Consider the following 288,358-nt stretch of genomic DNA (forward strand, 5'->3'; position numbering starts at 1 on the left):
AGCAAGAGGAGCCACCGCAATGGGAAACCCACACACCGCAGTGAAGAATAGCCAGCCCCCCGGTTGCCTCAACCAGAGAGAAGCCCACGCAGCCCACGCACAGCAACAAAGACCTAACACAGACATAAATAAATAAATAAATAAATTTATTTTAAAAAAAACAAACATTATTAAAAAAAAAAACACAATGGAGGGCCTCTGGAGTATGGAGTTCTAGAGTTTGGAGGTAAGGCCCTGGGTGAGGGTGTGTGGGTGCGGTTTAGGCCCAGTGCCTTGGAGGGGGTCTCAGAGGGGGTCTCCGAGTGTAGAGGTAGGGCCCTGGGGGTGGGGTGTAGGGGTGGGGCTTGGGCTCTGCGCGGCAGGAGGGAGGCTCCGAGGGCAGGGGATTAGACCCGGGAGCCCAACAGGCTCCCTGGTACCTAAGTGGACAGGGAAAGCACTGGCCCCCTTCCCTTCCATTCCTTCACATCCGTCCCCCACTGTCTCCCCCAGGGTCTCCCCCATCGCCGCTGGACCCCTAACGGTGGGTGGGTCCCACTGGCTATAGGAACTCCTCCCCTCCCCCCAGCCGTCCCTCAGGGGTGCCAGTCCCGTCCCGCCTCCACTTCTCCTCCCCCTTCACTCCCTTCGATGCCGCACATCCTACCCAGTCACTGGAGGTTCTTCCTGTCCCCTTAGGTGTCCGTGGTCCCCCACCGGTGCCTGGTAGGTGCCCCAGTGCAGACACGTGAATTCTGCATCCTCCTAGTCTGCCATCTTGACTCCACCCCCTCAAAATAAAGCAAGTCACACGAATTTAAGAACAAAAAAAGAATCCGCCTGCCAGTGCAGGGGACATGTTCTGGCCTGCAGAGTTTCTGCTGAAAAATCAGCTGATAGCCTTATGGGGAATTCCCTTCTTTGTTATTTGTGGCTTTTCCCTTGCTGCTTTTAATATTTTTTCTTTGTATTTAATTTTTGTTACTTTGATTATTATGTGTTTTGGTGTGTTTCTCCTTGGGTTTATCCTGTATGGGAATCTGTGCTTCCTGGACTTGGGTGGCTATTTCCTTTCCCATGTTAGGGAAGTTTTTGATTATAATCTCTTCAAATGTTTTCTCAGACCCTTTCTCTTTCTCTTCTTCTTCTGGAACCCCTATAATTCAAATGTTGGTGCATTTAATGTTGTCCCTGAGGTCTCTGAAACTGTCCTCAGTTCTTTTCATTCTTTTTTCTTTATTCTGCTCCCTGGCAGTTATTTCCACCATTCTATCTTCCAGCTCACTTATTCATTCATCTGCTTCAGTTATTCTGCTATTGATTCCTTCTAGTGTATTTTTCATTTCAGTTATTGTGTTGTTCATCACGGTTTGTTTGTTCTTTAGTTATTCTAGGTCCTTGTTAAACATTTCTTGTATTTTCTCAATCCATGTCTCCATTCTATTTCTGAGATTTTGGATCATCTTTACTATCATTACTCTGAATTCTTTTTCAGGGAGGTTGCCTATTTCCTCTTCATTTATTTGGTCTTGTAGGTTTTTACCTCGCTCCTTTGTAACTTATTTTTTGTTGCCTCATTTTTGTGTGTGTGGGGTGGGGCTGTGTTCCTGTCTTACTGGTTGTTTGGCCTGAGGCTTCCAGCACTGGAGTTTGCATGCAGTTGGGTAGAGCTGGGTCTTGGAGCCGAGATAAGGACCTCTGGGGGACCTTACTCGGATTAATATTCTCTGGGGTCTGAGGTTCTCTGTTAGTCCAGCGGTTTGGACTCAGTGCTCCCACCATAAGAGCTCAGGACTGACCCCCAGCCTGGGCACCAAGATTCTGCAAGCTGCACGGCACAGCAAAAAATAAAGAGCAGAACAGTAACAAAGAATAAAATTAGAAAAGTAAAAAATACACTTAAAAAATTAAAATGTAAATGAAACAACAAGGCAAAACAGAACCACTACAGCAAAAAAAAAGGGGGGGGGGCCTGAAAAGGTCTTGGCTTAGGCAGGAGCAGGGCTTAGGTGGAGCGGGACCTGAAGGGGCCTCAGAGGGTAGAGGTTCAGGCCTGTGGGACCCCAGCAGGCTCCCTGGGGCCTGAATGTGTGGGGGAAATGCTGGCTGCATTCCCTTCTGATGCTCTGATCCCCCAGAGGTCTCTCCCTGTCCCCTCTGTTTCCCTCGCCATGAATGGGCCCCTCCGAGTGTGGGAACCCTTCCTCTCCCCCAGCCACCCCTCAGGGGCACCAGTCCCCTCCCGCCTCCACTTGTCCTCCCCTCTCCCTCTCCCACCATGTCCTACCCGGTTGCACAGGGGTTCCTCCCATTCCCTTAGGTGCCCAAGGTCCCCCACCAGTGCCTGGTAGGTGCCTTTTCTGTGAGGAGACGTGAACTCTGCATCCTCCTATTCCTCTATCTTGACTCTGCGTCCCTGTATTTTCTTTTCTATTTTTTTTCTTTGCCTGTGGCAGGCAGGATCTTAGTTCACCAGCCAGGGATCAAGCCCATGCCCCCTGTAGTGGAAGCCTGGAATCTTAACCACTGGACCACCAGGGAAGTCCCAATAATACTGTATTTTAAACTTCAGAGTTGCTAAGAGACTCAATCTTAATTGTTCTTACCACAAAAAAGAAATGATAATTATGGGATATGATAGGAGTGTTAGCTAACACTACTGATGGTAATCATATGGCACTATGTAAATATATCAAATCAACTATTTGTATACCTTAAACTTATACAATGTTATATGTCAATTATATCTTAAAACATAATAATAAAATGCTTCATTGGAGGAAATAGTGATATTATGTTGCACATGCAGAAGTAACTGTGGGGGCCAGAATAGGACACAGTTCATCCTATTTTTAAAGTTCCACATTCTGGTATTTTGTCCAAAATGGACACTCATTTGATAATGTCATTTTGAAGAGCTATCACAGAGCATTCCATAGACTCCTCATAGAGATGTGTTTTTGGCTAAAGCTACTAAATTTGGTCAGCCCTGGGAGCAGGCATTCTTGAAGGCCAATATTTGTTTTTATTTTCATTGTGACCTTTCTATACCTAAAAGGCATAGAGGTCATCTTCCCCTCCTCCAATAAAATAAGAATAAATTTTAGAAAGAATAGTAAATTAAATAAAATAAGATCTGTGGAGTCCAAGCTTCCGTGGATGTCACTTACCCACATATTTTTTTTTTTGAGGGGTGCATCTTAGTTCCCTGACCAGGGATCGAACCCACGCCCTCAGCAGTGAAAGCACAGAGTCCTAACCACTGGACCACCAGGGAATTCCCTACCCATAGCCTTTTATAACTGAGGTAACTGTTAGTGTCTTTTTGATGAACACATATTAATAATATCTCTAAAACAAGAATTCCTCTAAATTCTTCTAAGTATGTATATTCCTCAAATCTTATAGTAGATACAACGTTTAAAAAATCAACATAGGTTGTATCCATTTTGCCTTGAATGTAAGTCTGACAAAATTATGTTAAATTCTTTGGAATAGCTGGAGACATGTTTTATGAGCAGTACCTTGAAATTTTTTTCAGAATAGATAAGATTTTGGACACCAGAATCCCCAATTTTTATTTATAGTAATATGAAGGATAAGGAATATGCTGTATTCAGTTTTAACTAAGTTCCAGCAAATCCAGAGAACCTCGATGAATCTTTGTCTTGTTCAGCTTATCCTAGGATTATTCATATCTATAATTTTTGAAACACCAATGAGACTACAATTTGATTTTTAAATAATACCAGAAATACCATGTGCCATATTCTTTTTTTGCTTTAATATTTTTTAAATTTTGAGATAATTGTACATTCATATGCTCTTCACCTAGTGTCCCCCAGTGGTAACATCTTGTTTAGTTCTAGTCACAACCAAGAAATTAACATTGATACAAACCAGTTACATTCATATATTACCACTGTAAGCAGAAGGGCAGGGGATCCCTGGAGAAAGAGAACCAGGCATGGCTTTTTTCACAGAAGAGAGGTTATTTTTGGCTTAAACCATCTTGTGACCTAAGCCTGGCCACAATGTTTGCCGTTGAACAGGTCTCAGTAATTAACGATCTTAAGGGGACAAAAGGATACAGAAACAAATGACTGTTATTAGGCAAGAGAAGTAACAATAGCAAAGATAATATATCTGTTGTGAAGACTCCCAGTTCTGTTTCAATGGTAAAGATTAGCCTGGGGGGCTACCCTGGTGGCACAGTGGTTAAGGATCCACCTGCCAATGCAGGGGACACAGGTTCAAGTCCTGGTCCGGGAAGATCCCATATGCCCCGGAGCAACTAAGCCTGTGCGCCACAACTACTGAGGTGCACTCTAGAGCCCACAAGCCACGACTACTGAAGCCTGTGCACCTAGAGCCCATGCTCCGCAACAAGAGAAGCCACCACAATGAGAAGCCTGCACACAGCAATGGAGAGTAGCCCCTGCTCGCTGCAACTAGAGAAAGCCCCCACGCAGCAACGAAGATCCAACTCAGCCAAAAATAAATAAGTTAATTTAAAAAAAAAAAAAAAGATTACCTTGAAGCACTCAACCACCAGATCAACTGGAATCTAAGGGATGATGATGTTGACCTTTTCTGAACTTCAACTAAACTTCAATCAAGTAAACCTGTTGACTGCCCAAGTACCTTTATGAATATGCATATACCCCTAGCTTAAAAATTCCCCAATTTTGGGACTTCCCTGGTGGCACCATGGTTAAGAATCCACCTGCCAATCAATGCAGGGGACATGGGTTCAAGCCCTGGTCCAGGAAGATCCCATGTGCCACGGAGCAGCTAAGCCCATGGGCCACAACTACTGAGCCTGTGCTGTAGAGCCCACAAGCCACAACTACTGAGCCCACACACCACAACTACTGAAGCCTCCGCACCTAGAGCTTGTGCTCCACAGCAAGAGAAGCCACCACAATGAGAAGCCTGCACACTGCAACAAAGAGTAGTCCCCGCTTGCTGCAACTGAAGAAGGCCTGCGTGCAGCAACAGACCCAACACAGCAAAAATAAATAAATAAATAATTCCCCAATTTTGCTGTTCAGGGAGAAGGATCCCTGGGAATTCTCCTGCTTTGGGAAGGATCCCTGGAATTCTTTGGAAGGATCCCCGGGATTCTCCTGACTTGCTGCAAGTAATAATAAATCCTTCCTTCTGATGCCAAAAACTCAGCCTCTGTTCCCGGGTGCCAAATTGAATCTCAGAGACAGAGTTTTGGGTGAAGTAGAAAAGAAGAGCTTTATTGATTTGCCAAGCAAAGGGGGACACAGCAGACTTGTGCCCTCAAAACTGTGTGTCCCAACCCATGGGGGTTTAGTGAGTTTTATAGCAATGATTCAAGGTTGGGGGTGTGGGTGCCTGATAAGGATCAGAGTGTGTGCAGGGCCTGCATTCCTTTAATCTGGCCTCAGGCGGTCTCCTGATGAGTTTCTGTGGTTCTCAAGGTTAACAAGCTGTGATCTTCTCTCTGGAATGAAGACTGCTTCATCAAGTATAATAGTTAATGTCTTCCATTCACTCAGGGTTTTAGTTCTGCAGAAGAGGTCAAAGATATTGTTATATGTATCCCTTGGGGCAGAACCAGGACCCTGTCCCAAGGCTGCACTATTATTTCTTGAATGCTCCTCCCTTTTCTCTGCATCCCCTCTCTTCCCTGATTAGCAACTATTTGAATCTGCCCTTTGGAGATCAGGGAAGGTCATGGAAGCTGAAGCCTATTCCCTACAAACAAGAAATGGGGACACAGAAAGGCTTCCGGACCCAGGAGCCCCACAAGATCCTGCTTGGTTTCATTTCTCCTCATCTTTGGCTTGGTTGTGTCTTTTGGCTTGACAAACACTGAGAGGTGAACCCAGTTTTCAGGTAGCACCACTTTTATATGCATAATTTGTGTCTGTGCATTTAATTCCATGAAATTAGAGCAGCAGTACAATTAAAGTATAAAACAGTTTTATCACAAATATCCCTTGTGCTGTGCTTTTATAACCACAGCCTTTTCCCTCCTCACTTCCCTAACCTTTTCCACCCAGAGTCTGTAATCCATCTCTGTAATTTTTTTTAACTTAAAGAATGTTAGATAAATGGTATCTTAGATACCATTAGATAAATGGTATCTGCTTCTCTATAAAAGCAATGAGAACACTAGCAAAAACTCTCAAAATAAACTTATTAGAACTCTGGAAATCAAAGGCTTGAAACATTCCTTGAGATGCTATAAGGATATTGAGAGTCATGCAGTTTTGTAATACCACTCTTCTCATCATAGTAGACTCAGAATTCAGTAGGCTAAGAGCCTGATTACTGTCATTTAAGGGCTTTTGGGTGAATTCTGTTAAGGCTTCAATGTGGACCATTACATCTCCCAATCCTACTGAAGGGACAAAAATAGCTGCTAAATGGTCATATCAGTGGAGTACAGGTCTCTTGGTCCATCGGGCTCATATTAATGGTAAATTTGCTGGAGTCATATCTAAATTGGCACACAAGTGACCTTGAGCCCAAGGGAATCCTGGGGGTACCTTTTCCTTTCTAGCCTGGTGGAAGTCAGAGCCCAAGATTGGTCCTGCAAAACCATTGAGTTCCATTAGGTGCTACCCAGTATATTCCTAGTCACCTGACCCAATTTGTTCCATACCAATTACTTTCTTTAAGGAAAATGATATATTTGCATTTTATTTTTTTTTTCTGATAAGAGATTTATACCTAGAATTTTTTATTTCTTTAATTAAAAATTTTTTTTGAATTTTAGAATTTTATTTATTTTTTTATGCAGCGGGTTCTTATTAGTTATCCATTTAATACATATTAGTGTACATATGTCAATCCCAATCTCCCAATTCATCACACCACCACCACCCGCTCCCCACCACTTTCCCCCCTTGGTGTCCGTACGTTTGTTCTCTACATCTGTGTCTCAACTTCTGCCCTGCAAAGTGGTTCATCTGTACAATTTTTCTAGTTTCCATATATATGCGTTAATATAGGATATTTGTTTTTCTCTTTCTGACTTCACTCTGTATGACAGTCTCTAGATCCATCCATGTCTCTACAAATGACCCAGTTTCGTTCCTTTTTATGGCTGAGTAATATTCCATTGTATATATGTACCACATCTTTTTTATCCATTCGTCTGTTGATGGGCATTTAGGTGGCTTCCATGACCTGGCTATTGTAAATGGTGCTGCAATGAACATTGGGGTGCATGTGTCTTTTTGAATTATGGTTTTCTCTGGGTATATGCCCAGTAGTGGGATTGCTGGGGCATATGGTAATTCTATTTTTAGTTTTTTAATGAACCTCCATACTGTTCTCCATAGTGGCTGTATCAATTGACATTCCCACTAACAGTGCAAGAGGGTTCCCTTTTCTGCATACCCTCTCCAGCATTTGTTGTTTGTAGATTTTCAGATGAAGCCCATTCTAACTGGTGTGAGGTGATACCTCACTGTAGTTTTGATTTGCATTTCTCTAATAATTAGTGATGTTGATCAGCTTTTCATGTGCTTCTTGGCCATCTGTATGTCTTCTTTGGAGAAATGTCTATTTAGGTCTTCTGCCCATTTTTTGATTGAGTTGTTTGTTTTTTAAAATTGAGCTGCATGAGCTGTTTATATATTTTGGAGATTAATCCTCTGTCTGTTGGTTTGTTTGCAAATATTTTCTCCCATTCTGAGGGTTGTCTTTTTGTCTTGTTTGTAGTTTCCTTTGCTTTGCAAAAGCTTTTAAGTTTCATTAGGTCTCACTTGTTTATTTTTGTTTTTATTTCCATTACTCTAGGATGTGGATCAAAAAAAGATCTTGATGTGATTTATGTCAAAGCGTGTTCTGCCTATATTGTCCTCTAAGTTTTATAGTGTTCAGTCTTACATTTACGTCTCTAATCCATTTTGAGTTTATTTTTGTGTATGGTGTTAGGGAGTCTTCTAATTTCATTCTTTTACATGGAGCTGTCCAGTTTTCCCAGCACCATTTATTGAAGGGAGTGTCTTTTCTCCATTGTATATCCTTGCCTCCTTTGTCATAGATTAGTTGACCATAGGTGCATGGGTTTATCTCTGGGCTTTCTATCCTGTTCCATTGATCTATATTTCTGTTTTTGTGCCAGTACCATATGTCTTGATTACTGTAGCTTTGTAGTACAGTCTGAAGTCAGGGAGTCTCATTGCTCCAGCTATGTTTTTTTCCATCAGGACTGCTTTGGCTATTCAGGGTCTTTTGTGTCTCCATACAAATTTTAAGATTTTTTTGTTCTATTTCTATAAAAAATTCCATTGGTAATTTGATAGGGATTGCACTGAATCCATAGATTGCTTTGGGTAGTGTAGTCATTTTCACAATATTGATTCTTCCAATCCAACAGCATGGTATATCTCTCCATCTGTTGGTATCATCTTTAATTTCTTTCATCAGTGTCATAGTTTTCTGCATTCAGGTCTTTTACCTCCTTAGGTAGGTTTATTCCTAGGTATTTTATTCTTTTTGTTGCAGTGGTAAATGGGAGTATTTCCTTAATTTCTCTTTCAGATTTTTCATCATTAGTGTATAGGAATGCAATAGTTTTCTGTGCATTAATTTTGTATCCTGCAACTTTACCAAATTCATTGATTAGCTCTAGCAGTTTTCTGGTGGCATCTTTAGGATTCTCTATGTATAGTATCATGTCATCTGCAAACAGTGACAATTTTACTTCTTCTTTTCCAATTTGTATTCCTTTTATTTCTTTTTCTTCTCTCATTGTCGTGGATAGGGCTTCCAAAACTATGTTGAGTAATAATGGAGAGAGTGGACATGCTTGTCTTTTTCCTGATCTTTGAGGAAATGATTTCAGTTTTTCACCATTGAGAATGATATTTACTGTTGGTTTGTCGTATATGGCCTTTATTATGTTGAGGTACGTTCCCTCTATGCCCACTTTCTGGAGAGTTTTTTTTTTATCATAAATGGGTGTTGAATTTTGTCAAAAGCTTTTTCTGCATCTATTGAGATGATCATATGGTTTTTATGCAATTTGTTAATATGGTGTATCACATTGATTGATTTGAGTATACTGAACAATCCTTGCATCCCTGGGATAAATCCCACTTGATCATGGTGTATGATCCTTTTAATGTGTTGTTGGATTCTGTTTGCCAGTATTTTGTTGAGGAGTTTTGCATCTATATTCATCAGTGATATTGACCTGTAATTTTCTTTTTTTGTAGCATGTTTGACTGCTTTTGGTATCAGGGTGATGGTGGCCTCATAGAATGAGTTTGGGGGTGTTCCTTCCTCTGCAACTTTTTGGAAGAGTTTGAGAAGGATGGGTGTTAGCTCTTCTCTAAATGTTTGATAGAATTCACCTGTGAAACCATCTGGTCCTGGACGTTTGTTTGTTGGAAGATTTTTATTCACAGTTTCAATTTCATCACTTGTGATTGGTCTGTTTATATTTTCTGTTTCTTCCTGGTTCAGGCTGGGAAGGTTATACCTTTCTAAGAATTTGTCCATTTCTTCCAGGTTGTCCATTTTATTGGCATAGAGTTGCTTGTAGTAGTCTCTTAGCATGCTTTGTATTTCTGCGGAGTCTGCTGTAACTTCTCCTTTTTCATTTCTAATTTCATTGATTTGGGTCCTCTCCCTCTTTTTCTTGTTGAGTCTGGCTAATGGTTTATCAATTTCGTTTATCTTCTCAAACAACCAAATTTTAGTTTTATTTATCTTCGCTATTGCTTTCTTTGTTTCTATTTCAGTTATTGTTGCTCTGATCATTATTTCTTTCCTTCTACTAACTTTGGGTTTTTTTGTTCTTCTTTCTCTAGTTCCCTTAGGTGTAAGGTTAAATTGTTTATTTGAGATTTTTCTTGTTTCCTGAGGTAGGATTGTATTGCTATAAACTTTCCTCTTAGAACTGCTTTTGCTGCATCCCATAGGTTTTGGATCATCGTGTTTTCACGATACCTAGAGACACGATCATCGTGTCTCTAGGTATTTTTTGATTTCCTCTTTGATTTCTTCAGTGATCTCTTGGTTATTTAATAACGTATTGTTTAGCCTCCATGTGTTTGTGTTTTTTATGTTTTTTTCCCTGTAATTGATTTCTAATCTCATAGCATTGTGGTCAGAAAAAATGCTTGATATGATTTCAATTTTCTTAAATTTACTGAGGCTTGATTTGTGACCCAAGATGTGATCTATCCTGGAGGATGTTCTGTGTGCACTTGAGAAGAAAGTGTAATCTGCTGTTTGGGGATGTAATGTCCTATAAATATCAATTAAATCTATCTGGTCTATTGTGTCATTTAGAGCTTGTGTTTCCTTATTTATTTTCTGTCTGGATGATTTGTCCATTGTTGTAAGTGAGGTGTTAAAGTCCCCCACTATTATTGTGTTACTGTCAATTTCCTCTTTCATAGCTGTTAGCAGTTGCCTTATGTATTGAGGTGTTCCTATGTTAGGTGCATATATATTTGTAATCATTATATCTTCTTCTTGGATTGATCCTTTCATCATTATGTAGTCTCCTTCCTTGTCTCTTGTAACATTCTTTATTTTAAAGTCTGTTTTATCTGATATGAGGATTGCTACTCCAGCTTTCTTTTGGTTTCCATTTGCATGGAATATCTTTTTCCATCCCCTCACTTTCAGTTTTTATGTGTCCCTAGGTCTGAAGTGGGTCTATTATAGACAGCATATATGTGGGTCTTATTTTTGTATCCATTTAGAGAACCTGTGTCTTTTGGTTGGAGCATTTAATCCATTCATGTGTAAGGTAATTATTGATATCTATATTTCTATTACCATTTTCTTAGTTTTTATGGGTTTGTATTTGTAGGTCCTTTTCTTCTCTTGTGTTTCCCACTTAAAGAAGTTCCTTTAGCATTTGTTGTAGAGCTGGTTTGGTGGTGCAGAATTGTCTCAGTTTTTGCTTGTCTGTAAAGCTTTTGATTTCTCCATTGAATCTGAATGAGATCCTTGCTGGGTAGCATAATCTTGGTTGTAGGTTCTTCCCTTTTATCACTTTAAATATATCATGCCACTGCCTTCTGGCTTGTAGAGTTTCTACTGAGAAATCAGCTGTTAACCTTATGGGAGTTTCCTTGTATGTTATTTGTCATTTTTCCCTTGTTGCTTTCAATAATTTTTCTTTGTCTTTAATTTTTGTCAATTTGATTACTATGTGTCTCGGTGTGTTTCTCCTTGGGTTTATCCTTCCTGGGCTCTCTGAACTTCCTGGACTTGGGTGGCTATTTCCTTTCCCATGTTATGGAATTTTTTGACTATAATCTCTTCAAATATTTTCTCAGGTCCTTTCTCTCTCTCTCCTCCTTCTGAGACCCCTATAATGTGAATGTTGTTGCATTTAATGTTGTCCCAGAGGTCTCTTAGTCCGTCTTCATTTCTTTTCATTCTTTTTTCTTTATTCTGTTCCATGGCAGTGAATTCCACCATTCTGTCTTCCAGGTCACTTATCTGTTCTTCTGCCTCAATTATTCTGCTATTGATTCCTTCTAGTGTATTTTTCATTTCAGTTATTGTATTGTTCATCTGTTTGTTTTTTAATTCTTCTAGGTGTTTGTTCTTTACTTCTTCTAGGTCTTTGTTAAACATTTCTTGCATCTTCTCGATCTTTGCCTCCATTCTTTTTCTGAGGTCCTGGATCATCTTCACTATCATTATTCTGAATTCTTTTTCTGGAAGGTTTCCTATCTCCACTTCATTTAGTTGTTTTTCTGGGGTTTTATCTTGTTCCTTCATCTGGTACATAGCCCTCTGCCTTTTCATCTTGTCCATCTTTCTGTGAATGTGGTTTTTGTTCCACAAGCTGTAGGATTGTAGTTCTTCTTGTTTCTGCTGTATGCTCTCTGGTGGATGAGGCAAGTTTCCTGATGGGAGGGACTGGTGGTGAGTAGCGCTGAGAAGAGCTCAGTCAAACTTTAATCTGCTTGTCTGCTGATTGGTGGAGTTGGGTTCCCTCTCTGTGGGTTATTTGGCCTGAGGTGACCCGACACGGGAGCCTACACAGCTCTTTGGTGGGGCTAATGGCAGATTCTGGGAAGGCTCACACCAAGGAGTACTTCCCAGAACTTCTGCTGCCAGTGTCCTTGTCCCTTGGTGAGCCATAGCCACCTCCTGCCTCTTCAGGAGACCCGCCAACACTAGCAGGCAGGTCTGGTTCAGTCTCTTATGGTGTCTCTGCTCCTTCCTCTGGGTCCTGTTGCACACACTACTTTGTGTGTGCCCTCCAAGTGTGGAGTCTCTGTTTCCCCCAGTCCTGTCAAAATCCTGCAATCAAAGTCTGATTCTCTAAGAATTCCTCCTCCCGTTGCCAGACCCCCAGGTTGGGAAGCCTGACATGGGGCTCAGAAACTTTACTCCAGTGGGTGGACTTCTGTGGTGTAAGTGTTCTCCAGTTTGTGAGTCACCCACCCAGTGATTATGGGATTTGATTTTATTGTGATTGCACCCCTCCTACCATCTCATTGTGGCTTCTCCTTTGTCTTTGGATGTGGGGTATCTTTTTTGGTGAGTTCCAGTGTCTTCCTGTTGATGATCGTTCAGCAGTTAGTTGTGACTCTGGTGCTCTCGCAAGAGGGAGTGAACGTACATCATTCTACTCTGCCATCTTGAACCAATCTGATATATTGGCATTTTCATAAGGCACCCAGCCTAATTTTCTAGTCTTTATTAGGCTGATTATCTTTAGTATGATTAACTTGTTCCCAACACAGGAGGCCCTTAAACTTAAATGACCACAATCTGGTGTTAGCCATATAAATCCATTCTATAACTGAGGGATGGTCCCTCCTAATAATTGATAAGTTGTATTTTTTAACTGAAATTTAGCTCATTGTTCTGATTGAGCTTGAGCAACTTTAAAGGAAAATTATTTATGGCCAGGGTCATAGCAAGTATGATTGATTGGCCAAGTGAGGGGTCCCATCTAGTAATAGCAACAGTGGCCCAGACATAACTATAACTTCTTTCTTCTAAAATAAATTTTCTAAGGGCCATCCAATCAGAGCCTTGGAGAGGAGAAACCCACCAAAGTAAACCAGAAGTATTGGACATAGTTAATTGACAAGAAACCCATCAATTGTATTGATTTCTAAAATTTGCATAGGACTGTGCCCATGAAAGAACAACTTTTGATTTATGCTCAGAAGTCCAAGAAATTAGGAAAACATTATAAATAATCAAACAGGTCAGGTCTGGCATCTTGGGATAGCTGTCTGCTTCTTATGCCCTCATCTTGTCCTGGCATGGGCGTCTTTCTTTTCTTTTAGAACATCATTTTAAGAGGAGTTTTAGGTCAGCAGTTCTCACTATAGACCAGTTTGGTGCAGGGGCCCTTTTTAAGTGGGAAATATGAATCCAAGTGTCACTTCCCTTCAGTTTTGCTGTGCAGGAGCTAGTTAAAAGAACCTGATAAGGCCTTCCATCTAGATTAGAGAGAGTCTATCAATGATGCCTTTTCTAGCATACATAGTCTCCTGGTTGTAGGTCATGGGGCATCTGATCTTCATTTAAAGATAGATTACTGTGATAAGCTTCAGAAACCAGCTTAGAATGTCCTGTTAATAATTCAATTAGATCCTTGAAATAATATAACATATCCCCTTTCAATAATATAGGTTCATATAATCCTTCATCCAATCTCATTGCTCTCCACGTGATAATCTCAAAAGGAGACAAATGGTGTGTGCCAAAAGAAGTGGATCTGAAGTTGAGGAGGACCAATGGAAGGACCCTAGGCCAGGGTAAGGAATAAGCATCCATAATCTTAGCCAACTGGGTTTCAACTGTGCCATTTGTTCTTTCTACTAACACAGAAGATTGGCTCTGATAAGCATAAGGGAAATGCTGCATAATCAACCAAATCTTACAAATTTCTTTAACCATTTGTCCAGTAAAGTGAGTTCTTCTACAGCGATGTAGTTCTGAGGGGATTCCCCAAGTAGGAACCACTCTTTCTAAATTCAATTTCTCTACTGATTATGCTGTTGCCCTTCTGCATGGGAATGCCTCAACCCAGTGTGAAAATATACAAATCATAACAAGAACATACTGTTAACCTTGAGAGGGAGGCATTTGTATAAAATCAATATGCCAAATTTCAAAGGGACTTGCAGGTCATGGAAAATTTCCTTGAGAACTGTGTAATGACTTCCTCGTGTTACATTTTGGACAAATGGTACATCTCCTTTTTTTGAATTTTATTTTATTCATTTTTTATACAGCAGGTTCTTAGTAGTTATCTATTTTATACATATTAGTGTATATATGTCAATTGCAATCTCCCAATTCATCCCACCACCACCACCACCCCACCCCACCCCCGCTTTCCCCGCTTGGTGTCTGTATGTTTGTTCTCTACATCTGTGTCTCTATTTCTGCCGTGCAAACCGGTTCATCTGTACCATTTTTCTAGGTTCCACATATATGCATTAATATATGATAACAAATGGTATATCTTTTAAAAAATAAATTTATTTTATTTTCGGCTGCGTTGGGTCTTCGTGGCTGGGCGCAGGCTTTCTCTAGTTGCAGTGAGCAGGAGCTACTCTGTTGCAGTGTGCGGGCTTCTCATTGCGGTGGCTTCTCTTGTTGTGGAGTACAGGCTCTAGGTGCACAAGCTTCAGTAGTTGTGGCTCATGGGCTCTAGAGCGCAGGCTCAGTAGTTGTAGTGCACGGGCTTAGTTGCTCCACAGCATGTGGGATCTTCCCGTACCAGGGCTCAAACCCGTGTCCCCTGCGTTGGCAGGTGGATTCTTAACCACTGCACCACCAGGGAAGCCCACAAATGGTACATCTTGAATAGACCTTTCGAACTGTTGTAAAAGAAGGCTTCCAAAAATATTGTTTACCCCATAATACTATCTTCTCTGGGTTCCAATGAGTTACCTTCAGCGAGTTGAGCTCCAAACAGAAGGATAGGCCTCCCATTTGGGCCTATCCAACACTCTTTGCTGGGGTTGAATCTTCCTCCTTTTTGTGTCCAGGTGTCTTTCTGGCACCATTCTCTGAAATTTTAACAATATGTCAGTAAGTTTACCAGGAGGCTGAAAATGAAAAACAGTCATTAGTTGGTTGTTTTTGTTTTGTACAGCCACTGTCTTGGTAACATGATCAGCTAGAGTTTCCTTTTGCATCTGCAGTATCAGCCTCTGAATGATCCCATACCTTAATAACAGCAAGTGTGCTCAGAAGCAGATTTGCATCTAATAATTCTGCTACTTGTTTCCCAATTTTAATAGGCTGCCCTGAGGATGTTAAAAATCCCCTTTGTTTCAAAAGCATGGCAAAATCATGTGCCACCCCAAAAGCATAGCAGCTATCTGTGTAAATATTACCAGGTTTTCCTTTTGCCAACTGGCAGGCTCTTGTTAGTGCTATTAATTCAGACTGTCGAATAGCAAAGACATTAGGCAAGTGTTTTCAAGGATATACACTGGAGAAACAGTGGCAAGGTCAGCCTGGTACTTTCCATGAGGTCCTCACAGATATGACCCATCAGTAAATAATATAAAATCAGGATTATCCATAGGGCTTTCTTGAAGCTTAATCCTAGGAGATAAAAGATTGTCAGTTAAAACAAAACAATCATGTTTTTCATTATTGACGTCTGATTCTTCTGGGAGCAAAGTGGCTGGATTACGTTTGTTATACCTGTGAAAAAGTTACATTCAGTGAGAGCAAAACAATTTCATGAGAAGTTAATCAGCTTGCTGAATAATGTTGTGTGTGCTGAGTGTTTAATAAAGTTTCCATGGAGTGGGGAACAAAGATGGTGAGAAGGGTGACTCATGACTATCTCTTCTGCGGTCTGACACAGCACAGATGTTGCTGTGATAGCCTGGAGACAAAGGAGGAAAGGCCCTTAGCTACCTAATCTAGCTGTTGGCTGTAATATCCTATTACAGGATACTGGGTTAATACTCCTGATGCTGGGTTAATACTCCTGGTGCGACCCCTTTGTTTTCATGTATAAAAAGAAAAAAAGGTAGGGAATTCCCAGGTGGTTCAGTGGTTAGGACTCGACACTTCAGTGCCAGGTCCCAGGTTCAATCCCTGGTCAGGAAACTAAGATTCCACAAGCCATGTGGCCAAAAAAAAAAAAAAAAAAAAGAAAAGAGGTAAATCATAATTTGGATGCCCCAGGGCTGGGGCCTTTGCCAGGAGGTTTTAAAGCCATGTTGCCATGGCTTCAGAATGTTCTGTTTCCCAGCAGAGAGGTTCAGGTTGTTTTTTTGTTTTTGTTTTTGTTTTTTTGCGGTACGCAGGCCTCTCACTGTTGTGGCCTCTCCCGTTGCGGAGCACAGGCTCCGGACGCGCAGGCTCAGCGGCCATGGCTCACGGGCCCAGCCGCTCCGCGGCATGTGGGATCCTCCTGGACCGGGGCACGAACCCGTGTCCCCTGCATCGGCAGGCAGACTCCCAACCACAGTGCCACCAGGGAAGCCCATGGTCTTTTTAAAAATATATAAATTTATTAATTTAATTAATTTATTTATTTTTGTCTATGTTGGGTCTTCATTGCTGTGTGGGCTTTCTCTAGTTGTGGCGAGCGGGGGCTACTCTTCATTAAGGTGTGCAGGCTTCTCACTGCAGTGGCTTTTTTTTTTTTTATTTTTTGATTTTTGGCTGTGTTGGGTCTTCATTGCTGTGCGCGGGCCTTCTCCAGCTGCGCAGAGTGGGGGCTACTCCTCACCGCAGTGCGCGGGCCTCTCACTGCGGTGGCCTTCCCCACTGCAGAGCACGGGCTCTAGGCGCGCAGGTTTCGGTAGCTGTGGCACGCAGCCTTAGTTGCTCCGCGGCATGTGGGATCCTCCCGGACCAGGTCTCGAACCCATGTCCCCTGCGTTGGCAGGCGGACTCCCAACCACTGCACCACCAGGGAAGCCGTGGTGGCTTTTTTTTATTGCAGAGCACGGGCTCTAGGTGCTGGGGCTTCAGTAGCTGTGGCTCATGGGCTCTTAGGAGTGCAGGCTCAGCAGTTGTGGCGCATGGGCCTAGTTGCTCCGTGGCATGTGGGATCTTCCTGGACCACGGCTCGAACCCGTGTCCCCTGCATTGGCAGGCGGATTCTTAACCACTGCGCCACCAGGAAAGTCCCCAGGTTGGTTTTGTTTAAGCAAACTATATGATGGTTGAACCACTAAGGAAAAATTTGGACTCCAGTTTCTGTAGTAGCCTGCAAGGCCTAGAAAGCCCATTAATTGCCTTTTTGTCTTAGGGGTGGGAAACACCAAAATGCCTTTCATTCTATCCAAATCAATTAAAAATCCTTCTTTAGATATCATGTGTCCTGAATATTTCACATTAACTTTGCAAAATTGTAACTTTTTTCTTGGACACTTTATGTCCCTTTGTAGCTATTCTGAAGCAAGCACAGGGCGTCTTGCTGACAATTTATCAAAGACTTTTTGAACACAACAACAAATCATCTACATATTGTATCAACAATCACTTATGTGTAAAAACTAGATATTCTAAGTCTGCTTTTAATTTCTGGGAAAAGTAAGTGTGGCTTTCAGTATAGCCCTATGGCATCACAGTCCATGTATATCGCTGTTCATTCCAAGTGAAGGCAAAAAGATATGAGTCATTAGGATGTGCAGGGATACTAGAATGCACTGCAGAGATCTATCCCAGAAAAGAAGTCATTATTTTCAGGAATATAGGACAGTAAGGTATGGAGATTTAGCACTACAGAATGGTGAGGGTTAATAATAGCATTGATAGAGCTCAAATCCTGTACAGATCTTCAACCTTTGCTATTCAGTGTTTTAACAGTCAAAATGGGAGTGTTACAAGGGCTGCTGCAAGGCACAATAAGCCTTTTATTAATGTAAGCTGATATCAAAGATTTTATTCCTTCTCTGGCTTCCTGCCTCAATGGATATTGACAAACATTGGGCAGGGGGTTATTCTGGTCTCTGGTCATTTTAATGCGTTATGTGGAATGTATTTTTCTAATGTCAGTAGGATTAATTGCCCGTAATCCTTGAGGTACTAAGCCCAGCAATTTTTCTTGGTCTGCGTCACCCTCATCATGGGTCACAAATATTGTATGATGAAGGAAATCTGATTAATCCTTCAGTTCTAAAAACATTCCCCCTTTAGGAGTAAAATAAATACGGGCTTCATGAGTTTCTGATAAACTCTCTACCTATCAGGTGAATAGGGGCACTTTCTACTAGGAAAAAGGAGTGTCTTCCTTTTGATTTCTCCTAAGTGTCAATAAAATTCTAAAGGTAATGATTTAAGAGCCTTCATAGGTACATTAGAGACCCCTACTGTGTGCACTGAAGTATTACTCCGCGGGAGGGAGGCTTTGATTTTGGTAGGGTTTAAAACGGAAAAGGTGGCCCCTGTATCCATGAGGGCTTTGTTTCTCCTTGTATTTTCACTTTTACTCATCCCAGCGTGTTAGAGAAAAGAAAAGGAAAGATTCCCAGTGTCCCCCAGGAGCAGCCCTATTCTTGCTTAGCTTGGTATTCTGGTTTGAAATCCTGTTTCCCCCTGAAATCTTTCTGCATTTTTCTGCAGCTCCTTCTCTCATGACCAGATTTTCTACAGTAAAAGCAAATTCTATATTTCTTTGTCAGTCATGGATTGAACAGGGGTTTGTTAAACAGCGACTGACCTTGATTACTTAAATGGGACAAGTGAAAGTTTATAATCTTTATAGATGTAGTTCTCTTCTTCTTTTTAATGGTTTTGGAACATTGTTTGGCCACTGTGATAAGGGTGTTTGTATGTAATGCAGACCAACCTAAACCATGCCTTTTAATTAGGCACGATTAGCAAATTTCTCACCTATGCCTTCTGAAACAGCAGAGTTAAGCAAAGGATCATTTTTCGTGGTGAGAGAATGATTCAGGTGTCATGCCAGAATATTGTTTAAACGTTTTCTTGAGCCCCTCATAATAATCCAGAATTTATTCATCTGGTCTTTGTTTATGCTGCTGAATCTTTGTCCAACCTACAGTTTTGGGGAAGAGCTCTGGGATAAATCCGAGCCATTTATGACCTGATTTCTTGCATTCAACTCAAGCCTATGGACTATGCAAATCAGAATCTGTTAAATGGTGTTTCCTTTCCGCTCTCTCCATCCACTCCTTTGCCTTACTTTCAGAAACTAAGAGCTGTATTAATTGATACAGTCTGAAAACCTGGACTCATAGGTCCAGATGCTTAACTCAGATTCCTTAGCAAATCCCAATGGGTCTTGACTAGGACCAGGAAATTCCTTAACTAAAGCTGTAACTTCTGCTCATGTCAAGGCTGTGTACCTAGGCACCAAGGATGGTTCACCTCTTCCTGTAATAGGTATCTCCTTAAAGGGGGCTATAATTACTTCTTTTTAAAAATTTTTATTTTATTGAAATATAGTTGATTTACTGTAATTGCTTCTGATTTTATGTCCCCCTTTACGGGGGGAGAGGAAGCAGCAGGTAGCAGAGGTAACAGAAGAGAGAAAGAGATAGCATCTGGGTCAGGCAGTTCAGATAAAAGAGGATATGAGGGAGTAGCGAAGGGAGAGGCAGGGTTAACACTAGTGATTTTATGAAATTCCAATGTCATTTCAAGCCATTTTGTTGTTGGTGGTGGTTTTCTGCAAAGAAGTTACTTTATCATTTCCTCTTTTAGAAGCCTCTAAATACCAGTCAAAATAAGCATTCCATTCAGCCTATTTAATCTTATGGCCAACTTTCTCTAGCTTCGCACACGCACAAAAATTAATTTTAGAATGTCAAAGGAACCTCAATTTGGCCATTTTAGGTTGAGATCTCCTTTAGTATAGTTTCCCCAATTAACTAAGTATTTGCAAGTATAAATTCTATACATATTGTACATGAGCCTGGATGGGGTGTTAGTTGGAGGTTGGCAATCTGTGTCTCCTTTTTCTTTGGTTCTGAAAGCTTTTTTTTCCCATTCCAGGGCTGGTGTGCCAAGATAAAAAAAAGTGCTAGTGATTGTGTGATGGGCCAACATGCTGTTTGTGAGCTTAACTCCTCTAGGTGTCGCCCTAGAGTCATTTCAGCTCTTTTACGAGTCTCAGTCTCTCCCTCCAGCAGTCTAAAACTAACTTGGGCGTTCAGAACAGAGTGGCCAGCCCTCATATGTATGTAGTCCTGGGACAAGAAGTTTTTAAATTACATGAGTGAGTTTGTCTATGGGACTGCTACATGGTATGAGGACTTGCTTCCACCACTACTGAAAGTTTCTCAGTTGCCTAAGAAAGCCACTGCTGCCCAGGAGGAGATGTTCCTTTTCTTCTTCAGAGCTGAAAGCTCTTATGTGATATTTTGACTTTTATTCCAACAAACTCAAAGTAGCCAATTCAAGGAAAAGCAATAGGCCAGTCTCCTAGCTAATCACCCAGTCCAAACCCACTCAGTGTCTTTCAACTGAGTAAAATCATCCTAGTGGTTTTGTTTGTTTGTTTGTTTGTTTGTTTGTTTTCCAATGCTGTGTGGCCTTCAGGATCTTAGCTCCCTCCAACAGGGATCGAACCTGTGACCCCTGCAGTGGAAGCTTGGAGTCCTAACCACTGGATCGCTAGGGAATTCCCTTTTTCTTTCTTTCTTTTTTTTTTGCTGGTTTTGTTTTGTTTTTCTTTTCTTTTTCCAGTGTCTTTCAACTGGCGTAACCCCCGTGTCTTTAAGCTGAGCAAAATCTTCTGTTTTTCAAATGGGGTAACCCAGGTACCTCTTACTGAAGCTAAGTTCAAAGAAAACCTATTCCTCACAGCAAGGAGTCTATCTACCACAGAATAAAACTTAGGATCAGCAGCTAATAACGGAAGATCCAACACCCAGGAGAGACTCACCTAAATTCTCCTGGAGTCACCTAGGAGACAGGTGGGCACAAGGGGCCTCTGCTGGTACCAAAGTTCCAGCTCCTCCTAGAGTTCAGGCAAAGGAGAGAAGTCTACTCTGGGTCCCTTCGTCATTGCCAAAACTATCTACTGAATAAAAACACACAACTTAAAAGTTGTAAGTTAAGTTTTATTCGGGGACCTTATTGAGGACTATAGCCCAGGAGGCAGTCTCTTCCGATTGCTCTGAGGAACTGCTCCAAAGAGGGTCCAGGATATATATAGGGGTATTTGGCTGGGCAAATAAAAAAGCAAAAAGTTGAAATTAGTAGTTGAAATTCAAAAGACGACTGCGAATTAGGAAGAACAGATATCTCAAGTTAATGCTTTTAGTGATTTTCTATGTATGGGAAGGTGCAAGAATCTGGGTTCACTGAAATTATTCCATATATATATGCATGTTAACTATCTAGGGCCAGTTTCCAAAGCACAGAATGCTTCCTATTTTTCTGCCTCCTGAATTCCTCTCATGGCACAATGAGGGGTAGGTGACTTGGTGCGTGACTGCAGTGGCTAATGGCTTGATCCTTGTAGAACAGGAATGGCAGGCAACATTCTTTGTTTACACCTCTCTCCCCAGCACCATGGGAGCCTGAAATTCAACAGCTTCACAACTACAGTAGCTGTGAAAAACAGTAGTTTAGCAGCCACTGTAGGGGACAGAATGGATTTGGAGCTCTCTAAAAGCCCTATCCCTAGAGGCTTGTCACTAGTTGACTTGTCTGATAGCTCACGGAAAAGCTCTATTATCAGGACTTGTCTCCATTTGACCTATTTCGGAGTACACTCTGTGAAAACAGCTTGACATACACAGCATTTGTCAAAAAGACAAAACAAATCAGTGGGACAACAAAAGGAAAAACAGATAAATTGGATTTAAACAAAATCAAACCTTTATACTTCTTATGATAGCACCAATAAAATGAAAAGACAACACATGCAAAGGGAGAAAATATTGGCGAATTGTATTTCTGATAAGGGGTTTGTGTCTGGAATATGTACAGAACTCATACAATTCAATAATGAAAATAAAAATAACCCAGTCGAAGATGGAGAAAGGATCTGTACTGACATGTCTCCAAAGAAGATATACAAGTGGCCAACAAACACATGAAAAGATGCTCAACATCAATAGCCATTAGGGAAAAACTAATCAAAATCACAACGCGCTACTACTTCACACCTGCTGGATTGCTATAATCAAAAACAAAGCAAAACACAACAAAGTGGGCCGCTTATGCCCCACAGGTCTGGTGCCTCAGCGCCTTCTTGCTGGGACTTCTGCTCTGCAGGGGAGGGGCAGTGGTAGCCCGGCACCTGCAGGCCTGAGGGCTCCTGCTCCAGCCAGCCTGGGAGGAACGGGCCCCACTAAAATGACAGTGGATGGAAAGAAGCAAAGACTCCTCCCTCCCTCCCTCCCTGTTTATAAATCTGTGATTTTCCCCACGAGGACCTTAAATAGCATCTCCAGGAGAGGAGATCTAACCATGTACCTCCTCAGCAAAGTCGCACCCCGGTCAGGAAATGCCTGGATGCAGCACAGCGATTGCAGTTTCTAGTTTCCGCGGTGAAAGACCAAGGGGTCCCCAATCCCGAGCGTGGACCTACAGCGCTCTGCGGCCTGTTAGGAACCAGGCAACACAGCGGCAGGCGATCGGCAGGCGAGCGAAGGAGCGAACGTTCCTCTGCTGCCCTTCCTCGCTCGCCATTGCTCGCGTTACTGACTAAACCATCCCCAACCCGCCCCCGTCCGTGGAAAAACTGTCTTCCACAAAACCGGTCCCTGGTGCCAGAAGGGTTGGGGACCACTGGTGTGGATGTCCGGAGTGCGCCCCTGAAGGGCAGAAAGAGAAGAGAGTGAAGGCCTAGAAAGATGAAAATACTGGAGCTCAGATGAGTTCAGTAACTTAACCAGTTCCCGAAAGGAGAAGGTGGCAGTGGAGAGAAGAGTTGAACTCAGGCGGAGTCCAGAACTATAATTATCATCACAGTGACAAATAATGATGGCGGAGCCAACGACCAGAAGACACAATAGCAATCTTTGATGGATGCCTTGCCTTCAGCTGTAGTACTGGCTGTGTTTAGATGAAGGTGACTGGCAGGTGAATTTGCAGTTATAGCTCAAAAAAGTGTGTAGGCCTGGGGTAAGTCCTAGGCAAACTGGAAGTTTCTTATACGCCTGAGTATTAGTCTTGGAATGCAGAACAGATTCTTACATAAAAGTGAAGGAGAACTTGAAGGAAAGATGTTCTGGAAATCTAACAAATATGAATATAAAAAGACTGGAGGGCTTCCCTGGTGGCGCAGTGGTTGAGAGTCCACCTACCGATGCAGGGGACGCGGGTTCGTGCCCCGGTCCGGGAAGATCCCACTTGCCGCGGAGCAACTGGGCCCGTGAGCCATGGCCGCTGACCCTGCGCGTCCGGAGCCTGTGCTCCGCAACGGGAGAGGCCACAACAGTGAGAGGCCCGCGTACCGAAAAAAAAAAAAAAAAAAAAGACTGGAAATTTGTTAAATACATACATACATACATACACAAACTACAGCAACAACAAATGGAAAATAGCAAGTGTTGGCAAGGATATGGAACAACGAAAACCCTCATTTCCTGCTGGTGGGAATGTAAAATGGTGCAGTTTCTTTGGAAAACAGTTTTGATTCTCAAAAATTTAAACATAGTTACCATATATGACTCAACAATTCCACTTCTAGGTATACCCAAGAGAATTGAAAACATACTTCCAGAAAAAAAAAATGAAACTGGTACACAAAAGGTCATAGCAGCATTATTCATAACTGACAAAAAGTAGAAAAAAATGCCCATTTACTGATAAATGAATGAAAAATGTTAATATCAATGCAGTGGAGTATTATTTGGCCATAAATAGGAACAGAGTTCTGATACATGCTACAACCTTGATGAACCTTGAAAACATTAAGTGAAAGAAGGGTAGATATAAAAGGGCACATATTTTATTATTCCATTTGCATGAAATATCCAGAATAGGCAAATCCACAGAGACAGAAAGTAGATTAGTGGTTACCTGGGACTGGGGGACTGGGTATATGGAGAGTTAGGAGGAAATGGATAGTCACTCATAATAGGTATGGAATTTCTTTGGGGGGTGAGGAAAATGTTTTGGAATTAGTCTTGATTGTTGTACAACTATCTAAATCATTAGGAATCTAGTTTTTATATCATGACTGTAATAAAAAAACAAGTGAGTTGTAAACTTTAAAAAGATGAACTTCATTATATGTGAATTTATATCTCAATAAAGTTATTTTAAAAAATACTTTATTTCCTTTTTATTGCTGAATAGTATTTCAGAGGATATATGTACCATAGTTTGTTTAAACATTCACACATTGAAGGACATTCAGATTTATTTCCAGCTTTTGGCTATCATGAATAAAGCAATGATTGCGTGATATGAAACAATACTCATTTTTTAAATACACAACTCATTTTCATGTTGAATCCACCCAATTTCAGGGAAATTCAAGCCAAAACAATAGCAATAATAATAACAATCAGCACATGTATTATTTTTATTAATAAAGACTGAAAGACTCCATTTTTTATTCCTTCACTTTACTAAAGCTCACATAGCTTAAAAGTCAAGATTTATGATATATGCATGCTCTATATTAGAACAGCCATTCTCTGCTTTGTCCAGTATCAAGGCCCATTGTTTTATTTCCTATATGGCCTTTTCACATGCTGGAATTTTTAGTGGACTGACTTATTTACTCTTTATTTTCTGTCTCCCCCACTAGAATGTGCACTCCATTATAAGGGAGACCATGTCTCTCTTTTTCAGCAGTTCCTAGAATATTGCCAGACATGGAGTCAGGACTCATGAAAGAAGAAATAAATGAATATGTTTGGTGCTTATTTGCATTTATATGACAAACACCTGCATTTATAGATCGCATCATTTAGTGAGTTATCTATCTGTGAGGGAGAGCTATTATTGCACCATTTTTTTCTGGTTGCCATAGCAACCCACTGGCCTCCAGAGCTACAAGTTAATTCTGACGCACTTATTTTCCCAGAAGTCCCACAGCATTTTCAATTATGAGATAATGATGCTATTATAAATCACATTTCTCATACTATAAAGGGACATTGTGGGGTTTTCACTTTATCTTTTATGAAAATGGCAGAGAAGTACAAAGGAAACAAATCTGTTCAAACCGATAAATGCTAGGAAAAACAGAACAAAACAGTATGACACACATCTCCACTCCTATTCCTTTCTTCCAAGTTCTCCACCTTTCCATAAGCATCTGTGAATTTGGTTCAGTTTTCTGTCCAAGTTGTTACAGAAGTTTTGAAAGGTAAATACTACAAAATAAGCTCTAAAGAGTTCTGTTACAGCTTAAATATTTTCTCATTTTCTCCCTGTTGCTTTTTGCTTAAAATGTCGTGTGAAGGTAGTAAATGATAATAGTCTTACAAAAATTGAGTTTTGCTCTGAAAAGATCCACTGTAAGGTAATTCTCTATCCCCCTCTCCTCACATTTTAGGGACCGGAACTGAGAAAATTTTTATTAAACTGAGTTAGTCGTCACAAAATGCTCGTTATTTTCAGTTCAATAAGATAGGATTTACCTGGCCCATTCAACCAGCCACAATTGTAGTTTTTAAAAGGCAGAGTCTATTTTCTAATGGTGGATACCCTAAGGGGATTTTACATGTATTTTATGCTATATTTTCTCTTCTGTAGGTTTTGCTCACATATATTGTACTAGGGAGAGTCAGGTACCACCCAGTTCCAAGTAGATTCTATAATAAATACTTCACTACACCCTTCCTCTGTGCAGTTCTAATATATAGGGTTGCAGAGCAAACCCCAAATGATAAAAACCTAAAGAAATCCCTTCTAAGATACACCATAATTTAGCTTCTTGAAACCAAAGACAAAGAAAAAACCTTGAAAGAAGCCAGAGGAAAGTGACAAATTACCTGTAGGACAACATCAATTTGAATAACAGAGGATATCTCGTCTAAAACCAGGGGGAGCAGAAAGAATTGGCACAAAATTTGTGTGTGTGTGTGTCTGTGTGTGTGTCTGTGTGTGTGTCTGTGTCTGTGTGTTTTGTTTTGGGGGGGGTTGGCGGGGGATGTAAATAACAGAAATTTATTTTCTCAAGGTGCCAGCAAAATTGGTTTCTGGTGATGCCCCTCTCCTTGGCTTGGAGATGGTGACCGTCTGTGTCCTCACATGGTCTTTTTTCTCTTCTTCTGTCTCTTCCTCTTCTTTTTGTTTTTAAATTGAAGTATAACTGACCTACAATACAACACTGTTAGTTCCAGATGCACAGCATAGTGATTCAATACTTGTATAAATCACAAAATGATCACCATGATAAGTCTAGTTATTATCTGTCATCATACAAAGTTATTACAATATTATTGATCATATCCCCTATCCTTTACATTTCATCCCCATTACTCACTTATTTCATGACTTCTCTATCTCTTCCCTTTGAGCCTATGTGTGTCCTTACATCAGAAGAGTCTCTTATAGGCAGTATATAATTGGTTCTTGTTTAGTTTTGTTTTGATCCTTTTGACTGGTGACTTCAATCCATTTACATTTAGAGTAATTGTTGATACCTAGGGATTTATTGATGCCATCTCATTAATTGCTTTTGGGGCCTTTTGTATTTCCATTGTTTCCTCCTCCCCTTGTTTTTGCCTATCTTTGTAAATTGGTGATTTTCCATGGTGGCATGCTCTGTTTCCTCTTTATCTTTTGTGAATCCACTCTAGGTCTTTGCTTTGCGGTTATCATAAGACTTCCATAAAACTTCTGATAGATAAAACAGTCTATTTTAAGCTGATGGAAAGTTAAATTCAATCACATATAAAAGCTCCACACTTTTGCTCTGGCCTTCTAAATTTTTGATGTTATACTTTACCACTTTTTTCAATTGTATATCCATTAATAAATATAGTAGCTATAGTTATTTTATTTTATTACTCTGTTCCTTTAACCTTTATACTATAGTTAAGGGCTCAATACACCATCCTACTACAGAATTAGAGTTTTCTGAATATGATTGTATATATACCCTTACCAGTGTGTTAGATACTTTTGTATGTTTTCATTTCACTAATCAGCATCTTTTCCTTTCTGCTTGAAGTACTCCATGTAGCATCTATTGCAAGGCAGGTCTGGTGGTGGTGAAGTCCTTCAGCTTTCGTATGTCCAGGAAAGTCTTTACTTCTCCTTCATAACTTTGATGGATAGAGTATTCTTGGCTGGCATTTTTTTTTCCCATCAATACTTTGAATATGTCATTCCACTCTCTCTTGGCCTATACAGTTTTTCCTGAGAAATCTTCTGGCTGACTAATGGAGTTCATTTTTAGGTTATGATCTTTTTTATCCTGGTTTCTTTTTAGAATTCTGTCACTATCTTTGATTTTTGACAGTTTCATTATAATGTGTCTTGGAGAAGGCTGTTTTGCATTGAGATGATAGGATGATCTCATGAACTTGGATGTCCAATTCTCTACCCAGGATTGAGACATTCTCAGCTATTATTGCTTTAAATAAACTTTCTCACCACTTCTGCCACTCTTCTCCTTCCAGAACCCTAATTAGTCTAATATTTGTACATTTGATGGCGTACCATATATCACACAGGCTTTCTTTGCTCTCTTTCATTCTTTTTTGTGGTTCACGGGCCTCTCACTGTTGTGGCCTCTCCCGTTGTGGAGCGCAGGCTCCGGACGCGCAGGCTCAGTGGCCACGGCTCACGGGCCCAGCCGCTCCGCGGCATGTGGGATCCTCCCGGACCGGGGCACGAACCCGCGTCCCCTGCATCGGCAGGCGGACTCTCAACCACTGCGCCACCAGGGAAGCCCTGCTCTCTTTCATTCTTTATTCTTTGTTTTCCACTGATTGTTTTGTTCCAAAGTTCCTGTCCTCTAGATCATTTATTCTGTTTTCCATTTGGTCTACTCTGCTGTGGATACTCTCTATTGCATTTTTTGCTTTATTCATCTGTTGGTTTTTTTTTTCAGCTCCAGGATTTTTGTTTGGTTCTTTTTTATTATTTATATTTCTGTTAAATATCTCATTTTGTTCATGTACTATTTTACCCATTTCATTGAATTGTCTACTTGTGTTTTCTTTTAGCCCCTTGCGTTTCCTCAAAACAGCTGCTTTGAATTCTTTGTCAGCTAGATCACAAAATTCTGTGCCGTTGAGTTTGGTTATTGGAGGATTGTTATCCTTTTTCTCATGACATGTTTCCTTGATTCTTCATGTTCCTTGTAGTTTTGCATTGCTGCTTTCTCATTTGAAGTAGCAGAAAGCTCTTCAAATCTTTACTAGTTGCCTTCAGGTGGGATATACTGTTTGTTGGCCCTGTTGTATCAGAGATTTTCTCTGACCTGGTACGGATACACCTGCTTTGCACTTCTTGCTCTCTCTCATGGTAGGACTCTTAGGCCTTTTTTGTTTTCTCCCGTTTTTTGTTTTTTGCCTCACCACACAGCTTGAAGGATCTTAGTTCCCCGACCAGGGATTGAACCCCAGCCCACGGCAGTGAAAGCCTGGAGTCCTAACCACTGGACCGCCATTCTCCCGGTATTTATAACTCACCAGGCTGGCTGCTGAAAACTTCTCTTTTATTTTCTAGAAGCTGGAGCTACAGCTCACGTTTGTGGTTTCTCCCTTGCCCACAGACCCTGGTCTATTTTTTGGACAATGACTCTGCCAGACAGAGCTCACTGTCACTGCTGCATTCAGCAGTGCACACAAGGAGCCAGCCACAGACTTGGGAGAGGTGTGGGTTTAGCACACAGGGCATTGGTGGTGCCCTTGGGCCTAGTGGGGGAATCCTAGGGTGAGGTACTCCCAGAGGGTCTTGGGTGGAATTCCTACAGAAATCCTGGGTGCAGTCATCAGGAACTGTGTTCCTTGAATGCCTTTTGATATTCTTTATCTTTCCTGATCTCCCTCCCCCCAGTTATGGACACCCCACCTCAGTACTCTGCCTGCTACTGGAGAGAAACGGGTTTCTGCGGAAGCATCCCATACAGCGGGAGAAGCTGAGCACTCAAACACCACTTTTTTGTCTCCGCTATGGGAGGGGTTGCTGCTGGCTAGTTCTGCAGTGTTACCTGGGGGGAGTGGTGGCACTGGCAAAGTTACTCTTACCATCTCCTATGTGTCCAAGCTCGTATGTGTTTATATTTTTTTTGCTGCAACTATGTGCTGGAATCTCCCTTTGGGAAGGTTCACTTCTACAAAGTCTCTGCTGTCTCTGGGTTTCTGCCCAAGTTAGCACTCTCTAGGTTTTCCCAACTGCAGCCTGTTAAGCAGGTTCACTGACTCTTGCTGTTTCTGCAGCCCGTACTGAGGACTGTCTGCCTATCACCAGAGGCACAGGTGAGCAAGACTCCTACCATGTCCCTTGGCAGATGGTGCTGGATCCCTCAATTTGCAGAGGAACTTTTGTTAATGGATGGATGTTTAACTAGCTGTTAAAAAGGACAAACGAGAGACGTCTTACACCACCGTGATGCTGATGTCACTCCCCATATAAACTTTAGAATCAGTTTGTTGTTATCCATAAAATAACTTTCCAGGATATTGGTTGGAATTGCTTGAATCTATAGATCAAATTGGGAAGAAGCATTGTTATTTTTATTTTAAGAGTATTTACAAATTGTGAAGAATGTGAGTCACTCAATAACAATGAGCAGCTCCAGGTTACAGATTATAAGGTTCTTTAGGAGTTGAATGAATTCTATACAGTGTAAACTATAAACCAATATTTAAAGTATTGTCTCAGCTCTACTTCTTTTTTTAAAACTTTTTATTGGAGTATAGTTGATTTACAATGTTGAGTTACTTTCTGCAGTACAGCAAAGTGAATCAGTTATCCATATACATATATCGACTCTTTTTTAGATTCTTTTCCCTTATAGGTCCTTGCAGAGTATTAAGTAGACTTCCCTGTGCTATACAGTAGGTCCTTATTAGTTATCTATTTTATGTATAGTAGTGTGTATATGTCAATCCCAATCTCCCAATTTCTCTCCTCCCCCACATCCCTCCCCACCCGGTAACCATAAGATTGTTTCCTACATCTATAACTCTATTTCTGTTTTGTAAATAAGTTCATTTGTACTATTTTTTTTTAGATTCCACATACAAGTGATATCATATGATATTTGTCCTTCTCTGTCTGACTTACTTCACTCAGCATCACAATCTCTAGGTCCATCCATGTTGCTACAAATGGCCCAGCTCTACTTCTCTGCTTCATTTCTTATTCTTGTTTTTCTTTGGCTTAATTGAATAAGCGTCAACGGGTGATCTAATAAGAGTAGTCTACTGTGTAGTTTTATGGAAATGACAGTGATAAATAAAACACAGTCCTTACCTTCAGGAGCTTCCAGTTGAGTTCCTATGAAAATAATTAACTGTACAACGATGTGGTATGATGAATGTAGCAACTGTTCTGGGGAATGTTTTGGAGTGAGTCAGACAAAGTTTATTATTTGAGGCATTTCTCAGAGAGGAAATATGTGCCAGAGAAGACGAGCTGAAACTATTTTAAGCCTAGTGGAATTATGTGGATGAGAGATATTTTCATTAACTTTATAGTTTGATAAATTTCATGCATACAGAAAAGCTTAAGGAGTATTTCAATGAACATTATGTATGCCACACATAGGTTTAATGATTATTTAAATTTTTCTACATCTGCCTTCTTTCTTTCCCCTTTCTCTCTCACATATGTATCTGTGTATATACATGCCTATATGTGTGTTTGTCCAATTTGGGATCCAACTAGGATTCAAACATTCCATTTGTTTGCATGCTTTTATTTTCTAGATTAATCCCTCTTTTTTCCATATGACATTGATTTATTTTTATTTTTTAATTGAAATATAGTTCATTTACAGTGTTGTGTTAATTACTGCTGTACAGCAAAGTGATTCCGTTTTATTATATATATATATATATATACATTCTTTTTTAATATATATTCTTTTCCATTATGGTTTATCATAGGACATGTTGTTTATCCACTGTATATATAATAGCTGACATCTGCTAACCCCAGCCTCCCACTCCATCCCTCCCCCAACACCCTCTCCCTTGGCAACCACAAGTCTGTTCTCTATGTCCGTGATTCTGTTTTTGTTTCAATGATAGGTTCATTTGTGTCATATTTTAGATTCCCCATATAAGTGATATCATATGGTATTTCTCTTTCTGCCATACTTCACTTAGTATGATAATCTCTAATTGCATCCATGTTGCTGCAAAGGGCATTTGTTCATTGTTTTTTCGTGGCTGAGTAGTATTCCATCATGTATAGGTACCACATCTTCTTTATCCATTCATCTGTCAATGGACATTTAGGTTGTTTCCATACCTTGGCTATTGTGAATAGTGCTGCTATGAACATAGGGGTGCATGTATCTTTTTGAATTATAGTTTTGTCCAGATATTGCCCAGGAGTGGGATTGCTGAATCATATGGTAATTCTATTTTTAGTTTTCTGAGGAACCTTTATACTCTTTTCCAAGTGGCTACACCAACTTACATTCCCACTAACAGTGTAGGAGGGTTCCCTTTTCTCCACATCCTCTCCAGCATTTCTTTGTAGACTTTTTAATAATGGCCATTCTGAGTGATGTGAGGTGGTACCTCATTGTAGTTTTGATTCGTACTTCTCTATGACATTGATTTTTTGAACAATCCAGCAAAGTTGTTTTGTAGAACAATTTACATTCTGGATTTGTCTGGCTGCTTCCTTATAAGTGTTGGTCACTGTATATTTAATTTTGTGTGTCAGCTTGAGTGGATCACAAGGTGCCTGGATATTTGGCCTGGATATTTTTTCTGGGTGTGTCTGTGAGGATGTTTCTAGAGGAGATTAGCATTTGAATTGATAGACAGTAAAGCACATTGCCCACCCCACTATAGGTGGGAATCATCCAATCCATTGAAGGCCAGAATAGAACAAAAGGGCAGAGGAAGAGAGAATTCACTCTTCTCTGCCTGAATGAATGGAGACATCAGTCCTCTCCCGCCCGCTGGCTGTGATTTGTACCATCAGTGCTTCTTTCTCAAGCATTCAGACTCAGACTTGAACTACACCACTAGCTTTCCTGGCTATTTAGCTTACAGACAGCAGATCACAGAACTTCTCAGTCTCTATATTCATATAAGCCAACTCCTTGTAATAAATCTATCTATCTATCTATCATCTATCTATCTATCTATCATCTATCTATCTATCTATCTATCTATCTATCTATTCTTCTAACAAAGGGTATGACAGTGGCAGTGGGACATCTCTTCCAAGATCAGGTTCTGGAAAAAACTGTGATGTGGACTCCATCTCTCTCTCTCTCTCTCTCTCTCCTCTCTGTCTGTCTCTCCTTTCATGCTGGGATAGTGTGGTATGGAGAGAATCTGAGGCCCTCATTCCATCAGTATTTAAGAAACTGAAGCCTGGTAACAATTTTGTGAAAGAGCTTGTGAACAGGTTCTGCAGTGCAAGTAGAGTTTCGAGATGACTGCACCCCTAGCCTACAGCTGTTGCAACCTCATGAGAAACAGCAAGCCAGGAAAACCCACCTAAATCCTGGATTTCTGGTTGGCAGAAACTGCAGGGTAATAAATGTGGCTTATTTGAAAGATGCTGAACTTGAGTGTTACTTGTTTTCCAACGATAAGTATCTACCCAAAATTGTTCATCTCATGGTTTTAGCATCCACTAATAATCACTACCTGACTCTATGTTAACTAGTTGCTATTCTTCTGTAAAGAAAGCTTTCTTTTATTTTTATTCTTTTGTGAGTTGAAAGATAATTACATCTTATTTGAATCAATAGTGTTATTTCCACTTCGAAGGCAAGATGGCGGATTAGGAGGTTCCGGGTTTTGGTCCCCCTCGCAGAAAGACCAATAAGCAACTATTCACAGACACAACTACTCTTGGGTGGGGAATTCCCTGGCGGTCCAGTGGTTAGGACTCCATGCTTTCACTGCGAGGGCCGGGGGTCGGCCAAAAAAAAAAAAAAAAAAGTACTCCTGTGTGAAAATCCTAGAACCCAGGGTTGAGGAGGAAGCACCCCTTGAACAACAAAAGTGAGAAAAGCCACATTAAGTGGGTAAGAGGAGTGGTTTCACTTTGACCGTGTGTCTGCTCCTCCCCCAGGCTGGCACAGTGCCACGCAGACAGCGTTCCCCCTGTACCTACAGTTTCTCCAGCGGGGAAAAGAGAGCCCGAGGTTGACATCCTGCTTGGCCAGTATTCCGGAGTGCTTCCCCGGGGGCAGGCTTCTGCGTCATCTCGTAGGAGACACTGGGTGAATCAGCAGGGCTACACCAAATGGGGTCAGCTAGAAACAAAGTAGGAGGACAGGGCTCACAGCAACCAGTGCAGGGATCATGCTGAGGCACGGTGTTCCTGCTGGTGAGGGTGGCCAATCAGGGCGCCCAGCCAGTGACTCCATCCACCCAAGCATCTGAGCTAGCTGCTCCCCAGCTGGCCAGGGAGCACAGTCAGCATCTCTTTCCAGTTCTGCTACACAACCAGCAGTCCAGCCAGGCCCTGGAGCTCATTCTACTGCCCCAAGGCCACAGGGAGCCAAGCGAGCAGCCTTGCGCAAACGCAGAGCCAGAGCGCGCTGTCTCTCCCCGCCCATCCGGAGGAGCCCGTGTAAGGCGCCTGCACAGTAACCCTGGCAATCTGTAGAGCCTAGCCTTGGGCCCCGCGTGAACTGCAGCCTATGGCCCCGCCTGCTTGTTGAGCAGAGCCCGCAGCCGAACCTGGACAGAAAGCCCCGTTAGTTACCCTGCCCAACCGTGGAGCAGAGCCTACAGACTCCCCACCAGGGAGCCCAGATAGTAACCTTGTCTGACTGCAGAACAGAGCCCGCCCCCCAACATTAGAGCACAGGCAACAAGCCCTGCCCAGTAGAGACCCCATAGCAAGCCCTACTTGCCTGTGGGTGCTACCTGCTGACACATGCAGAACCCCAGACTGGGCTGTCTGGCGAAGGGTTTCTCTGCCAAAGTAAATCCATAGGCTCTGGAAAAGGAGAACTCTTCCTCAAATATGCAGACAGCAATGCAAGGATTCAAGAATCACAAGTAATCAGGTAAACATGACACCATCAAAGGAAACTAATAAAGCTCCACTCACCCTAAAATATTTAGAGTTATGAACTGAATAACAAAGAATTCAGAATAAACTCTTAAAGAAATTCAGTAAATTAGGAAAAACACCCCCACAGAGATAACTAAACAAAAATAGGAAAACAGTGCATGAACAAAATGAGAAGTTCAGCAAAGAAATAGAAATCATTTAAAAAAATCAGAAATCCTGGAACTCAAGAATGCAATGACTGCACTGAAATATTCAATAGAGAGTTTCAACAGTCAGATGAAAGAATCAGTGAACTTGAAGATAAGTCTTCTGAAATCTTCCAGTCAGAGGATCAAGAAGAAAAAAAGAAAAAGAGTGAAGAAAGCATACAGGACTTATGCAATACCATCAAAGGAAGCATAGTTGACATTATGGGAATTCCAGAAAGAGAAGAGAGAGAGAAAAAGGGAAAATAAAATTAGTATAAGTATCTCTTCTGACCACAACAATATGAAACTAGAAATCAATAACAGGAGGTAAATTGGAAAATTCACAAATATATGGAAATGAAACAATACACTCCTGAACAAATATGGGTCAAAGAAGAAATCAAAAGGAAAATTCAAAAAGTTTTAAAGACAAACAAAAATAGATACGCAACGTACCAAAACATATGGGATGAAGTGAAGTAGTTCTTTTTTTTTTTTTTTTTTTGGCTGTGGCACATGGCTTGCAGAATCTCAGTTCACCGACCAGGGATTGAACCCGAGCCATGGCAAAGTGCTGAATCCTAATCACTAAATCACCAGGGAACTTCTGAAAGTAATTCTAACAGGGAGGTTTATAGTGATAAATGTCTAAATTAAGAAAAAAGAACTATCTCTCATAAACAACCTAAAGTTGAACTGTACCCCAAGGAACTAAAAAAAGAACAAACTAAACTGAAAGGTATGAGAAAAAAGGAAATAAGCAAGATTAGAATAGAAATAAATGATAGAAACTAGAAAAACAGACACCATAATCAAGTGGCAGTTATCCCTGGGATGCAAGGTTGACTTAACATACACAAATCAATAAATGTGACACAGCACATTAACAAAATGAAGGATTAGAATCATATGATCACCTCAATCAATACAGAAAAATATTTGATACAATTCAAATGACCCGGTTAAACAATAGGCAAGAACCTGAATAGACATTTTTCCAAAGAAGACATACAAATGGGCAAAAGGTGTACAAAAAGGTGTTCAACATCACTAATCATCAGGGAAATGCAAATCAAAATCACAATTAGCTATCACCTCACACTTGTTGGAATGTCATTAAGAAAATGAGACATAACAAGCGTTGAGGAGGATGTGGAGAAAAAGAGAACCCTTGAGCACTGTTGTTTGGAATTTAAATTGGTAGGGCTAATATGGAAAATTGTATGGAGCGTCCCCTAAAAGTTAAAAATAGAGCTACCATGTGATCCAGAAATCCCACTTCTGGGTACAGATCCAAAGGAAATCAAGTCAGTATTTTGAAGAGATAGCTGCACTCCTATGTTCACTACAGCATTATTCACAATAGCTAAGAAACAGAAATAACCTAAATGTCCATCGATGGATGAATAAAGTAAATGTGGCATATAGAGAGAGAATGGAATATTAGCCACGAACAAGAAGGAAATCCTGCCATCTGCAACAACATGGATGAACCTGCAGGACATTCTGCTGAGTGAAATAAGCCAGACACAGAAAGACAAATACTGTATGATCTCACTTATATATGGAATGTAAAAATCTCAAACTCATAAAACCAGAGAGTAGTATAATGGTGGTTTCCAGTAGCTGAGGGTGGAGAAAATAGGGAGGAATTGGTGAGATGGTACAAAATTTCAGTCATAAGATGAATAAGTTCTGAGGATCTACTGCACAGCATGATAACTATAGTTAATAATAATGTACTGTATACTTGAAATCTGCTAAGAAATGATCTTAAGTGTCCTCACCATAAAAAATGTAAAAAGGTAATTATGTGAAGTGTTGGATGTATTAACTCACTTGATTGTGGTAATCATTACACAAATTATATTAAATCATCATGTTATACACCTTAAAAATCATGTTGTATGACCTTAGCATATATACAATTTTTATTTGTCAGTCATACCTCAATAAAGCTGGGGGTGGGGGAGAAGTGTGTTGTTTAATCTTCATGCATTTTGAGAGTTTCCAGTTATTCTTCTGTTATTGATTTCTAGAAATTCCACTATGGTGTGAGAGCGTATTTTATATGATTTCTTTTTTTTTTTTTTTCCAGTCACACTTCACGGCTTGCAAGATCTTAGTTCCCCGACCACGGATGGAACCCGGACCCCCACCAGTGGTGTCTGACATTAAGTTGGAGAAATTCTAGGTCATTATTGTTTCACTTTTTAAAAAATTTCTTTCTCTCTCCTTTCCTTCTAGTATTCCCCCTGTGTGTATGTGACACCTTTTGTAGTTGTCCCACAGTCCTTGGAGATTCTGTTCCAGTTTTTTTTTTTTCTAGTCTTTGTTCTCTTTACTTTTTATTTATTTATTTATTAATAGATTTATTTATTTTTATTTACTTATCTTTGGCTGCGCTGGGTCTTTGTTGCTGCTCGCGGGCTTTCTCTGGTTGCGGTGCGTGGGCTTCTCATTGTCGTGGCTTCTCTTGTTGTGGAGCATGGGCTCTAGGCACGTGGGCTCCAGTAGTTGTGGCATGCAGGCTCAGCAGTTGTGGCTTGAGGGCTCTAGAGCGCAGGCTCAGTGGTTGTGGCGCACGGGCTCTGCAGCATGTGGGATCTTCCCGGACCAGGGCTTGAACCTCTGTCTTCTGCATTGGCAGGCAGATTCTTAACCACTGCACAACCAGGGAAGTCCCTCTTTGCTTTTTAGTTTTTGGTTTTGCTTGATATATCCTCAAGCTCAGTGATTCTTTCCTCAGCTGTGTCCAGTCTACTAACAAGCCCATAAAGGCCTTCTGCATTTCTCTTACGGTGTTTTTGACCTCTATCATTTCTTTACTTTTCTATGCTTCATTAAGGTGGATTTTTTTTTTTTTTTTTTTTTTTGCGGTATGTGGGCCTCTCACTGCTGCATCCTCTCCCGTTGCGGAGCACAGGCTCCGGACACGCAGGCTCAGCGGCCATGGCTCACTGGCCCAGCCGCTCCGTGGCATGTGGGATCCTCCCAGACTGGGGCACGAACCCGTGTTCCCTGCATCAGCAGGTGGACTCTCAACCACTGCGCCACCAGGGAAGCCCCATTAAGGTTTTTTCTTGAGGTTTTATCTTGTTCTTTTGTTTGGAACACATTCCTCTGTTTCTTCATTTTGCTTGACGCTCTGTGTTGGTTTCTATGCACTGGATGAAACAGTTACCTCTCCCAGGCTTGCAGCGTTGGCCTTGTGTAGGAGATGAGCTTTATTGTTCTGGCTGTCCTAGCTCTTCATTCTCTCAAACCTCTGTGAGCCGAGCAGTTTATTTTACCTTTCACAGCTCCCCGTCATTGAGGCTGTACCAAGACCAGTCAGTGCCAAAGGAGAGGAGTCAGGCTGATTGGAAGCCAGACCCTCAGGCAGCAGCTTTTACAGAATGCAAACATACACAGTCCCGTGTCAGCAAGCATAAGCCAAGGAACCTGGAGGCGTCCTCCGGGCAGCAGTCACAAAAATCAAGGCTCCAGACAGTGTATTAGTTCCTTTCTAGGAGATACCCATGAGCTGTGGTGAGGCAGAGGGACAGTATAAGATGGTGTGCCCTGGCCTTCATTCCTTGAACCCCTCCGTAGCCTCTAGATGCGTACCTGATGTAAAGCCTGCTCCTAAGCCAAAGCTTCAGGACAAACACGTAGGCCTCTTTCACAGAAGGCCCGGGGGTGTGTTTCAGTCAGCTATTTGGGCAGTGCCCTGGCGTGGTAGCCCGCCAAGAACTGCCTGTGGGACTGTTGCAGCTCTGCGCACATGCAAGAGCGCAAGCCGCCTGGCCACCAGAGCCAAGGAATCAAGCTGCCAAAACCAGGCCACCAGATGTAAACACTGGGGCACCAGATACGTATAAGAGCTCCTCTCCAAGAGGTGCTGGCACAGTGGAGCAGGGCAGAGGTAAAGCGTGAAGATAGCATCGTCCTCCGAGGTCTCAGGAAAGGTCTAAGGTCAGCCTTAGATGTGTCATTCATCAGAAGCCTGCCCCTCAGGCTGTGGCTATAATGACAGGCCTCTCCGACTCTCTGTGGGAAAGACAGGCCTCCTGGGTCTGTTGTCTCCTGTTGTGCCCCAGGGGTGGCAGGAGTTTATAAACTCTTTCTCCTTGGTTCCAGTTGTAGGACGCCTGGAGCAGAAACCTCACTGGCCAGCAGAACCAGGTGATATAGAGGTGTCTCCTGGCAGCAGCCACAAAAGTCAGGGCATCTGACAAGGGTATAAGCTCTTTATGGGAAGATACCAGTGAGCTGGAGGAAGACAGAGGGAGAAGGCAACGACTGCATCCATGGGTCTCCATTCCCTGAGAGTACCTCCATGGGCCCACATAAGTGAACCAAAGCAGAAGCCTGTCCCTTAAGGCAAAGATCCTGAAGAAGGAAACAGGGGGACTTCCCTGCTGGAGCAATGGTTCAGAATCTGCCTGCCAAGGCAGGGGACACAGGTTTGATCCCCGATCTGGGAAGATCCCACATGCCGCAGAGCAACTAAGCCCGTGCGCCACAGCTACTGAGCCTGTGCTCTAGAGGCTGCAAGCCACAACTACTGAGCCCGCATGCCACAACTACTGAAGCCTGTGCGCCTAAAGTCCGTGCTCTGTGACGAGAAGCCACCGCAGTGAAGAAGCCCGCGCACCACAACAAAGAGTAGCCCCCACTCGCTGCAACTAGAGAAATCCCACGCGAAGCAACGAAGACCCAACGCAGCCAAAAATAAATAAATAATTTTTTACAAAAAAAAAAAAAAAAAAAAAAAAAGAAGAAGGAAACAGGCCTCTTTCTCAGAAAGCCTGGGGAACCATTTCAGCCCACTATCTGTGCAGCGCCCTGGGGTGATACCCCGCCAAGAACTGTCTCTCTGTGGGACCCAGGAGCACAAGCCCATCTGGCTTCCAGAGCCAGGTTATCAAGGGGCATCCCCTGGGTGGCAGCTGTAGAAACCAGGTCACCAGACATACAAACTGGGGCACTGGACATGTGTAGAAGTTCTTCCCCTTTGGGAGATATTGGTGCTCTGGAGAGCAGCAGAGAGGGTGGTGATACACCCACTGGCTGGAGCAAGGTGGGGCTGGGGGGGTGGGTAGTGCAAAGATGGTACCCACCAAAAAGAGAAAAAAGAGGAAAAAAGCAAAAAAAAAAAAAAGAAGGAAGGAGGGGAGAAAGAAATAAAGAAAAGAAAGAAAAATAAAAGAAATGAAAGTTTTAAAAAAAGAGGGAGAGCAGGAAGATTGCACCCGCCAGCCTCCATCCCCAGAGAGTTTCCCAGCAGGCCTCTGCCCCTCAGACCAACACTGTCAAAAGTAGCAAGTGAGTCCTTTTTCACAGAAAGCCTGGGCACTTTTCAAAGGGCTGCTTCTTTGCTGGGCCCTGGCACCCCCATGGGTCTGTGCACCAGCCCTCAGTTTGCTACAGCCCATAAGTCTCCCAGGTGCAGGCTCCACTGGTCTTCTAAGCCAGATACTTGGGGGTTTGTCTCTTGGGTGTAGGTCTTAAAGGTTGGGGTGCCCAATATGGGGTATAGACCCTTCACTCCTCAGTGAGACGATCGGGTTTTGAGTTCCCTCCGGTTGCAGATCCCTGCACTGGGGGTGGGGGATTTATGGTGAGATTCTGCCTCAGCCTTTCCCACCTGCTTCCATGTGGCTTGCCTCTCGTTTACCAGGTGTGAAGGGCTGCTCTGCCAGTTTTTAGCTTTCTTTCAGAGGAAACTGTTCCACATAAATTCGGTGTGTCCACGGGAGGAGGTGAGTTCAGGATTTCCCTATGTCACCGTCTTGAACCAGAACCTCTAGCATTTCTTTCTGTTTTTTTTCTTAGGATTTCCATCTCTCTGCTTACATTACCCATCAGGATGCCCTGTATCCTATTTCATCCTTAGCACCCTTAGCATCTTATTTATAGTTGTTTTCAATTCCCGGTCTGATAATTCCAACATTCCTGCCATGTCTGGTTCTGATGCTTGCTCTGTCTCATCAAATTGTGGTTTTGTGGGCGGTGGAGCTGAGGTCAGCATCAAATTTGAAATATTTAAAGTGGATACAGAACTGTTTCAGCAACGCAGACAATTGAGTGTGTTGTTGACAGCGATGGTGCTGTTGGTAAAACGTGTCTCCTGATATCCTACACAACAAACAAATTTCCATCTGAGTATGTACCGACTGTTGTTGTTTTTAAAAAAAATTTTTTTTGCCACACCACACATTGTATGCAGGGATCTTAGTTCCCCAGCCAGGGATGGAACCCATGGCCCCTGAAGTGGAAGCATGGAGTCTTAACTACTGGACCACCAGGGAAGTCGCTGTATGGACTGTTTTTGACAATTGTGCAGTCTCAGTTATGATTGGTGGAGAGCCACATACTCTTGGACTTTTTGATACTGCAGGGCAAGAGGATTATGACAGATTATGACCTCTGAGTTATCCACAAACAGATGTATTTCTAGTCTGTTTTTCAGTGGTCTCTCCATCCTCATTCAAAATGTGAAAGAAAAGTGGGTGCCTGAGATAACTTACCACTGTCCAAAGACTCCTTTCATGCTTATTGGGACCCAAACTGATCTCAGAGATGACCCCTCCACTATTGAGAAACTTGCCAAGAATAAACAGAATCCTGTCACTCCAGAGGCTGCTGAAAAACTGGCCGGTGACCTGAAGGCTGTCAGATATGTGGAGTGTCCTGCACTCACACAGGAAGGCCTAAAGAATGTATTTAACAAAGCAATATTGGCTGCCCTGGAGCCTCCAGAACTGAAGAGCTGCAGGTGTGTGCTGCTATGAACGTCTCTCCAGAGGCCTTTCTGCACAGCTGGTGTCAGCATCCTACTAAAAGCAATGTTTAAATCAAACAATCTTAAAAATTAGGATTCGGTTTTGCAATAATGACAAATGCCCTGCACCTACCCACATTCACTCCTGTGAGACAAGGCCCATAGGTATGGCCCCCTTCCCCCTCTCAACAGTAGTTAATTTTGAGTAATTGTGCATTGTCAGAAAAATGATCAGTACTAGTTTTTGTCATTTCAAAAAAAATTTGTTGTTGTTGTTGTTTTGTTTAAAAGCAAGGCATGCTTGTGATGACTCTGTGACAGACTAATTTGGGTTGTTGAAACAGTTCCCGGTTTCCACTCTGGAGAGCAATCTGGGATATCTAGCTTTTTTAATTTTCCTTTTTTGGGGGGTAGGGCAGGGAGGTGTGTGTAGGATTTGTTTTTATTTAGTCATTTTTGTAAATTCATTAACCATTGGACAGCCCTTAAGGGGAGGAGGATGGATTGATTCCACATTCTACTTCCTAGATCTAGTTTAGAAAACATGTTCCCTACCTGGTGCTCTCAGGAAGGAGTATAGTAAATGCCTCATTTAACAATATACTCCTTTTTGGGAATTCCCTGGCGGCCCAGTGTTTAGGACTCGGCGCTTTCACTGCCGTAGGCCTGGGTTCGATCCCTAGTCGGTGGAAATAAGATCCCGGAAGCCGCGCAGTGGGGCTAAAAAAGAAAAAATTTACATATATATACATATATATATATATATATGTATATATATATATATATATATATATATATACACACACTCTTTTTGAAAGTTGCCTTTTCTCTTGACCCTTGAATAGGTCCAGTATTTGACGAAACTCATGAAAAGTGGTTGGAATCTGTCTTGCCCCTACTCTGTTCTAGGATGCACTATATATGTGACCCTGACCCTCAAGGAAATTGGTTTGCCATTTGCCATTGGTTTTTTTTAAGTTAATTTCTAACTTTTTTCACTGACAAATGAAGAAAAATATTGCACCTTTTGAAATACACAAAATGGATTGAGTATGCAATTAAAAAACATTTTTTCCCCATCAAAAAAACCTGTGGTTTTGCCTTTTAATTTTTTGTTGGTATTGGGACCTGATGTGCTGGGTAAAGGGAACTGCAGCAAATAGGCTGGTAGTAATGTGGCGGCGAGGTGTGGGGAGGGGAAGCCCTATTGTTCATGATTAGGTTTCAGCCTTTTAGGGAGCCTGAGCCTCTGAGCTGTGAGATTTAAGTGTGTTTTTTCACTGTTTTCCTTCCCCTTAGGTGGGATAGAGTGGGCTGGAGCTGGGTATTTCCCTTCTCCCCCCTGGAAGGCTATAGTTAAGCGGAGTTGGGTATTTCCCTTAGTCGGGCTCTTATAAGACCCCAGCAGATTAGGCTCTGATTAACTAGTTTCTCCTGAGGGCAGACCTGGTAAGAGAGTGCCCTGGGGTATTTAAAAACAGGCTCCATTTCCCCTCTCCCTTTCGGAAGCACGAGGGGATTTTTCTCCCATGTTTACCGGGAAAGCTCTCAAGCTCCCAGAGTCGGAGGCCCCCCTTTGATTGGGTCCTCTGGAGCTTTTAACTTCAGAGTTGTCCGCCCTGAGCCTCTAGCAATTTGTCAGTTGTGTTTGGAGTCTTCCTGCCTCAGCCTCGGTTCCTGCCACGGTTCCGCGCCTGCGTCTACCCTCCCGGTAAGCCAGTAAGTACTCCGTTGTTGCGTCTCCAGTCTTGGGAACAGCCGTGTGCCCTGTGTCCTCCCCTCTCTTATGGATCCAAGAAGAGTTGTTGATTTTTCCGTCCATTCAGCTTTTTAGTTGTTGTTAGGACAGAGTGGTGACTTCCACGCTCCTTACATGAGAAACCGAAATTGTTTTGCTTTTTTTTTTTTTTTGCGGATGACATCTTTTTCTTTTTTGAAGTGGTCACCAGTTCTGAGCGCTCTACCAGGGACCAGAAGGGAGGGTTTGGGGGAACATCCTTCTCTCTTTTTTTTAGTTGGAGGAAGTCAGCTGCCCTCCTCCCAGCCGCGCACGCGAACTGCAGCCGGGGCCCATGGAGGAATAACGCTGCTGCCTGCTCCGGGGGTTCCCGTTTTGCATTTTTTAATCGTGACACATAAAGTACATGTTGTACCCCTGGTAGTTTTGTAGCGGTATTGGTGGTTAGGACACAGTGTAAGATCCCTTCCACTGGGATTCAAAATTGGTCTTTTGGTGGTCTCTTTTCCAGAAGAGGGAATTTCCAATTTGAAGGTCATGTAGGGGGTGTGGTGGGAAAGGAAACCTGACCTGTTGGTGATAAATATGAGTGTATTTAATAAAACTTTAACAATATTTAAGGATAGATATAAATTTTAAAAAAATTTTATTGGAGTATAGTTGATTTATAATGTTGTGTTAGTTTCAGGTGTATAGCAAAGTGATTCAGTTATACGTGTGCATATACTCATTCTTTTTCAGATACGTTTCCCACATAGGTTATTACAGAATATTGAGTAGAGTTCCCTGTGCTATACAGTAGGTCCTTGTTAGTTATCTGTTTTATATATAGTAGTGTGTATGTTAGTCCCAAGCTCCTAATTTATCCCTACCCCCATCTTTCCCCTTTGGTAACCATAAGTTTGTTTTTGAAATCTGAGCCTGTTTCTGTTTTGTAATTAAGTTCATTTATATCATTTAAAAAAATTAGATTCCACATATGAGTGATATCATATGATATTTGTCCTTCTCTGTCTGACTTACTTCACTGCGTATGATAATCTCCAGGTCCATGCATGTTGCTGAAAATGGCATTATTTCATCTTTTTTATGGCTAATATTCCATTGTATAGATGTACCACATCTTCTTTAACCATTCCTCTGTTGATGGACATTTAGGTTGCTTCCATGTCTTGGCTATTGAAAATAGTGCTGCAATGAACACTGGGGTGCATGTATCTTTTCGAATTATGGTTTTCTCTGGATATATGCCCAGGAATGGGATTGCTGGATCATATGGTAATTCTATTTTTAGTTTTTTGAAGGAACCTCCATACTGTTCTCTACAGCGGTTGTACCAATTTACATTCCCACCAACAGTGCAAGAGGATTCCCTTTTCTCCACACCCTCTCCAGCATTTATTGTTTGTAGACTTTTTGATGATGGCCATTCTGACCAGTGTGAGGTGATACAAAGATAGATATTAGATCAAATTAGGGTCACTTAAGGTCCAGAAGAGGTAAGAAATCTTCATTGGCCTGCCAGTATTATTTCATAATACATAAGTATTCATAAAGGAATAATCAGTGTTGACTGGAGGGGGAGGATCTAAGCATCACCAGGACCAAGTACAAGATTTGGGGCAGGTTGGGTGCCTCAGAGAGTATGGCTAATTTGAATTTAAGAGCACTGTTGGCCTGCTTTATTTTTCCAGAGGATTGAGGGTGGCTAAGACAGTGAAATTTTTGTAGCAGTGGAAGTACTTGTTGAATATCCTCAATAAACTTACTGTTGAAGTGGGTTCCTCTGTCACTAGAAAGGAACAAAGGGACCCCCACGTAGGGAAAATTCTTTCTGGTACCAGCTTAGCTATGGTTGTGGCAGTAGCCTGTTTGCAGGAAAAAAAGCTTCTAACCATCCCGCAAACAAGGATATACATGTCCTTCTTTTTTTGTGTATAAAAAGGGAAAAGGGTAACGAGTAATTGAGTGGTCCAAGGGTGGAAGAAGAGGATAGAGTTTTTCAGGTTTCGAAACACAGACGTGGAAGGAGTCCCAGTTCGGGGGATCAGCGTTGTTTCCTTGGTTGTGGCACAGAGAGGCGAGGTGATCGTGTAAAAGCTAGGGATCCGGCTCAGCAATAGCCACCTAATCCGAGAAACCCTCAGGGTTGTCTTGGTCTCAGGGAAGGGATCTTTTTGTTTTTTTAAATTTTTTTTGGAGTATAGTTGTTTTACAATGTTGTGTTCGTTTCTGCTGTGCAGCAAAGTGAATCAATTATACGTATACATATATCCACTCTTTTTTAGAATTCCTTCCCATTTAGGTCACTACAGAGCTACTAAACAATAGCTAGCAACAAAACCAAACCAAGAGATGGCCCGGCAAACCAAAATCAAATCCTTCCCGTGCTACCACAGACAATTGCCTGGAGCACATGGCTCAGGAGCTGGACTCCAACATGAGATCCCTAAATTGCCCTTCAGGGAAGTGGCACAGGGGCTCAAAAAGCCTCAGGACGTGGGTGGGGAAGATGGGTGCCCAGAGGTGGGCTTCTAGTTCCATTCCAGTAATGCCACCGAACTGTCAAAGACAAAAACCAAACAAGTAAGGAAACTGAGTTTATGCAGAATATTGCGATCGTGGAGAACAGTTCAGAATCAAAGGCAGGGTGAGTTTGCCTTAGACTGTTATAGGGAGGGTTTGGACAAGTTATAGGTAGAGTGGTTTACAGTTAGAATTGCTTTTGTAACTAGGGGAAGTCTTGGTCGGCTGACTAGGAAACTAGGAAATGTGTATTTTGGTGTCTAGCTAGTTTGGGCGCACATCTTTTTTTTTTTTTTTTTGACCTCACAGCACATCTTGTGGGATCTTAGCTCCCCGGCCAGGGATCAAACCTGGGCCTAGCAGTGAGAGCACTGGGTCCTAACCACTGGACCGCCAGGGAATTTCCATGGGCGCACTTCTAATCTCAGTTAATCATTCATGAGACAAAGGACTGGAAGTTAGAGACCCCGTGTCTGGCCTTGTTGGCAGGTTCTGGCACAAATGGAAAGGTCTGAGTTTAACCTTCTCACATGTAAATAAAGGGATCCTCTGTGAGCTTTATGGTAGTCATGAGAAAGAGTGGACAATGACTCTTATCTAAGCCACGTGGGAGAAGGTGGTTTGCCAGTGGTTACCTATTTACAATCACAAAAGGATAGGATCATCTCCAGGGAGGAAAAAAAAAAAGGTTGAAGGGATTTCTTAATTATCGCTGTTTGCCCTGTGGCACAGGGATTAGGTAAAGTTCAACTGTTGTCAGTTTCATGGTTAATTTTTTTCCATTATGATCCAGTTGTTTCGGTAGCATTCGTTGAAAAGATTTGTTGCTGCCAATGCTGTGTTTCTAAAATTAAAACTTCAGTCCTCAGTTGTATTAGCTACATTTCAAGTATTTAAGAGCCACATGTGGCTAATGGCTACCATAATGGATAACACGGATATAGAACATTTTCATCATTACAGAAAATGTTATTGAACAATACTGCTGTAGGCCTTACAGCACAGTGTCTAATAAATATTTTGAATTCTGTGAAAAGCAGTCGAAAGCAAATTACACTGTTAGAGGCATATATGAATAAGTTAAAACTCAATGACTGAGCACAATTTACTTTGAGGATTTTATAGTGAAACAATGTTGATAAATACAAATATAAAAACACTTTTGTAAAGCATACATTAGACCAGACTAATTCAAGGGATGTTTGGGCATGTATGATGCTGAACTCTTAGGATCCCACACAGTACAAGGTCTCTTTGTTAAATATTTTTATTTAAAATTCTCCTTAATAACTAGAATTCCAGAATCTTCAGTTAATTTGGGGATGGTAGTGATAGGAGCTATATTGGATTAGCTATGGACATTCATATCAAGAGAATTAACGAAAATACTTCAGCACTACTTCTGGAACATGAAATATAGACTTTATGAGACCACCAAAGCATCTATTAATATTCTTGATTTGCGTATTTGAGAAAATTCATACATACTGCTGAGACCACAGTTGAACAGCCCTGCAGATATTGCTAGATGTTTAAAATATGATCAGATCCTTCAGAATTTTTTTCCCAGAGAGGCAAGTTTAAAGGCTGTACGGTGTAAAATCCAAAACACTGACAATACCAAATGCTAGGGAGGATGTGCAACAATAGGAACGCTCATTAATTGCTGGTGGGAATGCAAAACAGTACAGGCCACCACTGTGGAAAACATTTTGGCACTTCCTTACAAAGTTAAACATAGTATTACCATGTGATCCAGCAATCACAGTCCTTGGCGTATACCAAAATGAGTTGAAAACTTATGTCCATGCAGTAACCAACACGAGTGTTTATAGCAGCTTTATTCATAATTGAAAAAATTCAAAGCAAACAAAATGTCATTTAGCAGGGAAATGGGTAAGTAAACTGGTATACGTACACAATGGAATATTACTCAATGATAAAAAGAAATGACTATCAAGCTGTGAAAAGACATGGGAATCTTAAATGAATATTGTCAAGTGAAAGAAGATGTATTCCAAGTGCAAGACAGTCTGGAAAAGGTAAAACTAGACAATAAAAAGATCAGTGTTTCCCAGGGGCTGGGGGGCAAGGAAGAGGAGGCATAAGTAGATTGAACAGAGGATTTTTAGGACCATGAAACGATTCTCTGTGTTATTGTAATGATGATAGGTACATGACATACATTTTTCAAAACCCATAGATCTGTACAACACAAAGAGTAAACCCTAAAATAAACTACACGCTTTAATTAATGATATATCAGTGTTAAGTTCATCACTTGTAACAACGGCATACACTAATGCAATATGTTGTAAACAGCGGAAACTGAGAAGGGGTGGAATATATGGGAGCTTCCTGTTGAATTTTCCAGTAAACCTAAAACTGATCTTAAAATCTATTTATTAAAAATACAAACCCCCAAAACTTAAAGGTATCTCTGCAGAAACCTGCAGGTTTTTCCCGTTTTCCTACAGGCTCATGATTTCAAATGAGAGGTTACATCTTTCATAAACGTTAGAAGAAAAGCTAAAACGTATTGAACCTTTATATTATGGGTACTACGTATAAGTATGTTATTCTACTAATCAACAAATATTTATTCAGAGCAAGTATATCCAGCCTACGCAGCTTATGCGTATATCGCCTAGGCAATTTAGAGGTATATCACCTACGCAATTTAGTTCAATCGTCACATGCTATGAAATACTATTGCTATTAACGTTTTCAAAAACAAGAGCTCTGAGAGAGAAGTCAAACAATTGATAAACACTAGTACGGGTATCTAATCTGAATTCCACACCCAAAGTTCGAAACCATAACACCGAATACAAGAGATTTAGTGATTTCTAACTCCGTCATCCGAAACAATGAACAGCCGACAATCTCGCGATGTTATTGCGGCTACTACTACTCCCAACATGCAAAGCGGCTACCGTGCCGCAGCCCGTGCCGCAGCTGGTGCCGCAGCCTATGCCGCAGAGTTCGGAGGGCCCCGGCGTGCCTCGAGGCGCGAAAGGTAACCTGGGAGCCGTAGTTCCCCTGGACGCCTACTGGTGTTGCCAGCGCGGCGGTGGCGGATCGCTCGGTTCCAGCCAGTAGGTCCTGTGAGGGCGAGCTGAGGCGGAGAAAGGGCGTGGAACTGGAAACGGGTGAGTCGGACGCGGTCTACGCGGTCGAGGGAGGCGGCACCGCGGCGTAGGGTTGACTTAAATAAATGGACCCGTGCTGCAGTCTCTCCAGAGACACCGCGGTCTTAGCGTCAGCGAGCAGAGGGTGAGGAGGCGCCAGAGCCCGGTCCTTGCACCCGTACTCGTCCTCAGCTCCCCGCCAGCATCTCCACTATGCAGTCCCGGGAAGAAGCTTCGCGCTCTCGCCGCCTCGCTAGTCCCCGCGGCGGGAAGCGGCCCAAAAGGGTTCACAAACCCACAGTTTCGGCTTTTTTCACGGGCCCGGAGGAGCTGAAGGACACGGCCCATTCCGCAGCCTTGCTGGCCCAGCTCAAGTCCTTCTACGACGCGCGGCTGCTCTGTGATGTGACCATCGAGGTGGTCACGCCTGGCAGTGGGCCTGGCACGGGCCGCCTCTTCCCCTGCAACCGTAACGTGCTGGCAGCCGCGTGTCCCTACTTCAAGAGCATGTTCACCGGCGGCATGTACGAGAGTCACCAGACGAACGTGACCATGCACGATGTGGATGCCGAGTCCTTCGAGGTGCTGGTCGACTACTGCTACACGGGTCGTGTGTCTCTGAGTGAATCCAACGTGGAGCGCCTGTACGCCGCCTCCGACATGCTGCAGCTCGAGTATGTGCGTGAAGCCTGTGCCTCCTTCCTAGCCCGCCGCCTTGACCTGGCCAACTGCACGGCCATCTTCAAGTTCGCCGATGCCTTTGGCCATCGCAAGCTGCGATCACAGGCCCAGTCGTTTATAGCCCACAACTTCAAGCAGCTCAGCCAGATGAGTTCGATTCGGGAGGAGTCTCTGGCAGATCTGACCCTGGCCCAGCTTCTGACTGTCCTGCGCCTGGACAGCCTAAACATCGAGCATGAGCAGACCGTGTGCCATGTGGCGGTGCAGTGGTTGGAGGCGGCTCCCAAGGAGCGGGGTCCCAGCGCTGCAGAAGTCTTCAAGTGTGTCCGCTGGACACACTTCACCGATGAAGATCGAAATTACCTGGAGGGGCTGCTGACCAACACCATGGTGAAGAAGTACTGTCTGGACCTTGTCGAAGGGGCCCGGCAGATGCGATATGGTGACACGTTGTGCAAGTCTCTGGTGCCAAAGCCAGAGAGCAGCAGCGGCTGCAGCAGCGGCGGCAGTGGCGGCGGCGGCGGCGTTAGCAGTGTCGTTAGCGGCGCTGGTGGCGGTGGCGGCTGCAGCAGCAGCTCTGTTGTGTCCGTGGCAGAAAATCCACCCCAGAGGCTGGGTGTGTATGCCAAGAAGATGGTGATCTTCTTTGGACATCCCAGAGATCCCTTTCTGTGCTGTGACCCATACTCGGGGGACATTTACAAAGTGCCATCACCTTTGACCTGCCTTGCTCACACTAGGACTGTGACCACCTTAGCTGTGTGTGTCTCTCCGGACCATGACATCTATCTGGCCGCCCAGCCCAGGAAAGACCTCTGGGTGTATAAACCAGCCCAGAATAGTTGGCAGCAACTTGCTGACCGCCTGCTCTGCCGCGAGGGCATGGATGTGGCATACCTCAATGGCTACATTTACATTTTGGGTGGGCGCGACCCTATTACTGGCATTAAACTGAAGGAGGTGGAGTGCTACAGTGTCCAGAGGAACCAGTGGGCACTGGTGGCTCCACTGCCCCATTCTTTTATTTCCTTCGATCTGATGGTAATTCAGAACTATCTTTATGCTCTCAATAGTAAGCGCATGTTCTGCTTTGATCCCAGCCATAATATGTGGCTGAAGTGTGTTTCTCTGAAGCGCAATGATTTTCAGGAAGCCTGTGTCTTCAATGATGAGATCTATTGCATCTGCGACATCCCTGTCATGAAGGTCTACAATCCAGTCAGAGGAGAGTGGAGGCAGATTAATAACATTCCCTTGGTGTCAGAGACTAACAACTACCGGATTATCAATCATGGCCAAAAACTGTTGCTGATCACCTCACGCACCCCGCAGTGGAAGAAGAACCGGGTGACCGTGTATGAATATGATATTAGGGGTGACCAGTGGATTAATATAGGTACCACATTAGGCCTGTTCCAGTTTGATTCTAACTTTTTTTGCCTCTCAGCTCGCGTTTATCCTTCCTGCCTTGAACCTGGTCAGAGTTTTCTCACTGAGGAGGAAGAAGTACCCAGTGAATCTAGCACTGAGTGGGATTTAGGTGGATTCAGTGAGCTGGACTCTGAGTCAGGAAGTTCAAGTTCTTTATCTGATGATGATTTGTGGGTTCAGGTAGCCCCTCAGTGAAATGCGTAGGGTCAGCAGAGTGTGTTATAGATAAGCCGAAACACTAAGGTGTTTTTACTGCTTTGGAAAGTATCTTAAAGGGACCCAGGGACCCTTTCGTTTTGCTGGAAAAAAAAAAAAGAAAAAAAGTTGATTAATTTCAGGTTTGGTTTAGAAAGGGTATTGTTTGAAATACTAACGTAATTTAATGTTACAGAATTTAAACATTAAAAGAAATCAACCTATTTAATAATTTACTGTTCTAAAAGTCCAGTGTTGATTGTTTAGTATGTTTATGTTTGATGACAATATAAGTTAGTTGTAATCAATAGTCTTCTATTATTAAATCTTACATTCTGTCTTGTGCCACGAGTACTTCAACTTGAATTTTAATTTCTACAATAGAAAACTGATTGGATAGGAATTACTAGAGAGGGTTGGAAAGCATATATTTTCCTTCAGAACAGTGTGGTAGATTTCCAAAACTTTAAACTAGTGGGTTTTTACAAAATGTGTTCTAACAGATATAGTCTGCTAAGTTTTAGTTGTTTTCTCCTCTTTTGTGAAAAAAAAAAATACATATGTTTAATGTGACTGAATGGTGATTTCATTTGTGATAATATATAGAATGGTCATAAGCTCACTGAAAGTAAAAACAAAAAAACGATTCTACTGTTTGAAAAGAAATTTCAGTTTTAAATCTGTAATATAACGTATATTTGCAAATAGTGACCAATTTTCCATCTAAAAAAATTCCATTCTAGTAGTGTCACCAGTCATCTAAAAACCGTTAAAAAAAAAAACAACCCAGTAACTTGCTTTGTAGGTTCATATTTTAAATCTATACTTGATACATGCTTCACTGAATCAGAGGAATAATCCTTTTTTCACTGGACATGATTGTGAAAATTTTTATCCACTGTCCTAAAAAGTTTATGTGATTCTTAAAATATTTTGGCTGTACAGTTTTGGTGTTTATCTTAGAAGATTTGTCAACAAGATGTGATTATTCTTTACTGTTTTGTGAGTAATATTGGTTTTGAAAGTATGTATTAGTTAAGAACAGTATTTTATTGAAATCAGTAGTTATTGTGTCTATCAACTATGAAATCAAGTGCCAGCAAAGAATTTTCAAACTTTAAGTTGTGTATAGAACTGTTTTGTGTAGCATTGAAAAATTCTGTCAGTTTTGTAAGTCGCTAAATGTTATTATCAGCTTAAAGGTATTTTTCTATTAAAAGTTTACAGTTAAATAACGTAAGTGGATGATAGCATTTGGGGCCAGGTAGTGAAAGTATATTTCGTCTAAAATATTTCTCTATGCAGTGGTGTACAAGGCTATTTTATTATGGTATTTGTATCTGTTCTGTTTTTCTCTATGAACCATGCTCCAGTCTTTGTTTCTGTCAGCATATGTAAGGGAAAGAAAGTCCAGAAATAGAGAATAAATCACACAAAACTTACATTGTTAAATACATGAAAACATAAGTGCTTACCTCTTGAGGGTTTATTAGATATAGTTGTTATTGACACATATACATGTTAAGTGACCAGATGTTTATGGTGTATAACTTTTTCTACACACAATCAGAATTATCTCCCTGAATCTTCATTCAGTGACATGATAATTCCTCTTCTGTGTTTATTCTCTAGCGACAGCCGTGCTAACATTTCTTACACCCGGGCAGAGTACAGAGGAATGTGCTCTTTCTGGTAGGGAACTGGATTTTTTTATTGAAATACCATAGGATGAAAACAGAGAGGAAGACATAAAAGTTTTTTTTTTTAAAGATATTTCTTAGCCATTTTGATGGGCTGTTTGAAGATTCTACAAGACATTCCTGTTCAACATTTTTAGTGAAGTAAGATGCTTGCTTATCCTATCAGTATGTGTTCCTTCAGAAGGACAGACATGCTTCTAGTTGCCTGAGGCTCAATTTTGTTCCATTTGACATCAAGGTTGCTTTCGGCACTGTCCTTATACACAAAGCTGTTTCTCAATAGGGTTATTTTTTGGCCAACTTTTTCTTCACCAGTAACTTCTTGTTGATAGCTTTTTCCTTTGTCGGGTTGAAATAGAACAGTGATGATCTCAACCAGACTATCCTTCTGCAGAATTAAGGTGTGCAACTGATTGATAAAAGACAGATTCTCCAATTGTCATTTTCAACCTTTAAGTTAAAGCCTAAGCGAAATAGTAGTAATATCTTGGTTTACAAAGAGGTTTTCTTGGGAAGAACTTTGGTTTCGTGCTATATTTGTGAATTAGAGAATAGTTGTTAATCATTATTTTACGGATAAGTGATTTGTATGTGATTAGTTACAAATAAAACATACTAGAATCTAGACTTTCTGATTTTTTAATTAATTGTTTCTGTTAAATGTATAAAACCCTTGCTTGTACAGTGAATGACAACTAGCAGTGTTGAAATCCCTTCTTGACTGGAAAGTACCCTTGTCTCTGTTTTCCAATTAATTAGTACATCTTTTAATAAATATGTTTGTAGGACTGCTATTTGTAAGATTTAGCATGACGTTAATTATCTTTCGTATCTGTCCCTGTAGTCTGAAAAGCTCAAAGGACCCCAATTTTAAAAAATTCTTTTAAGTTCAAACCATAAGTGGTGTTAGGATTTCCAAAAGGGTAAAGTAGAAATATTTGTACCTCATCTTGTTGAGAATCTGGGGAACACTCTGTGTGTGTGTGTGTGTGTGTGTGTGTGTGTGTGTGTGTGTGTGTGTGTGTTATGCGGGCCTCTCACTGCTGTGGCCTCTCCCGTTGCGGAGCACAGGCTCCGGACGCGCAGGCTCGGCGGCCATGGCTCACGGGCCCAGCTGCTCCGCGGCACGTGGGATCTTCCCGGACCGGGGAACGAACCCGTATCCCCTGCATCGGCAGGCGGACTCTCAACCACTGCGCCACCAGGGAAGCCCCTGGGGAACACTTTTGATCTACTCCCAAGAAAAAGGCTGGTGTCATAACATCCCTGAAATTATAAAAGTATGACTACTTCTGCAGCTCATCAGTCTCAAGAGCGCTGTGACCGTCTCTCCTCCCCATCCCCGCGTAAAACCTTTAACCCTTTCATCATTCTAACTAACTTTAAAGGAACATTTGTTACAGCAGATATGATAAAGCAGGGAAGTATGAGGAAGCAACCTTACTTAGAGAAAATGTGACTTATCAGTAGAAACCTAAAAGAATCAATGTCATTTTTAGAACCAACTAGAGGGTTCAATGTATACAAACCAATTTTATAAATAATAATAAAAAGCAAAAGACCCTCTTCACAGAAGTTGCCAAACCTCAGAGTACCATGGAAGCATAGGTTTGTGCAGAATAGGGGGAAGGGCCCCCCTCCTTTACTCTGCGCACTTTGCCATTCTTATCTGTTTCATCAAACTTCCATTCCTCACATCTTTAACCTCGAGGACTCGACGTGGTCCAAGGCGCAGGGAGAGGAGGAAACAGATACTGTTGTATAACATTCCATCCATATCTGAGACGTTTTGTCCTAAAACAGCCTAGTCTGTGGGGAGTCACCTGTCTATATTGGAGTCACCATTTTTCATTCTCACCTCTAACGCTAAAATTGCAGCTCAGACCCACTATATCAATCAGGAATATTCTTTTGGGCAAACTATTCATTAATTGTAGGAAAACTCGTTTAAAAGGACTACGTAAATGTCAGGCAAAGTATTTCTTCCGAAACAGATATGTTTGTGCCTTGAAGAAAAAGAAGAGCCAGGACTCTCAGATAAATTAATATCACCTTAATTTAGATCATCTTAAGAAAATAGAATTTTGTTTTCGCATACTGTAACTGAAAAATTCAGCCGTGGCACTCACTTCAGGTACAGCCTGATCCAGGGTCTCAATGCCTTCAGAGCTTTCTTTGTACAGAGAAGATATCATGGGGCAATGTGTTCCCTCGTTTTGCGCGTTGATTAGAATATAGGGGCGGTTGTATGTAATGGAGACCCGTAATTGTGTAAATAAGCTTCTCATACGAAATTTCTCATGCAAAAGTCCAATCTGTTACGTTATCCCTCATCTAGAAAGTGGACTGGCACGCAGGCTTTTATGTTTTCTTGTTCTGCTACCCTTGGGGTGTTGTCCCGACCCACGTGGTCCAAGCTGGTTCACCCTTGTGTCCACATTCCAGCCATTAAAAGGGGAGGAAGGGGGAGGGGAGGACATGACCCTTCCCTGTGAGGGAAGTCGTGAGCATTGCTTCAGTTGCATGACATTGGCTAGATCTTAACTACATGGACATACCTAGCAGCAAGAGTGCCTGGGAGAGGTAGTCTTTGTTCTGGGTCAACAGGTATCTAGTTAAACTTCAAGGGTTCCTTCTTATGGAATGAGGGAAAAGGCTATTAGGTTGAACAGCAGTCTCTATCACACCATCTGTCAGGCCAGGTTTTGTCACATGGCGGCCAGAGTGATAACACCATCCTAGCAGTTACGGCAGTCAATGCAAGATGGCTAGGCCTCCTACCCCAGAAACACTCAGAGAGCTCCCTGGGCTCCCGCTACCGCTGTGTACAGAAAAGGCAGGGGCACTTCATCTTGTTTTGATTAAATAAAGCTTTCTAGGCTCAGTGTGTACTGGTACCGTACATCATGAGCCAAAGCCTCATATTGGCATTATATCGTAGAATATTCCAACTTCCTAAAAGGAAGGAAGAGAGCACTGAAAAATGGCTCTGTGTAATCAATGGCAGTATTAATTATCTTAAACAGCAAACATTGCTTCTAATTAAAATGTGAGATCAATTAGAGAGTAATGATGAAAACTGGACATTTCTTAGAGCAAAATAGGCTATTTAGCAGCATTGTAGCATTTTCTGTGCCTGGATCATCTTTGCAGTGCTGTGTGAATATAAGCTACTCCTCTCCCCCTCTGTGGAAGCCCAGACCAATTAACCACCATAGTGTATTCAAAACTTAGTTTCTTGCTGAATTCTTATACCGACTTCAGGTTAATCATAGTTCGTGCAATATACACGTATAGTGTCACTTGTTGTGTTTGTGAAAACTTCACAACAGCTGCCAGAGAACATTCTGAGTAATTGCTTCTGTCAAGTATATAACTTTTATCATCATAATTTTCATTACAAATAGCCATACTTATTTTAAAAACACTCAAAACAACCCTGATTTTCACATGGAACCCTAACGTCCGCCCGCAAGTGAAGAGTAAGTAATACTTGTGTTAGTAGTTGTATTTCTATTAGTACATGAATGAAGAATATGACTCCATTCTCTATTTCACTTCTTGTCTAAAGACAAGATTTTTGATATATGCTGTGACTGGGTTCTTCTCCATATTCTGTACTAGATACTGCTTGTTTAGTATCCCAGTCCCATTACTTTCCTGTACGGCCTCCTCACATGCCGGCATTATTCCATGTATTGATTTGTTTACTCTTTATTATATGTCTCCTGAACTAAAATGTGCACCCTTCATGGAGGAACCACGTCTATCTTTTCCACAGCTCCTAACATAGTGCCGGGCACATCATCCGCATTCCATGAATGTTTGTTGAACAAAGAAAGAAATGTATTTCGTGCTTGTTTGCATTTATATGAGAAACACTTGCATTCAGAGCTCTCATCTTTTTGTCAATTTTCCAGCTACGAGGGAGAGCTATTATTAAACTCTTTTGTCTGGTTGTCATAGCAACCCACTGGCCTCTAGAGCTACAGGTTATTTCTGATGGGCATATTCTCCTAGACAACCAAACACGCAGTGTTTTCAATTATGGAGTAATGATGCTATTATAAATCACATTTCTGACACTATATATTTCTCTATCTTTTATAAAGATGGCAGAGAATTAGAACGGAAACAAATCTGTTCAAATCAACAAAGGCTAGGGGAAATAAAGCAGTATGACACATCTCTCCTCTCAACCCTTTCATATTTCCTTCCAAGTTCTCCACCTTTCCATAAGCACCTGTGAATTCACTTGGGTTTTCTGACCAAGTTGTTAAGTTTTGAAAGTTAATTGCTACAAGACAAACTCTAAAAAAGCTCTGTTACAGCTTAAATAGTTTCTTTTTCTCCTTGTTTCTTCCTTCCTTCCTCCCTCCCCGCCCTCCCTCCCTCCCTCCCTTCCTCCCTCCCTCCCTCCCTTCCTCCTTCCCTCCCTCCCTTCCTTTCTTTTTGGCCGCGCTTTGCCTTGCTGATCTTAGTTCCCCACCAGGGATCGAACCCGTTTCCCCCTGCAGTGGAAGCACGAAGTTCTAACCACTGGACCACCAGGGAATTCCCAGTCCTTGCTTGTTTCTTACATTTCATGTTAATTTAACAAATAATCATAGCCCTGCAAAAATTGAGATTTGCTCTGAAAAGTTTCAAAATGAGATCTTTCCCAACCTCGTTCTTCCTTCCATTCATATTTTAGTGGCAAGAATTGAGAAGAGTTTTATTAAACTGGGTTAGTCATCATAGAAAACTCATTATCAGTTCAATAAAACAGGGTTTTTCTGGCCCATTCAACAAGGCATGATTGTAGTTTTTAAAAGACAGAGTCTTCTTCTTTTTTTTTTTTTTTTGACTGCATGGCTTGTGGGATCTTAGTTCCCTGACCAGAGATGGAACCCGGGTCCTCAGCAGTGGAGAGCGCAGAGTCCTGAACACTGGACTGCCAGGGAATTCCCAGCAGAGTCTATTTTCTAATGATGGATACCTTAGTGGGATTTTACATGTATGTTATGCTGGATTTTCTTTTCTGTAGGTTTTGGTCACATGCAGTAGGGAGAGTCAGGTACCACCTAGTTAGTAGATCCTATGAAAAATACTTCACTACACCCTTTCTGTGTGCAGTTCTAATGCTTTTGTCATACATACAGTTGTAATACCCATCAGTAAACTGTCCCATAACTTTATTTAAAAGAAGTGATACTGCATTTAGCTTATCTACTGGGCTTTGACATTATAAAAGCAGTAACACTTTAGTACATGCAACCATCTTCAACAAATAATATACAATGGGGATACTGTCAGGAAGACAAAGAGAAAGATAAGGAGGGATGATACCGTCTGTAGTGTCAAGGTTGCAGATTTGGGTACCTGAACACCTGGGGTATTTTGATTAACGTATTTTTAAGAACTTCATTTTAGTCTTCTAGAAATTTCCAGCACTGTTACTCTTTTAAATAAGCTCTGAATCGTACACATTAGCTGAGATGTCAAAAATTTGAGACAGCTAAACCTAGATATCTGCCTATTGTAAAAATTGAAAATGGCCCAGTGGAAGGAAAGGATTCTCCAGGGCAGGATCAGATGTCCAGCCACACAGATCTTGCAACAATCTTGACAAAATCACCAATTCCCAAGTCTAGTTCTCTTCTTTAGAAGTTAGGGTATTCAATAATTACTGCACCTTGGACTTCCCTGGTGGCGCAGTGGTTGAGAGTCCGCCTGCTGATGTAGGGGATACGGGTTCGTGTCCCGGTCCGGGAAGATCCCACATGCCATGGAACGGCTGGGCCCCTGGGCCTGTGGGCCATGGCCACTGAGCCTGTGCGTCCGGAGCCTGTGCTCCGCAATGGGAGAGGCCACAACAGTGAGAGGCCCACGTATCGCAAAAAAAAAAAAAAAAAAAAAAAATACTGCACCTTGATTTCTTGATTTGGTTGGATTTGGGTACTGAGTCAGATTAACCAAACTATCAAGAAACAAATGACAAAATCTGTAATATTGATACATTAGCAAATAGAAAATAGAGCTTTTGCATTCAGGAGGGAGCCCCCAGTGCCCAGTTTTTCCCTTGGGAGTGAAGAGTTTGGACCATGTATCAAGTGCCACAAATTCGAAGGGTGCCACCCAAGGGCCTGCATCCCAAATCACATAGCTTGGGGAGCCTTGGGGAACCAACCAGCCAGCCCTTGTCATTTGCAAGTCCTCCAGGACCACATTTAAAAAAGGAGTGATTTCAAATGGGTACTCAAGTACTTCCACAGTTATTCCCCTCCCCGGGCTCAGCACAAGAGGGGACAGGCAAAAACACCCCTCCTCTAGTTTCTCCCTGAAAGGAGCTTTAGTGCATACTTTCCCAGCTACTGCCTGAAGGTTCAGCTTCGAATCAGCTTGTGTGTGGATGCTGACTGGGATTCTCCCAGGAGACTGAAGGAGCCCTGGGCAGTCCCCCTGCTTGCTCTCTAAAGCTCGCTCCAACAATACAAACAAGTCTCCAGCTTCTCTCTGGAAGGAGCTTGTCCGCGCATCCAGCACTGCAACTTATCTGGTTGCCACCTGAAGGACGGGCTGCCAAGCCACCTTGCTCTGGAAGCCAACAGGGCCCAGCTTTCACAACTACCCTGGAGCCCCATTAAACCAAGGGGCAGTTTGATACAGAAATGTCAGCAGGCTCAACACAGAGGGAACAGACAAAAATGCCAGGCTCTCAGTTTCTCCCTGGCAGGTGATTGCATAATTTTCCAGCTTCTGCCCAAGGTTTGGGCTTCGAATTAGCCCACACCTGAGAGCTGACAAGGCATATAATTAGTCATCGTGTGAGGGTCTGAACGGGCACGTGCCTTCTCCTTCCTGTGCCTTCTCCACGCCTAGCTCACCCCAGCCATAAAGCCAAGTCTCCAGATACTCTGTGAAAAGAGTTTGTCAACATGTCTAGCACCCCACCTTCTATGGCTACAAGCTGAGGGACTGGTCCTAAATCTCCTAGCTCTGGATGATGATGGGGCTCAGCAGTTATGAGTCCCCTGAGACCACAGAGAACAAAGAGGCATTTTTATATGGGTGCACAAGTGTTCCCAGCAGTGACTCCCTCTGGCTCAGCACAGAACGAATAGGCTCAAATACCCAGCTCCTGGTTTCCCTTTGATAGGGGCTGGACTATAGAGCTAACATCCTGCCTTTCCCAGTTGCTGCCTGAAGGTCAGGCTTCCAATTAGCCCGCACTGGGGACCTGAAGGGACAGGCAATTAGTAGTCGTTTGGGAGCCTGAACGTGTGTGTGGGCATTTCCCATGCCTTTGGAGCAACAATGGGTCTTGGCACACCTGAATCTGCTAGAAGCCACCAAGAATAAGTACTGTGATTTGGATAAGCACAGAAGTTGGAGAGACGGGACTTCGCCTGGTGGCGCAGTGGTTAAGAATCTGCCTGCCAATGCAGGGGACACAGGTTCGAGCCCAGGCCCGGGAAGATCCCACATGCCGTGGAGCAACTAAGCCCCTGCTCCACGACTACCGAGCCCGCGCGTCCCAGAGCCCATGCTCCACAACAAGAGAAGCCACCACAATGGGAAGCCCATGCACCACAACGAAGACCCAAAGCAGCCAAAAATAAATTAATTAATTTTTTAAAAAAAGTTTGAGAGGCGATCAGGAGCTCAAGCCATGCCGAATGGCAAGATTCATCTCCAGCGCAGGCTACTCTTTCTAAACTGGGAGAGGGAGAATTCCCTGGCAGTCCAGGGAATTAGGAATTAGTCCAATGGTTAAGACTCCGTGCTTCCACTGCTTGGGGCCTGGGTTCAATCCCTGGTTGGGGAACTAAGATCCCACAAGCTGAGCGACCAAAAAAAAAAAAAAAAAAACTGGGAGAACCAACACAGAGAGTCAAAGAAAATTAAGAAACAGAGAAATATTTTCCAAACAAAAGAACCAGATACAACCCCAGAAAAAAGACCTTAATGAAATGAAAATAATGACTTACCTGATAAAGTGCTCAAAGTAATGGTAATAAAAATGCTCACAAGGTCAGGAGAACAATGCATGAACAAAGTAAGAATTTCAACAAAGAGAAAACGTAAGATACTGTCTTATACTCAAAAATATTTTGATAACTATATTTTAAAACAATTGATTTTGTATGTAATCTGATGTATTTTAATAGTTTTATTGAGATATAATTCACATACCATACAATCCCCCTACTTATAGCATATAATTTAATAGTTTTTGTATATTCAGAGTTGTGCAACCATCATTACAATTAAAAATTTTTTCCCATCACTTTAAAAAGAAACCCTGTATCCATTAGCAGTCGTTTCCCATTTTCCCTCAACTTCATCGCCTTCTCCAAGAGCTAGGCAACCAATAATCTACCTTCTGTCTCTATGGACATTTCATACAAATGAAACCATATCATACAAAATGTGGTCTTTCGTGTCTGGCTTCTTTTACTTAGCATAGTGGTTTCATGGTTCACGCATGCTGTGGCATATATCACTACTTCATTCCTTTTTAAGGCCTGATGATATGCCATTATATATGCCATTATTTGGATGTACCATATTTTATTATATACTCTCAATTGATGGACATTAGGGCTTTTCCCACTTTTTGGCTATTATGAATCATGCTGCTATGAACATTCACCTACAAGTTTTTGTGTGGACATATACTTTCAGTTCTCTTGGGCATATATGTTTACCTTTTTGAGAAAGTGCCAGACTTTTCCAAAGCTGCTGCATCATTTTGCAATCCTTTCAGCAATGCAAGAAGGTTCCAATTTCTCCACGTTAACAATTGTTATTTTTCTGTCTTTTTTATTATAGCCATCCTAGTTGGTATGAAGTACATTCTCATTGAGGTTTTGATTTGCATTTCCCTGGTATCAAACTGATGTTGAGCATTTTTCCATGTGCTTCTTGACCAAATGTATATCCTGTTTAGAGAAATGTCTTCTCAGATGTATTGCTCATTTTTCAATTGGGTTGTCTTTTTATTAAGTTGTAAGAGTTCTTAGTATATTCTGGATACTACTGCCTTATCAGATATATGATTTGCACATATTTTAATACATTCTATGTGTTATAGGCTGACTTGTGTTCTCCTCACAATTCATATGTTGAAGCCCTAATCCCCCAGTACCTCATTTTGTGTCTGTATTTGAGGATAGGGCCTTTATGGAGGTAATTAAGTTAAAATGAGACCCACACTCAGGATGGACCCTAATCCAATCTGACTGGTGTCCTTATAAAAAGAGTTGATTAGGACACATACAAAAACACCAGGGATGCATGTGCACAGAGGAAAGTCCATGTGAGGATACATTACAATGGTGGCCATCTGCAAGCCAAGGGGAGAGGCCTCAGAAGAAACCAAACTTGCTGGCACTTGGACCTCTAGCCTTCAGAATTGTGAGAAAATACATTTCTGTTGTCTAGGCCATCCTTGCTGTGGTATTTTGTTATGGCAGCCTTCCCAACTAATATAATTTTTTTTTTTTTGTGCTACGCGGGCCTCTCACTGTTGTGGCCTCTCCCGTTGCGGAGCACAGGCTCCGGATGTGCCTGTGCTGCGCAACGGGAGAGGCCACAACAGTGAGAGGCCAGAGTACTATAAAAAAAAAAAAAAAGTAGAAATGGCTTTGGAACTGGGTAATGGGTAGAGGCTGGAAGAATTTTGAGTGCACGTTAGAAAAAGCCTAGGTTGCCTCGAGGAAACTATTGGTAGAAATATGGCTGTTAAAGTTGCTTCTGGTGAGACTAACGCCAAAAACTCAGTCTCTGTGCACCGGTGCCAAATTGAATCTTGGAGACAGAGTTTTGGGTGAAGTAGAAAAGAAGAGCTTTATTGCTTTGCCAGGCAAAGGAGGACACAGCAAGCTTCTGCCCTTGAAAACTGTGTGTCCCCACCCAGGAGGATTTGTTGAGGAGTTTTTTTTTTTAGTTTATTTTTTATTTTTGGCTGCGTTTTGTCTTCATTGCTGTGTGTGGGCTTTTCTCTAGTTGTGGTGAGCGGGGACTACTCTTTGTTCCGTTGCGCAGGCTTCTCATTGTGGTGGCTTCTCTTTGTTGTGGACCATGGGCTCCAGGCACATGGGCTCTAGGTGCATGGGCTTCAGTAGTTGTGGCTCGCAAGTTCAGTAGTTGTGGCACGCAGGCTTAGTTGCTCCGTGGCATGTGGGATCTTCCCAGACCAGGGATCAAACCCACGTCCCCTGCATTGGCAGGTGGATTCTTAACCACTGTGCCACCAGGGAAGTCCTGGTGAGGAGTTTTATAGCAATGACTCAAGGGTGGGGTTGATAAAACTAGGGTGTGTGCAGGGCCTGTACTCCTGTAATCTGGTCTCAGGTAATCTTCTGATAAGGTTCTCTGGTTGCTTTAATCTGGCCTCAGGTGGTCTTCTCTGGAATGAAGAATGCTGACATCTTCCATTTGTTGGGGGTTTTAGTTCTATAAAGGGCTTAAAGATATTGTTATGTCTATCCCTTGAGGTGGGGACCAGGACCCTGTCCCAAGGCTGCACTCTTGTTTCTTGACTGCTCCTCCCTTTTCTCTGCAGCCCCTCCCTTCCCTGATTAGCAACTGTTTGAATCTGCCTTTTGGGACTCAGGGAAGGTCATGGAGGCTGGAGTCTGTTCCCTGCAAACAAGGAACGGGGGACATGGAAAGGCTTCCCCAGTAGCCCCACAGGATGCTGCTTGGTTTCAAGACTTCAGATGGAAATAAGGAATGTGTTATTGGACATTGGAGGAAAGCTGATCCTTGTTATAAAGTGGCGAAGAACTTAGCTGAATCGTGTTCTAGTGTTTTGTGGAAGGTAGAGCTTTGAGTGATGAACCTGGATGTTTAGCTGAGGAGATTTCTAAGCAAAGGATTCAAGGTGTGACTTAGCTTTTCCTTGTTGCTTGTAGTAAAATGCGAGAGGAGAGAAACTGAAGAAGGAAATGTTAAGCAAAAAGAAACCAGAAAGTGAAGATTTGGAAAGTTCTCAGCCTATCCTTATTGCAAAAAAAAAAAAAATGAGAAAGCATGTTCCAGAGAGAATATCAAGGATATAGCAGAACAATCACTTGATAAAGAGATTATGGATGTGAGTCCTGGATCTAATCAGCCATTTCAGCAGAGGCCAGGAAAGGGACAAAACGGAGGGAGGAAGGCTATCGAACTCCTGAGATTCAACAGAGGGGATGACAGAGCTGTTCTCCGTGAACATGCCTTATCTTTCAAGAAAAGGGAAGAATGACCCTGAGGGTGATTCTGAGACTGGGAGGGCTGCCACTCCCACAGGGTCCCTGAGTTTCAGCAGGACAGGCTGCCCAGAGCCTCAGGGCTGGAGCTGCTCCCTGGAGCCTGAGCAGGAGGAGTTGGGGGGAGGGCCACTACCTTAGTGGGCCTGAGGTCAGAGTATCAAGCCAAAGGATATTATTCTTGAGCTTCAAAATCAGGGAATTTTTCCTGCTAAGTTTTGGGCTTGCTTGGGACCCATGACCCCTTTCTTTCCAATTTCTTCCTCTTGGACCGGGAGTGTCCGTTGTATGTCTGTCCCACCATTGTATTTTGGAAGCAGATAATTTGCTTTTACAGGTTCACAGCTTAAGAGGGATTTTTTGCCTCAGAATGAATCAAACCTCAAGTCTCTCCCACACTTGATTTATTTATTTACTTTTAACTATTTATTTATTTATTTTTGGCTGCGTCGGGTCTTCGTTGCTGCGCGCGGGCTTTCTCTAGTTGTGGCGAGCAGGGGCTACTCTTCGTCGCGGTGCGCGGGCTTCTCATTGCGGTGGCTTCTCTTGTTGCAGAGCACGGGCTCTGCGTGCGAGGACTTCAGTTGTGGCACGTGGGCTCAGTAGTTGTGGCTCGCAGGCTTTAGAGCGCAGGCTCAGTAGTTGCGGCGCACGGGCTTAGTTGCTCCGCGGCATGTGGGATCTTCCTGGACCAGGGCTCCAACCCACATCTCCTGCATTGGCAGGCAGATTCTTAACCCCTGCGCCACCAGGGAAGTCCTCCACACTTGATTTAGATTATACTTAGTTGAAACTTGGTACTTCAAGCGGATGCCAGAATGGGTTAAGGCTTTTGAACTGTTGGGATGGAGATGAGTCTGTTTTGCATGTGGGACATACATGAATTTGGGGGTCCAGATGGTGAACTGGTAAGGACTGACTAGTGTCCCCCCTAAAATGTATATTTGAAAACTTAATCCCCAGTACCTCAGAATGTGACTGTATTTGGAAATAGGGCCTTGAAAGATGAAATTCAGTTAAAAAGATTGGATTAGGCCCTCCTAATCCAATCTGACTGGTATCTTTATAATATAAGGAGATCAGGACACGCAAAGAAGCAGCAGGGATGCACATGCACAAGGAAAGACCAGGTGAGGATACAGAGAGAAGGCAGCCATCTGCAAGCCAGGGAGACAGGCCCCAGAAAAAGACAAACCTGCTGGCACCTCGATCCCAAACCATGAGAAAGTTAATTTCTGTTTTTGAGGCCATCCTGGCTGGGGTGTTTTGTTATGGCAGCCCCAGAAAACTAGTACATCGTGGGTTATCTTTTCACTTTCCTCTTCTTCTCTTTATTTTTTTCTTTTTTGGCCTCACAGTGTGGCATGCAGGATCCTAGTTCCCCAACCAGGGATCGAACCCGCACCCTGCATTGGGAGTGCGGAGTCTTAACCACTGGACTTCCAGGGAAGTATCTCTCTTGATAGTGTCCCTTGAAGCACAAAAGGTTTTAACTTTTCTGAAGCTCAATCAATCTATTTTTTCTTTCTTGTGCTTTTGGTATTATGTCTAAGAAGGGAAAGCCCTATCCTTAGGTCATAAAGCTTTATTCCTACATTTTCTTCTACAAAAGTTTTATAGCTTTACATTTAGCTTTCTGATCCATTTTTTAAAATTTTATTTTATTGAAGTATAGGTGATTTACAATGTTGTGTTAATTTCTGCTGTACAGCAAAGTGATTGTTATAAATATATATACATTCTTTTTCATATTCTTTCCCATTATGGTTTATCACAGGATACTGAATATAGTTCCCTGTGCTATGTAGTAGGACTTTGTTGTTTATCCATTCTATATATAATCGTTTGCATTTGCTAATCCCAAACTCCCAAGCCCTCCCTCCCCCTTCCCCCTCCCCCTTGGCAACAAGTCTGTTCTCTATGTCTGTGAGTCTGTTTCTGTTTCATAGATAAATTCATTTGTGTCATATTTTAGATGCCACATATAAGTGATATATGATATTTGTCTTTCTCTTTCTGACCTAGTTCACTTAGTATGATAATCTCTAGGTCCATCCATGTAGCTGCAAATGGCATTTATTTCATTCTTTTTTATGGCTGAGTAGTATTTCATTGTGTGTGTGTGTGTGTCTCTGTGTGTATTCCATTGTGTATGTATATTATATATATATAATATTCCATTGTGTGTGTGTATATATACATACATACATATATACATACATACATACCACATCTTCTTTATCCATTCCTCTGTTGATGGACATTTAGGTTGTTTCCATGTCTTGGCTATTGTGAATAGTGCTGCTATGAAGATAGGGGTGCGTGCATGTATCTTTTTGAATTACAGTTTTGTCTCAGTGTATGCCCAGGAGTGGGGTTGCTGTAGATGATCCATTTTGAATTAATTTTTGTGTATGGTATTAGGAAGGGGTCAACTTCATTCTTTTTACATGGGGATGTTGAATTATTCCAGGACCACTTGTTGAAAAGACTATTCTTTCCCCCAGTGAATGGGCTTGGCACCCTTGTTAAAATTCAAATGATCATAAAAGTAAAGGTTTATTTCTGGAGTCTCAATTCTATTTCAGTAATTTATGTGTCTGCCTTTTGCCAGCACCACACTGTCTCAGTCCTGATTTCTGTAGCTTTGTGGTAAGTTTGGAAATCAGGAAGTGTGAGTCCTCTAACTTTGTTCTTCTATTTCAAGACTGTTTTGACTATTTGTAATTCCTTGCATTTCCATATGAATTTTAGGATCAGCTAAGGATTTTGATAATGATTTGTGCTGCATCTAGATCAATTTGTTGAATATTTCTATCTTAACACTATTAAGTTTTCCAGTTTGTGAACATGGGCTGTCCTTCACTTATTTAGATATTCTTCAGTTTCTTTCAGCAATGATTTGTAGTTTTCAGAGTACATATTTTGCACTTATTTTCTTCAACTTATTCCTAAGTATTTTATTCTTTTTGATGTGGTTATGAATGGAATTATGTTAATTTCTTTTTTTTTAGTGTAATCCTACGTATTTTATTTTTGGCATTTATTTATTTATTTATTTAGGCCATGCCACATGGCTTGCAGGGATCTTAATTCCCCAACCAGGGATTGAACCCGTGCCTCCTGCAGTGGAAACGTGGAGTCCTAACCATTGGACTGCCAGGGAATTCCCTTTATTTCAGGCATTTAAACAGTTCTTCTGAGATGAGATCTATAGAGTTCACCAGACTATCAAATATGTTCAAAGGAAAAAAAATAAAATAAAAAACCCTACTCTGCGTTGTAACCAATGATCTTTATAAAACACAAATCTGACCATGTCTCTTCACTGATTAAAACTTGTACCTGACTGCCCATGGCCTCAGACAAAAGTCCATTTTCCTTAACATAGCTTGTAAGTTCCTGCTTGCCTGCCTTTCTGGCCTGTCTCTGTACCTCTGCCTCATCCTCATACGTTGTGCTCTGATCTTAGTAAACTACTCTTAGATCCTTGAAAACACCCTTCTTCTCCCTCGCCAAGACCTTTGCATGTGCTCGTCCCTCATCCTGTAACCCTTTTCTCTGCACCTCATGGCCTCACCAATGCCGACTCACTCTTCAGTTCTCAGGTTAGACATACTTACTCCAGGAAGCCTTCCTTGACCCTGACATGTGGGCTGGGGCTTCTCCAATGAGCTCTCCCGGTCTCTAGTGCTTCCACTGACAATCTGTGTGTGTTAGAACTTGCCTGTCTGCTTATCTGTACCCTTACAGGATTGTAATCTTAATAAGAGCAGACATTCTGTCTTTTCCCTCTGTTTTCTCCTATACTCTGCTGGCAGGAACAGAACTTGGTCTGGAAAGTGATTTCTAACTCTGATGTGTCTTATTATCCTCAAATTTTTGTAATTTCCTTATTTCTATATATAATACCAAGGTTTCCCCACATTCCAGTCTAAAAACATTGGGACTGTCTGTGATGTTTGTCTTTATTACTAAGTTACAGTTAGTGGTCAAATGAAGTTGAATTTTTGTCTGTATTTTATCTCACATTATTGTTTGGCTCTATATTTCAACACTCAGAATGATAGAATTAGAAATTACCCTAAAAATCAACCAACCAGTTTTGCTTGTTTCAGTTCCACAGCATTCCTGATAGATGATCATTCAGATTCTTCTTGAATACCACCAGTGAAAGAGAGTTCATTATTTTGAAGAAGGTTCTTTTTTTGGGGGGGGGGGAGCTGCACTGCACTGCTATGGGATCTAAGTTCCCCCTACCAGGGATTGAACCTGTGCCCCCTGCAGTGGAAGCCTGGAGTCCTAACCACTGGACCGCCAGGGAATTCCCACAGAGTCCATGATTTCACTCTTCTAAATTTGTTTCTCTTTGCTTGGATTAAGAAAAGAAAAGGGAAAAAACCCCACAAGATTTTCTAAGTTGAAGAAGAAGATGGAGTCTAGGATTTAGGATACCACTAGAGATACCACCAATCCACCTACCTTTTTATTATTTGTTTTACATGAGAAATACTGTCATGTCATCTGCTAAAAATTGTGCAGATATTAGCCACACCATCTACGGAAAAATCAGGTCAGCAAAGATTTTATGAAATGATTGCATCTGATAATGCTTTTCAATTTCAAGACCTCCTGTGTCATTATTTTAAACAACCCAATGATTATAGCCATAATGTGAATAAGTACACCATAATACTGGTAGGCCACACATGATAATTCAGCATTATGGTTAAATCCCCTGTGAAGCACAAGAGCCCATAGCAAAGTAAAAATATTGTACTTCGCATTGAAACAAGTATTGTTGTGTCAAAACAAATTAGAAAACTTGAGAGTACTGTATAATAATTTTAAATATATTTTTTTCATGCTCTACTTGAGGAAAGAGAGATTCAATTTCAGGAGAATGAAGAGGTCTTGTGGGGATTTTCTAGTTTTAGAAATAGACTATACATGGAACTCTCTTCAATACTCTGTAATGACCCACGTGGGAACAGAATCTAAACAACGGTGGATATATGTATATGTATAACTGACTCACTTTGCTGTACAGCAGAAACTAACACAACATAGTAAATCAACTCTACTCCAATAAAAAAAATAAATAAAAATAATTTTTTTTTAAAAAAGAAATAGATTATATAGATTCTTTTTGGAGTAACAAGTTATAATATACCTTATTTGGGGGGCAAAATTAGAATTCTTTTTATGTATATTAAGGAGCTCTTCAAAGACAATAAAATTTAATCTCTCAAAGCAAAAATGTTCATACATTTTTTAGTCTTTTTTTGTGTGTGTGTGTGGTATGCGGGCCTCTCACTGTTGTGGCCTCTCCCGTTGCGGGGCACAGGCTCCGGATGCGCAGGCTCAGCGGCCATGGCTCACGGGCCCAGCCGCTCCGCGGCATGTGGGATCTTCCCGGACCGGGGCACGAACCCGTATCCCCTGCATCGGCAGGTGGATTCTCAACCACTGCGCCACCAGGGAAGCCCTTTTAGTCTATTCTTGATTGCTCACTTGCTTGCTGGATTTGAAGAACATTTTCCTTTTGACTCACAGATGTGTTTTGATGCTTAACCAAGGTCTTTGCTTCACCCTCATCTAATAAGGGGAACACTCAAGATTTTATAGATTTAGACTGACATGTTCCAGGTTGCATTATTTTCATTTTGGTACACTTCCTTCCAGTCTTTTATTGAAAATGTTTTCTTACATAGATTTTATATATCATACTATAGATATGATTTTATATGATTTTGCCATACTTTCTTATTTCACAAAAAAAGTTCTCCCAACATAATTGTACATGTGCACAAATTAATATGATAAAGAGACTATATATATATACAAGGATGCTTATTACCGTATTATTTATAATAGCGACATATTTAAAACACCATTAATGTTCATCAGCAAATATTCAGATCCTAATCATATAAACAAAAATTCAGTAAACAAACATTTATACTACAGAATTGTATGTAGCCATTAAAAAGAATGAGGTGGATCTGTGGTTTTTTTTTTTTTTTTTTTTTTTCGGTACGCGGGCCTCTCACTGTTGTGGCCTCTGCCGTTGTGGAGCACAGGCTCCGGACGCGTAGGCTCAGTGGCTATGGCTCACGGACCCAGCCGCTCCGTGGTATGTGGGATCTTCCCGGACCGGGGCACGAACCCGTGTCCCCTGCACCGCAGGCGGACTCTCAACCACTGCGCCACCAGGGAAGCCCTGGATCTGTGTGTTTTGATGTGGAAAGTTGTTGCCATTGATTTTGTTGTTATCTGGACTGTGTGACATCTGAAACCCCTTCCTGTTTGGACAGCCTGAGACTGTTTGAAGTCTCCCAGGGACAGGGCTTTTCTACAAAAGCAAAAAAGTTTGCAGGTAGGTACTTTCCCAGACTCCTGGCAGAGAGCTTGTGGGCAAAATTTATGAGCATGCATGTTCTTTTCTAGGACTTTGAATCTCAAGAAGTGACACAAAGAAACAGGGTATTTAGAATTCTTTCTGGTCATGGCAGCAGTAGTGGAAAGAACATCTATGTGCTGGGGCAGGAGAGTAACAGCATATAAATAAGACCCTTTAATGTGGCTTTTTACTTTCCAAATTTGTATTACACACTTGTGACAACATGGATGGACATTGGGGGGATTGTGCTAAGTGAATATGTGAGAGAGAGAAAGACAAATACCACTTATATGTGGAATCTAAAACCAAAACAAATGAACAAACCAAACCAAACTCATAAATGCAGAGAACAGATTGGTGGTGACCAGAGGGGAAGGGTGTTGTGAGGAAGAGTGAAATGGGTGAAGGGGGGTCACTTGTATGGTGACAGATGGTAACTAGACTTACTGTGGTGATAGTGTATACAAATGTCAAATTATTATGTTGTACACATGAAACCAATATGTTATATACCAATTTTACCTCAATTTAAAAAAAAAGAAAAAAAATCAGTAAAAAAAAAAAAGTATTATATACAGTTGGTTCAGAATTCAAAGAATACAAAGGAAAGGTCCCCACTCTTTTCCCCTGTCCTTCTTATCCCTGTCCCCTAAACACCTGATTTTCTTTTCCAGTGTTTTTAATTTTGTGTATGTATCCTTTCAGAAATATTTTATGGACATACACTACAGTATGTGAATCTTTCTCTTCCCCCAACCTTTTTTTTTTTTTCTTACTAAAATGGCATCATACTATATAAGCTACTTCTGATCTTGCAGCATATTCTGTATCCTAAGTCAGGAACCTGTTCATTCTTTGTTTTATAAGTACAGAGTAGACACTACATACATACATACAAAGGTATTATAATTCAGTCCGTTTGTATTGGTGGACATTTGGGTGATGTACAATCTTTTGCTCTTACAAACAATGCTGTTGTGAATACCCTTGTACTTGTGATCTTTCATGCCTCTGCCAAAATATCTGTAGGATAAATTTCTCAAAGGATATGTACATTTGGAATTTTGATGAGGTATTACAAAATCCCCCCCTCGGAAAGTTTACGCCAATTTATGCTTCCACCAGCAATGTGTAATGGTGCCATTTCCCAGAAATGTGTTATTAGACTTACTGATTTTGCTCTGACTTGATTTTGACTTTAGTTCTAGATGCCTGAGAAATCTTGGTTTTCCTGCACATTTTCTGAGCTGGTTCTTTGCCTTTCCAACAAATTCCTTTTTCTTTTTTCTTTTTTTAAAAATTAACCAGAGGAAGTTTCTGTTGTTTGCAACCAGAATCTAGACTGGTATGATGTTTATGATACATTGTTCAGAGCAAAATCAAGTTGAGGAATAACATGCTTACAGTGATTCTCAATTTTTTTTTTTTTTTTTTTGGCCACGCTTCCTGGCTAGCAGGATCTTAGTTCTCTGACCAGGGATGGAACCTGGGCCCACTGAAGTGGAAGTGTGGAGTCCTAACCACTGGACTGCCAGGGAATTCCTTGGTGATTCTCATTTTTATAAAAACAAAAATCAAAACAAAATCACCTGCATGTAGGTGTCCAAAAGAAATATCTGGAAGGATACATTCTAGACAGTGTCTGGTTACCTCTGGATAGAGGAGATGTCAGAGGAGGTTAGGAAAACACCTTAACTTTCTCCCTCATACACTTGATTATTATTGGAATTTTTTACAATGAGCATATATTACATTTACGCTTTTTGAAGTTTTCTTTTTATTCTGGTAGCTCTATATTTGATACCTTCCAAGTGGGAGATAATTCTTTTATTGTTGTTGATGATGATGATATTTTTGTGTTGGCTTGTTTTACATTATCTAGTATTTCAATGTAAAGAGTAAAGCACAGACTAATAAATGAAATATCTGTTTATCCACCACCTAGCTTTCACATTATTAACACTTTACCATATTTTGTTCAGTTTTTTTGATAAAGGAAGAAGGTATTTAGGGACTTTCCTGGTAATCCAGTGGTAAAGAAACCACCCTCCAGTGCAGGGGACGTGGGTTCGCTCCCTGGTCAGGGAACTAAAATCCCATATGCTTCAGGGCAACTAAGACCGCGTGCCACAACTACTGAGCTTGCGCGCTTCAACGAGAGAGCCCTCGTGGTGCAAACTACACAAACTACAAACTACAGAGCTCACGCACTTTGGAGCCCACGCGCCACAACTACAGAGAGGAAAAAAAACCCGCACGCCACAACTAGAGAGAAGCCCATATGCCGAAATGAAGAGCCCATGTGCCACAACTAAGGCCTGACACAGCCAAAACAATAAGGAAAATAAGCAAATAAAATTTAAAAAATAGTTTAAAAAGAAAGAAAGCATTTAGATACACGTAATGCTCTGCGAATGTCCTTCCCTAATCCCACGTACTTCCTTCCTCTCCAGTAGGTAACCCTTGGCCTGAGGTGAATGGTATCAGTTCCATGAAGACCTTTACTTTTTTTTTTTTTTTTTTGCGGTATGCGGGCCTCTCACTGTTGTGGCCTCTCCCATTGCGGAGCACAGGCTCCGGACGCGCAGGCTCAGCGGCCATGGCTCACGGGCCCAGCCGCTCCGCGGCACGTGGGATCTTCCCGGACCAGGGCACGAACCCGTGTCTCCTGCATCGGCAGGCGGATTCTCAACCACTGCGCCACCAGGGAAGCCCCCATGAAGACCTTTAAAAAATATTTACTGCATGTATACTCATAAAGAAATGACGGGATTTGGGGGGGATATTTTACATTTTTAATAAAATTATATCATGGACTTCCCTGGTGGTGCAGTGGCCAAGAATCTGCCCGCCAATGTAGGGGACACTGTATGATCCTTTTGATATGCTGTTGGATTCTGTTTGCTAGTATTTTGTTGAGGATTCTTGCATCTATGTTCATCAGTGATATTGGTCTGTAGTTTTCTTTCTTTGTGACGTCTTTGTCTGGTTTTGGTATCAGGGTGATGGTGGCCTCATAAAATGAGTTTGGTAGTGTTCCTCCCTCTGCTATCTTTTGGAAGAGTTTGAGAAGGATAGGTGTTACCTCTTCTCTAAATGTTTGATAGAATTCGCCTGTGAAGCCATCTGGTCCTGGGCTTTGGTTTGTTGGAAGATTTTTAATCACAGTTTCAATTTCAGTGCTTGTGATTGGTCTGTTCATATTTTCTATTTCTTCCTGGTTCAGTCTCGGCAGCTTGTGCATTTCTAAGAATTTGTCCATTTCTTCCAGGTTGTCCATTTTATTGGCATAGAGTTGCTTGTAGTAATCTCTCATGATGTTTTGTATTTCTGCAGTGTCAGCTGTTACATCTCCTTTTTCATTTCTAATTCTATTGATTTGAGTCTTCTCCCTTTTTTTCTTGATGAGTCTGGCTAATGGTTTATCAATTTTATTTATCTTCTCAAAGATCCAGCTTTTAGTTTTGTTGATCTTTGCTATCGTTTCCTTCATTTCTTTTTCATTTATTTCTGCTCTGATCTTTATGATTTCTTTCCTTCTGCTAAATTTGGGAGTTTTTTGTTCTTCTTTCTCTAATTGCTTTAGGTGCAAGGTTAGGTTGTTTATTCGAGATATTTCCTGTTTCTTAAGGTAGGATTGTATTGCTATAAACTTCCCTCTTAGAACTGCTTTTGCTGTATCCCATAGGTTTTGGGTCGTCGTGTCTCCATTGTCATTTGTTTCTAGGTATTTTTTAATTTCCTCTTTGATTTCTTCATTGATCAATTCTTTATTAAGTAGTGTATTGTTTAGCCTCCATGTGTTTGTATTTTTTACAGATCTTTTCCTGTCATTGATATCTAGTCTCATAGCATTGTGATCAGAAAAGATACTTGATACGATTTCAATTTTCTTAAATTTACCAAGGCTAGATTTGTGACTCAAGATATGTTCTATCCTGGAGAATGTTCCATGACCACTTGAGAAAAAAGTGTATTCTGTTGTTTTTGGATGGACTGTCCTATAAATATCAATTAAGTCCATCTTGTTTAATGTATCATTTAAAATTTGTGTTTCCTTATTTATTTTCATTTTGGATGATCTGTCCATTGGTGAAAGTGGGGTGTTAAAGTCCCCTACTATGATTGTGTCACTGTCGATTTCCCCTTTTATGGCTGTTAGTATTTGCCTAATGTATTGAGGTGCTCCTATGTTGGGTGCATAAATATTTACAATTGTTATATCTTCTTCATGGATGGATCCCTTGATCATTATGTAGTTTCCTTCATTGTCTCTTGTAACAGTCTTTATTTTAAAGTCTCTTTTGTCTGATATGAGAATTGCTACTCCAGCTTTCTTCTGATTTCCATTTGAATGGAATATCTTTTTCCATCCCCTCACCTTCAGTCTGTATGTGTCCCTAGGTCTGAAGTGGGTCTCTTGTAGACAGCATATATATGCGTCTTGTTTTTGTATCCATTCAACCAGTCTATGTCTTTTGGTGGGAGCATTTAATCCATTTACATTTAAGGTAATTATCAATATGTATGTTCCTATTACCATTTACTTAATTGTTTCGGGTTTGTTCTTGTAGGTCTTTTCCTTCTCTTGTGTTTCTTGCCTAGAGAAGTTCCTTTAGCATTTGTTGTAAAGCTGGTTTGGTGGTGCTGAACTCTCTCAGCTTTTGCTTGTCTGTAAAGGTTTTAATTTCTCCATCAAATCTGAATGAGATCTTTGCTGGATAGAGTTATCTTGGTTATAGATTTTTCTCCTTCATCACTTTAAATATGTCCTGCCACTCCCTTCTGGCTTGCAGAGTTTCTGCTGAAAGATCAGCTGTTAACCTCATGGGGATTCCCTTGTGTGTTATTTGTTGTTTTTCCCTTGCTGCTTTCAATATGTTTTCTTTGTATTTCATTTTTGATAGTTTGATTAATATGTGTCTTGGCGTGTTTCTCCTTGGATTTATCCTGTATGGGACTCTCTCTGCTTCCTGGACTTGAATAACTATTTCCTTTCCCATATTAGGGAAGTTTTCAACTATAATCTCTTCAAATATTTTCTCAGTCTCTTTCTTTTTCTCTTCTTCTTCTGGGACCCCTATAATTCGAATGTTGATGTGTTTAATGTTGTCCCAGAGGTCTCTGAGACTGTCCTCAGTTCTTTTCATTCTTTTTTCTTTCTTCTGCTCTGCAGTAGTTATTTCCACTATTTTATCTTCCAGGTCACTTATCCGTTCTTCTGCCTCAGTTATTCGGCTATTGATCCCTTCTAGAGTATTTTAAATTTCATTTATTGTGTTGTTCATCGTTGCTTGCTTCCTCTTTAGTTCTTCTAGGTCCTTGTTAAATGTTTCTTGCATTTTCTCAATTCTATTTCCAAGATTTTGGATCATCTTTACTATCATTATTCTGAATTCTTTTTCAGGTAGACTGCCTATTTCCTCTTCATTTGTTAGGTCTGGTGGGTTTTTACCTTGCTTCTTCATCTGCTGTGTGTTTTTCTGTCTTTTCATTTCGCTTATCTTACTGTGTTTGGGGTCTCCTTTTCTCAGGCTGCAGGTTCATAGTTCCCATTGTTTTTGGTGTCTGTCCCCAGTGGCTAAGGTTGGTTCAGGGGGTTGAGTAGGTTTCCTGTTTGAGGGGACTAGTGCCTGTGTTCTGGTGGATGAGGCTGGATCTTGTCTTTGTGGTGGGCCAGTCCACGTCTGGTGGTGTGTATTGGGGTGTCCGTAGCCTTATTATGATTTTAGGCAGCCTCTCTGGTAATGGATGGGGCTGCGTTCCTGTCTTGCTAGTTGTTTGGCATAGGGTGTCCAGCACTGTAGCTTGCTCATCGCTGAGTGAAGCTGGGTCTTGGTCTTGAGATGGAGATCTCTGGGAGTTTTTTGCCGTTTGATCTTATGTGGAGCTGGGAGGTGTCTTGTGGACCAGTGTCCTGAAGTTGGTTCTCCCACCTCAGAGGCACAGCCCTGATGCCTGGCTGGAGCACCAAGAGCCTTTAATCCACATGGCTCAGAATAAAAGGAAGAAAAAATATAAAGAAAGAAAGAGGATAAAATAAAGTAGGATAAAATAAAATAAAGTTATTAAAATAAAAAATAATTATTGAGAAGAAAAATTTTAAACAGTTAAAAAAAAAAAGAAAGAAAAAAAAAACGGGACGTTCAGAACCCTAAGGCAAATGGTGAAAGCAAAGCTATACAGACAAAATCTCACACAGAAGCACACACATACACACTCACAAAAAGAGAAAAAGGGGGAAAAAATAATATATCTTGCTCCCAAAGTCCACCTCCTCAATTTGGGATGATTCGTTGTCTATTCAGTTATTCCACAGATGCAGGGTACATCAAGTTGATTGTGGAGCTTTAATCTGCTGCTTCTGAGGCTGCTGGGAGAGATTTCCCTTTCTCTTCTTTGTTCGCACAGCTCCTGGGGTTCAGCTTTGGATTTGGCCCTGCCTCTGCATATAGGTCACCTGAGGGCGTCTGCTCTTCGCTCAGACAGGACAGGGTTAAAGGAGCAGCTGATTCGGGGGCTCTGGCTCACTCAGGCCGGGGGGAGGGAGGGGTACAGATGCGGGGCAAGCCTGCGGTGGCAGAGGCCAGCGTGATGTTGCACCAGCCTGAGGCGCGCCATGTCCCAGGGATCCTGGGACCCTGGCAGTGGCGGGCTGCACAGGCTCCTGGGAGGGGAGGTGTGGATAGTGACCTGTGCTCACACACAGGCTTCTTGGGTGGCTGCAGCAGTGGCCTTAGCATCTCATGCCCGTCTCTGGGGTCCGCGCTGATAGCTGCGGCTCACGCCCGTTTCTGGAGCTCCTTTACGTGGCACGCTTAATCCCCTCTCCTCGTGCAACAGGAAACAAAGAGGCAAGAAAAAGTGTCTTGTCTCTTCGGCAGCTCCAGACTTTTCCTGGACTCCCTCCTGGCTAGCTGTGGCGCACTAGCCCCCTTCAGGCTGTGTTCACGCCGCCAACCCCAGTCCTCTCCCTGCGATCTGACCGAAGCCCGAGCCTCAGCTCCCAGCCCCTGCCCGCCCTGACGGGTGAGCAGAGAAGCCTCTTGGGCTGGTGAGTGCTGGTCGGCACCGATCCTCTGTGTGGGAATCTCTCCGCTTTGCCCTCTGCACTCCTGTTACTGTGCTCTCCTCTGTGGCTCTGAAGCTTCCCTCCTCCGCCACCCCCAGTCTCTGCCCACGAAGGGGCTTCTAGTGTGTGGAAACCTTTCCTCCTTTACAGCTCCCTCCCACTGGTGCAGGTCCCATCCCTATTCTTTTGTCTCTGTTTATTCTTTTTTCTTTTGCCCTGCCCAGGTACGTGGGGAGTTTCTTGCCTTTTGGGAGGTCTGAGGTCTTCTGAGAGCCTTCAGTGCGTGTTCTATAGGAGCAGTTCCACGTGTAGATGTATTTCTGATGTATCTGTGGGGAGGAAGGTGATCTCCACGTCTTATTCTTCTTCCATCTTCTCCCTATTACCATTTTCTTAATTATTTTGGGTTTGTTTTTGTAGGTCCTTTTCTTCTCTTGTGTTTCCCACTTAGAGAAGTTCCTTTACCATCTGTTGTAGAGCTGGTTTGGTGGTGTTGAATTCTCTTAGCTTTTCCTTGTCTGTAAAGCTTTTGATTTCTCCTTCAAATCTGAATGAGATCCTTGCTTGGTAGAGTAATCTTGGTTATAGGTTTTTCCCTTTCATCACTTTAAATATATCATGCCGTTCCCTTCTGGCTTGTAGAGTTTCTGCTGAGAAATCAGGTGTTAACCTCATGGGAGCTCCCTTGTACATTGTCATTTTTCCCTTGTTGCTTTTAATAATTTTTCTTTGTCTTTAATTCTTGTCAGTTTGATTACTATGTGTCTTGGCATGTTTCTCCTTGGATTTATCCTGCCTGGGACTCTCTGTGCTTCGTGGACTTGAGTGCTATTTCCTTTCCCACGTTAGGGGAGTTTTCAACTATAATGTCTTCAAATATTTTCTAGGGTCCTTTCTCTCATCTCCTCCTTGGACCCCTATAATGCGAACGTTGTTGCATTTAATGTTGTCCCGGAGGCCTCTTAGTCTGTCTTCATTTCTTTTCATTCTTTTTTCTTTATTCTGTTCCATGGCAGTGAATTCCACCATTCTGTCTTCCAGGTCACTTATCCAATTCTTCTGCCTCAGTTATTCTGCTATTGCTTGCTTCTAGTGTATTTTTCATTTCAGTTATTGTGTTGTTCATCTCTGTTTGTTCTTTAATTCTTCTTGGTCTTTGTTAAACATTTCTTGCATCTTCTCGATCTTTGCCTCCATTCTTTTTCTGAGGTCCTGGATCATCTTCACTATCATTATTCTGAATTCTTTTTCTGGAAGGTTTCCTATCTCCACTTAATTTAGTTGTTTTTCTCGGGTTTTATTTTGTTCCTTCATCTGGTACATAGTCCTCTGCCTTTTTGTCTGTCTTTCTGTGAATGTGGTTTTTGTTCCACAGGCTGCAGGATTGTAGTTCTTTTTGCTTCTCTTGTCTGCCCTCTGGTGGATAAGGCTGTCTCAGAGGCTTGTGCAAGCTTCCTGATGTGAGGGACTGGTGGTGCGTAGAACTGAGTGATGCTCTGATGGGCAGAGCTCAGTAAAACTTTAAACCACTTGTCTGCTGATGGGTGGAGCTGGGTTCCCTCCCTGTTGGTTGTTTGGCCTGAGGCAACCCAGCACTGGAGCCTACCCGGCTCTTTGGTGGGGCTAATGGTGGACTCTGGGAGGGCTCACACCTAGGAGTACTTCCCAGAACTTCTGCTGCCAGTGTCCTTGTCCCCAGGGTGAGCCACAGCCACCCCCCGCTACTAGCAGGTAGGTCTGGTTCAGTCTCCTATGGGGGTCACTGCTCCTTCCCCTGGGTCCCGATGCACACACTCCTTTGTGTGTGCCCTCCAAGAGTGGAGTCTCTGTTTCCCGCAGTCCTGTCGAAGTCCTGCAATCAAATCCCAGTAGCCTTCAAAGTCTGATTCTCCGGTAATTCTTCCTCCTGTTGCCGGACCCCCAGGTTGGGAAGCCTGATGTGGGACTCAGAACCTTCACTCCAGTGGGTGGACTTCTGTGGTATAAGTGTTCTCCAGTTTGTGAGTCACCCACCCAGTGATTATGGGATTTGATTTTATTGTGATTGCACCCCTCCTACCATCTCATTGTAGCTTCTCCTTTGTCTTTGGATGTGGGGTATCTTTTTTGGTGAGTTCCAGTGTCTTCCTGTTGATGATTGTTCAGTAGTTAGTTGTGATTCTGGTGCTCTCAGAAGAGAGAGTGAGTGCATGTCCTTCTACTCTGCCATCTTGAACAAATCTTGAAGTTTTAAATTAAAAATTAGGATCTTAAAAACTCTGTCCCAAATGTCTCAAATCTACTGTGCTGTATTAATTTGCTAGGGCTGCCATAACTAAATACCACAGACTGAGTGGCTTTGATAGCTGGAATTTATTTCCTAACAGTTCTGGAGGCTAGAATTCTGAGATCAAGGTGCCAGCAGAGTTGGTTTCTCCTGAGACACCTTTCAGCTTGCAGGTGGCTGCCTTCTTGGTATGTCCTGGCATGGTCTTTTCTGTGTGGGTGTGCATACCTGGTGTCTCTCTCTGTATATCCTAATCTCTTCTTTTTATAAGAACAATAATCATATTGGATTATGGCCCATGCTAATTGCCTCATTTTAACTTAATTAACTTAAAGGTTCTATTTCCAAATTCAGTCATATTCTGAGGTACTGGGGAGTTAGGGCTTCAACATATTACTTTGGAAAAACACGATTCTATTCATAACAAGTGCCATTTAGAATTGGTAGAGCCATAGCTTTAACATGTAAAGAGCTTATAGTCATCACTCCAGCCCTCACAAGAAGAAATAAGTTGGACAAACTTAAAAATCAATAACTTGGGCTTCCCTGGTGGCGCAGTGGTTGAGAATCCGCCTGCTGATGCAGCGGACACGGGTTCGTGCCCCGGTCCGGGAAGATCCCACATGCCGCGGAGCAGCTGGGCCCGTGAGCCATGGCCGCTGAGCCTGCGCGTCCGGAGCCTGTGCTTCGCAACGGGAGAGGCCACAACAGTGAGAGGCCCGCATATCACAAAAAAAATAAATAAATAAAATCAATAACTTTTCTTAGATCAATCAGAGGACTGAGGTCACAGGACAAACCACCATTCCCCCAAATTGGAGAGACAGATAAATACAGAGAACAAAAGTCAGCTTACCTGAAGTAGAAGCACTGGAACCAGGACTGATAGAAATACTCAAAGAGTAATTGATGAATTGCTGGAGGCTGAGTGGACTAGTTTAGAGTTAACTCCTGGGAGCCCAGTCTTTAATTTTACTCTCTGGGAGCACTGTCTGTTCTCCTAGTGCAGACCTGAGAAGAGTTCCCTCTTGTTTGGTCTGAGAAAATTAATCCTTTTGAAATATGCCCAAGAGCATCACTTTTCATATTAAGGTCTGCTATCAGGGGAAACCACTTTACCAGAGCCATAGCTAATGTGAGTAGGGCAGAAGGGAAATATCCAATTCCAGTACCCTCCAATCTTCCTGTATCACCTACGTGGGGAAGAGGGGAAGCTGAGAAGCATTTGTGAAGGTCGCAACCCAGGGAAACAGGCCCACAAAAAGACTGAGACTTAATCTTCAGAATATAGACTGCTTCCCTTTCACTAAACTTTACCACCATATTGATAAGGTTCCAGTATAGTAACAACGGATTTCAGCTGAAAGAACTGCAAAGGCGCAGATCCTATTCAAGAAGGAATTTCTAGAGGAATTATCTGAACAGGAATTTAAAATAACTATGATTGATGTGTTAATGGCTCTAATGGAGAAAGTGGGCAACATGTGGGAACAGATGAGTAACGTAAACAGGGAGATGGAAATTCAAAGATTCCAAAGGAAATGCTAGAAATAAAAAACACTGTAAAAATGAAGAATGCCTTTGATGAGCTCTTCAGTAGTCTGGGCATGGTCAAGTTAGCAGCCAGCTTAAAGGTATGTCCATAGAAACCTCTGAAAGTGCAATGCAAAGAAATAAAATGAAAACAAACAAACAAAAAACAACCACAGCCACAACACTGGAACAGAATATCTGAGAACTGTACACACGAAGAGTAAATGCTAATGTAAGCTATGGACTTAGGGTGATTATGATGTGTCAGTGTGGGTTCATCAGTTGTAAACAGTGTATCACTTGGGTGAAGGATATTGATATTGGTGGAGGTTGTGCATGTGTGCAGACAAGGGGTATATAGGAACTCTCTGTACCTTCCTTTCAATTTTGCTGTGAACTTAAAACTGTTCTAAAAATTCCCTTTTACATAAGAAAATGGAGGCATAGAGAGATTAAATAACTTGCCCAAGTCTTAGCCAAGGTCTACTAGGTACAGAATAGGAATCGGCAATGAGTCAGTCTGGCACTAGAACTTTTCAACCAGTGCACTTTTCTTCCTTTTTTGAATCTTGCTGCTTCTTTTACCTAACAATGTATCATGCAGATCAACCCAAAAAGCACAGGGAGGGCTTTTTCAATTTACCCAGTTTTTCTGTTTGTTTGTATTTTTATTGGCTGTGCTGCGTGGCATGCGGGATCTTGGTACCCCAGCCAGGGATTGAACCTGTGCCCCCCGGCAGTGGAAGTGTGGAGTCTTAACCACTGGACCGCCAGGGAAGTCCCTAACCAGTTATATATATATATATATATATATATATATGTATATATATGTGTGTGTGTGTGTGTGTGTGTATAAAAGGTGTCATTTACATCCCTGCAGTCCTTGTGAATATTAAGTGCCCCCAAAGCACTGGTTTTAAACTTGCTGTTACGGGAATGGCTATAAGGCGGCAGGATTTCTTCATACCCAACTCTAGTCACTTGAGCAACCAGAGCCTTAGAGGAAGTCGTGTTCCTTGGTTGAAATTAGAGTGGAATATGCCAGAACAAGAACCCCAAACCTTGGGTCTCATTGCTACTTTTTTTTTTTTTAATTTAATTTTTATCAGAATAAAGTTGATTTACAATGTGTTTTATGTAGGTGTACAGCATCTGGTTCAGTTACACATACACATATATCTATTCATCTTTGGAATCTCTTCTCATATAGGTTATTAGAGAGTGTTGAGTAGAGTTCCCTGTGCTATACAGTAGGTCCTTGTTATCTATTTTATATGTATTAGAGTCTATATGTTAATCCCAACCTCCTAATTTATCCCTTCCCCCCAACTTTCCCCTTTGGTAACCATGAATTTGTTTTCTGAGTCTGTTAGTCTTTTTCTCTTTTGTAAATTAGTTCATTGGTATCAATTTTCAGATTCCATCTATAAGTGATATCATATGATATTTGTCTTTCTCTGACTTACTTCACTTAGGATGATCATCTCCAGGTCCATCCATGTACCTGCAAATGGCATTACTTCATTCTTTTTTATCACTGAGTAATATTCCATTGTATATGTATGTGTGTGTGTGTATATACACACACACACACACACACACATCTTCTTTATCCATTCCTCTGTTCATGGACATTTACGTTGTTTCCCTGTCTTGGCTATTGTGAATAGTGCTGCTATAAACATAGGGGTACATGTATCTTATTTTTTCTGCCCAGGAGTGGGATTGCTGGATCATGTGGAAATTCTATTTTTAGTGTTTTGAGGAACCTCCATACTGTTCTCCACAGTGGCTGCACCAATTTACATTCCTGCTAACAGTGGGTTCACTTTTCTCCACACCCTCTTCAGCATTTGTTATTTTTAGTGATGGCCATTCTGACTGGTGTGAGGTGATACCTCATTGCAGTTTTGATTTGCATTTCTCTAATAATAAGTGATGTTGACCATCTTTCCATGTGCCTATTGGCCATCTGTATGTCTTCTTTGGAGAAATGTCTATTTAGGTCTTCTGCCCATTTTTTGATTGGGTTGTTTGGGTTTTTTGTTGTTGTTGTTATTAAGTTGTATGAGCTGTTTGTATATTTTGGAAGTTAAGCCCTTGTTGGTTGCTTCATTTGCAAATATTTTCTCCCAGTCCATAGGTTGCTTTTTCACCTTATTTTTGGTTTCCTTTGCTGTGCAAAAGCTTATGTTTGATGAGGTCCCATTTGGGATTTTTTTGCTTTTATTTCTCTTGCCTTGGGAGACTGACCTAAGAAAACACTGGTACGATTTATATCAGAAAATGTTTTGCCTATGTTCTCTTCTAGGTTTATGGTGTCATGCTTTATATTTAAGTCTTTAAGCCATTTTGAGTTTATTTTTGTGGATGGTGTGGGGGTGTGTTCTAACTTCATTGATTTACATGCAGTTGTCCGGCTTTCTCAACACCAGTTGCTGAAGAGACTTGTCTTTTCCCTATTGTATATTCTTGCCTCCTTTGTCAAAGATTGACTGAAGGTGTGTGGGTTTATTTCTGGCCTCTCTATTCTGTTCCATTGGTCCACGTCTGTTTTTGTGCTGATACTACACTGTTTTGATTACTGTAGCTTGGTAGTAATTGTACAATTACCATGGTATTGTCTGAAGTCTGGAAGGGTTATGCTTCCTGCTTTGTTTTTTTCCCTCAGGATTGCTTTGGCAATTCTGGGTCTCTTATGGTTCCATGTAAATTTTAGGATTATTTGTTCTAGTTCTGTGAAAAATGTCGTGGGTAATTTGATAGGGATAACATTAAATCTGTAGATTGCTTTGGGTAGTGTGTCCATTTTAACAATATTAATTCTTCCCATTCAAGAGCATGGGATATTTTTCCATTTCTTAAATCACCTTGTTTCCTTTATTCATGTTTTATAGTTCTCAGCTTGTAAGTCTTTCACCTCCTTGGTCAGGTTTATTCCTAAGTATTTTCCTTTTTTTTTGATGTGATTTTAAAAGGTATTGTTTTTTTACTTTCCCTTTCTGAATTTCATTGTTAGTATAAAGAAATGCAACCGATTTAAGTTTTATATTGATAGACCCTAAGGTTTTCTCAGATTGCTTATTTAGAAATAATATTAGATTAACCTTATACCTGTCATTTCTAACATGTGTGAGAGTACCTGTAATAAATTTCTGGAAGTGGAATTACCCAGTTAATAGATATGTGCTTTTAAATTTTGGTATTTTGAACTTTCTCTATTAGAGATTGTATCCATGTGTACTGTTCTACACATGTACATGTTGGATATGGCATGGTAAAAAGTAGGTGTGGCCACAAGAGACGAGAATGAGGCTTGGGAGGAGGAAGTTTATTATACTCACAGATCTCAGAGAGGAGGTGATCATGTGCCACTCAGGGCTACAGGGGAAACACCAGATTTGGTGGAAGATGAGAGCAAGGGGAAAGTCTAGGCCAGTGTCTTTATCAGAGTTTGTTTGGAAGAGGCGAGGTAGGGCAGAGTAAACAGTTTAGGACTGGCTAGTCTGAACAATTCAAGTGGGCTTTGGGCTATAGAAGTGGCCTCTAGTTGCCTGGTATCTGGCCCTGGGATGATTTTGGGGCAGGGGGAGTATTTGATTGGTGTGTGAGAATTAGATAAGTAGGTGGTTGGGGCCAGAGACTCGGAATTGGCTGGTTTGTATGTGAAAGATGTGCTCCCAGGCAAGCCCTTTGCTAAGAAGGGCTAACCTTGGGAGAAGCAGTCTCTTACCCTGCAAACTTTTTAAGATGTAAAAACATAATAAAATACAGAAAAAGTTAAAAGATTAATGCATGTACTTTAACAGTGTACAAGTTCACCTATTTTCTCACAACTTCACCAACAGTAACAAATTGATGTTTGGTAATCTGGTGAAAAATGACATCCAGTTGTAGTTTTGAGTCATCTGTATTTCTTTTTTTTTGTTCTTTTTCTTCTACTTTCTCATTCATTCACTTAAAAGTATTAACTGCTTACAATGTGCCATGTACTTATGATGTGGGCACCCTCAGAAAGCTTACATTTTAAGAAACGTACAGGGCCCATTAGAGAGAAAACTACACAACTTTAGAGAGACATTAAAAAACTGACTGAAAGGACAATGTTGATAGATGAGAAGAACCAATATCAAAACCAATTATGGCAGTTATTACCAACTCAGTAGGTGTGGTATGGGATCACAGTTTTTGGGGAAAGGCAAAGGTGGCAACTTGAAATAATGAATAGATATGAACATTTTTAAACAGAAAGGTACTATGAGGGTATCTGCTTTGCCAGATGTTCAAACATACTATGAAAACACAATAATGAAACCAGTGTGGTGCTGGTACAATAACAGACAACCAGAAACAAACTCTGGTTTATATATGATGTATGAGCAAGTACCATACAGTACTTAAAAATCTGGTTGTTTCCCCCAGTACAGTTTTCAGAATTTATAAAAATTGCATTAAAAAACAAAAACTACTTTTGACTATTTGGATTATGCTTCTTTGAATACGATTTCATCCAGAAAGCAGACCTCATAGATCCAGGTGTCATAAGGGTTATCCACATATACCCACAATATTAACATGCTTAGTGAAAAAAACCAAACCAAACCAAACCAAACCAAAACAAAACCCCCACAGTGGCCATGGGGAAGGGGTCAGCGATTACTGGGACTTTAAATTTTTAAACACTTATTTCTCTATTGTTTAGATTTTTTTATATATAATAAAAATATATTGACTTTATTATCTCCTAACTATACAAAAATATAGGCAAAACAATATAATAGAAAGGTAATGGTAGACATGATATCAAATATTTAACTTCTGCAAAAATCCAGTAATTGAAGCTGGTATATTCTCTACTTATTCTTTCAAAGCAAATAGAAAAGTATTATTTTTCATGATTTGATTTACTAAAATTTTTGTGTTTGTCAAGAGTCTTTTCTGAGCAATCCTTAAAACCAGTTTCAGTTTAAGGTGAATTGCCTTTAAACTTCTGGGAATACTGTCTTGTTACAAAGGTAAAGGAGATAATTTAAAGAATGCATCAAAGAGAAACACTTTACATAATGAGGTGTGGTTTTTAAAATGTCCTCAAATTTGTTTATTTAGTATGAGCTAAATATGTGGGTAAAATATAGCAGTACTCCATTTATATCTTATTATCTTTTCTAAATGAGGAGAGTCAGGCACCAAAATGCACTGCTTATTAGCTAGATGACAAATGGGCTTGGAGAATGTAAAATACTTCTCTATAACACTATGCATTCGTGAAATAGCCAAGTAAGTATACTGAACAAATATAAAGACAAGTCTCCAAATACTATCTATCTATCTCACCAATGCTAAGTTGACACTGATCAGTATTAGAAGAAAAAAAAACACAATATTTAATTTACTCTTTCATAAAGTTTTTAATAAGCTGTAATTTCCTTACATGTACACTAGTAACCTTAAAAAGACAAATACTACCAACTGTTAACTACTGTACAATTTATAAAAAATATAATTTTAAGACTTTGGAATAATAAAGGGAAGGTGCTTACTTCAAATGGATTAAATAAGAAAATGCCACTTTTTAAGAAATTTCACCAGGAAATGGGAAATTTCTAATTTGTCTAAAGGAACACCAAAACCTTTTACTGAAGTCAGAGACCTTGCTATTTTTGTTCTAGACTTCATCTACACAGTTTCAAATAAACCCTAAAAAATATTTTCCAGTACATATAAGGCCGCTACACAGAGTACATGACAGGAAAAAAGGACTCCATCAGAATGAGAAGTCGTGAAGAACAGAGATATGTCTTGCTCACCTTTACATCTCCAGTTCTAGCACAGTGCCTGGCTCAAGCTGAAAATGCTTAAGCAATGGTTGTTGCTTTGCATTGAACCAGGCAGATACACCCTTCTACCTTTGGTTTGATTTTCATTCCATATTAAGCATAACCTGAGTTGCAGTCCTGGTTCTTGGCCCTTGATGTTAAATTGAATAAAGTAAGCCAATATGCATACACTTTCTACATCAGTTCTTCTGACAGGATCCTCAGGACTGACTCATCACGGACTGTGAATCTTCTCTTATGTGGTCTAATTCTTATTTATTGGATAATATCCGAATGCAAAAGTAATGCACTTTCAGTGCAGTACAAGTATGTTCATATGAGTAAGAATGGAATAAAGGCCTTTCTTTTCCATGTTTTAAATAACAGATACATAGCATCTTATGACATAATTAGCAATTTTTAGACACTGAACATAATACACTGTATTACAATGTGATGTGGTAGGCTTCCATTTTAGGAACAAAAATCAATTTCACATGAAAAAAGATTTATTTTACATTTAGAATAAGTCTAAATTTTTAGCATTTAAGTACTGTAAAATAAACAGAGAGGAGCTCTTAAGATGTATAGTCTCCATTCTGTCCAAAAAGCTTTCTTTTACAGTTATTGATCATCACCTCGTTGCCTTAAATTTCTAGATTTTCCATTTTCAATTCTTCTCTTTTTGAAGACTGGGGCCACTCCATCTGCCACGACTCCAAGAGAAGTGACTGTTTTTTCTTTAAAAACCACTTTGGGTTCCCCACCAACATCAGCCTCTGAAGTTGATACATATTCATTTTCAGTGCTTGGAAGTTCCAAATCTACCTCCTCACTGGAACAGAAAGTAAAAATAGAACCATTGTTTGACAGAGTAAGATAAACTTTCACCTAATGTGTGAGCCCACCAAAGCCTCAAGGTCATCTTTCTAATGATAATAATAGAAGGTACAAGCTGGTCATTTTGGAGTAGGAAACTATTTTAAAATACTGATTTTATCATATTATTTAAGATACTAAGCACCTGTTTATGTGGACACATGAGGAGAAGTCCCATCTATTCTTTTGTTCCTGTTGGATGTATCACTGAAGGAAATGCTTGTACTTATGATTAGCAGTATAAGTTACACAGGTGGATAAATGAGAAGTATCTTTGGAAACGGATTTTGCCGTGGACTGACAAGGACTGACAAGGACTCTGGAGGCTTACACAGCACAAGACGAAAACCATGGAATCTCAATGTTCTGGTGTAGCAGACTCCGTGAGACTGCTTGACTAGCACCTCTTTTCTAGGACTAGCCCTTCAACTATCCACTTGGTTAGTATGAATAATCAGACGAGGTTAGTATGAATAATCAGACGACTAGTCCAGAGCTTAGTACCTAATTAATATGAACCTATCATAGTACCCTACCATCTACATAGTCAACTGGTTTGTGAAAGAGCAAGTAAGTCACCCCATACCCATCAGTCCTGCCCATGAGCTTTCTGAACATGGACCAGAAAGACCATTATGTTTAACGCTCTAGTGGCTAAGAATATAAAACCTGTTGGGAACCATATAGCCTCCTATTTAGAGAAAGGAGTTCTGCAGAGATAGAGAATAAGGCTGGCATGCAAAGAAAAGTAGGATGGGAGATGGAGAATCCTGCCAGTGTTTCAGGCCTGGTTCCAACAATTTGTGTGGCCCAATTCCTACCCTTCCTGCAACTTGCGTAGAACCTTTCTGGGAATCTTTGAACTAATAACCTCTTTTTAAAATTTAAGGTAACTCAAGTTTCTATCACTTGAAACCAAAAGATTACCTGGTCAGCATGAAAGGAAGAGTGATGACAATAGAGAAAAGGGAATAAAAAGTAAAGGTATGATTTAAATATTAGAACTCCCAGGTATTAAAGAGTTGAGAAACCCCATCTAAGAAGAGTGAAGATTAGTACAGATCTACACTCCTCAATCTCAGAAGAACCCAGCTAATGTAGTCATTCATCTTGATTCTTGGAAATAAAGGGAGAAAAACATTTCCTGGAGGCCAGGAGAAGTTTGAAAGGTTATGGTAGATCTACAGTAGTAGTTAACTCTATGAACAGCAGCTATAGTGAATGTCTACTATCAACCAGACAATGCACTAGGCACTTGGAATAGAAATATTCTCTTTTTATTTGGGGTCTTCTAGTTAGTTGTCTTTTTTAGCACTAGAACTCCTTTTAACTTTTTTTCCCTTTTGGGAACCACCTCTTCTCCCTTCTGAGTTTTGAGCTTAATTCAGTTCATGTCCAGTCAGAATTCACAGTGGTTAGGCTCAGGAATAGGAACTGGGTATGTGATGAAAGCTAAGCAGGACCACTTTTGGAACTCGCAAAGCAGCACCTCTTTATTGCTGGGATCTCTAACTGTAAGTATGATATAAGACTAAAGCTTTGCTACCAAGTGGGGAGACCCTGTGAGAAAGGAAGTCAAGTCAGAGGAAAGCAGAGACAAAAGTCAGAGAGACATTCACAGTGATTTCTCATCAACTACGGCTCTTGACAACTGCAGTTTAGAGATAACATGATTTTTATGTGTTTGCTTAGAATTTAAATTTAATATATGCTATTCAGTTCAATTATCTTAAAAGTACATGATAACAAATTTGCTTCCCTCTCACACAGACTATGTAGAAAGGTCTATGGTGGTAGAATTGAGAGATTTTTTTATGTTCCATCCTATATATACATGGGTAAAAAAAACAGGTATAAAAGAGGTCTCTAAGCATTGTAATAATTTTTAAAAATGTAACAATAGTTAGGAAATTTGCTAGGATTGCAAAAAACAAAATAATGGAGAATATAAGTACAAAGAATATAAGAACAAAGAAAATTTCAAATCAGTAATGGATAGTTCAAAACTAGAAAAACCAAAACCAAAAACTATTCTATATAATATAAAACTTGAGGAAGAAGCTATTAGTAGATCATGATGTTATATAACATTTCCTCAAAATCTGATGAGGGGATGCAAGAAACAGGAATTCTCACTGGAACAGGTCTTAAATCTGATTTGTTTTGAATAAAGCTTTGCAAACTTTATTGTATTAAAAATATATGCTAAATGCCATTTTCGTTTGCTTTTCCTACTTCCCTATTTTCTCTTAGATTGTCAACAATAGTGCTTTCCAAGAAGGCTAGTAGCCCCTGAAATTGATGGGGTATTCATTCTTGGCTTTGTATTTTTATGTTTTTACAGGAGTGGAAACTGAGGCTTAGAGAGAAAAATAACTTGGTCAACTAAACTGTTATGCTAGTAATATTACTTGGATTAAAACCCAGGCCTGTGTTGATCGAAAACCTATATTCTTCCCCCTAGACCACTCCGCTTCTGGGTGAAACTAAGAAATTCCATTAGCCAAGCAGAGAAAGATTTTGAGTAATGAAGTACAGTAGGGTTTGGTCGCTGGACAAATGAATCTCTGTCCAAGAAAATCTATGAGAGACTCATCTAATTTCACAATCTTGGTGTTTTGTGTTGTATTTTGATAAAGTGAGCAAGTCATAGTATTACTTCTTAAGTGGGATTACAGAAGAGATAAAATAGAAAAAGAGTCCATTTTGAAATCATGGTCCTTGGGAATTCCTAAGTGGAAGCTAACAGAAGTGGCAGTGAAGTAGGATATACACCCGTGTGACATAATCAGAGGAAACGAAGTTTGTATTTGAAAGAAAAGAGTCTGCAAATAAAGTATCTTAAGAGAATACACCTTCTTTTCAAATAACTTTAGAACAGTTACAAAAAATAATTACATAAACACTTCCTCAAAACCATGGTCAATTTCCAAATTCAAAGTGTAAAAATTGTAAAGGTTATAATACCTGAACACAATGTAATAAAGGTGGGAAAAAACCCAAAAAACTTCCACCTATGTAGAGATTGAAAAATAAGTCCTTTTGGAAAACCACCAGTCAAAAGAGTAAGCAAAAACACAATATTAAATTGTTCCAAAAACAATGAAATCAAGGAATCATCACCCAAAGTTTGTGTGATATATGGACAGAATTATATTCAGAGACAATATAGCTTTGACTATTTTCATTAAGAAATAAGAACAGACCCCTTCCTCACCTCCTGTCAATAGTCTGAAGTGTTCATCTGAAGAAAGAACAACCACAAAGAAACTTAAGAAAAGTCAGGGGAAGAAAATTACAAAAGTAGAAATGAAGAAACAGAAAATCCATTAATAAATGGATATGTAATAAAATACACAGTTAAAAATAAGAGCCGATTCATTAAGGAAAAACAAATTTAAAAAGCCTTTAGTGGAGACCCCAGTCTTCATTCTTAGAAAATGATCAACAATTAGATAGCTATCCATGAAGAAAAACAGCTCTAGGAGAGCTCTGGAGTCCATTTAAGAAATTTAAGCAAGACAGTGGAACAAAATACCATGAGAATAATTGCAAAAGAAGATAAGAAAGACAACTTCACTTTGCCTACATCATCCCATCCCCCGAGCTGACACTGCTCAGAGACAAGAGGAAACCTCCCAGTTGGAAACAGTTCCCCTCAACATGAAAAGAAGAGTGGGTGGGTGACCAGCTGATGCAGCCTTTTGGGCCACTGCACGAAGGTCCTGCTTAGGTTTCACTCCACCCACAATGGTGAAGGTGAGACCTATAGAGACTGCTAGGAACAAGGAAAAAAATCAGGGACTACCAAGAACAGCCATGCAGTGGGAGTGATTGCAGTTCACAGTGACCTGCTCTACAGGCAAACAAAGCAGCTTTTGCCACTGAAGAAAGAACCAACAGACATCACAGCTGCTGCAGATGCCCTGCAGATTTCACCAGGTATTGTGCTGCACAGCTATTAGCTTTCACTTATGTCAGCTGCCTCAGTCCCTTTGCCCTTGCCACTGCCAGAGCCCGGGAACCACACTGCAGTCAGCTCAGGCCTCTGTGCAAGATGGCAGCCTAGACTCCCATGGCTGACCCCACTGCCATTTGCATGCTTGGGGCTAGCCCCACCAGCTCTGCACTTGCATGGTGCTTCCCTGACACCCATCACCAGCCTCTACAGCAGTGCTTACCCTCAGGGGGAGATTGTGCAGCCATGGGAAAGCACCCCGACAGCCAGGGTCCCTGAAGCTGTCAGTGAACGTGTAGTTGACTCTGGCCCTTGCTGCCTGCCTGGCCCCTACTACTGTGTGTCTGCAACTGGCCCCGACCACTACATATACAGGCATCTGTAGCTGGCCCCGCAGCCGAGTGTATGTTCACCACCAGAGCCTGCCACCACCACTGCCTGTCCTGGTCTCTAGTTGCTGGATCTGGAAGCGCTGCTGAGGACGCCAACAGCCCTTGCAGCCACTGTGGAACCCCTGCAGTGTTTGCCAAGAACCACGCAGTTGTTGGATTCTAGTGACCTGAGCTAAAGCAATAACAACCCCCCAGACCCACTGCTGCCACATGCCCCCTTGGCGCCTGGTACCACCAGACCTACTCCAGTGTGCCCCACCTGCATGTGGAAGTTTTCCCATACTGACATTAGTCTATAAAGTCTACAAGAGGTTATTCCTTTTTCAAATGTGTAGACACCTACACAAGGCTGCTAGGTTCACCAAGAATAAGGGAAAAATGTCTCTACCAAAGGAATACAGTAAACTTCTAGTAACTGGCCCAAAGAAATTGAGACCAGGAATTATCCAACAAAGAATTGAAAAAAACTGTTCTACAGATGCACTGAGAACTATAAGAGAATACAGGCAAACAATTTAATGATATCAGGAAAACAACAGAAAAACAAAATGAGAAATTCAACAAAGAGATAAAAAAAACATAAAAAAGAACCAAACACATTTTGGAGCTTAATAGTACAATGACTGAATTGTAGCATTCAATAGAGAGCTTCAACAGTAGACTACACCAAGCAGAAGAATCAGTGAGTTTGAAGACAGATCATTTGAAATTCTATAGTCAGAGGAGAAAAAAAGAGTGAAAAGGATGAAGAAACTGTATGGGACTTTTGAGACACAATCAAGAGAAATAATGTATGCATCCTTGGAATCTCAGAAGATGAAGAGAGGGAAAAAGGGGCAGAAAGATGATTTAAAGAAATAATGGCTGAGGGAATTCCCTGGTGCATCAGTGGTTAGGACTCTGTGCTTTCACTACCGAGGGCACAGGTTCAATACCTGATCAGGGAACTAAGATCCTGCAAGCCACATGGTGTGGCCAAAAAAGAAAAAAGAAAAAAAGAAACAATGGCTGAAAACTTGCAAAATGTGGGGAGAGATTTATGGGTCCAAGTTGAAGTTAGTAGGTCACCTCAAAATTTCAATCCCAAAAGATCTTTTCCAAGACACATTTTACTAAACCTGTCTAAAATCAAAGAATTTTAAAAGCAGCAAGAAAAAAGAATTTCTCTCATACAAGGGAATTTCATAACGCTATCAGCAGATATTTCAGTGGAGACCAAGATGATATATTCAAAGTGCTGAAAGAAAGAAAAAAAAAAAAAGCTAACCCAAAGTACTTTACCAAACTAAACTGTCCTTCAGAAATGAAGGTGAGATAAAGACTTTCCCCCAAAAAACAACAACAAAAAAATGCTGAGGGTATTCATCATCACTAAAAGTGCCTTATAAGAAATGCTGAAAGGTTGCTAATTACCAACATGAAAACACAAAACAAGTAAAAGTAAGCACAGAGTCAAATACAAAACAGTTTAATAATATAATATGGTGTTGTGTTAACTACTTAACTCTAGTATAAAGGTTAGAAGACAAAGGTATTAAAAAGAGCTATAGCTAAAACAATTTGTTAATGTATACACAATATATAAAAATGTAAATTGTGACATCAAAATAATACTGTAAATCAACTACACTTCAATAAAATATTAATGGGGGGGCAACTGAAAAGGTACTTTTGGTATTCAACCAAAATTTTTATTAGCATAAAACAGACTGCCATATATATATCATCTTTCATATAAGCAGCATGGTAATTACAAAGCAAAAACCTAAAATAGATTCACAAAAGATAAAGAGAAGGAAATAAAAGCATACCACTTTGGAAACTCATCAATTCAAAAAGGAAGGCAGCAAGAGAGAAAAAAAGGAAAAAGGGAACTACAAAACTGCCCCAAACCAATAAGATGGCATTAGTAAGTACTTACATATATTAATCTAAATGTAAATAGATTTAATTCTCCAATCAAAAGGTACAGAGTGATGGATGGATAAAAACACAAGAACCAACTATATGCTGCCTACTAGAGACTCACTTCAGATTTAAAGACACACATAAACTCAAAGTTAAGGAATGGAAAAAGATATTCCATGCAAAGAGAAACCAAAAGAGGGTAGGGGTAACTATATTTATATCAGACAAAATAAACTTTAAGCCTAAAATGGTAATAAGAGACAAAGAAAGTCATTATATAATGATAAGGGGGTCAATTCATCAAGAAGATGTAATAACCTTAAATATATATGTGCCCAACACTGGAATATATTAAGCAAAAAATAACAGGTATGAAGGGAGAAATAGATGACAAAACAGTAACAGCAGAAGCCTTAAAGAAACCACTTTCAACAATAGACAGATCATCCAGAGAGAAAATCAACAAGGAAACATCGGACTTGAACAATACTTTAAACCAAATGGACCTTACAGACATATAGAGAACATTCCATCCAACAGCAGCAGAATACACATTCTTTTCAAGCACACACAGAACATTCTCCAGGACAGATGACATAATAGGTCACAAAATAAATCTTGGCAAATTTAAGAAGACTGAAATCATACCAGGTATTTTTTCTGACCAAAATGGTAAAAAAATAGAAATCAATAACAGGAGGAAAGATGGAAAATTCACAAATATATGGAAGTTAATACACTCCTGAACAGTTAATGGGACAAAAAAGAAATCAAAGGAACTCAAAAAATATCTTCAAACAAATAAATATGGAAGCACAATATATCAAATCCTACAGGATGCTGCAAAAGCAATTCAAAGAGGAAAGTTTATACTGATAAATGCCTACATTAAGAAAGAGACAGATCTAAAAAAAACAACCTAACTTTACACCTCAAGGAACTAGAAAAAGAACAAACTAAGCCCAAAGTAGCAGAAGGAGGGGAATAACGTAGATCAGAGCAGAAATAAATGAAATAGAGACCAGAAGAATAGGAAAGTTAAGAAACCTAAAAGCTGGTTTATTGAAAAGAAAAACAAATTTGACAAACTTTTACCTAGACTAAGAAAAAAAGAGAAGACTCAAAATCAGAAATGAAAGAGGAGACATTAAACTGATACCACAGAAATAAAAAGGATTGAAGGAGACTACTATGAACAATTATACACCAACAAATTGGATAACCTAGAAGAAATGGATACATTCCTAGAAACATACAACCTACCAAATGAATTGTGATACACAGAAAATCTGAACAGATCAGTAACAAGGAAGGATACTGAACCAATAATTAAAAACAACCCAACACAAAAAAGGCCAGGACCGGGCTTCCCTGGTGGCGCAGTGGTTGAGAATCCGCCTGCCGATGCAGGAGACACGGGTTCGTGCCCTGGTCCGGGAAGATCCCACATGCCGCGGAGCAACTAAGCCTGTGAGCCATGGCCGCTAGGCCTGCGCGTCCGGGGCCTGCGCGTCCGGAGCCTGTGCTCCGCAACGGGAGAGGCCACAACAGTGAGAGGCCCACATACCGCAAAAAAAAAAAAAAAAAAAAAAAAAAAAAGGCCAGGACCAGATGGTTTCACCGGAGAATTCTATAAAACATTTAAAGAATAATTAATGTCAATCCTCCTCAAACTCTTCCAAAAAACAGAAGAGAATATTCCCAAACTCATTACAGGAGGCTGGCATTAACCCTGATACCCAAGCCAGATAAGGACACTACAAGGAAAGAAAACTATAGACCAATATCCTTGATAAATATAGATGCAAAAATTCTCAACAAAATATTAGCAAACTGAATTGAACAGCACATTAAAAGGATCATACACCATGATCAAGTGAGATTTATCCCTGAGATGTAAGGACAAGATGGTTCAACATTTGCCAATCAACTGATATTGATTGAAACTGAAAGGTAAAAATCTTATGATCATCTCAACAGATGCAGAAAACGCATTTGACAAAATACAACATCATTTCATGATAAAAATACTCAACCAATTGGGAATAGAAGGAACATAACATCACAAAGGCTATATATGACAAATCCACAGCCAATATCATACTCAGTGGTGAAAGACTGAAAGCTTTCTCTCTGTGATCGGAAACAGGACAAGGGTGCCCACTCTTACCACTCCTATTCAACATAGTATTGGAAGTCCTAGCCAGGTCAATCAGGCAAGGAAAAAAAAAGTCATCCAAATTGGAAAGGAAGTAAAATTATCTCTCTTTGTAGATAAGATGATCTTATATATAGAAAACCCTAAAGACTCCCCCTGCCCCACTCTCCCTCCAGCAAACTGTTGGAACTACCCAGTAAATTCAGTAAATTTGCAGGATACAAAATCAAAATACAGGAAATTCCCTGGAAGTCCAGTGGTTAAGACTCCACGCTTCCACTGCAGGTGGCGCAGGTTTGATCCCAGGTCAGGGAATTAAGATCCTGCAAGCTGCACAGCGTGGCCAAAAACAAAACCAAAATCAAAATACAGAAATCAGTTGCATTTGCATACACTACCAACAAAACATTTGAAGAAGAAAACAATCCCATTCACAATGCATCATAAATGATAAAACAGTGATAAATTTAACTGATGTGGTGAAAGGTCTGTATACTGATAACTACAAGACACTGAAGGAAACTGAAGACATGGACAAATAAAGATATCCTGTGTTTATGGATCAGGTCAATTAATATTGTTGTAATGTCCATACTACTCAAAGTCATCTGTAGATTCAATGCAATCCTGATCAAAATTCCAATGGTATTTTTCCCAGAAATAGAAAAACAATCCTATAATTTTTATAGGAACCACAAAAGACCCCAAACAGTCAAAGCAATCCTGAGAAAGAAGACCAAAGCTGGAGGCATCACACTTCCTGATTTCAAACTATACTACAAATCTTTAGTAATCAAAACAGTATGATACTCTCATAAAAACAGAAACATAGACCAATGGAAAAGAACTGAGAACCCAGAAATAAACCCTCACATGTAGGGTCAACTAACATTTGACAAAGGAGCCAAGACTATTCAATAGGGAATATATATTCTCTTCAATAACTGGTGTTGGAAAAATTGGGTAACCACATGCAGAAGAATGACGTTGGACCCCTATCTTACATCACTCACTGAAATTAACCCAAAGTTTATTAAAGACTTAAACGTAAGAAATGAAACTGTAAAACTGCCAGAAGAAAACATTTTTTAAAAAGCTCTACCTGACACTCATCTTGGCAACAATTTTTTGGACATGACACCAAAAGCATGGTCAACAAAAACAAAAATCATAAGTGGGACTACATCAAACTAAAAGCTCTGGGCAGCAGAAGAAATAATCAACAAATGAAAAGGAAACGTACAGAATGGAAGAAAATATTTGCAAATCATATATTTGCTAAAGGGTTAATATTCAAAATATATGAAAAACTCATAACCCAATTACAAAATAACCCCAAAGAATCCAATTAAAAAATGGGCAGAGAAGATGAATAGACATTTTCTGAAGAAGACATACAAATGGCCAAAAGGTACATGAAAAGATGCTTGACATCACTAATCGACAGAGAAATGTGAATCAAAACTGCAATATCACCTCATACCTGTTAGAATGGCTAGTATTAAAAAGACAAGAGATAGCAAGTGTTGGTAAAGATGTGGAGAAAAGAGATACCTTCAGCACTGTTGGTAGAAATGTACAGACACTATGGAAAACAGTATGGAGGTTCCTGATATTAAAAACTGGACTACCATATGATCCAAGATTCCCACCTCTGCATATACATCCAAAGGATATACAAACAGGATCTTGAAGAGATACCTGCACCCCCATGTTCACTACAGCATTATTCACAATAGCCAAGATATGGACAAAGAAGATGTGGTATATACATACAGTGGAATATTATTTAGCTATGAGAAAGAAGGAAATCCACCATCTGTGACAACATGGAAGGACCTTGACAGCACTGTACTAAGTGAAATAAGACAGAGGAAGACAAATACTATATGATATAATTTATATGTGAAATCTAAGCTATCCAAACTTACAGAAACAAGAGTACAGAGGTGGTTGCCAGGTCTGAGGAATGGGGGAAATGGGGAGATTGGGCAAAAGGTACAAATTTCCAGTTATAAAACTATTTGGGGGAATCTAATTTATAGGATGGTGATTATAGTAATTATACTGTATTACATACCTTAAAGCTGCTCAGAGACTAGATCTTAAATGTCCTCACCACAAAAAAACCAACCAACCAGCCAACCAGAAACATGGTAATTAAGTGTGACATGGAGGTATTAGCTAACACTATTGTGGTAGTCATTTTGCAACACGTCAATCAAATCAACACACTGCACACTTTACTTATTTATTTATTTTGGCCACACTGTGTGGCTTGTGGGATTTTAGTTCCCCGATCAGGGATTGAACCCAGGCCCTCGGCAATGAGAGTGTGGAGTCCTAACCACTGGACCACCAGGGAATTCCTATACATGCTTCCAACTTACACATGTAAGTTTGTAAAGTATGTAAATTATAGTATCTTAACACAGCTGGAAAAAATTCTTTAACAAATATCATCCCAAAAGAATAAAAAAGTTTACAACGTGAAAGGATTTAAAAATAATTGAAAAGGGCTTCCCCGGTGGTGCAGTGGTTGAGAGTCTGCTTGCCGATGCAGGAGACATGGGTTCGTGCCCCAGTCCGGGAAGATCCCACATGCCACGGAGCAGCTGGCCCCATGAGCCATGGCCGCTGAGCCTGCGCATCTGGAGCCTGTGCTCCTCAACAGGAGAGGCCGCAACAGTGAGAGGCCCGCGTATCACAAAAAAAAAAAAGAAAGAAAGAAAAATTTAAACACACAGGAAGTTTAATGTATTACCATATGTTTTAAATTTTAAGCCCTTGATGAAACACAAGATTTTAGGGGAAAATATGAATTACTGAAACTGACTAGCTGAAGCTACTTCCTACCCCTGCCCCCCTAACACCAGCTGCAGTATGTAACAGTGACTGAGTGCTTAGGTGTTCTAGGTACCAAGTATGAACACAGTGATAAATGTGTTAACTTGTTTTTTTCTAACTTATTCCTCACAATAGATTAGAAATTAGGCAGGAACTATTATTATCCCATTTTACAGATGAAGAAATTGAGGCTCATGTAGATTAGGTAACTTGCCTAATGTCACATAGATAGTATCCAAGAGACTGAAAAAGCTATCAAAAATTACCTCCCCCTAGAACTCCAGGACGAGAAGATTTTACTAGTGATTTTTAAAATTTTTTTTAAATTTTTGTGGTACGCGGGCCTCTCACTGTTGTGGCCCCTCCTGTTGCAGAGCACAGGCTCTGGACGCACAGGCTCAGCGGCCATGGCTCACGTGCCCAGCCGCTCCGCGGCATGTGGGATCTTCCCAGACTGGGGCACGAACCCTCATCCCCTGCATTGGCAGGCGTATTCTCAACCACTGTGCCACCAGGGAAGCCCCTACTAGTGATTTTTTTAAAATCTTTTTAATCCCAAGGAAACTATTAACTATTTTAGAACATTAAAGAAATGGAAAGCTACCTAATCCATTTTATTTAGCATAAGGAAGATACAAAAATCTCATAAAATTATCATACATTTAACAAACAAAAAGAAACTAAACCATAGACCACCATTTCCCAATCAGTTTTCCACATCAGAGCTATGGCTACTGAAATTCACCAAAATCTATTTCTGATAACAATCCTTGAACAATCCAGAAATAAAGCACACTTCCTTAACATAATAAAGATTATCTATTTTAAGCCAATAGTCAATATAATCCTCAATATAAATTTTAGAGACATTTCTATTGATATCAGCAACAGAACAGATGTGTAGAAATGCCTACTCCCCTTATTATTATATAACATTGGGCTTAAAAATGTTAACTAAAATAAATAGGACATGAAATAAATAGGAAGTAGTATCAACAGAAAAAAAATCAAAAAATATTTGCAGACAAGTTTCTACATGGAAAACCCAAGACTCAAAAGAGTAAGTCTTAAAAATAATAAAATAATCAGCAACATAATTGGACACATAGGCTTTTTCACACCATAATTACTGGTTTACAAAATAATGGACAAAATGGACTAAATCTGCAATTAAAAATAGCAAAATATATAAAAATTTATTCATGTACTTAAATAAACATGTACTAAGCACCTATTATGTGCCAGTCACTGTTTTTAGTCCTGGGCTTACAGAAATGAATCAAGCAGACTAATTGGCTACTTAGCTTACATTCAAGAAATGCAAGCATGAGACTTACACAGAGGCAGCTACAAAAGTCAGAGAGAGAATCCTACAAAATGACTTGAGTAAAAAGAGGCATGTACAACATTTTTTGATGAAACTATGAAATATTGAAAACATCAATTTTTGCCAAATTCAACAAGTATAATTTATGTGTAATATTTATATAAATATTATACTTGTTGAACACTTGCAAATGATTTAATTAACATGGAAAAAATGGGAAGAGACTACTTAAGAAAATTTGAAAATAAAAATACAGGGATACACCACCAGATATCAGAACATACCATATAAAAGGATATAGTTAAATCATAATATTTAAGGCTTTATGGTACTTTCACAAAGATAGATGGACCAATGGAACAGAATAGGTAGCCAGAAACAAACTGGTAAATTTAAGAATTAAACACAAGATAAAAAAAAAATGCCACTTAAAAATGGGGAAGAATGGTACTGGCAAAATGAGTTTGCCAGGTAAGATAAAAAATTATTTTACAATCTCATCTCAGGACTTCCCTGGTGGTCCAGTGGTTGAGAATCTGTCTTACAATGCAGGGGACACCGGTTCAACCCCTGGTCAGGGAACTAAGATCCCACATGTCGAGGGGCAACTACAGCCCATGTGCTGCAACTGCTGAGCCTGCATGCCACGACTACTGAGCCCCGCATGCTCTGGAGCCCATGTGCCACAACTAGGAAAAAGCCTGCATGCCACAACTAGAGAAAAGCCCACACACTGCAATGAAGAGCCCGCGCGCCACAACCGAGACCCAATGCAGCCAAAGAATAAATAAATATTTTTTAAAAATCTCATCTCATACAATGTATCAAATTAAAGATGGATTAAATAACTACATAAAAGATGGATTAAATAATTACATAAAAATGTGGGCTTCCCTGGTGACACAGTGGTTAAGAATCTGCCTGCCAATGCAGGGGACACAGGTTCGATCCCTGGTCAGGGAATATCCCACATGCTGTGGAGCAACTAAGCCTGTGCGCCACAACTGCTGAGCCTGTGCTCTAGAGCCCGCAAGCCACAACTACTGAGCCTGAGCGCCACAACTACTGAAGCCTGCGCGCCTAGAGCTCGTGCTCCGCAGCAAGAGAAGCCACTGCAGTGAGAAGCCCGTGCACAGCAATGAAGACCCAACACAGCCCAAAATAAATAAATAAAATTTAAAAATAATAATAATTACATAAAAAAGAAGACCACACAAACCAGGAGGAGATACAAGTATAAACTTGACTTTTGGATGAAAAAGGGTAGTATCAATAAAATAGATCACAAAGGAAAAAAAAGATATCAGACTAAACATTACTAAGTTCTACACATCTAAAACCATTATAAGCACGATTAAAAGTCAAACTACAAATGTGGAAAATCCACCATAACTACTACTAATAAATGGTTAGCTTCTGTACTACATAAGGATCTTATGCAAGTAAGGAAAGACTAATACTTCAATAGAAAAATTTGCGAAGACTATAAACAGATAATTCAAAGAGTAAATACAAAACACTGATAAATACAGGTATATGAAAAAAATGTTTCAACCTCACCAGTAAATCTACTTAGGAAGTCAGACACAATCCATCACATATTAAACTGACTGATGTTAAGAATAATGGCTTTACAGTAAACTTATCACATGGAAAACAAAATACTCAAATTTTAAGAAATCTCAACTTTGAAGTACAGAGATATTGGTATAGGAAGAGCATCGTCCTATTGTAAGTCACTTAGGAAATCACTTAGGGGCTGAAGTAATCAATGCAGTCTATTATTTCTGCAACTTCAATACATACAATCAATATACTTACGGTCCCTGGCACTATGTAGCATTAAATATACACTTCCTAATATTTCAGTAAGTAAAATAAAAGCTGAATATTTAATAAAAACATTTTAATAGTTCAAAGCTATATTATGGTACAATATCACTAAGGAATCAATTCTTATTAGAATAGTATATAAAGCTGTCCAAAACTTGTATTACTCCATCTTCTGAAAAAACATGACATTTTCATTAAAGTACAGTTTTTTGGTTTGTTTTTTTTGGCTGCCCACACAGTATGCGGGATCTTAGTTCCTCAACCAGGGATCAAACCAAGGCCCCCAGCAGTGGAAGTGCAGAGTCCTAACCACTGGACTGCCAAGGAAGTCACTTAAAGTACAGTTTTAACAATGAATAATTTCACTATAAAAGTATGCATGGGGGGCTTCCCTGGTGGCGCAGTGGTTGAGAGTCCGCCTGCCGATTCAGGGGACGCGGGTTCGTGCCCCGGTCCGGGAAGATCCCACGTGCAGCGGAGCGGCTGGGCCCGTGAGCCGTGGCCACTGAGCCTGCGCGTCCGGAGCCTGTGCTCCGCAACGGGAGAGGCCACAGCAGTGAGAGGCCCGCGTACCGCAAAAAAAAAAAAAAAAAAAGTATGCATGGAACAGTTATATTACATTACCATTTCAAAGCATTAATGTTTGGAGAAAAACTGCTTAATTCATATAAATACTTTTTTCCCACCTGAAGATATTTTTTAAGCATTTAAGAAACACCAATGTGTGAAGCTGGGGGTGACATTTTCCTGTCACTGTGTAAATGATCCTAAGACAATAGCTGATATGAACACATAAGCTAATAATGTAAACCACGTATTATCTCTACCATGATCTTGTTTAGTTGATAAAACTGCCAATTTTTGAATAAAAACTTAGCTAAGTGTCATAAGCCATTTTCAATACAGTAACAAAACAAGAGCTGTTTTCTTGCCTTTAGATAGATCCCATGAAGCATGTACTGAATATGCAGCTATTTGTTTCTCTGATAGAATAACGATGGTTGAGTGTGAGAATGCACATGTGTGTATGGTATGTTAGTGTGGGAATGTGTGGTCAATAGAAATGTCATGTATTAGTAAGAATTAAAACAATCATTAGTTTACTTTAAAAAAGTAAACCTTAGCTTACATTTTAAAATATTTAATTAGAAAAAACAAAACCGTTCTAGAAATAAAGGAAATGAGCTACACTTTTAATGAGCACCTTATTCTTGAAATTAGGTACTGCAATTTATGGAAGCAATGGGATGTAAAATACCTGTAATAACAATGGCATTAAGTTTCAAGTACTTACTGGGACTCAACCTCTTGTTTAATTTCTTGCCACTCTCCATATGGGTTTGATTTTTTATGAGCTTTGGGTTTTTCTTCATTTGGACCTGAAGAATTCTTCCCTTGGGTATTTTTTTCTTTCTGTGTTTCTGGTTCAGTTCCTTTATCACTATTTTTATTTTTTTCCTGAAATGTCAAAGTTAAGAAATAACAAACTTCAAGCAAAACTGCCAGGACCAAAAACTTCTTTAACGTAGTCTTGGTATTGATTTATAAATAATACATTAACTCAGTTCAAATTTGCATGTAACACAACAAACGTACATAAAAGAACTTCTTTAATGCTTGATTAGCTTTTTCATTAAGTCTAAAATGCTAAGATATCATGGCCAAGGCTGTTTTTTAAAATAATATAACATGATCCTATTAATGTTCTACCCCTGTCAGAGACATACACTGGCCTTTTTATCCTCTCTTCTCCACTTTACTGCTTCTCTCCTTACTTACATGTCCAACAGTGACCTTCCTTTCTACTGTGCCCCTTTTGAATTTAATGCCATGTCACTGGACCCTTCTATACCCATTATCTATTTAAAGAACTCCCTCAACAAATTAGTGTTAACTGAAATCCATCTTCATGTTGAGGACACTGCAAAAACCTCACTGGCCTATACAACTGGTAATGATGTGAAATTAGAAAAAGACACACCCCTGAGGTAGAAGTAGCTCCCAAGGAGCCCCTGCAGAGGGCTGGTGCTTTTAAGGCGCTTTTATCATCTGGGATAACAAAGCCCCGTGGCCTGGTTTAGCATGTGGACCATGCGTTAGATTTCAGCCTCTTCGTAAACTGCACAACCATGGGTGGCAGTCCTGGAACACTGTTTTGTTTGCAATTCTTTGAATGGATGTTAACTCATTCCCTTATGCTGTTGATATCACAGAAGTAGGAGACAGCATCAGCTTTCTCTTAGCCAACCTGACTGCTTCCAGGCCATGACATTTTTAAAGTAAGACATTTTTACTGAGGTCATGCAATAAATGCCTCCTCCTCTGAGGCTTATACCACCTTCTATATAGTTCTCTTCCATTCTTCCTCTCATGATCTAATGACCTCTGGCCACTACTCCATATATATATATTTTAATGTTCACACTTAACTGTATGTAAGTTTTTTCCTTTATTTATTTATTTACTTTTTGGCCATGTGGCATGTGGGATCTTAGTTCCCTAACCTGGGACTTAACCCACGTCCCTGCATTGGAAGCACAGAGTCTTAACCACTGGACCGCCAGGAAAATCCCCGTTTCTCCATATCAAGTTGATGACTCTGGCAACTCTGTATGTTCTCTCTGTTCAAATTCTTGTTGTCCACACTATAAAGCAACTATACTCTAATAAAAATGAAACAAAACAAAAAACCAAAACTCTTGTCATCCCAGAGCTTAAAAATACCCTACCCTCAGTTTTGTGACCCACAAAACCAATGACTTTGGCCTTCACTATATTTCAGCCACCTAATAAGACATTCTCCTCATATGTAGCACCTGGTGCATAGGTAGTATTCAAATATTAGATCCTCACACTTATGTTCCTTTTAATTTGAATGATGTCATCACTCAAAAATGCCCCACTTATGAAATCTTAAACTCCAAAAGCCCACCCTCTGACCACAATGTTATTCTTTTGGCTTTCTGGCTCGCTTACTTCTACAATACCTCCTATCCAACATCGTTACCATCTCTACTACCTTAATTTCCTGTGTTCTGAGTTTGTTAGTCTCATCTAGACTTTACCTTCTTCGTTATCAGGCCCCAGCCCACAGAGAATCACGTTATAAACATTCTTTTGCTAGCACCCTTAAAATATCTTTGTCCCTATGCCTGTCTTGCGTAGGACCTAAAAATCTCCAACACAAATCTATCCAACCATTAGTTTGTCAAGTGTTACCAAAAAAATCACACAACCATACAAACTGATGAGATTTCAGAATTTATGACATCCAATTTCAGCAGAGACTTTAACACTGCGTAGTAATGTGTCTCTAGTTATTTCTTCTCCTGGTCCCCTTAGTGATTATTCAAAATACATATTCAGCTCCATAGGGCTGAATTAATAATTTTATATTCATATCATGGAATACTATCCATCCATTATTTTAGTACATGAAGACTTAACAATGTCTTTGTGACAGATTAAATTGGAAAGTGATAATAAAACCTTATTACAGTATGACTCTATACCTTGTTTAAAGCAATGTACAAGTCTGAATAGAAAATGATAGACCAATAACATCAAGGTATTATACTGATTTCTCTGGGAAGCGGCAGGATTATAGCTTGTCCTTTTTTGTTTATCTGTATTTTGTAATATTTTGTTTGCTTGAAGTTAATAATATCTGTCCCACGCTGGTTGCTGGTTTACCTAAATTTCACTATAAACACTGTGAGATATCTACTACACAGGAGCTTTGCTGCTGCTCTTGTATAAAATGGATACATTCCTCACCCTAAGTTCCACCAAGATTTATGGGGTAGGTTGAGAAGTTGCAGGCAATGACAAGACCCTAGGTAAGGCTGGAAGTGCCCTCTCTCCAGCATCCTGGATATTCCTTCACCTCTCAGGCCAGTACTCAACCACAGATCAATGCTATGTATCTTGTCTGCTCTGGCACCCAGGATCCTGAGTGTTCCTGGAAAGGTCACAAAAGCAGGAGGACCAGCAATACTATTAACACTATTAAAATGTCTGTTTTACTTTCCCACCATGGTTGGGCATTTAGCACCACCACCTGTCAATCCTCTGTTCATGTCTTCTCCTACCCTGGCTCAGTGATTATTTTAGTCTGTTAATGTTGTCACATTCCCCAAAGCTTCTCACTCTCAGCGAGCAATCTTGATTTCTTTATACATGAGTAAATTGAGGCTAAAAGGCAGGACTCTTCTTTCCTGACAGCAAATCATCCATAGTCATACCTTATAGAAAATGAAAACCTTACCTTCTTACAGAAAATGAGTTTATTCCTTGTTCAAGACCAACCTATCCACCTACCCTTGTTGGTATTCCCTTTCTACCTCCTTTGGAGTCCCTCTTAAGGAAAACATCACCACCACAAATCTCTCACAATGAAAAGTCAGTATGTAGCCACCATCATATCATCTAATTTCTACTTTACATTTCATATCCAAACCACATATACACTGTGAACCACTTTTCTTCCTCCTGTAATCTGAGTTTTCCCACCTAAAACTCTGGTATAACTGCTAGAAGGATATCAAGGACTTCCTTACTGCAAAATTCAATGGACATTTTTCCTTTTCTAGACCTAGTTAACCCCTGATGTTCTCTCCTCCTTTGGCTTCTGGGACACTGAATTCCTCTGCTTCTCAGCATACCTTCCTAATCACTCTTTCCCCATTCTGCCTTGTGGGCTCCTCTTTCTCTCCTGCACTTAAATGTTTAATGTTCCCCAAGGTCATTTTCCTAGGTTACTTCATCCATTCTGAGACTTAAATTACTACCAGTATGTTGATGATACTCAAATTAACATTTCTGGCCTAGACATTCATATTTGCGTGTTCAGACAGCTCTCTGAATGTTACAGAGGCATTTCAAACTTAGGAGGTCTAAAAATGAATTTACTATACTGTTATCAAATAGATATCAATAAATGATACAACCATTTATCCGGGTGCCAAAATGCATCTCTTGGTTTTATTTCTGTCTTCTACCAGAAAGCTGAAGAAAGTCTGTAGATCTTTTCATAAATTAACAAACTGCTATAAAGAGTAAATCGAGGACTTACCTTAAACTTTATTTTTAGCTTTTGCGTTTCTGTAGAGACCTCTCCTTTTTTTCCTCCCTTTTCTGCTTCTTGTTCCCCATTAGAATCACTATGTGAATCTGATGATTTGGACTCTTCTAGGGTGCCAAGTGACTTTTCACTGACTTTATTAGAAGGCAGATCGCCAGAGTGTGGAATGAAATCATCAGGTTTTTCCCATCTGGATTCTATTCAACACATTTTAATAGTCATGTTATTTAGTTACCAATTCTATTTAGAAGTAATTCCCAATATGTTTCCTGTCACAGTATATTAAGTGACAACACTGCATCTGTTTCACACCATCACTTGATCAAGAAGATAATAAATAAGAGATCCCAAAGGTCTTGCTATTATCTTTCAGAAATTAAATTCAACCAGTCTGGATTCACTAGATGTATAAACTACAGCCCCAATGGAAAGAGACCTAAGAACTGGTAATACTTTCTGAGGACTCAAAATTTAACCAACACCAGTTTCAGGAAACATTGTAATGGGCACACATGAGATTTCCTGAAATTTATTTATCACAAATTTTCCCTGGGATCTTCATAAAGTGGAATAATAAGGTGAAAATCTGAATGAATATAATTTGTTATTTTATAAGGGAAAAAAAAACTCAGTTGAACTCTACTGCCACCCAGTGGTTTGTTGGGCTTTTAGTAAAATGATAGCAGTTCTAATTATCGGCAGTTATTCTCTAGTTTTAGTTTAATAAAAGGGACAGGGATTCTAAAATTTATTGTTCAACTGGGAAAGTTTTAAGAGTAAAGGGGGCTCTATTAATAATCACATTGATCCAGACATAAACTGAAATCACTGAGGGAAAATCAATATGTATAGTCCCTTATGAATTACAGGGTTCTTTCCAGCACTAATGAAAAACATTACTTTTTCCTTGTCTCTATTTCACACAAGTAATAAAAGAACTTACAAGAAATAAATGGTTAAGCATCTAATATGTACCAGGCACTGTTTGGGGGACTTTAGAGACACATGACCATCATGAACTCACAGAGTACAGGATCAGCTCTACTTAAGAGCAAATATAGGCTGAGTGACTTACCCACAATCATAGAGCTGGTAAGGGAAGCTGTGCGTTGAGCTCACTCAAATCTAACTCTACAGTTATATTATATGTTATTTTCTCTTTATAAGGATTCAGTACATCAAGTTTACTGAGGTAGAAGCATTGTCATCATTGGGCAGGCTGGGTATCTACTTGGAGGTCAAAAGGACCTTTTCCTCCTAAAAGACTTAATACTATGTAGCAGACTTTGGATAGCAGGAATCAAAGAACAAACAAAGCTCAAAGTTACACCAATACTATAGCTATTTTGGTAAATTTAACTGCAGAAGAAACCAACTATAATTACTGGAAAGACTAGTTTTATGAAATTAGATAAAATCTTAATTTGAAAAACTTACATAATAATTAGGTAACAATAATTATGCATGTTTTCTAAATATTTATATAACTGAAAATTATTAAATTAGTAAAAGTGAAAATTAGACAGTCTTAGACACTGCTAAAATAGCTTCAGTTCTGCTTTTTAAAATAGGAGAAGGGCTTCCCTGGTGGCGCAGTGGTTGAGAGTCTGCCTGCTTATGCAGGGGATATGGGTTCGTGCCCCGGTCTGGGAAGATCCCACATGCCGCGGAGCGGCTGGGCCCGCGAGCCATGGCCACTGAGCCTACGCGTCCGGAGCCTGTGCTCCACAACGGGAGAGGTCACAACAGTGAGAGGCCCGCGCATCGCAAAAAAAAAAAGGAGAAGGCAAGTTGAATGAGGTGATCTTCCAAGGTAATGATTATATTTCTAAAATAATCACGATAAAAACCAATGATGGTAGAGAAAGTAAAAATGATTTTCAAAGTAAAAAATTTTGTGAATGCAGTATCACTTGAGAATAACACACGGCTCAGTATATTATAGAAATCTTTTTGCTTTTCCATTGTATTGATGTTTTTAAATTATAAAAAATACATACTTGCTACAGAAATATGTTTATCACTATACTAAAATTCTCAAGTTCAGACAATTCATCAGCAGGCTAATAAGCAGTGTGAGGTACAATTTTAGACAGCTTAAGAGACAAACAAAGGTAATACTTACCCCCTGTTTCTGTATTATAATAATAGGTATAGCCATTTTCACTTAAACCTTCTACCCAAACGGTCTTCACTGCCGTCTAATGGGAGGAAAAAAACCAGCATAAACTGAAGATGTGGTTATATATTAGATAACTAAGGCAGAGTCAGTCAAGCTTTCCTTTCCTCTTGACACCTGGCAATTAGGGGTGGTGGTACTGATCATGGCCAGGAAGTTTGATTTGTGTCAATCATGAGCCACCTTTCAGGGAGGGAATGCCTTGCCTCTGAAAGCCAGGAACAGTTCTTTGCAGACTGACAGGGACATGTAAATGGCAACTGACTGCAAACCAACTAATATTTGCCCTGCGTGGACTTTTAGGGTAGACATCACTTTTCCACCTCCATCTACCCTTTTAACAAAAGGACTATAGAAAGAAAGGAACAAAGGGGGTTGGGGGGACAGGGAGGCTTATCTGGAAGTAAATTTGCTTAATCAACCCTACAAAACTCCCAGAAGCCAATCACTTAAAAGAATTAAAAAGACTATTAATGTGCTTGTTACCTTTTTTAAGTTTCCTTGAAATCCTTCAGGTTTCTCCCACTGAGATGCTTAAAGCAAAATATATTGCATTTGTAAAATCTTCCCAAAAACATTTAATTTGGCAAAAAATTATAAGATATTCAACATGAACGAAACACTACGTGTCTACAGTTTAAAACATAATTGAAAAATGAAAAGAAACAACATACATCCCAGTAGTACTGTGAAGAATACATGTGAATGCTATGTAACCAAGAAGGAAGGACAGAATGAAGCATAAGAAGTTACTGGTACTTCACATGAAAGGTAGGCCTTCTCTTAAAGATTTCTTGGAATTCAGGCTTGATAAATTTTGACATCTTGGGGCAGGGGAGAGTGAGAGATGGAATGAATGACTCCAAAGAGGAATAAGATGAAGAATGCAGGAATTAAAAACACATATTGCTCGGGGCTTCCCTGGTGGCGCAGTGGTTGAGAGTCTGCCTGCCAATGCAGGGGACGCGGGTTCGTGCCCCGGTCCGGGAAGATCCCACATGCCGCGGAGCGGCTGGGCCCGTGAGCCATGGCTGCTGAGCCTGCGCGTCCGGAGCCTGTGCTCCGCAACGGGAGAGGCCACAAAAGTGAGAGGCCCGCGTACCGCAAAAACAAACAAACAAACAAACAAAAAAAAACCACATATTGCTGAGAGCAAGAGTATATAAAGTAGGATGGTGAACAAAGGCAGCAAGGAATAGGCGCCAGAGGGGAGAAAAAATATAATTAATAAATAATTTCTATGTAAATTTGAGAAAGACTTATAATCCCTACCATACAATTATTTATGGTTCACTGCTGAACAACAACACACGCTTCACTTATGGCTCAGTGCAAACTCTCAGAGATTGTTACTATCTCTATGTAGTCAAAAACTGACTGTGATTCTAGAGATCTTAATAATTACCATAATACTGGTAGCCCAAGGTTTTCTTCGTGATTAACTCTCTAATTTCCTACCTTCCTGACCATTCTTACCTTTTCTTCTACCCATTCCTTTAATATATGTACAACCCACCCTTTCTACTTCTTGTTCTCTTCTTTCTCCTTGTGATCTCATACACTCCTAAAAGTTAAAACATTTATGAAGTTTTATTGAGAAAATATAAAGCTATCATTTATTTGTAAGGAACCCACTATTAAGTCTTTAATTATGACCTTGAATCACTATGAGAAGGGTACCTTTTTAAAGGGCACATAATTTTTTTACCAGTGGCAAAAATGTAAACTTAGTCTTTCATTGTTTAAACGTTCCAATATTAACTAAAAGTCCTAACACAAAACAGTCAGTTATCATTCTCTACTATTTTTATGCCTAAATGACTTACCTCCTGTGATAAGATCATAATAGTAATGGTAACCCTCAGAGGTTATGCCTTCTACCCATCTGCCCTTTGAAGGGTCTTTTTTCTTTTTCTTCTTTTCTTTCTGCTGATTTGATGCAGAGGTGGGTGGGATAGTGCTGGTTACTGGTGACACACTTGGATCTGAAATTTCTGAAGAAAGATGAGAGAAGGGTGAAGTAGCTGATGTAAATTTTTTTTCCTGTTATAAAACACTAATAATTTTATTCCAATTAAAAGCTTGACAAGATTCTTTTGGGAACTTGACACGTTATTACAAAGCCTATTTAGAAAGCTAAACATGCAAGAATATAAGAATATCCTGGAGAATTATAAAAAAGAAGTGATAAGGGGAATCTAGTCCTACTAGATATTAAAACATTCTGAAACTCTGATTAAGAAACCAAGAGTGTAAAACTGATCCAGGAGTAGACAAACATATGACTGAAACACAATAGTACAGAAACAGTTCCAACTGCATATTTCTGGTATTTCTTATTAGAGAAAAAAAATAATTTAACAAACGATGTTGGACTGGTTATTTATTTGGAAAAAAGTAAACTTATTCTCTACTCCCTGCTCCTCCCATGTTTTTACATCAATATAAATTTCAGATCAAAGATATTTACAAAAAAAACCAAAAAAGTAAAATAATGTTAAATTAGACTGCATAGAAATTCAAATATTTGTTATGGCAAAAATAAAAACAACAAAAAAACATAAGACAGACAATGATAAATCCTTACAACAAATATGACAGAGGATTAATGTTCCTAACAAAGATCCCTTACAAATCTAACATTCTAACACAAAAATGGGCAAAAAGTACAAAGGTACTTTAACACTTACTTCACTAATATCCAAAGAAATGCAAATATATACAATTTTTTTTTGCATTAGATCAATAATACTGAAAAGAATGACCAAATCCACAGTTACTCAGTATGATCTATCGGATATTTACATGGGTATAAAAAATGGGTAGTTTTTATGGCTTTTCTTTTTTCCAAAGGAATAATTAGTTATTCCCAACATCACTTAATAAAATAATTTTATTTCTAGAAAAAGTATAAATCAGCCCAACATTTGTGGAGACAGCTTGATTTCATCAGTCAATATACAAAATATATTTACACTTTAAATCTGCAATCTCACTTCTAGAAATTGAGCCTACAGAGATAAATGTGAAAACATGCCTACATAAGGGTGCTCACTGAAACATTCTTCCTAACAGTAAAAAACTCCAAGGAACCTAAATGTTAATCAGGAAGAGACTAGTTACATAAGTTATGGCATTTTAATGGCATCCTATTATGGCATTTTATACCCTTTATTGAACACTTATTACAAGTGGTCATAATAATGAGCAATTCATACTATTATTATTATGTTACTTAATTTTAGTAAAAATCGAAAGTCAAATCACTAGCAAGAGGTGATTCTGGTTGACCCCAAAGCTTGTGTTTCTAAACACTCTGTAGCCGCTAAAAATAATGTGTACCTTTAATTATTTAAAAGAAAAGACGTATTTGACATATCATTTAGGGAAGAAATAAAACAACTCCCAAACAGACCACAGCATAAAATGTACAGTATAACTTTATTTTTAAAAATTCTAGATGTCTAGAGAAATCTTAAAAGCAGCTAGCTTTAAAAACTCTTTTCTTTGCCTATACTGTTGCACTTTTTTTTTTTTTTTTTTTTTGCGGTACGCTGGCCTCTCACTGTTGTGGCCTCTCCCATTGTGGAGCACTGGCTCCGGATGCGCAGGCTCAGTGGCCATGGCTCATGGGCCCAGCTGCTCTGCGGCATGTGGGATCCTTCCAGACCAGGGCACGAACCCGTGTCCCCTGCATCGGCAGGCGGACTCTCAACCACTGCGCCACCAGGGAAGCCCTACTGTTGCACTTTTAAAGGAATACATATTCTATTTAGAAACAAGGCTATGAAAAACATTTCATAGGAAAAATCCAATTAAATATAAAACAGTAAGATTTATTTGCTCATAGGGAAGCATAATAGAATCTCCTGATCTACCTAATTAATGAGATATGAATTTTCAACTATGTCTTTAATTCTGCAGGAATGCCTACAATCCTTTTTCCCCTTAAAATGAACATAAAGCTTTATCCTTGTAGAAATACAACTACCCCTGCCTTTTAACTAAAAATGTCCAGGATATTTTAAAAGTCTGGTCACGGACTTCCCCGGTGGTGCAGTGGTTAAGAATCCGCTTGCCAATGCAGGGGACAGGCGTTTGATCCCTGGTCTGGGAAGATCCCACATGCCACGGAGCAACTAAGCCTGTGTGCCACAACTACTGAAGTGCTTGAGCTCTAGGGCCCACGTGTCAGAACTACTGAGTCTGCATGCTGCAACTACTGAAGCCCGCGCTCCTAGAGCCCGTGCTCTGCAACAAGAGAAGCCACCACAATGAGAAGTTCTTGCATTGTAATGAAGAGTAGCCCTCACTTGCTGCAACCAGAGAAAGCCTGTGTGCAGCAACGAAGACCCAATGCATCCAAAAAACAAAGTCTGGGCACAACTGTTCTTATGTGATGAGGGCATTGCCAATTAACTTAACTGTTACTCTGCTTAAAAAGTTAATCAAAAGCAGTTTTTGTTAGAAAGTAAAGAATAGAATTCTTTACTTTCTAACTTTCCATGTTGACTACTGCAACCATTATGCAAGATAAACAACTGAGATCTGGTTTCAGGATGATGGATTTGTCATGGAAGAAATTCTTTATAGAAAGTTACCAACTTAAAGTCTAAATTCAGTGACAAGGTTGATATACTCCACTTGAATAATGCCTTTTATCTGGACATGAGTTATCCTCATACCCTCAAATTATCTACCTTCTTGCTGGCGAGCACGTGGTAAAATGGGAGCCTTCATACACTGCTGGTGAGAATGTAAACTGGTTCAACCACAGAGGAAAAAAATATGGAGGTTCTTCAGAAAATTTAAAAATCGGTCTACTATACCATCCACCAATTCACGTCTGGGTATATACCCAAAGGAAACGAGACTGGATTATGAAGAGATATATACTTATTGCAGCATTATCACAGCTAAGTTATTCATAGCTAAGACAGGAAACGGCCTAAATACCCATCAACAGATAAGTGGATAAAAAAAGATGTGGCGTGCGCGCGCACACACGCGCGCGCGCACACACACACACACACACACACACACACACACTTCAGCAATGAGAAGGGAGGATACCGTGCCATTTGCGACAACGTGGATGAACCCTGAGCACATTCTGCTATAAGGGAAATAAGCCAGATACGGAAAGACAAATACTGTATGGTATCCACCTATATGTGGAATCTAAAAAAGTCAAACTTGGGCTTCCCTGGTGGCGCAGTGGTTGAGAATCCGCCTGCCGATGCAGGGGATACGGGTTCGTGCCCCGGTCCGGGAAGATCCCACATGCCGCGGAGCGGCTGGGCCTGTGAGCCATGGCCGCTGAGCCTGCGCGTCCGGAGCCTGTGCCCCGCAATGGGAGAGGCCACAACAGTGAGAGGCCCGCGTACCACAAAAAAAAAAAATAAAAAAAAAAAAAATAAATAAAAAAGTCAAACTTGTAAAAGACAGAGCAAAATAAGGGATGGGGGGGTGGAGGGATAAGACTGATGTTGTTTAAGGGTACAAACTTGCAATGAATAGCCAGAATAAGCCAGAAGTCTAATGAACAATATAATGAATATAGACAATAATATCATACTATAATTATGTAATATGATAAATATTGCTACAATGGCAATCCCATTACAATAAATGTATCAAAGTAACACACAATGTTACATACACATCCAATATATTCAATAAAAAAATTAAAAAGTAAAAAAAAAAAAAAATCTACCTTCTAGTAGTAAAGTCACTTAATTTGTCCACACAAGGTTAATTCACTATAATTCAATTATATAAATAAACATGATTCATAGTTTTGCACATAGATAAAGTGAACAGGGCTTATAATGCAAGGCCAATTTTTTAAATGAATAGATCCATTTAGCCAAATAATTAGAATACATAACAACTCAAGTGTCTTGGAAATGAACCGCTGACCCAAGATAGAGCGAGGACTAGGAAACCCCAAGAGTAACACACTTGTTGTGAATGGAGGTATTGAAAGATGAAGATTTAAAAGGAAAACAGGGCTTCCCTGGTGGCGCAGTGGTTGAGAATCCGCCTGCCGATGCAGGAGACACGGGTTCGTGCCCTGGTCCGGGAAGATCCCACATGCCGCGGCGCAACTGAGCCCGTGAGCCATGGCCGCTGGGCCTGTGCGTCCGGAGCCTGTGCTCCGCAACGGGAGAGGCCACAACAGTGAGAGGCCCGCATACCGCAAAAAAAAAAAAAAAAAAAAACATAAAAGGAAAACAAAAGTGCACGAGCAAAAGTCCCACAGTCTAAATAGGACTGTGATGTACAGGCAAAGCACTAAGAGTATACCGAGTGTATAACCTCTCTATGGAAACAATAAGAGCTCACTTAGCATGCCCTCTGATGTTACTTTTAAAACATGCTGGCTCCTTTTTTACCTGACTCTAAGCCAAGCCTTTTCAAATCCTCTTGGTATGCTTTCAGGGCAGCTGCCTCCATTGCAGCAAACTCCTTTGATGCCTTTTCTTCTTCCTTTGCCTTATCCAGGCTTTTCTGTTTAATCTGCATAAGACACATATAAAAGTGAAAGCTAGATAAAGGACTGATATTTACATAGAGAAGTTGGCAAAGAAAGAAACAAACTAGATTACCTCACTGATCCTCTTTGCCACATTTTCCTTATGATTCTTTCCTCTTTCGTGAAATTCAATGCTCTTGAAGATTAAAAAAAAAAAGGAAAATACAAACGAAAACTACACATCATAATGTTCACAGCAAAGTAGCAGTAAATAAAGATATGGAACATAACAAAATTGAATTACAACTGGCAGAAAAGATAAAAATAATTCTAATGCAAATTGGTCCTTTTTATCAAATGATGCTAAGGAACTAAACCACATTATTTATTATTATTATGCCCTCTGACTAGGTTTCCTTTGGCGCTTAAAATAAACTATGATGACCATATTAATAGAGAAATATACAAGGTACCCTTGATGACTAATCTAGTGAATATGATTGTAAAGAGGACTCAAACAAGACATGAAGCCAAAGGAGGAGTGGGAAAAAAAAAATCTTAACTTCAAGAAACACCTCTCAACATAAAATGTCAAAACCGGCGACTCTCTAGAATTCGTACTGTTCTACTTGCCACATTAGGTAAAAGATACAGAGAATAAACAATGATTCTTAGAACCTTATTCCTCCAAATTGTGAGAAAAGTAGATGTTAAAAAACTCCTCCTAAATTATAAACAAATACTATTACTATGTGGTAATGGTACAAAATGTAAAACTTCTATGCAGGGCAATTTGGCACTATCTGTCAAAATTAGGCTGCTGTAATAGAGAACAAAGAAGCTCCTTATATACTGATGATGAAAGACCTCCAGGATATGGTGTTCAATTTTAAAAAAAAACGACTGTGATGCACGACAGTGTAAACAGCATGCTACCTTCTATGCATGCTGAAATCAGAACCTATATCTATATGCCTATACATAGAAACAATGGATGGAAAGACAAGAAAATTTAAAAAGTGGTAACCTATGAGAAATGATGGTAAATGGATGGATGGGGACAGAGTCGGTGAGTGAATGCTATTACCTATTTAACATCCAGAATGCTCCCTAAATTACAAATGTGTTGTTGTATGCAGTAAGAAATTTCTGGTAACTTTTCAAAATAAGTTTTGTCAGTCAATTCTTATCTAACACATTTGCTGATTATTCTAAAGTACTGCTGTGAATTCCTCTTTAAAGTGTGACTTCATAAAGCAAATATTCATCCACTACTTTTCATATGTTCATTTCCTAAAGTTGGTTATACTACACAACGAATATTTAAGGCCTGTTCAAAAAACAAATTAATTTTGTTTCTAGTTAAAGGTTAAATCAATGTATATTAGCAATTCAAGAAGATGAAGAAAGACTATCCTAGAAGGAATTATTTACTCTAGATCGGCGGTCCCCAAACTTTTTGGCACCAGGGACTCTGGAAGACAGTTTTTCCCTGGGGTGGGTGGTGGGTGGTGTTGGTTCAGGCGGTAATGTGAGCGATGGGGAGCGGCTGTAAATACAGATGAAGCTTTACTTGCTCGGCTGCCGCTCACCTCCTGCTGTGCAGCCCGGTTCCTAACAGGCTGTGGACCAGTACCACTAGAGGCCTGGGGGTGGGGGACCCCTGCTCTAGATAACTCAAAAACAACACTGAATTGCTTGGATACTTCCAGGGAAGAGACTATCAGTGATCTGTGTAGCTTTTAAAATTTGTGGCATTTTTTTTTTGTAAGGGTGGCTAAGTCAAACAAAATAGTCAAGAACTTTAGCAACTATTCAAAATGATAAAAAAAAGCAAGACAAAACTGAAAAGAAAAAATCCTTAAACTCTTTGCAAATAATAATAATAAATGCCTATCAAACAAACATAACACTGTTAAAGATGGGGCTACTATTCTTCTGTGCATCTCACTCTACCAAATAATAAGGATATGAATATACATTTAAAAGATACCCTATCGTTTATGTACTATGTACACAGAGTATGTCATGCATGAGATGGGGAAAAAAACCAAAAATCAATGGTGCTTTTTGTTTCATGTCTTAAAAGCTGAATTTGGACTAAGACATACAGTAATAATGTGCTTAAAGGTTCCTATTTTCATATTCCATGACAAAGGTAACGATGTTCTTTCAAATTTAAGCATTTAGAGATATAAAGCTCTGCATCAAACACATTTAACTATCTCTAGAACAGAAAACATACAAGAAAAAGTACAATAATGTCGTTTCTTTCTACATATTAAGGGCTTTCTGCTTTTACTTTTCTTCGTATATGACAACATTACAAACAGCACCATCATAACGTAGGTGTTTCATAAACATTAATGCGATTACCCACGCAATGTCCAGTTCCTGAATGTGACTGAAGGGCCAGAGAGAAATAATTTGGCTTAGTACATAATCAAATTTGGGCTGATGAAAAAGAAGAAGGCTCACAGCTTTCCTACAAGGAACGAAAAGACAACAAAAATTGTTCGATGTTTTGAAAAATCAAGAGCAATGTATATGAAACTGTTCTGTAAGCTCTGAGATTAGATCAAAAAGGAACATTTCACATGAATACAATATTATGAGAATCTTTAATAGAGGAATTATCATACAGGCCTATTGTCCGCTATCCAGCACTTGCAGTAATCACAGAATTTCTTTGGTTGGGACTTCCAGTAGTCTGCCCTGGAAAAGGAAAAACAAGTTTAAGTTTATTTACAATTTAAAAAGGTAAATTTTTGCATGATTTACAACTTCTTAAAGAGTCCGAAATATAAGGCTCTGCTACTGAATCCTGACTTGTTACACACAGCACTCTGCTTTATTATTTAGCTGACTGAAATCAGTCAACTGAAATACTGTTGCCAGCAGAGTGGAAAAAGTCTGCAACGGATTTAAAACGCCCTTAAACAAAATAGCTTTTAAAAAAATGCCTCATTTGTTACTGTCATCAGTGTGAAGAAATAAGGAACATCTTGGAGAAGATTATCTATTCTTTCCATTCCTTTCTAGCATTTTTGGAGATTACTATTAATTGAAACATGAAGAAACTCATAAAGTTCACTTTAAATCAAGTTATTTCTACCCAAAGAACAAAACATAAGACACCTCTGGTGGGAAACTGTGGTTCCTCTGAGACTATCTGTTAATACAGTTTGTTCTTGAGCCTCATGGCAAAAGAGTTGGAAAAGCCAAAGGATCTCTCGGCCGGCAAGACCAAAAAAATAAATAAATTCATAGGCTAAGCAAGGCTGGCCGCTTCCAGTAGGCGGAGGAGGCAGCGGTGGCCGCAGCCCAACCCTACAATTTCACAATACCCCAAGGTTCAAGCGCTACAGAAACCAGAAGGATGCTCGCGGCTCCCGACCGTGTAGGTGGCGGAAGCGCTCCGTCGCTTTGCGGCGGCCGTCCAACCTCCAGGGGCCGCCAGCCTCCCTCCCAGAGCCCGTGCTCCAGGCCCCCAGGGCGCTCTGCGGGGTAGCATCCCCACCCCGCCCAGAAAACTGGCCCCGCCTGTCCGCTGCCGGCCCCGAGCGAGTTAAAGGAGCGTCCGTCACGCCCCCCGACCGAGGGCGGGGGGAGAGGGGTGGTGGCGGAGCGAGAGACCTGAGGGGGAAAGGGCCGCCCGGAAAAACAAGACCTCGTTGTTTAGAGCCTGAAACCCGACTCACATGACAGGACCAGCCGCTCCGCGGGTTGCTCCGGGCCCGGTTGAGGCTCGCGTTCCCCACGCGTGGCGAGTCGGAGCCCAGCTCACCGCGAGGCCCGCCACAGCCTCCGAGCCCGGACACCTCCCTTCTTCCCCGGGACCAGTGTTCCACGGTTCCCAACTACGGGTGCCCAGACGACTCAATCCGCGTTCGAAATTTCCTCTCCTTCCCCTCCCCCTCCAGGGGCGGTACTCCCGGCTCCGGAGAGGTGGGGTAGCTATAAACGGGTTGAGGTCACCGAGAAGGGGCGAAAGCACGACGGGGCCTGAGCTGCGGGACGGGGAGCTCAAGCCTCACGTCCCCGCGTCATCCCGCCTTCTCTCTTTTTCCCTGAGATCCAGAACCTCCACCCTTCTTCTAGGCTCGCTGGCTCGTGGCCGAGGAGCTCGCGCGCCGCCTCCGCCCCGAACGCAAACAGCTGTTCCCAGAGACGTCGCCGCCCTCAACTTTGCCAACTAGTCCGCACGCACTTTGACCAGCAGAGCAGCCCGGACCTGTAGGCTGGGGGCCGTTGGCGGAGTTTTTTTAAAAAAGAGGTGAAACAGCTGGTTTCGGAGCCGAGAGTCGCTTGGCTTGGCCTCAGAAGTTTCCTGAGGCGGCGGAGCGACCCAGCCCCGCCCCCCGGACGCCCGCGCGCTCCGGCCGGGCGCGTTCCCTGGCTCGCGAGCGCGTGGGCAGCGGCGGTAGCGACTCGGGTGGCGCAGAGGCGGCGGCGGCTGGAGTGGAGGTGGGCGGTGGAGCTGGGGAAGCGGCGGCGTTTGCGCTTGTCAGGTGAGTCACCGCAGCTATCTTAGCAGCACTTCCCATATGGTCTAGCGGTTAGGATTCCTGGTTTTCACCCAGGCGGCCCGGGTTCGACTCCCGGTATGGGAACGTTGTTAACCTTTTTAGAAATGGACTAATTCATTTTTATTTCCAGTGGCTCTGGCTATTTTTTCCTGCCCCCTACCCCAGGTGATTTCGTGGAAGACACGCGTTAGAGTAGTTGTTAGTGATGCCGTGAACTGGGCTGCGGCTTTGGGAGACACAAGTGCCGCGCCGGGCGGGCTGGAGGAGCGAGTGCACTCAGGGCTCCTGTGCTCCTGCCGGAGGCTGGCGGGGCTGAGCGGCGGGGAAGGAGTTTCACTTTCCCCGGGGCCGCCCTCCCGCCTCTCCGGCCCCCGGCCGTCCCTTTCCAGGCTCTCGGGAGGTGATGATTAACTCTGGCCTCGCCTTATCTGCCCCCAGTGCCCGCCTCGGGCCCACACCCTCCTCCTCGGCCGGCCCCTTCTGACGGTCCCAAGCGAAGCGGGGCGTGTTGGCCCCCGCCCTCGGCGCCCGGGAGCCCGCGCCCGGCTTGGAGCCCTGTTGTCTCGGCTGGGTGTTGACTGGAAACACCCCCGACACAAAGCAGCCCCCTGGCGGGGTGGGGGGGCGCGGGGAGGCGCCGAGGGCGATCCGGAGATCCTCGGTGCCCGCGGGTGCGCTCTCCCGACAGCGCAGCTGCCCGCGGCAGCCGGATTGGCCGCGTGTCCACCCCGAGCTCCCGCGGCGTCCGAGCCCCGCCCCGAGGCCGGCCTGCGAGGTCATCCCAACTTGACATCGGGGGCGCCGGCCGTAGTTCTCAGAAAGTTCCCCAGACTCCGTAGCCACAGACTTGAGTGTTTCTGCTCGGGAAGGCCTCTGGGGAAGGGCGTCCGTCCCGTTTTCCGCCCACGTCCGCCGCCCCCCCCCCCAAACATACACACGCTGTGGAGAAGAAAAATACCACTAGGATGAGATGTCTTTAAAGAAGAAATGTGACTTTCCAAAAGGATCTAACGTTTTGAGCGCCGCGGATAGAAAATCCTGGGGTGGAGGTGGGGCTTGGAAGAGAGAAAATTGGCCAGAGACTGGGGAGGGGATGTTATAACAAAGTTTCACTGTATTTTTAAATATAGAAGCCCTGTGTTTGTTACAAAGAAGGGGCAGCTGTGTCAGCAGCATGTGAGCTGTAAATGAAACAAAAGCGTTATCTTAAATGCAAGCTGAAATTAGAAAATGGGGTGAGCTCTAATGTTTAGTCTACTGGGCCTCCGGGAACAAATGAAGAAGGGAAAAGTGGCTCTTGCTGACGGGTCTCTGGTCCGTGCCATTACGAAGAGCAGAAGGGTTAGTTGTTAGTATGAGCCTTCCCGCACTGTGCTTGCTAGTTTTAACTGCACAGTGAATTTTGAAATAATCTGTTAATGTGGACAGTATGATTAAGGATGAATTAGTTTCACACTGTGAATAAACTTCCACAACTAAAAATGTTTTAGATCTTCATTAGTTCAAATATTTGAACGTTTTCTCTACACCAAGCATCATCAGATACTCTTGGAAGTTAACTGATGTTCAGGTTCTTCATGTTAGGAGATTTTGGAGAGAATCCTGAATGGAGTCATATTTTGGCCCTTTTGATTAGCTGTATGACCTTGTGGTAGATCTTTCACCTTCTCTGTGCTCTGGGTTTAGAGCCATAAATTCTTGATAATACATACCACTCATAAACTTGAGAGTTAAAAGAATTGTTGAGCAATTCTTGTGTCGGTAATAAGAGTGGAAAAGTTTCATTTAAATAGAGGATTGTGTCATTGTTCAGAAGCCATTTACTAAAGAATTAGGCCTGAGTTTGGAAGGAAGGAAAGATCCTTCTGCCTTAATTGCCTCCAGAAGAGCTTCAATCTTGACCTCGCATTTTGTGACGACTTGGTATCAAATTGTGCTAAAATGGATGTGATTTTCAACTGAGCAGCCAGTGTAATTGCAAATAGCTTTATATATATTTGAGAGTATGCTGAGAGGAGTAGTTTGGTGACAATATATCTGTCCAAGACATAGACTTATATATTGCTGTGTACCAGGCACAGTTGGCTAGGGCAGCATCTGAGTTGCAGAATTCCTTTAAGAGCACATAGGTGAGAAGTCACTTCCACTCAGGGAAGAGGACTAGAGACCAGACAAGGAAGGGAGAGTGTTTGCCCTGGACCTTGAAGAACGGGTTGGATTTCTCCTGGTGGGGAATGTGTATCAGAAAGCTGCGGTTGGGGCAACAAGTGTGAGGCTGGCTAGTAGCCTGGCTGGGTGGGAGCACACAGTGCCTGGAGGGAGAGCCATGGGAGTCAAGTTGGGATAGTAAAAAGGGAATTTTAACTGCATAAATTTTGACTAGGTAACAAGTTGTTTTATGGCATTTATGTCACTAGACTTTTTAAAACATTTTGTGTCTCTTTGAAGAAACTAAATATAGCTTAATATGTGAAAAATTCTTGTTTTTTTGAGTCAAACAATATAGAAACATGTAGAATATTTTGTGCCCATGGGTTTTATGTTTAGCAATTATATATTAATTTTTAACCAATGGAGTGGAGAAAATCAATTAACATTTAAAAGAATGAAATCTAGGTTTAGATTATGAAAATGATCTGCAACTATATTCTTACTGGAAATAGTCTAAGACAGAGCTGCTAGTTACTGTAGGTGAAGCATACACCTTAAATTGGTCAGGACTAGGTGATAAATTTGTAAGGATTCATTCATATGCTTGTGCCTTGCTTCCAAATCACCATTGGTAGTCATATTTTACGTGTTCTCTCTTGAGCCACAAAATAAAGTGATACTAAATGAGTGGTGTGGATTACCCAAATAGTCTCTTTACTATTTGTTAACTATTAGGTGCAGCTAGAAGATGCATGACAGTTCAGTAAACGTTTGCATAGATGAACACCTGTACGTAAAAAAATATAAGGGATGGGAAAATGACGATGGCATTTTAAAATCCAAAGACTTTACCGTGGTCTCTGAGCCTAACATTGTCTAGCCTCTGCTTGGGTCCCCAATGCCACCTCCTCCCTCCTCTCCCTTTTCATTGTACTTGAGCTGCACTGGCTTCTTGCTTTTTGTTTCTTGAATGTGCCATACTTGTTCTTTTCTCAGTCTTATGTCTTGCTGTTTCCACTGCCTGCAGTATTCCCCCTCCCGCTCTGCACCTCTCACTCCTGTCAATGTTACCTTATCAGAGAGGCCTTTCTGTCTACCCTCACTAGAGACTCCCTTTTCTGGTTACCGTCTGGTTACTTTATGCTGTTTTATTTTCTTTTTCTTATCTGAAATAAACATGTTTGTTCCTGTTTATTTCTTGTCTTATTCTACTAGAATGTAAGTTCCATGAGGGTAAGGATACTGTGTAGTGAGATCACTCCTGTTCTGTAAGAGTCAAGCAGTAATGAAGAGGTTGGTACCGTCATAGGTTGCTGGGGGTAATGTAAAATGGTGCAGACACTTCGGGAAACTGTTTGGCAGTTCCCTCAAAATGTTAAACATAGAGTTGCCATGTGACCCAGCAGTTCCACTCCTAGGTATATACCCAAGACAAATTAAAACACGTCCACACAAGAACTTGTACACAATTGTTTATAGCAGCATTCATAAGCAGAAAGTGGAACCAACCCTAATGTCTGTCAACTGAGGAACGAATGAATAGAATGCAGTGTATCCATACAATCAAATATTATTTGGCAATAAATAGGGATGAAGGACTGATATATACCACAGCATGGATCAATCTCAAGAACATTATGCTAAACAAAAGAAGCCAGGTTCAAAAGACCACATTTTGTATGATTCCATTTATATGAAATGCCCAGAATAGACAAATCTGTAGAGAAAGAGGATGAATTATGGTTGCCTAGGATTGGCCGGGGTGGGGGAGGACGACGCAGGGGATGGGAAGTGATTGCTAATGTAGGTACAAGGTTTCTTTTTAGAGTGATTAAAATGTCCTAAAATTACATTATGATGATTGTTGCACAACTCTGTAAATATACTAAAAAACATTGAATTCTACTCTTTGTGTGGGTGAACTTCTTGGTATGTAAATTATATCTTAGCAAAACTGTTAAAAAAAGATTGAGGCAATCTAAGACATAGAATATTTTGTCTACATTTTACGTTTATCATTTGGATATTAAATATTTAAAAATAATAATGGAATGATTTAACACTGCAACTCTAGCTCCTAGATAGTCCAGGAATGTAGCAAGAGCTCAGTAAATAACAGACGAAGGAGGTTGAAGTATACAGATAATTATGATACTGCATAGTGTGATAAACGCTTAGAGGAGAGAGACTAAGGAAGCATTTGAGATTGGCTTGGAAGGCTGGTTATGCTTTGCTGGTGGAGATGACTGAGCTGGAGACAAGGCTATAAGAAGGAAGTAAGCAGGAACAGAGGTCCCTAAACAGTTGCTAGCACATTTTGGCTGAGCTGAGAGTACAAATAGTATGGGAACGGACCGGTAGTAGTAGTAGTATAGTAGTATAGTTTAAGAGTGCAAGAATAGGCTACGGTCTGTAGCAGACAACATCAGTGCTGGCAGATCTCTGATGTCTTTTTATCATCCCCCCCAACCCCTAGTGTGCTTCTGATGGCTCATACTTGGGAAGGGTTGTATCCCTTACCGGCAGAGAGCTGGAAGTACCTGGAGGTTTATCCCCCTTCCTCTAATAGCTCTCAACCCGAGACTGTCCTGTCAGGAGAATATCTTTGGAGCAGAGACTTTGACTGTTCCCCCGTTCTGTATATTCAGCACTTGGAGCAGTGCTTGGCACTTGGTGAGCATTCAGAAAATATTTGAATGAATGAATGAAAACCAGGAAGTTGCAAGGTATATTCAAAGTGAAGTTTCTTTCCTAAATCCCCGTGACTCTTGCAGAGCACTTAGATAGGAGATTTTGGAAGGTTCTGATTGTGAAGTTCCTTGAATTTTGGAGTAAGGAGTTTACTTAGCTAAAAGAAGGAATTTCTGGTAATATGGTAAGTGTTTTAATGAAATTAATTTGCCAGTAGTGTGCAGGATGAACTGGGGGATGGAAGGGTTGTGTCTGTGGTGTCCACACTGACTAGGGTTGGGGGGTCTTCTGCAGTACAGTAGTAATCTAACAACTCTCCTTGCCTCTAGTGTCTCCCTAAATAGGGTGGTGGCAAAAGAATATAAAGGATTAGATAGAGGAGGTGCATTGAAGGAAAAATTTAAGATGTCAGGAGTAAATACTCCTCAAAGAAACAGGGAAGTTACAAAGCATAGATTTTTTTTGGAAAGGACAATTTTTGCGATTGTTGGTTAGACAGTAAATTATTATTGCCCACCAGTGTGTGTGTGTGTGTGTGTGTGTGTGTGTGTGTGTCTTTTTGAACACAAATTGTACCTTGAATTCAGAGACAAAATTAAGACTGTGAGACTGCCACCCTGTGGACAATATAACTTAGAACTAAAATCCTCAAAAATTGTAATAAAACTTGCTCCACTTGAAATTAAATATTATAGAACTAATTATGGTTCTTCCATATTGGTATATGTGGTTATGCTCATTAAATAGAAAGTTGAAATTAGTTTGTTTTCTGAACTTTTTCTGGGGCTTTTAAATAAATGGAATTTAAATGAAATCAGTAGCTTTCAAATGTTGCAAAGAAATTCAGGAATGCCTTTTAGATGGCATACTTCTTTCTCTAGAAATTTCATATCAAAGAGTGTGTTTTTAAAAACATGGTGGCATGTATGCCTATTGTAAGGTGGTATTTTTTTCTTGTATTTTTATCCTATTTTATACATATGTCCTTGAGAGTTATATTTCTTGAAAAATATGTGAGGACTTCCCTGGTGGCTCAGTGGTTAAGAATGGCCAGCCAATGCAGGAGACACGGGTTTGAGCCCTGATCCTGGAAGATCGCACGTGCTGCGGAGCAACTAAGCCCATGCACCACAACTACTGAGCCTGTGCTCTAGAGCCCGTGAGCCACAACTACTGAGCCCGCATGCCGCAACTACTGAAGCCCACAGCCCTAGAGCCTGTGCTCCGCAACAAGAGAAGCCACTTGCAATGAGAAGCCCGCGCACCACAACAAAGAGCAGCTCCCACTCACCGCAACTAGAGAAAGCCCGCGCGCAGCAACGAAGCTGCAATGCAGCCAAAAAATTTTTTTAAAAATAAATAAAAACACTTGTTTTGAAGAAAATGTAAATGAATATTTAAAAAGGAGAGAAATATGTGAAAGTGTACCCCATCATTTTTTTCCTCCTAAGTGAAAGTGGCTTTCCCTTCCCGTTTTTATAGAGTAGGATTTTGTTGTTAGAAATTTGCCATGCTTTGAAGAATTGCCTTCATTGTATTTTTGTAAATGACTTGGCTTTTATTATAGGTTATTTATTTAGAAGGGTAGTCTGCTCACAAATTAAACTGGTAAACTAGCTTGAATCAAAATGAAATGGTGGGTGTGAAAAAATTGTTTGCTCTCTGCAACTCAGGAAATGGTTCTGTTTAGAACTCTGCAGAATACAACTTTCCCAGCAGATGAGCTGCTTACAGCCTAATGTTGTAAATGGCTTACACGGTTGTTTTCCCCGAGGAGTCTGGAGGGGTGGGGTCGTCATTTAGCGCTGGAAGTTTGTGTTAGTGGTAAAGCAGAAGTGGGCTGAAGCCTCATTCTGAGATCACAGTCATGTATCCTTTCTGAATGTGATATCCAGGATGAGGAAGAGAACGAATGATGCATCTACTGAACCCCTACCCCCTTCACTTTAGGGACCTTATGTTTTGGTCATGGAGAGATTTTCAAATATAATGTTAATGGTTTAAAATATTCAGGTATTTCTCTGAGTTATTTTTCTCAAAAGTATAGCATGACAAATATAATAGACTTTCAATATTAGGTTTTGTTTAACATTTTTAAAGCAAATAGATGAGATTGTGACTTTTCTGAACTATTTTTTCCTCCATTTATAACTTATATTCCACAGTTGATGTATACTGTGTGATTTGAAGTAGACTATTAATGGTGAAAATGCAAATGCTTATCTAGGTCTGCAAGGTACATTGCCATATAAAAAACAGTATTATTTAGATACTGTTTAAGGAAAGTAACTTTCAGAATACTTCATGGTTGGGGCTTCCCTGGTGGTGCAGTGGTTGGGAATCTGCCTGCCAATGCAGGGGACACGGGTTCGATCCCTGGTCTGGGAAGATCCCACATGCTGCGGAGCAACTAAGCCCGTGAGCCACAACTGCTGAGCCTGCGCGTCTGGAGCCTGTGCTCCGCAACGGGAGAGGCGGCGACAGTGAGAGGCCCGCGCACCGCGATGAAGAGTGGCCCCTCCTCGCCGCAACTGGAGAAAGCCCTCGCACAGAAACGAAGACCCAACACAGCCCTAAATAAATAAATAAATAAATTTATGAAAAACAAACAAAAATACTTCATGGTCTATTTGCTCCTTTCCTAAGTATTGGGACAAATAGCCAATAAAATTAGAGGTATATTTCTGTTTTCTAACCTTCTTTAATGGTTTAATTATCATATCATTTTTTAAACTATGGAATTGAACTTATATAAAGAAATTTTTAGTTTAATATTTAGTCTACACTTAAACTTTATTATCATGTGTTATCTGCCTTTTTAATGCTAGAATGGTGATTCTTTTAGGATTAATGGTAGTTAGTGTTCCCTTTTACTTTCTAAGCATGGGTTCATTTTCATAACTAATATAAAACATTTTGTTCCTTGAAAAATAATTCCATCATAGATGACTTGAATTTTGATAATAACAACTGTCTCATGAGTTTTGTGTGTCTGTTGGGTGTGTGTTTACAAATCTTAATAGGTCTTTTATTTTAGAATACAAACTATTCACTATTAAATAAATACCTTTGATTTGAACCTTTTTTTTTTTTTTCCTTTATTTTAGATGTCTAGGGAGGTACTTAGCTAGTGACTTCTAGATCCAGAGGGTCTTCTAGATAGTCTTAAATCTTTACTTGTAGTTTAATCTTTTAATGTAAAGTTTCTTTTGGGTTCAAAATCCCGAGATCAGGATACATTTCTGATTTAGGATGTGTTGATATATTGCTTTGTGTTAAGCTTTTTATCTGTTTCCCGATTTAATTAAACACTTAATTCAAGTTTTCAAGGTTGTAATGGGATTTGTTTTGCCCCAGCTTTCCTAACATCTGTGCTTATTACTCATACCTTACTATGCCGAGGGACCCAGTGACCCTATTACCTGGGAAGGATGGGGCCCTGCCACTGAGTCATCCCCTGAGTAGGGCAGGCACTGACCCAGTCACAGAGCTGAAGTGGAAAGGAAGAGTATGACGGGAAGGGTCTGTCCCAGAAAACAGGTGGCAGGTAGGGGGAGGGGAAGCATCCTGATGGAAGGCCGAACATAGGCTTAAGGAATTAAAAACTTCATGCAGGCAGTTGGCATCAGGAAATTTCAGATATGAGTGGGAATGCCTTTTCATTATTCATTCTCCCTGGTTTTTTTGCCCTTTCACATGAACCACAATTTTTTTTAATTGGTTTATTTTTTTGGCTGCGTTAGGTCTTCGTTGCTGTGCGTGGGCTTTCTCTAGTTGCGGCAAGCGGGGGCTACTCTTTGTTGCGGTGCACGGTCTTCTAATTGCAGTGGCTTCTCTTGTGGAGCACGGGCTCTAGGCATGCAGGCTTCAGTAGTTGCAGCACGCGAGCTCAGTAGTTGTGGCTCACGGGCTCTAGAGCGCAGGCTCAGTAGTTGTGGCGCACAGGCTTTCGCGGCATGTGGGATCTTCCCGGATGAGGGATCGAACCCATGTCCCCTGCATTGACAGGTGGATTCTTAACCATTATGCCACCAGGTAAGTCCCCTGAACCACAATTTTATTGTCCCTTAAATCCTGCTTTGAAAGACTGTTTCTTCTTTTCTGTTTTCAATACTTTCTAGAATTATCTTTTGCTAGTTCATGGAGCATATTTGAAGAGGGCTTTTTACAAGTTTGTAGGAAAAAGGAAGCACATAAAGTTTATATAAAAGCAAATCTGCCACCTCACATTCATTAGGATAGCTACTATCAAAAAAACCCAAAAAACAAAAAAACAAATAACAAGAGTTGGTGAGGATTTGAGGAAATTAGAGCCCTTGTGTTCTGTTCATAGGAATGTAAAATGGTACAACCACTATGGAAAACAGTTTGGTGGTTCTTTGGAAAATTAGAAATAGAATTACCAAATGATCCAGCAATTCTATTTCTAGGTATATACCCCAAAGAATTAAAAGCAATCTCAAAGAGATGCTGTACACCCATGTTCTTAGTAGCATTATTTACAGTAGCAAAAAGGTGGAAGTAACCTAAGTGTCCATAAGTGGATAAATGGATAAACAAAATGTGGCATACACTTACATGGGAATATATTTCAGCCTTAAAGAGGAGGGAAATTCCGACACATGTTACAACATGAATGAACTTGAAGAACATTATGCTAAGTGAAATAAACCAGTCACAAAAAGACAAATACTGCCATGATTCCACTTACATGTGGTAACTAGAGTAGTCAGAATCAGAGAGACAGCAGTAGAAGGCTGATTGCCAGGGGCTGGGGAGAGGAGGAATAGGGAGTCATTTAATGGATACAGAGTTTCAGTTTTGCAAGATAAAATGAATTCTGGAGATTGGTTGCAAAACAATATGAATGTACTTGTTACTACTAAACTGTACACTTCAGTGGTTAATTTTACCATAATTTTTTTAAAAGGCAAATTTGAATTTGGATATGAAAATTGTAAGAGAGTAAAAAGCGTCTGTAAGGAGATTGAAGTTACTTGATTTGGTCAATATTTAGATGCTTGGGATGTAACAACGAAAAAATCAGACAAGATCCTCATGAAGCCTACCTCTTAGTGGGAAAGATAGACATTGATTGAACAAGTAAAAAGTGTGTTTGAGTGTTACATGCAGAACAGAGAGACAACTAACAGAGTAGGTGGAAAGGCGGCTGTAATGAAAAGGCTTCCCTAAAGAAATGACATTGAAGTGGGATCTGAAGGATGAGTAAGCACTGGCTAGGAGAGAGAGAGGGATGGAAAGTGACGGGAGGCTGAGGGGGTAGCATTATGGAAATGTTCCAAAGCAGGAAGGAAAGGGTATCGTGCTTTGGGAAATGGAAGAAGGTGCTGAGGACTTGATGTGAAATGTGATGGGAGATGAGGATGGCAAGTATCAGACCATACAAGGCATTGTAGGTCATGTTAAGGATTTTGAGTTTTACCTTAAACAGAGTGGTTAGACATTGCTGTGTTTCAAGCCAGGGAGTATGGAGGTGAAATGGAGTGGAAGTAAGAAAAAAAAAAAAAATGAGTCTTTATACAAATGTACCCTTTAAATATAAGTTACCTGCTTAATCTGGTGCTTGAATGTCAGAAGGAAAAGTGGTTCAGTTATGTTTATTCAGGTGATATATTGGTTGCCAGTGTGGCCTGTTAATGTGGTAGGATGTACTTACAGGGTGAATTTAAGGGAATTGTCAAGCGTAATTGAGTAGAGGCGATTTTTACCTTTATATTCTGACTTGTTAGTAGAAACTGTAGAAATGGATGAGTTTGCCAAAGGGAGAGTCTGGAGTGAAAAGAGGCTTTTCAACGGAACCTTTAGGACATCCAGTGCTCAGTCATGAGATGGAGGAAGTGGGGCAGAGAAAGCGGAGGAAGAGTAGTGCAGCATTGGGGTAAAACCAGGAATGAGACTTATGAGTCTAACAAAACAAGTTCTGAAAGTGTTCATTGGGTTTAGCCCAGTGTGGCCATTGCCCTTAGTTAGAACAGATTTAGTGGCATAGTACAGGTAGGATTAGATTAGATAGACGAGAATGAGTCAAAGAATGGGTGGGAAATGAAGAAATGAAATATAGACAAATCTTTGAGGAAGGTTAGCTATGAAGGGAGTGAGAAAGGATGGTAGAAGGGATTGAGGTATATGTGACAGTTGAGCTGTCAAATAACAGAATTTTTTTTTTTTAAAGAAAAGCTTGAATTAAAATAAAAATCTTCTTCAGATCTGTGAAATATTTGAAAAATGTATTACACACCTTGCTGATTCCCTAAGTAGGATCTACTGAATACAGATGTGAACCCATTGACTTAATCTAGATATGGTATTGTGGGACTGTGTACACACAGGTGCAGTCAGACCTGCCTGGTGAGGTACAAAGGTCTGTTTGTCACTATACTAATTTCTGGTCATCTGGGCAGTAAATATTGCAGAATCCTGGGTTCACTTTAAGACCAGCTAATTTGAGTCTTTGGTGTAGGACTCAGAAGTGTGTGTGTATGTCTTTAGATGATTCTCATGCATCTGTTCTGTGGACTGTCTTTGGAGAATCATCCCAAGAATGTTTTACTTTGAAATCCTTTTTTTTTAAAAATAACACATTTATTTATTTATGTGTTTATTTTGGCTGCACTGGGTCTTAGTTGAGGCATGGAGGATCTTAGTTGCGGCATGCCTGCGGGATCTAGCTCCCCGACCAGGGATCGAACCGGGCCCCCTGCATTGGGAGGGCGAAGTCTTACCCACTGGACCACCAGGGAAGTCCCTGAATGCTTTTTAATAGCTCTATCATGAGGATTAAATGAGCACTTAGCAAGGAAAGATTTTCATAATTTTGTCTGCCTGTATGATTGGAGTAGTGGCAAAGTGTTTTTGTTTTTTAGCATGAACCTAGCTTGATCTTTTTTCCTGACTGTAAGGGTAATACATCCCCCCCCCACTCCCCCCACCCCACCCCCGGGAGTCCTTCTTTAGCCACTTTTCATACTTCTTCCCTCCTCCCTGCCTTCTAAGGGCCATGGTGCTTCCTCCTATTGCCTTGCCTTTGTTCGCTCCTACAACTTCCTCTGCTGATAGTATTCTGCCCCAGCCTTTTACATGACTGCCACCTTATCATTCAGGTCTCAAAGCAGCTGTCATGTTTTCTGAGAGGCGTTCCCTTATCTAAAGTAAGTTTTCTTGGTCACCCTTTGTCACTTTGTTGATTTCCTTCATATGTGGGCAGGGACTGTGTTTGAATTGTTTACTTGAGTCCACAGGTAAACTGACTCTATCCTGAGTCTACAGAAGAGTGCCAGGCACATAGAAGCTACTTAAATACCAAATAACACAGACAAATAATACAAATCATAAAAATTTTACTAACCGGCACCAGTACTGTTAGCTTTCAGTTGATCATTACTTCAGATATTGAAATGTGGACCATATATGTATAAATGTCAATTGTACAGTGATACATACTGTTTTCTAACTTGCATATTTCATGTAAATATATTGTGGAGATTTTCTTTTGGTACATTATTTTATATAGATAATTATTCTTAACAGCTGAATAATATGGTACACTCCGTATAATGAGATATGGTTTCTGTAACAATTTATTTAACAGTTTGTTTCCAATTTTTTTACTGTTTTGAAAAATGGTACTGAATTTATCTCTGTATCTTTGTATATGCTATTTGTTTTGTTAGAATAAATTACTGAGACTGAAAAGGTACATAAAGACCTTTTGGGGACTTCCCTGGTGGTCCAGTAGTTAAGAATCTGCTTTCCAGTGCATGGGATGCAGGTTTGAGCCTTGGTCATGGAACTAAGATCCCACATGCCACAGGGCAACTAAGCCTGCACGCCATAGCTGGTGAGCCTGAGTGCTGCCAACTACAAAGCCCGTGCTCTCTGGAGCCTGTGTGCCACAACTAGAGAGAAGCCCGAGTACTGCAATGAAGAGCCCACGCACCGTAACAGAAGATCACGCGTGCTGCAACTAAGACTGGACACAGCCAATAAATAAATAAATAAATCTTTAAAAAATATAAATTAGATGGATTTAAAAAAAGACCTTTTGGATGTGAAATTGCCTCTGGAATGCTATTCTTGTACTCTCAAAAATAGAGTATGAGACCATTTATTTCCCCATACCATCTCATCATTTTACTCTTTGCTAATAGGTGAAAAACGGTATTGTTTCTCTGCTCTGAGGTTGTGAGAATGAACGTCTCTTGTATTTGGCTACATTTTGTGAAGTGCCTCTTCATGCCCAATGCCCATTTTTCTAATAAGAGTGTTTGATTCAATTAATAATAGTTTTTTCTTTCCTCCACATTTTATTACGAAACTTTTTAAACATGCAGCAAAGGTGAAGTTTTATAATGAACACTCATACACCCACTATCTAGGTTTTATCATTAACATTTTATAATATTTGCTTTACCATACTTTTATCCTTCTATCTAAAGTAAATTGCAGGGATGTCCCTGGTGGTCCAGTGGGTAAGACTCCATGCTCCCAGTGCAGGGGGCCTGGGTTCGATACCTGGTTGGGGAACTAGATCCCGTATGCATGCTGCAGCTAAGAGTTTGCAGGCTGCAACTGAGACCACGCACAGCCAAAATTAATTAATTAATTTTTTTAAAAAAGGTAAATTGCAGGCATTAGCACATTTCCATCTAAATACTTTATAGCATGCTTATCACTGACTATAGTTTCAATATTTGTTTACTTTTTTCCTTTTGAGGTACAATTTTTGTAAAATTAAATCCATGAATCTTTTTAGTTTAAACATTTTATTTCAATTTAAAACAATTGGATGTTCATTGGTCAACCTTTGAAGAGGACAAGGCTGTTTTCTTTGAGAATGAGCCCACTGTTGCATTTCCATATTGTATTGCCTTTCTTATACATTGCCTTGCTTATATATTACCTAACTTATTGCCTAAGATTTCTAGTTGGTTTTTTAAATGGAGCAAGAACTTTATTTTTTGTAAAGCATTTGTTGAGTTTCAACAAATGTTTTTGCCTGGGTAAGCCAAACCTAAGCCTAGGTTTTGTTTCTTTTTTCTTGTTTTTTAAAAAAATTTGTCATATGTTCCCCCTAGTTTATCCTTTGCCTTACCTTTGGTTATGGTGCTTTTAGAGTTTTATGTAGTCAGGTGTCATTCTTTTCCATATCTTTTTTTTCTGCTGTTTGTGTCGTACATGGAAAGACATTCCTTACCGAATAGTATATAAATGCTTATATTTTCTTCTGGTCCTTTTTTTTTTTTTTTTTTTTTTTTCCTTTTTTACATTTAAATCTAATTGGAATAATGTGATATAGGTTTTTTTTTTTAATGATTAGCAGTGGTTTGAAATTGTTAGCTAATACTATCTAATGAACCCTCTTCCCTTCTGTGTTTTTTTTTTTCCCAGACAAAATAGGATTTAATGTTTTTGTTGATGACGTTTTTATTATAACCTAAGTTTGTATAGTATCAGATTTCTTGTTTTGGTAGTATCAGATCTCTTTTTAAAAAAATTTATTATAGTTAATTTACAGTGTTGTGTTAATTTTTGCTCTACAGTGAAGTGACTCAGTGATACACATACATTCTTTTTTATATTATTTTACATTATGGTTTATCCCAGGATATTGAATATAGTTCCCTGTGCTATCCAATAAGACCTTGTTATTTATCCATTCTATAATAATAGTTTGCATCAGATCTCTTTTTAAACAATGTCCTATTCTGTTTAATCTATTTATTCCTACACTTAGCTACTTGAGATAATTTATTGTCTGGTAAAGTACATCCCTTTTTTCTTTTCTTTTTGTTTAAGAATTCCTCACTTTTCTTATTTTCTTTCATATGAACTTTAGCAGAGTCTTGAAGGATGGGGTGAAAGGATGGTGGGGAAACAACAGCAAGAGCCAAGGCAGAGAGATCAGTAAATCCTGGGGACTTGTTCCTCTAATTTGTAATTGTCTGAATTCTTAATCTGTGTAGCAGATGACACATGCTATTTTAGTATCCTTAAATTTGGGAGATGTCTCTAGGGTGGTTCAAACGAAATTCTAAAGTTCAAGATGTTTATGAGGTTTTAAAAGTTTGGGTTGTTATAGAAAGGGCATAGGATTCTAGGGTGAGAATGGTTTTAAATCCTTGCTTTAAATGAGCAGGTCATAAATTTTGAGCAACTGTATGTATCACCTATGCTGTTATTTTTCATGATTCTGTGGGTGGACTGGCTGCTTCTTCAGAGCTGACTCAGCTAGGGCTGGATGTGTAATGTAGGGTGGTTTCACTTACATGGCTGGGACCTCTCTGTGTGGCTGTCATACTCTGTGGTGACAGAAGGGATCCTAGCAGCAAGAGAGGGTAAGCCTCTGTGTGCCTCAGCTTTTCAAGCCTCTGCTTGAGTTTTATTTATTAGTAATCCATTGGCCAAAGGAAATCACTTGCCCAATTCTTCATTTAAGCGATGGAGAAGTAGACTCCGCCTCTTAATGGGAGAAGAGGCAAAGTCAGTCATGTTTCACACAGAGAATTTTAAGCAAATTAGTAGCTACTACTGCAGCAGTTTAGCACAGGAGGTAAAGGCATTAGCTACCGGGATATCTATCAGAAAAGGCAGTGAGAACAGGCTGTGCAAGACCTGGGGGGAGGAATGCTTGGTGTGTTCATGGGATAGCAGGGAGATATCACTGTAACTAGAAGAGGGGGAGCAAGTGGGAAGTAGGAAGAGATACAACCACAGAGGCTGGGGCAGGGCATGATCTTGCAGTCCTTAACAGTTAAGAAGACTTTTTTTGTGTGTTGAAAAGAGGCACTATGGGAGGGTTCTGAAGCTGGAGAGTGATATGATCTGACATATCTTTTTAAATGGATTACTTCTGATTGCTGCTTTGAGAGCTGACTGTAGAGAGGGAAGCAGCAATCAGAAGTAATCCATTTAAAAAGATAGGTCAGGCTGCTTGGACTACCTCAGTGATTGATGCAGGTAAGAGATATCAGTAACAATGACGTTGAGTGTTGATAGGGTTCTATATATATTTTGAACATTGAACCAACAGGATTTCCTGACAGATTGGATGTAGGTATATGACAGTCAAGAAAGCCAAGGTTTCTGGTCTGAGCAGCTAGAAATATTGAATAGCCACCAAGATGACTGGAGAAAACTGTGGGTAGGGTACTTTTTGAAGGGAACATCAGGAATTCAGGTTTGGATATGTTAAGTTTGCCAATCAGACATTGGAATGGAGTTGTCAAGTTTGATAGAGGAGTCTGTGGTACAGGATCGAGACCTCGAGATAGAAATTTGAGAACATTAAAATACTTAGAGCATCGTATATGTCCAAGAAGTATTTCATAAAATAAATAAATCTAAAATACTTTAAAAATTTCAAGTTTCATCTGTACCAGTGGTGTGGTTTCAAGTATGGGAGAAGAGCAGCAGAGCAGTTTGGCTGTAGCTAAAATGTGTCCTTTGTGATGAGAGTAAATTATGAGTTCAAAAAGTCATTAATTGTCTGAATGGTGTTGTGAAACGTGAATAAATAAAGCCTGTAGTCTAAATATTTTATTTGAATATTCCTCTTTACTGAAACGTTTACCAACTTATTTCTTATTTGAGAAGTTTATTGACAGGATGTTGTATAAGTAAAAGCCTGAAAAGGACAGAAGATGAAAGTTGAAAGAAAGGGCCATTGATTAGGATAATCAGTCCTAATCTATTGGGGAGTCTCCTCCTTTATTCTCTCTGTCTCTAATTTTATTTGTAGACTTAACACAATGCGATGTTCAGGTGTAAGCACTGGGAATAATCCAGAAGCTGTTCTCTCTTAACAAATGCAGAGCTTTGCTGCTGTGGGCTTGACCATTAAACAGGGCTGCCAGACCCAGCCTAACCAACCCATTCATGGAATTGGACTGTTCAGGAAAGTGAGAAAGGGGCCTCGCTTTTTTTGTAATTTAGACTTGCAGAAATGACCTGGGAATGGCATGGACTGTATGGAAGAGAAAAAAGCAGATTTATGATTGAGACAGTGTTTAGTTGAACCTCCAAATGTTTTCATTCAGCAAATATTTATTAAACACTGTTGTGGGTCAGGAATGCTATCCAGCTGAAATAAATGACCAATGAGACATGTAAATAAATGATGAAAAAACAAAAAAGAGTGTCTTCACCAGATATTCTAGCAGAGTAAGCAAGAGGAATTATAAAGGAAATCAGTTCACCTTTAGGTCCCCGAAACCTAGAGTGCTTTGCATATTTTAGCAGTGTATAAATGTATGTATGAATGGATAAACAATGTGATTCGTTTATCTATTAGATCACTTACAAAATACTGTGGGAGCACAAAGGAGGAAGTGACCAGTTCTTCCTTCTAATGGTGAAAGAGAGATTCCCCAGGTGGGGAAGGCCAGCAAATGTGGAGTGAGAAAGCGTGACATGCTCTCAATTAATAAGTTCAGCAAAGCTGGATTATAGGGTGAATGTTGGGAGGTGGCATGGTCACAGGTGAGGCTATAATATGGTAGACCAAAGTCAAGATGGAAAAATATCTTGTATTGGAATTTACACTGTGTGTGCTGGTAGGCCATTGAAGTTTTTTTGTTTTTAAATAAGAATATTAGGAGGTAGAATTTATGAGAAATTCCTTTAGGAGGACTTCATTTTTTTTTTTTTTTGGCCGTGCTACATGGCTTATGGGATCTTAGTTACCCTGACCAGGGATTGAACCTGGGGCCCCAGCAGTAAGAGCGCCAAGTCCTAACCACTGGACCACCAGGGAATTCCTGGAAAGACTTCACTCTTGAATTGGAAAATCAAATGTTGATAGAATTTTTAAAGTTATAAACATATACGCTGAAAGTGAGCATAGCTAATAAGTCATATAATTTATGGTAGAATCTGTTTTATCCCTTTCAGATAATATATATGATCTTAGTGCAGGTAAGACCTACACTGGGTAATCAAACTTACGCCAGGGTGATCAAAATATGCAGGATGGCATTGGTTTGCTTTTTAAAGAGAAAGAAATGTATTTTTGCTTTATGAAATTATTGCCAACCTTTTTCTTGAAGATTCTGGCATTTAACTTACTTTGAAATGATTTTAGGCTCACGGAAGAATTGCATTAATAGTACAGATAGTTCCTGTATATTTTTCATCCATCTTCCACTCATGTTAACCTATAGTCACAGTACAATGATCAAAACTAAGAAATTAACATTGGTGTAATACCATTAAACTGTAGTAGGATTTTTATAGTTTTTCCACTAATGCCCTTTTTCTGTTCCAAGATCCACAAAGGATACACACATTGCACTTAGTTGTCATATCTCCTTTCAAATCTGTGGTGGTTCCTTGTCCTTTTTGACCTTGACACTTGGAAGAGTACTGGTCAGGTATTGTGTAGAGTGTTCCTCAATTTGATTTTGTCTGATATTTTCTAATGATTATGGACTGGAGTAATGAGTTTTTGGGCTACTGGAGTTAAAAACAATTTTTGTTTTATTTTTTAACTTAATCATAAAGTTGATTCCTTTATTTGCTGTATAATTATATGAACTTTAGTACAAGTATAAATTTGTGTAGCCACCACCAAAATCAGGATATAGAACAATTCTATCACCTTCATGCTCTGTCCCTATAGTCAGTCCCACCCTCCCCCCAATCCATCCACTACAACCACTGATCTGTTCATCAGTACGGTTTTGTTTCTTCAAGAATGTCATGTAGGGCTTCCCTGGTGGCGCAGTGGTTGAGAATCTGCCTGCCGATGCAGGGGTCACGGGTTCGTGTCCTGGTCCGGGAAGATCCCACATGCCGCGGAGCAACTAAGCCCGTGAGCCATGGCCGCTGGGCCTGCGCGTCCGGAGCCTGTGCTCCGCAACGGGAGAGACCACAACAGTGAGAGGCCCGCATACAGCAAAAAAAAAAAAAAAAAAAAAAAAAAGAATGTCATGTAAATGGAATCATACAGTATGTAACCTTTTGACACTGGCTTCTTCTTTCACTCAACATAATTCTTTTAAGAGTCATCCAAGTTGTATTTATCAATAGTTAATTTCATTTTATTGCTGAGTATGGATGTAGTATTAGTATGTTTGTTTATTCCCCCTTTTTGGATAGATATTTGAGAACACATTATGTGTCCTGGCACCATAATAAGCAATTTAAGTCAATTTTTTGTGGATTTTCAGGGCTAGTTGCTAACGTTAGTTTCTTCATTTCTCTATTTTGACCAGCAATGTAATTAAGAGAAATTGAAGTTCTTGTTTCTTTAACATATCCTAAAATTCCCCTACTTTTCTGTTTATATTTGGTTCTTTTTATTAAAGAGCAAAAGTAATAACAAGGTGAATTTTTTTCACGTTGCTGGGTTTTAATCTTCAGGGCTGAGCCTTCTGTGATTCAGGCTTACAGCAAAAACTCAAGCCAAGTAAGTCATCGGTCCACAAGCAATGATGAATTTATATTGAGTGCATTTATTTATAAGAAAGCCGTAATACTTAGCTTTTTTATTAATCTCCTTGTAAGTAGCACCTTTATTTGTTTTATAGATAAATAAGAAATATCAAATAAAAATAGACATAGTCTAAATCAGGATAGTTTAAAGTAAGAGGCTTGATCTCTATCATATTGTCTTAAATTTTACTAATGGCAAAAGGTAGTTGTCTTTTGTTTCTAAGAGCATAGAGTTTTGGTGTATTTTAAGATGAACTTTTTGGGACTTGTGTTAAAAATCTATTTGCTTAAATATCCTACTGCCATAAGATAAAAAAAATGTTTCTAGAATATTAGTATAGGTTTTCTTTTTTTTTAAACCTTTTATTAGTAAAGTGTAATAAGTGTAATTGAATTTTTGGAGGACTTTATAAAGTTTCCAGGTTGTTCTGAATATCTGGTAATTTTACATGCTACTTTCAATAAACTATATAAAAATTTGAGGAGGAGACTTCTCTTTTAAATGTAGCCTTAATGTGATTTTTGTTTTCAGTTCCTCAAACGCTATTCCGGGGCCTCAGAGACGCTATGGAGTAATAAAATGTCAGAACTAAAATGGATTTTCAGAATTACCAGATCTCTAGACTCTCAATATTTTACAAAAAAAGGAAACTGAAATCCCATAGTGGTGTGAAGTAACTTGTTCACAGTCACAGTTGGTTGTAGAAGCTGCGTGATACAGTTCCTCCCCTCAAGTGGGTAACTGGTTTATGAATGTAGACACAGAGTTGTACAAAATTAACTGCAATAGAAAATGGAATGTTCTGGGCAATAAGAAAGGCACTGCTTTTCTTAAACAACAGTCTCTCCATCACCCCAAAAATCTTTCCTTGACCCCTTCACAACAAAATTACTTTCTGTCTTTAGTTTCTCACCCCTCATTCTCCCCTAAACTCTATCTGATCAGATGTTTTGCTTGTTTCTTTTACACCTTTACCACGCGGTGAAAGTTTTTCTTTCAAAATCGGCAGTGATGTCCATGCTGCTAAATCAACTGTCGTTTTCCTTTCAGGCCTCATCTCATTTGATCTGTTGTCAGCATTTGGCACAGTTGCTCATTCCTTCCTCCTGGAAGTACTTCTACTTAAATTTCAGGTTAATGCCACATTTGCCTTATTTTTCTGCTGCATTTCTGGGTACTCCTTTTCAGTCTTCTTTGCTAGTTCTACCTCATCTCCCTTACCTCTAAATAGTAGAGTGTCCCCAAGCTTCTGTCATTGTTACCTTTTATATCTGTAGCTTTAATATCAAATATATGTTAATGACTCCCAAATACATATACGTAGCCCAGACCTCTACCCTGGGCTTCAGGACTGTGTATTCAGCTCCAGGACAGTAATACCATTTTGACATCTTTACTTGGATAGCTAATGAGCATCTCAAACTTAATGTGTTCAGTAACTCCTGATCTCCCCTTGCCCCAAATCTATCACAGTTTTGGCATCTGCAGTCTTTCAGTGGCCAGAAACTGAGCTTTGAAGCCTTATTTCCCCCACAACCCACTTGCTGTCCATTCAGAAATCTCTTTGGGGGCTTCCCTGGTGGCGCAGTGGTTGAGAATCTGCCTGCTAATGCAGGGGACATGGGTTTTTGCCCCGGTCTGGGAAGATCCCACGTGCCGCAGAGCAACTAGGCCCGTGAGCCACAACTACTGAGCCTGCGCTCCGCAACAAGAGAGGCCGCGACAGCGAGAGGCCCTCGCACTGTGATGAAGAGTGGCCCCCTCTTGCCACAACTAGAGAAAGCCCTCACACAGAAACGAAGACCCAACCCAGACAAAAATAAAGAAATAAACAAATGTGGGGTTAAAAAAAAAATCTCGTTGGATATTCCTTAAAAACATACCCATAATTTACTCATATCTTCTTCTTCTGCCTCCTTTGTCTAAGCCATTATTATCTTTTCTGAGTTACTGCATAAGCTTCTCCTTTCTTCCATCCCTGGCCCACTGCAGGTTTTTTTCAACACAGCAGTCAACTCTTGTGACTCAGCTACTCCAGACTCTCCTGCTAGAGTCTCTAAACAGTGAGGCTCTCCCTTAGTTTCTAGCGCTCTTCTTCCTACTGTTACTCTCTTCCTTATTTTCTCTACATGAACCACACTGGCCTCCTTGCTTTCCTTGAACACATCAGGCAAGCTCCCTGTTAGAGTCTTTGCATGGGCTTTTTCCTGCCTGAAATGTTCTTCCTTAGATGTGTCTTCGTGGCTAGAGGTCTTTACTCAAAAGTGACCTGGCAAAAAGAAATCTTCCCTAGCTAGTTTGTGTAAATTGTCATATTCTTCTCATTGCTGTTTTATTTTTTCTTATTCGTCCTTATCACTAACATACTACACATTTTATTGTGTCTTTTATTTATAATCAACATACTGTATATTTAGTTCATAATATTTCTCTCTTCCTGGCTAGAATGTAAGCATCATGTGAGTAGGGGTCGTTTATCAACAATGTGTCGTCTTCTTCACTGCTGTATAACAACGGCCTAGAGAAGTGCCTGGTACATAGTAGGTGCTCAGTGAATATTTGCTAAATGAATGAGTGCCTAAGAGTACCTCAGATCTGTTACTAACTTGACATTGGTCCAGTCACTTCTTTCTGTAGACCTCCTTTTCCTATTTTTAAATGAGACTAGATTGTATCAGTGTTTTAGGTTTTCTTAAAACTCTGAAGACTTAAATGAATGTAGTATCAAGTTTCCTTGAAGATTTTTATAGGAATTCAGTTACTTAACAGAAAAGTTTAAAAACCACTGGACTGAATTGAGGATCTCTAAGTTTCCTTTCAGCCTTGTGGTCAGTTCTTGTAATAACAGTTATAAGTGGGGCAACAGAGGGAAGCCTTCATGTAGAGAAGGCATTTGAACTGAGATTTTGAAGGATGGATAAGTAGGCAGAGATAAGGCAAAGGGTAGGACATAAGGTAAGTGCTTTCCAAGCCCAGAGAAGGCAAACAAATAGGAATGGAGCAATCCAGGTTTCAGTAAGGCTGGAGAGTGTGTGTGTTGGGGGGGAGGTATGGGGGTGGGGAGTGAGGGAGAGAGAAAAACAGACCCGAGACAGACAGTGGGGAAGAGGTGTAGAGTGGGTAAGAGAGGACTGGAAACAGGTAAAGTGAGGTCAGGTTGTGAAAACTTTGAACACCATGATAAGTAGTCCAGCTTTTTGCCTCTAGGGAATCGAAGTTTGTTTTTCAGCCATGAGTGATCATCACATCACTCACAGAGTTGTTCTTTAGGAAGATTTCTCTGATAGTGGTGAAACATGCATTGTAAGTACGCAGTTGGTGGTAGAGAAATGGACAGTTAAGGTGTTGTTGAGATATTATTTTTCTGTAATATGTTGCTTTTACCTGAAGAATGGCAAAGGAGGAGCTGAAGTCGCACTCTCATCTCAGTATAAAAAACAGAAGATTTCCTCTCCCCAACGTTTGGAGGTTGCCGAATAGTAAGGTGACGAGAGTCTTTCTGAGCGGCTGCTGTGTGAAGAGCACTAACTACATAAGGTTCTAGGGCTCCGTAGCAGCAGAGCAGCGGTTCTCATAAGCCTGCGCTCTATCCACACCACTGAATCTTTTTTTTTTTTTTTGCAGAAGATGTTTGGGGTAGGAGTTTATTAATTTATTTATTCTTGCTGCGTTGGGTCTTCGTTTCTGTGCGAGGGCTTTCTCCAGGTGTGGCAAGTGGGGGCCCCTCACTGTCGCGGCCTCTCTTGTTGCGGAGCACAGGCTCCAGACGCGCAGGCTCAGTAGTTGTGGTTCACGGGCCTAGTTGCTCCGTGGCATGTGGGATCCTCCCAGACCAGGGCTCGAACCCATGTCCCCTGCATTAGCAGGCAGATTCTCAACCACTGCGCCACCAGGGAAGCCCCTGAGTCTTTTTCTAGGAGTAGGCATGTATCTTCAGAAGTTCCTTTCGGTAATTCGGAGGTGCATCCCTGGTTACAATCCACTGAAGTAAAAAATGTATTGTCTTCAATATTGAATTTTAAATTGCAAGAGCTAATTTCATGGTGATATAAAACTTGAGATTGCACTTAGCATATTACCTGGGAGGATTATAAAGAATATAATTGTACAGTCAAGTCTTGGTTATTTTTGACAAGAAAGTCTAATACCCAAAATAACACCTACAATAGAATCTTGTAACATAGTTATATGAATTCAGCTATATCAAATCATGGGTCAAATCAAACAACCTAAGTGTCCATTGATGTATGAAGGGATAAAGTAGATGTGGTCTATATATATATACACACACATATACATACAATGGGATACTACTCAGCCATAAAAAAGAATGGAATCTTGCCGTTCATGACAACATGGATAGACCTTGAGGGTATTACGCCGAGTGAAATAAGTCAGACAGACAAATACCACATGATTTCACTTATATGTGGAATCTAAAAAACAAAACAAATGAACAAACAAAACAAAACCAAACTCATAGATACAGAGAACAAATTGGTGGTTGCCAGAGGGGAAGGGGGTTAGAGGGTAAATTAAATGAGTGAAGGAGGTCCAGTTATGAAATAATTAAGTCATGATGGTGTGATGTACAGCCTATTGACTGTAGTCACTAACACTGTATTGCCTTTTTGAAAATTGCTCAGAGAGTCTTAAAAGTTCTCATCACAAGGAAAAAATTCTATGGTGACAGGTGGTAACTAGACTCACTGTGATCATTTTGCATTGTGTACAATATTGAATCATTACATTGTACACCTGAAACTAATATAAAGTTTTATGTCACTTAGAACCTCAGTTTGAAAAAAAAATCATGGGTGAAATCATGTCTGTTAAAAATATTTTCGGTGTACAGGTAAAATCCTGATATGCTAAAATTTCCCTTCAATGAACTGTTTGAGAAAAGTTATTCATTCATGTCTGAGTTTCTGCTATGTGTTGGACCCTTTCTTAGTGGTAGGAATACAGTAATGAACAAAGCCAGACAAAGCTGTGGCCTCTTTTGCCTTTGGTTTGCCTCTGATAACACACAGACACTTGACCAGGAGGATGTTCTTATGGATGAGTCTTATAATCTGAAGGGGGAAGGGGAAGGGGGCCTTGGTTTAACAAATCTAGTGATAGATATTAGAGAATTACATTTAAGCTCACATTTGGAAATGCTGCATGTTGCTCAGAACCTGGGATTATGCTTTGGAGGTGTTAACATCAACAAAATTAATGCTGTCCCACTGAAAGATTTATAACACTGAATCTTGGTCTTTAAGATTTTATTTTTATATTTAAATAGTAGGGAAGAGTGATTTTGGTCATTTATCATTTTAATGGTTTGATCTTTTCTTCTTCCATCTCTGGATGGAAACATGTTAGATGCAGATCCAGAAAGATTCAAACCATGCCTTTTTCTTAGCCCGGGGTTCCTAGATGTGAAACTTAGACTGTTCTGTATTTTCATGTACTAGAAGTTCTCAAATTTGAGTTCAGGGAGAAGAGGTAAAAATAAAAGGGAAGAAGAGAGTGCTTGCTTACACAGTAAATTCTTTTCATAAGTTCTATTTTTAAACAAAGAAATGAACAGTGTCTTAACTTCAATTGGCATTTAATAAATTCATTCAGTTGACATCTTTCTCAGCTAATAGTTCAAATATAAATGTTGGCAATTCCCCCAGGTGTGACAGCTCTATATTAAGATATATACTGACTTTGATATATATCTAATTTTAGAAATAAACATACCCACAGTATGTACAGGTGCATTATATTTCCATCACAAGTCTAAGATGCCACATTTTATTTACAAATTTAGAGACCTAAAGTTTGTCATCCTGAAGTATTTGATACTGGTTGCTTCTACTGTGAAGCATAATAATAACAGCTAATGTTTATGAAGTGTTTACTAAGCGCCTAGTACTGTATTGTATATGAACTGGATTTCTTTTTCAAGTCACATTTGTTGAGGTATAGTTTATATACAATACCATTTGTATATAAAATTATACTGTATATAAACTATATATACTAAATAGGTATATATTTATAACTAACTAGGAATATTTAGCTATACAGTTTTATGATTTTTGACATGTACGGGTATATAACCAATACCACAGTCACCATACAGGATATTTCCATCACCCCAAACAGTTCCTTGTTCTCCTTTGTAGTCAACCCGTTCCCCTCATTCCCATCCCCTGGCAACCACTGATATCATTCCTGTCTTTTTCGTTTTGTCTTTTCTAGAATGTCATATAAATGGAATCATACAGTATGTATTTTGAGTTTGGCTTATTTCATTTAGCCTAATGCTTTTAGATTCATCCATATTGTATCATCTGTCAGAAGTGTAGAAGTTAATACCTTTTTATTGCTGATAGCATTCCATTGTATGGATATACCACAATGCGTTCATCTGTTCACCAGTTGGTGGACATTTGCGTTTCCAGTATTTGGTGATAATGAATGAAACTGCTATAAATATTTATGTAGGTTTTTTTTTTTAAGACACATATTTTCATTTCTCTTGGGTAAATATCTAGGAGTAGGACAGCTGGATTGTAGGATAAGTGTATGTTTAACTTATAAAGAATTGCTAAACTGCTTTCCAAATAGGCATTCCCACCAACAGTGTGTGAAAGTTGTCGTTGTTCCATATCCTCACCAGCCCTTGGTATTGTTAGTGTTGTTGTTGTTGTTTGTAATCTACTGTAATGGTGTATAGTGGTATTCTGACTTTAATTTGCTTTTCTCTATTGAGTAATGATGCTGAGATCTTTTCTCTGCTTATTTGCCATCTGTATCTCTTCTTCAGTGAAGTATCTGTTCAAATAGTTTGACCATTTAAAAAATTGGCTTGTTTTCTTATTTTTGTGTTGTGAAAGTTCTTTATGTATTCCAAATAGTAGTATATGAACTGACTTTAATTCTCACAATAATTCTTTGAGTTGGAGGTGGGTACTGTTAGAAGTAATTTCCCAGGATTACACAGCTAATAGGTAGCAGAGCATTTGAACTCAACCTGTGCTGAACTGTTGGCCAGGGTTTTTCTTTTGTTTGTTTGTTTGTTTGTTTTTCTGGTGGAGATTGATTTTTGGGAGCTGTGAATAGAACCAGGATCCAATTCCTGTAGGTGGTAAGATAATGCTTACAGAGACACCCCTGAGCAAAGGGGCAATATATGACAGTAGCAGCTCTGGATTGCCTCTTTGGGAACAACTCAGGTGTTTGTTTCTGTTGAAGAGGGGCAATTATTTTTACTCTACATCTCTTACTTCACTTCTACATACTGGTGGCCAAAAGTACTTTCAAATTACAGTCCGAATATCTGCCATTATCAAGTAATAAGGTAATTGATATGAAAGGATTTTCTCAGTAGCAGAAGCGAACCCTTTTATATATCTATACTTCATAAAAAATTTCACACATTTGATGTTAGTCATTTGTTTTTTAAAAACCTTTATCATACTAATGCTGACTTCTAGGCACTTACTATTTGGTGATATCCTCAGGGAGTATGTAGAACTTACTGACCTCTCAGAGTGGCTTCGGACCCCAGTACTTTTAAAGTTATGGTCATAGTGTTAGATGTTTTCTAAAAATCTTCTTTCAGGGCTTCCCTGGTGGCGCAGTGGTTGAGAATCCGCCTGCCGATGCAGGAGACACGGGTTCGTGCCCTGGTCCGGGAAGATCCCACATGCCGCGGAGCAACTAAGCCCGTGAGCCATGGCCGCTGAGCCTGTGCGTCCGGAGCCTGTGCTCCGCAACGGGAGAGGCCACAACAGTGAGAGGCCCGCATACCGCAAAAAAAAAAAAAAAAAAAAAAAAAAAATCTTCTTTCATTATCCACTCTGTCACTTGTTGGTTCGACGTCATCCTTTCACTAGTCCCTCTTTCACCACTTATAACTTCTAGTTCTGATTAGGTAAAAGATCATCAGATTGTTAGGCTTATTTGTGGATATCGTCTAAGGTAAATTTGAGCTCTGGGAAACGACGTGGGGGATTTTCCAGTGACAATTTCCCGTGACTGCCCAGAGGATCTTTTTCCTTGGGGTTTGGGTTCCAAGCAGTCATTCTGGATAAATGAGCCCTAAAGCAAGTTAAATATGACATTTGTCAGTAGAAAATGTGATGTATTTTTCTTTTTAGCATAATTTTTATTAATAATTTGTTAAGTCGTGGAGATTATTTTAGTAAAAATATTAGTCAGGCAGTGTTCAGTGGCATGGATAAACAGGCACGTAATGGGCAGAAAGTTAGTTCACAATCGTTATGTTTTGTAGCAGTTTGTAAAGTTCCTGTCAGTGACAGCTTGTCCCCTCAGCTGTGTCTCTAGTAAGGCAGAATAATTACTTCCAAGTAATTAACTAAAGGAAGAAAACCTTGCTAAATCTTATTTACTTTTTGTAAAAGATAGGATGAAGGCTAGCTAGTGAGTTGGGCTTCTTCATTTCAAGTACTTTTGGAAGTGCTTAATGCTTTCAAGCATTTCTGATCAATTTAAGCTCTTAGAATAAATTAATAAATACCCAGAGGACAGGGTAAGTAAGTAGCTGTAGTAATTACGGTTTCCACTGCTTGGGCACATTGTCAGATGTACGATGACTTGGAGAGCAAAACTGCACTGGCCATATGTTTTGTTGACACCCTGGGGCTCACCAGAGCTGTAGCAGGGTGCTTTGCGCACGATTGGCTTTTATGTGTGGACAGTTTTGTTTGGAAGGTAACGAAAACTGTGGCTATCACTTGGCAGTAGTAGAGTTATGAACGGTGATTGCATTGATAATTTGTTTCAAATAGAGTTTTGTCAAGCTTGCAATTCTATTTAAAATCATTTTGCTATATTGAACTTTAGTTCCTTTCTAACCCCGAGTTTGCTTTTTTATTCTGAAAACCAGATTAGTAATTCACACTTATTTTTCCACTGAAGTTTGAATTTTCTAGTGGATTTTATCTGTAGCGAATGTATAAATCTGCATCTGGTATTACAGTGTGCTAGCTTTTCCAGATTACATAGCAATATACCCCTTTTATATAAGAGTTAATGAGTTGCCAGGTTAGACTCAGTAGGCCATTGTTACATTAAAAGCCAGAAAGTTTGCTGTCTCTCTTCCATTCCCTTCCCTACTTTTTTTTCTTTCATAGTTTTATTTAGTTGCTATATTAAAATAACTTTTAAAAATTGAGATTTTTATTTTTTAAAACAACATACAGGTATTTCATTTTGCTTCCTTACAGATTCTGATTCTATCTCATTGTTAATTTTAAATTATGGTAATTAACCTGAGCTGAGTAATGGTTTAATCAAGGTAGACCTTTCTCCTTGGCTGTGTGCCTCTCTCCTTTTTCTACCCCTCGCCCCGTTTTCACCTGTGGATTCGCATGTCTGACCTAGCAGAGTAATTGGGTCCACGGCAACATGGGCGTGCCTCCCTTAGAAACACTCAGTCTCACATATGACTCATAAGCTGAAGCACAGACACCACTTCCCCAATCTACAGGAGCCATTTTAACAGCACAAAACTTGCCGGATTGCATTTTACTCTCAAGCCCAAAGGACAGTATCTAAAGAGGACGAGAATATTTGAAGGTAACTTGTTAAGATTTTGCGTGTTTGCTTCTGGCTGTTTCCTGAGCCTGATAAACGGAGGGTGGTTCTTACCTGTCGAAGGACAGGGCTGAATGTGTTCTTTAACTCTCTGGAAAAAATGTGTGTAGTCAGTCACATGCCTGATTGAACTTCACTACTAGGGGGAAACAAAGCATTCAAGTTATGGAAAGTTTTAGATCTTCTTGGTAAAGCATTTTTAATATTTTGTGTGATTTTTTTCCCCCCATATGACTTGAGAATAAAGGAGATTTTTCTTACTTTCTTTTTCATACTACAAAGCAAACTAGGTCAAATTCTAATTTTTTAAAATGTAATTGTATTTGTGAGGGTACCCTGTAATTTACAATTAAGTAAACTATATTATTCACCTGTGATTTCGGTGTTAAGAAAGAAGTTCAAGAGCGAAGATTTTGTTTTGGCCTTTTATTTAAGGGGAACTTTGGGACACCTCAGTCATAGGTGTTGCTCATTGACTGTAATGCCCTTTGTAATATCCTTTTTTCTTTCTTTAAAGTTAATGAAATTATACTAAACATTTAATTTTGAAAACTAAATATAAGTTTGAGTAAAATGAATGGTCATTTAGATAACAAGTTAAAGTGATTATTAAATGAAGAGGAAGAAAGGCTAGAATGATTCATTTACTATTAGAAAAAAATAATAAAGTTTTATAATTCACACTGGAAACTTATTCTGAGTAACAGCCTTAGAAGCATAGCTAGTTTCTGAGGAAACATAGTATTTTGATTTGTGTAAAAAGAAAAAGTAAAGAGTATTAACCTCTGTCTATACAACTATTCTTAAAATTTGCTTGTTTTGAATAAAAAAGAATACCTAGAAAAGGTTGCTTAGTTTTTTCCTTAAATAGTTCTCATTATTGAAATTAGGAGATTCTGGTGTGCCTTGAAGTTCTAGGTGCTCTGAGAAGCTGGATGCAGCAGTATATTGCTTACAAAAGTTATTTGTGAAACTAAAATTTGAATGAAAGTAAAATTTGAATAGGCAGTGATTCCAAATACAGATTTTAGAAATAAAATTTGCCAAGTCATTTATTATTGAATGTAATGATATTTAGCTAGTTCTTTGGGAATTTGCTGCTAATAAATTTCTAACTGCTTGAAGGCCTGTCAAATCAAAGTGAAGATTTCTAGGCAGTCAATTATTATTTCTTACTCTTTGAAAGGATTGTTCATATTATCAGATCTCAATTTGTGGTCTTATAAGACAGGCACAAGCAGACATTTTACCAGTTCAGCTCTGAGCCATTTGCTGTCATCTTTGTTTGCATATTGCTGGTTTAGTCAGCTTTTGAGTAAGCAGAGGTTGTATTTACTTCTAGTCTGCTCTGTGTGAAAAATGTAATGAAACTTTTTTGCCTTTCTTTCTCTCCTCTTTTCCTCCCTCCCTCCCTTCCTTTTCTTCCTTTCCTTTTTTTTTTTTTTTTTTTGAGTTTTTAAAGACCAGTGACCCACAGAGAAAAATCAGGGGGCACACAAATAAGCAAATAATTAAGATTTTATTTATTAAAAAGAAGTAGAAGAATTTAGTTTCTTAAAATGAAGACATGGGTGCAATTCAAATAAAAATAAATACCATTCATATATTTCAGTTTCTTATTATGTGGAGAAGACTGAGGTGGGGCTTCAAGGAGAAAGGAGGAAAAAAAAGCATAGAAGCAAAGGAAGGCTAGTACGACCTACTAGGCAGCGGTCCCCCTTCCCATCCCACCCCTTTCCTTTTATAAGGTTGAGTATGAGTTTAAAGTGAGTCATCAGAATTAAACTTAGAATTACCCATTTGAAGAACTTAGCGTTACAAAAGACTGAAGATCATCCAACTGCCTCACTTTTATAGTTGAAGAAACAGTGGCTCAAAGAGGTCTTGTGACTTGCTCAGGGTTATGCAGTGCTTGATGGCAGGCCTTCTAGCCTGGAGCTGCTCATGCTAGCCCACACCAACAAGTGATGCTTTGTTTGAAATGGTCTGTATTTCCTCAAGGGTAAATAAAACCTTAATTAAGTTGCTTGGTGATCATTTTGGTGATAAGGTATGACCACATGAATTAACGAATGATTTTGAAAATGTGTTCAAACTAGTTTCCTTTTTCATCAGAGAGAGGATGAGGCATTTGTTTAATTTCTACAACAGCTTTTTTTTCACTACTATTAGAATTTTTTCATAGTTGAAGCATTGTGACATTGCATGTTTAAGATGGGCCTAGGGGAGATGGAAATATAAGGACTTGGGAATTTACATTGAACTTCCAGATACAAAGACAGGTTTATTTCCACTTTAATTTTACCTCATATTCTTTTGGGAGTGCATATACTGTTGAGTATGATACCTTGTTCTATTCAAGTGTGTGTGTTATACTTTACATATGTTTACAAAAATCTAGAGGTCTCTAAACTCTAACATAAGTACAATCTTGACTTTAACCTTCCCGTAATTAAAAATCTCATTCCATTTGTTGTACCCTACTCTTCTTCTTTGAAAGTTTACTTTACATACCAGGCACTTGATTCTTAGAATCTTCTGGGGAATACAAAATCTTTGTCTATTCACTTTTTGATGTGTTTTATTATGGTGGTTGAAATTTACTTTAGATCTGCCTTTCTTTAGGTCTGAAATTTGGATTTTTAAAGTGCTTTGCATATGACTGTTGAATCTTCTAAATGTCCAAGTCCCCTAACCTAATTCAATGTCAGATCCTCCACAGTGTGGTCATCATTGTCCTAAGCAACGAACAGGGCACAGAAGGCTAGAAAACCTGGGCTCTCGTCTCACAAACTTAGATTCTTACTGGGAAAACGTACGTAAATAAGTAAATAATGGAACCAAACCACTGAGTTCTTAAATTTCGATTCAGACTGTTTGCCTAGAGGTGAAAGGTGACTGAGACTTAAAATAGGCAGAAAAGTCTATGAGTCTTTAGGAATTATGAGTATTGAAGAATGAATAGCATTTGTGTAGGTTAAGGAGAGTGTCTTCAATAAGAATAAAAATATAAGCTCTTAGAGAGCAGAGATGTTTTATTTTATTTCTTCATCTTTTTCAACCTTTGACAGAGTATTCAAGCACAAGTGTATAGGCCGGTGTTATTTGTTTAATTAAACCCTTGGCTGCTCAGTTGGGCAGGTCCTGTTAAAGTTAGTGGTAGCAAATCTTCAAAGGGCATGTGGCCTTCAACTTAATCTCTGACGCCTGCACATTGTAACCAAAGAAGTAATTAACACCTGCCTGGTAGTATACTACCTTTAAAGTAGTAATTTTTGACCTTTGGTGTAACACAGAATCACCTGACTTCAACTTAGAGATTTTGGTTCCTTAGGCCCTGGGGTTTGACTTATCCATCTGCAATTTTAATAAGTACTCTAGATGACTGTGATGCACAGGCTGCCACACTTTCTTGGAGAGTTTGCACGCTTGAGAGCTGTGAAGAGTGATTAATCAGTTACTTAACATTTTAATATCTGAATTTTTAAGGAACAATGGTATTTTGAAGCCCACAGCCTCTAGTAAGTAAGGAAAGTCACTAGAGGTTATTTAGCCTCGTCCTCCTAGCCTGGTTATCCCTTCCTCTGTTCCAGTTTTTTGCTGTGGTATATTTTTCAACTTTGTGGCTCTCCCTGTTTCCTTTTCTCTAATTCTACTTTTTCTCCTCCAGCTCCCCATTCACTACCGGCTTGACCACAATATATAATTAAACTAATTATTTTTGTTTTTCAGGTATAATTAGCCTCTTCTTTATCTCTCAGTGAACCATCACACTCTCTCCAATGTTAGTTTTTTTTTTTTTAGTTCCCTTTGGTGCTTCATGGTATCTCTCCATTCTGTTTTCCTTGGGTTAGAGGAAAAACAGCACCTTCCTGATTTAGGGTAGCTTTATAGTCTTTGAAAACCCTTCTCTCCTGGGAAATACACTATTAGTGTTTGTAATTGTTTGAGTCTGGGAGGGAGTAACTTTTTTTACCGTATGAGTTTCTTTGGACATTTAACTGCATAGTTGATTGCGTATTTGTAGGCTTTGCATTACATTACATCTCGTCTAATGGGACATAGGTGTTCACAGACTCTCATAGAAATGGGAAGAAGAGTCCCATCAGTTGAATGGTCTGAATATGATTTTGCTACCATCAGTTGGCCAGAATATTTTGCTCCTTTGCTTAGGAGCTGCTTCATATAAATGGTAGGAATTAAATTAGTAATATCATTGAGTCAACCTAAATGATTAGGGCAGTTTTCAACTGTTTGAGCAATCTTTCTCCCATCAGTAGAAGAGGAACTCCTACTAAAGAGCAAGTTATTTGTCACCTCGATCTTTGTGTCTTGTCAGATGATCTGTATACTAGAGTAAAAGTGGCTATTCAGCTATACTACAAATGTGTGGGCACCCCACCCTTTTTGAAAAAAATAACTCCTGGGCTGTTTGCTTTGTTGGTAGAGGGGATAAATTATGCAGCTGAGCTTTGGCTGAACAAATTTCTGTGCAGAAACGTTTTGATTTCCTTCTCTTCCAGTAAATAAGTATCTGAATTAACATTGTCCTCATCATCAGAAAACTTGCTAAACTTCTCTTTTCACTTTCATTCTCTTAACCCTGTAGGAATTCAGAGCTCTTCTTTCATTTGTCTTTTAATGCTGAGTAGCAGGGTATCAGCTCTTTTTGATCTCCATATTTTGTAGCTTGAGATTGGTTGCCAGCATCAAAACAAACCAAAAAAAAAAAAAAAGCGCAACAGTAAACAATATGAATGCCTTCTGGAGTTTTTATGAAGATTGATTTAATAATTTTTATATTAAAAAACTATCAAAATGATGCACATTGTTAAAAATCTAATAAAAAGCCTTTAGTGAAAAGCAGCCTCTCTACCCCTTCCCACTCTCAGTCCTGCTGCCTAAAGGCAGCCACTTATACAAGTTTTTGGTTTTTTGATTTTTCAAATTTGTATTTTCTTGGATCTATCCTTTTCCAGTCTTCTACCCCATGGAATAGAAGTTCTTCAAGGTCGCAGGAACCAGTGTGACTTTACATGATGTAAAGTCATGTAAAGTTCATTTTCTATGTGATAGATGCTCAGTAATACAGTGGTCATTGTATTTGTGCAGAGTTGTATGGTACAGTTTTACAAATCTGAACTAAAGAAAATTGGTTATTTTCTGTGTTTTAGAAAACAGTCCTGTAAACAGTGAAACTAGAACATTTTAAAATAAAACTATAAAAATGAGGTGTTGATTTAATAACTGTTAGTTTATGTGCATCTTATTTTTTATACCAAAATACTAAATGGAAGCTGAGTATTGTAATGGAGCAATTCATTATCCTTTTTTTTTTTTTTTTTTTTGTGGTACGCGGGCCTCTCACTGTTGTGGCCTCTCCCATTGCAGAGCACAGGGTCCGGACACACAGGCTCAGCGGCCATGGCTCACGGGCCCAGGCGCTCCGCGGCATGTAGGATCCTCCCGGACTGGGGCACGAACCCATGTCCCCTGCATCGGCAGGCGGACTCCCAACCACTGCGCCACCAGGGAAGCCCTCCTTTTTTCTTTAAAACTGAAATGTGCATGTAGGGGAATGTATAAAACATATACAGTTTAAATGTAATGACATAGTGTCTACCCATGTCACAACAGAAATAGAGCATGTTTATTAAGATAGAAATCCCCCAGTGGGACTTTCCTGGTGGTCCAGTGGTTAAGACTCCCTGCTCCCAACACAACTGGCCCAGGTTCGATCCCTGGTCAGGGAACTAGATCCCTCAGGCCTCAACTAAAGATCTCACATGCAGCAATGAAGATCCCGAGTGCCACAGCTAAGACCCGGCACAGCCAAATAAATAAATAAATATTTAAAAAGAAAAAAAGAAATCCCCTACTCTGCCCATGTTTGTTTCTCCTTAAAAATAACTATTATCCTGATTTTTGTGATAAGCTTTTCTTTATAGTTTTACCCCTTTGAATTTTATTTAAATGGATCACACCATATATATTCTATAGTGACTTCTTTCATTTAACTCTATGAGCTTTATCTTACTTAATTTTATTTATTTATTTTTTATTTTTTTATTTTATTTTATTTTTTTCAGCATCTTTATTGGAGTATAACTGTTTTACAATAGTGTGTTAGTTTCTCCTTTACAACAAAGTGAATCAGTTATACATATACATATGTTCCCATATCTCTTCCCTCTTGCGTCACCCCCCCTCCCACCCTTACTTAATTTTAATTGCAGTGTAATATTGCATTGTCTGTCTGTATCGGAATGTATTCCTTTTTGTTGATGGCAGTAGATTATTTCCAGTTTGAGAACACTCTTGCACATAATTCTTGGAGCATACGTGCAAGAGCATATGTGAAGAGTTTACAAAGAGTATGGAGAGAATGAATATTTAAGATACTTTAGAGTTTTTCATTATCTTTCCTAGGAACAGATGCCTGCTATTGATGCCCTCCTACCCATTCAGCATCTTACTATGGTGTTTTGCCCTGGGGACTAAAATATTCCAGGACCTAAACAAATGGGCAGTTGATGCCTTTAGAGTAAGTTGCAAACATTAGTATATTTGACCACTAAACACTAAGCAGTTTAGCATGCCTGTCATTTATTAACTAGAGTGTAATTAGTTCAAACATAATTTTGAATAAAAAACAAATTTTGATAGAACATTATAATCCCTATTATGTACATAAAAATATTATTATTGATATGTATGAAGTAAAGGTATAAAAATATAGACAGTTGGGGTAACATCAATTTTAGAATAGTTGGAGGAGATTGGTGAGGGATATATAGAAGGCTTTAACTATATTTGACTTTTTTATTCTTAAGAATCTGAAACAGGGCTTCCCTGGTGGCGCAGTGGTTGAGAATCCGCCTGCCAATGCAGGGGACGCGGGTTCGTGCCCCGGTCCAGGAAGATCCCACATGCCGCGGAACGGCTGGGCCTGTGAGCCATGGCCGCTGAGCCTGCGCTTCCAGAGCCTGTGCTCCGCAACGGGAGAGGCCACAACAGTGAGAGACCCACGTACCACAAAAAAAAAAAAATCTGAAACAAATTATGGAAAAGTGTTAATGTAATGTGAAGCCGGGTGATGGGTATGTCAATGTATTCTTTCTTTGGTTGAACTATTTCATAGTAAATTGTGCTATATAAGGGGTAGTTTATTTTTGCCCCACATTTATATATAACTGAGAAGTAATGTTTAATTTGATGAGGAGTAAAAGTTGATTTTTTTTAAAAAGTGGTGAATAAACTCTACATCAGTTAAAAAAAAATCACCATTTCAGTGAAGGAGATTAGGTAGATTCAGAATTGTTATAATAAGACCGTGTATCTGTCCCACATAACTAACAAGATGGCTCTAGGCATACTTCTTTTTTAAATAAATTTATTTTATTTATTTTTATTTTTGCCTGTGTTGGCTCTTCATTGCTGTGTGCGGGCTTTTTCTAGTTGTGGCGAGCGGGGGCTACTCTTTGTGCAGACTTCTCACGACGGTGGCTTCTCTTGTGGCGGAGCACGGGCTCTAGGCGCGCAGGCTCAGTAGTTGTGGCGCACAGGCTTAGTTGCTCCGCGTCATGTGGGATCTTCCTGAACCAGGGCTCAAACCCATGTCCCCTGAATTGGCAGGCAGATTCTTAACCACTGTGCCACCAGGGAAGTCCTCTAGGCATACTTCTGATGAGTAAATGATTATTTCCAGTTGAGATCCATTGGAGCTATAGTTTGCTAGAAATAATTTAGTCTTTATTTTTATTTATTTATTTTTTTTGCGGTATGCGGGCCTCTCACTGTTGTGGCCTCTCCCGTTGCGGAGCACAGGCTCCGGACGCGCAGGCCTAGCGGCCATGGCTCACGGGCCCAGCCGCTCCGTGGCATGTGGGATCTTCCCGGACCGGGGCACGAACCCGTGTCTCCTACATCAGCAGGCGGATTCTCAACCACTGCGCCACCAGGGAAGCCCTAATTTAGTCTTTAGAATCATCAAACTTTCAAATATTTTTCAAAAACATTTTAGAACAAAGATTCATAAAACATAATTGATATAGTATTAATTGACACTGATACACTTTTAAGTAGCTAATACCCCAAATTAGACTTTTACATCTAACCAGATTTATTGCCATAATTAGTGTTTCATCTTGCTTCCTGATTATGGGTGTCATCTTGTTTCCATCTTGTTTCCTTAAAATTCTTACTATAATGATAGTAATTCCTGCATCTTTAGTGACTTTTTTTGTTACAAACTTGATATGGAATCTTTATATGAGATTTCCAAAATTTAACAATGTAAATGTGGGAATTGCTATAAAAAGGGAAACATATATCTTAATCCAGTGTTTTGCTTTTGCAGTCATCTCTTGGCTCTCTTTTTTGAGCTCTTTTTCAGTGTCCGTATAAGTAGTGGCAGGGACAAAGAGGAACAGACGGAAGTAGAAGTCATAGGATTTTATAGTTGGAAGGGTTCTTAAAAGTCATGCAATTCAGGGGTCTCCTGGATTTGTTTTTTTTATTATTATGTTCCTTTTCATCCTATATAATTTATTGATTTCATTCAACAATTATTTATTGTCTGTTAGGGAGAATTCTTGATGCTGGGGAGTACAGCAGCCAGAGATTTTCTTATGGCAATTTAGAACATATCCATACTGATGGAACCAATGCTGTATTTTGTGTTTTGGGCCGCACTGTGTGGCATGTGGAATCTTAGTTTCCAGATCAGGGATAGAACCCGTGCCCCCTGTGTTAGAAGTGCAGAGTCTTAACCACTGGACTGCCAGGGAAGTCCCCAGTGCTGTGTTGGTGGCGGTGTGTAGCCTGCACCTTTTAGGCAAGATAGAAAAGGTTAGACCCCCAAGCTTCTTGTTAAGATCTTTACACATGGCATTCCTAAGGTGGGCTATAGCCTTTGTTCTGCAGAAGGTCAGAACACTTTGTGAGAGGCATCACTGAAGATGGCTGCTTTTTGCATCTTAGATATTTCTGTTTGTTATAATGGAAGCCTAATAATCATGATTTATCTTTCTTTGGTAATAATATTTTTCTAAGCACTGAGTCCTAACGAATGTTTAAAATTCCTTTCCAAGTAACCTTTGTGTTTATTTAGAATTTTATGTCTTAAAGAAGCTTGTTAAAGTATGCTGAAGAATATATACAGTATTATACTATTTATATAAGGTTAAATAAATATATACCACACAAAACACACATCTATTAAAGCATAAAGAAAAAGAATGTGAAGATTTTAGATTTAAATTAGAATAATCAGAATTAATGTTATATGTGTTTTAGTTTGAGAGACAGTTCATATTTAGAAACAGAAGATTTGTGTAGGTTATTTGTTTATTCAGAACGTTTTATGGCATGAACTGTTAAGCTGGGTGTTATATTTGATCCTTTCGTCTTTGGATCAGAGACAAATATGTGGGCTGTTATAGGATCATTTATAACCTGTTAGTCTTCCGAATAAACTGAAAGGAAGGTGTACTGTTCGTCTGCACTTGGAAGGATAGAACAGCTGCTCACCATTGTTAGCATATTTGATTGCTGAGAAGTGGTAGACGCCAGGTTCTCTGCAGATGTCCTGAGACTTTTCTGACCATTTTTGGGTGGTTCGACCCAAGCATCAGAGCCAGAGGCTGTGGGAAGGGAGCTAATGTGTAAGAAAATGGACAATTCCCTTAGGGTTCAGGGAGCATTTATTCCCTAGATACTGGGGACAGTTGGGTAATACATTTACAAGTAAGAGCAGAAATATACTAAAGATATGCTAGGAAGGCACTAGTAACTCTTACACTGTTGAAAATAATGAACTAGATATTTTCATTGAAAAATACTGAATAAAAATGAAATTGTTTTCCAAGATACTCATTTAAGAAATGTTACTTGCTTAAGGAACATGGTGCCATGTTTAAAGCTGATTATTACATGTATATTAAAATTCTCTTTAGGAAAGAAAGATCATAAGATGAGCTTACTTGCAGTAAAATATTGAGTCATTGTGGACATTGACCTAGAGACAAATAGCACTATAGCCTGGTGAAATTGTAGTTGTGGTAACTTATAGCTTAGGTAAGAATTGACCAATGGAGAAGATAGATGGCTGTATTGTGCCCAAGTTTCTATGGAATATGATGCATATGAGTGATGAATTGAGGTGATTCTTAGGAATTTTTAGTTGGGGAGGCAGCTAGGCATGATGAAAAGTGAGCATCTCTGTTTTAGTTGTAATTAATTGCAAGCTTGCTTAAAATGACTTAAAACAGTAATAAGTATTTACCTATTGGGAATGGAGTTCTATTTGCTTTGTGTATAGTTGGAGAACATATGTGAATAGATAATGTGAGCTATGTTTTGGATATACTGAGAAGAGAGCAAGGGAGTGGAGATAGTTTGATTGGTGGGGGAACACAAATTGTAATCTGGGAGAAGTGCTCACAAGAAGCCACGGTAAAAATGACCAGAGATCAAAGAGGCAGGGTGTCTGTCCTGCTGTTTTGAGTCAGTTGTTCAAAGTTTTTTTTTTGTTTTTTGTTTTGTTTTTGGTGGTAGTTATCTTTTTTTGAGAGGTAAAGGCAGGGTGGGGAGAGCATCTGCTATCTAGGTGGTCACATGTTATTTATCTAACCAGTTGGGTAAAATAGTTTGGGGGCTGTTCTGTTGTTCAGAGACTTGATTTTTTTAACTCGCTCATTGTGGTTTTCAAGTCTTAATTTGTAAGGTACTTACTCCTAAGGATACTTCTTAAGAAATCTATTAACAACGAGTCTTCATGTGTGTAATAAACTTAGATCCCAACCTCAGAATACCTTTTTAATTATTCTGTTTTCATAAACACTCTTTACCAATTATATCTTATGCTTCTGATACCAGGCTTTGATACCTTTTCACATAAACTATTGGACTATTTATAAAACAAGACATAAAGATGTAGCAGAGAAGGCAGGAAATACTTGACGTTTGTATGCCATATCTTGTTCTCTGCTTCCTGTCAGTTAAACCACGATGAGAGGAACAGAGACACAGATGTACACTTGCTGCTCTAATTTCCCATTAGGGAGACCAGTTAGGTATAAAGCTTGTTTCATTAAACTTTTGTCACTTGTTGATTCTAGGCATGTTGTAAGTCTTGTTTTGTATTATATGGGTTGTATGGATCACAATTAGATGTTTGATATAGAAAATATAAAATGTGTTTACTTTTGTGAAATTTTTATAGGTCATAAAAGACTGGCATTCAAATTTGTATCTATGGTATACATGCAATATGAAATGATAAGCTAATATGTTGGTCTCAGAATTTTGACAAGCATTAATTTATTTTTGTGTTTTGGTTTATCAGTATTCTTTAAAACTTTTAGAGCACTTTATGGTTTACAAAGTAAAATCTTACTAGGTACAACTTTAAGATGATGAAAGGAAGGCCACAGAGGTTGACTTATCCAAGAAAATAAAGTTAGTAAATGGCAGGACTAGGATTTGGATGCAGGTCTTCTGATGCTAAATCTTGTGTCCTTTTAGGAAAAGGTTTGTTTTCATTAAATTACGATTTTACCTATTATTCAGTGATTTAACCTTTTAGGTTTACCTTAGCTTCTTTATCTGGAATATCCCCCCAGCAAATAATTACTGAATAATATGGGAGAATAAGCTTTGTAGCCACTTCTGCTACATCTTTTGTCTTAGCTGATAGACTGATTGCCCATAGTGTCATAGTGTTTCTTTCCTGTCCTTCTCCCTTGCCCACTGGTGTCTGGCAGATAGGTCCCTAGTGAACACTTGTGAAATAAATAAAAGAATGTAGATAGTACTGATATGATTTCTGAAGGCTACTTAGTATATAGGAAAAGATAACACAGGGGCAATTTTCTCTTCTTCCCTGAAACGTTTATATTTGTGAAGGGAATGCTTTAAAAAAATTCCAATGAACTTTTTGGTTGTTGTTAAATTTCAATTAACTCCAAGTCAAATTAAAAATTAAAGTGAAATAGAGGCCCTGAGGTTTGCCTGGAAGAAGTCAGCCATTGGATGTAGCTGTATCTGTTTTCACCTCAAATTTTCCCTTCCCCTCTCCTTATGTGCCTACAGATTGTCTGAAAGGTAAGAAATTCTCCCACAACTCTTACTGTCCACTTCGAGTGGGAGAGGTCACATTTTCTGTGTCTAGTTGCCAGGGATTGAGAGGTAGCTGGGAGTTAGACATGGGAGGAGAGGGGCAGAGTTTCTCTTCATGGGTTGTAAGATAACTGTATTGCCTGACAATCTCACATTTTTAAAGCAGAATATTTTGAGGGAGAACATCAGGTTCACTAGATTAGAAGCCCTTCGAAGGCAGAAGTTGTTTTCTTCTGTGCTGTATTCCTGCCACCTCGAATAGAGTCTGACATGTTATAGGTATGCAGTGGAGTGTATGAATAGACGAATGAGCATGAGCTGAAGTCAGACGAGCTCAAACTCTCTCTGAGCATCTTGAGTGTTCCTTTGACAAATATTTATCATGGGCCGTCTGTGTAAGCTGTGGGAGTATGGTGGTGAACATGACAAAGTCCTTTTGCCCTTATTTGGTTGGCTCTGTCAATGCATGGTTATTACTGGTATGAAGATTAAATGACAGATATAGCAACATACTGTAGCATAAGGCCTGGCACATGTAAATAGTAGCTATTATTTTCTTCTTATTATTTATTTCTAATTTGTTATCTCTTTCTTAAATTCCTTGAGAATAATTATCATGGTTTTTTCGTATCTGCAAAAACATCAGTGGTTGTAGAGATGTTTAAGAATTACGTAAACTAGTATATATATGCCTTGCTTTATAAATTGTAAAAGCACTTATTAGACACTAAGATATTACCAACAAATGATAATGTAAATGGACCTTATTGTGCTGTTGTACAATTTCTGGATGTGTCTTCATGCTGAAGTATTTTTTAAAAAAATCTAATAAGTGCCTGTTATATCTACTAAAGCAACTTTGAATTCTTGAACTTCCAAAGAGTAAGGCAAAGCCATAAAGCAGAAAATACTTCTAACAAAGAGCAAGTTTAATGCAGCTAGACATTTTTACAGGAGTATCTCTCTTTTAAACATCACCCTGGAAGGAAGTAAAGATTCCTTGAAAGTTGGTGATAGAAGTCTCTATTAAGTGACTAAGAAACTTTCATCTGTCATGGATATCATATCCTTCTTCACTAACTGAATCAGCATCATCTTTTCAAAATAGTTAATCCTCGGGCTTCCCTGGTGGCGCAGTGGTTGAGAGTCCGCCTGCCGATGCATGGGATACGGGTTCGTGCCCCGGTCCGGGAAGATCCCACGTGCCGTGGAGCGGCTGGGCCCGTGAGCCATGGCCGCTGAGCCTGCGTGTCCGGAGCCTGCGCTCCGCAACGGGAGAGGCCACAACAGTGAGAGGCCCGCATACCACCAAAAAAAAAAAAAAAAAAAAGTTAATACTCAGTGGCAGTATACAATCATCCATAGTTGCAGTGAGTTCATATATTTCAGAGTTTCACTGGTGTCCAGATGGATGTAGGACAATTTTGATGTTCAGTTGAATAACTTGTAAGAAAGGTTATATCGTAATAAGTCGTATCTTTTTGAAAATTTTATTTTCCTATTTCTCCCTTCCAATCCTTAGGCAGAGAACAAAAAGTTGAAGTAAACTAGTGATTTTTGTTTGTTTTAAATAATTTCCCCACACCCTGGGTAGTTTAGAAACCATTGTTGAGAATCTCTATTACAAGTAATTAATGAAGAATTTAAGGAGGACAGTATACACATCAGTGGCTAGAAGTTATCAGTGTAGCAGTCAAGCTATGGAATGTTTGTTTAAACTGTCCTCATCATTTTTAGATGGTAGTTACCAGATCCCACTTGCACTGGGCTTTGTAATCTTGGGACCACACTCTGTTGTCGCAACCGGATATGAAAACCTCCAGGAACTTTCCACTTCTTCTTTCCAAATCAAGCCTAAATTCCACTGCCTGACTTTCAGACCCTCCATAATTGGTTTTGCTTTGCTTATTTAACGACGTTTTCTACTATTTCCCATTGTCAACTCTTAGCTCTGGTCAGGCTGTTAAAACTATCTCCAAACTTACTTTGGTAGGTTTTGATTCTCTTTATTCTTCTGTGTCTCAGCCTTCTCTCTCACACACACACACACACACATATGTACACATGTATGCACACATAAGCAAACATGCACATACACACACTATACTGTCTTTTCCTTTCCCTGTGGCCTCTCCACATCCTACGTCACTTTAAGGTTGAGTTTAAGTCCTTTATTGTCTAAAGTGTTCCCTTGATCCATTTGACCATCCCCTCTTCTGAAATGCTGCAGTATTGATCGGCTTTATTAGCGTTTAATTAAATGCTAACTTTTGGTGTTCAGTTGTTTTCTCTCTTGGTCTTGTTTCCTGAACTAGATTGTGAGCTTCACAGGAACAAGCCCATGCAGTATCTCTTTGTCTTTACCACAGTGCTGAGCTTAGGGAAAGTTCACTAAATATTCACCAATTTTTTTTAACCACCAAGTCAATCAGTAGACCATGGTTTCTTCTGAAAATGGGTGTTGTGGAAGGCCTAAAAATTGAACCGTTCTGTATTATAAATCTTTTTTTTTGCCACACCATGCAGCTTGTGGGATCTTAGTTCCCCGACCAGGGATCAAACCTGTGCCCTCGGCAGTAAAAGCGTGGAGTCCTAACCACTGGACTGCCAGGGAGTTCCCTGTATTATAAATCTTTATATTACTTGTGAATGATATTTAAAGTTTGCTTCAACTTAAGATATGTACAATAAGAAAATATAAAGTTACATGTGTAATTTATACTAAGCCCATGCCCTTCCACTTTCTCATCTCTCATCTTGTGGTTTTACTGCTTCTAGTTTTTTTGGTGTCATTGAGTTTAGCATCTTAGGTGAGAGCCAGGTAGTTACGAGGATGATTGTAGGAAGAATCCCATTTTAAGGATCTTGACGTGGAGCACCAGAATCGTTTGATTATATCCAAACTTATTTAAACTAGATTTCTATTATTTAAAGAAGAAAAGGGGTATGCTATGAAATTGGGGATATTCTCGCACATAGTGAGCAGGAAGTTTTGTGCACAAGGATCTTTGAGTCCATCAGACTTGTTGGTGACTTGGGAAAAGGTGAAAATGCTTTGCATTTGTAGAGTTTACATCCTTAAGTCTGGTCCCACTGTGACTTGGAAGAGGCCCCTAAAATGCCACAGGTATGAAAGGTTATGATCACCCAAGAAGATGTGGAGAGATCTGGATTGAGCCTATCATTCAGCATAGATGAAGCCTGGGAAAGGGTAGTACATACAGGGTGCTGGGGGGAATTGGGGCAGGGCCGACTTTGGCTTCTTTAATTTGGGGGTGGGGTAAGGGAAGGGGGTCATGAGAGACTATAAAATGCAGAAATGCTGGTGTACCTATTTTTGAGATGGGAGTGAAGAGTAGTAAAAAAAATTGTGACAGAGGTGTCCTTTTAAACTTGGTCCGTGAACTATTCCCAGTCAGTCTTCTGGTGCAGGTGATCAGATACCCTGTTTTTACAAATCTGACAGGCTGCGTTTTTCTCATACCTTTTGGGACATCATGAAGGGCCACTTCAGCCCTGTTAATGAATTTGAAGTCTTTCTTATAGGCAGTGGAAGCCACTGATTAGGTTTTTTAAAATTAATTAATTATTTTTGGCTGCGTTGGGTCTTTGTTGCTGCACGCAGCCTTTCTCTAGTTGTGGTACATGGGGGCTACTCTTTGTTGCAGTGCGTGGGCTTCTTATTGTGGTGGCTTCTCTTGTTGCGGAGCACAGGCTCTAGGTGCGCGGGCTTAAGTAGTTGTGGCACGCGGGATCAGTAGTTGTGGCTTGCAGGCTCTAGAGCACAGGCTCAGTAGTTGTGGCTCACGGGCTTAGTTGCTCCACAGCATCTTCCCAGACCAGGGCTCGAGCCCGTGTCCCCTGCATTAGCAGGCAGCTTCTTAACCACTGCATCACCAGGGAAGTCCCCCCTTTTTTTTAAATTGAAGTATAGTTGATTTACAGTGTTGCGTTGATTAGTTTTAAGTAGAGAAGTAAGTTGATCATATTTTCATTTTTGGTTAATTACTCCTATTGCAGGGTGAAGAACCACAAGGGGAGCTAGAGTAAAGGTAGTAAGGACCCATCAATTGAACTCTTAGAGCTGCTATCACCTAATAATACAATCTGTGGCCATTAAGCCTTTTTTTTTTTTTTTTCTTTTTTTCTTTTTTTTCCTGTGGTACGCAGGCCTCTCACTGTTATAGCCTCTCCCGTTGCAGAGCACAGGCTCCGGACACACAGGCTCAGCGGCCATGGCTCACGGGCCTAGCCGCTCCGCGGCACGTGGGATCTTCCCGGACCGGGGCACGAACCTGCGTCCCCTGCATCAGCAGGCGGACTCTCAACCACTGCGCCACCAGGGAAGCCCCATTAAGCTTTTTATGTAACCTTTGATTTTGTTTTCACCTGATGCTGTCTCTCTTCCTAAAAGTGAAACTTCTCATGACAGAGTAACAGTCTCTTCTAGAAGAGTATTGTGCAGTGTGGTAGTTAGAGATGGCAGGAGCTGTGTCCTGTAGCAAAATCTCCCATGGGACTTCTCAGCAACATCCCTGGCTTTTCCCCTTCACTTTGGGCCAGGATGAAACACTGTTATTGATGGGAATCTGCAGTATTCTCAGGTGAGGGAACCATTGCACTAGAGCGTATCTTTTCTCTGATGATAATATTAAACAGGGGAATAAACAACCACATAAATGAAACAGTTTTCTTGTGAGCTGATTCTTGTTTGTTACAGAAAAAAAAATGTTAACTGCCCGATCAGGTCTTGCTGATAAGCACATTTCAGCATATTTGTGTTCCCCAGCTAGGTGTGTTTTTGTCGGAGTTTACATTTTTGCGTGCTGGAGGGAAGAAAGTTCCTTCAGTCCATTTATTTGCATAATAAAAACACCAATAAATGACATTTTTGACAATCATCACTTTCAGCCATTTGGAGAAAGTAAAATTTTTTTTTCATGACCAAGGTTAAAAGACTGTCTGATTACTGTTCGGTGTTTCTCTTTGGTTTTAAATTCTCTTGTTTTCAGAGCATGCTCAGAAAAAAGGGTTAATCTTGAGACCACAGGTATGAACAGGTCTAGGTATGTGATATGGTTTTGCAAGGTGCTACAAATGCTGCCTGAGTGTAATGTGACACCAGGTAGGCCCAAGTGGCCAATGATGGGAAGTGGAGAACAATGTGAAAGAACCGGCCTTTCAGGTCTGGGGAGTGAGTAATTGCAGCCTGTCCTCTGAGTACTGGAACTGTTCTGGGGTGTCAGCAAAAAGGCCAAGCATAGAGAAGTCAGCCTGTTCCCTTGATCATATTGACTTTGTGGGGTTTTTGTTGTTGTTGTTGTTGTTTCACTTTAACATGGTTGAAGCTAAGGTGAGCTTATTCAGGTTTCCAAGGCCTGCTTTGGCTTTGCATATATCACCAGAATACAAAAAAACATCAATTTGTGTTTCATTCACGTGGAAATAAAAATATACTTTTGAAAAAAAGTTTAAGTACTTCACTTCCCCTGCCTCCCCCTCAGTTTCAATGAAAGACGCCTAAAACAGCGGAGCTACTTAAAAGATACAGATGGTTATGTATATGGTACTTATATGATTCCAAGAACATATTTTTAAACTTTTTCTACATTTTCTTGAATTCCTTGAATATTTGAAATGAGTTAAAGATGGTAGTACAGAAACATTTTCTTTTTGAATTAAGAGAACCCTGAATGCAGTAGGGAATGATTTGCTCCTCTGTGACATTTACTTGTATTTTTTCCTCTTCTAGTTTGTGTATAGTGTACATGATTTAGAGAGTGCTGTGCAGTGAGATTTATTTTACAATTCGTGTCTTTTTTTGTTTGTTTCCTTCTTCAGTAGAAACTGAGAGACTACCCTTGTTGGGGGAGGTTAAAGTCCGGTTACTTAACGGTAACTACATTTTGGTGTGTTTATTATTTTTTTCTTATCTACAAGGTTTTAGTGTGATAGCAATATTGTATTCAAAGAACTAGCAAGAAAAATGTCAATAAAATTTATTTTAAAGTATTTTAATGAGTTATTGTGGTAGCTTTATAAAAAGGCTTACTGATGTTTCCTTTTCACTTTTTTAGGCTGAGTGAAGGTAAAACAAGATAGTATGATATGATAGAACTTGGAAACGAACAACAATAGTAAAATTTTAAGATTTAAAGCAATAATAGAAAAATCTAGAAACTCCTCTTTTTCAGTTATTCCACATAAAAATGTGACTGAAAATGATTTACCAGGTAGCAAATGTGTGTAAGGGATTGCTTATTTGTCCAGATATTCTACTAATGAAAAATACTAATGAAGTTCTATTAATGTAGAGAATTGGGCTGGGAATTGGGGAAAAGTAGGGAATTGTTGCTTTCTTTGTCATTAACTGTCTGTGTGACCTTGGACAAGTCAGACTGCGCAAGGCCCAAATTCTCTAACTGTTCAACAAATGCATCGTCCTAGGTAATCTTTACATCTTTTTTAGTTCTAAAAGTGTGTGATTTCACACTTTTCAGATTGAGAATGGGCAGAGCCTTGGAAGATTGTATAGAATTTATCTTGATACCACTGATTTATTATTTTCATTTCTGCTGGGAGCTAATATAAAGCATTCTACCATACTAGGAAACAACTGGAAAGGCCTAACTATGGTCTGTTATGGAAGAATTCCAGTCATTACAGTTTATGGATTTATTGCTTGCTTCTCATTTCTAAACTGAATAGCTTCTCTTCTCTCACGTTTCTTACTCTATTTTCTTTAATTTTTATTGTATTTCTTCTAGTTTCATGGTTTTTCCAATATACTTCCTGTTCTTACGACGGGTGTATCTGCTGAAAAGGGTGGTTTATCAGGTTACCACTTCATATAAAAATACTTTCCATTCAGGTACTTGGCATCTGGGGTTACTACATAGTTCCAGTTCTTTAGATACTCCCTGCCTTATAAATACACACACACACACACACACACACACACACACACACACACACACACACACACACACAGAGTCTGAATATTTTATTAGAGATAGTCATTCAAATTAAAGGTAGTCATTCTACCACCCATTGCTCTAAGCTGGTGTATTTTACCTTCTTTGGGCCAGAACTGTCTAATCTAAAAACTTATTCCTCTTTTGTTTGATTGGTTCCCTTTGTCAGTTTTCATATTGAGCATAATGAGTTGGTAGCCTAATAACTTCTAAAGGTTGGCAGTGATTTTTTAAAAATATCATTATGAATTAATGGGTTTGTAGACCCTTGTGTTTAAAGGCCTTTTGAAGGGAACTTAAATTTGCATTCAATTAGGGATTAGAAGGCAAGTGTGAAAAGTATTGAAAACTGATTTTGACTATCATATGTTTATAATACCTGAAATCTTTTATAATAAGTTATATAACAACCATTTGAGTTGGTTGTAGTAGCCAGTAATGTGGCTGAGGGTTTTGTATTTACAATCAGTAAATTCATTTTGTTTGGATTAGGGGCATAATGGAACTCTGTGTTAAGGGAGCCTTGCCAGACAGGGTGTGGTCCTAACCTTGAAGCAACTGGATTTATCAAACAGGTGCCAAATTTTTAGGCACTGGAGTAGAATTATACTTTTGTTGATAACGGGGCTATAGTGTTCTTTGTTGGAGTCTAGCAAATAGCTGTGGTAAAGGAGACTCCTAGGGAGTATGGAAATGAGACTTAAGGAATAATTTGTTATCTGGCAAGCATGTGTTACATATCTCTTGCACTGTACATAGATTATAATGAAGCTAATGTTTATTGAGTAAAATTTATATGCCAAGCATTCTGCACATACATTCGCATCTCATCTTCACAGAAACTCTAGATTTTGGTGGTGTTATGCCCATTTTACAGAATGAGAAAACTGTGGCTTATACCTATTTTGCAGGAAGAAGAGACTGACACTAAGTAAGTAACTTGTCCAAAGTCAGAGTGCAGAAGATTCAAACCCAAGTGGTCTGATTCCAGAGCCTGTGCTCCTAACCGTTTTGCTTGAGCTACTACTTTACCTTAAATTTGAAGCTTAGCTTGGCAATAAGCGGTGAGGACCTCACTGATGAGACATTCCTTTGGCATGTCTCCTTGAAGAATAAGAATATGGTCCTTACCGAGTTGAAAGATATGACAGCCAGCTTGGGGAGTTTTTATTATTTGGTAGATTCCCAACTGGATGACTGCACAAAACTGTGCAAGTAAGTTAACTGTCTGTGTCTTTGTGTTGAATGAATAGTTTTCACTTTTTACTTGTTATTTTATAAAGACTAAGTGACACTTTGAAAATGAAATATGTTTGAGAACTATTAATACAGCAAAGTCTTCCTGAATATAATACATAGAGCTAATGGTTAGTAAATTCAACCAATTTTTAAATTTCCTGAAGACCTTATAATTTTGTTAGAGTAGAAAAAAGGCCTCTGCTTTACCCTGAGTACCCATGTTTTTTCCACGCTAGAGCAGATTTGAGGAGTAAAATGATAAGTTTAGTTTTGGACATGTTGTAGACATGTTGACTCTGAGCGGTACTGACATGGACTTATCCAGTAGGCAGTTTAGTGAGTGGGTTTGGACATTGGGAGCTGAACTAGAGAAGGAAATTTGTTTTTTCTAATTTGATATATGTATTTACTTAGAAACCTGTGTTCTAGGGAATTCCCTAGAATGGCAGTTCAGTGGTTAAGACTCCGTGCTTCCACTGCAGGGGACACGATTTCCATCCCTGGCCGGGGAACTAAGATCCCGCAAGCTGCACGGTGCGGCCTAAATAAATAAATAATAAGAAAAAAAAAAACATTAAAAAGAAAAAGAAACCTGTGTTCTGAACTATTGCAGCATAAAGGATTTGGGTAGATTTAGAGGCTGTGTATTGTAGTCACGGACAGAGTCCTGATTTAGGAGATGAAGATTCTAGTTGTAATTCTGTTAATGCTTTCAGATTGTGAGACCTTGGACACAGGACTCAGTTTACTCATGAAAAAATGAATCATTGATCTAGCTGTCCAGTCTCATCTCTTGCTGAAAAACTTTTAACACACTGAGGCTGTGATATTTAAGTACCTCTAATATGTATGGGTGGTACCTCTGGATCAGGAATTAGAAAAATTCTTCCCAAGAACCACCTTGGTGCCATAGGCTGTATAACTACTCAGAGAAGAGGAAGAGCAGTGGGATAGAGTGAAAGAAGACAGAGGGTCAGGGGCCTAATGAAGCCAATAAAGTAATGCAGGAGCTTTCCTTTACTGACACGTTTTCAGTTTATGAACTTCTATATAGAAATGAACAGAATAAAGGTTATCTCTTCCTATTCTAACAAAGGCTTAGTGATCATGGGCTGTCATTTCAGTTTTGGTTGATTGCTGTTGGTTCCTAGTGTGTACTATAAGATATAGGTATGTTGATTGCTTGTCCTTATTTTTGAGACTAAAAAAAACATTTATTAAAGAACAGCAGCACTGTGGAAGTGCTAGTAAGAAAAGGTTTGTGACTGCAATGGAAAAGAAAGTGAAACTTTGCACAGATGTGTTCACATTGGTCATTGGGACAGTGTCACCTTTGTATTTATGCATAAATGGATTTTGGAATAGTCTTTTGGAACCTAACCTTTCACAGAGAAACTTTTCTATCAGGAAACATCCCTTGATTCTGGTTATACTTTCTTACCGTGGTTCTTTAAGTTTAGAATAATGATTTCCATATTATCAAGAGTATTACAGTACTTCTTTCAAAGAACATACATAGAGCGTAAATATCTATGATAGATTTTCAAAACAATACCTGTCATTAATATTATCCTTTTTATTAGTAGTATTATATTATTATCATTAATATAATCCTTTTTATTATTATTACCAAACCGCACAAGTTTGGTAGGTACAGAAGAAACTTTAGACAATGGTTATTTACCCAGAGAAGTTTTGCCCTAATTTTTATGGTGCCTGGTACATAGCTTTGCAAATAATAGACCCTGAAACATGTACTCAATTGAATTAGGGGGACATAATTTTCAAGTGTGAGACAGTGTACAGTTAGTGCTAATTTGGTGGTAGGGGCAATAAGTGCTGTATTTTTGAAGGCCCATGTAGGTCAAGGCATAGAGGTCAGGAGGCTCTGTGAAAGAAATGGGACTTGAGCATTGAAGGATAGAGAAGATGGGAATGGGTACTGAGAAGTGGGAGGGGAATTCCAGGAATGGGGAATAGTAGAAGTTGAAAATGGAGGTAAGAATGAATGTAGTTTGTGTGGAGGACCTAAGAAGAAAAGCCTAGTACAGAAGAATTGGGTGAGAGTTTAAAGGAAAATATTGTATGTATGTTTTATGTTTCTATGTCTGTCTGATGAATTTTGGTCAAAGTACTTTCCCCCACACCAGACATGGTGCAGTACTCAAAAACTACCTAAATAGTAGTGCTAAAAATACTTTCCCAGTGTTGGAGTTGAAGCCTTTGTTAAAAGAGATGGAGTGGGTGTGGGAAACTGCTGGGTTAGAATTTAGTGAGTAGAAATATTGAATTGAATTGAATTCTTAACTCTTTTTTTTTGATTTCCTGTTAGGGAAACCACAGTCATCCATGATGACCCCTAGAGTCTGCAATATATAGGAAATTGGCTTTACTGAAATTAGGAAAATGAGTATGTGATTTAGCTAGCACATACTGGCTGGATTTAAGTTTTCAGGAAAACTGATTGACGAGATCAGCTTCATTCCTGAACTTGTCTCTTTAAAATTAAAATTGTAAATGCTGTTTCAAAGAACTAGATGTTATTTAATGTGCTTATTTTTATGTTTTTGTCTTTTCATGTCATATTTATGGCCATAACCATATGAAGCAATATTTAATAAAATTGTGAAAAACTTTTAATTTCCTTTTACTTTTGTTAGTAGTGGTAACTTAAAAAAAATATATTGTTAAATATGCATAGATCTTTGGCAGGCACTCTTTAAAGCTTTTCTCCCTCTGCTGTGAAATTGTTTTCACTCTTAAGTTGCGTTTCTGTTTTTCTATTGTAAAGTGCACTTCTTTGCATGTTCTAATTTGCCATGACGTGGTCAAGTGCTGTTTCCTTCCTGTTGCTTGCAAGCCTGTGCTAGAGATAAGGATACATTTCAGTGCATTAAAAAAGAAGCCACCGAAGACAGGCTTAAGCATGGTAAAGCATTCTACTTATCAGAAACCTTTTTAAAGAACAGAAAGAGTGCGCTTTATTTCTGCTTATTTTTAAAAGCTCTTAAAATAGTACTATTAAACTTTAAATATATTAGACAGATTTTAAATCCTTATATATATTAGGCCTAACAAGGATACTGTCTGAATGTTTCTATTAAGGCAAAAATATATGTTATGAAATTACTCATGGAGTAGGAATTCCTGTGTGTGTGGTTTGCTAGGTTAGTAGAAAGAAGGAAATTGTTTATATATCCTTTATTGCAATTACAAAAACCTAGTTATGGCTGGGTAGATTTTTTTTTTTTTTAATAGTACTTTGTAGTTTAATGGGGGTTGGGGGGGAGAATGGCTTCATTTTCAGTAATGAGGTGATTTTATCTTAGCAGGAATGAAATCTTAAAAGAAAGTATATGTCTAGTTTTTGTTTTTTTAAAAAAAAAACAACCTGTATTCACTAGTCATGTTGGTTTTGTTTAAAAACATTAACAAAAAAATGCTTTGGAGACATTGCTGTCTGTATTAACTGTTATATTCAAATTAGTATGATAGCTTTCTCATAACTAACTTATGTTTTTCAGGTCAAGAAGTTCTAGAGAAGAAAAATTTCAGAAAAATTGCCTCAATTTAAGTAAAATCCCAGTGAACCAAGAAAATTTGAAGCACCTTCCTTAAAGAAAACCTGGTATACAGTAGCTTCACAGACTTAGCTTGGGTTATTTACACAAATTGGTCACTGGACTCTGCTGCCTGGTACTTGAACCTGTTTGGAATTTTTCTCATGTGGATCTAAGGGGAATGCTTTATTATGGCTGCTGTTGTCCAACAGAACGACCTAGTATTTGAATTTGCTAGTAACGTCATGGAGGATGAACAACAGGTATGAATGAGACTCAGAGAAAATTGAATTTTAATAAATTTATTATTTTGCTTTTTCTATTTGTCTCAAAATTATTTCCTTTAAAAGACAGGAGGAGGAACTTTATTAATGTAAAAATTTAGATATTAAAAATGTGGAGGTAATGTGATTTTAAGTGTTAAGTACTAGTTAATTCATTAAGAAAGAATCTTATCCTTAGCTTTGATGTGGTAACAAGGATATAATACTTTTGGGGTTAGCTTGTTTTTCTGTAAAATGAGACTTAACAGGAAATACCTTAAGTAATTATTTCAGAGTACTTTGAAAAGTTATAGATGACATACTGACAAGACATGTAAATTTCTTAGGACTGGTGATTGTAATAGTTGCTTGCAATTACACAGTTTTAATATATGTGGTTAATTAAGATTTATAATCCCGGACTATTCCTTCAAGGGGATGGAAAGATGTTAGTCTCATTATCAGACATCATTTCAGTCCAAAGCATGTAACTCTGAGGAAGTTACTTAACTTCTCTAGATCCTGATTTCATCATCTGCTGAATGAAGGGATTGAACTGAAGAATTTCTAAATTGGCTTTCTTTTATTGAATTTATACAAGATGTGTAAATTACTATTTCTAGAGTGTAAGAAAGATCCAAGAGGTAATGAGAAAAGGACTGAGTTAATTCTGGTCTCACCCCTCCCCACTAGAGGTTCTTGAGACTTTATAATTTACTTCATGTTGAACAGGTTATTTGGGAATGTAAGATGTGATGTGAGAGAAATCATGTGTTAGAAAGATTCATTGTACTGGGAAAAATATTTTGAGGGCTAGTAGACTTAAAATTATGTCTAATAAAGTTGATTTAAATATTGAAATAAGCCTAATCCTAAATATCTAACTTTAATAAGCCAATTATAATGTATCATGCTTTTATTCTAGGTGATTCTTACTTTTGGCAGGGTATTGTAATTTCTTAGTTCTTTGTATTGTACTGTTGAGTGAAGAGACAGAATAAAACATTTATAAATAAACCTACAAACAGTGAGAATTTCGATTAAGGTGCTGTAAAATCAAGGTGAGCTTTGGCTAGGGAGGAAAAAAATGTGAGGGAGAAGATTGCATCCCAATTAAAAATAGTTTATGGATTTAATCTAAGGACAATAGAAAAGACATTTTAGAAGGAGAAAGTGTTTTGAATTTGTTTTAAAACAGTATGTTTCTGTATACGTTAAGGTTTGAAAACTGTGTGTTTACTGTGCAGCCCTCGAAGATGAACGATGTGGTGAGGTTTGTTCTTGGGATGTGGCTACAGGGGACAGAGCTCTAAGACACTCACTGGTATACGCTTCCAGTGTGCTGACTTTCACACTCTTTTTTTTTTTTTTTTTGTGGCACGCGGGCCTCTCACTGTTGTGGCCTCTCCCATTGAGGAGCGCAGGCTCCAGACGCACAGGCTCAGCGGCCATGGCTCACGGGCCCAGCCGCTCCGCGGCACGTGGGATCTTCCCGGACCTGGGCACGAACCCGTGTCCCCTGCATCAGCAGGCGGATTCTCAACCACTGCGCCACCAGGGAAGCCCCACACTCTTTAACCATAAGAAATACGTTTTACATCATGGTGCAGCATTCCTACATGTGTCTATATAGCCTTAGAAAAAGTTTTCCAAGACAGTACCTACCCTTACCATCTGTGATGTACTTAGTTTAACTTGGAGAGGTTATTGATGACTTTGGATAGGGAGATGTACTCATACCTTAACATCAGAATGCACGCATATATTTTTTCTTATTTATTTATTTATTTATTTATTTATAAAAAGTTATTTATCTTTTATCTAACAAAATGAATATGTATTAGTTTTTTCAGATATTATTATAAGGACTTAACAAATGTGAAACATGGGGCAAATACTATCATCCCTATTTTACAGTGAGGAAATTGAGAGAATAGATAGGTTGAGTGACTTACCCAAAGTCATACATACAGTTGGTAAATAGTGGAACTACAGCTTGAACCCAAGCAGTTTGACTCTCACTAATGATGTTGAATACTCTTGCCATGATGTATGCTGATTGTACTATATTATAATCAGTTGGCCAGGTTTAGGGTTTTTCCATCTGTGGCCATGAGCACAGCAAATTTAACTTGATGCTTGCAGGGGTAGATCCAGTAGTATCAGATTTATTAGCATCTTATCTATTAAGTAGATGTAGTTCTACTTTGTTGTTTTTTGTTTCCTTAAATTTGTTTTCAGTATAAAAGTCATAGCATGCCAGTTATAAAACAAGTCATCTAATAGAAAAAGAAAGTAAATAGTGAGAGTCTCTTTTCACTTACTGTCCCTAATCCTGTTCTCCCCAGAAGATACCAGTATTGACTATTTGATGTGTAATTTTTTGGACAAAGGCCTAAACAAAAGAACAATATACATACGTACCAACCTATATACACATGTTGTTTTTAAGATACAAATGAAGGAATGTAATGTCTTTTTTGTGACTTATTTTCACTTAATGTATTATAAGTATTTGTGTGTTTGTATGCCGGCTCTGCATCATTTATTTTTCCACATGGTGGATGGATTGTAATTTATTTTACCAGTATTTGATCATGGACAATTGGCTATTCCCACTAGTTTGCTAATATATTATAAATGAGTATCCTTGTTTGGGAGGCAGTAGACCTATAATGGTTAAGAGCTCAGATATTGGAGTCAGAGCACCTGGATTTGAATATTTGCTCCACTACTTATTATCTCTGTGACCTTGGGCAAGTTACTTAACCTCCCTGTGTCTTAGTTTCCTTATCTGCAAAACAGGGATCATAATAACAGACTTGATATTATGGTTAGGGTTGTGAAAATTAAATGTGTTGATGTATATAAAGTTCTTAGAACTGTGCCTGGCACATAGTAATATTTACTGAGCACTGTCATTTTATTACTTCACGCGCACATGCATGAAGTGTGTAGTGTATCTTTGTACACTTGTATGACTATTTCTGTAGTAAATTTTTAAAAGTAGAATTACTGAGTTCACTAAAAGTATATTCAAAAAACTGTATCAGTTTCTACTACCACTAACAGTATATTTCCCAAACCATCACTAACAGAAATCCTTTTTTTCTTTTTGTTCAGACTTTTGGGGGAAAAAAATTACATTTAAAAAAATTACATTTTACCATTTAATTTGCATTTTCTTCACTACTAGTATTGAGGTTGTGGGATTGTTCCATTAGCTTTATTTATTATTGATTTGAATTTTCTTTGAATTTATAATATCGTTTTGCCTGGTAGGAGTTCTTTATATATTATGAATTTACATCAGTGTCATTGTCTTCCAATTCATTGTTAATGGTTAACTCTCTTTGTGACATGTGATGCAGATATTTTGTCCCAATCTGGTACTGTCTTTTAACAATATGATATGTCGTGCCCTATAGAAATTTTAAATATTTATGTCATAAAATTTACCAATTTTTTTGGTGATTTTCATTTAGGAAAGCTTTTCTTACCCCTAAAACTATTAAATATTCTCTTTTATTTTCTTCTAGTATATTTTATAGGTTTAACTCCTTAGTCCATATGAAATCTACTTTTTAAAAAAAATTAATTTATTTTATTTTATTTATTTTTGGTTGTGTTGGGTCTTCGTTGCTGTGTGTGGGCTTTCTCTAGTTGCGGCGAGTGGGGGCTCCTCTTCATTGCGGTGTGCAGGCTTCTCACTGCGGTGGCTTTTCTGTTGTGGAGCACAGGCTCTAGGTGAGTGGGCTTCAGTAGTTGTGGCTCGCGGGCTCTAGAGCGCAGGCTCTAGAGTGCAGGTTTAGTAGTTGTGGAGTATGGGCTTAGTTGCTCTGCGGCATGTAGCATCTTCCCGGACCAGGGTTCTAACCCGTGTCCCCTGCATTGGCAGGCAGATTCTTAACCACTGCACCACCAGGGAAGCCCTGCAATCTACTTTTGTAGGATGTGAGGTATAGGGATCTGACGACTCTCCTCTCCCACAAATGGGGATATTGGACCTTCACCATTTATTGAGTGTTTTATGATTTCCACACTTAGACTGCTGCCTCTGTTGTATACTAAATTACAATATGTATAGACTTTAGTTTTGAACTTGCCCTAGTGTATTTTATTCCATTTACCTGTTTTGTATTGTGCCAATCTCACATTGCTTTCATTAGTATCACTTCATAGATTTGATATCTGATAAAGATATTCTTCCCCCCCCCCAAAAATTGGGATAGAGTTTTGAATGAATTTTAGAACTGACTTGTTAAGTTACATAACTCTGTTGGGATTTTGACTTTTCAAAGTTAAGAAGTATTTGTATCTTTAAAATAATTTGTTCTGTTTTATGATCCTATATTGGTTTAATTGGTTGGTCTTTATAAAATCACTGTTTGAAGATACCAGATTAGAATGTATTTCCTGTTTTTAGTTATGGTCTGTGGTTATTAATGTAGTCGTCTAAAGAAACTGACACCATTAATGTGTGGTTGCCACCACCTTGATCATTTTCCCTTATATCAATTCGTACTCTTTTCAGAATTGATTGGAAGAACTTTGGGCAGAGATGAGGAAAGGGGTGTTGGAAAGGAAATATCAATATTGTCAGTGCTGACAAGCCACTTAGAAGTCTGTTCTTGCTACTCATTCCAAGCTGGGCCTGTTTGTGGGTGAGAGTGAGGTACTTCTGTGGGAGAGCAACACTGTCAGTATCGAATTACAGTTTACATTTACTTGAAAGTGCCTTGGTTTGACCTTATTGAACAGGTATGTTTGCCTGGTGAATGTATGAGAATAAAAAGAAAGCTAAAGGTTGTGGACCCAAGTATCTAAAGAGAAGGAAACTTGACTATATGCTCAAATATTCCAGAAGTAATTGAGTGAAAAACAGCTGTTAATTTAATGCTTTTTATAATTTTGATATATTATTACACTATATGTTTTTTCAGTTGTTGGTTCTAAAAGTAGAACTTAGCAAATCATAGTTATTTGTGCTTAACAGACTTAGCTCACTAGGGAGAACCTTGGTGACATGCTAACGAAAGTAAAACAAACATCTTTATAGAATTCCGTCCCAGTGTAAGAAGGTGGTCTTATGACTTTTGTTCTTAGGGTGTAAATTGGCTCACTCCGCTGATTCCTAGACGCTAAAGTGTAAACTGCTGTCTTTTCAACAAGCTGCCTGTTAATTCTCATTCAGTGTTTGGCAATCACTACCCATTGTAACAGAGGTCAGCACAGAGCGCTGTGGGTACAGAGAAAGGAGCCTTTGACGGCACTGCAACTTTGGGAAAACTTCACCATGGAAATTACATTTGAACTGGACCTTGAAGGAAGATCCAGTTTATCTGACAGATGAAGAAGAGGAACTGTTTCAGAACAGTGGACTGTACCAGAACTGTTGATGTATTTCTCTTGATTGTATAATCAAACTAAACACCTTAACTTAACAGTTAGAAGCTTTCATAGTGTGACTGTTTCATGCTCTTTTCTTTCTTGTGCTACATTAGTTTTGCCAGCCTACTGTATGATTTTCCCAAATGCTTTTCTGCTTCCCCACTGTTTGATCTTCCACATTCATACCTGTTACCTGTTTAAGTTCTAATCATCTTTCAAGATTTTAGGACAAAACCTACTTATTCTAGGAACTTATCCTAAAATCATCCCTTCAGGAATTAACAACTTTATCCTATTATTCCTACATGACTTAATGTCATCATACATTTGCCATGTTAAATTTTTATATATACATTATTAATTTCCCAGATAAGTGCTAAACTACTTGAAGAAAGGGTTGCCTCCCCCCCCTTAATATTCCCCATGCCTTTAACATAATTTATAATACATTTATTGGTTGAATCCTCTTAAAGTTTTTTCTTCCTTAATCTTGTTGGTCAAATGGTGTGGGATCTATATCTGTTCAGTTATGGCCCTTATTACATCAGAAAGCCTTTTTTTTTGGTTTGTTTGTTTTGTTTTTTTTTTTAACATCTTTATTGGAGTATAATTGCTTTACAAAGGTGTGTTAGTTTCTGCTTTATAACAAAGTGAAACAGCTATACATATACATATATCCCCATATCTCCTCCCTCTTGTGTCTCCCTCCCACCCTTCCTATCCCACCCCTTCAGGTGGTCACAAAGCACTGAGCTGATCTCCCTGTGCTATGCGGCTGCTTCTCACTAGCTATCGATTTTACATTTGGTAGTATATATATGTCCATGCCACTCTCTCACTTTGTCCCAGCTTACCCTTACCCTTCCCCATATCCTCAAGTCCATTCTCTAGTAGGTCTGCCTCTTTATTCCTGTCTTGCCCCTAGGTTCTTCATGACCACTTTTTTTTCCCCCCATATATATGTGTTAGCATACACATATATATGTGTTAGTATTTGTAACACATATATGTGTTAGTATTTGTTTTTCTCTTTCTGACTTACTTCACTCTGTATGACAGTCTCTGGGTCCATCCACCTCACTACAAATAACTCAGTTTCGTTCCTTTTTATGGCTGAGTAATATTCCATTTTATATATGTGCCACATCTTCTTTATCCATCTGTTGACAGACACTTAGGTTGCTTCCATGTCCTGGCTATTGTAAATAGAGTTGCAGTGAACATTGTGGTAAATGACTCTTTGAATTATGGTTTTCTCAGGGTATAGGCCCAATAGTGGGATTGCTGGATGGTCTGGTAGTTCTATTTTTAGCTTTCTAAGGAACCTCCATACTGTTCTCCATAGTGGCTGTGTCAATTTACATTCCCACCAACAGTGTAAGAGGGTTCCCTTTTCTCCACACCCTCTCCAGCATTTATTGTTCGTAGATTTTTTGATGATGCCCATTCTGACTGGTGTGAGGTGATACCACATTGTACTTTTGCATTTCTCTAATGATTAATGTCATTGAGCATTCTTTCATGTGTTTGTTGGCAATCTGTATATCTTCTTTGGAGAAATGTCTATTTAGGTCTTCTGCCCATTTTTGGATTGGGTTGTTTGTCTTTTTTTGATATTGAGCTGCATGAGCTGCTTATAAATTTTGGAGATTAATCCTTTGTCAGTTGCTTCATTTGCAAATATTTTCTCCCATTCCGTCAGAAGGCCTTTGAATGAGAGGTGATATCCTGCCCCACAAATCTCTTGACTACAGTACTTTTCTTTTCTGGGACCTATGTATCCACATTCTCACTTAGTGCATGGGCAGTGTGGCATGTCACCACAATTCCAAGACCAGAAACAAATATTCATGGAGTTTTTTTCTTGAAAATGTATTTAGAACTATTGTGTTAAATGTGTTTAGTGAAAACTACCTCAAATAACTTAAAATTTGTTATTGAAATTATCAATAAGTAAATATCCATTTAGAGTTTTATGTTTCTTGGGAGACTCGTCCAAGTTGTAGAGAGGGAGTTTTTGACGTGGCTGTATCTTGAGAACGAGGTTGTATTTTGTAGACAGAAAAATATAGATCACATCAACCTGCCATGTTTTAGCTGAAATGGTAAAATTCTGTTAGGCCAGGGAGTTAGGGTACCTTAGAGTAGAAGGAATGTGTTGACAGTATTCTGTGTGTAACAGCACCAGTGTTGTGGAGACAGGAAGTTGGAATGATGCTACAAACCTGTGCGTGGACATGGTAGAGCCTCTGTTATTTACATACAGTTCCAGATTGTATTGACCAGTCTATCTGTTCCTGTTGTCCTTATTCTTAATCTTGCCAGGTCAGATTTATCAGACCCATTAAAAGTTTGACCATCTGTGAAACTAACATACAGAGATTGCTTGTTTCTTTTCTGTACATTTGGAAAAGCCTTCATCAAAGGAGTTATGCTATAGAGCCCCCATTACAAGCCTTATTATCTTTAGGAAAAGTCTGACTTTGCATAAGGCCTAAGGCCCTCTTCAGGTTATGTGATGGGCCACCCCTGCCTGTGGCCTAGAGTTTGGCCTGGCTTATCTCCCTGCCAACTACCCGCAGCAAGGAAGCTGACGGTTGTTAAGAAAGAAGAGTTGGTGAGGGGAGCAGGAACTTATTATCACTCTCTTTTGCAGAGTCTTCCTCTAAGTGACCCCCAACCATCACACAGAGCTCCGTGACAACGTCTTAAAAATGAATATGGATGAGATCATTGCATAGGGTAGGACATGGACTGGTCTGGCTCCAGAAACATTCAGTGCTGAATTTTAGTAACTGATGTTTACTTAGCATTTTGTTCTGTGTACTTTGTGCTTTACAGGGATTGTCCTAGTTAATTCTTACAACAACCTGATGAAATAGGTATTCTTTTTTTTTTTTTTTAAGAAGATGTTGGGGGTCGGAGTTTATTAGTTAATTTATTTTTGCTGTGTTGCGTCTTCGTTTCTGTGCGAGGGCTTTCTCTAGTTGTGGCAAGCGGGGGCCACTCTTCATCACGTTGCGCGGGCCTCTCACTATCCCAGCCTCTCGTTGTGAAGCGCAGGCTCAGTAGTTGTGGCTCACGGGCGGCATGTGGGATCCTCCCAGACCAGGGCTCGAACCCATGTCCCCTGCATTAGCAGGTAGATTCTCAACCACTGCGCCACCAGGGAAGCCCTGAAATAGGTATTCTAATTCTCACTTTACAGAAGAGTAAAGTGAGGTTCGGAGAAGGGGAGCAACTTGCCTGTAAATGCTAAAGCTGGGAATTGCAACCAGCTTGTGCCTTAAACAACTATATTTGGATAATTCCAGCCACTAATATGTGTAAGTGGTTAAAAAGTAGTTTTAAATGTGAAAGAATTATTATACTTTGCATTTGTTATGTTAGCAAAAAGAAAATGTTATTCATTCTAGTTAATTTGTTAGTGTAGTTACAGGTTGACAGTCTTCGTGCCTGATAAACCTGTGTGTTTCTTTTTAAAAAACAACACTTGGTTTGGTTTTGTTTTTGCTTTTTATTTTTTATTTGTTTTGGCCGTAGTGCACTCGGGATCTTAGTTTCCCGACCAGGGATCGAACCTGGGCTCTCGGCAGTGAAAACGCCAAGTCCTAACCACTGGACCGCCAGGGAATTTCCTAAATAACAGTTTAATTGAGATATAATTTATATGCCATATAATTCACCTATTTAAAATGTGTAATTCATTACCCATCTAGTATATAAACGGCATCCATCGCCATAATCAGCTTTCGAACATTTTAATTATTCCAAAAAGAAACATCTACTCATTAGTGGTCGTGCCCTATTCTTTCCCCCACTCCTAGGCGTTAGCAACCACTAATCTACTTTTTGTCTCTATGGATTTGACTATTCTGGACATTTCTTATAAGTGGCATACAATATGTGATCTCCTATGACTGACTTCTTTCACTTAGTAGAGGGTTTTCAGGGTTGTAGCATGAACAAGTACCTCCTTTTTGTTATTGAATAATGTTCCATTGTATGGATAATACCACATTGTATTTATCCACTCTGTGTACCTTTCAGAAGAAGCTATTTTTTCAGTGAGGTTTGTGTTGGTCAGTTTTTTTTGAGGATAGACTGAGCAGTCTCTGTTCTCCCAGATAGTACTCCCGTCACCTAGAGCAACCTTGCTGAGTAAGTAAGGAAATTAGTACCTCTTTGATGTATCTCAGTTTAGCTATGTTATCTTGACATTTTTTGCCCCTTTTTATTTCACTTAACACCTAACACGTAAAGGATAAGCCACTATATATACAGGTGGTGTTACTGTGTTACTGGCCTTTCCTGTTTTTAAAGCCATGGTCACCTTCAGTACTATTTAGAGAACACTGATGAAGATAATGTCCTTTGATTTAGTGAAATAAAAAGAAAACTGATAAATTAAAAGAAAAAAAACCTGTTAATGGTTTGTTAAAGTGTGAATTTAACAAAGTGATACCCTTAATAATGTTCATAAATCTAATATGCCTAATATTAAATAAGTTAGAATACAGGCAGGATTTTTTTTTTAACATGGTTATAACCAAAATTCTCAATATTAGGCAATTCTTTTCTTGGAAAGAAGAATTGTAATGACTGGTGATACATTTGTGAGCTTATCTGTTTCATCTGTTCCCACCTCTTGTCAATTAAGAGTCCTTGTGATGTAGCATCAGGAGTATCAGCTTGGGTAGGAGGCTCCACTGCTTACTAGCTGTATGATTTCAGACAAGATTTTAAATTTCACTGAGCTTTGCTTTCCTCCACCAGAAGTGAAAGTTACTTCCCACGGTTATGAGCAGTCAATGTTTATGTAAAACATTTAGCAAGAGCATAGCACAAAGGAAGTAGTCAATAAATGTGGCAGTTGCTGTATTAATGACCTGAGGTAAATCAAGAAAAGGCATTAAAGTTTGTAGCGTTGCACTGTGTACTCTGTATCACTCAGTTGTTTTGGATAAGTGAGGTAATGAAGGCAATTTTTATGACTTGGATACCAGTTAGACAAATACATTCACCTTTTTTAAAAAATGTTTTCCTATTTTTTTCTTTGATAGTTGAGAATGACTTGTTTCTAGAATAAGCCAATAAACTTTTCATTCAGGATTTAAAAATCTGGGAGATTCATTCTGTAGGGGAGCACTCTCCTTTAACATCGTAGCAGGTTAAGTTTATTTTGATGTAGTTTGATCTGGAGTTGTTCAGTTTTTTGCAGTGACTCTAATTTCTGTCTCTGTCTATGATCATCTAGTGTAACTTTTGATTCTGGAAAAGGCTTTGTTGTAGCTAAACTGCCTATATTCACGAATGCCCTGGCTCATTTTATTCTACGAGTTGTGCATATATAAGATTCTTGTCAAAGTTCATCTTTTAGCAGTACGAATTACCTCTTTAATTATGATTTTACTTAAATTCTTTGAGTTATACAGAATCTGCATGTTTAAAACATTTATCAGTCTGGTACTGACTGTTGCGATGTTGCCTAGTTAGTTTGCAAGTAAACATTTAGACCTGGTTAAAATTTACTACACCTAAAATTTACCTTTTTTTTTAACCTCGTAATTGATTCTGTTCATACTTAGCTAGCCACATACACACACCCCCCCCAAAATATTAAGCTTTTAAAGTGGGCACTCTAGTAAAAAAAAAAAAAAAAAACAACTAAGATTGTTTTCAGTGATTATTTTACTTTTTTTGAGATGCATGGCCAAGTTGTAATTTATCCTGACTGAAAAAAGAAAACTCTGGGCAAAGACTAAAGAAGGCCAATTGTCATGAAAGACCTAAAATGAGATTAGACTTAGCTAAATCAACTCCACAGGGGTTTACAGTGGAATTTCAGACATTATCTTGGGGAAGTCTGGAGAAAAGACCATTTTACTTAGACCTTTCTGTTTTTCATGGTGCTGTGCAAGAGAAAAAGCTTCTTCAGAACACTCATCTCTACTGGAGTCGACAGAAATAAAACAAAATTTTTCAGCTGTAGCTCGAACGCAGTGTACATTAAGAAAAAAATATATATATATATATATTTTTAAACCCACACTTTAGCTGAGATGAAACTTTCATATGACTATAATTTATCTGTAGGATCCTGTACTTGTGGACTCTGGAGTCAGATTGCCTGGGTTCAGATTTCAGCTCTGCCTCTGGCTGACCAGTGGCAACAAAACAACAGCACAGTGTCGTGGGTTAACTGGCATAAGCCACGTGAAGTGCTTAACATAGTAACTGCTTTCATCATCACCACCGCCACCACCGCCACCACATTAAGAATATCGTTTTATTTTTACTTTATTCTATTTTATTGTTTAGTGAGGAGCTCTCAAAAATAGAGACTGGAGGATACAACATTGTAATGAGTTCCTTTTTAATCAGATTAAGGAAGGACTTTGACCATGTTAATTACCAGGAATTTGAATCATTTTTCCCCTATACCAAGCCCCTGGCTGTAACATAATATTTATCTACTTCATGGTATAAAAGGTACGTAATCCATGAAAACCTAGGATATTGGAGAACTGAGGGGACTGATAGAAGCATGTATTAAAATTTTGTGCCTTGAGGCTGCTTTGGATGTTAACCTCTGTGCCAAGAAAACGTTACCTGCTGTATTGTTGAGTAAAGTGTAAAAATAACACCACCTAACATTTTGTAGAGCCATTTATAGTTTACAAAGTCTTCTCCACGTACGCTTTGATTGTCACAAATCAACCTGCGATACAGTGTTCTATTTTCTGTAGTAGACTATTATCTTGAATTTATTACTGGGTAACTAGAAGCACTATATTGGAATCCTGTAATAGATTCCTAGGGCAGGGTTACAAAGGTACCCAGAGTATTGTTCAAAATAACCTGGCTTATTTACTAAAGGTATCTAGATTCCTATTCTTTTAAAAAAAAAATTATTTGTTTATTTTTGACTGCGTTGGGTCTTTGTTTCTGCACGGGGGCTTTCTCTAGTTTGCGGCGAGAGGGGGCTCCTCCTCGTTGCGGTGCGCGGGCTTCTCATTGTGGTGGCTTCTCTTGTGGAGCACGGGCTCTAGGGGTGCCGGCTTCAGTAGTTGTGGCGCACGGGCTTAGTTTCCTCGGCATGTGGGATCTTCCGGGACCAGGGCTCGACCCCGTGTCTCCTTGCATTGGCAGGCAGGTTCTTAACCCCTGCGCCACCAGGGAAGTCCCGTCCTATTTTAATAACATTCTTTTAGAATATCAGTTAGTAGATGGATTGTCTTATTATCTATTTCCTCATTAATTTTTTTTGACAGAACTTGATTTGTTTCTATTTCTATTAAGAGATGATGCAGAACTGTGTGGGGATTTTATATACTGCCTTTAGCTAGTGCATTGAAGTATTTTTAAGTTTTCAGAACGTTAGTAATCAATGTTTGGTGTTTTGTTTAAAATGAAAATGTACTAGTAACAACAACAACAAAAGCCTGAGGAAATTGTCAGGGAACAATCTCCATAAGCATAAAACTGGTAGGCCCAAAGAGTTTCGTGGGTGAGTTATCTTAAACTTTAGTGAATCATTTAAACAGTTTCAGTTCAGAGAGAGAAGTTCCCTAATTCATTTTCACAGAGCTAATATAACACTGATGCCAAAAACTGGCACAGTATATGCATACACACATGAACACTAGGCTAATTTCAAGATGGATATTTTGTTTAACTATATGAGGTAATATTTATTGTCTCTTAGCTTTACCAAGTCCTGTAGGTGATGTGCATTCTCTCGATCCTCACAATAAACCCTGGTACAGTATGGCAACTGTTGTCCCCATTTTATGAATAAGGGAAGTCTTTGTAAAGAGGAATCTCGAGAGGTTTGAATGAAGGAATGAGTATTGCCCAGAAACACAACTGTAAAGTGGCAGCACCTGCATTGGAGTTGAGTCTGACTTGAGAAAGTCCAAAATCTTAACCATTATGCTAGGAGATAAGAGATAAAAGGAACTTTGAATGAAAGAGAGAATCTGGAAGAATATTAAGTAAATAGCCTTTTATAGGGATTACAATTGTGATAAATACAACAGCATTTTTTTCTCCCATTTACATATTAAAAATTTTTTAAATTAGATTCATGTACTACACTTTCAGTCAGGAAAACTGTTTATAAGTTAGACCAGTGTGTTGGGTAATGTTGCACTGCAGCTCCTTAAGACTTTTCTGCCTGATTGCTAAAACTGCTTTTCATTTTCTTTTAAAATAAGACTAGAAGGGATAAGCTCCTATAAAGAGAGCTTGAGTCAATCAACAGAAGTATTCTCATTTGCAGATAATGAAGCTGTTTTAATGACAGATTTTCAAAGTATGCCAGGAATCTGGCTGTGAAGAATCCTTCACAAGAACTTAGTGCTGAGTCCCAGAGACCAGCTATACAATCCTGGCTTGTTTTACGTAATACATTAATTCCTGAAATCGTAAATACACTTTGGAAATTGGTAACAGTGGTAGCTATTGGGGATGGGGAACTGTATAGAAAGGGGGGGGGACAGTAATGTTTTATACTCTTGGAATATAAATATGTTCATATATAAATCTGTTCACCAAAATAATTTTTTAAAAATGTACCACGGGAACTTGTATGAAGGATTTTAATTTTGACTCATTTCGTTCACCAGTCACCCTAATTTTTGTGTGTGTATATCCACCTAGATGTGCTATGTCTAGAGATTTTCTTTAATATTATTATGGTTCGTAGGAGGGGATGAAGAAAGACCATCCTAGTATTTGATCTGGTCCTAGTCTCCTCCCGCTAACTCTTCTGCTTTCACTTCTGCCTGAGAATAGTGCTGAGAGAACTAGAGTATAGTGAGTTGAAGATATTTTCAGGTTCTTTTTCTCCCATCGTATGGACCTCTGCTTTTTAAGATTTTTATTGAAGTATAGCATAAACACAAAGATGCACAAATCATAAGTGTACAGTTTGATAAATTTTCGCAAAGTGAACACACATATGTATTCAGCTTTTGCTTTTAGTTGGAGCTAAACGGTTGTTGCTGGGAGTAGATGGTTATGTTTCATGCACCAGTTTTCTGAAAGGACTCTTCTTACTTAAAACAAAACAAAAGGGACTTCCCTGGCAGTCCAGTGGTTATTTAATACTCCGTGCTTCCAATGCGGAGGGCGTGGGTTCGATCCCTGGTCAGGGAAGTAAGATCCCACATGCCAAGTGGTGAGGCCAAATTAAATAACAACACAAAACAAAAAACCATGCCTGTCAATGTAAGATTGTAGTAAGCTAAGTCCTACCCCCCCAGCTTTATTGCATATAACATTGTTTAAGGTGTGTACAATGTGATGATTTGATTTGTGTGTTTGTATATATGTATATATAGTAAGTCAAGTTTTAAGAGTGTTTATTTTTATCTAAGTCAAATATTGAAGGATTTTGATCATCAAAAAAATTCATTGAATGCTTGCTATATGCCATGTAGTATAAGTGATGTATTTACATGTTATTGAATTTTTACAACAACTCTAGAAGATATTGTTATTCGTATTTTAGATGGACACAAAAACTAAATCCTAGAGAGGCTGAATAATTTGCCTGAGTTCAAGCACCCAGGGCATGGTGTTCAGTCTGGCCTTAAATAGGGTCATTCTGACTCTAGGTCCTGAGTAGTTACTGTTATATCCTGTTTTCACCATGTGTATTTCTGGTGCATTTGCTGCATGGTAAATATTGTCAGATTGCGTCCTGATAGAGTAAGGGGTCGGGTTTTTGTTTTTTAAATCAAAGGTGGAGGAAGTCATTTCAAAGCAGTGTCTTCATAGGATGAGGCTTTGGGACAGCATTCTGATTGGAAGAGAGGGCACAAGATAAGTTTTTACAAGTGTTTAGTTTGCATGTTTTTCGGAATGGGAGATACTGACGGTATCTCCCATACCCCAATCCTGGTATCCCCTTGACTGGAGGCAGAGAGATACGGTATACACTACTGGAAAGGTGATCATTTAGCATCTTATCTTTAAGGAGGATTATCTCCATTGGGGAATTTTTTCTTTTCTTTTTTCTTTTAGCCGCGCCCGCTGCAGGGCATGCGGGATTTTAGTTCCCCAACCAGGAGACCAGGAATCGAACCGGGCCCCCTGCAGTGGAAGTGCAGAGTCTTAAGCACTGGACCACCAGGGAAGTCCCTCCATTGGGGAAATTTTTAAAGACTGTTTTTCAACCAGCTTTTTGTGTAGGAAAACATTTGATAGAATAACTTCATTTTAAGCTGTTTCGTAGGGGATCTGCAGGATGTTTTCACAACAGTGCAGACCAGATTGAGCTCTGCTATTGGAGAAGCTTGGCAAACAAGTTATTTGAAAGTTCTTTTCCTTTTTTATATCCAAAAACTTGTTGAATAAACTTATTTAATAGAGTTGGAATAAAGATCCATAGTTTCTTAAGTATCTGCCTAGGGCTTTGGATCATGGTATACTGAGGAAACAAGCAAGCCTACTCAGGGTAGTAACATTGTACTGCGTACAGATTGGTCACTTTCCTTCTCTTTTAACTTGATGGTGTTTCCACTTATATCATCAGCCACAAATGGCAACTACATAGTGGACAATGTTGAAATGTGGGGAAATTGTTTCTCTTTCCTGCTAACACTTGGTTTGATTTTTATTACTGCTGCTAAAAAAAATTGTTAATTTTGCTTTCATCACGTCATAAATTTACCTGAAATTAATAGAAAGGGAAACTGGTATACTTATTTTTCTGTCCAGAGCTGTTAACACCTTCACTAAAGTTACAAAACAGTGAAAAGTCAGTTTTTCACTACAGTTTAATTTGCTATGGAAGTGGAGGCTTTAATAACTCTGATCGTTAACAGATTTTAATTCTAAGAAGCATTCCCTCTCTCTTCTCACCCATCATTTGTGATTTATTTTAGTTCTATTCCAAAAGCAAATGGGAAAATAATCTGCAAGTGCCAAACAGCAGAAGATCTTGTAACATAATAATATAACTGTTTGTCTGTTTGGATTACTAGTACCTCAGACATTGGCATAAATAATCAGAGTTGACTCAATTTAGGGAATGCAGTTTAGAATCTTGTAATTCTTTAGAGCAGTGGTTCTGACCCCTACATACTCACTGGAATCACCTGAGGAGCTTTAATAACATGCTCTGGTTACATCCTTAGATATTCTGATTTGTTTGATCACATGTAGGGTCAGGTACTGATATTTTTAGATGTTTCCCAGTATAGAGTCAGGGTTGATAACCACACAGTTTACTGAGATTCCCTGATTCAAATAAAAGGTACTGAAGAGGTGACACTTATTTAATCTAATTATTTAAATGAGGAGAGGGTTTAGAGCTGATTTAGAAGATTTGGAGAAAAAAATTTTTTTAAGTAGCCAGCCAAATGAAATGTAATATTTTTGTTCGGGCATCAACGAAGTGTTGACTCCCTCATTTCTTAAAAGGAGGTAACAGATCTTATTGCTAACTATTAGAAATGTGGCCATTTTATGACTAGTTCTGACCTTTGTGAAACTCTCTTTTAAAATAAATCTTGGGAAGGAGTCTGGTCAAAATGATATAGAAAAACTAGGTGGATAAAGTTTGATGGTTTTCAGCAAAGAAACTTGAAGAATAATGTCTAACCTTAATTTATGAATAGTAACAAGAATATATATATATATATATGTATCTGTCTATATATATATCTTTACTGCCATAAGCTCTAGAGGTTATTTAGGGTAGAGGGAGCTGATTGTCAAATGAGAGATTTAAAGCTAAATAAAATGGAGTCCTGTTATGGGCTGAATTGCCCTCCACCCCCCAAATACATATGTTGTGGTCCTAACCCCTGATATTTTAGAATGTGACCTTATTTGGAAATAGGGTCATTGTGGATGTAATTAGTTAACATGAGGTTATACTGGAATAGGGTAGGCCCCTGATCCAGTACGGTTAGTGTCTTTATAAGAAGAGAAAACTTGGACACACACATATACAGGGAGAACACCATGTAAACATGATGAGGGCCATTTACAAGCCAAGGAGAGAGGCCTGGAGCAGATCCTTCCCTCAAAGCCCTCAGAAGGAACCAACCCTGCTGACACCTTGATTTCAGACATGTAGCCTCTAGAATTGACAGACAATACGTGTCTGTTGTTTTAGCCACCTAGCCTGTGGTGCTTTGTTACAGCAGCTCTAGCAAACTAATACAAGTCCCAATATTTTATTTATTTAAAAAAATTTAAATCTAGGAAAATTTAGCATTTGAAATTTTGCCAATTTTTTCATTTAAGAGGCTAGGGTCCATTTCTTTATATGGAATGTTAGAATGTGTGGTTATGAAGTTTTTAGGCTCCTGATGATTGAGTTACTACTAGTCAATCAGTTTGTAAGGCAGGAGTTTACCATGAGCCCAGATCAGCAGCTGGAGTTTCTGGGGTGTGTGTTTTCCTTCTGTTTATGGTAATAGAGGGAGAGATTCTTTCCAGTCACCTGATAGGGGTTTCCTAGATCTATTTTATATATACAGATTCAGGCTTGTTACCTAAGATTCAGAGTTGGTCTGTTTATTGTATGTGAATTAATAGTACCCTTGGAGAAATTAGAGATGAACAACTTTGAATATATATCTCAGTGGACTAGAAAAGAGTGGCCTATGTTTTTCATGAGAGGAGCAAATATCTAGAAGGAGAAGACAGTATGGCTAAATTGGGAGTGATCTTGGGAAGTCCCTGGGGACCAAGAGGGACTGGCTGTGCCTTCAAGATAGTTTATAATAGATTTGGATCGGAGAAGCCCTGAAAAAAGATCATATTGAAAGTCATACCACAAACACAGCTCCTTGCCTATTCCGTTTTTCTAAACAGAGCTAAGTAAATATGCCAAAAACATGAAAACAAAAACCAATCCCAAAACAAAATGGCACCATGTTTAAGGCTGGTTATAATAGGGAATAGGTAAAGAACATGGACTCTGGAGTCAATTTAAGAGTCTTCCGGGGACCTCCCTGGTGGTGCAGTGGTTAGGACTCCAAGCTCCCAATGCAGGGGGCCTGGGTTTGATCCCTGGTCCGGGAACTAGATCCCACACACATGCTGCAACTAAGAGTTCACATGCCACAACTAAGGAGCTGGCAAGCTGCCACTAAGGAGGCCATATGCCACAACTAAGGAGCTGGCAAGCTACAACTAAGGAGCCCTTGAGCCACAACTAAGGAGCCTGCCTGCTGCAACTAAGACCCAACACAACCAAATAAATAATAAATATATTTTTAAAAAGTCTTCCACTTACAGTAAATCATTTCCTTTCTCCTTGAGACTTCATTTTCCCATGTATAAAACAGATAGTCTTATGTGTCTCCTTAATTGGATTTTGTGATGATGTAATAAGGTGGTAATCCATGTGAAGCAATGAGCAAAATGCCTGGTGCTAATAATATTAGCTAACAGCAGTAGCAAAGCCAGAAGGTATGTGATCACTTGTGCATGCGACTCCCTCCCCCTGGTTTAGTCCATAAGAATGAGTAATCTCTTCTACTATAATGTTATCAACAGGCAGTTTTCAAATCCATACCTTTAAAATACATCTTAAAACCTGGAAGTGCCCTTGGGATCAACTGGTGCTCTTCTTTCATTTAAAGTGAGGAAGATAAGATCATGATAGTAGGATTGGAGAAGGCCTTGGGTCTCCTGGTTCACAGTCTTTCTTCTTTACTACAGTTTGCCACTCTCTAAATCACACGACCACATGTCCCTTTACATTCTTAAGTAACCTTTTGCTTCCATGGAAACTAAATTTTCTCTCTACTTTTTGTGTGTTTGAAATTTGTCTTAAACAGTTTTAAAATTATTTTAAAATTTGAACTGAAATTAAAAATGATTGTTTAACGCAAATTAGAATATGCTTGATTATACACAGACTGCCTCTGTTAGGGAACAAAGAAATTGGCAACAGTGGTTGCTTCTGGAGAGGGGCACTGAGGTAGATGTAGCATTACTTATAGTGGTATATGACAGGGTGTTCTAACACCTGTACATCTGGAGACTAGAGTCATCAGCTCGAATCCAGTTACAGAGTAAGAGAATAGGACAAGGCAGAAAGTAGTAACACGTATCTGTAGTTCTTTGAAACTTGGGAACTTTGTAGGTTCAGAAAAAATTTTGGAGATATCTCTCTTAATAGCCACACTCTAAACACTCAACTACCCAAACTTAAGGAGCCAAATAGATGTGGGTAGGGAGAAATACTTCGCTTTCATTTGAGGGCTTCTCCTGTGAATTGCGTCGACCTGCCTCTGTCTCTGACTTAGTGGTGATCTTGGGTAAATTTCTTAACTTAATTCTTTATCTGCCAATGGATAGAAATGATAAGCCCTGTCCTTACCTGGTACATGGAGTTGCTGCGGCTTAAAATGAAATCATGAGAATTAACTCAACTCTGGGCTCAGCCTTGTCAGAAGATGAGGAGCTTAAGTTTAGCTCTTAGGAGAGAAGAGGAGAAGTGCTGTTAAGCATGTGCTCATGCTAAGCTGGGTTGCATGTGCAGCATTCACTCTCAAAAAAGAGAAGGGCAAGGCAATGACTATACTTTGGCTACTCTATATGATACTCTCTCTCATGCCTCCCTGTGTGTGTTTTACATTGTAATGTTTGAGCCTTTTTCTGTTTTAAAACTTATGATTTGGAGAGCCAGTTCCTTCTAACTTTCCTCTTTTCCGAAATAGGAAGAAACATTTTAAAATAAAGCAATCCAAATATGTTTTAGTATTAATGTTATCTATAAATTTCAGAACATAACATTCTTGAAAGCACAGATAGTATCTGTTTAGTACCTATGATACCATATATTTAATTTAGGTAATTAAATTCTTATATAAGAAGTAATATTTAACTTCTGTGCACTGCTACAAACATTACTTTTTAAAGATTGAGCCTGCTTAGTTATAATGAAATCATAAATAATATTTTCAATATGTATATATTTTAAGAAACAGGATATTTACATGAACTATCTTCCCATAAGATACTTATTAATTATGAAAGGAAAAATAGTAACTTTATGATAGAGAAGTCTGGTAGACCCACCCTAACTGAATGATCAAAGTTACTATCACTAGTAATGGGACAAAAAGGTATTTTTGACCTCCTGATAAGATGTATTTGAAAGGACACAAGATTACTTTTTAAAATTCTAGCCAAAAATGCAGACTGAATCTAATGATGAGTTAATATCACAAAAACCCAAATTGGGGGACATTTTATGAAACAAATGGCCTGTATTCTTCCAAAGTGTCAAGATCATGAAAGACAAAGAAAAACTGAAGAACTCCTCCAGATTAAAGGAGAAGAAATTGTTCTAGATTAGAGTTGTCGTGAAGAAACATGATATTTACTAAATGAAACTTAGGATCCTGATCTCAATTTTTTTTCCCATTAAAAAAAAAAGACATTAATGAGATGGAGAAATTTGAATCAGGTCTATAGATTAAATAATAGTACTGTATCAATGTTACTTTGCTGGTTTTGATAATTGTGCTATCTTTGTATAAGATAATGGTCATATATTTAGAAAATATATACTTAAGTAGTTAGGGTTAAACGAGTAGTATGTCTACCACTTTCAAATAAGTCAGAAAAACTATAGATATAGAAATGATAATATAGAAAGAGGATGACAGACATGATTAAGTGTTAAAATTTGGGGAATGTGGATGAAGGTTGTAGGAGAATTCTTTGTACTACTTTTACAACTTTTTAAAGTCAAGTTTTTTAAATTTTTAAAGTAAAAGAGAAATGTAATGACATCTTAATTGATTTTTTTTCATCAGTAGACTGTTTAGTGTATATTAGTGGTTTAGGGGATGATGATTTGCAGAGAAATGTTACTATGAAAGTGTAACAAATGAACAGAACCCTTACCATATGGCAAGTAGAGCAATATAAAACAAGTTAATAAATGTCAGCATTTTTACTATATTTAAAAAGTAATTCTTTTATAGATAGCCCTTATTATATAGTATTATAATTCATGTATACTTAGGTACATTCAAAACATTTTTTAATTTGGCTTTCACTTTTAACATTGAATTTTTTCGTGACTAATTAACTGATTTTTTTGTGTGTGTGTGTGCGGTACGCGGGCCTCTCACTGTTGTGGCCTCTCCCGTTGCGGAGCACAGGCTCCGGACACGCAAGCCCAGCGGCCATGGCTCATGGGCCCAGCCGCTCCGCGGCACGTGGGATCTTCCCGTACGGGGGCACGAACCTGTGTCCCCTGCATCGGTAGGCAGACTCTCAACCACTGAGTCACCAGGGAAATCCCTAATTAACTGATTTTTGAGTAGACTGTTAAAAATCCTTTCTGCCTTAGTTTCCTCATCTGTAAAATTAGATGGCTAGACTAGAGTTCTTCCAGTTCTCGACTTCCCTGATCTTATAACCAGATAGAAAGTGAAAGTTAATTTTCTCATTTGAATCAAAAGCAGTTAGTTGTTAAACACGGCCTGTGTGCCAAGTGACAGTGTAATATTTATTAAGCTCACTGATTTTTTTCTGTCAAAGAAACTTTTGCTGAGATTTTATTTAATTGTACATTTCATTTGTATGCCACTTCTTATGCATTAATGACACTAGTTTTTTTAATTTAGTGAGCTTTAAAAACATACTTTTATGGAACTTCCTAATGAAAGCTTGGCTGTTAAGACCCAAAATTGGTAATGAAAGTTTTATTTGGTCTTAGTGGATATATATTCTCTGTATCCTAGAAAGCTTGTCAATATTCAAGTAGCTGATGATGTGAAAACTAAATTGTATAAAATAATTTGTGTTGTATTGAACAAAAGCAAAACTTTGTTAATCCTTTTTTTCCTTCACCCCTCCCAGCTTGGCGATCCAGCTATTTTTCCTGCTGTCATTGTGGAACACGTTCCTGGTGCTGATATTCTCAATAGCTATGCGGGTCTAGCCTGTGTGGAGGAGCCCAATGACATGATCACTGAGAGCTCCTTGGATGTCGCCGAAGAGGAAATCATCGATGAGGATGACGACGACATCACCCTTACAGGTGTGTGTGCCTCTGACAGCACCTTCCTTCAGCATAGTTTTAGTCAGTGGGTTAGCCCTGTGATTTGGGGGATATAAACAGTTCTTGACTCGGTTTTGAGTAACTCCGTTACTCAAAGCTAGAGACCTGGGGGAAGAAGGAAATGACATTTTCTTTCTCATCTGCCTGTGCTTCATAGCGCTCACTTATCTCCTCCTTCTTTCCTAAATAGACAGAGATGAACGTGATGAAATAGAAGGTGTGTAAGAGGAACCAAACCAACTCGGTTCACCAAGTCTTCACTGAGCATTGTTTGTGTGCCTAGCTCTGTACTCCTGATAACAATGAGAGGTTGTTTGCAGGGCAAAAGATAGGAATATTCTTTTGTTACTGCTGCCTCAGGAAGCAAAATAGGAGGCCGTGACCCAAATGTAGCATAAGGTGCTGAGGTTTAAAGATTTGTTCAGTCAGAACTAGTAGGATATTTCAAACTGAATGTAAGTGTTGAGGTGGTGCTTTTTTCCATCAGTTTTAGAAACTGGTGCACGCATTTGTAATTTTATACATTTGCATTCATATATCTTGGCCAGAGATGTTGGAGGTGTTTGAGAAAGTTAATTACTTAGAAGCAAAGATTATTTGAATATTTATTTTTTATTTTAATTTTTTAAAGTTTATTTATTTATTTATTTATGGCTGCGTTGGGTCTTCGTTGCTGCGTGCCGGCTTTCTCGCAAGTAGGGGCTACTCTTCGTTGTGGTGCGCGGGCTTCTCCTGCTGCGGAGCACAGGCTCTAGGTGCGCAGGCTTCAGTAGTTGTGGCATGCAGCCTCAGTAGTTGTGGCACACGGGCTTAGTTGCTATACCGCATGTGGGATCTTCCCAGACCAGGGCTCGAACCCGTGTCCCCTGCACTGGCAGCCAGATTCTTAACCACTGTGCCACCAGGGAAGCTCTGAATATTTATTCTTAAATTAAAAACCAGAAATTAACATTAGTCACAGTATTATCAGCTAAACCTGGACTTTATTCCACGCATTTCACACTAACATCCTTTTCATGTTCCAGGATTCTATCTTGAATCTCACATTGCAATTAGTTGGTATTTTTTCCTAGTCGCTTCCAGTCTATGACAGTTCCTCTGTCTTTCCTTGTCTCTCATAACCTTGATGCTTTTGAGGAGTACTGGTCAGACACTGTAGAATGCCCCTCAATTTTATTTCTGTGATATTTTCTCATGATTAGAATGAGATAATCCATTTTGGGCAAACATACCTCCAAAATGGCATTGTCTTCTTATCATTGTATCATATTAATATAGTAGATATTTTTTAAAGTATGGATTTAATTCTCACAGCAGAAAAAGAAAACTGAAATTAGAGAAGTTAAATGACTTGCTTATGTCATGCACCCAGTGACTGAGTCATAGATAACGCTGATGAACAACACTTAGTTTTTGTACTGTCCTCTTATTTTTTACAAAGCATGTTCTCATATATTCACATTTTTTTCAGAGCAACCCAATGAAAGTTTTTGATAAATCTAGATTTGTTTCTCGCTTATCAATAAGACAATTGGATTAATCATATTAGAGGTTTCAACTCATCACTGACTGTGTACTTTGTGTTTTGTATAACAGAATGACCACCACTATGCATGTATGTGTTGTGTAGCTAATGGGGTTTTCGCCACAGTGTGTTCTGACTTACTTTCTTGATGCCTTAGGGTAAGGCTACACACTCTTTGTGGGTTGGGAACCAGGGTCTCCCCTGAAGGAGTGTTTATTCCTGGTTTTAGTCACCAAGGAAGATACTGGTCCTCAAAGAAGAAATGGAGACTAGGAAAGCAGATCTTGGATCTTTAGGAGAAGGAATTATTTCTTCCTTCCAGTGCTTCACTCTCTTGGGCTTAGACTTGAAGATAGCTGATGACGAGATGCAGACAAGCTCCTTCCTTCCTGGAAAACAGAACTGGTATGGAATGGATCCAGAAAATAAGCCACATCTTGAAAATCAGATTTGCTGTTTGCATGATTCTTCTCTCTTGCCTTTCTTAACTTCCAACCCAAGCCTTTGTTTAACTCTTCTGTACTTGTTCGAGTCATGTCATGAGAAATGAAAGGCTCTTATAGCCCTCCTTAGTCCAGAGTGGGGGAGGGGAGAGTACTGCACTTTTGAGAAACTACAGGGAAGATGGTGATGGGGATAGGACAGTTTATAAACTAATTATGAGACCTAGGTAGCACTTCAAATGATAAGGAATATTGTTGACATTTTTAGGCATGATAATAGCATTGTGTTAGATCCTTTATCTTTTAGATACATATGCTCAAATACTTACAGTTAAAATACAGTGTCATGGATTCCTTCAAAATAATCCTGGGGGTCAAGGTGTGTGTGAGGGGACATTGAGCAGTAAGTGGAGTATGGATGAAAGAAGATTGACTATGTTTTGATAATGATTGATGCTGAGAGTGGATATGTGAGAATTCATTATACTATGTCCCATAATTTTGATTCTGTTTGAAATTTTCAATAAAAAGATCAAACTATTTTTATGGACTTGAGGGTTATATTAGATGGCAGCTGTCATCGATAACCCCTGATTTCAAATTTTCATGTTCATCAGAACACTTTCATTTTTATCATTTATTTATCTCATATCAAGTTTGATATAAATTTTAACTTTTAAAATGTATAATGATGAAATATTACTTTTATCTGTTTATATGTTGGCGTTTTATATAACATTTCCTTTGAAACAAGGCTGTGCTATTAAAAATTTATGAAAAGCATTTGACTATGAGCTTTATCTATGTGGAGATCCTTCCATTACCAGTCTTGAGTCTAAAATTGAAATTATTAAAGGAGATGAACCCCTTTGGACCCCTCAGCCAGCTATCTGGGATCCAGCCCTACTCACAGGTGGGCCAACAGCAGCTTTTGGACACCCTAGACCCCACGGCCAGCCATGTCAGGAACTGGCCCTGCCCACCAGCAGGCTGACACTAGATCTTGGGATCCCGAGCCCCACAACTACCCACTCTAGACCCCGGCTCTACCCACTTGTCAGCCAACACTAGCCATGGGACCACCTGGGGTCCCTGGCAGCCTCCGCACAAGGCAGGACCTGGCAAACAACTGGACCACAGGCCAGCCACACCTACCAGACCATCCACAATAGTTAGCCTGTTGCAACAGAAGGACCCACGCAGTCCACTAGGGAGCACCCCGGAACACGTAGCTCTGGTGACCAGAGGGGAGACCAGTCCTGGGATGCATAGGACGGCACCTACAGAGGCCACTTCTCCAAGGCCGGGAAATGTAACCATCCTGCCAGATACATAGAAATAAGAAGAGCAAGTTAGATAAAATGATAAAAGCGACAGAGGAATATCTTCCAAATGAAGGAACAAGATAAAACCCCAGAAGAACTAAATAAAGTGGAGATAGGCAGCCTGCCCTGTAAAGAGTTCAAGATGATGATCGTAAACATGTTCAGGGAACTCTGGAGGAGAATGGGTGCACAGAGCAAGGAGTTAGAAGTTTTTTTTTTTTTTTTTTTTAGAAGTTTTTAACAAAGAGCAGAAAATGTAGAGAACAACCAAACAGATGAAGAGAACAGTAACTGAAATGACAAGTACACTGGAAGGAATTAACAGTAGACTAAATGAGACAGAGGAACAGATCAGTGAGCTGGGAGACAAGAGTAGTGGAAATCACTGAAGTTGAACAGAAAAAGGAAAAAAGTATAGAAAGAAATGAGACAGTTTAAGAGACCTCTCAGACAACATCAAGCGTACTAGTATTTGCATTATAGGGGTTCCAGAGGAGAAGAGAGAGAGAAAGGGGCAGAGAGCATGTTTGAATACATAATAGCTGAAAACTTTCCTGACCTGCGAAAGGACACAGACATCCATGTCCAGGAAGCACAGAGAGTCCCAAACAGGATCAACCCAAAGAGGACCACAACAAGACACATTGTAATTAAAGGGGCAAAAATTAAAGATAAGGAGAGAATTTTAAAAGCAGCAAGGGAAAAGCAACAAGTTACATACAAAGGAACTCGCATAAGGCTGTGAGCTGACTTCTTAGCAGAAACCCTGCAGGTCAGAAGGGAGTGGCTCAATATATTTAAAGTGGTGAAAGGGGAAAACCTACAACCAAGAATACTTTACCCAGCAAGGCTTTCATTCAGGTTTGATGGAGAGATCAAGTTTTACAGAGAAGCAAAAGTTAAAAGAGTTCAGCACCAACAAACCAGCTTTACAAGAAATGTTAAAGGGATTTCTCTAACCAAAAAAGGTCACAAAAAGAAATATGAAAATTATGAAAGGAAAAATTATGAAAGGAAAAATCTCATTGGTAAGGGCAAATATACAGTAAGGGTAGTAAATCAGCCATGTGTAAAGCTAGTAGGAAGGTTAAAGGACAAACATTATAAAATCATCTGTATCACAATGAGTAGTTAAGGGATACACAAAACAGAAAGACGTAAAACATGTCAGAAATAGTAAACGTGGAGTTGGGGAGTAAAAATGCATTTGAAATTAAGTGATCAACAACTTAATATACATATTGCTATGTACAGTGTGGAGAATACAATAAATAACTAGGTAATATCTTTGATGATGTGTCTTAACTAGACTTATCGTGGTGATCATTTTGATATGTATAGCAGTACCACATCACTAGGTTGAGGAACTAACAGTGTTGTAGGTCAGGTGTACTTCGAAAACAAATAAACAGACTCATAGAAAATGAGATGAGATTTGTGGTAGCCAGAGGCAGGGGTGGGGGGAATGGGAATTGGACCAAGGTAGTCAAAAGGTACAAACATCCAGTTAGAAGATAAAAAAGTGGGGCTTCCCTGGTGGCGCAGTGGTTGAGAGTCGGCCTGCTGAGGCAGGGAACACGGGTTCGTGCCCCGGTCCGGGAAGATCCCACATACCGTGGAGTGGCTGGGCCCGCGAGCCATGGACACGGGAGAGGCCGCAGCAGTGAGAGGCCCGTGTACCGCAAAAAAAAAAAATTAGAAGATAAAAAAGTACTAGGAATATAATGTACAATATGATAAATATAATTACCACTGCTGTGTGTTATATATAAAAGTTGTTAAAAGTAATTCCTCAGTTCTTATCACAAGAAAAAAATTTTTCTGTTTCTTTAATTTAGTATCTATATGAGATGATGGGTGTTCACTTATTGTGAACTTATTGTGATAATCATTTCATGATGTATGTAAGTCAGATCATGCTGTACACCTTAAACTTACACAATGCTGTATGTCAATTATAATCTCAATAAAATTGGAAGAAAAAAAGCCTTGTGGGTTTTATTGTTGCTTACAAGAAATTTTTGTAATCCATTTAATGAAGGGCAAACATTTTCTCTATATTTTTAAAAGCTTAGTTGTACTTTTTTTTGGTTTCATTCCTGTTTCATGTAGGAACCACCAATTTATTTTGTATTTCCTGACCTAAGTACTGAAGCTAAGTGGAATAAACAAATTTCTACAAATTAGATTGCTGATATTAACCACATTTTATTTTTTTATTTTTTTATTTATTTTTTTATTATTTCATTTTTTTGTGTGTGTGGTACGCGGGCCTCTCACTGTTGTGGCCTCTCCCGTTGCGGAGCAGAGGCTCCGGACACGCAGGCCCAGCGGCCACGGCCCACGGGCCCAGCCACTCCGCGGCATGTGGGATCTTCCCTGACCAGGGCACGAACCCATGTCCCCTGCATTGGCAGGCGGACTCTCAACCACTGTGCCACCAGGGAAGCCCTTAACCACATTTTAACTTGCTTTATGTTTTTGAAATTCAGAAGGTAGTATGATTTCTATATGTAGTTGTAGAATGATTTCTAGTGTATATGAAGTTTAAAAAGCAAGGGTCAGTACAGCATGAATGGTTACCTATTATTTAAGATAGGAGAAAGAATATAAATGATATGTATGTGTTTGCTTTCATTTAAAGCTAGAAAGATATGGGCTTCCCTGGTGGCGCAGTGGTTAAGAATCCGCCTGCCAATGCAGGGGACACGGGTTCGAGCGCTGGTCCGGGAAGATCCCACATGCTGTGGAGCAACTAAGCCCGTTTGCCACAACTACTGAGCCTGTGCTCTAGAGCCCGTGAGCCACAACTACTGAGCCTGTGTGCTGCAACTACTGAAACCCAAGTGCCTAGAGCACTTAGTTTCTTGGTGCTGATCCTAGAACTGAGGAGCTAAAAGCCATTCAAAGAATTCGCAGTGCAGCTATTTCAGACACCTCTCTGGGATGCAGAGAAGTGTCGAGTGTCTAGCATGTACTTGGATTAATTTTCATTTGCATAAAAAAATAACTTGCACTAGGCACAGTTCACAGTAGGGAAATTAGTGTTCTATGTTACACGTTAGAGAAGAAAGGTACCAGAATACTATAATTATCAAAGAGTGTTTATATTCTAATAATGTGACTACGACTAAAACTTTTGGTGATGGTGGCAATTCACTAATTATAGAAGAATGGAAGAAGATTCAGAAATTAACAGAGACTCATATTCATTCCTATGAGTGAGCTAAGAGTATTGGAATCAGTGTTAGAGCTGAAAGGGACCTGAAACTATCAAGCCAGTCATTTTAAAGTATGGAGTCAACAGAAAGAGCACGACCTGCCCAGTGACATCTTAGTTTACTCTTCATGTAAATACAAGAATTATCAGAAATGACTGGTGTTTTCCTCCTAGAGTATGAGTTCTATTTTGCTTACTTTTTAACCTCCCAGTGTCTTGCAGAGGTTTTTGGTTGTTGTTGTTGTTATTTTTAATAAAACCCCCACATCTTGCAAAGTTTTAAATGAGAAATATAGTCATTTTCAGTATAGATTTTATATGTTGCAGGAAACTATGGTTATCAACCAGAGTATTAAGTGGTGTATTCTGGTTCAAGAGGTGAGAATCTATACTTTTTAACTTATTTATTTATTTAGGCAACGCCACACGGCTTATGGGATGTTAGGTCCCCGGCCAGGGATTGAACCTGGGCCCCTGGCAGTGAAAGTGCTGAGTCCCAGCCACTGGACCACCAGGGAATTCCCGAATCTGTGCTTTTTAGAAAAACAAATGTCTGGTAGCTAATTCTGTTTTCTCTTTAAATGTATTGTAGTTGAAGCTTCCTGTCATAATGGGGATGAAACCATTGAAACTATCGAGGCTGCTGAAGCACTCCTCAATATGGATTCTCCTGGCCCTATGCTGGACGAAAAGCGCATCAGTGAGTGTTGTGTTATGACTGTTCATGTTTATATGCTTTTTTTTTTTTTTGAAGTATAGTTGATTTACAATATTGTGTTAATTTCTGCTGTACAGCAAAGTGATTCCGTAATACATATGTATACATTCTTTTTTGTATTCTTTTCCATTATGGTTTATCATAGGATATTGAATATAGCTCCCTGTGCTAGTAGAACCATGTTGATATGCTTTGAAAAGCTCTTCTTCCATCTCTGTCAGATGATAAATATCAAGAGACCAGAGACCATGTGTTATATTTTTTTGGTCCCAAGTGCATCTTAAGGTACAGTACTAGTTGAGGCACCTTTGCTAAAGTGTTCAGTTAAACAAGATTTTTTTTTTTTTTAATTTGGGGAGTGAGGACGTTAAGGATAAAAAAGTAATTTAGTTGTCAAATAGCAGATTATGCAGAATTTCTTCTTAACCTGATTGGTGAAGTATTTAGGGCCCAAACTATTATAATTTAGTGATCTTTAGTCAATATTGATCTTTATTGATCAATAAAAATTGATCTTTAGTCAGTATTCATCAGTGAATAGGCAAAAATCCATTGAAATGTTTTCTGAGACTTCATGGCATAAAATTCACTGCCACATTTATTGATCTGCTTTTAAATCCATGTTCTCCTTTGGACGTAGTCAAACTAATAAAATTATTATTAAATCAATTTAAGATGTTTATTGAATATTTTCTATATGCACAGCAATGTATCAGGCAATAACATTTTACAGAAATGAACAGATCTTGTGTCTTTCCTCAAGCTGACAGTTTTCTTTTGAAGATAGTTATTTACATAAATAACTGTAAAAGCTAAAAATAAAGCCATGAGAGGGATAGCAGAGTGTTCTGGAAGGAGAGATTTCTCTAGCTGAAAACACCAGAGACAGGCTTTATGGAGGCAGTGTTTTGACCTGGGCAATTAGTAACAAATAAGCTTTTCATGGGTGGAGGAGACAGGAAGGGGCATTCAAGGTAGGTGGTGGGAATTGAACAAAAGACACAGACCTGTTAAAAAAAAAAACAATGAAATGTTTGAGATTCAGAATGCTTTAGTATAGCTGAAGTATAAGCTTCATAATGGTTTGTAGATTGTGGAAGCTCAGAATGGCATGCTATGGAGTTTGGGTTGTTCCTATCTTTTTTCCCCTGTAAACTATGGGAAGATATGTCAATTTTATTTTTCTTTCTAATTTTCAGGGTGTAAAGTTTTTATGGAGAAGAATAATATGGTCAGGCCAGACTTAGGTTTTAAAGAAAAACTTTAGTGGCAATGTGAAGAATGGAGAAGAGAGACAAGATAGACTGGGGATAGGAAGTCAGGTAAGGGAGGCATTGAATAGTCCTGTCAAGCCTGGACTGCCTCAGGGTACTTGACTTAGGGCAGAGGAAATAAAAAGCAGGGACTAGATTTCAAAATCTTATTTCTATTTTAATCTTCAAAGAAACAGGAAATATTTTATGAAATTATTTTGATTCATAATACAAAGTTGATTACAATTAGTTGATTTTATTTCCATTAGATAATAATATATTTAGTTCATCTGAAGATGACATTGTTGTTGCCCCAATCACCCATGTATCCGTCACATTAGATGGGATTCCTGAAGTGATGGAAACTCAGCACGTTCAAGAGACATATGCACACTCACCAGGACGCTCATCACCAGAACAACCTAAGAGAAAGAAAGGTGGGTGGTTAATTTGTTAAGGGAAAACAGTCAACTCTTGATGTGGAATCTAAATATAACTTTTATTCAAGGATATTTCTACCCCAATTAAAACTTATGTGAGAAAAAATTGAAGGTACAAAACAGTTATTTCTTCGTATTAGATTCTTCTTTTTTTTTTTTTTTTTTTTTTTTTGCGGTATGCGGGCCTCTCACTGTTGTGGCCTCTCCCGTTGCGGAGCACAGGCTCTGGACGTGCAGGCTCAGTGGCCATGGCTCACGGGCCCAGCCGCTCCGCAGCATGTGGGATCTTCCCGGACCGGGGCACGAACCCGTATCCCCTGCATTGGCAGGCGGATTCTCAACCACTGCGCCACCAGGGAAGCCCCCTAGATTCATTTTTAAAGAATTATTTTATACTCTTTTATACATTTAAAATACTTGGTCTGTCTCACAGAAAAGGGATTTTCCAACTTTCTAAAGCCTCAGTCTTTTATCTAAACTCTTTTATCCAAGCTCAGAAGGAGCTCAGGGGTAAGGGCTGAGGTCAGTTTCCTCCCACAGAACATAGTTTGAAAACCACCAGCATAGATTCCAATATAAGATTCCAGTGGGAAGAATACAAGTTGGAAATCAGCAGGTAAGTAATTGAAGAGGGAAATGTTAGAATGTGTTAGAGGGAATTTTAAAGTTTCCACAAATTAGGACCATACTTACATTCTAACACTGACACTCTTCCCATTTCATTGCCTTTTGATTCTACTCCAGCTTGTTTGATATTTTGAGTTTAATATCTTGGTTGATGGCATCACCAGCCACCACATAACCTAACTTCACATGAAAGTAAGGGAAATTCCAAGAGCCAAAAATGCAGAGGAAAATAAGAGTGAGCTGACACTGCAACAGCTCTGAGGGCTGAGAAGGACATGTCATTCCGGATGTCCAAGGGGGTTGGTTTTATTACCCACGTAGAGGCAGATGCTTAAGTCTTGGTCCAATGCAGGATGGGGTATTAGACAGAGACCTCAGCATATAATTGGGATCCCTTAGCTATACCCTAAGGGGAAAAACAGTCCACTCTTTGGCACAGACAAATGTTAAGAGGCTTGTATTTCTCAGCTGGGTGGAAAAATTTTTCCTTTGAGAATTCATAATCCTAGGTTTGTCTTAACTTAGGTTTATGATTAGATTTTAAACTGTTACTGACTTTAGGAATTTCCAGCCAAGTAATTAACATAACAATGGCCCCTGGCTGGCAGTAACTTTGGGCACCAGGCGAAGCTCTTGTAAAATTGCTTTGGCACGTCATATGTTTAATCCAGGCTGCACAGTATTTCTTCAAATAAAACCCTGTTGAAGGTGAACTCACATTTCAGTATCACAGAATGCATACGAAAGATACTTCCTGAATGAGAAGCAGCAGACATAGAAAACCCTAAGGTTAGTTTGCTAAGAACCTCAGATAATAGGATTATCAAATAGAAACTTTCAATGAATATGATTGTAATTATTAATGCAAGGGAATAAAAAACATTGTCAAAGAATGAGACTATTAAAAAATACCAGGTGAAACTTCCTCTTCTAGTCAAGATGGAGTAACAGAACCTGACTTGGCAACAGTTTTTTGGATATGTCATGAAAAGCACAAGCAACAGAAGCAAAAATTAATAAGTGAGACTACAATAAACTAAAAGACTCTGACAGCAAAAGAAACAATCAACAACATGAAAATGTAACTTACAGAATGGGAGAAAATATTTGTAAATCATATATCGGATGAGGGGTTAATATCCAAAATATATAAGCAACTCGTATAACTCAATAGCAAAAAAATAATCCAATTAAAGAATGTGCAGAGGACCTGAATAGATGTTTTTCTAAAGGAGACATACAAACAGCCAACAGATACATGAAAAGATGCTCAATGTCACTAATCATCAGGTCAGTGTAATCAAAACCACAGTAAGTTACTACCTCACACCTACAGAATGGCTAGAAAAAGTGATAGAAAAGATAAGAAATACAGTGTTGGTAAAGATATGGAGAAAAGGGAATCTTTCTGCACTGTTGGTGGAAATTTAAATTGGTATAGCCACTGTAGAAAACAGTGTGGAGCTTCCGCAAAAAGTTAAAACTAGAAATACCGTATGATTCAGCAATCCCACTTCTTAGGTATATATCCAAAGGAAGTGAAAACAGGACGTTAAAGAGATACTTGCACTCCCATATTCTCTGTGGCATTATTCAGAGTAGTCAAGATTTGGAAACAACTAAGTCTTCATCCACAGATGAATGGATAAAGAAGATGTGATACATAAATACACAGAATGGAATATAATTCAGCTGTGAGAAAGAGGGAAATCCTGCCATTTGTGACAGCATGGACAGACCTTGAGGACTTTCAGCTAAGTGAAATAAGTCAGAAAGACAAATACTGTATGCTATCATTTTATGTGGCGTCTGAAGGAGCCACACTCATAGAAACAGAGAGAAGAATGGTGTTTGTTGCCGGGTGGAGGAAATGGGGAGATGTCAGTCAAAGGGTACAAACTTCCATTTATATGATGAGTAAGTTCTGGGGACTAATGTACAAGCATGGTGACTATGGAAATTTCTAAGAGAATAGATCTTAAGTGTTCTCAGAAAATAAGTGACTATTATGTGAAGTGATGGATATGTTAACTAACCCTACTGTGGTAATCATTTAGCAATATATAAGTATATCAAATCATCATGTTGTACCCTTTAAACTTATACAATATGTCAATTATATATCAATAAAGCTGGAAAAAAAAACAACAAAAACAGAACCTGGATTTACCCTCCTGTTTGAAACAGCTAAAACCACAGATAAAATGTATGAAGCAATGGTACTAAAGAAAGTGGTGGACATCTGTCAACAAAAGTGAGTGATCCCTGGGAAACAGGAAACCAATGAGGTGAGCCCTATGATTACCCCACCTTCCTGCATGGAGGAAATATTTTTGGAAAACAGTTTGGCAATTCCTTAAAGCACTTAATGTGTACTTAACATGTGACCTAGCCATTCTACTACTCAGTATTTACCTAAAAGAAATGAAGCCATACATTTAATAGAAAAACTTATGCGTGAATGAAGGTCCTTAGCAGCTGTATTTGCAGTAGCCCCAAACTGGAAACGACTCAAATGTCCATCACCTGGTTGGATAAACAAATTTGTGGTATATCCATACAATGAAAGACCACTCAGCAATGAAATGAAATGTACCATTGATACATAAAACAAAAATGGATGAATTTCAACATAATTATGCAAAGGGAAAGAAGCCAGATTCCCTCCGCCTCTGCCAGAAAAGAAGAGTATGGTTCTGTTTCTATAAAAGTGTACAAACTGTAAATTAATCTATAATGACAGAAAATATATGAGTGGATTGGGCAGGGTGGGGAAAGGTGAGATGTAAGGATTACAAAAGGGCACAAAGCACTTTTGGGGGTGAAGAATATGTTTATTATCTTTTGAGTGTAGTGATGGTTTCACAGGTGTATACATATGTCAAAACTTACCAAATTGTAAACTTTAAACATAAGCAGTTTATTGTATGTCAGTTATACCTCAATAAAGTTGTTTTTAGAAAGTGAAAGACTAACATCCTATTTAATGGTGAAAGGCTGATACGATAAGGAACCAAATAGAACACATAATATATGGGTTAAACAGCAAATGAGTCACTGCTTAAGAGAGAATTAGTGAGCTCCAATATAGATCTAATGTAGAATAAAAAATATGAAAGATTTAGAGATGTGAGGTCTACATGTTTAATCAAAGCTCTAGGAGGAGAGAAAGTGTGGAGTGAGGAAGAGGCAGTATTCAAAGATAATGACTGAGGAATATTCTAGAATGATGTTAATCCCAGCATGGTGAATCCTGAGTAGCATAACTAAAATAGATCCGAGCCTAAATATATTATGGTATAAATGTGGAACATCAAAGACTCCCCTCCACCCCCCATCAAAAAAAGAAAAGAAGAAAAAGAAAAAAAAAGGAAGAAGAAGAAACAAACCAACCAGGGAGGATCTGCATTACCTGAAGAGGATTGATTATTGGATTGGCAGCTTACAAGCTCCCAGTAAAGGCTGGAAGGGCTGGATATGTTCAAAGTACTGAGAAGAAATAACTGTTACCAGAATTTCTATACGCATTCATGTGGAGCTGTGTACATTGCCACCGTGAACAGTAAGGAAGATGATGGCGAAGATGGATATTGGGAAGGCTATTGACAGTATCTGCCATGAGGAAAACCGTGGGATAAAGAAAATATTATCTATCAGAGCAAGTCAATAAATAGCATAAAATAAGATGGGAGGAAGGATAGGAGCTAACTGAAGTCTGGCCTCTCCCAGTCCTTACTATCATGAACACAGTTAGCTAGAAGTTTCTGTGTCATGCAGAGGTTCTCTGCAGATGTCTGCAGTGATGGAAGTTGAGACACCAGGCTCCTAGGGTCTATGTTTATACATCCGGTAGTTTCAAGAGGGACCTGGCCTTAAGAGTGACTTTTTTGACCCTCTTCTCCTTGACTCTTACCTTAACTTCAGAAATGTTTTCCTGGGAATTCCCCAGCAGTCCAGTGGTTAGGACTCAATGCTTTCACTGCCCAGGGCCTGGGTTCAACCCCTGGTTGGGGAACTACAATCCCACAAGCCACGCGGCATGGGCAAAAAACAAAAAAAAGAAACGTTTTCCTCTTCAGTTTGTCTTGGGATGTGTTGTCACTAACCTTGCAACTTTAGCTCTAGGATTCTGCTTTTCTAAATTACTGCCTATATTATTATATTACCCTAGCATTCACCCTTATGATCTAAGATCAGAGAGTCAGCTTCAAGAATGTAGGGGTGAATGGTACTAACTAAAGTATCTATTTATGCTTAATCTTCATTGTCTCTCATATACAGGGTGGTAGTCTGTTCAGACAGCATCATCAGCTTAACCTAAATCATAGGCAATGTTGCTGCCGAATTGTGGTTCTAGATAAGTGGCAAAAAAAGATCACAAACACAGTTTTAGAATAGTCGGTTTGACCCAGACTAAGACTGCGCAAAATACAGTTAAATAAGTCTGTTGCATTGGACTTGTTAATGACTGGATGATGGATAATCATAAAGTAAATTTGCGTAAATTGAAAGAAATATAGAAGAATGAGATGTTTAAAAATACACAAGAAAATAAAAATTGACTGTGTTCACAAAAATTTAGCCTCACTAATTTTTTATATCTCTAGAAGTTTTGGGTAGTTTCCAGTATTTGAGAACTAACCAAGAGGCAGACAAACCTGTATGGCTTATTTTTTGAGCCCAAGTTTTATCAGCATTAAGAATATTCCCCCAGATTTTAAGAAAGCACTGTCAGTATTGTCACCTCAAAGACAAAATGTAACCTCATTTTTACAAATGAGCCAAAGTATCATTTTCTACATAAAAGTGTTTGTGATCTAACCTAAGTTAATGTCAAATTTTTACTGAAGTTATTTTCCTTTTAATAAATAGCATTTAGGAGACCAATATATGTGTTCCATGTATAAAATATTTGGCACTTGAAATTTAGGATAAATGACAAAACAGCATTTATAAACAGCTAAATTGTCCATTCCCTCCCTCTTTTGAGGGCAAATATTTATGTAGAGCCATTGTGATTTCAGGGAGAAAAACTAAACCACCACGACCAGATTCCCCAGCCACTACACCAAACATATCTGTGAGGAAGAAAAACAAAGATGGGAAGGGTAAGTACTACTACTACTGTAACTTCCCTATAATACTTACAGGTCAAGTAACATTCAGATTGCTTTAAAATGTCTGCATATTTTAAGTAGAAACCACCAGCTTTTATTGAAATGGATCTTATAGCTGCCACATGCTTATAAGGTACAGTTGCCACCTTCTGTAGAAACACTGGTAATAATGTAGTCCAAGAAATCCATCTAGGAGATTTTCACTTACCTGTCAAAATAATCCATCCTTTCATTTAATAAAGAACCTCTTGGAAGAATTCAGCCCCATTAGGTTTTCATTTCATAGACACTTATTATATTGTCTTGGAGTTTTAGTATTTTCATAACTGCTGCCCAAATTTGAAGAAAATTATTAAGGCTAATCTGCTGGCTCTTTATTAAAAAGAACAACTATTGAAAGGTTTTGTACAACTCTTTCTCAGTTTCTTCAGCGTAACAATGGTTCTTAAAGAGGCTGAAAAAAAAAATTGTCTCAGAGTGCTTTCTCCCTAAGTCATTACATAACTAATTGGCAGGATTGCTCTGTTCAGACATCTTATACGGGACTAATAAAAAGATCTGTGTTAGACCCTAAAAATTATGACCATTATATCACCAGTACTAACTGAACTATGTAGTATGTTTGTATAATTATAGATGGAACTTAAGAAGACCTTTAGTTGTATTTTATTGTGTTCTTTCAAATGAAATTTTGGGCAGTTAAAAAGAAATTGCTTTTGTTTCAGGAAACACAATTTATCTTTGGGAGTTTTTACTGGCACTGCTCCAGGACAAAGCTACTTGTCCTAAATATATCAAGTGGACCCAGCGAGAAAAAGGCATTTTTAAATTGGTAGATTCTAAAGCAGTGTCCCGGTTGTGGGGGAAGCACAAAAACAAGCCTGACATGAATTATGAGACCATGGGAAGAGCCCTCAGGTACGTGAGGCTTCCGTAGTTCACTGTGTGACCAGTAGCGGTTCCTAAATACTGAAAAGTAGGTGACTTCTAAAAAGTGCACGGGTTAAAGAAATGGTGAATTTTATTGTTGAAGGGCTAAAACCACACTACTTATAGAAATGAGTATGTATTTAAATTGAAATCTTATTCCAATCTGGGAAAATGTTCTCCTTCCTCCCCCCAAATCTTCATGCAAATGAGATATTTTATTTATGAAGGGATCAGGAAATGTTAAGCTGTCATCAGAAATTGTAAATTGACCACAAGGCTCACATGTTTTGAGTTATTAAACTTAAGTTCAGCACAGTAACAACTAGTGGTAATGCAGGTACTGAATAAGAGGGTGCATTTTTAAACATGAATCTCAGGTATGATGTGTAATATATTGTGTTGGAATAAATTAATGCTTCAAGCATAATATTAGCCATTGTGAAAATGTTGAACAAAGGTATCACTTAAACCCACTTTTAGTTTGTTTTTCTTGTGATCATGTCATTTAGTCTTCAGGATCTGGGTATATTTGAGAAAGATTTATTAGAAATATCAGTGATCTGAGAACTCAGTAACCTTTTTAAACCAGAACTATTTAGTTACAGTTGGCATTTTATTTTTTAACTCACACTTTTTAGGTTCTTGATTTAATTAAAATAAATGACAGAATTTGAATCACTTCTATTTGTACATCATTCAGGTTTTTTTTGTTTGTTTGTTTGTTTGTTTGTTTTGCGGTGCGCGGGCCTCTCACTGCTGTGGCCCCTCCCGCTGCGGAGTACAGGCTCCGGACGCGCAGACCCAGCGGCCATGGCTCACGGGCCCAGCCGCTCCGCGGCACGTGGGATCTTCCCAGACCGGGGCACGAACCCGTGTCCCCTGCATCGGCAGGCGGACTCTCAACCACTGAGCCACCAGGGAAGCCCCATCATTAAGTTTTATACAGAAAATTGTTTCAGATTTAATGAAGCAAATTTAAACAGGTTAGGGACATTATAATTATAGTAAGCTATGGAAGAGAAATAAGTAACTACCCTTCATTTAGAAAGTCTTTTCTCACCTGTTTGTTTCCAGCTTTAAACTTTTGTTTATGACTAGGAAATTTTTATTGTGTTGAATATTATTTTAGTTTATGTATAACTGAATACAATATTGATGAAATTGTCTGCTTTGAATAGGTACTATTACCAAAGGGGTATTCTGGCAAAAGTAGAAGGTCAGCGCTTGGTGTATCAGTTTAAGGATATGCCGAAAGACCTTATTTATATAGATGATGAGGATCCAAGTTCCAGCATAGAGTCTTCAGATCCATCACTGTCTTCAACAACCACTTCGAGTAGGAACCAGGCAAGTCGATCGAGAGTATCTTCAGGTCCAGGGATAAAAGGAGGAGCCACTACAGTTCTAAAACCAGGGAATTCTAAAGCTGCAAAACCCAAAGATCCTGTGGAACCTGCACAGCCATCAGAGGTTCTTAGGACAATGCAGTCCACACAGACTCCATATCCTACCCAGCTCTTCCGGACTATTCATGTAGTACAGCCAGTACAAGCTGTTCCAGAAGGAGAAGCAAGCAGTAGCATGCAGGATGAAACATTAAATTCTTCCGTTCAGAGTATTAGGTGAGAAAACTAAACTTACTGGTACAGATCATTGTGCGATGTTTCTGACCAGGGTCGTCATTAAACGTGTCAGGATTCAGAAGTGAAAATAAAAATTATATACATGTCAAGCTAGAACTCTTGGTCAACAGATTGTTTCAGCAGCATTGCATCAGTCCTGTGATTGTTTCAGTGATTCCGTATTTTTATTTATTTACTTACTTATTTTTTAAAGCACTCTTTTTAAAATATAAATTTATTTACTTTATTTCTCTTTGGTTGCGTTGGGTCTTCGTGGCTGTGTGTGGGCTTTCTCTAGTTGTGGGGAGCGGGGGCTACTCTTCGTTGTGGTGCACGGGCTTCTCACTGCGGTGGCTTCTCTTGTTGCGGAGCACAGGCTCTGGGTGCATGGCCTCAGTAGTTGTGGCGCCCGGGCTTAGTTGCTCCATGGCACGTGGGATCTTCCTGGACCAGGGTTTGAACCCGTGTCCCCTGCATTGGCAGGCGGATTCTTAACCACTGCATCACCAGGGAAGACCCTTATACCTTACTTTTAAACTTTGACATTACTTGATGTTATTCAATCAATTTGAATCAGTTCTCTATAGCTTTGTGTAACTGAATTGATCCATATAAGAAGGGATCCACATATAAGAAAATCCAGAGAATAGTTTCATATCTTTTTTCAAAGAGAGTTAGAAGCTGTAAAAATTTAACATAAATTTACATATCATGACCCTTTGGAATGCATTGAGTTCTAAGAAGTACATATTAGTCTTTGGGAAGATACTATCTTCTCAGATAGTATCCAGAATAGTTCTAAAGTTCAAACAGGTTGGAGGCCAAGAATCGAAGGTCCTCTTTTTCAGGTTTTTATAGTGGCAGAGTTGGAAGAATAATTTTGTGGTTTAATCAAATCAAATCTGCCTCATAACCCCAGAAAAGACATGAAACAACAAATTAGACTGCTCTATTGCAGACACTTGGGACTGGTCTTGACTGATTTAGGAAGGCAGAAAATTAGATGGACATTTTCAGGTTCTGTTTTTCCATTTCTACTGCCATGAATTTCCAGAATATGAATTATAATAAAATATAGGAGCCCTTCCAAATTCAGTAAAAATGATTCTTTGATTATTTTCATTAGCTGACTTCAATCTTACAGTGGTATATTCTAGAATATAAATGCTGGGTTTTTGTTCAATTGATCTTGAAGTATACATTACCTAGAATCAAAACAGACTTATAGACGATTCAGTCTTCCTTGTATGGTCCATTTAAACTTTTGACAAGTTTGATTTAAGAGAATTGAATTCTCTTAAATCGTTGACTTGTAAGGAGTAGAAAGATGACATTTTTTCCATCTTAATTAAAGAAGTGCTTATTTAACTCTGTATTTTCCCTTTAATGTTTTATTTTCCTCTAAGTTCAGTTGGTTACTTATGATGACTGAATATCTAATGGAAATTATGTGGTTCCTCGCATTGGTTTCTGTTCTCTTTGTCATCATTGTATGTATTTGTGTTGCTATAAAACATACAATGGCCACAGCTGATCACTGGCACTCCCTTCTTGGACTGATTCAGTTGTTTTTTAGCATCTCTAATCAGTTTCCTTTTTAGACCTTGAGAATAAAAACAAACCAGAAGAAAAACAACAAGAGCAACAAAAACACAAACCTTTAGCTCTGAAAGATAGTAAATTGTGTATTATATTGGATAGTTTCTTACTCTGAATGTCAATTTCTGAGTAAGACTCACTGCCGGATATTAAAACATTGTAATTACACTCCCTACCTCTGATTTGCAAACTGTCTTTGGTGTACCTTTCAGAATCTTCATTTCCACAGTCTCAGAGTTCTGTGGACTCTCTGCCTGCTTCCTGTTTCTCCTGTTTTTTTCTCTTGCAACCTACATGTTATCGATGCATATCATTATGTGATGTTTCTGACCGGAGCCATTCTTTGTTTAATGGCTCAAGAGTCAGCATTTGTGATAGTGCCTTCTTGCAGCTTTTGTTAGATCTATTTTGCACACAGAGTGCAGTCCAATTTCTGTAGCCTCCACTGCCACCTCTCACTCTACTCAAAATTCCTTCCTTGCTCTCCAGCTAAAGCTTACTTCTTGCCTGTACCACATTCTGGTACATAAACCAGGTGTTTCTGGTGACTTTCATGCCTGTCTCCTGCTATATATTTAAATCTGTAGGAGCTAGATTCTATTCATTGTCCTTTTCCTAGCACCTAACATAGTCTGACATATAACACCCCTTCATATTTATAGAATTTATTTTGAAGTAGTGTATATGATCATTCTTTATCTCCTTTTAGAATAATGAGTTCTCTAAGTGGACTACTTATAACATGAAGAAATACAAAATTTAACTTTTCAAACTTTAAGACAGTTTTTTTCTTTTCTTTTCTTTTTTTTTTTCGACCATGCTTTGTGGCTTGTGGGAGGGATCTTAGTTCCCTGACCAGGGATTGAACCCAGGCCCATGGCAGTGAAAGCGCCGAGAACTAACTACTGGACGGGCGGGGAATTCCCAAAACACAATTTCTTCTTGTAGAAATTATTATGTATTTATATGAATGTACGTATGTATCCACATACATTCTTTTTTTTATATAAATTTATTTTATTTATTTATTTTTGGCTGCGTTGGGTCTTCGCTGTTGCACACGGGTCTTCTCCAGTTGCAGCAAGCAGGGGCTACTCTTCCTTGTGGTGCGTGGGCCTCTCATCGCAGCGGCACCGCCCATTGCAGAGCACGGGCGCCAGGTGCGTGGGCCTCAGTAGTTGTGGCTCGCAGGTTCTAGAGTGAATGCAGGCTCAGCAGCTGTGGCGCACAGGCCCAGTTGCTCCACAGCATGTGGGATCCTCCTAGACCAGGGCTTGAACCCGTGTCCCCTGCATTGGCAGGAGGATTCCTAACCACTATGCCACTGTGGAAGTCCCACATACATTCTTAATCATTCATTTGACTTAAAAAAAAAATTCTCTCATTTGGTTATATTTTCTTCCCCCAAATCCTACTTAATTTTCACTGTAATTATCCCAACTTTTAACTATGAGGAATTTCAAAATATGGGAAGGTTGAAATAGTACACTGAACACCTATACCATCCACCTGGATTCACAGTTGATAGCATTTTGCCTTATTTGTTTTCTCTCTATATTTATTTATACCCTTTTTTTCCTGTTTGGCTATTTGTCAAGTCAGTTGACATCACCATGACATTTCACCCCTAAATAGTTCAGTGTACACTCTTTGAGACATCCTAAATAATCGTATTATCACTCCTAAGAAAAGTAACAGAAATTTGGCTATATCTTTCTTGACTACTTTTTAATAAAAGTAAAGACCTTTGAAATATTTTTTCTATAGTTGAGGGAAGGTCAAATACTTATGACTTAAATTTAGATTAATTATTACATTAATATACAGCAAGAGCTGATACTTTCAAAGAACTCTCTGTATTCATACACTTTACATATATTAATGAATAGAAAATCCTTCTTGCTCAGTGAGGTGTAGGTAATATTCCTGCTTTACAGTTGAGGAAACAGAGGCAAGGAGAGGCCACGGAGCCTGGTCACTTCTAGTAAGTGGTGGAGATAGTGTTTTAATGCAAGGCAGTTTAGTCTAAAGTGGTGAACTTAATGCTTTGCCATACTGTCAGTTAATTCACATAATCACATGAATTATCACTTTACTTACAATGAAGTAGCAACATATTTTTTCTCAATTGTTTCCTTTGCTCTTTTCTTTTTATCTCACATAATTGCACATAGAGTTATCCCTCAGTATCCGCAGGGGATTGGTTCCAGAACTCCCTTTGGAGTCCAAAACCTGAGCATGCTCAAGCCCCTTATGTAAAATGGCACAGTATATGCCTATAAGCTCCATACACCCTCCCATATACTTTAAATCATCTCTAGATTACTTATAACACCTAAAACAGTGTAAGTGCTATGTAAATAGTTGCCAGCATGTGGCAAATTCAAGTTTTGTGGTTTGGAACTTTCTGGAAATTTTTTGGGGGGGGGCATGGATATTTTCCAACAGAGAGGTTGGTGGAATCTGTGAATGTGGAGACTGTGGATATGGAAGGCCAGCTGTATCTATATTGAAATTGATTAAACTTTCCTTAATTGATTTAGGGTATACATGCTCAGTTTTACAAATTTTAACGTTGGCTTCACAAAAATAAACCTCTGGTAAAATATTTTCCTAAAATTGTTCCTTGGTAAACCTGCAAGTCCATATACCAACCCAGTATAACTTATTTCTCTATAATGTTTATCCAAGTACTAATAGTTTGTCTTAGGGTCGTTTAAATAAATTAGCCTCTAAAAATGTATAATGTATACATTGTACATTTTAAAGCAGTGTAATGGAGTAGGAAGAATGTGGGCATAACCTTCTCGCCCTCCAGCCTTGTCAATTATTAGATGTGACGTTGGATCACATTAACTCACTATTCTGAGTCTGTTTCCTCATCTATAAAATGAAGATGATATTATTTAAGTTTACTGGTGGTTGTCACAATTAAATGACACTTTCTGACATCTGATATTCAACAAAAGCCAAATATTATATTGTATATGTTTCTTAGCTTCAGAAAGTTTGAGGAATTTTAAGTTACCAATATTGTACCAGTTGGTTACAAGCAGCTTAAACTTTTTAAAAGTAGTTAACTGTAATATAACCTTTGTTATGTAATGAGACACAACTGACAGTTTAATCATTAACTAAGAAAAAAATAATTGAAAATTCCTGTGTTTAGGAAAAGGCTGCATAATGTTTAATCCTTTAACCTCTGAATTCTTTATTAGTGAAAATTTATTGTTTTAGAATTTGTTCAAATAAGCTAATATATTTACATTGCAGATATATATCTGCAGATATATATATATATATATGTCTCAGTATATATATTTTCTGGCAGATGGCAGTCAGGTGTTCAGGAAAGGGACACCTTTTTCTGACTTGAATAAAAGCATTGAAAGTCTAGTGGTAGCCCTGATGAGCAATACGGAAATTTTCCAAGTACATTATTGCTCATGCCACATCTTGAGAGAAGGAAAGAGGAAGGGGAGGGGTGTGTATTAAAGGTTGTTAACTCCCCACAGTTTAAAGATCTAATAGAAAGTATTCATCTTTGGCTGAAGTTATTCAGGACTTAAGAAGTGACAGTATGTTGTAATGGTTAAGCACATAGGCTGTGCAGTTGAATGACCCCTTTTCTTATCTAACTGCTCACCTTATGCAAGCTGTTCAACTACTTTGTGCACTAATTTTTTCATATGGAAAATTGGGATAATACAGGGTGGCAAGGCTATACATATTTATAGATACAATCTGTGTGCTTCCTATATGCCAAGTCCTATTTTATCTGTATGTACATGTACATGAACTCTTGGCATGGGAAGCCCTTGGGTCTTTTTTATTTAAAAAATAGTATCTGTAAGCTACCATTTGCAGGCTTAGATTCCACCCAAGGTATCCTGATTCAGGTGGGCAGGGAAGAAGGGAGGCACAGTGTATTTTGGAAAAGTGCCCTAGTTCCTGAAGTTATTCTGTATCCTTCCTACTCATCCCTTCCTGCCCAATAGTATTAGTATATCTGGCCATACCCTGCCAGCCTGTTAAATCTTCATTACCTGACTCATATTCTCTTCTAGCAATGTCCTTCAAGAGGGCTGCCAATCCTGCTGTAGACTACTCCTCACAGTGGTGACTCTGGTGGCAAACTGGACTTGGGAATCGGTATCCTACGTGTATGGGTGGGCTCCAGTTATCGTGCGGCTTTCTGCTTCCTTGGAACTTCTTCTGAGTTGTGCTGAGTCATCTTTCCATCCAGCCCATTTGTCTTCTCCTGCAGAATTTCATTTCTCACATGTGACAGGCCACATAATTGTAACTTGCTAAAATTTACCTGTGATAGTCTCCTGGCAATAATTAACATTTGGTTTACGGGGATTAATCCCGCTCCTGGCCGTTTGGTGTAGCAATCATCTATCTCTCGTTTGTAAAATAGCTTTATAAAATTCAGAGGAAACACAGTTGAGATCCAGATGCTGAGTTTTTCCAACAGCATTTGTTTTATATTAACAGTGGCCATAACTATAAACTTCACAGCTGTGAACTTTTAAAATTAGATTGACTTATAATATCATTTATGTACCTCTTCTGCAATAAATGGAATAACCTTACATAAACTGGATTTTATGTTAAAGGATTTTATGTCAAAATTGTATCTTTATGACTAAAATTTGTGAAAATTACTTGAGCTGAGAAAGCTGCTAAAACACGCCTCTATTTTTGCCAAGGTTTGGCCTTATTTTTTGTTCTATCTGCCAGCCCAAAGAACACTCATGAGTTAATTGTAGTCATGACTTGTTTTATGTAATATGAACCATGAACTATTAAAATTCTTCTAATAATTCTGTCTCATATACATTTAAGATTGAAGTGTTTTTTATTTTAGTTAATTGAGCATTTTCTCTCTATATATAGAAAAACAGGTTGAAAATAGTTATAATCATGTGAAGTTTGGTAATTTGGTTGGGTATATTGATGACATTACCCTTCAAATATTAAAATCATAGTGAGTCCAGTATGTTTATTTAAAAGTCCCTAATTTGCTTTCAGGCAGCTTATACAAAACTTCCTTGGGAAACATTTTGATATCCTCCTCCCCCAACAAAATTGCTTCCCCATTTGTGTTAATATAGCACTTCGTATAGACTTTTTTTTTTTCCCCACCAGATGATATCATAGTTAATGGACTGAGAGTTTTGTGTTGGACATTTCTGTATGTAGAGTGTTGAGTGCAGAGTCTGGCACAATGTCTATGTTGTGTTGCAAATATGGGAAGGAGCATTTGAAATGAATAACTCATGTTTTGTCAAAGTGAGTTGTCAAATGTTAAGTTTTAAACAATGTAGAATATGCTAATTTCCTCACTTTTATTTCATAATCTCAATAGGACTATACAGGCTCCAGCCCAAGTTCCTGTGGTCGTATCTCCTGGGAATCAGCATTTGCACACAGTGACACTTCAGACAGTGCCAATCACAACAGTTATAGCCAGCACAGATCCATCATCAGGTGCTGGATCTCAGAAATTTATCTTACAAGCCATTCCATCATCACAGCCCATGACTGTACTGAAAGAAAATGTTGTGCTCCAGTCGCAGAAGCCGGGCTCTCCTCCTTCCATTGTCCTGAGTCCTGCCCACGTACAGCAGGTTCTTACTAGCAATGTTCAGTCCATTTGCAATGGAACCGCCAGCGTGGCTTCATCTCCGTCCTTCAGTGCTACCACACCTGTGGTGACCTTTTCTCCTCGCAATTCACAACTGGTTACTCACCCACCTGGCACTGTAATCACTTCAGTTATCAAAGCTCAAGAAACAAAAACTCATATACAGGAAGTAGAGAAAAAGGAAGTTGAAGATAATTTGAAAGAAGGCACTGGGGAAACTGAGCAGCAGTCACAGCCTTATGTGATGGTGGTATCCAATGGATTTACCTCTCAGGTAGCTATAAAAAATGAACTGCTGGAACCCAACTCTTTCTAAGTAATATACCAAAGGAATTATGGATGGTGGTTTTTTAATTGAACATTTTCAGTTGTATGCAAACTATTGATTGATTGTAAGGTAAATTCTCCAAATGTTCCTAATTTTATAGTTACTTGTTAAAAATAATAACTTAGAGTTAATTTTGACTTTGTTGGATGAGGGAGGAAAACCCAAGTGTTTCTTTCTGTTCTTCAGATGTTTCATAATTCAATTGTGAAGGAACCGACGTTTTATACTATGAAGACATTCTTTTGAGATTTTTTTCAGTGGCTATATCATAAGCATTTTTAAAGTTTCTTTTTAAATTTTACATCGTATTAGCTTTTCTGATTCTTTTGTAAATACAGTACTTAAATATGACATCAGGAAATTTATATAGGAGCTATTTTCATTCCACTTGTATAGGTTAAGTCTTGACTCTTTCAAATGCAAGACACCTATTTTATGCCTTGTTAAAATTATGATTTCACTTAGATCGACTTTAGTTTGTTGCACTGTATATTGAACTATGACTATGTAAAATATAACATTAAAAATCGAAATATGCCCATGATATGTCTGAACTTGTTTCAGAAGCAGGATAGTATAAAAGCATCAGCCTAAGAGTGGCTCTCCTACTAACTAGTTGTGTAACCTTGGGCAAGCCACTTGATCTTTCTGGGTGTCATAAGAGGAGGGATGTATTGGATTAGATTAGATGATCGATCTCCAATTTCCTATCTAGTTCTGAATTTTATGATTCTAACCCCTGTGTTTTAAGCTTATCTCCTACTGTAAATATAGCTAAAATACTGCAGAAAAATTAATGACCCTACAAAATTCATTTTTCTGTTACCTGTTAACATTTGCTCTGAACCTGAATTCCTCCTAAATACTTTGTTCATTAACTCTTTAGGCCACTGTGACTGTGGTCCACTAGTAAAAAAAAATCTTATGTTGCTGAGTGCTAAATGATATACTGCTATTCTGAAAGAGTCAGGGCTTTTTAAGGCCCCAGAAAGTAACCAAGCCTTGGGCTAATCTGGCTGAGTAGTCAGTTGCTATAAAAGCATAATTGCTTTATATTTTGGATCATTTTTTTATTGAGAGTGGGGGGAGGGGGAATTGCATACAAAGATATACATTATATATCCCAGTTTCTGAAATGAAATAGTTTTTAGATTACTTTTTCAACTGTAAATAATGTACATTTAATTTCACAAGAAAAAATGTTTTCTGCAAATTTTCTAGTATAGCAAAAAGAAATTTTTGTAGATGAAAGAATCATTATGTTTAGAGGTCTAATGTTATATGTTTTCATGTTACAGAGTGAATTTGTATTTAAACAAAAGTTTAAATTTTGGAATCCTCTAAACGTTTTTGTATCTTTAATTGGTTTATTATTAAATAAATCATGTAAAAATTCTGTGGTTTTGTTTTCAAGAAAATGTTCCTTAAGAACAAGTATACAGACAATGTTGCTAGTATTACAGTGTTATTAAACGTTTGTATAACAGCCTCCATTAGTCAGATTAGAATTGCAGAATGTCATCGTCTCTTTTTCCCTTTCTACCATGCCAAATGGCAGTTTCCAGACACAACACAATGGATTACAAAACTCCAAAAATTAGAAAATAAAATGTTCCCAGCAATAATATTAAACACACTCTAAAAAAACAAGTTTTCTAATTAGAAATTAGATCAGTTAATTGTTAAACTTGGAAAACACAGTAACAGAAAAATGTAACAATTAAAATCTCAATCCAGTACCCCTATACCCAGTAGTATAACTTCCACTTATTCATTTCCTCATGTCAGTTAATATTCTTCGCAAATATGATTTTTAAAGGAGCATTCTTATCTCTGAAGCTCATATCCTTCTGTTCCATTGTTTTTCTATGACTTTCCATTCTTCATCAAACCTAGTATAAAAACATTCAGGCTTAACCATTTCTTTGAGTCTTCATTTCCTTATGGAGGCTCCCATGTCATGGAAAACTTAAATAAATTTGTATGCTTTTCTTCTTTAATGTCTTTGTCAGTTTGAGTTTTAGGCCCAGCCAGGGACCCTAAGAGGATCAAGGAAAAGTTTTCCTCCCTTAGAACTCTAGCCATGCACCCCCTAATATAATCTCCCAATACTGAACTCCTGAACAGGGACATAACTCTTAGTACGTGGCCTTTCTACATCAAATCATTGATTCAACATGTATTAAGGAAGTACCTGCAATGTTACTTTCACTGTCCTTAACTTATAAACCTGCTGCTTTCCTCACTTTTCATTAATTCTTTTTCTTAAAAATTTCATTGAAGTATAGTTGATTTACAGTGTTAATTTCTTCAATACCGCAAAGTGACTCAGTTATACATTTATATATTCCTTTTTTTTTTTGGCCACTCGGCATGTGGGATCATGGTTCCCTGACCAGGAGCCAGACCCGTGCCCCCTGCAGTGGAAGTGTGGCGTCTTAACCACTGGTACCAAGGAAGTCCCTATATCTTTTTCATATTCTTTTCCACTGTGGTGTATCACAGAGTATTGAAAATAGTTCCCTGTGCTATACAGTGTGACCTTGTTGTTTATCCATGCTATATGTAATAGTTTGCCTCTGCTAATCCCAAACTCCCATTCCTTCCCTCCCCTACCCCCCTGCTCCTTGGCAACCACAAGTCTGTTCTCTGTATCTGTGAGTCTGTTTTTATTTTGTAGGTATGTTGACTTGTACCATATTTTAGATGTCACATATAAGTGATATCATATGGTATTTCTCTTTCTGATTTACTTTGCTTAGTATGATCATCTATAGGTCCATCCATGTTGCTGCAAATGACATTATCTCATTCTCTTTGATGGCTGAGTAATATTCCATTGTATAGATGTACCACATCTTCTTTATCCATTCGTCTGTCAGTGGACATTAATCCATTCATTCTTTAACCCACTGTAGTAGTACATTTGCCCTATTACCCTGAAATTACTGTTGCAAAAGTCACTAAAAAGGAATCAATTTCCGTATTGCCAAATTCCCCCCCCTTCTTCTCTTTCTTGACCTCTCCAATATTTGATAACCTTTTATAACTCACTGTTCCTTTAAACTCTGTATTGCCTTTACTTTTGTGCCCAACTCTTTCCTGTCCTCTGCCTGCCTTTATAACAATTTCTTAGTGTTCCTCTTGGGTTGCTCCAGAGACTTTTTCAAAGGTTGGAGTTCCCCCAAGTTTTATCTAAAGATCACTGTTCTCCTCTGTTGTCTTCACCTTGTCCCCCTTCAATGTGTTCTTCCCCAATGCAACAGGGGTGCATTTAATTGTATCAAGCCACTCAGTGGTTTCTTACTATCCTCAGCTGGATTTGAGGCCCTGCATGGTTTCACCTCTTCTTGATCCCACCAGCCTTATCTTCAAATTTTACTCTCCAAATCATACTGTCAGAGAGGATTTGGATGCTTGCAATTGCAAGGAACCAAAAAACCCTATTCAAAATTATTAAACAGTACAAAATTAGAAGTGTAAAGTTCGGAGGTTTCCAGGTTTGTTAATTCAGGAGCCACAGTAGTGATACTGAGCAACCAGATTTCTTCCATCTTTCTGCTGCTCTCAGTATTTTGGTTTAGTTTTCAGGATGGCTTCTGCTGTGGTGGCAAGATAGCTGCAGTAGTTCTTCTATGTTTCTGTTGATCAGTAAGGAGACCTTTCCCAGAGCACCCTGAGCAGACATCTCTTCAGAGCTCATTGGCTAGACTGGTCATATATACCCCTTCCTAAACCAAGTGCTGGCCAAGGAAGCAGGATTACCATAGATGACTTAGTCATGTGTTGGGGAGATGGACAGTCAAACAAAATTGGACTCCATAGCAAGCAATAAGGGAGGAATGATATAGCCTACTGTCACCTATACACAGCCTTCTTCCCATACATATACTTCCTCAAATGCTCACAGCTACAGGAAGCATGATTTCTTTCCTAAAGAGACATCAGCCAAAGTGTCATCCAGCTACTTGATCCAGTTTCATGACTAGGGTCTTCAAGGTGATTTGCAGCCCTCTGTTTCAGATCAGCCCCTGCTTTCTTGTCCTCCACTGCCACACCAGCATGAGCTCTGGGGATAAATCTCTTTCCAAGGCTTCTCATCTTTAGAATACATTTCTTGATGGTGTGAGTTTGATGTCCTGTCTCAGGGTCACCATTTTCCCAGTCTGCAGTAGTTGTCTTCCGTGCCTTGCATCCTTTCTTTTCCATCTGGCGGGTAATACATACTAGAGTCTGTTTTGTAGCATTCCACTTCCAAATACCAAACTGTCTGTCAGTTTGGGTTCTTAGTCGTTAGCAACAGAGATGGATTCTGGTTTTCAGCATAAAAGAAATTTTATTAGAAGAATATCATGCAGTTTACAGAATAGACAAAAAGACTAGAGAATCGGGGTCTGAGTCACACAGTTAAACAAATCGCAAAACCATATTGCACAACTGGTCCACTTGTAGCCACTGTTGCCAAGAACCTAAACGCCGAGCTTTGTACCACTGTCTCTACTGCTTCAGAAATTTGAGAGAATAGAATTTGCATCTAGAGAGAATAACCAAGGTCCTTCCTTGACTCCTTGCGTTAACTAGCTACCAATTTATGCGACTGGCTGCCCAAAGGAATGACCGATGTCCTCTATCAGGGCAAATCTCGATTTTTATGGGGCACACGGTTTGGTGGTTGGATGGGTGAGGGGAACTTAGGAAAAACAGAAAAGTGGAATACCAACTTAGAGGGTTTGAAGGGGCTTATGCAAATGAACAGCCCTAAACGCTGTACTTGCCAACTCTTTGAGCTCCCTTTACTTTCCAGACCTCTGCACTTGCTGTCACTCTGCTTGGCACAGTTGCTCTCATTCTATTTGGCTAAATTCTATCTGTTCTTCAGGCCTCAGCTTAGACATTACTTCCTCTGAGAGCTTTCTCTGAGTTCTTAAAACTTCCCCACTACTGTCACAGAGGCTTTTAGTTTCTCATTTGAGTACAGATGACACTAATAATTGACTGCTGGTATGTGTGATTCCAACACTACATTATAAAGAGCCAAGATTGTAGTCATTTTAGTACCCTCAGTCCCTATTGTAATATCTCCACATAGTAGGTACAGTACTCCATATTTATTAAATATGCAACTAAGCTACATACATGTTCTCCTTACCTGATTTTATGTTCATGTTCTCATGTTGCTAACCACCATGTGTGCCAATGACTATCAATTCTTACCTACAGCTCCGAGCTTGTTTTACAAATAGCTTTATAGAGCTATAACTGACATACAATAAATGGCACATATTTAGAGTATAAACTCATAAAATCATCGCCATAACCAAGTAGTGGACCTACTCAAGTTTGGTGAACAGTAGACTAAAACTTTCCTTGTGCCCCTTTGTAACCACTCCCTTCCTGCTGATCTGCTGTCTACATAGATTATATTAGTTTGCATTTTCTAGCATTTTATATAAATTGAGTCCTATAACATATGCTATTTTTTTTTTTTATTTTGGTCTGGCTCCTTTCATGTAGCATAACTCGGCATAGTTTTCCTTTTATTGCTGAGTAGTATTCTATTACATGGATATACTACAGTTTATCCATTCACCTGTTAATGGACATTTTGGTTGTTTCTAGTCTTCAGCTATTATCATTAAAGCTGTTAGGAATATTCCTGTACAAATCTTTTTCTTTTTTTTTTTTTTTTTTTTTTTTGTGGTACGTGGGCCTCTCACTGTTGTGGCCTCTCCCGTTGCGGAGCACAGGCTCCGGACGCACAGGCTCAGCGGCCATGGCTCACGGGCCCAGCCGCTCCGCGGCATGTGGGATCTTCCCGGACCGGGGCACGAACCCGTATCCCCTGCATGGGCAGGCGGATTCTCAACTACTGCGCCACCAGGGAAGCCCCTGTACAAATCTTTATACTGGACATGAATTTTCATATCTGTTGAACGAATACCTAGGAGTGGTCTGGCTAGGTCATATGATGGTTGTACCACCAGCAGTGTATGAGGCTTTCAGTTGCTCTACATCCTCTTCGACATGGTCTTTTATACTCAATATTTTTGCCATTTTAATGAGTGTGTAGTAGTATCGCATTGTGGTTTTAATTTACATTTCCCTAATGACTAATGATTCTGAGCAATTTTCATGAGCTTACTTGACATCCATGTATCTTCTTTGATGAAGTGATTGTTCAATTTTTTTTGCCCTTTAAAACTTCCCTTGTTTTCTTATTACTGAATTTTGAGAACTCTGTATATTCTGAATACTAGCTCTTCATCAGATATATGATTCACAAATACCTTCAAAGTGCAGAAACTTCTAAATTTTCATAAAGTTTTATCAACTTTTTTTTTTTTTTTTTTTGCGGCACGCGGGCCTCTCATTGTTGCGGCCTCTCCCATTGCGGAGCACAGGCTCCGGACGCGCAGGCCCAGCGGCCACGGCTCACGGGCCCACCCGCTGTGCGGCACGTGGGATCCTCCCGGACCGGGGCACGAACCCGAGTCCGCTGCATCGGCAGGCAGACTCCCAGCCACTGTGCCACCAGGGAAGCCGTATCAACTTCTTTTACGGATCATGCTTTTGGTGTCATATCTAAGAAATCTTTATCTAACCCAAGGACACAACTATCTTTTTTCTAGAAGTTTTACAGTTTTAACATTTAGGTCCATGATCCATTTTGAGTTACCTTTTGTAGATGGTGCAAGGTATATGTTGAAGTTCACTTTTTTGCTTTTGCATATCCAATTTGTTGAAAAGACTATCCTTTTCAATTGAAAAGTCTGAAAAGACTATCTTTTTCAACTGTCCTTTCTGCCCTGAATTACCTTTGGACCTTTGCTTAAAATCAGTTGTTCATACACTTATGAATCTATGGACTCTTTTCTGTGCTATTGATTTGTCTGTCTTTGTACCAATACAGAAGATTGATGTGCTGAAATCAGGTAGTGTTAGTTCTCCAACTGTTATTTTTCAAAGTTGATTTGGCTATTCTGAGTCTTTTGCATTTCTATTTAAATTTCACAATCAGTTTGTCAACTTATAAAATGGAAAAAGTCTCTGGGATTTTGATTGGGATTGGGTTGAATCAATAGATCAGTTTGGGAAGAACCGACATCTTAAGTCTGAATCATGAGCACAGACTATCTCTCCATTTGTTTAAGTGTCTTTAATTTCTCTCACCAGTATTTTGTAATTCTCAATGTATATGTTTTGCGTATCTCTTGTCATTTAAATTTCAGCATTTAATATTTAATGCTATTGTAAATATCATTTTAAAAATTTCAGATTCTGATTGTCGTTGCTGGCTGACTTTGTTTTAATCTTTCCCCCTATTTTATTGAAGCATAAAGTGCACGGATCTTAAGTGTATAAATTGAAAAAATTTGACATGTGACTACATTACTGTAATTGTCACCCTAGTCAAGATATATAACATTTTCCACATCAGGAAGTCTTCCTCGTGGCCCTTCCCAGCCAGGAGATCACTCTCTGACGTCCCTCACAATGTTTTTTATTTTCATATACATGGAATCAACCAGGATGTACTCTGTCTGGCTTCTTTAGCTCAACATTATGTATGTGAGGTTCATCCATATTGTTGTGTGTACTGGTAGTTCATTCTTAGTCTTTGCTCTCTAGTATTTTTCTTCTGTGAAAGGACATTTAGGTTATTTCCAGTTTTTGCTACTGTGAATAATGGTGCAATCAATATTCTTGTACACAATAAGTATTCTTTTCTCTTGGGCATATGCCTAGTGGTAGAATTACTGGGCAATAGGGTACATGTATGACTAGCTTTAGTAGATAGTGTCAAAGTTTTCTAAAATAGCTATACCAATTTATACTCTCCCTAGAAATACATGAAAGTTACAGGTGCTCCATATCCTTACCAATGCTTGGCACTGGAATTCCTTTTAATTTTAGCCATTTTGGTGGGACTGTTTAGTACCAAATTATGATTTTACTGTCCCTGATATAGCTATTGATGTAGAACTTCTTTTCATATGCATACTGGCCATTTAGAGAACATTTGAAAATCAACCAAAGTAATTAACATTAACTTATTAAAGAAAAAATACACATGGACATTTCAATAAAAGCAGAAAAAGCATTTCATATTGAATGCTTTCTCCCTAATGTTTCAATCAAGATAGGAAGTCCATCATCACTACTTTTACTCAACACTACAGTAGACATCCTAGCCAGTGACAACCAGCAAAAAAAATAAAAGGTATGATGATGGCACAGGAAGATGTTAAACCATCTATCACAGATCACAAGACACTGGGATAACTGAAATTCTAAAAGAGTCTACAAAGTATTAGAAATAGTAAGGAAACTTAGCAAGATGGTTGAATATAAGGTCAATATGTAAAAACCAGCAGCGTTTCTATACACTACCAACAAATATTAAAAATTTAGAATGCCATTTAAAAAGCATAAAAACCCTCAAATACCCAAATATAAATCTAATGAAAGATATGTAAGACTTCTACACTGTGACCCACAAAACACTGCTGAGAAAAATTAAAGACCACTTAAATAAATGGAGGGGTGTATTATATTCATGGATTGGAGGAATCAACATAAAGATGTCAGAAAAAAAAGAAACGGAGGCAACCTAAATGTCCATCGACAGATGAATGCATAAAGATGCGGTATACAGATATACGATGGAATACTACTCAGCCATAAAAAGGAATGAAATAATGCCATTTGCAACAACATGGATGGGTACAGAGATTACCAAACTAAGTGAGGTTAAGTCGGACAAAGGCAAATGTCATATCACTTAATATGCGGAATCTAAAATACGATACAAATGAACTTATTTACAAAACAGAAACTGACTCACAGACATAGAAAACAAACTTATGGTTACCAAAGGGGGAAGATGCGGGGAGGGAAAAATTAGGAGTTGGGGTTAGCAGATACAAGCTACTATATATAAAACAGATAAACTACTGTATAGCATAGGGAACTATATTCAATATCTTGTAATAAACTACAATGGAAATGAAAAAGAATATCCATCTATCTATCTGTATCGGAATCAGTCTGTGTACACCAAAAAGTAGCACAGCGTTGTAAATTAACTATACTTCAATTAAAAAAAAATTAGGATCAGTTTTCCCCAAATAGATTGATCTATAGGTTCAATGCAAGCCCAGTTAAAATCCTAGCAGGATTTTTTTGTCTTGTGGGGTTCTTTTTTTTTTTTTTTTTTTTTGCAATTAACAGGTTCTTTCTAAAATTTATAAATAAATGGAAATAAGTTCTATAAAATGTAAATACAAAGGACTTTGACTAGCCAAGGCAATCTTTTAAGTTACAGGGCTTCAAGACCTATAAAGCTACATTAAGATAGTGTGGGACAAGGTTAGACAGACCAACGGCATGAGAACCTGGAAACAGATCCTCATATATGTGGTCACCTACTTTCCAACAAAGGTGCCATAATTATTTAGTGGGGGAAATGGCAAATGACAGCCTTTTCAGCAAGTAGGGCTGGGTCAATCGGCTATTCATAAGGGGGGAAAAGGAAACTTGATCCCAACCTCCTATCTTTCATAAAAATGAATAAACCTGTCTGTGAAAGGTAAAAGAGTCAAGCAACTAGAAGGAAACACAGGTGACTATCCTCATGGCTCTGGAGCAGGCAAGGCCTTACATATGATACAAAAAGCATTGATCACAAAAGGAGAGATGAGCAAACTCGGACAGTTTTACCTCAATTATTTCTGTAATTCTTACGACCCCCTACAATCACTGCCCTATTTAAGAGATTCACTTGGCCTGTAATACAGCAGTTGTCTCCCAACAACTGTTCTTTTATCTGTTCTGTTCCTTTAACCATTCTTCCATAGTACAGACAGAATAACAAACATAAAAATGTAAATTTAACTGTTACTGACTTTTTTGAGTAAAAATCCTATAACGGGTTAGCATCTTCAAGAGAATTACATCCAAACTTCTCAGCAGATTACAACTAGCCCTTTATGACCTGGCATTTGCCTGCCTCTCCACCCAGTCTGTCTACTTCTAGCTTGAATTTTGTCTCTATCAATTTCAGGGTTCACATTATCACTTTCTAACATTCGGCCTATTCTGTCTGAATTGCCTTTTCCATTTCCTTCACTGACTAATTCGAATTCATCTTTCCAGACTGAGGTTCCGGTACAACATATTTGAGGATTCCATCCGTATATCTTATATTCGGCTGCGTCCCTTGTTGCTATCACATCACTTGACTATTGCCCTTCTTTGGTTTTGGCACTTAGAGCAAAACTGGCTTAAGTTTCTGGAAGGCGTTAACACCATTGAATCCCAGGACTTAGTTTAGATTCTGGATGTGGCAGACACTCGAGTTCAGTTACTTGTTTACCTCTACTGACGAACCGCTCACTCCCATTCCTTCCTGCTCCCCCCCTCCCGCCCCCATTCCCATACCATGGAACTTGCTGTAAGTTTCTTCTATCTAAATTGCACGGGTCAAAGGGCGGTGAGGGCGGGCCTGACCAACGAGGTGGAAAGTAGAGCAGCACTGAGACAAATTCGGGCCACCTTTCTCCCTTCAGTGCCTTCGGATGGAACACGTTTTTCTTCTGTCTGGTAAGCCAAGAAGAAAGAAAGCCTGGGCCTGTGTCGTTCTGGGGAAAGGAACAATCCACCCGCACCGGAAACAAAAGGCTTCCTCCAGTCCAGCCTCTGCAAGGGCGGAGCGACTTCCGGCGAGTCCGAGTCCTTTAAGGTTCCCAGCGCCAAGATCCCGGCATCGACGCGCCATCCGGAACTCGCTCCCGGAAAAGAACACGTAGCCGAGAACGTCACGGGTCACGAAAAGCTTGGCTGCCTCCGGAAGCCATGACAAGAGCTGTAGAGAAAAGGGAGTTCGATGTGCCTTGTGTTACTATTATTAACAGACATACAAACGCCCCCAAACGCCACACGTTCCTGAGCGATAACACTACGACACAAACATCCTTTCGACCTACCACCCACGGATGATCTGCGGCTGTGTGGGTGCGCGCTGGAACTGGGTTACGCCACGGCCTGCGTAACCATGGCTGCAGGGGGCGGGGCCTGACAGGCTGCTAGCCGGCTGGGGGTGGGGGCGGGGCGGGGCGGGCCAGGAGGAGTCGGTCCTCCACGGTCCCAGCCCACCCCGCGCCCGCGCTTCACCTCCCTCCCCTCGCGGCACGCTGCGTGGCTGCTCATTGGCTACGTAGGACGGAAGCTCGGTTGGTGTTTCTCCAGAAGTTTCCCCCTTGGGCGGCGGCGGTGCTGGTAACCTCGGTAGGAGCAGCTCCAGCAGCGGTAGCAGTGACCATTAGAGATGGCGGCGGCTGCTGCGGAACCTGCAGCAGCCCAGAGGTGCGTGTTTTTCCTTCTCTTTGCTATTATTTGTATCCCCCTCCGTCTTTCTTTAGTTAGAGAGCTCTGCTGAAGTCGTTGTTTTCCTGGCAGGTTTTTCCGGAGCTTCTCAGATGCTCTGATCGACGAGGACCCTCAGGCGGCGTTGGAGGTGAGAGCGCCCGTTCACTGTGCTCTGGGGAACGCAGCCGCGTCGGGTTCCGGCCCACCCCGCCTCTTCCCGGGGTCGGGGCTGCTGCTTTTCCTGTGTCTCAGCCCCGATATTGACAGACTCCGCCTCTCCCTTCTGTGTCCCGCAGCGGCCCGGTTACGCTTCCCATCCCTAGTCCGTTCCTGCATCCTTGGAGCTGCTTAGTAAAACCTGCTCTCCTTTTTTGGGGTAGAGGTAACATTCATAGTTGGTTTGAAAGGGTTTGTTTTTTAAATGGCATTTGTGACTGAGAACAAAAAGTGAAATCTAAAGCTTGATGTTTATTCTTTCGGTTTTTCGTTTGACAATAATCCTTGCTATTTCTGTGTACCAGGTTTGTGCTGAGTGCCTGTATGAACTCACACTATTGGAACAGAAACCTTTTCCCGTGTGTGCCCTAAAATTTCCAGATGTCCAGTCACTGTTCATTATCCCCCAAAAACAATTTCTTGGGGGCTGCGCGTTGTGGAAGGCACTGTTTGCTTTGGATTAAAGTCTTATTTATGTATTTAACTGACTTGTAAGGCACTTTGTGTTGAGTGAAAAACTATAAAGCTCTGAAGGAAAGCAAAAGAGCAAGAGTTAAATAATAATATGAAGTAATAAAGAGAGCCCAAACTAAGAATACATGATGCAGTGGGTCACAAAATTTAGCCAGGGGTTTCTTGTTTTGAAGCATAAAAAAGAGGAAACTTTGTTTTGCTGTTATGATTTAACATATGTAAGGTTAGGAGTTGGAGGCAAGAGAACCTTTTTCCTAGCTATGACTTCTAAAAGAAATTTGTTCCATGGTTAGTAGAGGAGGTGACGTTTGAGAAGAGGCATGAGGGAGTGAGCTTGGAAGCTCTGGGGAAAGATGATTTCAGGCAGGAAGAGGAGTCAGTGTCAGGATGCTGAGGTAGGAATGAAGTCAGCCTGTGCAAGGAGCAGCAAGAAGGCCCATTTGGTTAGAGTGGGATGGAAGTGGAGTAAGAAATGAGGTCGGGAGGAAACCAGGGCGTGGATCCTTTGGGGCCTTTTAGGTTGGATTATGCTTTGGGGCCGGGATACGAACACCTTCAAATAAAGTGGTTGATTACTCAGTTGTGCTGTGATGTTTCCTAGTGATGTTTTGGGGATCACTATTAGAGTAATGTTACCAGAGGCACTGAGAGTTTTTCTCCACAATTCCTTATGTCAGCTAGATAGCTATTAATTTTCAGAATCTACCTTCGTTATGGTCCTCTTAGGCCCCATGCCTCCTTTGGAAATCTAGTTTATATAATAGTTGCTATTAAAGGATATTAATGTAATGAATTTTTTGTCATGTTACATCTCAGTTATTTTACTTTTAAAATTATTTATTGAAGTGGGATATCTAACACAAATCTTAAGTCTGTACTAATGAACTTGAAGTTTTACATGTATGTATATCACCCAGATCAAGATATAGAATACTTCCATTCTCAAGGCTTTCTCATGTTTCTTCCCAGCCAATAATTCCTCTTACCCACCTGTTCTGTACTCTATCACCATCAATTAGTTTTTCTTGTTCTTCATATAAAAAGTATCATACACGAGATATTCAGTTGAGTGTAGATACTCTGTCTTGCTTTAAGTATTATGGGAGATACATCCATAAGTTTTCTTCTTTTCACTGCTGTGTAGTATTCCACGGTATTAATATAGCACAATTTATTCTGACAGTGAGCATTTGGGAAATTTCCAGTTGTTAGCTAGTATGAATAAAACCACTGTGAATTTTCTTGTACATGTATTTTGGTGAATTTTTGGTGAATATTTGCAGTCCTTTCTTTTGGGAGTACATTTGTTTTTTTCTTTCTACGAGTGAAATTGGATAGTGTAGGTGTGTGATTAGCTTTAGTACATTTGTCTGTAAAGTGTGGCTCTTGGACCAGTAGCATCAGCATCATTTAGGAACTCATAAAATGCAAATTCTTGAACCCCACCCCAGATTTTCTTTTTTATTTTTTTTGGCTGCTCTGCAGGCATGTGGGATCTTAGTTCCCCCCAACCAGGGATCAAACCCGTTCCCCCTGCACTGGAAGCACGGACTGCCAGGGAATTCTCCACCCCAGATTTTCTGAAAGTACTTATGACTCCTGTAGGCCAGTACTCCTTACCCTTCCATTTTACAGAAGAAAACAGACCCAAAGAAGTCCAAGTGATCTGTCAAAGAGATGTATGCGGCCAGTTAGAGGCAGAACAGGGGCCTCAGGACACGTGTTTCCTTATTCTTAGTCTAGTGCTGTAGAATAGCGGTTTTCAAAAGCATGACCCCCAGACCTTCTGCAGGATCATCACCTGGGAATTTGTTAGAAATGCAAATTCTCAGGACCTACCACAGACCTGAATCAAAAACTGGGAGTGGGGAGAATGATCATGATGAGAACCAGCTTGTGTTAAGAGGAAATGTTCTTTTTAAAACTTGAGATGACCTTCTCACAGAGATAAACAGGCAAATGTTAATTACTAAGTAATTGGTAATAATGAGTAGGGCCGGAACCTTGATGAGAAGTGAGAGTCTTTTTCCCTCTAGATTTTCCCAAGGGTTGGTTTAACAGTAGCTATTTTATTTTATTTACTTATTTATTTTTCGGTACGCGGGCCTCTCACTGTTGTGGCCTCTCCCGTTGTGGAGCACAGGCTTCGGACGCACAGGCTCAGCAGCCATGGCTCACGGGCCCAGCCGCTCTGCGGCATGTGGGATCCTCCCGGATTGGGGCACGAACCCGCGTACCCTGCATCGGCAGGAGGGCTCTCAACCACTGCGCCACCAGGGAAGCCCAACAGTAGCTATTTTAAAATTAAGATCGCTTGATACTACATCAGTTAAAATGTCACATTTTTATATAAGACCATCCAATTAAGAATAAAGAGAAAGTGTATCAAGCTGATTACATTTTTTATTCATTAAACAAACAACGTTAGTGGCAAATGCTGTACTGGGAGCTAAAGATGAAACTACTGTAGTGAGGGAGTTTGTAGTCTAGTGGAGAGAGACAGGCAAGTCAACAGATGATTAAAATATAAGTATTCCAGTGGAGTGGTGTATCAGGTACAGTAAAGAGCATAGCAGAGTAGAGCCTAACTGGGGAAGTAAAAAAAACTTTGCAGAGGAAGTCTCAATTCAGTAGAGAGAAAACATGTGGATTATGAGAATCTTTCGAGGTCCAGTGTGAGTAGTGCTTAAGGGCATGGGCTCTGGAATCAGACTGCTTGGGTCTGTATCCTGGTTTCAAGAAAGTTCCTGCTATCACTCTTCTGGATCAGATTTCCTGTCTGTAAAATGGGATTAACTAGGACCACTTGAAAGGGTGATTATGAGGATAAGTAATGTAAGGTACAACAAGGGTGAGGCCCTTGAGGTAGACATCTTATAGATTCTTTGCTCTCTAGGTTCTAGCCCCGCTGGCTTGCTTTCTGCTACTCAAATGAGTCGAGCTCACTCCTGGTGCAGGGCCTTTGGGCTTGGCAGTTCTTTTGCCTAGAATGTACTCTCTATTGACTATCTCTTGTTTTGCTTGGAAATGCTCATCACTCTAGATTTCATCTGAAATGTCACCTTCTCAGGGAAGCTGTTTTCTCTGATTACCTTATCTGAATTGGGCCCCAATGTAAGCTTCAAGAGGGCAGGGATTTTGTGTATCTGTTTACCACTGTGTTCTCAGCATAGTGCCTGGGATGTAGCAGGCATTCAGGTGTGTTAAATGACTCCTACCACAATTCTTGGAACAACTGTGAGGTGCATTTACAGGGACGCTGAGGCTAAAGAGATTAACTTGCTCAAGGTTACGGAGTTTAGAAGTGACAAGTCTCAGGTTCAAGACATCAAGGTCATCCTCTGGAGGAGTGGGTAGGATTGGGGTGTATGATATAATTGTTTGGGAGCTGACTTTGAAGTAGTTGACCACAGATACCTTTGTTGAGGGCATAGCTGGTTAGCATAAAGTATACCAGTTCTACATGGTTATGTGATTTTTCTCCAGGAGTGCTTGCTAGTTTAGGAAGGGAGAAGGCTTGATACTTTTGTTTATCCATGTTTGGGGTTTAGCTGTGACTAGAAGAAAACGGCAAGTGGAGTCAGGCTGAGATATCCAGAGCTAAAGACCTTTAAACGTTACGTCAGTCTGAGCAGTCTGCTTTTGCTTTTAATCTTAACAACAAGTAATCTTTTTGGATAGCATTTTAAGAGAGCCTAAAGCTCTATAAAGATTTGGAAGTTAATTTTCTAAGATCCAAGTCTTAAACAATTTTAATGCCTTAAAAAGGAATTTTCCCCCTATCGTTCTGTGTTATCAGGGTACTTCCTTTACCATTATCTTGTTAAAGATTTCAGCATAATTATATTTTACACTTCATAGGTTTCTTTACTTTTGCGAACTATAACACAACCCATTTTCTGTGAGAAGTACTATATCTTTGGATATGTTTCGTATAAGTCTGATTAAATAGCCCTTTGCTGCTGTGATTCAAATGTTGGCACTGAAGTCCTTGTCTTTTGAGATACCTCTCTTTAGTCCCTTTGTATTCTAGCAGTCAGCAGCTGTTGTCACAGAAACAGTAAAACACTGAAAACATGCCACAAGTCAGATGTAGTTAAGACAACCACAAATAATTATTTTAACGTCACTTTTTCTGGTTTTATTATATTGTATATTCCTTATTCAAAATAAATTTATTGTTGTGTTTTATTCATGACTTGGTGTGTTATAATGTTCAGTTTGTGTTGAGTGGTTTTTTGGTAACTTTTTTATTGATAGCCTAATAAGTCAGTTGCTTAGTTTATTTAACTGAATGACCATAACTGTTTCTCCTTAACCAACAATTGGTTTGTGTTTTTAAAGGTCATTTGCAAGCTGGTTCAAAATTCAGAAATTTATACCTGACTCCTAAAGAAAAGGAATATTTTATTCATCTTTGAACCTCCAGTGTCTGACCTATGTTTGTTCCATAATATGTGTTTAAAAATACTTTTTGAAAAACAAACAGAAAAACCTGACTACTGAAAAAAATACTTTTTGAATTGAGGATCCAGATATTATTATAATCTGTAACAGCCTTTTTGACCTATAATATACATTTTCTTGGTGAGGAGAGGTTGGAAATGTGGTTTTATGATATATTTGAGTAGATATATAAGAAGCCATCAGCTATTTTCAAAATTGTTTGAAAGCTAAGTGGAAGATGGTGTTTTTAGCTTAAGAATTTCAAAGTATTAGAAAATCTTGTATTAATACAAATGTTAGATGGTGTGTGAAAGAAACTTGGAGTAAAAGTTTACCATGAGGCAATGTTTAGTGGTTAAAATTTGATTTAGAGTTAGACAGACCTGGATTTGAATCCTGTCTCTGGCACAGTCACTGACTAGGAAGTGAGGGAATAGATTTTCTGCACACATCTGGGGGAAGAGCATTCTTGTGAGAGGGAGCAGGTGCAGGGCCCGGAGATGTTTGAAAAACAGCAAGGAGGCCATTGTGGTTAGATTCAGTGGAGCAAGAAGAGTTTTTAAGAGGTGAGATGAGAGGGAGAGCAGAAGGTTATATCAAGGAGATCAATGCAGATCATTGGAAGGACTTGGGCTTTTGCTGTGAGTCAGCTGGAAAGATGTTGGAAAGTGTTGAGCAGAGACATAGTAGCAAGATCTGATTTTCATTACTGCTTGGATCAGGGTGATAGGGGTTAAGATGGTAAAACGTGGTTTAGATCTTAGTTGTGTTGGGTTTTAGGTTTATAATTACCAAGTATAGTATACGTTGCTTTGTGAGAATCACACTGCGGGGTTCAAGCAAAGCCGCATGTGTGGCTATTGAAGTAATTTGCCTGTTAAGAAAACTACCAGGTCCCTAAGGTGTGTGAGCAATGGGTAGAGAATCAAAGCCTTCCTGTTTGCCTGCATTTGTCCTTGGCTTCACTAATTGTGCTCTCTCTTCTTGCATCAGTATTGTTCCAGCTACCACTTATGAACTGTGACTGCCCAGATTAGCAAAAGTTTTAATCGCTCTGTTAATTCTTGATCAATTGATAGTAGCTATCTATGAGATCTTGCATCTGGGCTTTTGACAGAATGCTGTAATTTCTTAGGCCATTGATAAGAAAATAGGAGAGGGCCAGGTAAACTTGATTATGTATTTATTGGTTCCATTAACCTTCCTGAGCTCTAGGTTTAACTTCCTTTTTTAAATTTTATTTTTGTTTTTATTGGACAGCTTCACGTTTTCTAGGCATCTCAAATTCTACATGATCTTTGAATCTTCTCTAAATTAGAAGGAGAAAAATCAGTGGTGGTCAATGTATATGAACTAAACTCTCCAGAATAAATGAGATGATAATAATTACCATTTATTGAGTTCTGCTGTAGGCCAGGAACTGCTAAGTGCTTTAAGTAGATATTACATTCAGTTGTGGTCCTTTGAGGGGAGAAGGGAGGAGAAAGGGGGATATTGATCCTCTTGGAAAGAAAAGCTCCAAGCTTGTTTCCCTGTTATCTGTCCTCCAAATACTTTATGATAATAGGTTATTTGATTAAAAATCATGTTTAGGGCTTCCCTGGTGGCGCAGTGGTTGAGAATCCGCCTGCCGATGCAGGAGACACGGGTTCGTGCCCTGGTCCAGGAAGATCCCACATGCCGCGGAGCAACTAAGCCCGTGAGCCATGGCCGCTGAGCCTGTGCGTCCGGAGCCTGTGCTCCGCAACGGGAAAGGCCACAACAGTGAGAGGCCCGCATACCGCAAAAAAATAAAAAATAAAAAAATCATGTTTAATTATAATTCGATGGCTTTTAAAAAACATTTACTGACACTCAACGTGTTTGTATTTGTAGGAGCTGACTGAGGCTCTGGAGCAGAAACCAGATGATGCACAGTATTACTGTCAAAGAGCTTATTGTCACATTCTTCTTGGGAATTACCATGGTAACTTTTCTTACAAAGTATATTGTCTCTATAAGTTACTTACCAATTTTGCCCAAGATACAATGACTCAAATAAAATAAAGGTTATCTTCCAGGATTTTTAACTTGGTCTTTCATACAAGGTAAAGTAGCCAAAATGTGACAGACATTATGTTGAGCATCACCCATTTAAATTTTATGGTTGTCCATTCTTTCTTCAGTGGGTGTAGAATTTGTACAGATTTCATTCGTGGTTACAGGATATGCTAACAAAGAATAACATCAAATTTACTATTCTACAAAGTATTTAAAAGAATTCCCTTGTTTTATTTTTTATAAAAAGAATGTATTTCTATATTCTGTAATTTTGATTATCTGGATAGATAATCTGAGTAGGGAGAAATTAAATAACTTGAGTCAGATTACATAAATGATGTTAATGAGAAAATTAGATGAACTGTGTGATACAGAGCTTTATTCATTGCCTGAAGCGCTTTAAGAAGGAGGCTAAATATTAGGTCATTAGGAAGGTATGAGGGTAATTTTATTTTGGATTAACTTTTCCTAATTTAAAATCATTTGTCCATTTCACCAGCTTGAAAACTTAAAAATCAGAGGCTAATTCAAATTTTGTGTGTAGTATTTGTTAGGATCCATAAGTAACTGACTAAAAAACCCATTTTTTTTATATGCAGATGCTGTTGCTGATGCAAAGAAATCTCTTGAACTTAATCCAAATAGTTCCATTGCTCTGCTGAGAAAGGGGTATGCAGTAACTACTCTTCTTGCTGGGTCTGGACTATAGTTTCTTTAATGAATTAATTGTAAGCTTTATATAAATAGTAAATTCTGTATTTATACATTTTATAGCTGAGATAGGATTCAATTTTAGGTATATTTTATACTTTTATTGTAGTATAGTTAGTGTATATATATATAGTTTAAAATAGTGATGGTTGAAGTAACTGCAAAGTCTAGATGAAACTCTTAGATTTCACATCCCTTTTTTGCTTCATCATTTGGAATTTACTGTATTTAACTGACTAGAGAACATCTATTCCTCACCCAAGCTGGACAGGCTACATTTAATGAAGACTCTGTTATCTGTGTACTTTATATCCCAGTTTGTTTCTGTTGATAGTGTGACTTTATTCTTTAAGAATCAGAAACGTTTTTAATTCCTTAATATAACTATATTTTGGAATAAGCAAGTATATACAATTAAAATCAAGAAATTTCTTCTGAAATGAGTTCTAAAATTAGATTTTAATGGGAATTATACTAGATATTATAGTAGAGTTAGGAAAGCTCTTGGCTGGCTTATTAACATATACTTAAATTTTTTCTTTTAATAGTAGGGAAAATAGTTTTTTTTTTTATTTATAAAGAAGGCTGTTTTTCATGATCTCTTGTGTGTATTTGTTTTTAATATGCTCATGCAGGATATGTGAATACCATGAAAAAAACTATGCTGCTGCTCTAGAAGCTTTTACAGAAGGACAGAAATTAGATAGTAAGTATTAGAATTATAGGTTAGTACACTAATCCATTATATCTATGTATCTTAAATACCATAGCTGAATTTTGTTAGTGTAATCTTAATTATAGAAATCCAGCGTTTTTTCTCTTCTTAATGACATTTCGTGTTGATTGCAGAATTTGAATTTACTTAAAAATTGATTAGGGCTTCCCTGGTGGCGCAGTGGTTGAGAATCCGCCTGCCGATGCAGGAGACACGGGTTCGTGCCCTGGTCCGGGAAGATCCCACATGCCGCGGAGCAACTAAGCCCGTGAGCCATGGCCGCTGAGCCTGTGCGTCCGGAGCCTGTGCTCCGCAACGGGAGACGCCACAACAGTGAGAGGCCCGCGTACCGCAAAAAAAAAAAAAAAAAAAAAAAAAAAAAAAAAAAATTGATTAAATTGGCCTTTATTTAGCACTTAAATCACAGATAAACTATCATCAGAAGCAGGAAACTATATAAATACTTAGTGTGCTCCCAGTACTTAGTCTGGCTTTATTTTTTTTCTAATGGATAAGTGAAAGTTTAATTTGCTCTCACATTCAGAAGTCTATTAAGTTATTATCCAGATTGCTGAGATAAGGAAATCTTACAATGAAAATTTTTATTGAGACATGAAGTGTGAAGTTTGGGGTAAAGTATGATAGGGTATTGAAGAAACATGGAGGTTTGAGAGTATCGTGAGTTTCTAATATCACCTTTCTGAGAGAAATAGATGAAAATTATCACAGTAGTATAGATATCTGTGCGTAATATATAGAAATTGTAAGAGCCAAGTATCAAAATGTCTGCAGAGTACAAAAAGGTTGTAAGTAATCTCATAGATAGTTACAGACTACATAATCCTAATTGTGTACTATCACTTTCTCTTCATCTTATGATAGTGTTATCACAATTCTCTAAAGCAGTAGCTCCTAACTGGGAATGGTTTTGCTCCATGGGGGACATGGAGCAGGCTTCAGTGGTTGTGGCATGGGGGCTCTAGAGCGCAGGCTCAGTAGTCGTGGCGCATGGGCTTAGTTGCTCCGTGGCATGTGGGATCTTCCCAGACCAGGGATCGAACCCGTGTCCCCTGCATTGGCAGGCAGATAAAATTGATTTCTTAAAAATCAGAATTCTTCAGGATGAACAAGTAAATATTAAACCTAACCAATAGGTTTAATATTAGGATAGCTAAAAACTGTTAGGACAGATATTTTTGTCTAATTCACTGTTGCATCCACAGTGCCTAGAATAGTGTTTGGAACATAGGTATTCAGTAATTATTTGTTGAATGAATATGTTAGGTTGTGCAGATGAGTGATGTTACAGTCAGTTTGTTCTTTCTAGGTGCAGATGCTGATTTCATTGTCTGGATTAAAAGGTGTCAAGAAGCTCAGAATGGTAAGTATGCACGTTTCCCGTGGTCTTTCCGTTTAAAAAAAAGGAAATGTTTGACATGTTTTTGTTTTGAACTTTATAACTTATAATTTAAGTAGTGGATGTTCTCTTAGGTTGGGATTTCCCAAGGTATTTTGATTTTTTACCTCATTCGTTATGTTGAAAGGGAAATTTGGATGGATTTGTTTTGCAGTGTTATTACTGGTAAGAAATTATTGAGGAGTCTCAAGTGACTCCAGGATGCAAAGTTAAACCACTTTCCCTTATTAGGTATGCATGGAGAATTGGTTTGCTTAGTCAGTATGTTTGTGCCATAGAAATCCTGTATGTAATTTTGCCTATACATGTACTGTTACCTGAAAATGTTTCCTTTTTATGTTTTTAATAGGATCACAGCCTGAGGTGGTAAGTCCAAAGCTTTTATCATACATATTTTGTGTTTTTACTTAATATATTATGACTAAGTATATTTGAGGCAGGACTCAGAATGAGCTTTCTGTCAGTTACATATCTCTAGGGCAGTTTTACTTATTTTCTTCCTCCAAACGCTGTCTCTTACCTTCTTATTTAGGGACAACTTAGAGGCCACCATTGACCCAAGGCAAGTTCTTTAGATTTACAGTCTGAACTGGCACACGTAGTTTAGGAAAGTTTGGATTGGTTAAGAGTCACTTTGTTTCTCAGTGGTCAGTGTAGAATGTTTGTTTCAAGGAGGCCAGCCATAAACGTTGTAAGACAATATCAGGAAGGCACCATGGAAATAGTGCTTCGTATGTTTTTCCAGAGCAGTTTGATGCCATTGTTAAGCCTGAAGGTTATACTGTAGTCTTAAAAATGTTTTTTTAATGTTATTGTTATTTTCAGCTTAGAGAGTTACTGAATCTTGGAACTAGACATTTTATATGTAACCTTTTCCAAACATATCTTCAGAAATTTTTCTGTTTTTTATCCTTCTTTTATTTTAGAAGAAAAACAGCTTTTTGAAAGTGAAACCCATAAAATTTTTAAAATGCTGAGTAACAGGGAGATCAGCTCGGTGCTTTGTGACCACCTAGAATGGTGGGATAGGGAGGGTGGGAGGGAGGGAGATGCAAGAGGGAAGAGATATGGGCACATATGTATAACTGATTCACTTTGTTATAAAGCAGAAACTAACACACCATTGTAAAGCTATTATACTCCAATAAAGATGTTAAAAAAAATAAAATTAAAAAAACCCAAACAACTGAGTATTCTAATTCTTGTGAAGGTGAGTATTATTTAACAGTTGTGGATACCATGCTCTGTAAGTTTTCATGTAGTTATTTCATATCAAAGTAACTATAACACTGGGTAAATTAATAATACGTGCGTTTTTAATATGCAGTTACTAAACTAACTTGTAAAAATCTGTCTCTTTCAACTTGTCAAAATCAGTCTGCATCCCAGAGGACTTATCAGTCAAAAATCAAGTAAGTGTTTGTTTTTCATAATGCGTGATAAATATGCCTAAAGGGGAAAAAACCCTGTTGTTTAATAGTAAGCAAGTCCTTACCTGTGATTTAAGTATTTCTTAGTTTATAAAAGAAATCATATTAAAGCCTTGAAAAACTAATTGTAAGACTGTTAACTGATTTGAATTAGTGTTTATATTAAGGTTAAAATCAAATCAATTGCCAATTAAAACTTACTTCACCTGATTCCACATTATGTCACCTTTCCATGTATTAAAGAGAGCCTCTTCCATTTAACTTATTACTGTTACCTAGGTGAATAAGTTAGTAGACTTGATAGAATTGTAACTCTACCTGCCTTTTATATTTGGAGTAAATTTTTCATAGAATAATTCTGCATGAGTTGAAAGTCACTTGCTGAGGGCAGCAGTTACAATCATGAATAAGTATTTAGCAAGTATTTGTGTTATTTCTAGTTGTTCATTAGCTGTGTGTGTACAACTTGCATTCGTAGTGTAAGAAACACAAGGCATTAATCTCGAGCTTTGCATCCTGACTGAGTTTCAAAGGAAAACTGTGAGACTTTTAAAGATCCATTGCTTTTGATGTAAAATGGCCTGAAAATGTTAAAACAATTTATTCATGTTCTTTCTGGGGAGATACCGGATGACTCTCCAAGTACCTAGTAAACAAGGAACTTTAGTGACAGGAGCAGGGGTAGGGTACATAAACTTAATAATTGGAGCGTTTGGAGTATAAAATAATCCCACATTGATGTTATAAATATACCATGTATCAGGGTACTGTGCTTAGTCCCGGGAATGTGATAGTGGCAGGATAGATAAATAGCTCTGCTCTCATGGAGTTTATAATCCAGTTTAATTTGAAAGTGATGATATATTTTTAGAGCTTTCAGGGGGAAAGATACACATAATTAGAATCTCTAGGCACACTAATCTTCCCACATAGTTTGAGATTGAAGGAAGGTACTGTATTTAATATTGTGCCTGGCAGAATGAGTTAAAGTATTTTAATTTTAGCTCATTTGCTTTTGTTCCCTGTGCTCAGGGCTGTTTGCCCCCAGCTTCAGTAAAGAGGTCCTGGAATGCGGGGTCAGGTTGACCTGGGTCCAGTGTAACGCCTGCTACTGATGTGCCAATTGCCTCACCCTTCTGAGCTTACTTTTTTTTTTTCATTTGTAAAATAGGGATGAAAGTGTTTACTTCTTAGTAATAGGTTGAAATGAGAGGATAAAACTGTTGATGGTGTGTTAGAATTGTTATCTGTTAGAATAAATTTTATCTTTAAAACTAGCTGTGCATGTGGCCGCATGCTGTGTGGTGTGGCCAAAAAAAAAACCAATTAGCTTAAGCACAACAGTATTAGAGATATGTTAGAACCTAGAAAATTATGTAAGTATTTAAATCCACTGGAGGGGTTTTGGACATCATCGACCTACTTTTCTGTTAGTACAGATCATATGAAATTAGTTACATAAAATTGTTTCTGTGAATCAACCAACAGCTGCTTTGCTATTTTGTTCCTCAAGGTGGAGCTCTTGTTGTTCATCAGATTATATACAGGTTTTATCTTGATAAAACAAGCAACAACTTTAAGAAAATTTAAGTTCTGTTTTAAGTTTTCTTTTTCTTTTTTAATAGGTATGACTGGTATCAAACAGAATCTCAAGTAATCATTACACTTATGATCAAGAATGTTCAGAAGAATGATGTAAATGTGGAATTTACAGAAAAAGAGGTTATTATAGTTTTTAAATTATTTTTGGTTGAGGTTAAATACTTTTATTTGTAAATATAAATATATATTGCAGAATAATCTATAGCAGTCTATTAGATATATATCATTTCTTCCTGAGATAATGTGGAAAATGCTGATGAAAATCTGAAGCATTGCTTTTCCATTTGATCATTTTAAGTTTTGAGACAAAGAGTATGTATACTGTAGGTTATAGCTAGGTGTGCACTGTTTTCTCTTTCTTTAGATTTGGAATTCAAAGCAGAATTTGGTTGACAAATATAAAAGACATTAGTAAGATACGTGCTTTGGTTACACATTTGTGTGGTATACTTCATGAAAAAGATACACTTATTTATTGTGACTTATATATCTTACAATTTACTAACCATATTAAATGAGTATGACTTTGAATAACTTGGTTTATTTGCATTTAGTAGAAAACCTTGTGATAGATATTTAAGAGAGTTCATGGTAGAACTAGATGTTTTGCACATGAATATTTCTTTGTTACGTACTGTATTATTTTGTTCTTGTAGGTTGTTTCCTTGTGATTTAAATGTTCAGTATGTGTTATGAAACATATTCTCTTCTGCTATTTAATTATGTATATGAGAATTCATGCGAAGGATACCAGATTTTTTTTTTTTTTTTTTTTTTTTGGCTGTACGCGGGCCTCTCACTGTTGTGGCCTTTCCCATTGTGGAGTGCAGGCTCCAGACGCGCAGGCTCAGCGGCCATGGCTCACGGGTCTAGCCGGGGTACGAACCTGTGTCCCCTGCTTCTGCAGGCGGCCTCTCAACCACTGTGCCACCAGGGAAGCCTGGATACCAGATTTTTAAAAGATTATTTTGAGATTCTTAAGTCTGATATTCCATAGAAAGTTTTGAAAATAATCTGCAGCAGTACTGAAGTTCTGTAATTATAGTCAGTTTAAGTACTTTACCCTTCTTTAAATAAATTTATAAAATGTGCTACTAATTTTGTGATCATTAGTTGTCCGCATCGGTGAAACTTCCTTCTGGAGAGGATTATAATTTGAAGCTGAGACTTCTTCACCCTATAATACCAGAACAGAGCACATTTAAAGTACTTCCAACAAAGGTAAGATCATTGAAAAGGGCTGTCAGTGGTAATCTGTGATTGTGAGCTTATAGATCCTTCCAGCCACATATCTTTAAATTAAATATGAACAATAATTTTTGAATAGTTTTTCCACCTTCCCAAATTCTAGGAAAATGGATTGTAAAAATCTAACCTCAGAAGTGTTTGTATGCTTATTAAGATAGGTATAATACTTCTCAATAAAGAGGTTTTCATAAAAGATACAGTGATCAGCATTTTTTTTAAGATTTGATACTGACAGTGTCTCATGTCTTGAACTTGTCACTTTGGTCTGTTGTGATATACAAATACTTCTCTCACACTTTCTTATGCAGTTAAAAATACAGACTATAAAGATGAATCTGCTTTCTTGTTTTTTAGTTAAGCTGACTTTTAGGTTACTTTGTTATGAAGGATTAATGAATAATTTAAATTGCAGTTTTGAGTAACCATAATTTCTAGATTGCTTTATATTTTCAAAAAGAAGTAAAAATATGCAGTAGAATTAAAATTCATGGAATATATCAGCTACCAGTCAAAAGATGTAGTACGAGTAGGTAGAAGTATAATCTAGCAGGAAAAATACTAAACTGAAAGTCAAAAAGTCTGACTGGTTCTTTGCTTGCCCTGTTAATTTAGAGTAGTCACACATAGGACAAGATTTTCAGCATCTATAAAAATGAGAGGGATATGGACTGTGAACTCTGAAATCCTTTCATCTGTAAGATTGTATGAAGGTATATGATGAGTTAATGAGAAAGAATGATTTAAATTCCATTACTACACCTTTTTAATGCATATGTCCTGCAGCACAGTGTGTTATTTAACTTTTGAGTTCAGTTGTGTGTATTTTCCTATCAAAGAATACAATCAAGTTTGGCCTATGTCATGAAGAATGATAACTGGGCCTGCAGGAAGAAGGGGACACCTGAAGAGGGTTGGAGCAGGAAGTAAAGAAGCAGTAGTTTTTGCATCTAGTTAAAAATGATCTGCTCACTTATCTATTTGAAATGTACAAATACAAAGCTGTTTACTTAAGAGGCAGAGATAGGAAACAGTTGCTTGGACAATAGAAAGTGAGAAAAAGGGTGACATATTGTGAAGATTTTCTTCTTACTGGCCCCATCCACATTGGGTAGAATTTAATAAGATAATATTGGGTACAATAAGCACAAAATTATAACTAGATTTGAGAGGGAGATAGGTCAGAAAATTAGGAGTTTGGCATTTTTGTACATCTTTCTTTTGAGAGGTTGTTAATGCATGTTTTTTGAAGTAATTTAAATGTAAATTGATTAGTGTGATAGATGGCAAATAACTTAAAAACCTGTGTTACTGAGCCACATGTGTGGTTGGTGAATACACAAGTATGTGTGGCTACAATCGAGGATTTAACTGAGCAGTGTCCTGTCTTACTATTTTTTCTCCTTTGAATCTTGTGAGTGCTTATTGATTCTAACCATTCCCCAGCCCCTCTTACTGTGTTCCCAGTTTGCCTTTTTTGCCCCTTTCTCCTTTCTTTAAATGCTACATAACTACTTTCCTTTCCTGTATAGTAGTTTGTTTATATGTACACATTTATTTCCCTTACTCTTAGTAAGTGTTCTGAAGATAAAAAGGTGTCATATTTGTGTCTCTGTGTGTGCTTCAGGTAGGGTTACCAGATACAGTATAGGATGCCCAGTTAACTTTGTTTTTATTTTTTTGAATTTTATTTTATTTTATTTTAGTATTATTTATACAGCAGGTTCTTATCATCTGTTTTATACACATCACTGTGTATATGTCAATCCCAATCTCCCAATTCATCCCACCACCACCACCACCCCGCCCCCGCCCTCCCCTCTTGGTGTCCATACGTTTGTTCTCTACATCTGTGTCTCAATTTCTGCCTTGCAAACTGGTTCATCTGTACCATTTTTCTAGATTCCACACATACGCATTAATATACAATATTTGTTTTTCTCTTTCTGATTTACTTCACTCTGTATGACAGACTCTGAGTCCATCCACGTCTCTACAAATGACCCACTTTTGTTCCTTTTTATGGCTAGTATTCCATTGTATATATGTACCACATCTTCTTTATCCTTTCATCTGTCGGTGGGCACTTAGGTTGCTTCCATGACCTGGCTACTGTAAATAGTGCTGCAGTGAACATTGTGTGTGTGTGTGTGGGGGGGGGGGTGCATGTGTCTTTTCTTTTTCGACGTACCACAGTTTATTTATTTATTTATTTATAAATCTATTTATTTTTTAACATCTTTATTGGAGTATAATTGCTTTACAATGGTGTGTTAGTTTCTGCTGTATAACAAAGTGAATCAGCTATACATATACATATATCCCCATATCTCCTCCCTCTTGCGTCTCCCTCCCACCCTCCCTATCCCACCCCTCTCGGTGGTCACAAAGCACCGAGGTGATCTCCCTGTGCTATGCGGCTGCTTCTCACTAGCTATCGATTTTACATTTGATAGTGTATATATGTCCATGCCACTCTCTCACTTCATCCCAGCTTACCTTTCCCCCTCCCCGTGTCCTCAAGTCCATTCTCTTGTCTGCATCTTTATTCCTGTCCTGCCCCTAGGTTCCTCAGAAACTTTGTTTTTTTTAGATTCCATATATATGTGTTAGCATACGGTACTTGTTTTTCTCTTTCTGACTTCACTGTGTGTGACAGACTCTCGGTCCATCCACCTCACTACAAATAACTCAATTTCATTTCTTTTTATGGCTGAGTAATATTCCATTGTATATATGTGCCACATCTTTTTGATCCATTCATCTACTGATGGACACTTAGGTTGCTTCCATGTAAATAGTGCTGCAGTGAACATTGTGGTACATGTCTCTTTTTAAATTATGGTTTTCAAAAAAAAAAAAAAAAATTATGGTTTTCTCAGGGTATATGCCCAGTAGTGGGATTGCTGGGTCATATGGTAGTTCTGTTTTCAATTTTTTAAGGAACCTCCACACTGTTCTCCATAGTGGCTGTATCAATTTACATTCCCACCAGCAGTGCAAGTGTTCCCTTTTCTCCACACCCTCTCCAGCATTTGTTGTTTGTAGATTTTCTGATGATGCACCAGTGTGAGGTGATACTTCATTGTAGTTTTGATTTGCATTTCTCTATTAATTAGTGATGTTGAGCATCTTTTTTTTTTTTTTCCCTGCGGTTCACAGGCCTCTCACTGTTGTGGCCTCTCCCGTTGCGGAGCACAGGCTCCGGACGCGCAGGCTCAGCGGCCATGGCTCACAGACCTAGCCGCTCCGCGGCATATGGGATCTTCCCGGACCGGGGCACAAACCCATGTCACGTGCATTGGCAGGCAGACTCTCAACCACTGCGCCACCAGGGAAGCCCATGTTGAGCATCTTTTCACGTGCCTCTTGGCCACCTGTGTGTCTGTATGTCTTCTTTGGAGAAATGTCTATTTAGGTCTTCTGCCCTTTTTTAAAAATATATAAATTTAATTTTATTTATTTATTTTCGGCTGCATTGGGTCTTTGTTGCTGCGTGCAGGCTTTTTCTGGTTGTGGCAAACGGCGGCTACTCTTCATTGCGGTGCGTGCTTCTCATTGTGGCTTCTCTTGTTGCGGAGCATGGGCTCTAGGCACACAGGCTTTGGTAGTTGAGTGGCATGTAGGCTTAGTTGCTCTGTGGCATGTGGGATCTTCCCAGACCAGGGCTCGAACCCACGTCCCCTGCATTGGCAGGCAGATTCTTAACCACTGCACCAGCAGGGAAGCCTTTCTGCCCATTTGTGGAGTGGTTTTTTTTTTTTTTTTTAATATTGAGCTGCATGAGCTGTTTATATATTGTAGAGATTAATCCTTTGTCCGTTGATTCGTTTGCAAATATTTTCTCCTATTCTGAGGGTTGTCTTTTCGTCTTGTTTATGGTTTCCTTTACTGTGCAAAAGCTTTGAAGTTTCATTAGGTCCCATTTGTTTCTTCTTGTTTTTATTTCCATTCTTCTAGGATGTGGGTCAAAAAAGATCTTGCTGTGATTTATTTGAATGAGTGTTTTTCCTATGTTTTCCTCTAAGAGTTTTATAGTGTCTGGTCTTACAATTAGATCTTTAATCCATTTTGGGTTTATTTTTGTGTATGGTGTTAGGTAGTATTCTAATGTGATTCTTTTACATGTAGCTGCCCAGTTTTCCCAGCACCACTTATTGAAGAGACTGTCTTTTCTCCATTGTATATCCTTGCCTCCTTTGTCATAGATTAGTTGACCATAGATGTTTGGGTTTATCTCTGGGCTTTCTATTCTGTTCCATTGATCTATATTTCTGTTTTTGTGCCATTACCATATTGTCTTGATTACTGTAGCTTTGTAATATAGTCTGAAGTCAGGAAGCCTGATTACTCCAGCTCTGTTTTTTTCCATCAAGATTGCTTTGGCTATTTGGGGTCTTTTGTGTCTCCATACAAATATTAAGATTTTTTTGCTCTAGTTCTGTAAAAAATGCCGTTGGTAATTTGATAGAGATTGCATTGAATCTGTCGATTGCTTTGGGTATTATAGTCATCTTCGCAATATTGATTCTTCCAATCCAAGAACATGGTATATCTCTCCATCTGTTTTTGTCATCTTTGATTTCTTTCATCAGTGTCTTATAGTTTTCTGAGTACAGGTCTTTTACATCCTTAGGTAGGTTTATTCCTAGGTATTTTATTCTTTTTTGTTGCAGTGGTGAATGGGATTGTTTCCTTAATTTCTCTTTCTGATCTTCCATTGTTAGTGTACAGGAATGCAAGAAATTTCTGTGTATTAATTTTGTATCCTGCAACTTAACCAAATTCGTTGATTAGCTCTAGTAGTTTTCTGGTGGCATCTTTAGGATTCTCTATGTAAAGTATCATGTAATTTGCAAACAGTGACAGTTTTACTTTTTCTTTTCCAATTTGTATTCCTTTTATTTCTTTTTCTTCTCTGATTGCTGTGGCTAGGACTTCCAAAACTGTGTTGAATAATAGTGGCATGAGGGGACATCCTTGTCTTGTTCCTGATCTTGGGGGAAATGCTTTCACTTTTTCACCATTGAGAATGATGCTTGCTGTGTGTTTGTCATATATGGCCTTTATTATGTTGAGGAAAGTTCCCTCTATGCCCACTTTCTGCAGAGTTTTTATCATTAATGGGTGTTGAATTTTGTCAGAAGCTTTTTCTGCATCTATTGAGATGATCATGTGGTTTTCATTCTTCAGTTTGTTAATATGGTGTATTAATTTGCTTATACTGGAGAATCCTTGCATCCGTGGGATAAGTCCCACTTGATCATGGTGTATGATCCTATTAATATGTTATTAGAGTCTGTTTGCTAGTATTTTGTTGAGGATTTTTGCATCAATATTTTTCACTGATACTGGTCTGAAATTTTCTTTTTTTATAGTATCCCTGTCTGGTTTTGGTATCAGGGTGATGGTGGCCTCAAAGAATGAGATTGGGAGTGTTCATTCCTCTGCAACTTTTTGGAAGAGTTTGAGAAGGATGGGTGTTAGCTCTTCTCTAAATGTTTTATAGAATTCCCCTGTGAAGCCATCTGGTCCTGGACTTCTGTTTATTGGAAGATTTTTATTCACAGTTTCAATTTCATTACTTGTGATTGGTCTGTTCATATTTTCTGTTTCTTCCTGATTCAGTCTTGGAAAGTAATACCTTTCTAAGAATTTGTCCATTTCCTCCAGGTTGTCCATTTTATTGGCCTAGAGTTGCCTGTAGTAGTCTTTTATGATGATTTGTATTTCTGTGGTGTCCATTGTAACTTCTTTTTCATTTCTAATTTTTTTAAAATTTATTTTATTATTTTTTAACATGTTTATTGGAGTGTAATTGCTTTACAATGGTATGTTAGTTTCTGTTTTATAACAAACTGAAAATTATACATGTACATATGTTCCCATATCTCTTCCCTCTTGCGTCTCCCTCCCTCCCACCCTCCCTATCCCACCCCTCTAGGTGGTGACAAACCACTGAGCTGATCTCCCTGTGCTATGCGGCTGCTTCCCACCAGCTATCTATTTTACGTTTCATAGTGTATATATCCATGCCACTCTCTCACTTTGTCACGGCTTACCCTTCCCACTCCCCATATCCTCAAGTCCATTCTCTAGTAGGTCTGTGTCTTTATTCCCATCTTACCCCTAGGTTCTTCATGACCTTTTTTTTTTTTTCTTAGATTCCATATATATGTGTTAGCATATGGTATTTGTTTTTCTCTTTCTGATTTACTTAACTCTGTATGACAGACTCTAGGTCCATCCACCTCACTACAAATAACTCAATTTTGTTTCTTTTTATGGCTGAGTAATATTCCATTGTATATATGTGCCACATCTTCTTTATCCATTCATCTGTCGATGGACACTTAGGTTGCTTCCATGTCCTGGTTGTTGTAAATAGAGCTGCAATGAACATATTGGTACATGACTGTTTTTGAATTATGATTTGCTCAGGGTATATGCCCAGTAGTGGGATTGCTGGATCATATGTTAGTTCTATTTGTAGTTTTTTAAGGAAACTCCATACTGTTCTCCGTAGTGGCTGTATAAATTTACATTCCCACCAGCAGTGCAAGAGTGTTCCCTTTTCTCCACACCCTCTCCAGCATTTATTGTTTGTAGATGTTTTGATGATGACCATTCTGACCGGTGTGAGATGATATCTCATTGTAGTTTTGATTTGCATTTTACTAATGATTAATGATGTTGAGCATTCTTTCATGTGCTTGTTGGCAATCTGTATATCTTCTTTGGAGAAGTGTCTATTTAGGTCTTCTGCCTATTTTTCAATTGGGTTATGTGGTGTTTTTTTGTATTGAGCTACATGAGCTGCTTGTAAATTTTGGAGATTAATCCTTTGTCAGTTGCTTCATTTGCAAATATTTTCTCCCATTCTGAAGGTTGTCTTTTGGTTTTGTTTATGGTTTCCTTTGCTGTTAAAAAGCTTTTACGTTTCATTAGGTCCCATTTGTTTATTTTTGTTTTTATTTCCATTTCTCTAGGAGGTGGGTCAAAATGGATCTTGCTGTGATTTATGTCATAGAGTGTTGTGCCTGTGTTTTCCTCTAAGAGTTTGATAGTTTCTGGCCTTACATTTAGATCTTTAATCCATTTTGAGCTTATTTGTATGTATGGTGTTCGGGAGTGTTCTAATCTCATACTTTTACATGTAGCTGCCCAGTTTTCCCAGCACCACTTATTGAAGAGACTGTCTTTTCTCCACTGTATATTCTTGCCTCCTTTATCAAAGATAAGGTGACCATATGTGCGTGGGTTTATCTCTGGGCCTTCTATCCTGTTCCATTGATCTATATTTCTGTTTTTGTGCCATTACTATACTATCTTGATTACTGTAGCTCTGTAGTATAGTCTGAAGTCAGGGAGCCTGATTCCTCCAGCTCCGTTTTTCTTTCTCAGGATTGCTTTGGCTATTAGGTGTCTTCTGTGTTTCCATACAAATTGTGAAATTTTTTGTTCTAGTTCTGTGAAAAATGCCAGTGGTAGTTTGATAGGGATTGCATTGAATCTGTAGATTGCTTTGGGTAGTAGAGTCATTTTCACAATGTTGATTCTTCCAATCCAAGAACATGGTATATCTCTTTGTCTGTTTTTATCATCTTTAATTTCTTTCATCCATATGCTACAATTTTCTGCATACAGGTCTTCTGTCTCCATAGGTAGGTTTATTCCTAGATATTTTCTTCTTTTTGTTGCGGTGGTAAATGGGAGTGTTTTCTTAATTTCACTTACAGATTTTTCATCGTTAGTACATAGGAATGCCAGAGATTTCTGTGCATTAATTTTGTATCCTGCTACTTTACCAAACTCATTGATTAGCTCTAGTAGTTTTCTGGTAGCATCATTAGGATTCTCTATGTGTAGTATCATGTCATCTGCAAACAGTGACAGCTTTACTTCTTCTTTTCTGATTTGGATTCCTTTTATTTCTTTTTCTTCTCTGATTGCTGTGGCTAAAACTTCCAAAACTATGTTGAGTACTAGTGGTGAGAGTGGGCAACCTTGTCTTATTCCTGATGTTAGTGGAAATGGTTTCAATTTTTCACTATTGAGAATGATGTTGGCTGTGGATTTGTCATATATGGCCTTTATTATGTTGAGGAAAGTTCCTTCTTTGCCTGCTTTCTGGAGGGTTTTTATCATAAATGGGTGTTGAATTTTGTTGAAAGCTTTCTCTGCATCTATTGAGATGATCCTGTGGTTTTTCTCCTTCAGTTTGTTAATATGGTGTATCACATTGATTGATTTGCATATACTGAAGAATCCTTGCATTCCTGGAATATTCTGCACTTGATCAGAGTGTATGATCCTTTTAATGTGCTGTTGGATTCTGTTTCCTAGTATTTTTTTCAGGATTTTTGCATCTATGTTCATTGTGATATTCTTTCTTTGTGACACCTTTGTCTGGTTTTGGTATCAGGGTCATGGTGGCCTCATAGAATGAGTTTGCGAGTGTTCCTCCCTGTGCTATATTTTGGAAGAGTTTGAGAAGGATAGGTGTTAGCTCTTCTCTAAATGTTTGATAGAATTCGCCTGTGAAGCCATCTGGTCCTGGGCTTTTGTTTTTTGGAAGATTTTTAATCACAGATTCAATTTCATTGCTTGTGTTTGGTCTGTTCATATTTTCTGTTTCTTCCTGGTTCAGTCTTGGAAGGTTGTGCATTTCTAAGAATTTGTCTATTTCTTCCAGGTTGTCCATTTTACTGGCATAGAGATGCTTATAGTAATCTCTCATGATCCTTTGTAGTTCTGCAGCATCATGTCAGTTGTTACATCTCCTTTTTCATTTCTAATTCTATTGATTTGATTCTTCTCCCTTTTTTTCTTGATGAGTCTGGCTAATGGTTTATCAATTTTGCTTATCTTCTCAAAAATCCAGCTTTTAGTTTTATTGATCTTTGCTATCGTTTCCTTTGTTTCTTTTTCATTTATTTCTTTTTTTTTTTTTTTTTTCTTTTTTTTTTTGTGGTACGCGGGCCTCTCACCGCTGTGGCCTCTCCCATTGCAGAGCACAGTCTCCGGACACACAGGCTCAGCGGCCATGGCTCACGGGCCCAGCCGCTCCGCGGCATGTGGGATCCTCCCGGACCGGGGCACGAACCCGTGTCCCCTGCATCGGCAGGCAGATTCTCAACCACTGCGCCACCAGGGAAGCCCCATTTATTTCTGATCTGATCTTTATGATTTCTTTTCTTCTGCTAACTTTAGGGTTTTTTTGTTCTTCTTTCTCTGATTGCTTTAGGTGTAAGGTTAGGTTATTTGCGATGTTTCCTGTTTCTTAAGGTAGGATTGTATTGCTATAAACTTCCCTCTTAGAACTGCTTTTGCTGTATCCCATAGGTTTGGGGTCGTTGTGTCTCCATTGTCATTTGTTTCTAGGTATTTTTTTATTTCCTCTTTGATTTCTTCAGTGATCACTTCGTTATTAAGTAGTGTATTGTTTAGCCTCCATGTGTTTGTATTTTTCACAGATCTTTTCCTGTAATTGATATCCAGTCTTATAGCGTTGTGGTCAGAAAAGATACTTGATATGATTTCAATTTTCTTAAATTTACCAAGGCTTGCTTTGTGACCCAAGATATCATCTATCCTGGAGAATGTTCCATGAGCACTTGAGAAGAATGTGTATTCTGTTGTTTTAGGATGGAATGTCCTATAAATATCAATTAAGTCCATCTTATTTAATGTATCATTTAAAGATTGTGTTTTCTTATTTATTTTCATTTTGTATGATCTGTCCATTGGTGATAGTGGGGTGTTAAAGTCCCCTACTATGATTGTGTTACTGTCGATTTCCCCTTTTATGGCTGTTAGTATTTGCCTTATGTATTGAGGTGCTCCTGTGTGGGGTGCATAAATATTTATAATTGTTAAATCTTCTTCTTGGATCGATCCCTTGATCATTATGTAGTGTTCTTCTTTTTCTCTTTTAATAGTCTTTATTTTAAAGTCTATTTTGTTTGATATGAGAATTGCTACTCCAGCTTTCTTTTGATTTCCATTTGCATAGAATATCTTTTTCCATCCCCTCACTTTTACTCTGTATGTGTTCCTAGGTCTGAAGTGGGTCTTTTGTAGACAGTATATATTTGGATCTTGTTTTTGTATCCATTCAGCCAGTCTTTTGGTGGGAGCATTTAATCCATTTACATTTAAGGTAATTATTGTTACGTATGTTCCTATTCCTATTTTCTTAATTGTTTTGGGTTTGTTATTGTAGATCTTTTCCTTCTCTTGTGTTTCTTGCCTAGAGAAGTTCTTTTAGCATTTGTTGTGAAGCTGGTTTGGTTGTCCTGAACTCTATCAGCTTTTGCTTGTCTGTAAAAGTTTTAATTTCTCCATCAAATCTGAATGAGATCCTTGCTGGGTAGAGTAATCTTGGTTGTAGGCTTTTCTCCTTCTTACTTTAAATATGTCCTGCCACTCCATTCTGGCTTGCAGAGTTTCTGCTGAAAGATCAGCTGTTAACTTTATGCGGATTCCCTTGTATGTTATTTGTTGTTTTTCCCTCACTGCTTTTAATATTTTTTTCTTTGTATTTAATTTTTGATAGTTTGATTAATACGAGTCTTGGCGTTTTTCTCATTGCATTTATCCTGTATGGGACTCTGTGTGCTTCCTGGACTTGCATAACTATTTCCTTTCCCATATTAGGGAAGTTTTCAACTATAATCTCTTCAAATATTTTCTCAGTCCCTTTCTTTTTCTCTTCTTCTTCTGGGACCCCTATAATTCGAATGTTGGTGTGTTTAATGTTGTCCCAGAGGTCTCTGAGACTGTCCTCAGTTCTTTTCATTCTTTTTTCTTTATTCTGCTCTGCAGTAGTTATTTCCACTATTTTATCTTCCAGGTCACTTATCCGTCCTTCTGCCTCAGTTATTCGGCTATTGATCCCTTCTAGAGTATTTTAAATTTCATTTATTGTGTTGTTCATCGTTGCTTGCTTCCTCTTTAGTTCTTCTAGGTCCTTGTTAAGTCTTTCTTGCATTTTCTCTATTCTATTTCCAAGATTTTGGATCACCTTTACTATCATTATTCTGAATTCTTTTTCAGGTAGACTGCCTATTTCCTCTTCATTTGTTAGGTCTGGTGGGTTTTTACCTTGCTTCTTCATCTGCTGTGTGTTTTTCTGTCTTTTCATTTCGCTTATCTTACTGTGTTTGGGGTCTCCTTTTCTCAGGCTGTAGGTTCGTAGTTCCCATTGTTTGTGGTGTCTGTCCCCAGTGGCTAAGGTTGGTTCAGGGGGTTGAGTAGGTTTCCTGTTTGAGGGGACTAGTGCCTGTGTTCTGGTGGATGAGGCTGGATCTTGTCTTTGTGGTGGGCCAGTCCACGTCTGGTGGTGTGTATTGGGGTGTCTGTAGCCTTATTATGATTTTAGGCAGCCTCTCTGCTAATGGATGGGGCTGCGTTCCTGTCTTGCTAGTTGTTTGGCATAGGGTGTCCAGCACTGTAGCTTGCTCATCGCTGAGTGAAGCTGGGTCTTGGTCTTGAGATGGAGATCTCTGGGAGTTTTTTGCCGTTTGATCTTATGTGGAGCTGGGAGGTGTCTTGTGGACCAGTGTCCTGAAGTGGGTTCTCCCACCTCAGAGGCACAGCCCTGACGCCTGGCTGGAGCACCAAGAGCCTTTAATCCACATGGCTCAGAATAAAAGGAAGAAAGAATATAAAGAAAGAAAGAGGATAAAATAAAGTAGGATAAAATAAAGTTATTAAAATAAAAAGTAATTATTGAGAAGAAAAAATTTTTTTAAGTTAAAAAAAAACAGGCAACAGAATCCTAGGACAAATGGTGAAAGCAAAGCTATACAGACAAAATCTCACACAGAAGCATACACATACACACTCACAAAAAGAGGAAAAGGGGAAAAAATAATATATCTTGCTCTCAAAGTCCAGCTCCTCAATTTGGGATGATTCGTTGTCTATTCAGGTATTCCACAGGTGCAGCATACATCGAGTTGATTGTGGAGATTTAATCCGCTGCTCCTGAGGCTGCTGGGAGAAATTTCGCTTTCTCTTCTTTGTTCGCACAGCTCCTAGGGTTCAGCTTTGGATTTGGCCCCGCCTCTGCATATAGATCACCTGAGGGCATCTGTTCTGCGCTCAGAAAGGATGGGGTTAAAGGAGCAGGTGATTCGGTGGTTCTGGCTCACTCAGGCCAGGGGGAGAGAGGGGCACGGAGTTCGGGGCGAGTCTGTGGTGGCAGAGGCCAGTGTGCCTTTGCACCAGCTTGAGGTGCACCATGCGTTCTCCTGGGGAAGTTGTCCCTGGATCCCGGGACCCTGGCAGTGGCGGGCTGCACAGGCTCCTGGGAGGGGTGGTGTGGACAGTGACCTGTGCTCACACACAGGCTTCTTGGTGGCGGCGGTGGCAGCGGCCTTAGCGTCTCATACCCATCTCTGGGGTCCGGACATGCTGATAGCCACGGCTCGCACCAATCTCTGGAGCTCCTTTAAGCAGCGCTCTTAATCCTCTCTCCTTGCGCACCAGAAAACAAAGAGGGAAGAAAAAGTCTCTTTCCTCTTAAGCAGGTCCAGACTTTTTCCCAGACTCCCTCCCGGCTAGCTGTGGCGCAGTAACCCTTTCAGGCTGTGTTCACGCCGCCAACCCCAGTCCTCTCTCTGGGATCCGACCGAAGCCCGAGCCTCAGCTCCTAGCCCCTGCCCGCCCCGGCGGGTGAGCAGACAAGCCTCTTGGGCTGGTGAGTACTGATCGGCACCGATCCTCTGTGTGGGAATCTCTCCGCTTTGCGCTCCGCACCCCTGTTGCTGCGCTCTCCTCCATGGCTCCGAAGCTTCCCCCCTCCGCTGCCCGCAGTCTCCGCCCGGGAAGGGGCTTCATAGTGTGTGGAAACGTTTCCTCCTTCACAGCTCCCTCCCACTGGTGCAGGTCCCATCCCTATTCTTTTGTCTCTGTTTTTCCTTTTTTCTTTTGCCCTACCCAGATACGTGGGGAGTTTCTTGCCTTTTGGGAGGTCTGAAGTTTTCTGAGAGCGTTCAGTGCGTGTTCTATAGGAGCAGTTCCACGTGTAGATGTATTTCTGATGTATCTGTGGGGAGGAAGGTTATCTCCGTGTCTTACTCTTCCGCCATCTTCCTCAACTCTTCCTCTAATTTTTATTGATTTGAGTCCTCTCTCTCTTTTTTTCTTGATGAGTCTGGCTAAAGTTTTCTCAATTTTGTTTATCGCCTCAAAGAACCAGCTTTTAGTTTTATTGATCTTTGTTGTTGTTTTCTTTGTTTCTACTTCATTTATTTCTGCTCTGATCTTTATGTTTTTTTGCTTCTACTAACTTTGGGTTTTGTTTTGTTCTTCTTTCTTGGTTCCTTTAGGTGTAAGTTTAGATTGTTTATTTGAGATTTTTCTTGTTTCTGGAGGTAGGATTGTACTACTTATAAACTTCCCTCTTAGAACTGCTTTTGCCGCATCTCATAGGTTTTGGATTGTCTTGTTTTCACTGTTATTTGTCTGTAGGTATTTTTTGATTTCCTCAGTGATCTCTTGGTTATTTAGTAACATATTGTTTAGCCTCCATGTGTTTGTGTTTTTTACCTTGTTTTCTCTGTAATTTTTTTCTAATCTCATAGTGTTGTGGTCAGAAAAGATGCTTGATATGATATCAGTTTTCTTAAATGTACTGAGGGTTGATTTGTGATCCAGGATGTGGTCTATCCTGGAGAATGTTCCATGCACACTTCAGAAGAAAGTGTAATCTTCTGTTCTCAGATAGAATGTTCTATAAACATCAATTAAATCTGTCTGGTCTGTTGTGTCACTTCAAGCTTGTGTTTCCTTGTTAATTTTCTGTCTGGATGATCTGTCTGTCCATTGGTGTAAGTGAGGTGTTAACAGTCCCCCACTATTTTTGTGTTACTGTCAATTTTCTCTTTTAGCTGTTAGCATTTGCCTTATGTATTGAGGTGCTTCTTTGTTGGGTACATATATATTCGTAATTGTTATATCTTCCTTTTGGATTAATCCCTTAATCATTAGGTAGTGTCCTTCCTCATTTCTTGTAACATTCTTTATATTAAGTCTGTTTTATCTGATATGAGTATTCTACTCCATCTTTCTTTTGATTTCCATTTGTATGGAATATTTTTTTCCATCCTCTCACTTTCGGTCTGTATGTGTCCCTAGGTCTGAAGTGGGTCTCTTGTAGACAGCATATATGTGCGTCTTGTGTTTGTATCCTTTCAGCATGCTTGTATCTTTTGGTTGGAGCATTTAATCCATTCAAGTTTAAGGTGATTATTGATATGTATGTTCCTGTTACCATGTTTTTAATTGTTTTGAGTTTGTTTTTGTAAGTTCTTTTCTTCTGTTGTGTTTCCCACTTAGAGAAGTTCCTTTAGCATTTGTTATAGAGCTGGTTTGGTGGTGTTGGATTCTCTTAGCTTCTCCTTGTATGTAAAGCTTTTGATTTCTCTGTCAAATCTGAATGAGATCCTTGCTGGGTCGAGTAATCTTGGTTGTAGGTTCTTCCCTTTCATCACTTTAAATATATTGTTCCACTTCCTTCTGGCTTGTAGGTTTTTTTGCTGAGAAATCAGGTGTTAACCTTATGGGAGCTCCCTTGTGTGTTATTTGTCATTTTGTCCTTGTTGCTTTTAATAATTTTTCTTTGTCTTTAATTTTTGTCATTTCGACTACTGTATGTCTCGTCCTGTTTCTCCTTGGCTTTATCCTGCCTGGGACTCTGAGCTTCCTGGAGTTGGGTGGCTATTTCCTTTCCTATGTTAGGAAAGTTTTCAACTATAATCTCTTCAAATATTTTCTTGGGTCCTTTCTCTCTCTCTTCTGAGACCCCTATAATGTCAATGTTGGTGCATTTAATGTTGTCCCAGAGGTCTCTTCAGCTGTCTTCATTTCTTTTCATTCTTTTTTCTTTATTCTGCTCAGTGGCAGTGAATTCCACCATTCTGTCTTCCAGGTCACTTATCCGTTATTCTGCTATTGGTTCCTTCCAGTGTATTTTTCATTTCAGTTATTGTGTTGTTCATCTCTGTGTGTTCTTTAATTCTTCTAGGTGTTTGTTCTTTAACTCTTTGGGGTCTTTGTTAAGCATTTCTTGAATCTTTTTGATCTTTGCCTCCATTCTTTTTCCGAGGTCCTGTATCATCTTCACTATCATTATTCTGAATTCTTTTTCTGGAGGGTTGCCTATCTCTACTTCATTTAGTTGTTTTTCTGGGGTTTCATTTTGTTCCTTCATCTGGTACGTAGTCCTCTGCCTTTTTATTTTGTCTGTCTTTCTGTGAATATGGTTTTCATTCCACAGCCTGCAGGATTGTAGTTGTTTTTGCTTCTGCTGTCTGCCCTGTGGTGGATGAGACTATCTAAGAGGCTTATGCAAGCTTCCTTATGGGAGGGCCTTGTGGTGGCTAGAGCTGGGTGTTACTTTGGTGGGCAGAGCTCAGTAAAACTTTAATCCGCTTGTCTGCTGATGGGTGGAGCTGGGTTCCTCCCTGTTGGTTGTGTGACCTGAGGTGATCCAGCACTGGAGCCTACCTGGCTTTTGGTGGGGCTAATGGCAGACTCTGGGAGGGTTTACCAAGGAGTACTTCCCAGAACTTCTGCTGCCTGTGTCCTTGTCCCCGTGGTGAGCCACGTCTGCCCCCTGCCTGTGCTGGAGACCCTCCGATACTAGCAAGGAGGTCTGGTTCAGTCTCCTATGGGGTCACTGCTCCTTCACCTGGGTCCTTGTGGGCACACTACTTTGTGTGTGCCCTCCAAGAGTGGAGTCTGTGTTTCCCCCACTCCTGTCAAAATCCTGCAGTCAAATCCCGGTAGCCTTCAAAGTCTGATTCTCTAGGAATTCCTCCTCGTGTTGCTGGACCCCCAGGTTGGGACGCCTGATGTGGGGCTCAGAACCTTCACTCCAGTGGGTGGACTTCTGTGGTATAAGTGTTCTCCAGTTTGTGAGTTACCCACCCAGTTGTTATGGGTTTTGATTTTATTAAGATTGTGCCCCTCCTACCATCTCATTGCATCTTCTCGTTTGTCTTTGGATGTGGGGTATCTTTTTTGGTTAGTTCCGGTGTCTTCCTGTTGATGATTGTTCAGCAGTTAGTTGTGATTATGGTGCTCTTGCAAGAGGAATTCGCAAGACACAGTTCTTGTCTTTTTTTTTTTCTTTTCCTTTGTGTTTCCTCTAGTTTCACTGTTCACAGGGTGCTTCATGCAGAGGCCTCACACCCGACACTTCACATCAGTGACTAGTGAGAAATGGCTGATCTGACACCTCCGCTTGGTGGGCTGGCAAGCAGTGAATGATTTTTAAATATAAGATGTTTCATTTGCTAAATTTGGCAACCATAGCCCTATGCACTGTTTGTAGTGATCAGTAATTGTTCAGAGAATGAATTTATATTGGATTCTGATGTTGGCCTTACGAAGTTGGCAGGGTGTAGTAAGTATTTTCCTTCTTAGTTTTACAGGTGAAAAGAAATTGAGGTTCATGGACTTTAAATGCCTTCCCCAAGTTCACAAGTTAATAAGTTGTTCAGCATGGCCCAGGAAAAATACTTATACTTCTGTAAAGCAGTTGCTTCTTTTCATAGGTTTTTCTGTCTGGACTAAAGAATTTATATTTGTAGGATATATTCCGGAGGATGATTATTTTTATTGTCCTAACCCAAAGTTAATATATATATTACTTTGTTAAATTACCAGTTTTTAAGCTGTGTTTTGTGGGAAACAAATGGAAAGAATTGTACTTAATTATATCTTAATGGAAATGATGAAATTCTTGAATCTTTTTTATACAGCAGAGGGAGACAATGTTAAAATACTGAAAATCTTTCTCTGGGTTACTGAGTCTTATTTAGTGATGACACTAAAAGGGAAAAATAGTAATTTGCTTTTCATACGTTTGCAGGTGTCTTGAATCATTTATGTGGTTGGATAAAAGGTTGTATTTTGCTTGGGAAAATATGCCTGAAATTAGAGATTCTGTAAAATCTATGGTTTAAAATGGCTATTTCTTTGCCTTTTGAGAATCCTGTTTTCTTTCTCACCTTCAAATAAACATGTATGTTGCATATTTATGTATAACCATTGGTTAATTATTAACGCAAACGAAATATAATTTGCAATGAAAAGAGGAAGTAGTAGTATCCTTAAGATACTGAAATAGCATTTCTTAACTAAATTTTTTGGGGGGGCGCAGGGGTGCCACACTGCTCAGCTTGTAGGATCTTAATTCCCTGACCAGGGATTAAACCTGGGCCCTGGCAGTGAAAGTGCTGAGTCCTAACCACTGGACTGCTGGGGAATTCCCTTAATTAAATGTTTTACAGTGTAATATGTTTTTCTTAGTCAGAATTCATATTTTTTAGTACCTTTGATAGTTATTTCTACGTTCTACTGAATACCAGCTTACATATCTGCCTATTAATCCACTTTTTAATTAAGAAACTGTAATGGTTCTTTTATTTCATTTTGTTAATATCATAACGATATTCTCTTATCACAATCACAGGATTATAGCTTCAGTAACAGCTATGCTGTGAAATATTCATTTTAAAGATTAATATTCACTCCCTGTAAGAAAAAATTAGAATTCTCAGAATCCTTTGGTGTAAATTTGCCCTTGTAGAAATGTTCTTTTGTTCCTATTTTTAGTCAAAGTAATTTTTTGTATTATATCAATATAAAATATGAAGGCTTTTAACTGAAATTGTGGGAAATAAAAATGTGTGTCTTAGAGACAAAGAGCCCCCTTCTGCCTTCTTAACCCACTAAAATTTGAGAAGTTTTAAAATTCCTTTTCTTGATATTCATAGAAGAATCTTAATTATGATATAATGGGGTTGGAGGTGTCCCAGCAGGCTACTACTGCTTTTTTAAACACACAGATGTGTGTGGGATTTTGGATTATTGTTTTGTTATGACTTTTTGATATGGTCGTGGTAATAGGGTTTTTTGTTGTTGTTGTTGTTTGTTTTTTAAATAACTTCAGTTGTTGATATCCACAAATTGTAGAGCTGCCTTTTCTCTTAATGTATATACATGTTTTTTCAAAAGAAAAGGATTTTACTGTTCATACTGTCTGTAGCTGTCTTGTTAATCTTATTCATTTGGGGTATTTTTTTTATGCCCTTAGATGTTTTACAGCAAAGTATTTCATGATAGGCATTTACTGTAGCTTATTTAGCCAGTGCCATGTTGTTTGACCTTAGGAGAATTACAGTAGGTAAGTGGTTTGATTGCTGTGTGTTATCCCATGTAATCCTCACAATTACTGCATGGTGTAGGTATTGTTAATACCTTTTTACAGGTATGGCAGCTGAACCTAGAGATGTAAAATAATTTGCCCAGATTTTCAGCTAATTGTAACAGTGAAGAAGATATTCATAATAGCATTCAGTTGTTATTTGCTAGACACAATGCTATATTGTTTTCATATGTGGTTTTATTTAATCCTCAAAAGAATCCTAAGTGAGGTAGACCCTATTAATCCCATTTTACAAGTGAAACTGAGGCACAGTGTGATTAGTCATACATCCAGCAAGTGGACCTATTTGTGACTCTTTTGGAATTACACAACTGACTGTTTTTGACACGTCCTCAACCTCTGCTTATTTCTGAGGAAATAAAATAAGTAAAACTTCTAGCAGAAAAAGACACTTCCAGCAGGTTACTCTATTTATCGGCTCTCTCATCTCTAAAATATAGGTGGTTTTCTCCTCTCACTTTCTGTTAAGTGAGATGATACATATGAAGCACTTAGTATATGGGGTATGTAATAAGTGCTCAATAAATATTACTGCTATTATTTAATACTGATGATTTAGATTTTTATTCAGGTTATAAAAGCAATAAATGCATATCATAGAAAATTTGGAAAAATATAAGTGAGCTGAGAGTGTAATCACTCAGTCTCATTACTGATGACATTTTGGCATACTTCTTCCAGATAATTAGATATTTCCCAAAACTTAGGTCTGTCACTACAGATGATGGATGCTGGAATTTTTTGTTTATGGGAATGTGTCTTCTGATTGATTTCTTCAAGAAGAATAGAGGTGGTGGCCTTGTGCATCAGCACAGTGTCTGGCTCACAGTAGGTACTCAGTAAATACTTGAACTGAGCTTCTAGAACTTTGGAGAAGTTTATTCAGTTCCTCTTCATTCATTACCATCTTTTACATTAAAAACAATTATAAAACGATCTGAGTGTAAAAATAAAGACAGTAGATGTGCAGTCTGGCCTCAGGAAAGACTGAGCTATTCTAATATTGGACAGAGGGTTTTGATACAGCAATGAAATGTGCAAAGAGCTGAGTGAGAGAATACTGGAAAAGCTGCATTCTGGAGATCAGGAAACACTTATTTATTGACTGCAGGCTTGAAACAGATGGTTCTCAAAAGTTTGCCAGAAAAAGAAGTTTACCAGTAAACTGCACAGCCCTCTAGTCTCTGGGAAAGATTCCTTCACCATCAATATGTAGTAGTAAGTGGGAGGTCACTTACCTTAAGAAGGTAGTGTCTGGATGCCATGACCCTTTAGAAGTATGGCTTTTCTTTAAACCTGAAGTTCCATTCACTGGAAAAAATTAAACTCTCTGCTTTGCAAAGGAGACCTTAGAAATGGGTGGTAGTACACATAATATTGAAAACTGACAACCCCACAGAGGAGGGATTCTTATTAGTAGTTTGTGAATACTGCTTTGGGATATTATGGCACATTGAAAGCCTTCCCTGTGCATATGAGAGCAACATTCAAGCAAACTGCCAAAGGTTTTTTTGTTTTTTTGGTTTTTTAAATTGGAGTACAGTTGCTTTACAAAGCTGTGTTCGTTTCTACTGTACAGCAAAATGAATCAGCTATACGTATTCATATATCCCTTCGTTTTTGGATTTCCTTCCCATTTAGGTCACCACCTAAAGTAGAGTTCTCTGTGCTATACAGTAGGTTCTCATTAGTTATAAACTACCAAAGCTTTAAGTTAACTTTTAAATTATTTTTGACTTAAATAAAAATAGAATGGCTGATTAATGGTCCCAATAAAAATATCTGAAATGGTACTGGTGGTAATTTGAGAAGTATCTGTCAGAATCATTTTTAAAAGCATATATAAGCATTAAAAATGAAGTAGGTATAAAAAGGAATTCATAGAATATTAGTCTCTCCCCTTTTACCTTTTAAAAAAGCTGTTTTAAATGGTTTATTATGTGCACCTCTTTTAATTAATGGATTAAGTATAATTTCAAGTTCAGGTCAGCATGTCTCAGTTGAAACAGGTTGTGACTTAGGGCTTTGGCTTTATAAAGGCTTCTTTGTTCATAATGCACAATTATTTAGGTTATAGGGGCTTTCAGAGATGTGAGTGCTCTTCATGTGAAACAAGGGACTTTTTATAGATGGTGCTTAGCTCAGGAACACGTGTGAATATAGGGTGCCCCGTGGCTGAGGTTAGTTAAGGATAGTGTTGATGTACACACTGTTTGTGAGGTCTTCATTTCTGGATGAGTTCAAAATTAAAGGAGCAAGATGCAGTTTTAAATTTTAGTATAATTTTAATAGTCCTTTTCAGTAACTATTTCTGTGTCATTGTCAGTGTTTGGATTTCTGACCCTTTTTGATAAATATCCCAGCAGTGACAGCTTAAAATAATCAGAGTACTTTCACTTAATACTGTGTATGATAAAATATTGATAGTATTTTACTTTATAAAAGTTAATCATAGTTCATTTTAGGGAATTCTGGAGATCCTTTTATATGTTTGATTTTATTTATGTAGAATTTAAACATGTAAATTACATTAAAAATGCTAATTGGGGCTTCCCTGGTGGCGCAGTGGTTGGGAGTCCGCCTGCCGATGCAGAGGACATGGGTTCATACCCCGGTCCGGGAGGATCCCACATGCCGCGGAGTGGCTGGGCCCGTGGGCCATGGCCGCTGAGCCTGCGCTCCACAGCGGGAGAGGCCACAACAGTGAGAGGCCCACATACCGCAAAAAAAACAAAAACAAAAACAAAAAATGCTAATTGTTTTGCCCCTTTTCTAGTGAGATTTGTTTCCTGTTTTTCCTCATGAAAACATTTTTTGTTACATTTCTATGCGCCTTAAGAAAATACCCTTCCATTCCATCACTTCATATCTGACTGAAAATATTGGCAGATTTCTTTTAGTGTTTTGTTAAAGTATTTTAAAATGCACATTTTAAGGATTCTCCCCCTAAATGCTGTTGGTAGAAAGTTTACCTGTAATTGTTAATTTAAATGATTCATCTTCCCCAAAGGGGTCAAAGAACCAAAGTGTGACACAGTAGGCTTTTCTTTTTGTAAAGTCTGTCTTCTGGGTGTTTTTCTACTTACAAAAGTAGTACTTCTTTTTTTAGAAAAAGCATTAGAATATAAAATTCTAATTTGATTCTTAAACTATTTGTATAATAATTATAAATGTGTTTACCAGCACTGTAAATGCTTATTTTTGCTAGGCTAAAAATGAGGGCGAGAGCATTATTTGAATAAGGAAAGCATAAGGTAAGTGCTGTGCGAGTGTATGTTAGGGTTAAGGGTAGATAGATTCTAAGGGACCAGCCTTGATTAGAGAGTTAAAGGTGCTTTTAGGATGCTTTTAACATTTCATTGTAGTAAATGGCCTTAGTTTAGCCTTCTGAAGCTTCTCATAGTCTGTCTTAGACCTTTTTTTCCATCTGTATTTTTCACTGCTCTAACACACATCCTGCTGCCTGGTGCAGTGTGTCCTTCACACCTTACGGCTTCAGTTTTATGCAATTCCCTTTGCCTCTGGAGACCTAACCTTTCCACCATTGCAAATGCTCCTGCCCCTCACAGCCCTTCAAGGTGGCGGGAAACCTTTCCTAGTCACAGCCAGGTGTGATCTCTCCTGAGCTTTCAGAACATTTAGTTGCCTTTTGAGTAACTTTTTTTCAAGTATTTCACATACTACTGAATGGTCAAGGATAATGCCTTTAGTATTTAAAAAATCCCTCACATTCCTGAAGACTGTTTCTTGGTCACAGTAGATATTTGATGATTATTGAACGAATGATTGTAAAAATGTTAGCATAACTTGTGTTATCAAACCAGGTCCGTTTACCCAGTGCACAGCAAGCCAAACGCTGGGACACCAAGGTTTGCAAAAGATAAAGGGTTTGTTGGTGAGGCAGCCGAATGAGGAGATGGGAGAATAAATCTTGTATCTGCCTCACCAGAGGTGAGGAGCTTGGGATATATATGGGATAAAGAAGCAGGGTGGTCTGAAGTGTGAGAAACGATGATGAAGTGAGGTCATTGGTGTTCTGTGTAGGCATATCTGAGTTACATGCTTCTTCATGGGATACATGTTCAGAAAATGGCATTAGCATGATTTTGGGGTGAAGATTTTTTGCCCTCTGATGTCAAAAGGTCATCCATGAAATACTCGAGACGGCCCAGTTGAGTGGTCAGTGGTCTTGACTGGTTTGAACTGGGCAAGAGTAGCTCCATGTTCCTGGAAAACAGTTACCATTACTATAATGCCCCATATATCAGAGGTGTTTTATATGGGGGATGGTTAAAGGAGTCTTGTGATATGTTGTTCAAGCTACATGAAACTTGGAGGGTATGCAATTTTCAAGAACAATTAAAGTGAGCTTAATCAGTGGAGGCAGGTTACAGGATGTTATTTATCAAGCTAGTTACAGTTTAAGGGATCTAACTGATGACTGCCCTCAGTTTCACTTGTATCATTTTTATACAATGGAATGAATTTCTCTACTCTAAAACAGGTTAATGTACCTGCAAATATAGTTAACTCCTTTAGAACATGGTTTCTCCGTGGTGGGCACTGTTAACATTTGGGGCTGGGTAATTCCTTGTCATGGGGGTCGCCCTGCATGTTGCAGGATGTTGTACTACCCCTAGTCACTCCTCACCCCACTTCAGTTGTGATGACCCAACAGTGTATCCAGACATTGCCAGATTACCCCGGGGGACAAAAGTAGCCCTGGTTGACAACACTGCTTTAGAGGAAGAAAAGCATGTGGATTTCAAGACTCTTAGTAGTTTATAGTGTGTATGTATATTGTTTTTGAAGGGTTGCTTTTAAGTAGAAACAAAGTAAATGTTTCAAGTTTTTCGAATTTAACTTCTTATAGTTTAAGGAAACTGTTCGAGGACACTATTAATTCTTATAAAACATTGAAAAGTTAAAGAAATTGCATTTTTTTCACTGTTTTGTGTATTTTACATTGAATAATAGATTTTATCTGGTGTCTCCTCCAGATTGAAATTAAAATGAAAAAGCCAGAGGCTGTGAGATGGGACAAGCTAGAGGGGCAAGGAGATGTGCCTAACACCAGACGGTTCATAACAGGTTTGTTTTCTGGCCTTGATGAGCTTTAAATTCATATTGTGTTATATAGTTGAAATTAAATAGTAATGAGTATTCTTTCTACTTTCATTATTTATGTTCCCAAGATAAGATACATTGAATATAAGGAGGTTGCTCTGTAATGAAAACAGAGTATTTCTTGTGATGGTTCTAACTTCTTAAACTCCATAAGAATACAGATAAATGTCAGCAAAAGCCCAGAGGGAATTGGGATTTATTGTTTATCATGTCAGTTTGTGAGGTCAGTTGGGGGTTGTTTGCTTTTGTGTGTTGGCCTTTCCTATTTTTTCTTTCTGTGTTTTAGTGAATTAGTAGTTTACTCTGCTGATGTATTTCCTTCTCTTCTCCTCTCCCCTCTTATTTATTCCTTTCTGTTTCTTCTAATTATGTCAACTCTAATTTCCTGGAATTTCAGGGCTTCACAGTGAAAAGTATCCAGCCCATTTCTCTCTCTCTCTCTATGTCTCTGTCTCTCATTTTTTTTGGCTGTGCTGGGTCTTCGTGGTGGTGTGCGGGCCTCTCTAGTTGTGTGGTTCAGTAGTTTTAGGACACAGACTTAGTTGTGCCATGTGGGATCTTGGTTCCCCGACCAGGGATCCAACAGGCCCCCAGCATTGGGAGCACCGAGTCTTAACCGCTGGACCACCAGAGAAGTTCCCCATTTCAGTATATTTCTCTTTTAAAAAAAAAAAATTTATTTATTTTTGGCTGCGTTGGGTCTTCGTTGCTACGCATGGACTTTCTCCAGTTGTGGCGAGCAGGGACTACTCGTGGTGCACGGGCTTCTCTTGTGGAGCACAGGGCTTCAGTAGTTGTGGCTCGTGGGCTCTAGAGCGCAGGCTCAGTAGTTGTGGCACACAGGCTTAGTTGCTCCACAGCATGTGGGATCTTCCCGGACTGGAGATCGAACCCGTGTCCCCTGCATTGGCAGGTAGATTCTTAACCATTGCACCACCAGGGAATTCCCTCAATGTATTTCTAAGAGGTGGAGGCAAACAGCTAATGAAGGCCTAAGGCAGGCTTAGGGGTAGAGTAGAAAAATAAGGTTGATTGCTTAACCCTTTAAGGGACAGACTACTTTATGTTGTGGTCATTTCTGACCATAGGCAGTAGTAGGCACATAGGTATTTTTCTAATGGAATGATTAATCTGTAGACACACTTAGAACTACAGCCTAAGACTATTTTATAGCAATGGCCTCATTAATGAATGGAGAGAAATTTCCTTTGATTAGAGATAATGTTCTGATTTGATGACTGAAAAGAGGTAACTGAGTTTCAGCTACTTTTAGATTTTTCACTACTTTTTTCTATAACAGAAAATATAATTTCCTTGTGGTACTTTGTAGAAAACACTAAGTTAGCCAACAGATCATTATTTTTTCCCGTTGCGGAGCACAGGCTCCGGACGCGCAGGCTCAGCGGCCGTGGCTCACGGGCCTAGTCGCTCCGTGGCACGCGGGATCTTCCCGGACCGGGGCACGAACCCGTATCCCCTGCATCGGCAGGCGGACTCTCAACCACTGCGCCACCAGGGAAGCCCAGATCATTCATTTTTAAATTTTATTTTGAAATAATTTTAGATTCTAATAGAAGTTGCAGAAATAATAGAGAGTTCCCATGTACCTTCACCCAGTTTCCCTGCATGATAATATCGTAACTAACCTATAGCATGATTAACAATGCCAGGGAATTGACACCAATAGATAATTTTTAAGAATTGAAATACTTCAAGTTGGTATATAAGCTATTTATTAAACTTCTGCTTCCCACTTTATGTGAAAGGTATAGTAAAGATGTTATGTGCTCTTCTTGGGGCTGACTCCCAGATACTTTTGGATTGAGGTTTATATATAGTTTAAAGCATTTTTTAAAAGAAATATCAACACTTTAAATATAGTATATCACCTAAGTCTAACAGTAGCCCTGATAGTAGGTAACCTAGTGTTGTTCTTCCTATTTTACAGGCTCAGAAAGGTTAGGTAGCTTGCCTAAGATTACCTAGCAGTTTTCATTGTCTGGGACGAAATCCAGCTCTTTAGAGTCTGGCTCTGGTTCTTCTATCCCATGTGTGATACCGCTTGTTGCTGCATTTTTAACAATGGGAAGTCTCTGCTGACATGAGTATCTTTGCAGTTATTTGATATCAATATTATATGAATAAGCAAGGAAGTTAGGTTACCTGTCTCTCAGTAGTTCATCTACCATCTCTACAGGTGTTAACGTTTTTCTGAGATTAAAGATTTTTTGGTGTTATAGTTACAAACTCTCTAAACTCAGTGCCTTGGAGATTCAAGATGCTATTCCTCCTGACCTTTATTTATTTGTTTTAAAGAAGATGCTGAGGCTAGGAGTTTATTAATTAATTTTTTTATTTTTGGCTGCGTTGGGTCTTCGTTTCTGTGCGAGGGCTTTCACTAGTTGTGGCAAGTGGGGGCCACTCTTCATTGCGGTGCACGGGCCTCTCACTATCGCGGCCTCTCTTGTTGCGGAGCACAGGCTCAGTAGTGGTGGCTCATGGGCTTAGTTGCTCTGCGGCATGTGGGATCCTCCCAGGCAAGGGCTCGAACCCATGTCCCCTGCATTAGCAGGCAGATTTCTCAACCACTGCACCACCAGGGAAGCCCTGACCTGCTATATTTTTGTAAGGAGTTAATATGCTTGTCAGATTTTTGACAAGCTGGAGACTGCAGATAAGGGCAAGTTGATTAACCTATCTGTGTCAGCTTTCTTATCTATGAAATGGAGATTAGAACTGTGCTCCCATCTGGCGAATCAGCATTAGGATTAATTAAACCCATGTTTTCTAGGTTCTTAATTTACCATGGCACGCATGTTTTTGTTTTCTTGGCTAGTAGTGAAAATGTACAGAAGATAGAGGAGATTACTTGTAGAGGAAGGGTAGATAAAATTTGGAAAACAGTATGCTTGCCCTGAATAAAACTGTGGTGTGCTGGGATTTTGTTTTGTTGTGGGGTGGTGGTGAGATGAGCAGGGAGGGAGTTGGTTTATAGGTGAAGAGAAAGGATGCAAAAGGAGAATGAACAATTAGTAGTTTCTCAACTATTTTGAGAAAGGGCATATATAGAGCTCTAAGCAGCAGCACAAGAGGGACATTTAGACTAGCATTCATGTGTCCTAATATAGGGAAATTTTGAATCAGGTTTTTTTTTAAAGCTCTCTAGCTGTGATGTCCAGGGTAGTAGCTGCAAGCCACCTGTACCTGTTGACCACTTGGAATATGACTAGTCTGGACTGAGATGTGCTCTAAATGTAAAATACATACCAGATTTTGAAGACTTAGTATGAAAAAAAGAATATAAAGTATCTTAATATTTTTATATTGATTTCATGTTGACCTGATATTATTTTGCATGTATTAGGCTAAATAAAACATATTATTAGGATACATTTCACCTGATTCTTTTTAGTAATGTGACTACAAGGAAATTTTAAATTATGTGAGTCGCATTTGTGGCTTACATTATATTTCCATTGTATAGTGGACAGAACTGCTCTTACAGCTCTTAGGTAACCTGTTTACTTTTTAATTATTTGTGTGTGAAGATCTTGATTCCCTTGGTCTTTGGGGCAGCCTTGGCACTGCCTGAGTCCCTGGGTTCATTGCCTCTCTGGCTGCAAGCAGCCTCTGTTTATCCCAATGTGCACTACAAATATTATTTTCTATGTGTGCATGATGTGGGCACTGAACTCTAGATCATCACATGTATTTTTCAGCATTCAGGAATTCTTTATTGTTTTCTCCTACTGAAGTAATCTAATATTTTTAATGTGGGAAGAGGATGGAGTCTTAACTCACTGGCAGATGGCCTGGCAATTCATTACTTTCAGCTTATTTCTACTCTGAAAGATATAAATACCTCAGGAGAAGCCACATTTTTAACATTTATTAAAACTGTTTAGAGAAATTTGTTAATGAAGCATCTTTTTTTTGTGTGTGGTATGCGGGCCTCTCACTGTTGTGGCCTCTCCCGTTGCGGAGCACAGGCTCCGGACACGCAGGCTCAGCAGCCATGGCTCACGGGCCCAGCCGCTCTGCGGCATGTGGGATCTTCCCGGACCGGGGCACGAACCCATGTCCCCTGCATCGGCAGGCGGATTCTCAACCACTGCACCACCAGGGAAGCCCAATGAAGCATCTTTTTAAAAAATTACTATTTTTAGAATTGTTTGTACTATCTTTGCACAGGTTTTGTAAACATAAAAGTTCCTGTATGCTTCTCATCCAGTTTCTCCTATTATTAACATGAAGGATCCGTTTTTTAATATAATTTTGCATAATGTACCAAAAGTTTACACTTTGAGTTATTTTGCTCAAAAGAAATTCCCAGATTTTACATTATGCTGATTCAGTTTTTAGAAGTGTAAATGTTAATTATTGATTTATATATCAGAAAGACATTTATTACAAACATGAAATTCAGTGACTTAAAACTATTTGCTAAGATGTTATATACACCATGGTCAGAAAGTTACATGTGCTTGACATAATCACGTTGATTAATCACTTTTGTCTTTTTTTACTCCATAGATGTAAAGAACCTGTATCCATCATCATCTCATTATACAAGAAATTGGGATAAATTGGTTGGTGAGATCAAAGAAGAAGAAAAGAATGAGAAGTTGGAGGGAGATGCAGCTTTAAACAAATTATTTCAGCAGATCTATTCAGATGGTTCTGATGAAGTGAAACGTGCCATGAACAAATCATTTGTAAGAACATAAACTTTAAGAAAATCTATTGTAGTAGTAAATTTCACAAATTAAAAATAATAAGTATGTAATTTGAGATCAGATTAGTTGGGAGACTATTTTGAATGGACTTTGTCTGAACATTTGTTCTTGCTCTGAACTTAGAGTAATTATTGAGGAAGTTGGGAACTTGTGGAGGAGGTGAGTAACAAATGGTATATTCCAAATAAATTTTTTCATGAGGGAGTTAGAACTTGGAAGTCATAAGAAATACCAAGGTTATAGTTAGTGGGTGATATAGAGTTATTCCAGTTGGATTTATCACAATAGCTGAGTGAGCTTCTGGTGTTTACCTTCTGGTATCATGTATAATCTCAGTGTCAGATGAAGAATATAGAAGGGAAACTCCCAAAACAGTGTTTGCCAAGTAGAAGGTGCACATTAATTATTCATTGGTTTGTTAATAATTTCTGTATTGATTAAGCAAATTCAGGTTTTTTGCCAGGGCATGAATACCACCTGAATTAGGCCTCAAGTTCTGAGATTTTAATGACTAGTCATCACTGTAGAACCATGTAGATTTTGCTTGAAGCTGTAATCATTTGACTTTTACCCGTAGCTCTGGAAATGTCACTGTCTTCTTTTAAGGCATTTATATTTATAGTAGAAAGTTAAAGTTAATATTTAATAATTAAAATTAATATATAGGTAATAAGTGTGTTTGTGGCTCAGATATTCCATGTAAGTTACCAAGTGGTAACTGATAATGATTGTGCTTTTCACTATTGCCTTAAAAAATTGTTTTTAATTAAACTTTTTATTTCGAGATAATTGTAGACTCACATGCAGTTGGAAGAAGTAATAGAGATCCCTTATATCCTTTACAGTTTTCCTCAGTAGAAACATCTTGCAGAATTATAATATTGCAACCATGATATTGACAGTTAAGATAGAGAACATTTCTTTTTTATTTGTTTGTTTATTTATTTATTTATTTATGGCTGCGTTGGGTCTTCGTTGCTGCGTGTGGGTTTTCTCTAGTTGCGGCTAGCGGGGGCTACTCTTCGGGCTACTCTTCGTTGAGGTGCGCAGGCTTCTCATTGCAGTGGCTTCTCTTGTTGCAGAGCATGGGCTCTAGGTGCGTGGGCTTCAGTAGTTGTGTGTTTTACTAGATATACCTAAGTATTTGGTTCTTTTTTTTTTTTTGAGTGATTATAAATGTAATATATGTTTAATTTTGGCATCCATGTGTTTGTTGTTAGTATCTAGAGATACAGGGGGGTTTTTGTGTTTTTTTTAATGTTTATCTTGTATTTCCCTTGTTGAACTCACTTACTGGTTCTAGGAGATTTTTTTTGGTAGATGCCTTGTGATTCCTTGTGATTTTCTATGTAGACAATCATATGTTCAAATAGGGACAATTTAATCTTTTGCAATTCCTATACACTAACAACAAAATATCAGAAAGAGAAATTAGGGAAACAATGCCATTCACCATTGGAACAAAAAGAATAAAATAGCTAGGAATAAACCTACCTAGGGAGGTATTTCAAATAGGGACAGTTTAATTTCTTCCTTTCCAATATGTGTGCCCTTTATTTCCTTTTATTGGCTAGAACTTCCAGCACTGTGTTGAATAAGATTGGTGAGAGTAGACACCGATGCCTTGTTCTCCATCTTAAGAGAAAAACCATTCAGTCTTTCACCATTAAGTATAATGTTAGCTGTAGGTTTTTGTAGATGCTTATCAAGTTAAAGCTTTGCTCTATTTCTTTTTTTCTGAGATTTTTATCATGAATGGCTGTTGACTTGTCAAATAACTTTTTCTGCATTATTTCTTCATGTGGTCAATACGATTAGGTGATTTTTTTTCTTTAATTTGTCAAAGTGGTGATTTTATATGATTAATATGATTGGTTTTTACTGTTTGTTCTACTGTTGAACCAGCTTTGCATCCCTGGGATAAACCCCACTTGGTCATAGTGTATAATTCTTTTTATATATTACTCAATTCTATTTTTAAATACTTTAAGCATTTTTGTGTATATTTATGAGGCATGTTGGTCTACAGTATTTTTTGGTGCTTTTTCTGGTTTTGGTATCAGGGTAATACGTCATAGAATGGATTGCGAAGTGCTCCGTCCTCTTCTTTTTTGTGGGGAGGGTATTTGTAGAATTAGTGTTGTCTTTAAAGATTCTTTAAACCAATGAAGCCATCTAGGCCTTGATACTTCTTTATTTAGGAGATTTTAAATTACAAATTTCATTATCCTAATAGCTTATAGGACTCTTCAGGTTGTCTATTTCATATTGAGTGACTTGTGGTAGTTTGTTTTTGAGGAATTGGTGCATTTAAGTTGTTAGTGTTGGTAGGGTTCCCTTCAACTTTGAAGGGAACTGCAGGGTCTTTTGATGACTGCAGGGTCTGTAGTGATAACCCATTTCATTCCTATAATGGTAATTAGTGTCTTTTCTCTTTTTTTTTTCCTTTGTCTTGCTAGGGTTTGTCAATTTTATTTACTTTTTTTTCCCCCAAAGAATCAGCTTTTTGTTGATCTTAAATTTTTCCTCCTATTTTTTTTGTTCTAAATTCCATTTATTTCTGCTTATAATTATTTTCTTCCTTATGCTTGCTTTGGGTTTATTTTGCTATTCTTTTTTTAATAGGTTCTTTGGGTGTGAGCTTAGATTATTGATTTGACCCTTTTTCTTTTTTCTATTATATGTGTTTATGCTATAAATTTCCCTCTCAGAAGAATTTAGCTGTCTCCCACAAATTTTTATGTTACTTTTTCATTTTTATTCAGTTCAGTATATATTTTGATTTCACTTGAGACTTCTTATCCTAAGTATATATTCCATTTGAAAAGCATGTATATTCTGCTCTTGTTGAATGGAGTGTTCTATAAATGTCACTTAGATCCTGTTGATTGATACTCTTGTTGAGTTTTTTTATATTCCTGGTTGATTTTCTGTCTTAACTGTTCTGATTGAGAGAGGGTCTTCAGCTATAATTGTGGATTTATTGATTTCACCTTTAAGTTCCGTCAATTTTTGCTTCACATATTTTGCAGCTCTGTTGTTTGGTTCATATGCATTTAGGATTGCTATATTTTCATGGTGGATTGACCTTTTTATCATTATATAATGTCATCCTCTAGCTCTGGTAATTTTCTTTGCTTTGATGTTAATATAGCTGATTCTTATGTCTTTTGATTAATTTTTGCATGATATATCTTGTTCCATCCTTTTACTTTCAACCTGCCTAAGTCGTTTTTTTAAATAACTTTATTTTATTTTAAAAATTTTATTGGAGTATAGTTGATTTACAGTGTTGTGTTAGTTTCAGGTGTACAGCAAAGTGATTCAGTTATACATATATATTCATTCTTTTTCAGATTTCTAAGTCATATTTAAAGTGAATTTCTTTTAGACAGCATGTTGGGTCATGTTTTTTTAAATTTATTCTGCCAATCTCTTTTAATTGATGTATTTGGACTAATTAACATTTAATGTAATTATTGGTACATTAGGACTTACTTATGTCTACCATGTAAGTTTTCTGTTTGTTCTGTATTTTGTTTTTGTTTTTCCTGCCTTCCTATGGCTACTTGAACAGTTTTTAGAATTTCATCTTGATTTATCTGTAGTGTTTTGTAGTGTATCTTTGGTTGCTCTAGATTTTATATTAGCTATATATTATACTTAGTTTATCATAGTCTACTGGTGTCATTTTTTTTTGACACTGAATGATGTATAGAAACCTTATCTCCCTTTATGTCCTTTTACTTTTTCTCATTTATAATTTTCTTAAATATTTCTTCTATATATGTTTAGAAACTACATCATACAGTGTAATAATTTAGAAAACTTTAGAGGAAAAACAAACTCTGTTGCATTTACCTATATTGTGACCTTTTCTTTCTTCCTTTCTGACTTACAGGTTTCCATTTTTTGTTTCTATTTTTTTCTTTTTAAACTCCTGAACACATTGTCTCCTGTCATTTAAAAAAATATATATTTATTTATTCATTTTATTTTTGGCTGCATCAGGTCTTAGTTGCAGCATGCAGGATCCTCCGCTGTGACTTGTGAGCTCCTCATTGCGGCACGTGGGCTTCTCTCTTGTTGTGGTGCTCAGGCTCAGTAGTTGTGACGTGTAGGCTCTTTAGTTGAGGCATGCTGGCTCTCTAGTTGTACTCCACATGCTCAGTAGTTGCGGCACACAGGCTTAGTTCCCTGACCAGGTATTGAACCCATGTTCCCTGCACTGGAAGGCGGATTGTTAACCACTGGACCACCAGGGAAGTCCCTCCTTCTGTTTGGAGAACTTCCTTTGGGCATTCTTTCAGGGTAGATCTGTCCATAACAGATTCTCTCTATTGACAAGGATTTCTTTGGGTTTATACTGGTTGGGATTTGCTCAGTTTCTTGTATCTGTAGCTTTATGGTTTTGCCAAATTTGGGATCTTTTCATTCATTATGTCATTGAGTACTTTTTCAGACCTACCTTCTTTGTTTTCTTCTTCCTGGAACCTGATGACACAGGTATTGGATATTTTGTTATAGTACTATACATTCCTGAGACCGTTCATTTTGTCTCTGTTTTGTCTCTGTCATTCAGATTGGGTGATTTATATTGTTTTGTTTTCCAGTTCACTGATTCTTTGCTCTATTCTCTCTATTCTGCTCTTGAGCCCATTCACTGACCTTTTTATTTCAAGTGTGTTTTTCAGTTATAAAACTGTCATTTGGTTCTTCTTTATGTCTTCTGTTTCTTTACTCAGGTTTTCTATTTTTTTCATTTGTTTCAAGCTAGTTCATAATTCTTGTTGAAGCATTTTTACCCTGACTGCTTTAAAAGTGTCAGATAATTTTAACATCTCTTTCATTTCTGTGTTAGCATCTATTGATTGTCTTCTCTTTTTAAACATATATGTCTGAAATCTTCCTGGTTCTTGGTGTTTTTCACCAGTGCCAAGTGATATTCAGTTGAAATCTGGACATTTTCATGTTACGAGACTCTGGATCTTATTTAAACCATCTGTCTTAGATGGCGTTCTCTGACAACCCCTCTGGCAAAGGAAGGGAAGTCACTACCTCACTATTGCCAGGTGGAGGTAGAAATCCAGGTACCCCATGCTACCTCCATTGACACCCCAGGGCATCTCCTTGTTACTGCTGGGAATAGGTAGGAGTTCCAGCTCCCCACGTGGTTTCCACTGACACCACAGGCAACAGAGGAGGCCGATTTGTGATATCATAGCATGGGTGGAACTCTAGGCTCTTCATTCAGCCTTCACTGGCCTGGGTGGTGATTGGGACCACAGTTTTTTACTGTGGTGTTTAGCTAGAGTGATTATGGTCTAAAAGTTTTCTGTTTTTCTGTTTGTCTTTGTCCATTGACTAGAGAAACCAGGCTTTTGTTGGGGCTTTTTTTGTTTGCACCCTTTGGCATTTCCAGCTTCTTCAGTTCCAGCTCTCAGAAAAAATAAGGCAAAAAGAAAACCCAAAGAACTCACCACCGTGTTGTTCCTTGAGTCTCAAAGTCCCTAGCTGATTTGTCTTCTTTTCACCTTTTAGAGTTGTCTTATATTTGTTATTTATATAGCATACAAGGTTTTTAGTTGTACTTAGTGGGAAGACTAGGAAAAAGTACACTCACTTAAAGCCTCCAAAAGGAGAAATCAGGGTTTTGTTAGTTTGTTTTGCAGCGCTGTGCAGCTTGCAGGCTCTTAGTTCCCCCACCAGGGATTAAATGTGTGCCCCCTGCAGTGGATATGTGGAGTCCTAACCACTGGACCGCCAGGGAATTCCCTGAAGTCAGTTTCAGTGTTGACTTTTAAGAACTTGCTGGACAAAATAGTGTGTGAGATTTCAAAGTTATATTATAGAATCTGTATCCATTTTCATACAGAAACTTTGCTAAGTGTAACTGAACCATACATATGCATAAAATAATATGCCATCTGTTTGGCAGCATTGACCTGGAACATACCAAGGGCTTGCTTATGTCTTTGTGGGGGAATACAGGCGTACCTTGGAGAACTGAGGGTTCAGTTCTAGACAACCATCATAAAGCAAATTTTACAATAAAGTGAGTCACACTTTTTTGGTTTCTCAGTACATATGAAAGTTATGTTTACATTATGCTGTAGTCTACTGAGTGTGTAATAACATTATGTCTAAAAAATAATGCATGTGCCTTAATTTAAAAATTCTTTATTCCTAAAATATGCTAACTTTATAATCTGAGTCTTCAGCAAGTCGTAGTTTTTTTGCAGTAGTAACGTCAAAGATCACTGATCACACATACCCATAACAAAGATAATAACAGTGAAAAAGTTTGAAATATAAGAGAGTTATCAAAACGTGACAGAGACATGAAGTGAGCACATGCTGCTGGAAGAATGACATCAGTAGATTCACTTGATGCAGGGTTGCCACAGATCTTCAATTTGTAAAAAATGCAGTATCTGCAAAGTGCAGTAAAGTGAAGCACAATAAAATGAGGTCTGCCTGTACAAAGAAACAGACTCTATCTTATCTCTGATTTCTCTGTCGAATTGGGCAAAAAGACCAACATATACAGAATAATCAGGGAAGTGCTCAGTTGCACTGCAGTCCATAAGAAGAAAGGGGAAAATAAATGTCATCAGCAAATATGATCAGATTATAAATTAAATCTGCTTTCTTTAGTTCTCTTAGGAGTAGTTATTATATAAACTTGTCCCATGTTATTCAGTATTTTATTTGCAGCCTACTGTGTGCCAGGCCACTGCACTTAGATCTAGGATATAAGTATTGGTAAAATAGATTTCTTTCCTTTTAGAAACTCTCAGCTTTAGTTTGGAGCCACGGGTGGGAAGCAGGTATGAGAAGGCAGATTCATAAAATTTTTTCAGTGCAGTGTCATAGACAAGTCCTACAAGAGTAACTAGAGTCCTGACTAGGGTCAAAGAAGGCCACAGAGAGATGGTAACATGTCATGTTTGGAGGATAACTAAAGACATAAAAAGAACTGGGACAGAGAAGAGCATCCCATGCAAAGGAACCCATGGAAAGGAGCTTGGTGGAGAGTATGGGGCACTGGGATTATTTTGAGGCTCCAGTGTAATGGCAGCATATGTAACTCTATACATTCACCAGTAACATAGCTGATTATTTTTAAATGTTTAGATTTTTAACAATTTTCTGTTCTTTGCTGTGATCCAAATCAATGACTTTTTATTGCATTTAACAGTTACACAGAGCTTTATTTTTTAAGTGTATTTATGAATATGCTGGGTTTGTTGGTAGCTGTTATATTCAGTGGGTAGTAAATAGATGACCAGTGCTTTACTGAGACACTAACTTTATGTGTCTGTGTGTGTATGTACCTTGATTTAAAAATAATTCCAGCATACACTGTGTATATTTGACATAGAGAGAATATGAAGAAGGGGCTCTTAAAGTTCTGTCCAACCAGAAAGAGTTTACTTTGCAAAGTCTTTACTGTGCTCAGCAAAAGAGATTTATCGTTTTCTTTGGGAGCCAGTTTCATTGGGTTGGCCAAAAAGTTCGTTCGGTTTTCCCAGTAAGATGTCTCTAGTGGTAGTACTTAGTTGTCTTTAACTTCATTCGAAACAATTTTGTTAGATTGTATCGTGACAGCTGTCATATCAGGGTGCATTTTTTAAAACTTATCAAAATTAGTGAATTTTTGTGTAGCCATTTTAATAATGAAGATGGAAGGAAAAAAGCAACATTTTCTGCATATGATGCTTTATTATTTCAAGAAAGGTAAAAACGCAACTGAAACGCAAAAAAAGATTTCTTCAGTGTATGGAGAAGGTGCTGTGACTGATCAAAAGTGGTTTGTGAAGTTTCGTACTGGAGATTTCTCACTGGACGATGCTCCACAGTTGGGTAGACCAGTTGAAGGTGATAGCGGTCAAATCGAGACATTAATTGAGAACAGTCAATGTTATACCATGAGAGAGATAGCCGACATACTCAAAATATCCAAATCAAACGTTGAAAATCATTTGCACCAGCTTGGCTGTGTTAATCGCTTTGATGTTTGGGTTCCACATAAGTTAAGTGAAAAAAACCTTCTTGACTGTATTTCTGCATGTGATTCTCTACTTAAACGTAATGAAAACATTCCGTTTTTAAAAAGCAAATGGTGATGGGTGATGAAAAGTGGATGCTGAACAATAATGTGGAACAGAAGGGATCACGGGGCAAGCGAAATGAACCGCCATCAACCACACCAAAGGCCAGTCTTCATCCAAAGAAAGTGATGTTGTGTATATGGTGGGATTGGAAGGGAGTCAGTCCTCTATCATGAGCTACTTTTGGAAAAGCAAACAATTAATTCCAACAAGTACTGCTCCCAATTAGACCAACTGAAAGCAGCACTTAATGAAAAGCGTTCAGAATTAGTCAACAGAAAACGCATAATCTTCCATCAGGATGACACGAGACCACACGTTTCTTTGATGACCAGGCAAAAACTGTTACAGCTTGGCTGAGAAGTTCTCATTCATCCACTGTATTCACCAGGTTATTGTAACTTTGGATTTCCATGTATTTCGGTCTTTGCAAAATTCTCTTAATGGAAAATTTTCAATTCCCTGGAAGACTGCAAAAGGCACCTGGAACAGTTCTTTGCTCAAAAAGATAAGTTTTGGGAAGATGGAATTACGAGGTTGCCTGAAAAATCACAGAAGGTAGGGGAACAAAATGGTGAATACGTTGTGAAATAAAGTTCTTGGTGAAAATGAAAAATGTGTCTTTCATTTTTACTTTAAAACTGAAGGAACTTTTTGGCCAACCCAGTATTTTCATCTGAAGGCAGTTTTTCCACATATACCTCTGTGCTGGTTAGCAGGGAGACGTGGTGCTTTATATGGCAGTGTATGTGGACATGGTCCTACCTAACTAGAGTTTCCTTTTCAGATTTTTTTTTTTTTTTTGCGGTACGCGGGCCTCTCACTGTTGTGGCCTCTCCCGTCGTGGAGCACAGGCTCCGGATGCGCAGACTCAGCAGCCATGGCTCATGGGCCCACCCACTCCGTGGCATGTGGGATCTTCCCGGACCGGGGCACGAACCCGTGTCCCCTGCATCGGCAGGCAGACTCTCAACCACTGCACCACCAGGGAAGGCCCCTGGTGGGCCTTTTTCAGATTTTTACATGATATGGTAACATCTGGAAATCCTAAGCTTAAACCAGAATATTGTCTTGTGTATGTTGAGCCAAACATAGCTTATATTTGGAACTCTATGCTTGGAATGTTTTTAGAAAAATATTCTGTTTTGATTATATGGGCCAATAGTTAATCTATTTTTATTTTTTATTGCAGATGGAGTCTGGTGGTACAGTTTTGAGTACCAACTGGTCTGATGTAGGTAAAAGGAAAGTTGAAATCAATCCTCCTGATGATATGGAATGGAAAAAGTACTGAATAAATTAATTTGCTATCACTGTATTGCGTATATTCAGCTAACGCCCATTGTGTATTAATACTGCATTCTTGAATTTTGAACACTGAGTACATCTTTTTAAAGGATTATACCTCTTTACCTCTTTGTGCTTTAGAAATTATTTTCCTTCAAGTGTTCTAAGAGTCTAATGAAGAATGAAAGTCATGTTTTATCACTTTTGTCCTTAAGGACTTCAGATATGCTGAAACGGAATGAAGTATCATTTGCTACTAGATAGATTACTTCTACCTAGTTTGGGGAGTGGAGAAATTGTTAATGGGATATCTTGGGTTATTGCCTTATTTTTGATGCAGTATTCTGTTAATTTATTAGACGTGGCAACTTTGGGTGAGCATAGATTTCTCAATTTCAGTGTTATATTGTTTGCTTTTAAAAACTGCTTTTGAATGGAGTTGTAAATACAATTTTTCTATGAAGAAGTTTGGTTTATTTACCTTTTTCTTAAGTTTTTAATGAAAACTTTGAGAAATTATTTATCACAGGGGATTCCCATTTGATTATTTTTATGGGAAGTATTTGTAATTGCACTGAGAATTTTGGTCCTTACCCTTCAAATTCCTGTAGAAAACATTGACACCTGAGTTTATCATGCTGCAAATTTAACTGTACTGAAGGCTAATCTGTGAAGCTGGGTCAAACAGTAATTTAGGAGAGCCCAACTCCACTTCTTGCTGCTTTTGCCACAGCAGGATTCCTGAAATTACAAGACTGGTGGTTTGGTTTGGTTTTTTTTCTTCTTTTTTTCTTTATTAGAAAATCTCTCTTCTTATAGCCCCGTGATTACTTTCCTTTTGGTGGTTTAGGGCAGCTACTGAGAGAGTAATATGTATACATTTAGTATCTATCCTGTTTATAGAATAAATAGATACCATGGGAATACAAAAACTAAAAGACATGATTGTTGACTTCAGAGACTTTATAATCTAGCAGAGAGAGAAAATTAACATTCAGGAAGGAATTATGAATGGTTGAATGGTGAAGTTATTACAAATACAGTTTTGAGATAGAAAAAATACCTATCTGTGATTAAATGTTCTGTGATTAAAACTACTGACAGTCTAAGCTGTTATAAAGCAAAGACCATGGATGACCTGTAGGTCTGATTCCTTTTCTCATTGTAATTTTGGAACCATAGAGGGTGGTGTCTATTAGGTCTCACTAACATTTTGTGGCAAGGAAGTACTGTATACCCTCATAGCTGAGGATTGGGTAAATGGGCAAATTAGCCACCATCTCCAAAAACAGTGGGAATTCAGCCTCTTCCTTCTAGTCATTTGACATGTGTAGGGGAGTCCATAAGGAAAAAGTGGTGGGGTGATACCAGACCATGCCCAGACCTGCTGTTACTGCTTGTTTATGCATGTAGGGGTCTTCACTTGCCCTTCTGCCCGCTTAGAGTTACAGGCTGCTTTTTTTTTTTTTATCTTGAACACTGAAGGAAAAGGCAAAATTAAGTTCTCACATGTATGAATTTCTAAAATTTTCTCCTTAGGAAACAAGGTAGTGATTATGTTAAGTTTTCTCAGTACCATTAGTCCCCAGGGGTAGGGAGGCTCTTGCTACAGAGATGGTAAGTCAAGGGCGTACCCCAGAGATAAGACTCCTGGCTCTAGCAAGTCTCTGCCACCCGCTAGCTTTAAAATCTTTAACAGGTTTACAGCCTTCCTATGTTTTATTAGTTCCTTTATCTGCAAATCCATAGGGTCTTAAAGTTTAATTCAAAGTCCATGATTCTAAATAAGGAAGCATTTTTGCCTCTTAAAAGCAACTTTGTTCTTTCTTAGGAATGACACTATTATAATAGAAGTTGAGTTTTTTTTTTAAAGGTTCTAGTACTGGTTTTGCTTTTATTTTAGAGGATACACTGCCTAAAGTGTGTTTATCTGTTGGCTAGATTTGCTTAAGGATGTCAGATTCAGGATTTTGCTGAGCCAAATGGAGTTCCTAATATACGTGACTATGTTATATTACAATGTTACCTTGTCTAAATACAATAGGTTTATGGGTAAAGGAGGGAATTTTGAGAAGTAGGTTAGACTGCTTGCCCTAAAGTACCACTCTAAAGTACTGCTTCTCTTTCACCATTCTAGACAGTGAAAAATTGTAAGACTCCAGAAAGTTAAAAAACTTCATTTTGAGCCTTTATCTTTATTCTCTGCTATCTCAGCTTGGCTATTAATTGGTCCCACTTTCTTTCTAGACTCCCATTTCCTTCCTCCCTCCCTCCCTCCCTCCCTCCCTCCTTCCTTGCCCCCTTCTCCCACATGGCTTTCAGGATCTCAGTTCCCCCACCAAGGATTAAACCCGGGTCATGGCAGTGAAAGCCCAGAATCCTAACTACTAGGCCACCAGGGAACTCCCTAGACTCCCATTTTCAGTTCTCAAATCTTGGTTCTCTTTGTGCTCTAGTTACCCTTTTGTTTCTTTAGAATGTATATTTTTCTCTTAGTATTTATTTTCCTTTTTGAGGTTCAGTCTTGGAATACATTTTTTTCTATTTTTATATGGAATGGAAGAAAAGGATGGTTTGCACTAATACCTACAGTTGTACTTCACCCCGTCCCCACCCCCAGCATTTCCATTCCTTTGATCTGAGATATTCACTAACTGAAGAACATTGAATTGTTATTGTCTCCTTGAGTCTGGAAAAAGTTTTATTTTCTTAGCAGGCTAACTATATAGGACAGGGAGAAAATAATTGACCTGTCCTAGATAAAATTTTTAGATAAATTTCAAATAAACATTTAAAATGAGGCGGCTTCCCTCGTGGCGCAGTGGTTAAGAATCTGCCTGCCAATGCAGGGGACATGGGTTTGAGCCCTGGTCCGGGAAGATCCCACATGCCTCAGAGCAACTAAGCCCTTGCACCACAACTACTGAGCCTGTGATATAGAGCCCGCGAGCCACAACTGCTGAAGCCCGCACGCCTAGAGCCCATGCTCTGCAACAAGAGAAGCCACCACAATGAGCAGCCTGCGCACCGCAATGAACAGTAGCCCCTGCTCACCACAACTAGAGAAAATCTGCACGCAGCAACAAAGTCCCAGTGCAGCCAATAATAAATAAATAATTAATTAAAAATAAAATGACGCTGTGTCACTATGCTATTATGAATAGTTTAGATAGACATTTTAATTTAGTTCACTACTGAAATGTGTTTTGGCTATCCTTTCCCATTTTACCTTCCTTTTCTCCTTCCCCAGTTATCTACATATCAGATTAGGTCATTGACCTGAGAAATACATCACTGACCCAGAGCAGTATTGCCTATTACGTGACCATCTGATCTGCTTAGTGCACTTTAATTCTCCTGGTATCTTCCTTGTCTAGGTTAGTGTGCATGTCTCTCTGACTTGTAGCTATTACTTATATTTCCAGAAATAGGTAGAACTTCTCTGGGTGTTTCATGGTGTTTGTTACTAGAGCCACTTTTTTTTTTTTTTTTTAACCAGCTAGCTGTAAAGAAGTTTACCTTTACACTCTTACCTGCTATTTTAGCCCCATATTTTAGCATCCATAAAAGAATATGGATATCTTTTATCTCTGCCTTGGAGGAACCAAGGAGAGGAAATAATAAAAGCTAAAAGGACAAAATAATGGTTTCTGAGCCAGGAAGAGTCACGTGTAGTTTTAAATAAGGGGGATCGTCAACATTGATCTGGTTTCTTTTGTCTCCAACCGTGTGCATATTCTACTGTAAAACCATTTTACACATATCAAGAGATTTTATTTTGGAAACATTGGGTACTTGTGGGTAAATTGGAGATACTGCTTTACTCAAAAGTGTTACTGTTTGGTGCCACATTTGTGATTTGCTTCTGAAATTAATTTAACTCTTAGCCTCTCTTCCTACCTCAGTAAACTTATCCCCCAAATCAGCTAAAATCATACATATTGCTAGCCCATGCAGGCAGTAACAGTGATAACTATTCTGTACTAGTGCTTTTTATGGGCCAGGTGTGCTTTATATGTGCTACCTCGTTTATAACAGCCTTGTGAGGTAATGATAGCATCCTGTCATTTCAGATCAGAAAAATGAGGCCCAAGTTAAGTTCTGTGCCTAGTTCAGTCCACTGGTAAGTGATGGACCTGGGATTTGAACAGAGGCCTGTCAGAATTCAGTTCCCATGCTTTTAACAACTGAATGAATTGGGTGGACGAGTGATTTTTATTAATCAGCTGTCTCACAATGAAGCAGAGGATGTGCAAGTTGAATTTTTTAATTCTTGTAGATGAGCTGGGAAGTACATTTCTTAAAGATCAGAATACTATCATCGGTTTCATAAGTAGGAAAGCTTATGAGGAGTCCAAATCTCTTGCCTCTTGTAAAGGTAATACAAGCAAGTAGTCTTGACTTGTGTTGAAGGTTTTGTTTTTCTCAAATGCAGATAATTACAGAGAAACAGGATACGCTTAGAACTGTTAGAGGTGAAAGAATACTGGCACATCATCCGGATCAAGTTCTTGTTCTTTAAACTTGGGAGCTCTCACACTAGTTTTCCTTGTTCAAATGCTAAAATTGTTTCAAGGTTTGTTTCTTCCTATCTAGATATGTGTATTAGGATCAGTGTA

General features: G+C 39.1%; 4 protein-coding genes, 1 long non-coding RNA gene, 2 other non-coding genes and 1 pseudogene across 15 annotated transcripts; 5 read left to right on the forward strand and 3 right to left on the reverse strand.

Moving 5' to 3' along the window:
• The first annotated feature begins 37,968 nt into the window (after nucleotides 1–37,968).
• Nucleotides 37,969–41,045, forward strand: LOC136792783 (cell division control protein 42 homolog; annotated as a pseudogene).
• Nucleotides 41,046–48,237: 7,192 nt separating this feature from the next.
• LOC131743203 (kelch repeat and BTB domain-containing protein 6) lies at nucleotides 48,238–53,167 on the forward strand. The gene has a single exon (XM_059041737.2). The coding sequence runs from the start codon at nucleotides 48,580–48,582 to the stop codon at nucleotides 50,671–50,673; it is 2,094 nt and encodes a 697-aa protein (XP_058897720.1). The 5' UTR covers nucleotides 48,238–48,579; the 3' UTR covers nucleotides 50,674–53,167.
• Nucleotides 53,168–87,191: 34,024 nt separating this feature from the next.
• On the reverse strand, nucleotides 87,192–119,884 carry WBP4 (WW domain binding protein 4). The gene is made up of 10 exons (XM_059041749.2): nucleotides 119,444–119,884; nucleotides 118,385–118,457; nucleotides 115,876–115,938; nucleotides 115,663–115,786; nucleotides 111,091–111,258; nucleotides 109,751–109,797; nucleotides 109,211–109,286; nucleotides 107,077–107,282; nucleotides 103,297–103,460; nucleotides 87,192–87,535 (listed from the first exon to the last, which is right to left on the reverse strand). Coding segments are annotated over exons 1-10 (1,134 nt in total). The 5' UTR covers nucleotides 119,446–119,884; the 3' UTR covers nucleotides 87,192–87,324.
• ELF1 (E74 like ETS transcription factor 1) lies at nucleotides 119,088–221,964 on the forward strand. Of its 9 annotated transcripts, none has more exons than XM_067016539.1 (9): nucleotides 119,088–120,253; nucleotides 173,026–173,324; nucleotides 195,567–195,747; nucleotides 202,874–202,981; nucleotides 204,522–204,689; nucleotides 210,344–210,427; nucleotides 211,162–211,354; nucleotides 212,545–212,988; nucleotides 218,655–221,964. In XM_067016539.1, the coding sequence occupies exons 2-9, from the start codon at nucleotides 173,253–173,255 to the stop codon at nucleotides 218,899–218,901; spliced, it is 1,497 nt and encodes a 498-aa protein (XP_066872640.1). In that variant the 5' UTR covers nucleotides 119,088–120,253; nucleotides 173,026–173,252; the 3' UTR covers nucleotides 218,902–221,964. The 9 variants fall into 9 exon arrangements, with proteins under 9 accessions (XP_066872640.1, XP_058897723.1, XP_066872637.1 ...); XM_059041740.2 differs by having other exon boundaries at nucleotides 219,962–221,964; XM_067016536.1 differs by having other exon boundaries at nucleotides 119,673–120,253; nucleotides 204,594–204,689; nucleotides 219,962–221,964.
• On the forward strand, nucleotides 120,284–120,355 carry TRNAE-UUC (transfer RNA glutamic acid (anticodon UUC)). The gene has a single exon. It is a non-coding gene; the product is annotated as a tRNA-Glu (tRNA).
• On the reverse strand, nucleotides 137,812–137,885 carry TRNAK-CUU (transfer RNA lysine (anticodon CUU)). Its single transcript has one exon. It is a non-coding gene; the product is annotated as a tRNA-Lys (tRNA).
• Nucleotides 221,965–228,652: 6,688 nt separating the features above from the next.
• LOC136792795 (uncharacterized) lies at nucleotides 228,653–232,197 on the reverse strand. Its single transcript, XR_010837227.1, has 2 exons — nucleotides 231,554–232,197; nucleotides 228,653–231,432 (listed from the first exon to the last, which is right to left on the reverse strand). It is a non-coding gene; the product is annotated as an uncharacterized lncRNA (long non-coding RNA).
• Nucleotides 231,647–283,770, forward strand: SUGT1 (SGT1 homolog, MIS12 kinetochore complex assembly cochaperone). The gene is made up of 13 exons (XM_059041752.2): nucleotides 231,647–231,932; nucleotides 232,026–232,083; nucleotides 238,947–239,037; nucleotides 239,711–239,780; nucleotides 240,458–240,528; nucleotides 241,865–241,918; nucleotides 242,304–242,320; nucleotides 243,332–243,366; nucleotides 245,010–245,106; nucleotides 246,100–246,207; nucleotides 269,476–269,566; nucleotides 274,136–274,317; nucleotides 283,645–283,770. The coding sequence occupies exons 1-13, from the start codon at nucleotides 231,895–231,897 to the stop codon at nucleotides 283,744–283,746; spliced, it is 1,014 nt and encodes a 337-aa protein (XP_058897735.1). The 5' UTR covers nucleotides 231,647–231,894; the 3' UTR covers nucleotides 283,747–283,770.
• Nucleotides 283,771–288,358: the final 4,588 nt, after the last annotated feature.

The sequence above is a fragment of the Kogia breviceps genome, chromosome 16, assembly GCF_026419965.1.
Source record: "Kogia breviceps isolate mKogBre1 chromosome 16, mKogBre1 haplotype 1, whole genome shotgun sequence".
Lineage (NCBI taxonomy): Eukaryota > Metazoa > Chordata > Mammalia > Artiodactyla > Physeteridae > Kogia > Kogia breviceps.

What these genes read in the sequence shown, in the direction of transcription:
- LOC131743203 (XM_059041737.2), top strand. Translation starts at nt 48,580, where the DNA reads ATGCAGTCCCGGGAAGAAGCTTCGCGCTCTCGCCGCCTCGCTAGTCCC.
- WBP4 (XM_059041749.2), bottom strand. An exon ending in TTCAAGGAAACTTAAAAAAG is followed by an intron (nt 109,287 to 109,750) that starts GTAACAAGCACA and finishes TCCTCCCATTAG; the next exon opens with ACGGCAGTGAAGACCGTTTG. An exon ending in TTATAATACAGAAACAGGGG is followed by an intron (nt 107,283 to 109,210) that starts GTAAGTATTACC and finishes TGTGTTGAATAG; the next exon opens with AATCCAGATGGGAAAAACCT.
- ELF1 (XM_059041740.2), top strand. Translation starts at nt 173,253, where the DNA reads ATGGCTGCTGTTGTCCAACAGAACGACCTAGTATTTGAATTTGCTAGT. An exon ending in GAAAAACAAAGATGGGAAGG is followed by an intron (nt 210,428 to 211,161) that starts GTAAGTACTACT and finishes CTTTTGTTTCAG; the next exon opens with GAAACACAATTTATCTTTGG. An exon ending in ACCATGGGAAGAGCCCTCAG is followed by an intron (nt 211,355 to 212,544) that starts GTACGTGAGGCT and finishes TGCTTTGAATAG; the next exon opens with GTACTATTACCAAAGGGGTA.
- SUGT1 (XM_059041752.2), top strand. Translation starts at nt 231,895, where the DNA reads ATGGCGGCGGCTGCTGCGGAACCTGCAGCAGCCCAGAG. An exon ending in ATTGCTCTGCTGAGAAAGGG is followed by an intron (nt 239,781 to 240,457) that starts GTATGCAGTAAC and finishes ATGCTCATGCAG; the next exon opens with GATATGTGAATACCATGAAA. An exon ending in CACCAGACGGTTCATAACAG is followed by an intron (nt 269,567 to 274,135) that starts GTTTGTTTTCTG and finishes TTTACTCCATAG; the next exon opens with ATGTAAAGAACCTGTATCCA.